Genomic DNA, 253,846 nt, shown 5'->3' with positions numbered 1-253,846 from the left:
TTGGGCCCATGCACCCCCGTAGGAGACCTGGAGAAGCTCCTGGTTTCTGGCTTCGGACCGGCACAGCTCTGGCCATTGCAGCCAGTTGGGGAGTGAACCAGTGGATGGAAGACCTCTCTCTCTTTTTTTCTCTCTCTCTGCATCTTTTTCTCTGTGTAATTATAACTTTCAAGTAAAATAAACAAATCTTAAAAAAAAAAAAAGGCCTTACAAAACAGGTTCAGGTTTAACAGTTGGCAATGTGCATTGTTTTTCCCTTCTTTCTCAAAATCTTATATTTTTGTAATAAAAAATAAGTTAATATTAAGAATCCAAGCTAGGGTTGGGTATTGTGGCACAGTGGGTTAAGTCACTGCTTGAGACACCCACATCCCATATTGCTGTGCCTGGTTTGTGTTCCAGCTATTCTGTGTTTCTGAGCCAGTTTCCTGCTAATGTGATTGGAGGTAGTGGATGGTGGCCCAAATGCCATCATTGGATTCCTGGTTCCTGGTTTCTGCCTGGCCCACCACTGGATATTGTGGGTGTGTGGACAGAGAACCAGTGTGTGGACAATCTCTCTCTGTCCTTCTTTTCTCTCAGTCATTCTGCCTTTAAAATAAATAAATAAATCTTTAAAAGAAAAAAAAATAATCCAGGGACTGGTGCTGTGGCATAGCGGGTTAAGCTTCTGTCAGCATCCCATATGGGTGCTGGTTCGAGTTCTGACTGCTCCACTTCCTATCCAGTTTCCTGCTAATGTGCTTGGGAAAGCTGCAGAAGATGGCCCAATAAAAGCAATGTAAAGAGAGGTGGCAGGCCAGTTAATGGCTGCTTTATACAATGAAGGAAAACCAACAGGCCGGTCCACTGCATTGGTTTTCAGTGTGGAAAGCCGGAGCTTCAGCAGAAGTCCCTTATGGAGAGCCCTGGCAGCTCCGCCAGCCAAGAGCTGGGTCACTGGAAGCAGACCTGCCCTGGAGTCTAAGGGCTCCAGGCCAGAGCCACAGGCCTTGAGGCTCTCAGCTGAAAAGCCCTTCACTCGGGCCAGCTTCCAAAGTAACCACTGCTGTCCAGGGGATGACCAAGTAGGGTCAGCAACACTGCAGGCAGAACTGTAAAGTAACTAAACATGTTTTCCTTTTAGAGCTGCCACCTACCTTCTCTTCAAGCCAGCTCTCCTTCGAGGCTAGCTAGGTGACAGAAGTCAGCAGGGTGCCTCCCTTACGATGTACCTCATATGATGAGACAGGTCTGGCCTCATAACTAGCGAGGTCTTAAAGCCCACCTGATTACTATCAGGCCCCTTTCTGTCAGTTTCTATTTGCTTCTCAATGAGAAAACTTACTTGTGATTTAGACATCTTTCTTAGGTCCTCTAATATAACACTGTCCTCAGTTTTAGAGCTGTGAGTTTAAACTGCTTGTTAGATTCATTTTCTTCAGACTTGACAAAGTAAATTCTGGGTGGCCATGCTCTTGAAACCTCGATGGAAGCAGTTTCTGCAAGCTGGCACTGCATCCGGCTGTGGAAGCCACCTCCTCCTGGAACCCTGTCTTGACTGCCCTTCCCAACGAAGACACTTTCAACATGAAGCAGCCAGAGTGATCATCACCCAGCCTCCCTAACAGATGCCAGGGTCCATTCTTGTTGAGGGGAGATATGAGGAGTCAGATGGGTTAATAGACAGTCAGGGTGGCCCCAGTGGAATTTGGGGTATAAAATGCTTGCTTCTCCCCAAAAGGTTGTCTTTAGCAAGAGCAAAATGTTTGTCTTCTTTCCTTGAAAATCTCCAAATTTATCATGAGAATAGCATGGGAGTGGTGATTACATCTTCCTAAGTTTACAGTTTATTGTAAAAACGTTAGGTATCCCACCCTTGTGATGCCAGATAGGTTAAAGAATTGTAAATCAGGTCTATTGTTGGGGTAGTTCCCACCTTATTGATTGACAGCTTTGTCTCAGAAATTGTACTTAAAAACCCCAGTGTCACCGGGTCCTTTGGGTTTTTGCTTCTCTTGAAGCCCCCTCCATACCAACCTGGCTCTCCTTCTATCTATGTAACTCTGTATTTAAAATAAAAAAATTATAAATAAATAATTTATTTATATAAATTATTATATAAAAAGGAAAGGGCTTATTGGGAAAACCCAACAGACCAGAGGGAAGGGGCAAAGAAGGAAAAGAGGGAGAAGGACAGTGTAAGAGAGAGATCCAGAGAGAGATCAAGAGATAGAGAGAGGCAGAGAGAAAGAGAGCCACATATTCAGGAACAGGTCCTTGTAAAACTTTGCCAGGGGGTGGGCAGGGAAGTAGGAGCAGTGAATCCCATTAGAATGGGGGTGGGGCTGACACTGGTGGTTGGGCCACGTGGCTACATGGCTAAAATAAAGTTTAAAAAAAAGAAAGAAAAAAAGGAAAAAGCAATCCAGGTTAATAATCTCTAAGTATAAAAGAAAATTTTTTGTCATATTATGTAATGAAACCAAATTATCACTGATATTTGTCTATTATGCCACAGATATTTTGGGGAAAATAATTTTAAAATAAAAATTAATGTGAGGGTGAAGTAGGCAGGCATACAGGTTAAAATTGATCTGATTTGTGAACTGGAAGACCACGCCCCTGTGTGGCCTCATGCTCCTACCTGATGCCTTTGCCACGCCCCTGTGTGGCCTCATTCCCCTACCTGGCCTCACCGGGGTGCCCACCAGCCAATCAGGTTAATTAACCACTCCCCTTTGGAGTGGGTTAAAAGCCTAGGGCACAGTGTGCCCGGGGCCCTGCTCTTCTTCCCTGGCCTCTTGCCAGGACAGGGCTTGCAGTAGCCCCGCGCCTCCAGGGCTCATGACTTTCGGGTCATGTGCTCTAGGCTTCCTGGCCTAGATGCTCATCCACATGGCTGGTTCCTGGTGCTCGGTATGAACCCCCATTCACCTCTCTCCCCTAAATAGAGCTCTCACTCTCCTATGCAACTTTCTTACTAAATAAAAGTTTAAAACGTACCTTGCTGCCTCCTTTATCTGTGCTGGTATTTAGAATTCTTCTCTAAATATTAGGCAAGAACCCTCTCGGGCTTATTAATATCGGGGATTTAGTAATAAGCCCGTGGTGAAATCTTAAGGCACCCCAAATTCCGGTAGCACATTTGGCACCCTGGATAGCATTTCTAGGGAATTTAAGGGGCCACATTTTAGTGTAAATTTTAGGGGGTCTTTTCCGATTTCAAGGGGACTTCAAAAAGTCCATGAAGAATTGAAATAATAGATAAAAATTAAAAGATATGAGCTTTATTTCTCAGTGTAAGCTCCATCAAGTTTCAAGGCCCTTTTGTAAATGATGATAACAATCATGTAGTCTGTCTCTAAAGAATTGAGGATCCTGGCAATTTAATACCAAAGAAGTCTTCCTTACCACATTCATTGATGAAAAAATGGGTGCTCTTCAAAACTGGTTAAGACTGGAAATAAAAAAGAAACTAGAAGATGTCAAATCAGCACTATACAATGGATGCCTCAGGATTTCCCAGGAAAACTATCACACAAATGCCCTCGTTTGATGAGACGAATGAGCAGGAGCATCAGTGCAGAGGACACTGGTGAAGCTTTCCAGGAATGTAATGTATGTATATTCATATATTATATTTATCAATATAATTATCAATATATAAGTTATCAATATAATTATAATATTCTATTATATGCAATATTATTATATAACATTATATAATATACTATGTATTATATTTGTATTTATATATTACTGTATTGTAATATTATATGTATGATTATGTATTATACAATATATAATTAATGACATTATATATTGCATATTAATATTATATATTTATATATTTCCAGAAATATATATATATCTAGGAAAATATATACATATATATTTACTAAATGGTTGGCTAATTTTCTCAAAACATTGTTTGAATATGCAGATGTTTCATTCTTTGGTCCTCCAGAGAGTCAGCAAGCAAACTTCCTTGAACATCCCCAAATATTGTTGCTGCAACCTTTGCTCTTGACAAGTTCACTTTTGCTTTGACTGGGCCGTGTGTGCCTCTTGGTAGCCATTGTTTTGATTGCATTGTATCTTCAGAATTATGCTGGTAAAGTCATGTTTCATCTGTTACAATTCTGAAGACATGCTTCAGGATCTGATCCCACTTGTTTAAAATTTTCCTTGAGATTTCTGGTCTTGTCTGCAGCTGATCTGGGTGTGAGTTTTGGCACCTACTGAGCGGAAACTTTGCTTCATTTTAACTTTTCAGCCAAAATTGTGAAAGCTGAGCCCTATTGTTTCTGATATTAAGCATTTATCCTCTCCAATTAGGGCACAATCAAGATTCATGTTTTCCTCATGAATTGATGTAGATGGTCCATTGCTCTAGGCTTTATCTTCAACATCATCTGACACCTTCTTAACATAAGCTATCAATTGTAAACTTTCACCATTACTCCATCCAAGCTTCATTATCAATTTAATGATTGTTCTTGCTTTAATTTTTGCAGAATTCATGTTGCTCAGATAGATAGAAGCTTTTATCAAATCGTGTCTTATACTTCCTAGTGCCTCAGACTAAATCCTGCTCAGAGATGCTAAAACAAGTTAGTATGAGTTTATTTTGGTACAAAATTTTTTGAAATCTATGCACACTTTTTTCACCATGAACATTTTGAAGATCTTGGTATTTAGAACTTAACATTTCCATATATATCAAATTGTAAAATTCATCAAAAGGAGAGGAATCTAAATTAATAGGTGGAGTAAAGTTTTAAAGTAAATCAATTTTAGTGGATAGTTGCAATCAAACACAGATCATTCTGCTACATACTGGGAATGAAAGGAAAGTTAAATGCTCAGATAATCTGTAATCCAGTAGAAAACACAGTCAAATGAATGAACTGCATTTTGGAATCTGAGGCAGGTTAAGGAATAACAGATACATGGGAACAATTGAAGAGGAATAGACTGGGGAAAGGGCCAGGGCTCAAATTCTGAGGAAAGTTTCTGCTCATGGAAAGCGGTGCATAGTTTGTCTCGGGAAAGGGTTGTGCATCTGAGAAGATAAGCAGAGCTACAACAATGAGTGCGAAATGTGCGGCATGAAAAATATACTAGAGTGACACATGGGATGAGTGGCAAACACAACATGTGGCCTCTCATTTAACGTCCATGAGAGCCTGATGGGTTGGCACAGCATATAAGTATTCCTGTTTTACTCAGGACACTGGGGCTTAGGGGGTACACAACCCTGGCAAGGTCTCAGGGCTGTTCAGTGTAGAGCTATGACCCCGGGTCTCTCCCAATCACTGTGCCAGGGACTTCCCATGGTATGTTACCAATTATCACTGTAAACCAAATGAGGGTTTTTTTTTTTTTTTTATAAGCAAAGCATATTAGAGGGTTTGGACCAGAGGCTTTTGAGAAGGGGGGTGAAACAGCTCATATTGTGCTTTGGAGGATTACTATGGCAGGATGCAGAATGACTGAGGAAAGCGAGTCAGAAAATCATTAGGATCAATCGTGCAAGCGTGCAAGCGGGGACTAAGGGGAAGTCGTGCAGAGCCTGAGCACCCAGACATTGAGGGTGTGGCCTTTTTTGGATGTTTATCTCAGCCATCGGCTCCTCCTAGGATCTGTAATTCCAAGGTCTGGGTGGGCAGCCTGATTACTTCTGGAATTAGTTTTCATTCCTTGAAGGCCTCATCAAACTGTTCCGTCTCTTTTGATTGCATACAATCAAACCTGTTTCTATGACTTCATCTACACATTTTGTTTTCATTTCTGGAAATTCTTTCTTCTCTACTTGACCAGGGACCCCACTGAATTCTTGTAGAGTTGCCCTGAGCGTTGGCTTCTCCTTAGAGACTACGTTACATTTTGAAGTGTCTGTATTTTGAAAACAGTCTGTTTTGTTTGGATTCAAGTCATAAATGAGTAATGAGGGTCCCAGAGCAAGTGCCTGAACAGTTTACCATTCAGGCATGTCTGGTTGGCAGGATAAGCTGGCCTGGAGTTTTAATCCATTGAAGGCACCCGAAGAGCCTCAAAACAAACATGAATTTAATGATGTTGGGGCTGGGACTGTCTCCTGTGCCCAGAGCTAAGATCTACCCAGCCTTACCTCCCAGGCTGTGTGCAAGATGAGGAATGAACAGACTAAACATAATCAAAGGGCCCAGGCACCTATAGTTAGGGGACTTAGCTTGGAGGGGAGTTAGGTTATAGGATACTTCGAATTGCATGGTGATGTCTCATCCAAGGTGCTTTGTTTATTTGTTTATTTTCTGACTGGGAGTGGAGTGTGTGGCAAAAATGGGTGTGGTGTTGGAAATGAGGAACCCAGGACCAAAAGTTGGGATAGAAAATAAACTTTGCTCTGTGGTTCACCTCCACAGAGATTATTCCTAGTCATTGTCAATCTCCCACTCCCAGCTCTACCTGTGAGACTGTGCTAAGGATCCGAGTAGAAGAAGAAATGTCACCAACGGGGCTGGTGCTGGGGACATGATGATAGCAGCAGCAATTACCTCCAAGATATGTGACATCATTGCACCTCCTAGGGACCTTCAGGAGCCTCCAAGGACAGGCAGGTATCCAGGTGCACTGTCCTGTGAACAGATGATCCACTGTCCAGTGACTGACATCACAAGGCAGAAGCAGGGGGCTGGGTTCCAGTTACTTTGCTAATTATGGCTAGAGCCAGAGACCATTGTTTTGTCACTGTGACTGTGATGCATTCCCTGCCTACACCCAGGTGGTGTGTCCTTGAGAACCTGAGGCGTAGATCAGCAGCAGCTGATGCAGGCAGTAGTGATATGGATGATGCCCCACTTCCATCTGGTATTTGAGGCCCACAATCGTAATTCTGCAATGAGATGACAGTGAGTGTGGCGGCCCACTGTGAGATTATTTCTCCCAGATTTGAAGGCCCAATGTTCAGGAAGACCCTAATTGCTTGTTTGCCATTTGAATTCATTGAAGTCAAGTGTTTCTGCCATACTTTAAAGCAAAAATTCCTTTTACAATAGCAGTGTTAGCAGGCGCCACGGCTCACTAGGCTAATCCTCCGCCTTGCGGCGCCGGCACACCGGGTTCTAGTCCTGGTTGGTCGGGGCGCCGGATTCTGTCCTAGTTGCCCTCTTCCAGGCCAGCTCTCTGCTGTGGCCAGGGAGTGCAGTGGAGGATGGCCCAGGTGCTTGGGCCCTGCACCCCATGGGAGACCAGGAGAAGCACCTGGCTCCTGCCTTCGGATCAGCGTGGTGCGCCGGCCACAGCTCGCCGGCCGCGGCGGCCATTGGAGGGTGAACCAACGGCAAAGGAAGACCTTTCTCTCTGTCTCTCTCTCTCACTGTCCACTCTGCCTGTCAAAAAAAAAAAAAAAAAAAGCTACAAACAAACAAACAAACAAAAACAAAAACAATAGCAGTGTTATTCTACAATATTTTTGTAAGGAGCTATCAACAAGTAATGATTCCAAAATTCACTTTAACATTCATTGACTTCTTCTTACCACACCATATTCCTCCCCCCATCCATTTCCCCCTTCCCACTTCACCTCTAACCCTCAAAAAGGTATTTGAGAGAAAAGAAAAAGCCTTTATTTCCAGCTTGTCAGTCAACTGCAAAGTCCCTGATTTAAGATGTTATGTAGCCACCTGCTGGTAGTAATGGCACACTTCAGGCTCACAAGAAATTCCCTTTCAGTTTCAATTATCTTAAAAATGTCTATACAGACCAGCATGAGGAACAACTGAAAGCTTATGCAAAATACGCATTCGTGGGACAAAGTCCAGCCCTTCTGAATCAGATTCGGGTAAAAGGCCAACACTACTGCAACAGATCCTCTGGAGGTGGCATTTTCTCTCCTGCCTTTTAAATAAATTCCCCAGAGGATTTTTATATTCCAAGTATTTGAGATGAAGGCTTGAGACGTCAATTTGTCTAAAAAAAAGCTAGACTAGGAAAGATGTCAGAGTAAGTAATTCTTACTCATGTTGTATAAATTTATGCAGCTAGAGAAGAATATTTTGGCAGAAACAGTTGGTCTCTAATTAATTGTCAGGAAAACCAACTGCTGTGCTCCTCTCTTTTATTTTCTTTCAGAACACCACACTTCAAGGTTGCTGAAATTATCAGAATTATGAGACCTTGTTGTATTAATGTGTGCATTAGTATTCACTTGAACTTCAGTTATGACTCCAATGACCTCTACACATTTGTTGTCCCTTACCAAATTTAATCTTGAAGAGCAAAGAATTTTTTTTCTTAAAAGAGAGTTACTTATTTATTTAAAAGTAGAGAGATTTTCCATCTGCTGGTTACTCCCCAGATGACCACAATGGCTGGTGCTGGCTAGGCTGAAGCCAGGAGCCAGGAGCTTCTGCCGGATTTCCTACAGGCATACCAGGGACCCAAGCACTTGGGCCATCTTCTTTTGCTTTTCTCAGGCCATTAGCAGGGAGCTGGATTAGAAGTGGAGCAGCCAGGACATGAACCAGAGCCCATATAGGATGCCGGTGTTTCATGCAGTGGGCTTTATCTGCTTCAGGACAATGCTGGCCCCAGGAATGAATTCTTTTAAACAACCCTACTGCATGATGCATTGTTTCATGGACTAAATGCCAAGGTAATTGAAGGTAGATCTTATCCTTGCTTCTCATTTAAAAAAAATTATTTTATTTTATGTGAAAGGCATAAGACAGAGAAAGAGGCAGAAAGAGATCTTCAAACCACTGGCCTACTCTCTGAATGCCTGCAATATCCAGGGGTAGACTAGACGTAAGCCAGGAGCCAGGAACACAATGCTGCCTTCCAGAGTGTTGGCCAGCAGGGCAATGGATCTGTAGAGCCAGGAATTGAATCAAGCACTCTGGTACAGCATGTAGACATCTTAACTGCTGGGCCAAACACTCATTTCCACTCTCCCAACATTTTATATATTGAAATTACAAGTTTGTGCAAATCACTTTGTCCAACAAAAGTAATTTTTAATTGAAGTAATTATGTTACAATATACATAAAATTCCTGAGTCTTTGTTGGTTTTCACTAATCAATTCTTTCTGAATGTTGAGTTGTAATCAACAGACCTTAATAAGTTCATTTTGAAGGGCTGGTGCTGTGGTGCAGTGGGTTAATGCCCTGGCCTGAAGTGCCAGCATCACATATGGGCACCAGTTTGAGATCTGGCTGCTCTACTTCCTGTCCAGCTCTCTGCTATGGCCCAGAAAAGCAGTAGAAGATGGCCCAAGTCCTTGGGCCCCTGCACCCATGTGAGAGACCTAGGAGAAGCTTCTGGCTCCTGGCTTCGGACTGGCACAGCTCCGGCCGTTGCAGCCATCTGGGGAGTGAACCATTGGATGGAAGACCTCTCTCTCTCTCTCTTTTTCTCTCTCTCTCTCTCTCTCTGCCTCTCCTCTCTCTGTGTAACTCTTTCAAATAAATAAATAAATCTTAAAAAAAAGTTCATTTTGATGATAGTGGTTTTATTTTTTTAATTTTATTTAATGAATATAAATTTCCAAAATACAGCTTATGGATTACAATGGCTTCCCCCCCCATAACTTCCCTCCCACCCACACCCCTCCCCTCTCCCATTCCATTCACATCAAGATTCGTTTTCAATTATTTTTTATACAGAAGATCAATTTAGCATATACTAAGTAAAGCTTTCAACAGTTTGCACCCACATAGAAACACAAAGTGAAAAATACTGTTTGAGTACTAGTTATAGCATTAAATCACGATGTACAGCACATTAAGGACAGAGATCCTACATGAGGAGTTAAGTGCACAGTGATTCCTATTGTTGACTTAACAAATTGACACTCTTGTTTATGGTGTCAGTAATCATCCAAGGCTCTTGTCATGAGTTGCTAAGGCTATGGAGGCCTTTTGAGTTCGCCGACTCTGATCATATTTAGACAAGGTCATAGTCAAAGTGGAAGTTCTCTCCTCCCTTCAGAGAAAGGTTCCTCCTTCTTCGATGATTTGTTCTTTCCACTGGGATCTCACTCGCAGAGATCTTTCATTTAGTTTTTTTTTTTTTTTTGTTTTTTTTTTTTTTTTTTTTTTTTTTTTTTTTTCACAGTGTCTTGGCTTTTCATGCCTGAAATACTCTCATGGGCTTTTCAGCCAGATCCGCATGCCTTAAGGGCTGATTGTGAGGCCAGAGTGCTGTTTAGGACATCTGCCATTCTATGGGTCTGCTGTGTATCCTACTTCCCATGTTGGATTATTCTCTCCCTTTTTTATTCTATCAGTTAGTATTAGCAGGCACTAGTCTTGTTTATGTGATCCCTTTGACTCTTAGTGCTATCATTATGATCCATTGTGAACAGAAATTGATCACTGGGACTAGTGAGATGGCATTGGTACATGCCACCTTGATGGGATTGAATTGGAATCCCCTGGCACATTTCTAACTCTACCATTTGGGGCAAGTCTCATTGAGCATGTCCCAAATTGTGCAGGTGATATTGGTTTTAAAGGATTATTATCTGCTAAGTCTCTGCCGCTAACCACCCATCCCAGCCACAAGACTGGCTGTACCCTCCCCAAAACTGCGGAAGATTATCATGGAGGAAGCTGTAGTTTATCTCAGCCATCTATATGCACCCACAGCTTCCTCTTCCTCTGAGTAGCAGAGGAAGTCAAGCTTATCTCACACAAATTTCTAGCCATGAAGAATGTTCTAGAAGTCAGTGTAGGCAATATGATGATGCAGAGGAGCATGCGAGCCCCTGTGTCTGGAAGCATCCAAGACAAGCTTTGCAATAAGATAGTAATGTGGTAGAGGGAGTGGAGGATTGAACCAGATGGACAGCAGGGTCTTTTTAGCCATATTGTTTTTCCCTCTCTGCCTGCTGTACATAACTTTTACATTTACACAGCCAAGCTTTACTTCCTCTCTATTACCTTTCCTCACTCAAATCTCTCTTTTGCTGGGACTGTGACTATTAGAAGAACTTCTTAGATATAAATACGGACCTGAGATTCTAAAATGCTACCACCAGCAAAAGCTTGGCATAGTGGTTTTGGGAGTTTTCTAATAAAGCATTTATATTGCTATACATTTTTGCCTCTGTGGGCAGCTTGAATTTTCTCTACCCTCTTCCTATATGCAATATCCAGGCTGAAACACCTGGATCTCAAGAAGCCAGTCTCAGAGTGAGGGATATGAGCGGATTGGAAGGAGTCTCAGGGCTTGCACACTATCGGAGTGGCAGGACTGGTGTGTGAGTGGCCCTCGGCTACAGCTACTCAGTTCTTCCATCAGTGAGGCCCTAACTGTGGAGAAGAGTAAATACTCACTTCCCGGAGCCCCATAGGGCAAAGCACTGATCATGGCATTTCTTTCAAGTTGCATGGTTTGTTTTCACAAATTCATTCAAGTTTTGTTGTCTGCATAAGTGCCTGTGTTATTATGTAGCCATACTCACCCTTGAATATAATGACGTTCCAGATGTGCTGCATTTGTTATGTGGCTCTCAGTCCCTCTTGGACACAGCCATATCCTTGGGTACTTGTGTCTCCTACCATGAAAGAAGTCAGTTATGCACATGACATTTTTCTTGGTTCACTTATGGTCTCACCAGGTACAGAAAGGTGAGAGACTAAAGGTGGATTGAGATCAAGACTCAGAATAGTGTCCATTTGCCCAAGCCTTAGGTGACAAGGGGTAATAGCAAGTGGAGAATGAGAGACACAGAAGTTTCTCTCATCATCCAAGGAAGAACCACCTCCTTAAAGAGAGAAGGGGACCCAAGACTTCCCTCTGAGGCTTAATTCTCTGCTCCTGACTCCAGCAGGTGTAAGTTTTACCTGAAGGTCTGATCTGTCCTTCTCATACCAATTGTACAATATTACAGCCTGATCAATTCACACAAAGGAGGCAGGAGACAAAGAGGCCTCAGACCCAGGATCCAAACTCCAGTGGCTTTTCTTTGGCTTACAACGCCCTGTTCTGGCTCTCAGAGTTTTAGGTCACAGCTCCTCACCTGGCTAGACTGGTGTTCCACATCTACTTGCTTCAGTCCTCCGACTCTTTGGATCTGGATTTTTCTTCGCACCTATGGGTACCCGCCTGATTCTACCAATCTGAGCTAAACATGGGAAGTGAGCCAGTGGCCTATTCAATTTCAGGCTTCTGCCAAAACATCTAGATTTAGGCCTTTATCTTTCTTATCCTGACTGACCTGATACAATGAGGATGTTGAGAAGAAGAACATAGATTTATTTTTTAAAAAGATTTATTTATTCATTTGAAAGTCAGAGTTACACAGAGAGAGAAGGAGAAGCAGAGGGAGAGAGAGGGGTCCTCCATCTGTTGGTTCACTCCTCATTTGGCAGCAGTGGCTGGAGCTGCTCCAATCCAAAGCCAGGAACTTCTTCAGGGTCTCCAACACAGGTGCATGGGCCCAAGGACATCTTCTACTGCTTTCCCATGCCATAGCAGAGAGCTGTATCAGAAGTGGAGCCGCCAGGATTAGAACCGGTGTCCGTATGGGATGCTGGCACTTCAGGCGGGGGCTTTACCCGCTACGCCACAGTGCCGGCCCCAGAACATAGATTTACAGTAGATGTATTGATCATTGACATGGAGTGAGTCAAAACAAGTTCAGCTCACTTGAGAGACAGATTGTCACCAATTTTTAACTAATTCTCCATTCCACAAGGCATTTGCTTTCTTCTGTTCACTCCTCCTTCATCACGGGTCATTCTTTCATGCAGTACTTAACCAAGCTCTCCTTGCTCTTGGGAGGTGCTGAGATGCACAAGACAACTTCTCACCTTTGAGGACATTTGGGCCTAACAGGAATTCTCAGCCTGCTTTACTTCAACTGTGGGTGACATCGCAAGTTTTGATTTAAACATTGTACCAAAGCAACAAAAGCAAACTAAAAACTTTCATCTCAGTAGACGAGTGATCACCTTTAAATTAAGTACTTACTGAATAGGTAAATATTAGTCAAGCTGTGTATTGAAAATTTGAAGTGACAGGTAAATTTCTCTAGGAGGAGAAGGGAAAGTGATTAGGGAGCCTGCTGCTCCAGCTCCTGCTCCAAGTGGGAATTCTGAACGGAATTCTGTATCTGCCAATGCTATGTACGCATGATCTTGCCACAGGGGCTGATGTCAACTTCAAGTTTCCACACATCCTACAGTGGTGGCAACAAAAAACACTGCCCAAGGACTGGGGCGGGGGGGGGGGGGGGGAGGGGAAGAACGGAAGTCTCTGTCTTGGCAAAGTCTGAAAAGACCCAGCTTAGTTGCTGTGGATATGAAATGGTTTAATGGCGAGAGGGTAAGCTTGCCCTGGAGTTCTGGGAAAATCAAAAGGCTCTATTCATTTCCTGAAGAAAGAAAAAATGATTGAAGTTTCAGTGGATCCCAGCCAGTACCTAGGGCAGAACAAGGTCCAGAAATGAAAGAAAAAAGTAAACTTGCAGGACCAATCCTCATTTATTTTCTTCTGAAATTTCAGATTAAGCAGTGTTCAGAGAAAAGAGAAGGAACACTTGCCCCAAAGAAATAGATCTTTGCACACTAAGGGTTCCAACACTGGAAAAACAGTCTGGTTTCAAGTCAAATTTCTGATTTTTAGGTAAAAATCTTGCTTAAGCATTTTAATTTAAACTTTCTATTTGGAAATAATTTCAAACTTAAAAAAAAATCCCCAAACATAAATTCACACATTTCTTTGATCTATATTCCTCTATTTTTAACAGGTTACTCTCTTTTCTTGATCATTTTTTTCCTTTTTTTTGTCTCTATGCGTATGCACACATGCATGCGTGTCTAATTGTCTGCGAGGGAAATATGACATCATGGGCTGACAGATGTGATATTTGGGAAAGACACTATCTTATTCACCTTATCCCATGCACATACACATGCATACACACACTCACACAAACATATACTGAAAAAATCACAAGTTCACATTTGTACTTACAGTTTGAAAATGAACCTGCATTCATATAGGATTCTTTCCTATCTTTCCTAATTTCATGCTTACAGAAGGGGTCTTTGACAAGTTCATGGAAAGAGTGTGTTGTGGCTGGTGCTGCGGCTCAATAGGCTAATCCTCGACCTAGCGGCGCCGGCACACCAGGTTCTAGTCCCGGTCAGGGCGCCGGATTCTGTCCCGGTTGCCCCTCTTCCAGGCCAGCTCTCTGCTGTGGCCAGGGAGTGCAGTGGAGGATGGCCCAAGTGCTTGGGCCCCGCACCCGCGTGGGAGACCAGGAGAAGCACCTGGCTCCTGCCATCGGATCAGCGCGGTGCGCCGGCCACAGCGCGCCAGCCGTGGCGGCCATTGGAGGGTGAACCAACGGCAAAGGAAGACCTTTCTCTCTGTCTCTCTCTCTCACTGTCCACTCTGCCTGTCAAAAAAAAAAAAAAAAAAAGTGTGTTGTGAAAAAAACTATGCATAGATTTCAGATGTTTTTTGCATGAGAATAAACTTACCATCTAACTCCATTCTTCTACAAACTTTTTGGAGCAGTCTCCTACACCTTAGTCTTATATTGCTATATACTTCTAGGAACAGGAAAATTCTTTTATAAAATAACAGCAGGGTTATCAACACTTTGAGCAAGTCTTCTGCACACATTCCAATGCTGTCAGCTGATCTAATAATGTCCTTCATAGCATTTTCCCCCTTCCAATCCAGGATCCAGTCCAGATTTAGGTATTACAATTAATTGTACTGTCACTTTAGCTTCCTTTAATCTAAAAACATTTAGAGCCTTTCCTTATCTTTTAGATGCTGACATTGTGGAAAAATACAGTCCCCTCCCTTTTTAATAGAACATTTCTATTTTGTGTTTACTTGCTGGCACTTTGCCATTGGATTTAGTTTATTCATTCTCTGGCCTTCAGCACAGGTGATGCATCCTCTCAGAGTATTCCATCTGCAGGAACATGATGTTCCTCCATGGTGATGGTGATTTTGACCACTGGGTCAAGTTGTCATCTAATTTCCCCATCTCATAATTACTGTTTCTTTTTCCTTGATCTTCATTTTATGTCCCTCATGATTTAGTATCCACTGATGACTCTAGACTGGTGCAATCTTTAGTATGATGATTACAAAATGGTATTTTCCAATTCCAGCACTCCTTCTCTATTTCCTGGCTTACTCAGCACCCCTGCTCCCCTTCCTTCTCGTTTCTCTCCCTCTCCCTCACTGTCTATCTACCTACCTGTATATGTGCCATGTATTACAGGTTAGGGCTCATGAACTCCTCCTTTTTCTCAGTGGTTTCTATTTCTTTAGTGTACTTAGTGATACTTAGTGCTCAAATTATATTAGACTTACCCAGTGGAAGTCCCTCCAAGCTGATTCCTGCATCTTTCTGACACCTGAAGCACTATTTAGACTATGTTCTTTTTTTTTTTTTTTTTTTTTTTTTTGACAGGCAGAGTGGATAGTGAGAGAGAGAGACAGAGAGAAAGGTCGTTGGTTCACCCTCCAATAGCCGCCACGGCTGGTGCGCTGTGGCCAGCGCACCGCGCTGATCCGAAGGCAGGAGCCAGGTACTCCTCCTGGTCTCCCATGTGGGTGCAGAGCCCAAGCACTTGGGCCATACTCCACTGCCTTCCTGGGCCACAGCAGAGAGCTGGCCTGGAAGAGGGGCAACCGGGAAAGAATCCGGCGCCCCGACCGGGACTAGAACCCGGTGTGCTGGCACTGCTAAGTGGAGGGTTAGCCTATTGAGCCGCGGCGCCGGCCTAGACTATGTTCTTATTTTCAGATGCAGCAAGATTTTTTTTTAGTATTTATTTTTATTTATTTGAAAGACAGAATTTTAGAGAAAGAGAAAGAGGACTTCCATCTGCTGGTTCACTCCCCAGATGATCTCAAAGGCTAGAACTGAGCTGATCCAAAGCTAGGAGCCAGGAATTTTTTCCAGGTGTCTCTCATGGGTGCAGGGGCCCAAGGATTTGGGCCATCCTCTGCTGCTTTCCCAGGGGCATTAGCAGGAAGCTGGATTGGAAATGGAACAGCCGGGACTTGAGCCAGCACCCATATGGAATGCCGGCACTGCAGGCTGGGGCTTTAACCACTGTGGCATAGCTCCAGCCCCACAACAAGATGTCTTTGGTTAATTTTTATCTTCTTTTGCCCTTAATCAGACATTTCTCTGAGAAGTTCTGGCCCTTTAAGCAGGAAGTTATAAGAGAGACCAACATCTGGATGCTAGAAGTGCTCATTACAAGTGGGAGATCTGGCCGCCGCCATGGCCGACGTGGAAGACGGCGAGGAGACCTGCGCCCTGTCGTCTCACTCCGGGAGCACAGGCTCCAAGTCGGGAGGCGACAAAATGTTCTCTCTCAAGAAGTGGAACGCGGTGGCCATGTGGAGCTGGGACGTGGAGTGCGATACGTGCGCCATCTGCAGGGTCCAAGTGATGGATGCCTGTCTTAGATGTCAAGCTGAAAACAAACAAGAAGATTGTGTTGTGGTGTGGGGAGAGTGTAACCATTCCTTCCACAACTGCTGCATGTCCCTGTGGGTGAAGCAGAACAATCGCTGCCCGCTCTGCCAGCAGGACTGGGTGGTGCAGAGAATCGGCAAGTGAGCGCGCACAGGCCTTCCCGGTGCCCTCGTGTGGAGCCCTGCTGGATCTCTCCCAAGCGCCCTACAAGGCTGCAGCACTGCAGGGACTAACTCTCCACCTAGGAGGCGGTGGGGCTGTGGGCCTGTAGGACTCATCAGAGGCCTGGGTTAGCATTTTGTCAGTTTTATGTTCAGAAATTCTTGACAGTTAATGTAATTTATTAAAGATGATCTTTCCTACCTCTGTGGTGTGTGTCGTGCACACTATTTAGAAGTGCTATTAAAGAGCAGAGAACGCCAACCAAATGACCTTTATAACTTACCTGTTGACAGACAAGAGGCAGTGGAGGCAGTCCATTCAGAGGAGAGCTTTTTTGCATGCCTATTATTGATCAGTTTTCAAAAAGAAAATGTAACAAATAAAATGCAGTTTAAAACCTAGCTCTTATCCCTAATTTGTTCCTGGTTTTTTTTTGTGATGGAAAGAGGGGGGATAGTCTGTGAAATCTTTTCTTATTTCATAAAGTAAAAATTCTAAGTTTGGACCAGTGAACGGGATAAATAAAATTTGAACCTTTGGTTGGCTGTTAAGTCATCATTCTCCATCTTTGACTCATCAAGAAAACCTAGATAAGCACTTGCCTCACTATTCAACCATCAAGTGGTGAAAGAATTTTTTTGTTTGTTTGGTTGGTTTTTGTTTTAATTTTTAGAAGTATTTTCTAGTTTTTTAGTCAGATGATGTTTTAATTTAATTGTGTTTTAGGTAAAGTGTTTATGAGGGGGCAATGTTTACCAATGTAGCATTGGATCAAAAAAGTTTATTTTATCGCCTAATGTTTCAATAAATGGTTTATTCTGTTTATCTTAAAAAAAAAAACAAGTGGGAGATCTTTGCTTCTTGATCCTTTGACTAGACATGTCTAGGACATATAGACATATTTGCATACAACACAACACACACATGCATACACACACATACACTTGCACAGTGGTAACAAAAATTAATATTACCAGTGAAGGACAGATGAACGTCATGGGCTTATACATGTGATACTTCGGAAGGACACCACTTTGATCCATGCACATACACACAGATGCACAGCTAGAGGAAATCATGAGTTCACATTGATAATTCAAGTTTCAATCCATCCCTCCATCTAGAGGGGGTTCTTCCCTATATTCTCTTAGTCCATATTATCACAAGAGCTCTTCAAAACGTTCATGGAAAATGTGTACCATGAAAAAACTATGCATGCATTTCAAATTTTTTGGCACCAAAATGAACTTATCTTTTAATTCAGTTTTTTCATCAATTTTTGAAATACCCTCTTCCAGGGTGATAATGACTTGTATGGATGTAGATATGCATGCACATATTATGGATCACAGATAGGTAAGGAAATATCCCATTTTCTCCAGAGATTTTATTAGAAATGTATGCTGAATTGTGCCAAAGACCTTTTAATCATCTATGGAGATTAATCTCATGCTTTTCTCTTCTAGCCCTACTTATATGATGAGTTATATAAAACAACTCTTTATTATTAAATTCTTGTTGCATACCTGGTATACTCATTAAGTAAGGTTTACAATTCACAGCACTGTATCTCAGACATCAGGGGTTCTGCTACGTGCCCTTGCCTCATCTAACAGCATCCTTTCTGAAACCTTTTAAAAATATTTCCTACACTCTGTCTCTGACATGATAACCTTTATTTTTTTTAAAGATTTGTTTATTTATTTGAAAGCCAGAGTTACACAGAGAGAGGAGAGGCAGACAGAGAGAGAGAGAGAGAAAGAGAGAGAGAGAGAGGTCTTGTATCTGATGGTTCACTCTCCAATTGGCCGCAACTGGAACTGTGCTGATCCGAAGCCAGGAGCCAGGAGCCGGGAGCCAGGAGCTGGAGCCAGTAGCTTCTTCTGGGCCTCCCATGTGGGTGCAAGGGCCCAGGGACTTGGGCCATCTCCCACTGCTTTCCCAGGCCAGAGAGCTGGATCAGAAGTGGGGCAGCTGGGACTCGAACCGGTGCCCATACGGGATGCCGGTGCTTCAGGCCAGGGTGTTAACCAGCTGTGCCACAGTGCCTGCCATGACATGATAACCTCCAAAAAACATTTATTTATTTGAAAGAGTTATGGGGTGGGGGGAGGGAGGGAAAAAAGGGGGGGGGGAGGGAGAGAGAGAGAGAGAGAGAGAGAGAGAATCTTTTCCATATCTTAGTTCATTCCCCAGATAGCTCCAATGGTCAGGGCTGGGCTGATTCAAAGCCAGGGGCCAGTAGCTTCATCCATGTCTCCAACGTGGATGTCAGGGGACTAAGCTCTTGTGCCATCTTCTGCTGCTTTTCCCAGGCCATTAGCAGGAAGCTGAATCAGAAGTGGAGTAGCTGGGACACACACTGGAGCCTATATGGCATGCCGATGTTGGATGCAGCAGCTTCACCCGTTATGGCATGATGGCCCCAGTATCCTCTTTTTCATTCTGTGCTCTTCTTTGTACATAATTTTATCTTCATATGTATCAAACTCTGTTTATTTTTTAAATGTCTGCCTCTCCCACTAAACTACTTTGAAGACAAGAATCAGTTCTTAGGTTTTTTATTTTTATTTTTATTTTTTTACATCAAATCTTGAGTGCAGTATCTGCAAACCATAAATTGGCTATCCATAAGAAGTATTCAGGAGGGTCGGTGCTGCCTCCTACAGTGATGGCAACCCATATGGTCACCAGTTTGAGTCCTGGCTGCTCTACTTCCAATCCAGCTCTCTGCTATGGCCTGGGAAGGCATTGGAAGATGACCTGGGTCCTTGGGCCCCTGCATGTGCATGGGAGATCCAGAGGAAGCTCCTTGCTCCTGGTTTTAGATCGGCAGAGTTCCAGCCATTGTGGCTATCTGAGGAGTGAACCAGCAGATGGAAGACTGCTCTCTCTCTCTCTCTCTCTCTCTGCCTCTCCTTCTCTCTCTGTGTAGCTCTGTCTTTCAAATAAATAATAAATGAATCTTTTAGGGAAAAAAAAGTATTCAGGAACAGTGCTTGTCACACTTTCCTATTAACTAACCACAAAATTAAGATCAATTCATATTCATACTTTCAATTGTATTAGATTCAGAACTATTAGTCTTCGGAGCATGCTCCATTGAATTAGTGGAACCTCTGTGAGTATAAGAAAAATCCAATGCAACCAATTCCCTTTGAGAGTAGAATTATGCTTATTCCAAACTAGTGAGACAAAAATTATTCTCCCAGAATTGCAATTCTCAAATCCCTTTACTCTTGCCATTTATGTTTACATTTTAAAGACAGAAAGTGCAGAATAGTGAGGTGAACTCTTATAGATGACTTTTCAAGATTCTCAGGTACACTGTCAAATTTCTTTATTAGTCAGTTTTTTTCAATAATATCTAAATTATAGCAAACAACTGAGGCAGTCTAACTTTATAAGGAACAGAGGTTTATGTAACTCACAGTTTTGGTGGCTCAGAGTCCAAACGGCCTTGTGCACGCGTTGGTCTTGGTGAAGGGCCCACGGTGAATGAAGGAGTGTGCACATGGTGAGCCCGGAGCACAGCGGGTGGGTGGATCCCAACTTGGGCTGTTATGAGGTCCCTCTCACAAGACCTCAAGGGGTAAGATAAGAGCTGCCTTCTGAGGGCACACACCCAGTGACCTAACTATCTTCTATTAGGCCCCACCTCCTACGTTTCCACCGCCTTCCAATAGCTCCACCCTGGGGACCAAGCCTTAACACATGGGCCCTTGAGAGACGCAAAAGCACAGCATTTGTCCTCAGAATTCACATGGCTACTGTTCTGTGCCCTTCACCTTGTCTTCTTTGCACTTTTAAGTGTTCTCAGGCAGTAACTGAATGGCATATTACGGTAGTCCGCTGCACTTGGTTATATGTCTTCTTAGGACAGTGTATGAGAAATAGTCTGAAAAACCTCGGAGCATATGCGCACAGGTTCCTGGCTTTTGCTAAGGGTAGCTGGATGCAATCTCATCATGTTCTCTTCTTTGTGTTGTAATGCCCTTTTCTTCTCCTCCATGTCCCAACCTATAGTCACAACCTTATAGAGCCTTTGAGCAAACATGAGGAGCCTGTGTGAACAGAAGCAGCAAAGAACATCACAGAGATGGGAAGGCACAAAATGCCTTCCGGGAGAAATATTTAGTACTGCTTTCCCCATTTCTCTGTTGATTTGTGCCCAACTAATGTCAAGACCCTTCATAGACACATGGACATGAGTTAAGGATAATTCTGACCCTGACTGTACCTAAGGTCCTATTCTCCCGCTCTCTGCTAATGCCTTCCTGGATGAAGTATGCAGCCTTGCTAGTAATTACAGGATCCAAGGAAAACATATCATTGCAGATGTCAGGAAATAAACTGCCCTGCTCCCATCATCTCACCGTGTGTCTCTGGCTGGAACAGCAGCCCATCTCTGCTAGTTAAGGTCCTTTGTGCCCATGGTGGTAACTTTTGTCCACTATTTCAGGTTTTCTGTTGGATATTCACCCTTAGCTGTTTACACAGCTATAATTGTTATTGCTAAAACCTCAATTACACTGCATTTGAGCCCTCATCTCAGAAAGAACAAAATGTCCATGATTTTGCAGATTTAACCCTCGAGTTCAAGCCAAACCCACTCCCCTATGTCCTGGTGCTGAGAGTACTACCTTCCAGGACCAGTTCCCCTGCTCAGAGCCTCTGGGGCGATGTTCTCTTCACTGCTCGGCCTTGGTAAGTTTCTCTGAATCTTCTTTCCAGATTCTGATCTTGATTACTCTTTTTCCTCCTTTCATTTCCTAGTCTTTTTTTTTTTTTTTTCATTTCACATTTTCTAGGCCATTCCACCCCCAGGGGCCAATTATTACTACATTTCTTTGTCTTCTGTCACAATTTTTGGAAAATACTGTCTGGGCATTAAAAAATCAGTGTTTATTTAAATGCACATAAGGCAGCTCTTCTCTATAATAAAAAATAAAAAGTGATGCCAAAGCAATTAGAGATTGATCACTCCCTAGACAGGAAGTCAGAGATGGGCCATCATTTTGGTTCTACCACTTCTAATTGCGTAATTTTGAGTAAGTCAATTTTATTTATAAGATGACCTCTAGTACTTGTTCAGATCAGATGTGCTGTTTTTACGCTATAATGCAAAGGTAATTGGTGAACCCAATTATATTGTCTTTAGTTAGAACAAAATGCATGCCGAAACAATCAAAGAAAAGGCTGTTTTGTATGAAGGCACACATTTTATCCCTTAGCCTCGTCACTGACACATGGGATCAAACATGCCTATCTCTGGACTATGTGTATAGGTGAGCTGCTGTTACAATGATGATGTTTAACAATCACAGAATTTCAGTGGCATTCAGCAATATCTAGCTTATATGCCTGTTGAGGTAGCTCGGCTAGGGATTGATTGATGTACTCTGGGCCTGGCATTGGTGGCTCTGCTCTACTCCATGAGTCTCTTTATCATCTTCTTGGTACTAATGGGCCAATGTGTTGTTGTCATGGCAACAGAGCACATCAAACTAAGTCCAATCACACAAGCACTTTGCAAGCTTTGGGATAGTCAATCTCATGATATTCCATTGCCCAAAACATGTCAAATGTCCATGCTCAAATTCTAGGTGTTTTCATGATGCAGGTGGTTAAGGAAATGAATATTTTGAATAATAATGTGATTTAACAAAGTGCTTTGGAAATGAATGATAAAAAAAAATTCTTAGGGGGTTGGTTTTATGGTGCAGCTCATTAATCTGCCACTTGGAATGCCAGCATCCCATATCAGAATGCTGTTTTGAGTCCTGGCTGCTCTGCTCCTGATCCAGCTTCTTGCTAATATACCTGGGAAGGCAGTGGAAGATGGCTTAAGTACTGGGCAGTAGAAGATGGCTCAAATCCTGCGCCCTTGCCGCCTGTGTGGGAGAGCAGGATGGACTTCCTAGATCCTGGCTTCAGCCTGGCCCAGACTTGGCTATTGCTCCCATTTGGGAGATTTATCAGCGGATGAAAGACCTCTCATTCGCTCTCTCCTCTCTTTCGCATTTTCTAGTGAAAATGAAGGTGGTGATGAAGCCATACAGAAACCTTTGGTATTACATTGATATGTCTCCTATGGGGCAGAACTCCGTTCACTTCTAGAATGAGAAGTTATTGGTTTGAGACAGGTGCTGTGAATCTGCTTGTACATAGTTTAAGGTGCAGGTGACACTATCATTTTATTCAAATGAGAGATGTCAAGTTCATAGCATTACCTAAACAGCATCTGAAATTCCTCTATTTTGTAGGCTTATGGAAAGTTCCTTTGAATCACCAACTGAACATCCTTCTGTGGATAAGCAACTGTTCACTCTATTTAAGTGGTAGATGAATTTGCAAATGTTGACCAGAACTTCCAGGACTAAAAATTATCCATTGAAGAAGAGCTAACATAAGAACATTATAAGACATCTGTCATATGACAGATTGAAAAATTATATGAACTTATGCTGTACTGCAAAACTGTTTCCCCTTTTACTGAAAAAAATCTAAACATCTCAACTCTTTCTTTTTACCCTTATACCTCTGATGTATTCATATCTCCTAATGGAACAATAAAAATAAAACAGCAATGACAGTTACACAAATTGCTGATAATTAAGTTACACTAAATAAAAATAACTACACAATGAAGCAACAGTCATATATGGAACTAATTTTTGTTGTTTGAGAACTAATGAGACATTAAAGCTAAGGCAAGCATTAGTTAATTTTTTCCATGTATTGAGCTGTAGTAGTTATGTGTTCTATGTAACGAATTATAAACAGGTATAGCAATATTAAAAAACAGACATTTATTATACATCGTGTCCAGCAGCCAGAAAATCAGAAAAGGCTTAGCTGGGTGATTTTGACTTTTACAAGGTCCCAGTCAAAAGATCAGGGGAGGTTGTGATTTTTCTGAAGACGTAACAGTGTTCCTTTTCCAAGACGGTTCACCCCTGTGGCTGGTAGTTGATGCCTGGTGTTAGCAGGAGGCATCAGTTCCTTCACAAGGGAATCTCTACTTCTGCTCAGTTGGGCATCCTTAAACTGCTGCTTGAGTGTTCCTGGTGTGAGGATGGGCTTCTGCCAGAGCCCGTAATCAGAGAAATCAAGGTGGAAACTACAATGTACTTTACGATCTAGCCTTGAAGTCACACTCTGCCCATTTCTACACGATCTACTGGTTATGACAAGCCTGGGACTGACATTCACTGTTGTGGGCAGCCACAGGCAGTTGCTCCTTTTGTTTACACTTAACCATATGGATGGAGACATCCCAGCACAGACAATTAGGCTAAGGAGATTCCAGGAAGAGGCAGGAAGAACCGTATCTCACTGCTAGACTTCTCACAAGAGATGATGTAGGTAATCAGCCACACCTGAAACCAGCATTTATTTCCTAGGTGTTTTATTATACCCTTGTAATCTATGATTGATAACATTTTGTGATCTGTTAATTGGAAGAACTTTATCAGAACTCTTTGTAACTGCAAACGTCCTTTAGATATGGAAATCCTCTGTGTGCCTTCTTGTGTACAACTGGTCATGTTTAAATACTACTGGACTTGTTGAATAAACGAGCCTTGATCAGGATTTGTCTTGGCTCCATTCTTTGCGTCCTTGTCCCCACATTCCCACTTTCTGTTTCAGGAAATCCGGCTCATTGTGCTGCAGGCCGGCACACACTGTCAAGATTATGTAAGTGTGTGATTTTTGAGTGTGAATGCTTTTAAAAATTTTGCATCCCAGATGCCTTGGTTGCTTACCTTAAGATTACTCTTGGGTTACACAGGTTAGTGTTGGAGGAACCACGTGGGTATGACTATCAGAATACAAGAATCACTGGGAGTTGTCTTGGAGGTTGGCCTCAAAAAGAGGTAAATTCCTGACCAAGATTCTAATCAATGAGTAGGGGCTTCCACTGGGTCAGCAGTTCTTACTTTTGACTGAACATCAGAGTGCTTATGTCTGTGTCTTACTCTGCTGAGGTTCTGATCAACTTGAGCGGGAGTCCGACAGCCATGGTTACTTAAAAAAAAATGCAATACAAACCCTCAAACTTCTTCTCATGTGCAGTCAGGGGTAAGTGTACTGAAAAGGAACCAAGGATTCCTTTACAGACTGAAATCCATACAGAATTGGCCTATCATTATACCTGCCCACAACTTCTGTTCTTTCTTCCTGTGTGTGGGGGATAGGAAGACAAGAGGGATCAGTAGCTTATTCATTGACAAACTGTTGCTGGACACAGGGAACGTTTGACTAAGTTTATTCTCTGTCACTTGTATATTCTGCTTGATTTGCTTTGTAAAATGTTGGTAGGAGCAGGGTTAATTCATCAGTGTTAGTCTCATTTGAAGCTCTTTATCTGTTTTAAGACAGATCAAAACAGGCATGCTGGATGAACAGGAAGTCCCAAGATGAACAACAGAATCATGAGAATTAGATGGATTAGAATGGGGTTAGGCCACCAGCTTGCTTACATAATAATTTGATGCTAGTTTGATACATACTATGAACACACACACCTACATACACAGAGGTAAAGCCAAGAATGAAGTAAGTTTTAGCTGTTATAATTTTAGAAGCCAGTGAAGCCTTGTATCTTCTAAGCTACTTGACTATTGACTAGTTTTTTCTTTGGCTCCTCCTTATCTTGGTCCATGAGGCAGGAGACTGTACTGAACACAATGGAAGGAAGGGTGAAAGTGGGCTTAGAGTGTGGCTATTGTCCAATGCTTTCAGTTTTTCTCTACTGAAAATAAATGACAAAATTTCTGTTGGAAGGCTGTACTTTTTCATTATTGGTAACTCATGCTGGAAGTCTCCCATTTTTTTCTTCTTATAATTCTCTTGGGGAGTGCAGCAAAACTCCAAAATTCTTGTAATTTTGGCAAATAGTTTAGAATGCTGGAAGATGTTCAAAGAAGAGGATTAAGTGTGGGCATATGCTTGAAACTACGGTTGCTCCTTTAACTTGAGAAGTAAACAAAAACACTGCAAGCATTTTTAAATGACAGCAGTCTAATATGCACCTTTTACAAAAGCAAGAAAATCCTTACAGATGGTGTTGGATGTGGACATGACACAGCCTCTCACTCTTGTTTGAATTTCAGGCATATGCAGATGAAACAGGGTGAGTTGCTGGGAAAACAAGTTATTCAATTCTGACATGCATCCCATCTGCAGCAGAGGCTTGGCTGGAGGGCAATTATATTCATAAAGCATAACATCTACCTTCTCGATAGTATTCCAGGAGAATTTCGCTATATGACAAAGTCTCAAAGGACTAGAGTGTCTCCATCTCCTGATAAGGCAGATCACTTCCAGTGGGCTCTTGAATGCAGGTGTACTTGATTGGAGGTGGAGGTGGCTTGAAAGGTGGGGGTCTTTCCATGCTAGGAACAAAACATTGCTCTTTGAATGCTAAGAATGTGAAGTGGTATTTATTTCTAAAAGCAGGACACAGATTGGTAAGAAAGTGATACACCCTCCTAGTTCTTCCAGAACTAGGATTAACACTATGTTTATGAGTGCTATTAGCCATTTAAACATCATGATCATATCATTAATTAATATTTATATGAACTTTATAGTTTGAAAAGCATTTTTTTATTATTATTATTTTTTTTTGACAGGCAGAGTGGACAGTGAGAGAGAGAGACAGAGAGAAAGGTCTTCCTTTTGCCGTTGGTTCACCCTCCAATGGCCACCGCGGCCGGCGCGCTGCGGCCGGCGCACCGAGCTGATCCGATGGCAGGAGCCAGGAGCCAGGTGCTTTTCCTGGTCTCCCATGGGGTGCAGGGCCCAAGCACCTGGGCCATCCTCCACTGCACTCCCTGGTCACAGCAGAGGGCTGGCCTGGAAGAGGGGCAACTGGGACAGAATCCGATGCCCCAACCGGGACTAGAACCCTGTGTGCCGGCGCCGCTAGGTGGAGGATTAGCCTAGTGAGCCGCGGCCCCGGCCCTGCAAAGCATTTTTATCATAACATTATTTATTTTGTATCTGAGAATTCATATCAGTTGTAAGCAACTTGTCTAAGCCAATCAGATCAGCAACTGAAGTCTCTCAACCTGAACTGATATTCTCCATAGCAACTGTCTCCTAATAGAGGAAGTTTTTCTCTTATGCAAGGAAATATTTGGTCTTCTTCCACAGACTACATTTTAAAATTCTGGAACTTAAGACTTGAGCTTTTTAAGTATTTGCTTTGCCAACTCTACTACCAACCTTTACCCACACACTGTGTTCTGTGAGAATATGGCATATCCAGGAAGTAAAGCTCTTCTGAATCCCCCTGCATTGGTTGGTACTGGCTGAATGATATCTGAATTCCTTCTGTCTGAATCAATGAGCATTCTCAAAGTCATCCTTGTACAAAGCAGTGTTTTATATTAGCACAATTCATGTTTGTTGGATATGCACTGAGCATACAGGTTAGAATTGAATTTAGCTGTGAAAATGCTCCAGCTATATTGATATCAAGGCATACATATTTATCTGTAAGCATCTTTATGTCAAAGACTCTAACATCTCTATGCCATGACAGTTCATAGTATCTTAATTTTGAGAGAACCAGAGAAAGAGAAAGAGAGAGAGAAAGAGAGAGAGATTTTCATCTGTATATTATACAGACATTTGACTATAGAACATCTTACAAACACCAATTCAGATAGTCAGATTCCCACTTGCTCATTTTAATATAAAGCTCCCCTTAGCCTTATCCCTTTGTTTTGATGATTTAATAGAGACTGAACATATATCAAAAGGTGGATACAAGTCTGAGAAACTTGTACTTTAGTTTCTTAGAGAAATAATGAATTTCTTGAATGGTGGCCAACATGTAGTCCTTGGATGAGAATTCGGAATTTATAACTATTAGTTTAGTGCTTTATCCACCATAAAACACTCTCTTAGTCTTCAAGGATACACTATGAAAAGTAAAAGGGCTTAGTGCACATGGGTAAGTGTTATCATAGATAATAGCAGTAAGACATGGAAGATCATCTCTCCTCTGAACATAGCCTAATCCAGACTGATCCAAATAGAGAGTAGAAAAATGAGGTTTAACTTTACAAGCCATTTCTAAATGCTGAGTGGAAAAGAGTTTTGGAAAAAACTTTAATAAGACAAACAGAGTGGGAGTAACCCAATGCTTGGTTGCTTTTCCCCTTGGGGAAACAGGAAACAGTACAGTAAAAGCCCAGTCTGATGAATAGCAGTTGGAAATCTCTTAAAATTACCTTTCTCACTCAATTTCACACTTGAACATCTAGGCTCAGCTCAGCCCAGGCAGTTCAAAGATGCATGAAAATGAAAAAATAATGAGGATTAAAAGAAAAGTCAGTTTTAGTTTGGGGGTAAGGTGAGGCTCAGTTCTCATTTCATGCCCACTGACTTGCTCCGTTTGATGAGTATTACAGCTCAGCCAGCCAATGCAGAGAGGGATACGGAGCAGGAGCTGTGCATTTGATCCCAACTGTGTGATGCCGGGAGCGCTAGAGGACCTCTCTGAACTTCTGGGAGCCTTAGTTCTCAGCACAGTGTGAGAGGATCTCCATAGAGTAATCGTATTTTCTGCTGAGAAAATATTTCGTAGAAAAATTATCAGTTCCGAAATATCTTACTCTTGTACTCACATTTCCTTTTGGTATTGACACCATTTTCTTATTCCAAGACCAAACAATATCACACAGAAAAAGAGCAAAAATGCAACGATCACCGGCCAGGATATCCCATCTTCAGGTCTACCAAGCTCAATACCTGAAAAAGACGTAGAGAAAGATGAACCTCAGCGGGGGTTGTTCACTGACTGCAGTCGCACTCTGAGGGCACATCTATGCCTTGTCAATTATGTGTCCTAACTGAAATGCTTATGAATATAAGGCATGGATATGCATTGTGAACATCGTATATCCTTTTTATTACAAATGGGGGCATGCTATACATCTTGTTCTGTCCTTGGCTTCTTGAAAAAACATTCTTGGAATACTTTCCATAGCAATGCATACAGATTTACAGCATTTTATTAAATGACTGGATAATTCCCCAATGGATTTACCATAGTTTATTTAATTGGTTTCTTTAACATTAAACAGTTAAATTGTTTCCAGGCCTTTGTTATTTCTAACAACACTCCAATGGAATTTCTATAACATTACAGATAAATAGTTAGACATTTAAATCACATGGATCATTTGGGGAAATTTTTAAAAAAGATTTATTTATTTGAAAAGCAGAGTTACAGAGGCAGAGGCAGAGAGAGGGAGGGAGAAAGAGACAGAGAGTGACAGAGGGAGATAGAGAAATCTTGCATCCATTGGTTCACTTCCCAAATGGCCACACTGGCCAGGACTGGGCCAAGCTGAAGCCAGGAGCCAGGAACTCCTTCCGGGTCTCCCATGTGGGTTCAGGGGCCTATGATTTGGGCCATCCTCTGCTGCTTTCTCAGGTGCATCAGCAGGGAGCTGGATCAGAACTAGAGCAGTCAGGAATTGAACCAGCTCATTTGGGCAAATATTATTTGGATTTTTTCATTGTTTAATTTAGATGGTAAATTATTTATAGGTGGAGACAAGATTTTTTATTTATTTTTTACCCAGTTTTCATTTTTATTATTTATTTGATCCAGAGAAAGTGAAACAAAGACAGAAGAACAAGCACTCCCATCTGCTGGTTCACTCCCCAGATGCTCACACTGGCTGGGAGACCAAGGCTGAGAGCTGGGAATGGAATCCAGGTCATCCTTAAGTGTTTGTGTTAGAGTCTGTATTAGCAGGAAGCTGCAGTCAAGAGATGGAGCTGGTGAAGGAACTCAGACACTCTGATGTGGGATATACTAACTAGAATGATAACTGTTAGGCCAGTGCCCAGTCCTGCCCAGTTTTTATTATACTGCTTTTTGTCTACCAAAAACTAAAAAAAAAAAAAAAGAAAAAAAAAAGAAAAAAAGAATAAAGAGCTAGATTTAAAATATTAAAATATTAGTTGCCATTTTTAAAATATTTTACATGGTTTGAATGGCAGTTAGCTCTGGTTAGTCAGTGCTGAAGATTTTTCCTTTACAAATAACACACACTGAGGGATCCAAGGTCTTTCTTTGCTTATCCTAACTCAGCTCTGTCCATGTAAACACTGGGGGTATCCTGGAAGCTCATGTAGCTCTATATTACTTAATCATATGACATTCTCATCTACACAGGAGGCTAGAGTTTACAGTTCAAACCTCTAGAGTAACATGACCACACACATGAACATAGACACTCACAGCTCACACAGATGGTCAACACCGTAGCAAACAAAGTTTTATTTTCATCAAGTCATTACACCTTTTGGGGAATGAACCAGGGGATGGAAGACCTTTCTTGCTCTCTCTGCCTCTCTTTCTCTCTCTATGTAACTCTTTCAAGTGAATAAATAAATCTTAAAAAAAAAAAAAAAAAGACTTTAGGACCTTAGTTTTCAGCTCTGTTCCCAAGATGTGTGCAGGAGAATGGTCCAATGATCTGAATTCTATACAACCTTCTAGAAGACACAAGCTTAGCACCCAGGTGGACATTTCATCACCTGAAGTGAGCTCCCCCATCCATGAAGTGAAAGAGTTGATTATGCCTGTGAACTTACATTGGAATGATCCTAATTTAGTCAATCCCTTGCTTTCTTATTATAAAAAAATAAGGGACTATACTATGCATTGGCAAGTTTTATTAATTAAATTATAGGAATACTTTTTGTTCCAAAAATATCTTTCTTGCATTGTTGTGTTTTCACAGGCCTGAAACGTTTCTTGTTGTTTTTCAGCTGGCTAATCGTTATCCATTTTTCAGATTTTAAGTTAAACAGTGTATCCTCAGAAAGTCCTTTCCCAGCCTTCAATTAAAATCAGATCTTCCTGTTAAACTCTGTCAGCACCTACCATGGTAGCTGTCACAAATGTACTTGTATGGTTATTTACAAATAAATTTAACATATGATTATTTACTCACTATATATTATCTTTAGTAGATTATACTCTTCAGAAGGCTAATGTTATCACTGTATACTCAATAAACAGCACAGTGCTTGGCAAATGGTAGGTACTCAATAAAAATTTATTGAGTGAGTAAAACATTAAGATGCAAAACAATGGAAAATCATTTACCAGTGATATAGATACGATTATTTTTAGTAGATCCCCCGGCAGTTGTGGGAACTTCCGAAAATGTTCTGCTTGTGCTGGTGAAGACATCACCTGGGAATACAAGGGGAATAGCTGAGTGATCTTAGCAGCCATCTCACCTGATCAAGTGGTGTAAGGTCACGGTTGGGTTTCTTTCATGTGTTATTGGAAGAGCTCAATTTGAATGGCCTGAACATCCCTATGATATTGTATGTAAAACTTACTAAAAACCAATTTATATCAAGGTTGGGATCTTGAGATCTGTGTAACAGCAACTGAATTTTCTGATTGATTTAGAGAAAAAAGAGAGGCTGCTCACTTCCAAACAATGAAATTACATTTACTAAAGGATCTTCATGAGAAATGTAAATGATATGGGACAATGCCACAGTTGATGTAATTGAAAGATAAGCCTGATCTCTATACCAGATTATCAGAAGTTCAGTTGATCAAAAACACCTATTCTTCCTATCTCAATGTGTTTGATAAGATGAATAAAACTGCTTTGCAATGTCAGACCAGACATCTCCATGTTGACTGATCATTCCATTTTCTAATGAAAAACTAAAAATTAAAATGCTTTTTTCACAGATGTACTGACTAAAAAGTTGCTATTTTGTAGATTTCCTTTTGAAGTAAAGAAAAATCTAAGGCTTTGTCTCTGACTAATTTCCTTGAGTGACTGGAAAGAATTTTGATTTTCATTGTCATTTTTACCATGAAGCTACATTTTTAAATGCCTATCTGAAATTGGCGTCTTATTGGTTGTTGCTTTCCCTCCTCACCCAAGTAGAGAAGATCACTAACTTTGATGTCCCCGAATCTTCCTCAAGTACTCACCATGAAGAGTTGAGCCTGTGTTGGAGGAGGATGAACTGTATGTTTCGCTGGATGTCCATGAAATTGCTAGAGGAAGAAGATATTGGAAGACTCAAATTATAGAACACTAGTTATTCCATTTTATCTTCATAATCCCTAGTTGACTTGGACAATTAAAAAAAAGGTGTTAATAAATGCTTACAAAATGATCATTGATTAAACCGTCCCGTAGCATACATTACAATGTCCCCCAAAGAAAGGGGTAGATGAGGGATGCTTGTGATCCAGGTGTCTCTAGTGAAAATGTTTTTTTCTTTTCTGTCACCATTATTTTATTTTTAAAGAAACATTTTTAAAGTCAAAAAAGAAGTAAAGATATAATGTAGCTACAAAGGGCAGTCCCTCCCAAGAAAGCATTACACTAACATATCCCACGGTTCTTCAGTTCATATTTTTCCCCAAAGAAATCTTTTATTTAAGTAATACAAACTTCTTGCATTTCTTAAAAACAACTTTAGGAACACAGTGATTCTTCCCACTGTACCTACTCTTCCACCCACAATCCCATTACTCTTCCTCCTCCTCTCCTATTCCCAGTCTTATTTTTTACTATGATCTATTTTCAGTTAACTTTATACACAGAAGATTAACTTTATACTAAGTAAAGGGTTCAACAAATTGTGTGAATAAAAAAATATTCCTCAACAGTTGAGTCAAGGGCTATTCAATGTCATTGCGTCTCAAAGTTGATTTCACTTCTTTTTTTAAGTGTTTTTTTTTTTTTTAGAAACTTAACTTTATTTTTAAAAATCTTTTTAGAAGATTGATTTATTTATTTGAAAGGCAGAGTTTCAGAGAGAGGGAGGTGAGGAGAGAGAGAGAAAGTCTTCCATCTGCAGGTTTACTCCCTAAATGGTCTCAACCGGCAGAGCTGGGCCAATACAAAGCCAGGAACTAACAGTTTCTTCTGGGTCTCCCACATGGGTGCAGGGGCCCAAGGACTTGGGCCATCTTCCGTTGCTTTCCCAGGCCATAGCAGAGAACTGCATTAGAAGTGGAGCAGCTGGGACTTGAACTGGACTTTTATGGGATGCTGACACTGCAGGTAGTGGCTTTATCCGCTATGCCACAGCACCAGCCTCCTTAATTAACTTTAAAGAAGAGCCCAAGAGGGGCTGGCACCGTGGCACAGTAGGTTAATCCTCCACCTGTGGTGCCGGCATCCTACATGGGCGTGAGTTCAGGTCACAGCTGCCCCTTTTCCAATCCAGCTCTATGCTATGGCCTGGGAAAGCAGTGTAAGATGGAACAAGTGCTTGGGCCCCTGCATCCGCATGGGAGACCAGGAAGACGCACAGCTCTGGCTGTTGTGGCCATCTGGGAAGTGAATCAACGAAAGGAAGACCTTTCTCTCTGTCTCTCCCTCTCACTGTCTGTAACTCTACTTTTCAAATAAATAAATAAATAAACATATTTTTTAAAATAAAGAAGAACCCAAGAATGATACATCTTTTGCCAGCACTTAGATGAAACTATAACTTATGAGACATAAGAATATCCTCCACTTAATACACTAATACAAAGTAAATCTTTGAGAACAAGTTTTACTATTAACTCTCATAATGCAACTCTTTGAGGACAGAGATCCTGCCTGGGAAGTTAGTGCACTGTGACTCCTGTTGTTAATTTAACAATTAACACTCTTATGTATGATGTCACTGATCACATGAGGCTTTTGACATGAGCTACCAAGGCTATAGGAGCCTTTTGAATCCACAAACTCCTTCAGTATTTAGACAAGGCCATAAGCAAAGTGAAAGTTCTCTCCTCCTTCCAGAGGAAAATACGTAAGGACGATTTGAATGTAGCCAGTGCTATTATTTAAATTCTGATAGCATTAGGAATTGAGGCTTGTAAGAGGTTATTGAGGGGCTGGCGCAATGGCGCAGTAGGTTAATCCTCCGCCTGCGGCACCAGCATCCCATATGGGCGCCGGTTCTAGTCCCGGCTGCTCCTCTTCCAGCCCAGCTCTCTGCTGTGGCCTGGGAAGGCAGTGGAGGATGGTCCAAGTCCTTGGGCCCCTGCACCAATGTGGGAAACCAGGAAGAAGCACCTGGCTCCTGGCTTTGGATCAGCCAGCTCTGGCCATTGTGGCCATTTGGGGAGTGAACCAGCAGATGGAAGACCTTTCTCTCTGTCTCTCCCTCTCACTGTCTATAACTCTAACTCTCAAATAAAATAGGTTATTGGTCCATGAGAACTCCTCTCATGAATGATATAACAATTCTTGTAGAAGAGAATGCAAGCAGCGTTTGGCCTGGGCTTTCTGCCTTCTGCAATGTGAGGAGCCAGCAAGATGGCCCCACAGATTTCCAGTGCCTTGATCCTGGACTTCTCAGCTTCAGAACTGTTAGCTAATAAACCTTTTAAAGGCAAATGATCCAGTCTGTGTAATTCTGTTTGTTAAAGTAGTACAAATACACCAAGCCAGAAACTGGTACCAGGGGTAGCCTGTTGCTATAACAAACACCTAAAAACCTTGACTGGGAAATGGGCACATGATGGAGCAGCTTTGAAGTGAATGCTAGACAAGTTCTGTACTGCAGAGAGCATTGTGGGTGATTCTGGAGAGCACTCAGGAGAGCAGAGCTGTAGACAGCCAGCCTTCTTAGTGATGATCTAGATGGACATGACCGAGATGATGGTAGAAATAGGGACAAAAAATGCTATTTTGATGGGTTCTAGAACAGAAATGAGAAAAATCTTACTGGAAAATAGGGGAAGAGGCATCCTCATTATAAAGTGGAAAATAATTTGACTGCATTCTGTCCACATCCTAGGAGTTTGTGGAGGGTAGAAGTTCTGAGTGATGGATAGACTATTTGGTGGAAGAAATCTCTAAGCAGAAAAGTGTTGCCTGGCTGCATTTAACTTCTCTAGAGCTTTGTTGCTTCTCTTAACTTACAGTGACATCCAAGAAGGGAAAACAGTTAACAATGGAATCAAAATGGAAGCTGAATGTAAAGATTTAGGAAATTCTTAATCTGGTCACATAAAGAATGAAACAATATGTTTAGAAGAGAAAAGCAAGGCTGTGGCCAAGTGAATATTTCATACAGAGATCATCGTGAATAATAGAAGGAAGACAAAGGCTCTTCATCACGACAATGAAGGAATGACACGGAAGGCATTCCAGAGATCTCCCAGGGTCCTGTGCACATCACAGGGCCTCAAGGACAGAGCAGGTTCAAAGAAGGATCTCAGAGCACTTATGGGACCTCAGAACTTGCTGCCCAGGGATATTTCAAATCTCTGCTCCCTGCTTTCTGGCACGTTGCTCCTTGGCAGCCCCAGCTGTGGCTCAGGTTGGCTCAAGTGAGGATTGGTACCCGTTTCCAGAAGGTACAACCTGTAAGTCTTGACAATATCTGCGTGCCACTTATTCTAGGGGCTCACAGAGTGCAAGAATCTTGGAGGCATGTCCTTTTCCCCCTGCATTTCAGATGACATCTCTGACAGCCTCCAAGTCCAGGCAGACACTTGCCACAGGGGCAAAGCTACTGCAGAGAGCCCCTAATAGGCCAGTGCCTAGTAAAGTTGTGGGGGCAGTCACTCCTGACTCCTCAGACCTATAGGGCTACCAGCATGCAACACCAGCCTGGGAGAGCTGCAGGCACCTGACTGCAACCAGAGAGCTGCTGCGTGGGCTGTGTCTGGAGCCTTGGGACCCCGACCCCGACTTCAGTGTGTCTGAGAAGCAGACAAGAACATCATTCTCAAGTCTGAAGATCTAATGTTGTTTAGGTTTAATTTTTTTTAAGTTTTATTTATTTATTAATCTGTGATGGGAGAGAGAGAAGAAGAAAGAGAGAGGAAGAGACACAGCGAGGGAGACCTTCTGTCTTGTTATTCTCCAAATGGCCACAGTGGGGAGTCATACGTGGGTGACATGGACTCAAGTACTCCAACCATCTTCTGCTTTCCCAGGCACTTTAGCCGGAAACTGGATTAGAAGCAGAGCAGCTGGGACTTGAATCAGCACTTTGATATAGGATGTTGGTGTTGTAGGCCACAGCTTTACCCACTGTGACACAACACTAGCTCATGTAGCTTGGGTTGTAACCAAGTCCTACTGTCTTCACTGTGGTGATTGCAAGCCAACTCCTTTCTAAGCATCAATTCACTGAATTAAGAGTGGCACCAGGGTCAGGTGGGCCCTGCAGGGTACTGGACTTCAGGCCTCAGAGCTCAATTATCACTCCCCTAGCTCACATTCTGAGGCTAGACTTAATTGAGGTGTTTTTCAGAAACTTCAAGCCATGTTAAAACAAAGTAATAACTATCTTCCCATAGACCCCAGACTGACTGGAACCCACCTTACCATCACATCTTCAGAAAAGCACACTGGCATTCTGTTTCTGACCAAAGGAAGACTATGAGTGCTGTGCACCTACCAGAGACCCACAAATGAGCTGATCACACCTTGTTCATCCCTAGCTTTGAACTAGAATATTCATTGGGGAGTCCAGGAATTGACCAGTGCATTGCAAATACACTCTGCTGTCTTCTGATGGCCGCAGTGTCAGTTACTGGCTTGATGTATGTTGGGTAAGTGGACCCAGTTTGGGGGGTTCTATAACTGTTCCTCTAACTTGTTTTGGGGGTGTTTTGTAACACTTTCTTATTTATCTCTCCCTTTCAGAATAGAAATATCTGTCTCACACCTGTCCCACCATTGTATCTTGGAAGCACATAACTCATTTTATTTCATAGGCTTGGAGTTGGAAGGGAATTTGCTTCAGGATGAATATATCTTTGAGTCTCATCCATCTCTGACTTAGATGATATCTAGATGGGACTCTGGACTTTAGACTTTAAATTTAATGCTGACACACATTACATCTTTTGAGGTATCAGAATGGAATGGATGTGGTGGTTTTTTTTTGAGTGAGAAGGACATGACTTTTGAGGGGCCAGGGATTGATTGCTGTAGCTTGAATGTGCCACTCCCAAAATTCAGGTGTTACCAATTTGACGGTGTTAATAAGTGGGACGTTGAAGAGGTTACAAGACCACTAGAGCTCTTACCCTCATCAATAGAACTAAGGCCTTTAGATAAGAGGCTTCATGGAGCATTCATACCTTCCCTGCCATTTTTTGCTATGCAAAGATACAGTAATAATGTCCTCCCTGGGCTGGCACTGTGGTATAGTAGATTAAGCCTCTGCCTGCAGAACTGGCATCCCATGTGAGCACTGGATCACATCCAGCTGCTCTTCTTCCAATCCAGCTCCCTGCTAATGGCCTGGGAAAGCAGTGGAAGATGGCCCAAGTGCTTGGGCTCTTGCACCCACATAGGGGATCCAGAAGAAGCTCCTGGCCCCTGGTTTCTGATCAGCCTAGCTCTGTCCATTGTGGCTATTTAGGGAGTGAACCAACAAATGGAAGACCTCTCTCTGTATCTCCCTCTCTCTGTTTGTAATTTTGCCTCTCAAATTAATAAATAAATAACTTTTTTTTTGTTTAAAAAAGAATGCCCTCACCAAATGTCAGGGTCTTGATCTTAAATTTCCCAGTATCCAGAACAGTTGGAAAATAAATTTGTTTTTTATAAATAATCCAGTCTGAGGTATTCTGTTATAACAGCACAAATAGACTAAAGGTAGCCACTTGGAAGCAGGAAGAGGGACTGGCAGGCAAACACAGAGAGCATGTTCTGACTATTCTCAGGCATATCCCATAGATGAGCCAGAAGAATGGGATGGAATGAAGGCTCAGGTGTCTTTTGGTAGTCTTTAGTCGAGAAAAGGTGCCAGGAAGGCTTTGAATACCTTTTTAGAACATGCACGAAAGGAAGACAGCTTTTACTATGGGTCAGCTGACATCCTTGTTCAGCCGTCAATACTGAGCTGCATCGGCAGTGAGTGGTCAGACCCCTACGGTCGAGGCTCTGGTAGGTGCAGGGTTAATTCTTTTCAAGCATTCAGAGCCAAATCTTTCCTTTGAGAGGCTGGTAGCAAATTCAGGCCAACCATATGGCTTTTGAAATAGATCTTTCAGCCTCAGTATTGCCCTATCTCAAGCAAGGAAGTTCCATTTCTTGGCAGGTTCTACATATCTGTATCTGATAACAGGCATCCAACATAATGCAAAGTAAAGTAACTGTAGTATATGGTTATAATCAGTAGAAAGATACCACATTCCTTTATTTAAACATTAGCATACACAATTTTTTCAGTTAAGTGCTTTCTTGACTGTCAAGACCAAAATGCAGAAGCAAAGCCAAAACAAAACAAAACAAAGATTTAAAAATACTCTTAGCCTTCCCTTTTCTCCTCTTCTCCCTGGATGTCGACAGCAGCTACAGCTGCTGACAGAGCTATGTTATCAGGCCCTTCCAAAGAAGCGTAGGTAAATGGTTTTAGGGATTGCTCACAGGACAATCCGTCACGCACAGCTATTTTGAGTTTGACTATGTCAAGGAGAGACACTCTTATTATCAATATAATTCTCTGACCCTGCACATGTGACTTTGACTAATTTTTTTTGTTGTTGTTCTTGGCAGTTACTAAGGTCTATACATGATGATGGACTGGGCATTTCTTTTAATGCCTCTTTAATGATTTATTTATTTTAAAGGTAGAGCAACAGAGAGGGAAAAAGATGAGGAGAAGGTAGAGGAGGAGGAGGGGAGAAGGAGAGAGAGAGAGAGCAAGAGCGCGAGAGAGTGTGTGTGAGCTGGTTCAGTCCCCAAATGGCCACAATAGCTATGTTTGGACCAGATCAAAGCCAAGGTAAGGAACTCCATCCTAGTCTCACACATGAAAGGTAGGAGCCCAAGCACTTGAGATATCATCTTCTGCCTTCCCCAAAAAACGAGCAGGAAGCTGGATGGGAAGTGGAGCAGTTGGGACTAGTGCTGGCATTCCAATATGGGATGCCTGTTACAAGCAGTGGATTAACCTCCTGAGCAGCCCCTCTTAATCTCCATTTTAATGATCAAGCTGTTGGTCTGGAATATGATTGACAAACTCATTAACTGACAACTGATTAAAAAGCAATTTGGTGGGCCAGCGCTGTGGTGTAGCAGGTAAAGCCACTGTCTGCAGTGCCGGCATCCCATATGAGCACCAGTTTGAGTTCTGGCTGCTCCTCTTCCACTCCAGCTCTCTGCTGTAGCTTGAGAAGGCAGTGGAGGATGGCCTAAGTATTTGGGCTCCTGCAGCTGTGTGGGAGTCCTGGAAGAACCTCCTGGTTCCTTGCTTCAGATTGGCTCAGCTCCAGCCATTATAGCCATCTGGGGAGTGAACCACAGGATGGAAGACCTCTCTCTCTCTCTCCCCCCCTCTTTCTCTGTCTTTCGAATAAATAACTCTGCCTTTTGAATAAATAAATAAATCTTTAAAAAGAGAGAGAAAGCAAATGGGACTAGTCCTGGATTTATGTAAGATTAGGAAGAAGGCAGTTTGTTCTGGATGGCCTTATAGTGTTTTTTATTTTTTTTCAATATGGTGTCTCCTTAACTTCTTATTTTCAGAGCTTTATGTCTTTATTTTATAACACTTTAAAGTGTGTTTGCATCTTTTTAAAGTGTATTTGCAATAGGGATAGGATAATTGGATGTATGTTAACATATAAATTATTGTGCTATCCTTTCAAGGAAAATGGTATTTAAAATCAAAAGACGTTCCATTTCATGTTTATTATCAATATAGAACATTTTGTAATGATTAGTGACATTCAGACACCAATAGTCTTTTTTTCTTTCACCTAATGCAGAGTGTCAGTCTTTTCTAGGCAATTTATGGGAGGGTGATACCAGCAGCACATTAATACAAGTTACCAAAATGGCAATACTTAAAATTATGAAATTATTTGACCATTTCATAAACCTCTTTTCTTATTTATTCATTTATTTATTTTTGACAGGCAGAGTGGACAGTGAGAGAGAGAGACAGAGAGAAAGGTCTTCCTTTGCCATTGGTTCACCCCACAATGGGCGCTGGGGCTGGCGCCCTGCGCCGATCTGAAGCCAGGAGCCAGGTGCGTCTCCTGGTCTCCCATGGGGTGCAGGGCCCAAGGACTTGGGCCATCCTTCACTGCACTCCTGGGCCACAGCAGAGAGCTGGACTGGAAGAGGAGCAACCAGGACAGAACCCGGCACCCCGACCGGGACTAGAACCTGGGGTGCCGGCGCCGCAGACGGAGGATTAGCCTAGTGAGCCATGGCGCCGGCCTATAAACCTTCTTTTCAAACTGGTGTAAAGCTTTTTTGTAAAGTGTAAAAAGATTCCTAAAAATAATGCCCAATACAATTAAACTACAAAATCCACGTTGGAAAAGTACGGAGTTTGTTTTCTAATCCTGATCTTAAGAGATCTGGGGGGATTGTGTGAGATGTGAAGAGAAAGGAGTTTCCGTGGGGCGGGCATTTGGTAGAGTGATTAAGACACTTGAGGCACCTGCATCCCATATTGCAGTGCTTGGGTTCAAGTTTCTGCTTCACTTCAGATTCAAGCTTCTTGCTAATGCACACCCTGGGAGGCAGCAGGCATGGCTCAAGTACCTGGGTCCTGCCGCCCACATGAGATCCCTGGATTGAGTTCCTGACTCCTAGCTTTGGCCTGACTCATCCCTTACCAGGGGTTTTTGGAAAGTGAACCAGTAGACAGAAGATCTCTCTGTCTCTCACTCTCCTCGCTGTCTCTATTCTCTCTCTCCTCCTGCCTTCAAATAAATAGGAAAAATAAAAATTCAGAGAATAAGTTCCCAGTTGATGGATTCAATAAGGATAGAAAGGAAAAACTCAAGACCAAAAATATATTCTAAACAATAGTCAGCAAGACAAAGAGATGTGCACTTTTTGTATTGATGGCTCCCACAGGAGACACGGGGGAGAGAGAGAGGTATTCCTGTAGAATACTGCTTACAGACCCCGAGAGCTAGCTTCCTCCAATGATACATCTTTCACTAAAACAATACTTTTCTGAAAGCCCATCTACTCTGCCATTTAGATATATAATTTTAGAATATATTCAAAGTCGCCACCTGCCATTCTTAAGGTCTGTGGGGGACTCAGCAGGATTATATTGCTGTTGTTTTTTATTTAATTGAAATATTCTGTGTTCTTCAAGGTACTTTTGTATTTGTCAAATATATAGGCTAGTTCTTTAAACCTTTTGAGTTCTCATGTTCAATGAAATCTATGAATGGAACAATATTTTGGCATTTGGAAGGTAAACGGCAGCTTGACTACTAACCTTCTCTAGCACATCAAGATCAACTGGAAATGGAACATGGAGAATACTGTGCAGTTGGAGCTTCCAAGTATATTCCTGTAGCCTTTCTTGAGCCTCATTTCAGGTTCTTCCAGAATTTCTTTAAATTTAGCTTTTGATAAAGTTCATCCAACAAAGAAACTATGCAAGATAGCAAATCATTCTACTGCAAAATGTTTCTCTTCTATGTAAAAGCAGGATCAACTTCAATAACAGTATTTTTCCTTTAGTTGTAATAACTTTTTTGACATTCATCTGTGACCACTTTATCATTGTCACTGATGCTAGAACATGTTAGAAATCTTTCCTTTTGTAGGAAAATCCCCTGGAGTGTCATATCAAGACCATAACTAGCTGATGTGTGGCCACTCTTCCTCTTGTAAAACCACAGATGATTTGTCAGCCTTGTAGAATTCCTGCGGTGAACTGAATTTTCCTAGAATTCTGGCATTGTTTTTTTTACAGTGATGAATCTTGTTTAAGGCAGTCTGGTCCTTGATTTTATTCTATAACAATGGCAGAGGTGGCAAACAATGTCCAGAGATTTGGGGTCTGAGGAGGGCCTGGATTCTCAGTAATCTTAGTCTTCTGCCTATCTTCCTCTTCAAAGTGGATTGTACTAGACTAGGACCATGCCTACCACCAGCATTTACCTACCAGTTCTAGCACCTATTTCCACCTTTCCCATGACCACCTGGTCTTCAGACGAGGCTCTCATGCTCCTCCTGCTCATGAGAACCACGTTCTTCCCACACACTTTGGAAGTGTGAGGCTTGTGCCCTAGCTGTGGAGAAATCTGTGATGAGCCAAGGTACTTCTATTTTATTATTATTATTTTTGTAGGTTGTCAAACTGTTTATAAAACTTCTGCATATTTGTGATGTGATGATCCATTATATGTATGTATTGTATAATACCCAATCAAGGCAAGTATATTTATGCTTACAAACATTTAACATTTCTTTATAGTGAAAGCATCCAAAATCCTAGAAGATAGAATTTTAAATCAGATGAATAAATCTTTAATTTGAAATTCACCTAACAGGAGCTAGGCAACAGAATGGGAGAAGAACAGTTTTAAAGATGAAAAAAAATGGAATGAGATGTGAGCCAACACATAAGAGATTTTAGAAGTTGCGGACAAATATGGTGAATTTAAAGGGACAGTGTGCAAGACAACAGGGAACAGAAGTACTGCAGTGTTTATCATACAGCCTAAAATAGAAGCAGTGGCGAGCAATGCTGTAGGAACTGGCATTGCTGGGTTTTCGCCATGACTCTCAGACCCTCCTCTCTAGCCTCTCACTTGTCCCTCTGCCTGTGGAAAACACAAGGATTTGCCAGGAAATTAGTGGGCACAGCTACCAAGAGCCTGAGAAGAACTAACCAGGACCAGAGGTAGAATAATAAATGCATTTAAAAGATTTAAGAAGCAGAGTAGGTAAATTGTAAAGCATAAGGAATGCATGGTCAAAGAACAGAATAAATTTTCCTTGTGAGATCTGTAAGGCATTGTATGCGTGTGTGTGTGTGCGTGTGTGTGTGGTGGTGAACTTGAACTTGTTGAATTTGATAATGGGGTGAGCTGGAGGCATTGAGGCCCATGGAGACTCACATCATTTTACTGCTTGCTTAACTTAGATATATTGGCTGGTTTGAATGTGGCTTTAGGCTCCATTGGACCAGGAGGATGGAAAGGGAAATCAGAAAGAAAAAAGTAATTAGATTAAATTTCCTGCTTCATGGCCTGATCACATCAGTATCAAAATGAAACTGTGTTCCAGGATGTCATTAACCTTATATATTTTGAGTATTTTAATGGTCAGATTGACTATTCCATCTCTAAGGTGGTTAAATTAAGATATGCATTTGTCTATTTCAGATTGTAGGGAACTTAGAAACTGAACTAGGATTTAGATTCCAATATTCTTGAATCTCAGCCTAGACCTCTTCAAGTTGATAAATAAAATGACAACAAAAGAATATACCCGAACATGTGCTCATAAATGTGGATAAACACAGTATATCAGACCTGTGTAGTGATATGCAAATACATATGAGCTATGCAAAACACATGCACACGCCAAATTTCTCGTAGAACATATTCATAAATAGTGAGGGCCCTAGAAACACTGAGAGGTGATTTATTTCACCAGAAAATCATTATCATCCTTTTGCTGCCTCTGAACATTTCATAACTACTGAAATAAACAGACTGGGGGAAAAATATCATTACCAATGCCAATCACGTATCTTGCCAAATGCATCATCCAATATTGGATGTCACATTACGGTCCAATCCAACAAGTAGAAGTGTGTTTCAGAAACAGTTTGGGAATTAGCAATCAATATTAACTTGTATCCTAATGTGTTTTCGTGAACGATTATAAATAGAACGATGTACTGCTGGGGACTTCTTCCTCTAAGTTTGTGGATAAAAAGTGACAACTGGTTAATGAGCTCTTCTCATCCTTGCATAAGCAACCATGTGTGTCTACACTGCCGGGGAAAAACCCTTTGTGGGACTTTAGGGTCCTTTTCTAGGTTCCACCATTTCTAAAGCCTCTTTTATGATAAGGCTGATAGACATGTCTGAGGAGAGATGAAATTTTCAAATGGGAAAGGGAAAAATGTGAAGGGCCACGGCCAGTTCATTCATTAGGAGATTATTCATAAGACAAAGAGCACACTGTGTAAGTTATACGTCAAAATCCTTTCAGTTCCACAATTTCTGCCGCAGAAAATACTTAGGTAACCTCTTTGCCTCACATGGATATACAGAATGGCAAAGATTTATTTTGTCATTCCTGGCACACATGATGCTGAAATCCATACAAAGTTTTTTGCCTGGATTTCTTTTTTCCCCCCAAAGATAAACATCTTTTAACTCTATTTTTCACTAATTTTTTGAAGGGCCCTTATATTATAATGACAACATAAATGAGCCAAACAAGCTAAAAGTTCAAAATATTCCAACTAAACAGATTTCTTTCCACTGTGGGAGCCAGGATTCAAATCTAGGCACTGCAATGTGGGACCCAGGTGTCCGACTTGGAGGCTTAACTCCTAGGCCAGATATCTACTGTTGATATCTACTCCATTGGCCAGATATCTGCTTGTTTTAACCCAAAACAATGCTATTAGGATTCATCTATACTCTTATATGGTTGTTATCCACTCAGTTTTCATTGCTCTATACTGTGTTATTTTATGAGTATACCACAATTTATTTATACAATTAACCATGTCCATTTTGATTATTTATAATTTTTACTAACAGAATTTCCCCCCAATATTTGTGTAGATATTTCCTGCATACACCTATTAACTTTTGTGGGTGTATATATGTATATATGGAAAGAATTTCTGAGCTCTAAGGTATACACATGTCCAGCTTTAAAATACAGTGCAATGTGATGGAAAACGATAATAATTCATACTCCCATCAGCAATATATAAGAAAATATATTGATAGGATGTTGAATGAATCTTGCTCAGCAATTGGCAATACCAGACTTCTTACTTTTTGCCAACTGATTATGTGAAAAATCGTTTTCTATTTCTGGTCTCCATCTACATTTTATGATTAGAGGAGGGATTAAGCATACATTCCTTTCATCCACTTATATTCATGTATTATGTTGTGCATTTTTGTATATTTTCCATTGCTTTTCATATTTTTGTTATAGACATAGGAATTCTTTGTAAACTGTTGATTTTGATTTTTTGTCAATTTTATATTCTTGATCTCTTTTGAATTATATGTATGGCAAATATTTTCTCCTAGATTATAGCTTCCATTTAAAACTTTTTTAAAGGTATCTATGAGGGAGTGGGAAAGGAGAGGGTTGCGGGTGGGAGGGACGTTATGGGGGGGGAAGCCATTGTAATTCATAAGCTGTACTTTGCAAATTTATATTCATTAAATAAAAGTTTAAAAAAAAGGTATCTTTATGAGCACAGTTTTCTTAATTCTATCTTAATTTTTCAATTTTTTTTTTTTTTTTTTTACAATTAGTGCTTATGTGTCTCTGTTATAACCTTCCCCACTCTAAACCCTGGAGGAAATTCACCTTTATTTTATAACGTGTTCTGATTTTATTTTATTTTATTTTATTTTATTTATTTATTTATTTATTTTTTGACAGGCAGAGTGGACAGTGAGAGAGAGAGAGAGAGAGAGAGAGACAGAGAGAAAGGTCTTCCTTTGCCGTTGGTTCACCCTCCAATGGCTGCTGTGGCCGGCGCACCGTGCTGATCCGAAGGCAGGAGCCAGGTGCTTCTCCTGGTCTCCCATGGGTGCAGGGCCCAAGCATTTGGGCCATCCTCCACTGCACTCCCTGGCCACAGCAGAGAGCTGGCCTGGAAGAGGAGTAACCGGGACAGAATCCGGTGCCCCGACCAGGACTAGAACCTGGTGTGCCAGCGCTGCAGGTGGAGGATTAGCCTCTTGAGCCGCGGCGCCGGCCCCTGATTTTATTTTTGATATAAAATTTTAAACTATATGGATATTTTAATGTAATATGCATGGTAAGAATGAATTTTATGTTAAGTCAACAACAGGAGTCACTGTATACTTACTCCTCATGTGTGATCTGTCCTTAATGTGCTGTCCAATGTGAAATAATGCTATAACTAGTACTGAAACAGTATTTTACACTTTGTGTTTCTGTGTGGGTGCAAACTGATGAAATCTTTACTTAATATATACTAAATCGATCTTCTGTATATAAAGACAATTGAAAATGAACCTTGATGTGAATGGAATGGGAGAGGGAGTGGGAGATGGGAGGGGTGTGAGTGGGAGGGAAATTATAGGGGGGGGGGAAGCCATTGTAATCCATAAACTGTACTTTGGAAATTTATATTTACTAAATAAAAGTTTAAAAAAAGAGTGAATTTTAATGCTTTTTTCTTATAAATAAATAAAAAATACACACAGGTTCATTTTTTGAAGCAATCCTTCTGTAACCTGCTAACTCATTTTTTTTTTATTTTTATTTTTTTTTATTTTTGACAGGCAGAGTGGACAGTGAGAGAGAGAGACAGAGAGAGAAAGGTCTTCCTTTGCCGTTGGATCACCCTCCAATGGCCGCTGCTGCAGCCGGCGCACCGCGCTGATCCGATGGCAGGAGCCAGGATCCAGGTGCTTTTCCTGGTCTCCCATGGGGTGCAGGGCCCAAGCACCTGGGCCATCCTCCACTGCACTCCCTGGCCATAGCAGAGAGCTGGCCTGGAAGAGGGGCAACCGGGACAGAATCCGGCGCCCCGACCGGGACTAGAACCCGGTGTGCCGGCGCCGCAAGGTGGAGGATTAGCCTATTGAGCCACGGCGCCGGCTCTGCTAACTCATTTTTAACATATTTATTTGTGGATTTCTTCCTATGATCTCCCCTCTGAACACTGCCTTCAGTTCCTGTAATTGGGCACTGAGTTCACATGAACTATACACTATTGCATCATTAACATATTTAAAAAAAGAACTATGTTAAATTATAAAGTCGTGCATTGACTTATGATGCAAAAGTATGTCATGAATTAAAGATGATGCTTAGTTCAACTCTTTGAGCCTGAGGTTTCCGAATGAGATAACATAAATAATGTTACAAAGAGCAGTATCATGCATATTCCTTTTCTCTCTTTATTTCCTAAGGACAAGTTCCCCGTGGTGAGACGACAAAGCTGGTTGGTATAAAAGACATTTAATGGTTTTAAAAGTACAACTTAATTGCTTTCCAAAAGGACAGACACATTTGCTCTTTATGGCAAAGGGCCTCGCTGTTAGATTACAACTTCTACATCCCCGGCAGGCAGTATGTTCTGTCCTCTGCTCCAGTCACCTCCCTCGCCACTGGCCCACCACACTGAGCATTTTCTTATTACCACCAACAAGCAGAGTATTTCCTCTTCAGACCCTGTCCATGCCTGTGTCCATTCAGCACTCACAGACCTGTTGGTCAGTTGGCCAATTACAGCAACAACCAATCCATTTTTGCCTCATACTGGGCTCCCTCTTCTCATTTTTATTAGTGACATGCATGCTCTGCCTAGTTCGCTCTTTACGCCCGCACCTTACACTTTGTTCTTTATGCCTCATTGCTTGTCTCTTTGCTAAGATGGTATGCTTCTCAAGACTTTTCAAGACCAGTGCATTTATAATGGCAACCTACCCTCACCCTTGATTCTCACCATCTCCCTTCCTGGCTTTGTTTTCCCGCTATCACTGACTACCATTTGTCTGTCTCTCCTCCAGAATTTGGAAGTGAGATCTGTTTTGCTCTGAGATGTGTACCCTGAACCTATAATAATGCTCCAAATTTGGTAGATTTTTTTTTCTCAGTATTTTCACATTTGATTATGTACTAGACACAAGGTAACTGTTCAATATATGTGTGGAATGAGTGAATGAGACCCAGAGGACTCTGCAGGGCCCACGGTTATACTTAACATTTCCCGGCCTCTATCCCACTGGAGGTCCTGGAGTAGCTGATGTCTTGGGTAGCCACGTGGGAATTGCTGGCTGAAAGACAAAATTATTTTTCAGAATCCAACTTTTTTATATAGCTGCAATTTAACTTTGCCTTGATGTGCTGAATTTTTAATCTATGTGACTTTGGGGAAATCTGAAATTGAAACTGTGCTTCCCTGGCAGGATTGGTCTGTGGCATATTAATATAGAGCAAAAGCTCTGTAGTTTATGTCCAATGCCAGTGTGTCACTGATTTGCTGTCTTTCTTTCTTCTTGTCACCATCTCAGATCACCGGGAAAATTGTGAAGATTACTTTCCTATTACCTTAAAACCCCTTGACAAATGAAAGGGATTGTGTAATAACAAACCAGCAACTCCTGTTTTTAAGATTACAGGAATTGTCAAATCAATACAGAGTCACTGTAAAGTAACTCAAAACCAAAATATCAAGATCACATAGAAATTTTTTTTGCCCATATCTCAATATTATGGAAACTACAGTAAAAATTGTGTTTTGTCTCTTTTGCTTTTTAAAAATGTATTTTCATTTTATTTGCAAAGCTGAATGACAGAGAGACACATAGGCCTTCCATCCACTCTAAATGCCTGCAACTTCCAGAGCTGTGCCAATTGGCAGCCAGGAGCCTGGAACTCAGCTGAGGTCTCCCACATGGGTGGCAGGAACCCAGACACTTGAGCCATTATCTGCTGCCTCTCAGGGGTACACCGGCAAGAAGCTGGATTGGAACTGGAGGAGCTGGGACTCCAACAGGTGCTATGATATAGATGCGGGCATTCTAAGCAGCAACTTAACCTCTGCTTGTCAGACAGCTATCCCTGCTTTGTCTTTTTGTGAGTCGTGGGATGCAAGGTTTGCTATACTCACTTTGAGAGGTGGTAGATGAAGGCATGTCCATGGGGGTCATTGAAGATGTAGCTGGATAGCCTACTTTGAAAACAAAATCACCAGATTGCTGTAAGTATTTATATTCACAAATTTATATCATTAGATTTAACGAGAGCATGGATTATTAGAATTGGAAAGAATCTTAATGGATTCATAGTGCAGCATCATAATTTTATAAATGATGAAACTGCATCCAAAAGGTCTATGCTTGTGGTTACCTACTAATATTCAATATTATTTCTTTTCTATTAACTCAGTTCTCCTAACACCCAATGTGCTGTAGCTACACTTTTGTAAATTTTTTTAGTGTTCATTATGTGCCAGACTTTACATGCTTGGGATATTACAATAAGCAATGAAGACAAGGTCCTTGTTCTAATGAAACTTATACCACAGTGAATTAATAGTATAAAATATTTGGGCCGCAGCTGTGGCATAGCAGGTAAAGCTACCACCTGCAGTGCTGGCATCCCATATGGGTACTAGTTCAAGTCCCAGTTGCTCCACTTCTGATCCAGCTCTCTGCTATGGCCTGGGAAAGCAGTGTAAGATGGTTTAAGTCTTTGGGCCCCTGCACCCACATGGGAGACCCAGAAGAAGCTCCAGGCTTTGGACTTCGGATCAGCTCAGCTCTGGATGTTGCGGCCATTTGGGGAGTGAACCAGCAGATAGAAGGCCTTTCTCTCTCTCTCTCTCTCTCTCTCTCTCTCTCCCACCCGCCTCTCTGTAACTCAGCCTTTCAAATAAATAAATAAATCTTTAAAAATAGTCTAAAATATTTTCATGTACCAAATTATAGTTTCTTTCTTACTTCAGTTCCTTTTCCCCCTATTTTTTTAAAAATTGAAAGGCAAAGTGCTGGTTCACTCTTCAAATGCCCACAACAGCCCAGTGTGGGCTAGTCCCAGGCCAGGTGCTAGGATCTCAAATTGCATCTCCCACACAGGTGGCAGGAATCCAACTATCTGAGCCATCATCTACTGCCTCCCGAGATCTACGTTAGCAGGAAGCTGGAATCAGAAGCAGAGCTTGGATTCAAACTCAGGGACTCTGATGTGGAATGCAGGTGTCTCAAGTAATGATGTAATTGCTATGCCAAATGCATGCACCTACTTCAATCCTTAGCTTGTAAAATTATCTTCATCTTTACACTATCCATTGCTTTCCAGTCTCTTACTTTCCTTCTTTCCCACAGTGAAAGACTAGTTCATCTTCATTTTAAATTATCTGGAGATGAAGCAAGGTAGACTAATAAGGAAGAAAAATATCCAACTATACTCCTTGTTTATGTCTCCTTAAATGACCAATTTTGGGTATATTTTATGAATCTGTCTCCTCTCCAAAGCACACTTAAGGTAGCTTACATAAATATGCAATACAAGAAGTTAAAAACACTGAAGAGAAAGGGAAAATAAGGACAAGGAAAATGTAGTTAGAAAAAAATCTGCTGAGTCCTGTTGAAATTGAGTGGGAACAGTACACAAAATGCATTTCCTGACACTCCTTATTTTTGGTAGATATGGCCCCACATTTGATCTGAACTTTGTAGTAGTAAACACTAAAAAATGAAGAGAATACATTATGTATTTATGACCATCACAAAGTATAAGCAGTCAATTTTCAGAGCTATTTTTTTAATTGTAATTAAAAGGAATATTTTCCTTGGTTTTCAGAAGAAGGTGGCTGCCTACTGTGTCCAATATCCTCAAGAAGCCCCTGTGAGCATGATCATTGTATGTCTCGTGCATGGCATCCTACCTTCACAGGCACCTAAATTCTGGGAAAGGGTATACCTTAGATAGGAAGAACATGGATAAGCAAATCTCTTAAAAATATATACATAGTAAATGAATACATTGACATCATGGTTTATACATCTACAAGTAGTTTCCATACAGATATGATCACAATAATTGCTTCTGCAAAGCAGCATACCAATGAACTCCAAAGAGACACTTGCTACACAATGGCTCCATAAAATATGTCGGATATTGTAACATGCATCGGAGGCTGGGTCATCAGATGCTGCATCAGAGATGTAAAGGAATAGGCAGCAGAGGAGGGAAGGAAAGAAAATTTGAAAACAGGATATGCATAGTGGTGTGCACAACATCATTTGTACAAAAAGAACTTCTTGAGTGCCTACTGTGTACTAGAATTGGGCTTGAAATGAACAGAAAGAGAAACTTTACCCCTGCCTTCACGGAGTTTATAGTTTAGCAAGAATAAGGGTCAGTGTGGCAGACGACTGGGCTGATCACCACTCCCATTCCTTTCTGGCACAGAGAGACTACCTTGCCCAGCTTCCTGTGCTGAGAGGTGTGGCATGTGCTGTGTCCTAAATAATGGAACATGAGTGGGCATGGTGGTTTTCACTTCAAGACCTGGCCCATAAAACCTCCCACAAATGACCCGCCACAGTCTTTCCTAATTACTCTGCAGATACTATCATGCTAGGTGACTGGGAAGTCACAGTTTGAAGATGACAAAGCTTCCAGCAGCCTGGGTTCCTGGATGTGTATAACAGAGCACCTACCCATTGTCCTGGCCCTGAGTGGTTCTTTCATTAAGGATGAATTAGCTTATATTAAGGCACAGTGAACAAAACAAACCATTATTGTAGTTTGTTTCTCTTCCCTTACAAATAGTAAAAGCATAATTACAGTACAAGGTGACAAGTGTCATGGTAGAGAAATTCGATCTATTGTTGTGTTCCAAAGGAGGGGAGCTCAGCCAAGATATGGGAGCCCCAGGAAGTCTTCCTAGCAGAAATGACAACCAAGCAGGACCTGATTGATGATCAGAATCAGAAAGACAAGTTGGGAGTGGAGAAAAGGAAGAGGAAAGGAAAGGAGAGGAAGAAGCAAGGAAGCAGGGAGAGCAAAAAAGATGGAAGGGAATGGAGACAGTTCAGTATCTGAGGGACTCTGTGAAAGGGGAAAGGACAAGTGAGGTTGAGACATAAGGAGGAGCCAGAGTCCACAGAGCCCATGGAGCAAATGCAGTCAACAAGTCTTTATGAGACACTCTAACCCAAGGGTGGCCTGGACCTCAGTGAAGGCCCTCGGGCAGCAAGAGATGGAAACAGGATTAAAAGCAGTTTAAACAGTGAACTCAACAGGACTTGCAGGATGATTAGATGTGGGGAGTAGGGGGAGAGGGATTTCCAGTTTTCTGACTTGGGCAGCTTTTCAGAGCATGGTAATACAGATAGGAAAAATACAGAAGAAGCAGTTTTGGAAGCAGCTGGAGGACATAAAATGAACTACATTTTAGATGGATTGATTTTGGGGTGTATGAGACATTCAATCAAGCAGAAAGTTGACCTTGGAAGTTTAAATCTTAGAAGTGCAATTCAGCCTGAAATATGTGCTTATGAGGCATTAGCATGTACGTGAAGGTCAGAGTAGCAGAGACCACCATGGAGGGTGGGTCCAGGGAGAAGAGAAGTGGGCCCAGGGTCGAACCAGGAGCTGTAATTGCATATAAGGAATGCCAGGAGATAGGAGTTTGAAAAGGGGGAGCCAGAGAGACAAGAAGTTAGATGGGGATGTACGGTGTTATAGAAGCCAGTCCGATTCAACAAATACTGTTGGTGAACAGTATGTGCTAGAGGGTGGGTCAGTGTAGTCAAACACTGCCAAGAAAATAGGTTTCTTTCTTTCTTTTTTTTTTGGACAGGCAGAGTGGACAGTGAGAGAGAGAGACAGAGAGAAAGGTCTTCCTTTTCCGTTGGTTCACCCCGCAATGGCTGCTCCGGTGGCGCACTGCGGCTGGCACACCGCGCCAATCTGAAGCCAGGAGCCAGGGGCTTCTCCTGGTCTCCCATGCGGGTGCAGGGCCCAAGTTCTTGGGCCATCCTTCATTGCACAGCAGAGAGCTGGACTGGAAGAGGAGCAACTGGGACAGAATCCGGCGCCCCGACCGGGACTAGAACCCGCAGTGCAGGTGCCATAGGTGGAGGATTAGCCTATTGAGCAGTAGTGCCAGCCAAAATAGGTTTCTATATAGCCCCTGGTTACTAGGAAGCCATTGCAGGAGACACATCAGCATGAAGCCAGTCTAGGGCACAGATTTGCAAGCTGCTTGAGGATTCGCAAAAGCAATGTAGCTTAACCATTAAAAATGCATTTTAGAGCCAGATTTCCTTGGTTTGAACCCTGGTTTATTTAGTTGGTTGCTACATTTATGATCTTGCAGGCGGTATTGACGGTTTCTCTTCCTCAAATTCCTCATTTATAACATAAGACTTTGTACTAGCATGATAATGATGGTTAAAATTGTCATATACTTAAAGTATTTATAAGAGTGCTGGGCATGGGATAAATGCTAAGAAGTATATCTTAGAAGCTGTTAAACAGGTCATCTGCAGTTTCATTCAGTGTTGATAATACAAGCAGATCCTAACAAGAGGCAATCTGAATCTCCTGATGACTTTTGTACTTGCCCCATTTCCCTTGGGCTTTGTAGAAGGAGATTGATCTAAAGTAACCAGTTCCTCTTTCCCCAGGATAACTCATGTTAAAAACTATATTCAAAAGTGCTATACCAGAAAGAGGCTAATTTTAAGGGGTGAATGAAAAACAGCTTGCTAGCACATTCGATTTGTGATAGGGTAGTAACTTCTTGCTGGCAGTCACCTACCAGTCGCCTTCTCTTTCACCTAAATGAACCACCAATACCAGATTCTTATGCAACAATTGTAACTTCCAGCTCACTGTCTTTTACCACTCATCAAGAGCAACATTTGATAGAAAAAAAAAATGCACAAGGCCACCTACTTAAGGCTATATGATGCACTTGTAGATAAAGGCTTGAACTGAACATCGAGACCACATTCCTGGTCCCTGCATAATTGTTCTTATATCCTGGAATACTGCCTTTCCCCTCTGGGCCACACTGGGTGACAGTCTCATAGCCTGGATGCTGGGGGACAGTCCACCACTGTTCACTTGCTGTGAGAATATTGCTGGGGCTGTGCCGCACTACGCCCCCTAGAGGAGGGCCCAGACAGCCTCTGCATTGGAAGCAACTGGATTTGGGGATGATCAGTTTATTTCACCATCACAGAATGAGTCTGACTTTCCTTTCACTCATTGAGACAGGTTTATTTTTGTCTCTCTACAGCAATTTCTTTAGTTCTCTCTTTTTAAAATGTTGTGTTGTTAACGTATTTTTTAAGTTATCCATTTTGCTTTTGAGACAATGAAAAAGACATAGAAGAAAATAAATGACGTAGGCATAAATAATTTTCGGACACTGGGATGCTGGGAGACGTGATGTGCTCTTTCTCCTTGGTAGAGAGAAGCGGTTTCTTCTCCCCTCCTCCCTCCTTTGTCTTCTCACTCTGAATATCTCCAAAAGTATTTACTGCCTTAGGAGGTGAATACAGAGGAATGGTTTTAGCAGTGGTGAAATGATAATAATGGTCTTCACCATAAAGAAGAAAAAGAACTGGAATGAAATTTTACCTGAGAACTTGGTACGATTTCTGAACTGTAATACCATGACCTGGAAATCTCAGCTTCATAAGCTGTTGCCAGCAACCTTTCAAGATTTCTCTTACCTGGAGACAACACAGCTTCCTCACTACTGCAGTCACCCACAGTGGGCACCAGCCCTCACTGGCACTGTGTGATTTAATCCTGGCAGGAGGCGCATGAATCCTGAGAAAGTATAATTTGACTGGGCATTTCATTTGTGCTAAAAAGACTGATTAAATGTTCTCCTCTGGAGGTCAGAGAAGAATGTGACATAAATCCTCATTCATGGCTTACAGCAGGGGAAGAACTGCTCATCATTTGATCCATCTGACTTGTTCAGGGATGCCGGGGATCCCCCAGGGGGCACACCTCAGGCTGGCACGCTGCCTTGTGTTGCTGTGTCTGAGCCCAACCAGACATCTGTGCTACAGAAGCTGTTGTCTCCCAGGCAGGACTGTGGAGTTTGCTGAGGGCTGAGAATACACCAGCTGCTGGGAACAAAAGGATCAATGAAACCTGGTTTCTTTCCCCAGGGAGTGTGAGGTTATTTCGGTTTTATTGGACTACAGTTGCAGTTTTTTAGGCTTTAACTTAAGGGTCTGTACCAACTTGCATAGGTTATTAGAAAAATAATCCTTGTACTGTGGGACTTCATTCATCATATAGAAAAATGTTGAAGCCAGCGAGAGAATTATTAGTTCCTAGATAAATTAGATCCACACTTACCCCCCTCTTTACACCTTGGTCCAAGGTCAAGCCCCTTCACATTCCATGACACGACCTCTAAAAGTCTATATCATCATCTCTTGCTACTTCCAACAAACATCCTTTATTTATTTGACCAACATTTGGGAGCCTGTATCTTTCAGGTGTTGTGCTTGGCATTGAGAATACTGCCCTGCTGCAGTTTGAGTTCACATAGGATGGACATCAAGCACAGAATCAGATAGCCCCATCCAAATGTGAGAGCATACGTAAGGGAGGAAGACCCCAGTTGCCCCTCTTCCAGGCCAGCTCTCTGCTGTGGCCAGGGAGTGCAGTGGAGGATGGCCCAAGTGCTTGGGCCCTGCACCCATGGGAGACCAGGAGAAGCACCTGGCTCCTGCCTTTGGATCAGCGCGGTGCACCGGCCGCAGCACGCTGGCCGTGGCGGCCATTGGAGGGTGAACCAATGGCAAAGGAAGACCTTTCTCTCTGTCTCTCTACTCACTGTCCACTCTGCCTGTGAAAGGCCCATGAGACTATTTCAGGCATGGAAAGCCAAGACACTCTGGGGGGGAAAAAAAAACCCAGATGAAAGATCTCCGCGAGTGAGATCCCAGTGGAAAGAACGGGTCATCAAAGAAGGAGGTACCTTTCTCTGAAGGGAGGAGAGAACTTCCACTTTGACCATGGCCTTGTCTAAATATGATCAGAGTCAGTGAACTCAAAAGGCTTCCATAGCCTTGGCAGCTCATGACAAGAGCCTAGGGTGATTAGTGATGCCATAAACAAGAGTGTCAATTTGTTAAGTCAACAACAGGAGTCACTGTGCACTTACTCCTCATGTAGGATCTTTGTCCTTAGTGTGCTGTCATTGAGATTTAATGCTATAACTAGTACTCAAACAGTATTTTTCACTTTATGTTTCTGTGTGGGAGCAAACTGTTGAAATCTTTACCTAATGTATGCTAAACTGATCTTCTGTATATAAAGAGAATTGAAAATGAATCTTGATGTGAATGGAAGGGGAGAGGGTGTGGGAAAGGGGAGGGTTGCGGGTGGGAGGGACGTTATGGGGGGGAAGCCATTGTAATCCATAAGCTGTACTTTGGAAATTTATATTCATTAAATAAAAGTTTGAAAGAAAAAAAAAAGGGGGGGGTGGAAGATCATGTCAGAAGCCCAGGAAGGCTTTGCTGAGGAATGCAGCGGGAGGAAGGTGCCAGGGGAGGGGAAGTGGCAGCTTCCGGAGGCAGCGCACAGCCCACACTGAGCCCTGTGTGTGGCCTCACTTACACAGTGGGTTAGGAGTAGTCCTGTTTGGCAGCTGTCCATTCCTGGGCTGAGCCTTTATAGTCATGTATGTTGAGCTGAACTGAGTGTGCCCTGTGGGGAATTATCAGTCACAGTGAATTTCCAAGTTATCAACAGCAGCAGGAGAACAGGGATCAAACTGTGGCATGCTGGTGAAAGTAATGTTGGTTGTTTCTTACGATTCTTTTTTCTTTTCTTTTCTTTTTTCTTTGTCTGCAAAAGAACCCCTTCCTAGAACTTGACCTGAAGATCCTGAACCTACAAGAGGACATATCTGCCTGACTCTTGACAGCATACTTGCTGTTTTAAAAGAATTTTCTTTATATTCCCTAGTTAACTTTTTGAATGATTTATATTGATCACATGTTTCAACCTGTTAATAAGACTGCTTGCTTTGTGTCTTTTTGATTTCAAGGCTAAATTTATACTTTACAACACAGAAAAACCTCTACATATTCAGTAGTTGGTACTAGATTATGACAGATTATTTAGGCAAGTAATGTGCTAGGCCCATTAGATAGAGTGGTGCTTGCTTTGTTTGCTGGTAGTTTACTTCTTTATCAATGAAAATGTTTCTTGTTATTAACTCTTGCAAGTTAATAATGTCACCTGGAAATACACCATAATGATCCTGTTTCCAGGAAAGAAGTGGTTGGGGGCAGGTGTTGTGGTGCAGCAGGATAAGCTGCCACTTTAGCTGCCACTGGCATCCCATATGAAAGCTAGTTCGAGTCCCTGCTGCTCTTCTTCTGATCCAACCCCCTGCTAAGGTGCCTCAGAAAGCAGTGGCAGATAGCCCAAGTATTTGGGCCCCTGACATTCATGTGGGAGACCCAGATGGAGTTCCAGGCTTCTGGCTTCAGCCTGGTCCAGCCCTGGCTGTTGCTCCCATTTGGGGAATGAACCAGCAGATGGAGAATTTTTGCCTCTGTCCCCCTCCCCTTTAATTCTGCCTTTTTTTTTTTTTTTTTGACAGGCAGAGTGGACAGTGAGAGAGAGACAGAGAGAAAGGTCTTCCTTTTCCGTTGGTTCACCCTCCAATGGCCGCCGCGGCTGGCATTGAGCTGATCCGAAGGCAGGAGCCAGGTGCTTCTCCTGGTCTCCAATGCGGGTGCAGGGCCCAAGCACTTGGGCCATCCTCCACTGCACTCCCGGGCCATAGCAGAGAGCTGGCCTGGAAGGGGGGCAACTGGGACAGAATCCGGTGCCCCAACCGGGACTAGAACCCGGTGTGCCAGAGCTGCAAGGTGGAGGATTAGCCTATTGGGCCACGGTGCCGGCCTAATTCTGCCTTTTAAAATAAATAAATAAACCTTTTTTTTTTTTAAATAAGGACTTTAGAGGTGAATGCTATTTCCTATAAAATTTCATGTCTAATGTCGATCAGAAACTACCATGAGGTTCGATGACATTTGAAATCTCCTATTTCTATTTTAAATCTGAGAAACTCTCACTGCTGTTAGAAAATCATCTCTTTATATTATCACTAGATTTTTAAAAAAGATTATTGTGAAAGAATTAGAGAGAGAGAGGGAGAGGCAGAGAGAGGGGGAGAAAGAGAGATCTTCCATCCACTTGTTTATTCCCCAGATGGCTGCAAAGGCCGGGCTTGGGCTAAGCCAGGAGCCTGGAGATTCATCTGGTTCTCCATGTGGGTGGCAGGGACCCAAGTACTCAGGTGGTTGCTTGCTGCCATCAGCAGAGAGCTGGATCAGAAGTGGGGCAGCCGGGACTTGAACTGGCATCCATGTAGGGTGCTGGCGTTACAGGCAACGGCTTTATCCAATATGCCACAACACTGGCCTCTGTCACTGGATGTTAAATGAAGTCATAATTCAGCCTCAGTCAATTATGAGCTTATTGAAGGGGATGAGCAGAGGTCTATATGAGCCAGCTCTGTCAGCTCCGTGAGACTGCTGATCAGAATCGAGTCTCGAGCGCACACTGCCCAATCTCCCAGTGACTGTAGCTGACTGCAGGGGAAGGGAAAGGCAGGTAGACTCTGGGGGCCTTATCCTGGTTTCAGTTTGCAGAATTATTGGAATGTTTTTCAAACAATTTGTTTATTAAGGATCATTTAAAATTCTACTACATACCAAATAAAGAGGGCAGATAAACAATTTGATGTGAGGTAACTAAAAAAACCCTAAATATTGATTTGGTTGTTATTCCCTCCTGCAATGAATTAAATAATATCAATAATAGACTTGATTCATTTTTAGATTAATTTTGCTTGCTGGGATCTTCTTTGATTATAGCATTCCTTCTCAGCCCAGGATTTGTGTGTCTTTCAATAAAAATTAATGAATTAATGATACAAAGAAACAGATAGTGGTACAGAGAGAACTCCCACCTGCTGGTTTACGCCCCACATGACCACAGTGACTGTACCTGGGAGCTGGCAACTGAATCTAGATCTCTCATGTGGGTGGCAGGAGCCCCCCTGCCTGAGCAAGTGCTGCTGCCTTCCAGGGTGCTCACCGCAGGGAAGCCGGAGTCAGAAGCGGAGCCAAGACTTGAATCAATGCATTCTGACATGGGACACAGGTGTCTTAACCACTGGGACAAACGCCTGACCTCTGTGTGTATCTTAGCTCTATCTATGCTCTGCCTGAATTTTCACATTGGATATTCATAACCACCCTGCAAACTAAGTATTACTCCCATTGTTTTTTAAGACAAGGAAATAGTATTAGAAAAGTTACATGACCTGCTCTGGGTTACATAGCTAGTAGCTGGCACAGAAAGGAACTGAACTGAAGCCTGTCTGACAATAAAGGCTACATCCATTCCATTCTTGTAGTCTTACTGAGTTAGCCTTGGCGCAGCAAGCATCATCAGATCCAAGGCTTAGCCATGGAACTAACGTGCAACCACCCAGAATAGAAGACTTCTGGTGGCTTCTATCTCTGCCTCTCTCCTGTCATCACATCTCAGATTCTGGTCCTAAGACCACACAGCTTTCAAGTCCTAACCAGATGGTCCTTTCTTTAGGAAGCCTCCTACTATTCTCTCCAAATCTTTCCTTTGTTAATTTCCTCTTTTTTATGCTTTTAAAAAGATCCTTCATGCAAAATGTACTTATTAAGTTATTTTTACTTATTGATAGCCTGTATTATCACTGTTCTAGGTGACGGAGATGGGAATGATCGGCAGACTACTCACAGAATAAACTCTGTAATCATTGGATTTACTTTTGTGTGGAAAGGAGTACAACAAATAAATCATACTGGATGCTAAAAGGTGCTGTGGAGAAAAATACAGAAGGGGAACAGGAAGTGTAGGGAGAGCTGCAGTTTTCAATGGGATTTTCACGGAAAGCCTCATTTGAACAAAATTTTAGATAAGACTATGAGCCATGTGGATGACTGGAGGAAGAATTTGCCAGGGAAATGACATAGGAAAAGCATGAGGAACAGCATGTGAAAAGACCCTGTGGTAAGAGCAATCCTCGCATGTTGGGAGAACAGCAAGAAGGCCAATTTATTTGAAACAAAGCAATGAGGTGAGACTAGGGTGATGGGGATTTAACAAATAGGATGCAATGTGTGGCTTGTGGAGTGAGCTTTGTAGTTATCTGCTCTTTGCACTGCCCACTTCTTTCCTCCTGTCACTGGAATTGATCCTGATGGGCCTGCTTTTATTTATAACAATACCCATCGTGAGAAGATATGTAATTCAAGGCTTAGATTATGTGTTTTTATTCACATGCACACACACACACAACCCTTAGACTAAGACAAATTGATCGATAATCAACTACTCCATTTCTTACTTTGGTTTCTGACTATGTTCCAACATATATTTAAGGAGACAAATAATAAAATGCAATAGATTGCTTCTTCCTATGAACCAGTAATGTGTTAGGAACTTTGCATGTCCTGCCTTTTCTGTTTCTTTCAATATTGTCCCTTTCCTTTTTCCTTTTGTCTTTCCCCATTTTCCTCCAGATTCCTCACTTTTGAATAATGCTTTCAAAGATTTGTTATATTTTCTATCCAACTCACTGCCACCAAGATCACTGTGGGTAAACGACCACTTTCAAATGGTATTCCTTAAACCTTCATTTCAGAAGAGGTCCCGGTTTCAGAATAGTATTACAGGGCAATATCATCTTCACCTTGAAAGTGATATTCTACACCACCTAGAAGGGCATGTGAGATAGTGTGGGGTGGACTCTATTGTCCCTGCTCCACTTTTAACCTCGAAGCTTTGTCAGAAGTGGAAGCAAAAAAAAAAAAAAAAAAAAAAAAAAAAAACAAACCCAAAACCAAAAACAAAAACAAAACACACAAAAAACAAAACAAAACAAACAAATGAACAAATGTTGTTTCAACCAGGGTGAAGATTTCTTGGGAGAGACTTATCAGAGGCCTGTGTGTCTGCCTCCCCTTTCCTTAGCCCAAGTGAAGTGTAGTTTTAAGAGAACCACCGGGAGCTCTTGGTCTGTGTGTTCTGGGCTTTGGGAAAAGGACATTGGTGCCTGATGCCAGCCAAAGAGGCTATATAAGGATTCCATGGTTGCCTAGCAGCTCTGAATGGCTTAGAGAAGAGACAAGGCCATACTGACAAAGAGGAGAAATTCCTTCAAGTTGGAGGCAAAAGTACACCCTTTTTTTAAAAAAAAAACAAAAACAAGTTTTACTTATTTATTTGAAAGTCAGAATTGATTGAAAGAGAGAGGCAAAGATTTTCCATCTGCTGATTCACTCCCCAAATGGTTGCAAAAGCCAGGGCTGGGAGCCAGGAGTTTCATCTGGTCCCTCACGTGGGTGCAGGGGCCCAAGGACTTGAGCCATCTTCTGCTCATTTCCCAGGTTCATCAGCAGTGAGTTGGATAGGAAGTGATGCAGCTGGGACTCAAAGTGGTGCCCATACAGGATGCTGGCACTGCAGGTGGTAGCTTAACCTGCTCTGCCATATTGCTAGCCCCAAATCGCACCCTTTCCCAGACAAAACAGAGTACCATGAAAGAAATGTCACCCAGGAAGCACCCAGAGAAACAAAGGAGCCCCCGAGAGGAGCTGACCTCCAGAAGTTGAGGCTGCAGAAGGGAAGGAAGAGCAAGACTGGGAGAGACACATGGCTCACAGCCAGGGGACAGCAGCCCTAGGATAGTCAAGGATTTCTGAGAACTCTGCCAAGCACTCAATTGAGTCAATACGGCCATCTGTATTTTCCTCATCCAGAGGGCACCTAAGTCAGATTAAACCAGTATGGCAAGTGAGCTCACTCCCCAGCAGCCTCCCCCCTCTCCTTCCTACCCCATGAACCCAAAAGAAGAGTCCAAGTAAACAGCTAGGAGTCGAGGAGAAGATGGATCCCAGCCCGGGACTCACAATGGTGTCTCCCTGCCCCTCTCCACAGTTGCAGACATAAAGCTCAGAGCCTCACACGTCCTGGCCTTCTAAGTAGAGGCAGATTTGCTGGTGGCAGGAGAGATGTAGAGGAAAGTTCTGGACTGAATTAACTTTTGTGAGTTACATTACATTTGACAAGCCTTTTAAATTATTGACATAAGTCTGTTCTTGTGGCTAAAATGGAGCAGACATTTATTATATGAAAATCACCCCAAATGCCAAGTAATCTGTCTGCAATTTCTTTCAGAGGCCAAGAAGAAATTACTCAAACTAGAGCTCATTTGAACAAGGCATGATGGGGAAAAGTAAAATTACTTTTTGCTAACCTTCCCAGTTCAGCTTATTTGATCAACGAAGTACAAAGGTTAAAGTCATTTACAGGTTCAGGTTGCTGTTTGAGTGATCTGGTTACTCAGACCTCATTATCTAAGACTGCCTTATTCCCCTGTAAAATTGAACATGGAAATTTGACTTATTTTAGCAATATTTTCACTTGGCTTTCTGCTCTATCACTAAAGCATCTATTGATCGGCTTATTTTATCAAGACTTATCTACTTATTCTCTTTGACAAATGTGCAATTGCTCTCCATCAATCCACTTGCAGCACAAGTCATGTTTAAAAGCTGTAGTAAGAGCCTGGTGCTGTGATACAGCAGATAAAGCCACCTCCTGCAACACTGGCATCTCTTTTGGGCACCAGTTCATGTCCTGTCTGCTCTACTTCTGATCCAGCTCCCTGCTAATGGCCTGAGAAAAGTAGCAGAAGATGGACCAAGTGCTTGGGTCCCTGCCACCTATGTAGGAGCTCCAGGTGAAGCTCCTCACCTTGGCCTGATCCAGCCCAGGCCATTGTGGCCATCTAGGGAGTGAACCAGCAAATGGTTCTCCCTGTCCCTCCCCCTTTCTCTGTAACATTGACTTTTTTTTTTTTTTTTTTTTTTTTTTTTTTTTTTTTTTTACAGGCAGAGTTAGATAGATAGAGAGAGAGACAGAGAGAAAGGTCTTCTTTCGTTGGTTCACCCCCCCCCCCCAAATGGCCCCTATGGTCAGCGCACTACACTGATCTGAAGCCAGGAGCCAGGTGCTTCCTCCTGGTCTCCCAATGCGGGTGCAGGGCCCAGGGACTTGGGCCATCCTCCACTGCACTCCCGGGCCACAGCAGAGAGCTGGACTGGAAGAGGAGCAGCCGGGACAGAATCCGGCGCCCTGACCGGGACTAGAACCAGGAGTGCCTGTGCCGCAGGTGGAGGATTAGCCTAGTGAGCCGTTGCGCCGGCCATCGTAACCTTGACTTTCAAAACAGACAAACAAATATTTTTTTAAAGAAACTGTAGTGATATTAATGGAGTTTCGCTTAAGATAATACGGACCAGTGACTACTAAACACATCTGAATGAAGCTCATCAATCCTCATGGTTAGCATAAGCTGAATATGTACCTTCATACCAGCATAAAAAAGATATATGGTGTAAAATCCTCATCTTGGTATAAAACTCTGTGTTCAGATTGGAGACAGATTGTTTGGGATCTGTGCTGGTTGAATGGGTAAGAGGAATAGGTATCAGAGGATTAGTGGTCCAGAAAATGTTTAAGACTCCTGGGAAGGAAGATTACAGTAAACAGGAGAGATCTAATCACACATCATTGACTGCATATGCAGACATGCAATAATCATTAAATAAACTGAAAAATAACTCATCTGATAGCTTTTATCCTGAGATACCTCATCCTAAAGGGGAAAAGCAACTGAATAAATAAATGCCCAAAGTAAACTAGTCCTCAAGAAGACAACATTGACTTATGAGAGGTAGTGTGGGAAGAAATGAGAAATTCTTTCACAATCTGTAATGTAACATGGAGAGAAAGCCATAATGAATAAACTTCTCCAGAATTCAAGACACCAGTGTTTTATGTGGCTTCTGTAGATTCATATCTACAAGAAGAATTATATTATAATTGTGTTGTGGTGGGAGTGGTAATGAAGGAGGGAGGGTCCCTTTCTCTGATTCACTGCCAAGTGAGGAAACGTGAGTCCTGCCTCAGAGACTGCATTCCCCAGGAAAACACTGGTGGAGAGAAGGGAGACATTAATACAGACAGGACTGTCATGTCAACCTTTTCACAGGCGTGATGCCAGCTCTCCACTAGGAGGGATCTAGTCAGTGTCTGAAGACCTGGAGCACAAGCCACATACACTTGGAGGTAGCAGGACTTCAGATCTGAAGGGGATGGTGTGGGCTCCATTTGACTCTGCTTTCTGCACGACTTTGGGTAAGAGTTTTACATATTTAACATCTTTGTGACTCAGAAAATTTGTTTGTGTTGTTGGGAGAATTGAATGAGATCATATTGCTATAGTTACTAGTTTACAACAATTCCAGTTCCAGGCACACTGGAGGGATGCAACAAACATTATTGTTATTACTTAGTACTACCATACCATCAGGATAGTTGGTAAAATTTTAGGTAGTTGCCAGAAATAAGAAACTCTGGCAGGTCCTTGTGTGACAGTCTTCTGTGGCCCTTTCATTTATCTCCCATATTGAGGCCGACAGTGCTGGTGAGTCTTCTCCACGTCTATGGATGCTCAGGCTAGTTCAGGTCGTCAGCAATTTGAACCACTTCACACTGACAGCGTTTGATCCGCCTGCTCCCTGCTCTTGCAGCTATCACTTAGCACACACGTGGCTTCTGCTTTATTCCTATTTTCCCTCACACTAAAAAAGCCACAGTGGCTGTTCATTAATGTTCATATCACAGCCCAAATTCATTGCCACTAATTTTGATCACTTTTATGTTTTTTTTGAGATAATATACTTTTAATTTATATTATAGTCAAAGGCTTAATCACTGTGCATTAATATAAGCTCAGCTCCCCCTTGATTCTGCTTTACCTAGTCCACCTGGCAGTTCTCTCTCAACAAGCACTGTCAGCACTCATCCTACTTGTCTTCTCATGACTTCTATTCATTTGATTCTGTCTTTGCTCGAGGCGATAATCTGAAGACCCATCTCCTGTCTCTTCCATCTAAGTCAATATTTCCTTCCAGACTCCTCGTGCAGACTTCCCTGACTCCACTCCTAGCACTCACTGCCTTTTCTTGCTTTATAGCACCTGGATGCACATGGTAGTATGGACAGCAACTGAGTTGTCCTGCTGGCACCTGAAGACAAGCATGGCATGACCAGCAACGGAGTCAAAAGCTGCTGTCACAGAAAAAAATCACCAGAGGCTTCTCGTTGCTTTGCAGAATCTCTCTGGGCTCCCCTTCTTGACTTCAGAGCCAAGCATTCTGAGCTACCACTAATCTTCTGATCCATTTCCTCTTAACTTCATCTAGTGACCTCTTCCAGGTTGGTTTGCCACCCATTTCTGATATGCTTACTTGTAAGTCATTAATCTCATTACATTTCCTGGGCATTTGCTTCCTTTCCTTTGTGCCCTTTAGTGTCTATCATCCACTTGCCAGGCATCAGCTATATCTACCCAGGGAGCTGCCAAAGGTTAGGGTCAGACTGGATCTCATGTTTTACTCAACGTATGTAGAATAGAAAAATACAGACCATGAGGACTAGCTAAGTTATTAGTGAGGGAGGGCTTAATAGCAACATCACTGTTATCAGGTCTAAGGGTCATGTGCAGACAAAAATACAAGAGGCAGAGTCAAAAGGAATGGGGCTTGGTGGGCAGTGGAATGGGAAATAAGGTTAGGATTGGGCAAGATTGTAAGTGTGGTGCAACAGACAGTTGCCCATCCTGTTCATCACTGTATCCCAGCACCTCAAAAATCCCTGGCATGCTGTAGGCAGCCAGTGGTTACCTGTTGAATGAATAAATGCCTTGGATAGTTGTTATACTCAAGATTGGCATTTGTGAGGCCTGTTCTCTTGTTGCATAACTAGCAGCCAATACATAGTGAACTGAAGACTCTTGGCTCTCTCCAAGGGAAGAAGAGGCTCTTGAGTTATGGCAGCACCATACCACCTGAAATGTGTCAGGTGTCTGATAGTTCCATGTGGGTTTGTCTCGTCTCGCCACTGAGCTTGTCAGCCTCATGTCTTTTCTTAGAACAGTGCTGAGAATGCAGCTGGGACTCAGCAAACACTAATTGGTTCTGGTTGGTTTGAGCGAGGGCTCCCTGGATAACTCTTACAGTCTGTTATGAGTTGTAAAGTTCTCCTCCTGTAGTTGAAAATATTCATGTATCTTCCATGACCTTCTACATTTGTTTGAAAATATTCCTTCAGTAAGGATGAAAGAATTAGATGCTTGCAGTAAAATATGTAGTTTAATAATTATGACTGAATAATACAATTCATTACATTTTAAGATTTGGAATGAAACCCTAGCCTTTTGAAGGTGGTTTTCATAACATGCTCCATCTTGCTTCCTTTTGTAAAGAAACAAGCAAAGGTGAATGCTACCAGCTTCTCGGCAGGCAAGTCATTGCATGATTTCACAATTACTCTCTGGGTTGCCTAGACAAAATATGGATTTTTCAATAGCAATTCAATGAGTATTATAAGAAGATGAGCTTTATTTAGATATAAGCACCCATTCATTTAGTAGTATTCCTTTTTTTTTTTTTGAACATACAAAAATCAGACAGAAAATTGCTCCAAATATAATCTATTGTTACGATCTTGATTTTGCAAAGTGGAAGTTACACTTGAAACATGTTTATCAACTTCAGTATTATTGACATTTGGGACCAGAAAATTCTGTGTTATCAGGACTGTCCTGCCCTGTGCTACATAATGAATAGAAGAATCCTTGGCCTCCATCTACTAGATGCCAGTAGCACCTTTTCATCTCCACATGACAGTCAAAAATATCTCCAGACACTTCTGAATGTCCCTCGGGGGACAAAATTACCCTGGGTGAAAATCTATGTTGTAAAGCAATCCTTAAGGCCAGGTTGGCAGGACCTTATTTTAAGGTCTTTTGAATCTTCAGCAGCTTCCTAGTTGTCTCAACTTGGTAAGATAGTTGATTTAGCAGCATTTTTTCCCCTAGTTTTTAGGCAACATACTTACTCAATTCTGCTTTCTTCCCTCTCTGATACTAGACTCATATGAAATTACAGGTTCCCTCCGGGTGACAACTGTACTTTCTCTTGCTTTGAATTTCTCCACAGAAATAAGAAGGGTGTTCTCTGATGGAAGCAGAATCATTTAATAAGAAACTCATTTAGAAGGCATTCATATTTGCTTTCAACAGCAGACTGTGCACATCATGAGGGCCACCCCCTGTTTTGTTCACCACTATATTCCTAGCATCTAGAAGAATACCTGATGCACAGTGGGTGCCCAATAGATATTTGGTCAATGAACTTTATCACTTCCTTTCTAAAACCATGTTCAGTGGGGTCCCTGCCCCATTTCCTAAAGGATAACATTGCAGTCCTCAAACTTTGTTGCTTAGGCTGTCTTTATTCTGCCATTCCCAATCTTCACCCCTTCTCTGATGCAGTCCCACCTCTCTGAGCCAAGCTTATATACTGCTGTTTCCTCAAATGCCCCCAAAAAACTTTGCCTGTGCACAACTGTTTGCTTGTTTTCTATGTTTAATAAGCTCTTTCATTGTCTCCCTTGAGTCAAATATTATGCACACGTCTAAGATAAAATATTTCATCTCTTTTTTTCTGACCCTGTGAACCCATAGGGACCCTTCTTAATGAAAACCTTAACATCTCCTGATAGGCACTTCTCCCTGGCATTGTAACTCCATAAGGCATGCCAGCTTTAACATTATCATCCTAAATTATTATTTTACATGTATATGCCATCTCTTTCAAGTAAACTGCAACCTATTGAAGGCAGAAAAAAACATTGTCTTTTCATTTAACATCATATGATATCTACATAGTTAAAGAACATTATTCTTATTAATTTTAATCATTTAGTTGTTTAGCTACTATTTTTTGACTGTTAACTCTGTGCTAAGTGTGTGCTAGGACGCAAAACAAATATGAAGTGTTTAGACCAGTTGAGAAAAATATGTTATTTAAAGTAACGAAAACTAGAGTTAGAGTCAGGAGACTTGGGTGTAAATGCAGACTTTGTTACTTACCAGTTGTGTAATCATTGAAGCTGTCTATTCCAAGATGGTGGAAGAGAGAGAGGGCTTATGAATCTAGTCTAGGGAAAAGTAGTTTAAAAAAGAGGAAAGAATACAATCTCAGGGAAGAGTTAGGGAGAAAAAGGCAGTGGAAACTCCATGCAACTTAGAGGAACACTGTGGATCTACATGGAGGGTGTGGATGCACAGCACAAACAGGGACCACAGCATGCTTGGGGATCCCTGATTGCTGGGGGCGGGTCATTGGTGTGGGATCCTTGCTCACACTGTGGACTGCAAGTATCCTTTGTGTGGATCTTATGACAGTGCAGATGAATATTGTATCCAGGCATTGGCTACCTTGGAGAGGAGGTGAGTGTGAGACTATACCAACAGAGCTGATCAAGCCTTCCTTTCCGATAAAAAAGAGAAGAGATTTACCATGCCCCACTTGAGTGTCACCTTGGACACTCCTCTCATCTTGGAGCCCTGAACAGAGTACCCTGGCCACACCCAGCACATGCCTCTGGGTATTCACTGAAAGAGCAGACACTACACTAAGCCACAGAGGCATAGTCCTATGGTAAAAGCCACTGGCAGTGTAAGGGGAACCAGCAAGTATCTCCACAAATGCCTAAAAATAAACACAAAAATTTAAGAAGTAGAATAAGGCAAACAACATGACACCCCCAAAAGAACACAACAATACTTCAATATTAGAATGTGAAGATGAAGAGATTGATAAAATGCCAGAAATAGAATTCAAAAAATTAGTCATAGGATTACTTAGAAGTAATCAAAAACAAATACACAAAGTAAATAAATCCACACATAGCATGAATGAAAATTTTTCCCATGAAATTGAGACTTTAAAGAGAAATCAAAATGAAAAATTACAAATGAAGAATTCAATAGATCAAGTAAAAAATGCAGTGGAAAGCATTAATAACAGACTTGGTGAGGCAGAAGAAAGAATATCCGAGTTAGAAGACAAATCTCTGGAAATTTTACTTATACCAAATAAAAGAAGAAGAAATTAGAAAAATTAAAAAAAGCTGTCAGTATCTCTGTGTCCTCATCCAGAAAATGAGAATGATGTTTGTTCTGTCTACTGTTCATAATAAGGAAATAACCACACATTGCATTTTTTGTACAGACATTTCTAAATAACAAAAATAGTGACTTTAATTGGTTCACAAATTTTTTGCAGCTCTTCTCTTCAGTGGATAGAGTCTAATTCTCCTCCCCTTGAGGATAAACAGGACCAAGTGAATTGCCTCTACTGAATAAAATAAAGCAGAGATAGTCTAGGAGAAGATAGTTTAAAAAAATGTAAAGAGTGCAACCTCAGGGAAGAGTTAGGGAAAAAGCAGTGGAGGAAATTCCACACAGGTTGAAGCTCCGAACACAGTTACTTATGTGGGGGGTGACCCCAGCAGCCAAGAGCCTCTGCATCAGTGTTGGAGAGTGAGGTGAGATCAGACTGAAGCAGCCAAACAACTGGTAAAAAAGATGCAGGAAGAGCATAGAGGGAATCTGGCTTGGAGCCTCAGCGGGGGTAGTGTACTTGACAAACTAGAGGAAAAAAAACAAAGTGGGGACATGTTTTCTCTCTCCTTGATCACTCTGCAACAGCATCCTGTTACAAACTGACAGACAGCAGATGCCATTTTGGACATACTTAACAGATGTGCCAGCTTGTGTCCACATCCAGGAATGAGCCAAGTGAAGACTCCTGAGTCTGGTGGAGAGAAAAAGACAGGGGCTAGGTGCTCAAGAACGTGGGAGGCTTGTATGCCGGGACTTTGAAAACACTGAAGCTGCATGGGAGGACTCAGGGTGTGGCTGGGAATTTGGACAGTCATTGTGTGAAACACCACACAATCAGGGCTCCCTGGTTACCTGGTGAGGGGCATTGCTGGGGAATCTGAGCTTGCACTGAGGACTGCACAGATGCTTTGTGTGGTCCTTGTAGCAGAGTGGATGAATAGTATACCCACTGGGGCTAGCACCCGGCATTGGTCTTCTTTGAGGAGAGGAGCTCAGCTGACTCTAAGCCAGCAGACTAGAACAAACCTCTCCTCTGATTAAAAAAAAAAAGAGGAGATTTACCACATCAAACCTGGGTGTGTTGCCTCAGACATGCCCTTCACTCTGGAGAACTGAACAGGGCTCCTTGGCCACACCCACCATAAACCTTTAGATATTCCCTGAAAAAAGACATTCCATAGTCAACAGACATAGTCCAAAGATAAAAGCCATCACCACAACAACAACAAAAAGAAGAAACCAATGAAGAATCTCCACAAATGCCAAATAATTAATGCACCAATTCAAGAAACAAGAATAAGGAACACAACATGATGTCCCAAAAGAACACAGCACTTCCTATTAGATTGTAAAGGTAATGAGATGGAAGAAATGCCAGAAAAGGAATTCAAAAAACTGATTGTAGGATTACTCAGAAGTAATCAGAAGCATGAACTAATGAAATCCATACATAACATGAAAGAAAATTTCTCCCATGAAATAGAGATCTTAAAGAGAAATCAAAATGAAATCTTGGAAATGAAGAATTCAATAAAACAAATAAAAAATGTAGTGGAAAGCCTTAACAACAGAATTGGTGAAGCAGAAGAAAGAATATGATTCAGAAGACAAATCACAGGAAATTTTGCAGTCAGACCAAACACAAGAAGAAGAAATTAGAAAACGAAAAAACACTTTTGGTAATCTACAGGATGCTATCAAATGACCCAACACGTTGTGGGGGAAGGTTCTAGAAGTACCTGAAGGCATGCAAAGAAAGAAAGGGTTAGAAAGACTTTTTAGTAAAATAATAATGGAAAATTTCCTTAATTTGGAGAAATAAAGGGACATCCAAGTACAGGAAACACATTGAACTCCTAATATGACATGAAAGAAAAAAATCTTCACCATGACACAATGTAATCAAACTCACCACAGTAAAACATAAGGGAAAGATTCTAAAATGTGCATGAGAGAAACGCTGGATTACTTTCAGAGGATCTTCAATTAGACTCATTGTGGACTTCTCATCAGAAACCATACAGGCTAGGAGAGAATGGCTAGATATAGTTCAAGTCTTAAGAGAAAAGAACTGTCAACCATACTTTCCATAACAAAAAGAAATTGAAAGAATTTGTCACCACCTGTCCAGTCCTGCAAAAGATGCTTAAGGATGTGCTGAGCACAGAAACACAGAAACATGCTCATCATTATGAAAGAAAGTAAAGGAAGAATATCTCCCAGGAAAATTACAAAGGGAATCCAAAGTATAAAACAGAAATATTTTTGGAAAAGTGACAGGGCAAAGTCATTACTTATTAATAGTCACCTTGAATGTAAATGGCCTCAACTCTCCAATTAAAAGACACAGACTGACTGAATGGATTAAAAATGAAAACCATAAATTTGCTGCCTACAAGAAACACATCTCAGCGACAAAGATGCACACAGACTGAAAGTGAAGGGATGGAAAAGGATATTCCATGCCAACAGAAACCAAAAAACAGCTGGTGTAGTCATCCTAATAACAGACAAAATAGACTTTAACACAAAAACTGTTAAAAGAGACAAAGAAGTGCACTATATAATGATTAAGGGATCAATTCAACAGGAATATGTCATTATTATAAACATATATGCACCTAATTACAGGGCACCTGGATATTTAAAAGAAATGTTAAGGGACCTAAAGGGAGACATAAACTTAAATACAATAGTAATGGGGGATTTCAATACCCCACTTTCAGCAATGGACAGATCAACCAGACAGAAAATCAGTATACAACTGCAGAGTTAATTGACACTATAGACCAAATGGACTTAACAGATATCCACAGAACTTTTCATCCTACCGTTGCAGAATATACATTCTTCTCACCTTTTCATGGAACTTTCTCTAGGATAGACAAATACTAGGCCATAAAGCAAGCCTCAGCAAATTCAAAAAATTGAAATCATATCATGCATCTTCTCAGACCACAATGGAATGAATCTGGAAATCAGCAACTCAGGAATCTCTAGAGCATATGCAAACACAATTTCCCTGATGAACATAGCTGCAAAAATCCTCAACAAAATTCTAGCCATTGAATCCAACAACACATCAGAAAGATCATTTATGCAGACAAACTGGGATTTATCCCTAGTATGCAGGGATGGTTCAACATTTTCAAATCAATCAATGTGATGAATCACATTAACAAATTACAGAACAAAAACAATATTACTATCTCAATAGATGCAGAGAAAGCATTTCATAAAATACAACATCATTTCATGATGAAAACTTTAAGAAAATTTGGTATAGAAGGAACATTCCTCAGCACAATCAAGGCATTTTATGACAAAACCCACAGCCAGAGTCATATTGAATGGAAAGAAGTTGGAAGCTTTCCTACTGATATCCCAAACTAGACAAGGATGCCTACTCTCAACATTTCTATTCAATATAGTCCTGGAAGTCTTAGCCAGAGTCATTAGACCAGAAAATAAATCAAAGGGATACAAATTGAGAAAGAGGAAATCAAACTATCCCTATTTTCGGATTACATGATTCTACTTATAGAGGATCCAAAAGACTCCACCAAACGACTATTGGAATTCAGAAAAGAGTTTGGTGAAGTAGCAGGATATAAAATCAACTCACAAAAATCAAAAGCCTTTGTATACACAGACAATGGCACAGCTGAGAAAGAACTTATAAGTTCAAATCTATTCACAATAGCTACAAAAAAATCAAATACCTTGGAATAAATTTAACCAAGGATGTCAAAGATCTATATGATGAGGATTACAAAACATTAAAGAAAGTAATAGAAGATACACAAAAATGGAAAAATCTGCCATGTTCATTGATTCAAAGAATCAATATCATCAAAATGATCATTCTTCTGAAAACAAATTACAGATTCAATGCGATATCAATCAAAATACCAATCTAATACCAGATCTAGATAAAATGATGCTGAAATTCATGTGAAAACATAGGAGACCCCGAATAGCTAAAGCAATCATATACAACAAAAACAAAGCTGGAGGCATCACGATATCATATTTGAAGACATACTACAGGGCAGTTATAATCAAAACACCTTGGTAGTGGTACAAAAACAGATGGATAGACCAATGGAACGGAATAGAATCACAAGAAATCAATGCAAACATCTACAACTAGTTTATATTTGATCAAGAAGCTACAACCAATCCCTGGAGCAAGGACAGTCTATTCAACAAATGCTGCTGGGAAAACTGAATTTACACATGAGAAATATTAAACAAGACCCCTACCTTAACCTTACACAAAAATCCATCTAAATGGATTAAAGACCTAAATCTATGACCTGATAACATCAAATTATTACAGAATATTGGTGAAACCCTGGAAGACAATGGCATAGGTAAAGAGTTCTTGGAAAAGACCCCAGAGGCACAGGCAATCAAAACTAAAAATTCACAAATGGGATTTCATCAAATTGAGAAACTTCTGTATTGCAAAAGAAACACTCAGGAAAGTGAAGAGGAAACAAACAGAATGGGAGAAATTATTTGCAAACTATGCAGTTGATAAAGGATTAACAACCAGAATATATAAAGAGATCAAGAAATTCCACAACAACATAATCAACAACCCAGTTAAGAAATGGGCCAAGAACTTACACAGACAATTTTTAAAAGAGGAAATCCAAATGGTCAACAGACACATGAAAAAATATTCAGGATCACTAGGCATCAAAACAACAATGAGATTTCACCTCACTGCAATTAGAATAGCTTTCATACAGAAATCAACAAACAACAAATTCTGGTGAGGTTATGGTGAAAAAGTCACACTAATCTGTTGGTAGGAATGCAAACTGTTGAAATCACTATGAAAGACAGTTTGGAGATATCTCAGAAATCTGAATATGGACCCATCATATGACACAGCCATCTCACTTTTGGGAATTTACCCAAGGGAAATGAATTCATTAAATAAAAGAGTTATCTGCATCCTCATGTTTATTGCAGCTCAATTCACAATAGCTAAGACATGGAACCAACATAAATGCCAGTCAACTGAAGGCTGGATAAAGAAATTATGGGATATGTACTTTATGGAATACTACACTGTGGTTAAAAAAATGAAATCTAGTCATTTGCAACAATATGGATGAATCTGGAAAACATTATACTTAGTGAAATAAGCCAGTCCCAAAGGGATAAATACCATATATTCTCCCTGACCTGTGATAACTAATAGAGCACCTGCAAGGCAATCTGTAGAAGTGAAATTGATGCTTTGGGAAACAATGACTTGTATAGCCCTTGTCTTGATTGTCAAGGAACATTATTTTTCTCTTCTTAATACTATTTGTTGAACTCTTAGCATAGAGTTAATCATATGTGTATAAAGTCAATTGAAAATACATTTCAGTAAAAAATAAGAGTGGGAATAAGAGAGAGAGAAGGAAGTTTGAGACTGTAAAGCTATATAGTTTTGCAGACACTCCTACAGACTTAATTCTAAGGGTACAGTTTAAAATGTTGGCAAATCTCATTAAGCTAGGTGAAAAATACCAATCTCAACTGTTAAAGTGACTATATTAAGTGTTAAAGTGATTATATAGATAGGATTAAGTGTTAAAGGGATCATATAAATAGATCAAGTGTCTGGTAATAATAATAGATAGAATTCAAAAGGAGAGAATGTTCCAACATGGGAAGCAGTCCACACAGCAGACTCATAGAATGGCAATCGCTTTAAATAGCACTCTGACCTCAGAATCAGCCCTTAAAACATTCTGGTCTGGCTGAAAAGCTCATGAAAGCATTTCAGGCATGGAAAGCCAAGACACTGTGGCAAAAAATGTCCTTCGTGAAGGATCTCTATGAGAGAGACCCCAGTGGAAAGAAGTGACCATCAAAGAAGGATGCACTTATCTTAAATGCAGGAGAAAACTTCCTTTTTGCTTATTGCCTTGTCTAAATACTGATGGATATTGTGGATTCAAAAGGCTTCCATTGCCTTGGCAGCTCATGTTAAGAACCTTGGTGATCACTGACATCATAATAAGAATGTTAATTGTTAAGTTAACAACAGAAGTCACTGTGCACTTATTTCCCATGCAGGACGTCTGTCCTCAATGAGTTGTGTTATAAGAATTAACTGTAAAAACTGTTCTCAAACATTTGTGTGTGTGTGCGTGTGTGTGTGTGCAAACTGTTGAAATCTTTACTTAGTACAGAGTTGGTCTGCTATGTACAAAGTTAATTGAAAATTAATCTTAATGGAAAAAGGGACTGAGAATGGTAGAGGGTGGAGGAGGTGGGATGGGAGTGGGGTGGGAGGGCGGGTATGATGGAAAGAATCACTATATTCCTAATGTTGCACTTATGAGATTTGTACTCATTAAATAAAAGTTTCTTTGGGAAAAATAAAAAATAATAAAAAATAAAGTAGAAGTGCAGGGACATGAATTCATATAAAAGTACTATGGCTTTCATCTTAGTTACTGTGTTTATTGAATTACTCAGTCTGTGGGAAGCCAGCTCTACATTGTATGCAGATCCAGAAAAAGCCCGAACTTTTAAGGAACTGTGAACTCCTGCCAACATTCTTGAGCACAGGTGCAGATTCTTCAGTTCCCATCAAGCCATCAGATGACTGACGCTTCAGTCAACAGCTTGACCACACCCTTTGGAAGAACCTTAGTGCCACCCAGCTAAGCTACTCCTGGGTTCCTGATCACCAGAAAACTTTTAGACAGTATATGTTTTATACATTGCTAAGTTTTGATGTTATTTTAAAGAAGTAATGGACAATTAGTAAGAGTACTTCAGAGATTTGAGGTAATATCATGGAATATGCTGCTTGCTGAATGAGAAATGCCATAATACACTATGGTTTATACTGAATGATGAGCTAAAAGAGGAAGGAAAAGGAACTTCAAAAAAAGCAGAGAAAAAGAAAAATTATAAAACACTAACAAGGAAAAATCAGAAGGATGTAAAACTTTTGATGGGTGATTTCTAAACTTTTATCACTGTCCCACCTGCCTTGTTTTCTGAGAGCCATCAATTTATGACAGTGACTGCAGGCTGCACCCCAAAGGCTACTGGCTAAATGAATTGTTCATTCCTACTTACTGCTTTTGTTTTATTCCATTTTCATTTCTCAACTTGAGCTAAAATTGATAGTTTTAATTAAATAATAAATGAAAGTCATACTTCCACTCTACATAGAATGTAAGGTTTTTGTATTAGAGATGTCACCAAGGTTCTTTGTTAACACAAAGGCTGGGGACACAGGAATTTATGATTTGTTGGCATTTGTTGTGAACACTGCTGTTTCTCTGCCATAGCAACACTAACCCAGGATGACCTTCATTATTAATGATGCCACAAAGGAGAGGTCTGGATTCATCGTTCTCACCAGTCAGCTTTGTCATTGAACCAGAACAAATTTCCATTTAAAATGATCTAACTATCTTTGGCACACAAGATCCCCACTTACAACCAATTTCTTAAACTCCCTACTGTGAATATAGTTGTGGAAGAGGACTGTCCATTTATTAGTCTGTTTAATAATGAATACAGAATTTAAATTGCCTACTGAATATTATTTACCCTGATTTTCCTAGGGCAAGTAAAGGAACTTGGCAGCCATGAAACTAGTACTTAATATGTTTATATAAAATGTTATAACTAAGTTTGCTAAAAATTTTTCATTACCTGCTTGGTTAAAGGGTTAGTAGCTAATGGAAAGAGAAAATATTTGAAGCAGCATGCCCAAGACCCAAGGATCTGCCTTTTGCTCCAACTGAGCAAGAGTAGATCTGAGGACCTGCCTCTTCTAGTGCCAACCTCCTCTCAAGTTGCAACTCCAGGGACCACCATCTCTGCATTTATTTTCTCTGGGACCAGATAACAGATTTTGGTGATTAGCTCCTTGTTGGTGACCACCCATAACTTCTCAGATACTCAGAATTAGTCCACTGGGGTCCATCTGGTCGATTTGCACCTGTTGGCCTCCTATGCTTACCCCTCTCAGGGCTTTTATGTCAGCCTGGAAGGCATTAGATACTTATTCTGTGATTTGTCAGAGAAGAGGTCTCAGGGCATCCAACACCTCTTGAAGATACAAAACCAGTGCGTCAGTTATGGCCTCTTTCAGGATGCACAGGCACTGTCTCAAGGTGAGTGGTTCAAATCCCTGATGCTGAGACACTACTGTAGCCCTGGAGAAGAATCAGAAGCAAGCCAATTTACATGCTCTGGGTTCTGCCTGCACAACTCCCATCTCTATGCCTTCTTGGAGAGTCACTTCCCAAATGAGAGGATGAAATTCATCAAGATGATGATGACCAACTGACTGACCTCTGGGCTGGTGGTCCCCAAGCCAGCTGGACTAATGCCTCTTGGAAAGGCTCACCCCACAGCATGAATAGGAATGCCAGAGTCCAGTGTCTTCGTGGGGGTCGGGGCTTTGCACTTCCTGATATCAGGGTTTCTGCATTAGCTACTCACTCCAGCTTTGAGACATCTTTTCAACAACCCTGAAGCCCTTTTCCCAAGCCTTAGACAAAACAGAAATAAAGGCTTTTGCAGAAGCTGAACAGAAAAAAAGAGAGAGAAATAAAGAAAAGTAGTGTGAAAACGTTCTTACTTGTAGGAGATATGCTGTTGGTAGATTCTGTAACAGTGAATGTAGCATCTACTGGGGGAGCCACAGAATCTGAAAGGACAACAAAGACACCTACAATGAACAAAATACTATAATAGAAAGATATTGAATTAGTTCCTAACATTTCATTATTCATCATCTAACAAATCAGTTCTGAGGAACTGTTACGCACAAGGTAGTGGGGATGGGACAGTGAATGAGAGAGACATGGGATTGTCCATAAAGAGCACACCGTAGAAACAGGTAGCCAGGCACTGCCCTGAGTGCTGTGCTCAGGGAGGAGCAGGGTACCAGGGCAATACAGTGAAGGGGTACTGGTCAAAATCAAGAGGTTTGGGAAAATTTCCTGGAGAAAATGACATTCACCAAGACCAGGTAAAACCATTATAGCAGTCAATATTTTAAAGTGCTTGAAAAGTAAACACACTATTTACAAAATCCATAAACTCCCCGATTCTTTTCAATTGGCAAGAGTAGAAACAATGATACAATTATCAAATACGATGTAACACCAGTATTTAAGATTTGTAGTATCAGTCTGCTTTTGCTAAAGTTTCAAATTTTGCTTTTTTTGGCTACAACTTTTCTTTGCATGTATGTTTGGGAGGAGTGATGCTGAAATAGAGGTTAGAATTCATTGTTTTACTTATATTTTTTATTCATGATTAATTCCTTAAGTTCTTATTGTTTTATTTTAAAACAGTCCTGTTGTTGATATAAAGCAATTTACAAATATCAGGAGGATATTTTTACTTTATTTTTTAAAAAGATGGGCAATGGTTGGAGCTGCACCAATCTGAAGCCAGGAACCAGGAGTTCCATCCAGGTCTCCCATGCGGGTGCAGGGGCCCAAGGAGTTGGGCCATCTTCTACTGGTTTCTCAGGCCATAGCAGAGGGCTGGACTGGAAGAGGAGCAGCTGGGTCTCAAATTGGTGCCCATGTGGGATGCCAGCGCTTCAGGCCAGGGCATTAACCCACTGCGCCACAGCGCTGGCCCCAGATATTTTTACTTTAGAAACACGTGGGTTAAACATGGGTAGGTGACTTTGAGACTAGAGGATTTTGTGAATTTTCTAGATATAATGTCATCAGAAATAATTCCACAATCAGATGATCTATGTCAATTACTTACATATTTAGAGTTATACTGCTGGTTTTCTATTCTATAATTTACTTTTATTTACTTTAAAGCACAAATACATACTATTTAATTACATCACTTGATAGGAATTTGTTTTGTGATCTAGATAAATCTCTGTTTTATTCTCATTCTTGGTAATATTGTCATTGCTGTTGGTTCAACATAGTGCTCACAACTGATTCTAACTGGCTTTCATATATAAGAGCATTTCAAAATGTTCATGGAAAAATGCAATTAAAATAAATTTATCTTGGTGCAATTTTTTTTGAAATCCATGTGTAGATTTAAAACTATGCATTTTCCATGAAATTTTTCAAGATCCCTCATATGCCTGGGTTTCAATTTTTTGCACCGAAGCAAACTTATCTTTTTTTTAAACTTTTATTTAATGAATATAAATTTCCAAAGTACAGCTTATGGATTACAATGGCTTCCCCCCAATAACGTCCTTCCCACCCGCAACAACCTTCCCCTTTCCCACTCCCTCTCCCCTTCCATTCACATCAAGATTCATTTTCAATTCTCTTTATATACAGGAGATCAGTTTAGCATACATTAGGTAAAGATTTCAACAGTTTGCTCCCACACAGAAACATAAAGTGAAAAATACTGTTTGAGTACTAGTTATAGCATTAAATCACAATGTACAGCACATTAAGGACAGAGATCCTACATGAGGAGTAAGTGCACAGTGAATCTTGTTGTTGACTTAACAAATTGACACTCTTGTTTATGGCATCAGTAATCACCCTAGGCTCTTGTCATGAGCTGCCAAGGCTATGGAAGCCCCCTGAGTTCACAGACTCTGATCATATTTAGACAAGGCCATGGTCAAAGTGGAAGTTCTCTCCTCCCTTCAGTGAAAGGTACCTCCTTCTTTGATGACCTGTTCTTTCCACTGGGATCTCACTCACAGAGATCTTTCATTTAGTTTTTTTTTTTCCCCAGAGTGACTTGGCTTTCCATGCCTGAAATAGTCTCATGGGCTTTTCAGCTGGATCCGCATGCCTTAAGGGCTGATTCTGAGGCCAGAGTGCTGTTTAGGACATCTGCCATTCTATGGGTCTGCTGTGTATCTCACTTCCCATGTTGGATCATTCTCTCCCTTTTTTATTCTATCAGCTAGTATTTGCAGACACTATTCTTGTTTGTGTGATCCCTTTGGTTCTTAGTCCTATCATTATAATCAATTGTGAACAGAAATTGATCACTGGGACTAGTGAGATGGCATTGGTACATGCCACCTTGATGGGATTGAATTGGAATCCCCTGGTATGTTTCTAACTCTACCGTTTGAGGTAAGTCAGCTTGAGCATGTCCCAAATTGCACATCTCTTCCCTCTCTTATTCCCACTCTTACATTTAACAGCAATCACTTTTCAGTTAAGGCAAACTTATCTTTTAATGCAATTTTCCATTGACTTTTAGAAATGTTCTCATATGATTTCATTTTGTTAATCTCTGAGGAGATTGGAGATAGTTACATGCAGAGTGTATCAGGTTAACAAAATAGCCTTCTTCTTCCCCCATACCATCTTAAATATGTTTGAATTCTTCTACATAAAATACAAATCTGGTCATGCTCTCACTCCTTATTACACTCTACTTTCTAATGTTCCCTATCTTCTTTCCCATCTTTCTCAAATCATACACTCAATACAGTGGTGATATTTCAACCCAATATACTCAACATGTTTATGTATATACTCAATATACTCAAACACAATATACTCTATATGATTTTTGGTTTTGGTTTTGGTTTTGATTCATGATTTTTTCTGACATTTTCCATCCTCAAATTTCTCTTTTCAAACTTAAGGAGGTATGAGAATTTGTAATGTGCTCATCTCTCCATGTTTATTGCAGTAAAGGTCGTATCAAACTATTTCATTAAGTATGGCATTCAAGATGAGTAATTGTTTCATTTCCCACTGTATTTCTGGATTCAGACAAATGAAAGTGGATGAATCAATGCATACAAATCCATTCTTAATATTTGAAGAAAGACCAAGTGCATATCTGACTATTGGTGGACCATCAACATCATTTTTCAAAGTAGTACCTTAATAAGATGAGCCATGGATCTGGAAAATGAGCACCTAGCTTTTTTTGTATAGACTGATTGGAGTGTAAGGTAGAAAACTGTGATGCACGGTCAAATTCTGCCTATTGTCTCTGTGTGTAAATAAAGGTTTATAAGAACACAGTCTTTCCATTTGTTTACTTATTGTCTATGGTTGCTTTCTTACTACAGTGACAGAGTAATTCAGATAGTGACCATGTAGTCCTCCATGCCTTCACAGTAAACGTTTTTCTACTCCTGGCCTAGAAGATACTGATGGGTCCTGCTGAATCTCAGATTTCCACAACAGGAAGCATTTATTTTTCATTGGTTGAACATTTCTGTTTTAGGATACTATTCTGCCATATCTCAGCATGAAATGGTGTCTCTGTGAGGCGGGGGCTCAGCTTCACAGCACATCTGGAGATGCACACTTTGCCCCATAACAAAGGTAATTCACATCTTTCAGCATGAAACCTGAAGCCAAAAGATGTCTGCTTTTGGATTGAACTGTGAAGTAGAAATTATAGTGTCGTCCAAAAAAACAAAACAAACAAACAAACAAAATTCTGAGAGTATGGAAAAGAGTGATGAACACTTAAGAGGAAGAAATGATTTGCCAAATTCTAATGCTAGTTAGAACACTTCAGCTAGTTTTCAGAATGTTGCATTTACCATACAGTTATAAGGGTTGAACAGCTGACCTAAAACATCATCTTCCATTCCCTTGTATGTCTGCTATGACCTCTTGGACAGCAGCAGCCGTGGGCCTGTCCCACAGGGAAGGTAGTTCATTTCTATGGCTTCCTTGTAGCTTGTATCAGCCCTCGTCTGGTACACCTAGAAATGAACCAAGTCCCAGAGTGCGGCAGATGCTGTCTTTACAAAAGAAGTTCCACAAACCAGCAGAATAGGCTTCTCTTTGGATCTTGTTGGAAGTGCAAAATCTTGGGTCCCACTCTAGATTTACTGAAGTAGGATATGTGTTTTTAATGAGATGCTTGGTTGATTTATATGCATGTTAAAGTTTTCTACTGATACACACAGGACCCCCAGGATCAGTCATGGGTATGAGGCTGGCTGCATATGTATGGGAAGTCTTGAAACAAGAAATATTTGTCTGGCATTTCCTATCCCACCTGAATATTCAGTTGTCATCTTGTCCCATTATTGAAAAATCCCATTGCACTCCTCTTTCCTCATCACACTCCAACCTCCCCCACCCCGGCCCCATCTCACACACACACACACACACACACACACGTCATCATCATCATCATCATCAATCCTCTTTCTTTCTCTCTCTTTCTGTTCCAAATGGCTTCAGGTCAGCAATTAGAGTTGGAAATCTCCTTAGTAAATGAATTTCAGTCACGGCCAAGGTGAGCCAGGATATTGCTCAGCTGAGTGGAAATTTCACTCAGCTTTTGGGTTAAAAAAAGTCTCCTTTCTCATAAAACACAAAAACAAACAATAGCAAAAACAATGAAACAAACCTCAAATTCAACTCTGAGCGTGACAAAAAGACAAAACTCTGCATTTCTACCATTCTGACTGGTGTAATAAAGTGTTTTTTTTTGTAACTACTATTGGATTCACAGGAATTCTGCAGGCACCGATGCTCAAAGAACAGCATGAAGAGCCACTGATCAACCTTACCTTGTTCCTACCCCTTTTCTGAATTCTCTAGCACAGAAATCACTGAGTGCTTGAACTTCTTGGGTAGATGGAGAAGGAAGCATCTCAGAAGGCTGTTACCTTGCAATCTCCAATATCATTACCCTTCTCTGGAAACGCAACGGAGTCAAATTCCTACTGTTCCCTCACTAAATCTCCTTTCTCCCCTGTCATATTCTCAGATATTTCTCAGGCTCTCATCCTCAGAGATGGCAGGTTTTTCTTCTGTGTTTTTATCTCTGAATATTGTCCACAGTAGTATAACCTGGTAGGCAATGCCTAATGCATCAGGCATCAGATGTCTGCTCTGGACTTCAGAAAGTATTCTGCAGTACTCCTCTGGTGGAGCAGACGTTTGGAAGTATGTTTGTAAGAACTTTTAACACATAGGCAAAATGAAACAGTGATAGATTTGCTTCATAGAGTCTGGGCTGCATCTTCTAAATCATTCACAAACATAGGTCTGAGTGTGACCAGAAGGTAAGCTGTAATTTAGGGAAACTGAAACCTTTAGGGCTTATTATTTTTAATAGTTGCTCATAAAGGAGATTTGCAAGTTTAAAATTAACCACCTGCTCAGAGCCTAAAATTATACTAGATCGAGGACTTCCCTATAAAATCACAGTAAATTTTGTATATCAATATCAGTGTGCCTCTTTATTACGCTAAAAATATTCATGATTTTCTGATCTTGAAGTCAAGTAGAGTTTGCAACTTATATGATATTTTTTGGATCTGGTTCTAAAAAATAGAACAGGAAAGTAGGATTCTCTTTAGGACCTTGAGATATGAGGGTCATAGCTAATATCCTTGGAGCCTTCCAAAGCCATTGGCTACTCTGGATGAGAATCAATTAACTTCATATTGTTCCAAGAGTACTGTCCCACTCATGTCTTAGAGTGAAGTGTCCTTATTCCTGAGGGAATTGGATGAAGGTGGGAAAGGCTGTTTAGAGTGCATACATCACAATTTCTGATGGTTAACTGAAACATCACAGGATGATGCATTCATCCATGTGCATGTACACACAAGGAGGGCTGCTGGGGAGAGGCAATCTGGCATCAGAATGGCACCTGTGTCTGGGTCATGGCGATATATGTGTGCTGAGACATGAGCTATTCTTCATTTAATGCTCTATAACAAAACCACTACATTTGTGGAAAAGCCAGGCAGGGCCCAACACGCAGACTATGTTCTTGGAACAAAGGAAAACTCTTTCCCTCATGAATTATTCTATGTTTTTATGAGTATGTGATAGACTACAATATCTATGAAAATAGCAGGGTGCTCACTATGGTTTGAATAGGATTTGTCTCCTGCACTCATGAAGATATTTAAAGTTGAAGCCCTAAAGTTGTATGTTACTGGTACTAGGAGGCTGTAAACATAATTCAATTATGATGTTTAGAAGGTGGGGCTACTGAGAAGTCCTTAGGTCAATGGGGATGTGTTCTTAGAAGACAGTTTTCATGAGAGGGTTGGTTATGAGTTGAACCCAACTGCTCTCTCTTCCTAGCTTGATATGTGATCCTTTCTCTGCACACATTCTGGCGATGCATCCTTCAATGTCACCAGAGACAAACCCATCCGAAAGGGCTGCTTGATCTTGCACTGTGAATCTCCAAAGCCATGAGCCAAAATGAGCCTCTTTTTTCATGAATAGCTTGTTACAGGTATTTTGTTATAGTGATGAAAATCTGATGAATACAGTGGTTGGAGAGGTTGACTGTCATATGAAGTTGTAATAATGATTTGAAAATCTATTTAAACTTTATTAGATTACTATTAAATATGTATGTTTAATAGTTATTAATAGAAATTTCTGTTCATCTACTTTTTAAATTTTAAGAATTCTTTTCAGTAGAATCATAGTTTGTCACAAATATCTGATATTTTGAAACATTAATTTTGAATTATGTACAGAGTTTTCTGAGATCAAAACACTGTAGCAGTAATTGGTGTTCTATAAGACATATTTTGAACATATGTAAGTTTTGCTAACCCTTGTTGACATTTTAAAATAGACAGCTCACCCCAGGAAATGGTGATCTTTTCCGAGATGGTCCACACTTTATTTCCAGGGACCGGAGACAGAGCCACACACCAAATGGTTAAGTTGTTTGATTGGGCTAATTGATTACCACGCACACTTGTTAAAACAGACTTCAGTTCCAAAAATCCACCTTTGCCTTTTCTCTCTTCATTAGTAATGTGTATTCCTAAAAGACAAATAAGAACAGTAGTCACCAACATTTTCTGTACGAGCTGTATGCTGATGTCCAGCTTTCATTATGAATATATGATAATGAAGGGTCTAACATTATCAAGCTGTGGCTTCTGTTCAGACAAGGTCACTTCCAGCAGACTGGAGATTAACTTGAGCTGTTGGCTCAGGCTACTGGATGGCACCAGTTCATGGCCAGGTGTGAAAGGTGTTGATTAATAATGTTACTTTGTGACCATGCATGGGAGGGGTTTGGCAGCAGATCCTCTCATCTTCTCAGTATTGTTTATTCATAGTAGTGAAGGGGATGATTCACACCTGATCTGAGTTTGGGACAGCTCTTCTGGGGACCCTGCTGGTTATGGATCTGTAATGTACTTAAGTGACTGGCAAATATAAAACAACTTCAGCCAATGGGGCTGATTTTGGGCTTCCCACTTCTGAGTTTCTCTGTGCATGTGCTGGTGGTTCCTAATCTGAAAGACGAAGTGTGTCTGTTTATGGCCATTACAGAGGGAGGAAAAAGGAGACCACATTTGACTTCTCAGGACTCCTTGCATTAGGGTAGTATCTGATGCATGTTTCATTCATGATGCTATATTCTATCCTTTCCTGGAATAAGCTGTAGATTTGTAGGCATTGTCATTTGAAGTTTTGTGACTCTTATTTAGAAATCAAACTCTGTTTAATTGCCACTGTCAGTACAACCTCCAAATAACATACACAACAACAGGAAATTAATGTAAAACCATCTACCACCATAGGCCATGACTTTTTGGACTCTCACAGCTTCCTTACGTTAAAGCTTCTCAGGGCTGGCGTTGATCTGCAGGTTAAGCTGCTGCTTGCAAAGCCGGCATCCCATATGAGAGCCGGATTGAGTACCTGATGCTCCACTTCCAATCCGGCTCCCTGCTGATGCTCCTGGGAAAGCAGCAGATGGCCTAAGTACTTGGGCCCCTGTTACCTGTATGGGAGACCAGGATGGTGTTCCAGGCTCCTTGCTTGGGCTTGGGTCTGGTCCAGCCCTGGCTGCTTTGGTCTTTTAGTAAGAGAACCAGCATATGGAAGATTTTCCCTCTTCCTCTCTCTCTGTAACTTTGACTTTCAAATAAATAAGTCTTTAAAGAAAGTTTTTAAGGCTAATTTTGGGGTTATGACTTGCCCAAATAGTAGCCAAAAGCAGTTGTATGCTAGTGGAATTCTAACTATGGTGTCTAGCTTCTTGTTTGGGAGGGTAAAGGAAACATCAAATCTGGGTGCCTTAGCTAGGCAGGGCATATTTAATAGGAGGATATATATTTGTAATAACTTTTAACAGAGAGTTTCAGGATTGCATTGTGTCACTTTTGTAGGTAAATATTTTTAAAATGAGTCAATAACAAACCAATAAACAAAAGCATCAAGTGAGTATTATAATCATCCTTCAATATAAGCTTTTAATTTTATCAATTAAAAGTAATCAAGCAGCAGGAAATGCATGGCTCAGTCATTTTAATAATACATTGACTCAGGAGAAAGGCTATCGTCTGGACAGGTGATCACTGCAGTTAATCTGGAAGAAGCCATCATGATTACCACCTGTGAAAAATGCAGCTTTGTGAATTATCAGCCGAGCTTGTCTCGGTGTGTGTTTCTGCTCCAGGAACTTTTAATTCTCCCTATGAGTATGTCCCTTGTTAAGGAGCCAAGTCCTTCACATCCACTTCCTTGAGGGCCCCTCCCAACACTTGCCCTAGATTCTTACAAGAAAATGTAGAAATTATTTTGAGATTGATTTAAGACAGTGATGCTAAGTTATTTGAACACAATGTATTGAAAAAAGAGAGCAACGGAAGAATAGGTGGCTATATTACAAAGTCCTAGAATTTATAAATAAGTGTATGTTGAATTAACTTTTTTGTTATCATTTAGGAAATGTCTGAAAATTTTTAAAAAATTTATTTGAGAGAGAGAGAGAGAGGAGAGAGTGAGCGAGCAGACCCATCCACTGTTTCATTCCCTAAATTTCCAGGACAGCCCAGGAGCAGGGAATTCAGTCCAGGCAGGAGGCAGGAACCCAGGTGCTTGAGCATTTACCAATAGGCTGTGTTAGCAGAAGCTGGTGTCAGAACCCAAGCCAGAGCTGGGGCTAGGTATCAAATCCATATTACTCAAGTACTCTCTTAACCATTGGACCAAAATCCCTCTCCCAAATACCTGCTTTTACAATGAAATGAAAGTGTTGTGATGAAGTCAATTGTATTCTTTCATTCTGAGAAATTTTACCCTTACCTCCATGGAGGACCCAGATAAAGTATTAGAAAATGATACCTGGTAGGAAAGGTGACATTTTATTTGGAATGAGAAGTGTTCTTAAATGCAAAGGTCAAGCCTGGGCAATGATACTTTCTCAAGTTCGTCCTTTGTGATACCCATTTCCATTGGTTTGTTCCCTTACCTTCATTTCCATCTTGAAGAGATCTTCCATCTATAAACCATGTGAGATTTGCTTTGGGAAATACATTCTTTAGTGAGCAGGTAAATGTTCTCTGAGATAAAGGGAGACAAGAAAAGGATTATTTTCAAATTCAGAGAAATTAGTTTTCCTTACATCTCTACCACTATTCAGGAGACAAATTGACAAAAGATTATTTTCTCCACTTAAAAAATTAATATATTTATCAGAGAGAGGGAGAGAGACAGAGAGAGAGACAGGTAGAGACTCTTTCTACTGATTCATTCCACAAACACAATAGCTGAGCCTGGGCCAGGCCAAAGGCAGGGGCTGCAAATTCAATCTGGGTCTCCCAAAAGGTATTGATCTGCAGGAAGCTGAAATCAGGCGAGGAGCTTGGACTCAAAGCCTGGCACTCTGACGTGGGATACAGGCATGGCAAATGCTGCCTTAAGCTCTGCACAAACCCCCTACCCTCATTTTCTCCATTTCTAACTGGACAGCTACAAGGCAGTGCCCACCTTCAAAAGAGTTTGTGTTTACATGTAGATTATGAATTAGATAACTCCTATAGAGATGCTATAAATATATGGCTAGAATCCTAGATGAATTTAAGAATCCAGGACTGGGACCGGCAATGGGATGTAACTGGTTAAGCCTCCACCTGTGGCACTGGCATCCCATGTGGGCACCAATTCAAGTCCTGTCTACTCCACTTCTGATCCAGCTCCCTGCTGATGGTCTGGGAAAGCAGTGGAAGATGGCCCAGGTTCTTGGGCCTCTGCATCCATGTGGAAGACCTGGAGGAAGCTCCTAGCTCCTGGCTTCAGATTGGTCCAGCTGTTGCAGCAGTTTGGGGAGTGAACCAGTGGATAGAAGACCTCTCTCTCTGTGTTTGTAACTCTGTCTCTCAAATGGATAAATAAAATCTTAAAAAAAAGAATCTAGGGCAATACTGATATTAAAGTGTAGATCCTGAATTCTAAGAAAAGTAAAATTGTAACTCTTCGTAGATTGAATAAAAGAGTACTATGGAAACGAAAGCACCAGAGGAAGGAGTTAAAGCAGGAGGAGGCCAGAGAAGAATATTCTTCTAGATTAAAAGCTGAAACTGATCCACACATGATTTGTTTCCCAAATAATGTCAAATACTATTTGCAGTATGAGTTATAGAACTATTTTATGTAAATAACTTACTTTTTGCTTATAAAAAGTTTTTCTAATTATTTTTTATTTATCATCTTAATCATATAGGAGGGGCACAGCATGACTTATTACTATGCTTTATTATTATTTGACAGATGAGAAAATCCAGGTACCAAGTGCTTAAAAGAATGAAAAGAAATTAATGGCATAATTAGGAACTGTGTCTCCTCAATCCTCTTCCAATACACTTCCTGGTAAAACACACTGTTCTGAAGTTTAAAAAGTGGGAGAACAGGTAGTTATATTAATAAAACAGAGAACTTATGCTGGGTTGGTTATATTTTATTTCTTTACCAGTGCACCAAACACTCACCCTCTAGTTATATTTTATGTCTAACACTGCATTTATTCTTTGGGGGATGATGCTTCAGCCTGGAGAAAATTATAATCTCATTTGTAGTTATTGACTTTCTTATCCAGAGACGTATATATTTTACATATCACTGGCTCTAGTTCTTATCTCCCAAATATTTTCCACAATTGGTGACTGTACTTCATGACAAGGAATGAGAAATTAACTGAATTTGGATGCTTGGGTGTCGATCCACAACCTAGTTACTCCCAAAGGGTTTGGGCCTATAGAGATGAGAAAACAGACTCAAGGATACTGAGTAACTTTTTTTTTTTCCTGATGAGATCCTACTGAGGGGCTGTTTACTATCCCTTAGTACATTGCTGTGGAAATCCCCAAAACTCAAGAAGGTCATTAAAGGAAGTTACCTATCACACTTAAGAGAGTAGGGGCAAAGACTTAGTTTTTATTACTACCACTCATTCAACACTTGTTTTATACAGATAATGGGATGCATGCATGTAACAGGGATGTGGATCAATGGAATTATGTCATGTTCTCCCTTAGAAAATTGAAAGTGAAGCCAAGTACTCTAAAAAATATTTTTACTGAGTGAAATAATTCATTTCATTTAATCTACTAGTATACCTAAGACTGATTTTTATCTTCAGTTGAAAGGATTTAGAGGCATAGGAGATGAGATTTTTAAAAAATGGTGCAAAGATTTGCATTCAATCCAGTGCCTTCAACCATTCTCCTGACTCTTCCTCTGTTTTCAGATAACCCACCCCAAAATGATGATGTGGTCATACCAGCAACAAGTGGGAGTCACCTTATTTGAAAACACAACTGTATCCCTCACTGAAGGAATCTCATATCAACTTCTAAAATGTTAAAATGATTTGACTGTTGTGGATTCTTTGGTTTCACATTTTCTAAATGATTCAGGTTTCAAATATTTGGTGCTATCTCCAGATTCTGTGTTGTAAGGTTTGCGTTAGGAATATGGTTCTTGTCATAAATTTCTCCCAGTCTCTCTAAAATCGAAAAGTCATAGGCTAAAGTAATTTAACTTGAGGCCAAATGATTTTGCAAATGTCAAACATATACAGTTTTGCTGAGTCATCAGATCTGTTTTTATTTGGGAGTTTCTACTCGGCCTAAGTGAGTAAGAAGAAAATATATGACAAATCTGAAAAAGTAAGACGTAGCTACATACAAGGGTATATGCGCACACACATACATGCTTCTCATCCAAGGAGTCACCACAAGTCACACTCCCTGTGTGCTGGCTGTATGGACAGAAAATCCAAATAATTGGTTTTTATAAAATTATTTTAAGTACATATGGAATAAGTGACCAATAGCACAAAGAATTATGTAGTAAGTGAATTTATGTGTGCAGAGAGAGACAGGCATGAATTCTCCAGGTGGTCTATGTTGAGAAGTAGTGGGAAATTCTTGGAGACAAATGGATGGGAATGGGTTCCTTGGCAGAGAATTTGAGGCCCAAGTAGAAGCTGGGCATGTTTCCCTAGAAGCAGAAGGAAGGCAGTGGATGGTTGGAACATGATGAACTTGATTGGTCAGATAAAATGACCCCAAGTCAGACTCTAATGCTGATCATTTCCTTCTTCCCACAGATGAAATGCTGAAGTCAAGACCACATGTATGTTAACCCACATTAAATTTGTCTAAGCTTAAACAGTACCTTTTCCAAAAGGCTTTTCTTTATAGTTGCTTTGAAAACATTTAGCTTTTTACTCTAGAGAGGGAAATCTTCAAACAAACAAATGAACAGTTTCTCTATTTGTTTGCCAATTCTTTGTTAGTGTTTGAAATATTTTATCCTCTTTTTTTCCCATTTCAAATTTAACATCAGTCTCTACATATTTTCTTTTTCTTTTCTTTTCTTTTCTTTTTTTTTTTTTGACAGGCAGAGTGGACAGTGAGAGAGAGAGACAGAGAGAAAGGTCTTCCTTTGCCGTTGGTTCACCCTCCAATGGCCGCCGTGGCTGGCGCGCTGCTGCCGGCGCACCGCACTGATCCGATGGCAGGAGCCAGGTACTTATCCTGGTCTCCCATGGGTGCAGGGCCCAAGCACTTGGGCCATCCTCCACTGCACTCCCTGGCCACAGCAGAGTGCTGGCCTGGAAGAGGGGCAACCGGGACAGAATCCAGTGCCCCGACCGGGACTAGAACCTGGTGTGCCGGCGCCGCTAGGCGGAGGATTAGCCTAGTGAGCCACGGCGCCGGCCTTCTGCTATGCCATTTCTATCTTTTAAACTATATTGCAAATTATTTTCTTCCATCAACACCTTCTATAAAATGTTCTTGTCTTCTCTTAGTAGGTTTTCCTTCTCATGTTTATGTATAAATAATATATATTCAACTATATATGCATAAATAATATATATTTTGCTTAAGTGGTCATTATTCCCTCCCTTCTGAGAGTAGAGGCCGATCACATTTTAGCTTTCCACTTGTAGTTACATAATATCATAGACAGCATTCAAAATCTGTTACACACTTTGCCGTATTTCCTTGAATTTCATGGGTTTTCTTTCACTTAATCTTTGCTTTCCTGCAAGCTCTTTGGCTTTCCTACTCATTGTATTTACAACAGTCACTGATGCCAGACCCAAAATCAAGACTCATGGTCTGAAAATGTGGTAAAATACTTGAAGCCACAGGTGTCTTGATGCATGCAGTTTCTTTCTCATATTTCGGTCTTTGTTTGGTTGAGAGGACAGCTAATCCAGTCACGGAGTAACAGAAATAAGGCTTGTAGGTGCTTGACATAGTGGAAAGGATGAGGAAAGAATCTGCACCTGTGTCTAAGTGTTGCAGAGAAACCCAACAGACAGAGACACACCCACTTGGAGACAAACTCTCCTGGAAGTGGGAGGATACCACAAGTGGAGGTGCCCTCCTCCGGGGGTAGGAGCCAGCTAACTTGCCAGGGTGTGAGGCAGCTCAGTCACTCTGCGCCAGAGGGCTCAGACACAAGTTCAGAGCCTTGCTTGCCTGTAAGTACTCACTTGTAACTACGGGGTAATTTTCTGTTTGGGGTTGCAAAGCTTGATGGATAAAGCTCTCACTCACTGATGAACTGATGCAGAAAGGGGAAAAAATCAGCCTTTTTTTGATATGCAGCATAATTCTCCATTTATATGTTTATCTTTAAAATGGTATAACTAAGCCAAACATCTGGCATAAGCCGTTTTGGGAAGATTTCATTGGCTGTTGGTTTTGCAGGTGGTTGTGCCAGGGAAGGTGGAGTGTGGTGAGCTGCTTTCTGAGGACAAAGAGGCAACATCGCATCTGTGCAGATGTGCCGCACATCTGGCTCCTCGGTGCACGCCAGCTCTTTGCACTGAACACAGCGAGGCCTGCTGCTTGGAAGCCCAGCTTTAGAGGGGCCGCCTTAGGGACAAAGTGATCTCACGCTGGGAAGCATTCTATCCAGATGCTGGCAAGCTTGCAGCTTCTGGAGTACTTGGTGCAACCGGGAAGCTGCATTGCTTCCTATATCAGCATCCATCTGCACTTGCTTTTCCCTACTCTGAGGAAGACCCAGTGAAGCCCAGCCCTGAGCATCTGGAGCAGCCTGAGCCCTGAGGCTCTTCCTCCTGCTTCCAAAACAAGGAGCACAAAGGCAGTGGGAGCAGGCTGGGGAGAATCCAATTTTCAGTGTTCAAAAATTCCTGTTGTGCTGGTTGATGTCAAGAGCCCTGCGTTCACTAAGGAACTTTGTAGTTGTTGGACAGGGGACGCCGTTGCTACAGAAACCAATGTGTTTTTTCTTTCTGGCATTCTTAAAGAGGGATCAGTAAGTAGCTGGAGCATGGAGGGAATGTCCTCATAGACCATTTCACAGGTGTCTGACTCTCGTCTGACTCTCCAGCGAAGCAGAAAGGAGGGAACATCACACCGAGGTGTGGCCAGCCCTTGCCATTATTGTGAATCCCCCAGAGTTAACATAGTCCCTTCCCAAATCCACCTCTAACCTGTGGCTCAATTAAAACTTTGACTCACACACAGGCATGTCCTAAAGGGAGCTGAAGAGGAGGAAACATGATGAGGCAGGAAGAGGAAGAAAAGGATGGGACCAGACTGAAGGCAAAAGGAGAATTAGAGATGAAGGAGGAGGAGGAGATCAGTGAGACGGGAGAACTGGTTGGGTCTTTTACCAGTGCCTTGCCTGCCTCAATGCCCCAAAACAGGGGGAGCCGGTTTTCTGAGGCATGGGAGTATTTTCATCTGGCCCCTGCTCGTGCTGGGCACCATCCCAACCAATATGCCACCTGCTGTCTGTGTGGCAGGCAGGTGAGCCGTGGTCCTGGGGTTAATGTGGGCACTACAGCCCTGTGGAAGCACCTGAAAAGCATGCACAGGGAAGAGCTAGAGAAGGGTGGCCATGCACAGGCAGGGCAGCGCCAGGACTCAAGGCCTCAAGGGCCTCAGCTCCCCGCAGGCATTGAGGGTGACTGGGCCAGGCTCTTGCAGCAGGTGAGCACCCTGGCTCTGTGGGCAAGTCAGAGGGAAAAGGAGGTGCTTCGGAGGGAGAGGGCTGTGGAATGGCGAGAGAGGGCAGTGGAGAGGAGGGAGCGAGCCCTGGAGGAGGTGGAAAAGGCCATCCTGGCGATGAAGTGGAAGGTGAGGGCTGAGAATGAGGCGCACCACAGGGACAAAGACCCGCCTGCAGCAGCTCATCCCTTCCACTTTGTCTAAATTGGGCTGGGAGGTGGGGGATCAGTTCTGAAAACATTGACTTTAGACCCATAGCAAAGAGCCGTTTCTGATCTTGCTCAAATATAAAGCAAAGTAGCTTAGTGTGAATTTATTTTTAAGAGAAAGTGCCCAGCAGGTGTTAATCTCAGCAGATATGAATCAGCCAGAATGCTTCCCTGTGCACTTCCTAGAGCTGTGCTAACCCTTGGCCAAAATTTCAAAATGCAGTAAAGACAAATGGTGGTTTGCCTCCCTGGGCCTGTTTCACTGTGAAATGTACAAGTCCACAAGACGTGGTTAGTAAGAATGACTGGATTTATCTTGGCACTTGGTTTCAGTGAGCTGGTGGGTTCGTGGTGCAGACTGGTTGGGTAGCTACCCTATGCCTATAGGACCTGCTCACTCAGAGACTCGAGCGTGAGTAAAGCCAAGGCTTCCTGGGATGGAGGCATTGCATGCATGCTGGTTGTGATGTGAGACCTGGATAGCAAGCTTGCTCTGTAGGACCCTGCCGTGGGAAGACAAAGAAGCTTGGGACTGAGAGCTACAGACTTTCCAAACACATCTGTTGCTCCTATTACTGCACTATTGTACCATCTGCTTGGATTAAAATTGTTTCATCATGAACCCACCTGAGTCCTGTGAGTTTTTGACAAATCCTAAGCTTAAACTATTTCATGTGTAATCAGCACAAAGAAAGTTCAAGACTTTTCAACTCATTTAGTTCAAACTTTAAGAACTTTGCTCTAATGCATTTAGCTTAGCTGGGAAGATGCTGATTAGGAAACACATATCCTATGCCAGAGTGCTGGGTTCATTTCCTAGCTCTTGCTTCTGACTCCAGCTCTCTGCTGATGCATATCGCGAGAGGCATCAGTAATGGCTCAAGTGCTTGGGTTCCTATCACCCACATCGAAGACCTGGATTGCATTCCTGACTTCTAGCCAGCCCTGGCCTTTGCAGGCATTTGGGGGAGTGAATCACCAAATGAAAGGTTCTCTTTTCTGTCTCTCTGCCATGTAAATTAAAGAAGAAAAGAACAAAGAGTATGAAAGACATACAAATATTTTAAGTTTTTAATCTAATTTCATAAGAAGATCTGTTAGGGAAGAAGGAGCTGGTGAGAAAGTGATGAACAAAACTCAGCAAGGAAAAGGAAGCAAGAAGATGAGGTTACGTAAGGAGAGAACAGAGGCAGAAAGTAAACAAGGTAGAAATAGAGATAGAGAAGATGTGTGAGGATGAGGGGAAGACTGTGCTGTAGGAACACGCACCATGGAAAGAGAGATTGACCATGATTATCTGCATGAGTGAAGGGCAGAGCATGGTTTCTTAGATCCTGAGGTCAGTTTTAATGAGTTCACTTGGATTTGTTTTGTATGCACAGACCAGTCATTCATTTGAGCAGTAGGCTTTAGATTTTACTTTTGCCTCGAAGTGCTAACTGCTTGCCAATCCATTGTTCTCTGCTTTTTTTTTTTTTTAAACTATTCATCTTTAAATGTTCAGGGATGCTTTCAGAAAAGGGAGTCTAACAGTCCAAAGGGAGAGGAATTTTTTCTGGGTCACTAAGGCAATGCCTAAAATGTCAAGGAATGGACTACAAACCAGCTGGAAATGACTCTGGCCTTTGCATTGGTGCTGTCTTTTATTTCTGGAGCTGCCTCCAGAATCTTTTCTGCTTTAGCTGAGTTGGGGGTGGGGGTGTGTGGAGAGAGAGCTAGGGAGGACAGGAGGAGGTAAAAACATTATGCCGTTATCTCAAGGTTTACTCATGTACCTTATGGGTGCCCACCTCCAGCAAATTGACACCATCCTGACATAAGTACAGCATCCTGCTCCTTCATCCCTCACCTATGTGTCTTTCTCTTATGGCTTCTTTTAGAAATCTGACTGCTAAAGTTTTAACTCCCCTTGTTGTTTCCCTGCAGGGATGTGGTGGCCTTTAGTTCCCTCTCCATCTATGGTGAAAATCCAGGTACTCATCAGTGCAAACCAGAACCAAATAAATACACAAAGAACCGAATTTTGCAAAAAGCTACCAGAGCTTTGTTGCCAAATTCTGATGTTATCCACAGTGTGATTTTTAAGATGATAGTATCTGTGTTACATGATTCCTATTGTTACAGACTCTCTTCTTTTTTATGTATCTTAACCACAAATCAACTCAGTTTCCATGTTTCATACTAGGTAGTTTTCTTTAGATTTTTTGGTTCTTTTTTCTTTAGATTTTTTTTGTCAAATATAATAAAGGAATACATAAACATTCATGGAGATAATCAGGTTCTAGCATAAACCACAGGAGTAAGAGATATGTAAGAGGCTTGTGAAAAGACTAAACTATTGAATAAACCTCGAAGTTTCCATGCATCTCTCTTGAGCCACCCTCTGTTGTATCATTAGCTCTGGATTGAGGTATTTGACTCAGCGTCCTTTGCTCTAATGCAATAATCTGCTACCTAGAGGGACCCTAATGCTGTGTTCCAAGACTCCCTGCCCATCTCAGCTGCAGGAGTGAGAATGACTGCTGTGTTGGAGCCCTGGTGAAGTCTTGCTCTCAGGAATGCACACAAACATGATGTGGCACTCTCTTTGGATGGCTCTGGCATGTCTGAGTCTGAAAGGCATCAATGTTAGAATAAACTGTTTTCCAGAAAATTCTAAGTCAGCCATATTCAAGGACTAGAATAGTCATAAACTTTATAAGTTTAATAAGACAGAAAGCTCAAAACTGACCAAGTTCCCAGTCCAATGAAGGCTGCTAGTGCAGCGAATTTATAGCACAGAGGAAACAGGGGGGCAGTGGGCATTGCTGGACATTTGCAGTTGCCAGGTGGTGAGTACTTTGCATATATCTTATTTGATTCTCACCTAACTCCAGTGAGGTTGAAATCCTTGTCCCCATTCAAAATGTGGAAGTTTAGGAACTGAAGTCTCAGGTGCTTGAGTTAATAAGTAAAGGAAGAGAATTCAAAGCTAGTTCCAACAGAATCCACAGTCTTCTCAGGTTTTTTCATTATCACACACTGTCTCCAGAGTCAGTGACATAGGAGATTTATGAATGTGTGTGCAGAGGAAGCAAGAGGTGAAAGAGTGTGGGTGAATGACAAATAGGGGGAAGGAAGAAATATTTCTGGGATGGCTACTGTGTATCAGGGACTCCAGTACTATGCACACATTTTAATTGTAAAAATTCTGTGAAATATTGGTTATGATCCTAGCTTTAGAGATGAGCTAGCTGAGGCTGGTGGACATTAACCACTTGATGAGGACCTGTAATTAGCAAGGTGAAGTTAGGACATGCCACTGGTGCCCTCTGATCCTGAAGCGGGATGTCCTTTTGTCACAGCCTCCTGCCTGGATAGCAGTGTGATAAACATACATCCCAGCTCTCCCTTCATTAGAGACCCTCATCTGTAAAACAACAGATGTCCTACCTATTTCAGAGGCTCATTGGCAATGCCATGAGATAAAACTAAAGAGCTTTGAAGAGTCAGTAAATAATTAAAAATAAAGTAGGGATTACAAGGCTATTAGAGTGCAGAGAAAAACTAGCATTTGGCAACATCTTAAAAGACCCATAGACAAGTCATGTCCTGTAGCTGGTTTTGTAGGTTTGGAGACAGATTGTTCACTAATTCCCCAGGAAGGAAATTTCTCTGATTTTCATAGTTGGTACTTAGGTTAGTACAGATAGAGAAAGGGAAATTTGATGGCACATGAAGCAAAGTGTTTTATAAAATGGTGATTCTTTGATCTAATATATATTTCTATATCTGGATGGAGCCCATCTTACCTATAAACATTGGCACTGAGAATCTGCAAGTGATTCTTTTAAGAATGAAAACACTGGCAAAGACCAATAATCATTGGATTATTTGTTGTATTTAAACAATTGAAGCCCACTAATAAACTTAATAACCCAATTGTATTAAAATGAAAATGATTAAATGTTTCTTATATATACAGTGTCTATTTAAGAGACTGATCGATGAAATTGGCAGGACACAAACACATGGATAATGCATATATAGAGTTATCCAAAATCATCCCACAGATCTGCGCTATGATTTGTGTGTAGCTGTCAAATTATATGTCTGATTTTCAGTGGGACCTGAAATCATAGGTTGTTTTATGTTCTTGAGGGTGAAATAAAGCTAAAATAAAATTGTCTCCTATCCCATGTAAAAAGATATGCTTTGAGAATTAATGAGAAAAATTTTATGTGTGGTTCTAAAAAGCTTGGGTGAAGTCAGAAGGCCCCCAGACAGCTGATTAAAACAGATAACAGTAATAACAACAATGTAATAACAATGGAAACAATGATATTTAATTGAATACTTAATACATGTCATACACCGTACTAAGAACTTTAATACTTCCATTCTTAGAATGAACAATAATGGACGGCTAATATTACCCCCTCACATAGAAAAACCAACTGCAACAATGTGAAATAATTTCCCCAAGGCCAAGCCAACAAGAAGAGGAGCCGAGAGTGGGTCCGGACCCCAGTGACTGGCGGCTGGGAACCACCCCTAAGAAGCTGAAGTCAGAAGACCTAGTCTTCTCTCCTTTTTTTCTTATCTTTCCTCCTGCTGCCAAAAAAATAGCCAATGTTCTGCAGGAGCATGAGAGGGCGCATTTTCCCTTGTCACTGAGAAACAAAAACAATGGGAGAACTGCTACAAGAAATGGATTAGAGCAAAAACTTTAGTTCTACACAAAGAACTCACACTGTTTTCTGCCCTACTTTTCTCTCAGTATCCATCTCAATTTTTATTAAAAATGAGTTTAAACAATTGGGACTGCTTTTTTTTTTTTTTTTTTTTTTTTTGCAGGAATTTAAGAACTAAGTAGGCAGATCTCCAATTCTGAGAGCCTAAATTTGAAAGTAACGATTCCCATTGGGTTTCCAGAATCAGTTCATCTTCCCTTCATCCCCATCAGTAGTCTTTTGTCCAGGGACCAAGGAGGAAGGCCTTTTAAGGGGACATTCCTGGCAACTATGCAGCAACACATATAACACCATAGATTTCCAAAGGATTTAAAGTTACTTACCTCTCCCAAAAAGCCCATGGAGTTATTTTCCGTGATCATGGGGGTTTCTGGTTTAGCTTTAAGGCAAATAAAACACAGTTAGTAGCACTTAACACCACCCAACCTTGCCTTTAGTGTGTACATCTATACATGTGTGTAAAAGAGTTATCATTCATCAAATATTTGTTATTAAATGCCCAGATGTGCCTGGCAGTATACTAGATACCAAGGAAATAAAAGTAAACAAATCATATTCACTGTCCTCAAAGAAATTTACATTGTCGTGCAAAGAACAGATTAACAACTATAAGTTATAATACACTGAGACAGGTACAATAATTGAGGACACGTGGGCTGAAGAAAGCTTTTAAGAAAAGTCTCTACCTCAACTCAGAGGATAAAGGAGGTTTTTGGAAAGTGGATGCATAGCTGCCCCCTGAGTGATGATCAGTGCTGAATCAAGTGGAATTGGGGATGTGGAAGGGTGGAGGGGCAGGTGGCAGGGAGAGAGAAGCTAGGCGTGCTGTACATGTTCAAAGGCTTTATAACTATGCCATTGTTTTCAGGACCCTGGAGGGGACCAGAGCAATACTCGTTACTTGTTTGATTGTTTGGCACTAGAAAATATCAGGGCTATTTCAGTGACGCTGTTTTCCTGCTAGATTGTAAATGCCTCAAAGCCGGAGTATTTGATCCAGCTTCACATTTCCAGCAGTGCTCCACACAAACTAGACATTGAGTCCACTGAAACCAAGTGGCTTCATGAATTTCCTGAGTATGGCAGACCAGGTCTTCCAGGAACCCACAGAAGGCACGGTTACAGCCCCTGTGCCAGGGGCCGGTGTTGCGGTGCAAGGGCAGCCTATTGCAGAGTGCAGCTTTGAGTCCTGGCTACCCTGCTTGTGATCAAGCATCCCTGCTAAGGTGTCTGGGAATGCAGCAGAAGATGGTTCGAGTACTTGGGCCCCTCACATTGGAGAATCAGTGAATGGAAGATCTTTATCTCCCTCTCTTTTACCCTGCTTTTCAAATGAATAAATAAATAAGTAAATAAATAAATAATCTTAAAAAAATGACCCTTATCCCACATGCTGTCAGTGCCTATTACATCCTCTACACACAGAAGGCCTAAGGATTTACTCAGTTCAAAAGTGGGGAAAGCTGGGAGACCCTGGGAATTAATGGTGCTGGTAGATGGGGACTGGGTGGATGAATACCCTGGCTTCCTGGCCCTTCATTTGGTACGACTCTGACCTATGTTCTCTCCCTGGTGAGACTGAGCTCTAAGCCCACAGTGCTAATGATTTACTTTCCCTCCTTGGCTCACTGTTCCATTCCTCTCCTCAGGTTTCACAGGATGATCTCTCAAATAAAGTCATTTACTCAAATCCTTATCTCAGTATTTTCTTTCAGTGTAACTCAAACTAAGATGCAACCCTGACACACTAAGAGGATAAGGAATATATTGACCTTCTACTTAGCAGATACTCATAGAAAGAAGGATCTCAGAGAATGAAAATTGAGAGAAATCCCAGAAGTGACACACACAGATCCCCTGTGTGCCTCTGAACAATCAGAACTAGAGCTTGAGAGAGGAAGAGAGCAAATTGGGATGGAAAAGTGGCTCCCTGGCTCAGAGAGTGAAGTCAAAGGAGACCAGTAAGGGAGATGCGGGAAGTGGCCTTGGCGCTTGGGTCACCTCTGGTGGAAGATGAAGAACTGGGCAAGGAAGAACATTTAGGAATAAGAAGCTGCTTTAGGGCAGATGGAATGGGTCTGTGATACATCTGGGCATTTATTGCAAAGCTTCTACATGTTGTTTTTGGCTGTTTCTGTATGAGGAATAATAACGGTATGCCAAGTGAGACTTATAAATTATGCATTGGACCCTTGTGCCAGGGCCAATATAAGACATACCTGGGATGACACCCATGAATAGGCTAAAGACTGAATAAGACTATGTCCAGACACAACCCACCCAGTCCATGTATTAAGTGGGAAAGCCAGGAAGCAAGAAAAATTTAATTCTATGACTAAGCAGGCATATACTCTTATTTTTAAGCAGCTACTGAAAGGATTTCAAAGAAGTAAGAGAAATGCAGAGTCAGATGGGGTGATAAAAGTGAGATGTAAGTGAGTGAAAAATATCCAAGGCCACGATGAAGGTATTTTAATTTAACAAACAGGCAGAGGACACGGTTTAAATGTTGACAAGGCAATTAGATAATATTATGGCACAAGAAATGCTGGTTAAATTGGGACACAGCTTGCCTAATGTAAAATTGATATTTCTTTCCACATCCTGGATGGCTGCCTTTGTTGGTTTGCCAATAATCAGGCCATATGAGGCAGTTTCATGTTTGCGCTAAGACAGTCACACCCTGCTCGGTGAACAAATGGTGATGATGGTGAAGGAGATGAAAACAGCCTACTCCCAACTCTTCACAGGACACCTTTGAGTCTCCATAAGTAACTGGTCCTGGTGGCAGAGAGGCGGGTGGTATGTGTGTGATTAAAACCCAACCCATCCCTGAGGAGACATGGAGAGAGTCAGGGTGAAAGGAGAGGGGGGAAGAGAGAGGGAGAGAGATTAAGTGTCAGGGATGGGGGGAGAGCCATAGGGGAAAGTTAAAAGCATGAGACTTGGAACTAAATAAATTCTGGCTGTAGCCACTCTCATCTTCGCAAATGCTTGGTGATTTTTTCATTTTTTGACCTCCCATAATAATGCAATAAGATTCTAAATAAAAACATATTTTGTTTGTTCTGTCATTCAGAGACCTGGGGAAAAATCTAACACTTTGTACCCTTAGGTTTTATGAAGTTATTTTCTCTTTGTTTATCTCATTTTCAGAAACAATTCACTGCCTATCCACATCACTGCCTTTGTCTTTGTCTTCCTTTAAACATAACTCTTATATAAATGCTGGTCTTGTTTACACACACACACACACACACACAAACACACACACACACACACACAGAGATTCATAGCCAGAGGCATCTGTTCACTAATATTTCCTTGCACTCAGGCAAAATAGAATGTCCATATTTTCACCCTGAATTTGCACCCTGCAGAGGCTCTGCGTTTTGAATGAAGCCTTAGTGGACTCCACAGCTCAGCTCTGTACCACAGAGAAAGTGGGGTTGGAGAGCCATCCCTGCGGGCTCCTTTGCTGGGAGGCTGGACTTCTCCCACCCCAGCTGTCTGGGCAGGAAGGAGGCGAGCTCCTCCAGAGTTTCTCTGGGGCTGTGTTTATCACCTTCCGTTCTTACACTGGCCTTATTCAACCTTGCCTAATGAAGATAATTAGACAATGAGGCAATTTGATTTTGGCAGTTATAGCTAAGGTTATTTCTAGTGTTCTCAGGGAACATTAAATTTTTAAACAAAGTAGTCATCACTAGGAAACTGATCTATGTATGATTTGTGTATGATTTTATTCTATTAACTGAATCATTATCCTGTAGATTCCTACCTTCTCCCCACCCCTAATAAGATTGACAAATATCAAAGAAAACAGAATTCCAGAGTATTTTCTGTCTAAGAGTTAAAAAAAAATAGAAAAATAGAAAGGCAGAGAGAGAGGGAGAGAGAGAGAGAGATCATTTTCCAAAAGCCGGTAAGGACCAGGGCTTTGCTAAGTTGAAGCTGGGAGCCAGGAACTCATGTTGGGTCTCTCACAGGGATGGCAGGGTCCCAACTACTTGAGCCATCACTTGCTGTCTCTCGGGGTTGCATTAGCAGAAATTTCGAATGTGGAATTGAGCTGGGGTTCAAATCCAGGTACTCCAATATGGAATGCAAGCATCTTAACCCCTGGCCTGATTTCTTGAATATTTGCCCTTCTGTGGTTGCTCCCCAGCGTAAAAGGGGACTTCCTTTCTGGAGAGGGCAAAGCAAGAAAAATTGCAAGGAGAGCTGGGAGTTCATAGAGTAACAACCCTTACCAAAAACCTTGACTGTGGTCGAGCTCCTCAATATTTCGCCATATCTGCCTTTAACACAGCAAGAGAACTTCAGGCCATCATCTTGGATTTGGACTGGAGAGAGGTGGAGTCCATGGTGTGAGTCTATCTTGACTCTGTCTTTAAATATCACGGATTTGTTGATGTGTTTTTGGGAGGCAAGCGTTTCCTGAGTCCCGTTAACCTCCTGATGAGAAAAAAGAGTCCCAGGTTATGAAGCATTTGACTGTGCCAGCTCTAGACTAGGTGTTTCACAAGCACAGGTGCATTTATTTCTGGTAAAATAGGGTGAATGAAGAATTAGAAATAACAAGTATTAAGTATGTTACCAGAAAATAGTTATCCTTGATTTTCCATAAAAACACTGTCACCGCATACGAACAGGGAAAGGAGCTTTCTGCCCTTCCGACTAGACTTTGCCCCTCAAGACTCCCGTAAGCTCCATATCTACAGTGGAGTTTGGGGGTAGAGTGGGGAAGGCTAACGGTGGATCCCAGTTTTCATTTGTGAGTGTCCGACATCTTCATGCTAAGACTCTTCCCAGAGTCTCTTTAGACAAGGTCTCCTTTTCACTCCTTGCAGCCTTGGGAGTACGATGAGGTAAAGAGGCACAATGTATGCAAAATTCAAAGAAGCAAGCACTTGCCCTTGGGCTCTTGCCAGTGATAGTCAGCACCTGAGAGTGAGGGCCTCCTTCATTGTGCCCTACACAATGCCTCGCCTCTTTACCTCACCCTAATTATGGTCCTAGCACTTCTGGCCTTGTTTCTGTGTTTGCACGGACTTCAAAGAGGACACATGAAGAGCAGGACATAAATTATGGAGATAAGATTTATTTTTAACTCGATTCCTCTATTCCACACCATTTCTTGGGTCTGTGAAGCAAAGCCCCTCTTACTGTTGCAATATGCATAATGTCCATGGACAAACTTGCTGGGCTGTCACAGTGCTGGTCATGTCGGTGAATGTGTTGACCAAGGAAACAGCCAGGGGAGGATTCTTGGGGCACACACAGGTTTTAAGTCTCGCATCTCTTTGGTGTAACTCATTGTTCTCAGTGAGTTGCTTGCAGAATGCTCTGCTGCACACACTCCTCCTCCAGTGACTCTAACTCAACTGCTCTTTATATTGAAATGTCTGCAGGAGAGCCCAGGCTGATAAACACTGAACATCTGAATTGTTGTGCGCAAATGTCAGTGACAATAGAGGGAATGAAAAGAGAGGAGGGTCAATGGGAATGCATTTGATGGGGAAAAAGTCACAAAATAATGAAAGCAAAACATCTGGGACTCAGAGTCCCTGAAAGACAGACTCAAGGTAGAAGAAAAGGAAAGCGGATAAATATGTGAATTCAAGGATAGCCAGAAACACAAAAACAGACTTCTTAAATAGTTTAACTGTATAGATAGTTCCAGAAAATACTTAGTAACACCTCCGTAAGATACAGTTCTATAACTGCTTCTCTGTAGGATCTGAATCACCTGTACACGCGGACAGCGCTGTGGGATGCATGCGAAGAATCATACTCTGCTCAAGTCTCAGCCCTGTGACAACGTAAGGATCTTTATACCTTCTAAAAGAAGGACTTAAGAGCCTGTGCTGTTGTCTTCCTGGTAAAGGAGTAAAATCAAAGGGAGAAAGATTGTCTTCCCTAGACAAGGGCTCCCCCAGGACCCCTGAGGGTTGAGTGGTGCCAGCAGAAAGCGGTGAATGCATTTCTCACAGCAAGAAGGACCTGGAGGCCGTATTTTAGGAAGTAGTCTCCCCCTGCAGGTCCTTCAGCACAACACCATGCACTTGACATTCTCCTGCTCTCTGCAAGGGGACAATTTTTGGAGGCTTTTGGAGGTCAAAATGTACCTTGTCATTTAGTAAATGGCTTGTCATTTGGGCCACTTCCATCTGTCACTTTGTTGTGGGAAGAAGGGCAATCCCAGGCAGAGGTTTGAGGCTGGTGAAACAAACTACCTTTACTTTGTTAGGTAGCAGGAAGGGACTGGCTCAGCGGTTTAATCGATAGAGAAAAGATCATACCACCCCTACCCCTACTCCCCTTTCCAGACTTATTCAAAGGTTTTTGTTTTTATTTTACCTTTTCTGGACAGTTGCCCATGGCAGAGAGAGGAGGTTGTTTTCTCATCAAGAAAGATAGGATTCAGCTAGAAATAGGACCTCATAACCCACAACATAAGGAGATTTTGAGAGCCTACAGTCCATGGTGTAGATATAGATATTTATAGATATAAAGGGAGCCATGGCAAAAACTCGCATATGAGGGGCTGCCTTCACAGAGCAAATGGGAGGAGAGAAGGAACAAACTCTCACAGGTAAACAAACAGTGAAATGCCTAGAAATATCTAGAAGCTGGAGAGGGAGAAATAATACTAATATTACGCTATGATCACTGCTAAAATTTTATGTTATAGCTTAAATTTGTTTAGCACCTACTATATTCTAGGCACTGTACAAAGTTACTCCTTACAACAGTGGGGAATAAACTAAAGTAATGTTAAGTAACTTACTCAAAGGTCACATGAAATAAGTTTAAGTGACAATATTAAAAAACAAGGATGCTCATAACCAGGGACAAATAAGCATCAGAGACTACATGTGCTAATAAAACCAAGTCATTAAAAACAATAAAATAAAGCAGCTTTCTGAGTCTGTAGTACAAAACAATTAAAAGAAAATTCAGGGGCTGGCACAGTGGCTCACTCGGTTAATCCTCCGCCTCTGGTGCCGGCATCCCATACGAGCGCCGGGTTCTAGTCCAGGTTGCTCCTCTTCCAGTCCAGCTCTCTGCTGTGGCCCGGGAGGGCAGTGGAGGATGGCCCAGGTGTTTGGGCCCCTGCACCCGCATGGGAGACCAGGAGGAAGCACCTGGCTCCTGGCTTCGGATCAGTGCGGCGCCAGCCATAGCGGCCATTTGGGGAGTGAACCAACGGAAGAAAGACCTTTCTCTCTGTCTCTCACTGTCTATAACTCTACCTGTCAAATAAATAAAAAAAAAAAAAAGAAAATTCAGAAATCCAGAAGTCTTTATGTAAGTTGCAGATTACAGGGTTTGGGTAGTTTGCTGGTTGAAAGTGGTCTTTTTATGATATATTGACCCGTTTGACGACAAGGGCCATGGAGCATCCTTCAACTTCTACCTGATTATAATGATCTTCGTAACCAGTCTGCTGGAAACAGACATATAGAGCCTTTACTTCTACTCATTTTTAATAAGTATTTAAAACTTTGTGCAACATTCAAGGTACCATCTTGGAAGCAGAGAGATTAAGTCTGCTGGCCCCTGGATTTAAAATTTCTCAACTCCCAGAACTATGACAGGATAAATTTCTGTGCTTTATAATCACTCTCAAGCATTCTGGGCACAAAACGGACTAAGACAGTGATAAAACCATGCATTGCTCAATCTGGTTTCCCACTACTTTCAATCCTGGTGTATATCTGTCTTTGGGTGTCATGATGGCTATGAAGACCCCAGAATCCTATGCTAACTGCAAAATACTGTTATATATAAATATAGCAAGATCTCAAAATAAAGAAAAACTTGCTCTTATACAACATTTTGATATTTTGTTTATGTTGGGTTTTCCCTAAAATTTTCAAAAACAATATTTTATTAAAATATCCAAGTTGGGGGCTGGAATTGTGGCATAGTGGGTAGGACTACCACCTATGACTCTGGCATCCCATGTATGCACAAATTTGTGACCCAGCTGCTCCACTTCTGATCCAGCTTGTCTCTGGTGGCCTGGGAACAGCAGCAGATGATGGCTCAAGTGCTGGGGGCCCTGCACCTCTGTGGTAGACCCAGAAGAAGCACCTGGCTCCTGGCTTTGGCCTAGCCTAGTGCTAGCAATTGTGGTCATCTAGGGAATAAAACAGCAGATGGAAGACCTCTCTCTCTCTCTCTCTCTGTGTAGCTCTGACTTTCAAATAAGTAAATAAATCTCAAAATTTAAACTTATATAGACACACGTGACTAATGGCTACTGAATTGGACAATACAGTATTTGTAAAAAAAAATCCACATTGCTCACTAAATTTGTTTTGGTCCTCCCTTAAATTTTTCTGTCAAGGTTGAGGATCTTATTGACCTTACCTAATCCTAATCCTTAGGTCATACAGCTACTAAGTAGTAATAATAATAATAATTTTCCTCTAGAAGTCATACCATTAATGACTTTCCTGTAAATGAGTACAGCCTTGCAAAATAGTAGAAGGAAACAGCCTTGGCCTTTTCTGCTTACAATCTACTTGAGGAAAACAAATTCAGAAGGAAAACAAAACCAAATACAAAAATCAGGAGGTACAGAAGACAAGCAAATGCATAATTCACAATTATATTTATATAGCAGTTTGATAAAATAATTAATATGATGTAGGCTGAGCGAGGCACAATGATCATGGAAAGCTGATGTTCTATGCTCCTTAAAGACATGAAGATCCCCAAATCCTTTACTGAGGCTAATTTTGTACTAGAATCAGAATTTCAATCCAGAAGAGTGAGATTGGTACTACTTGGTGACTTGGCGCCAGCTCCATGTTAGAGCTTCCTGTGTTGACCACAGCACATGGCAGGCTGTGAGTGCACATATTTCATTAGATAACTGCTGTTAACTGTATTAATTGCTACCTCTTAATCTATACACTACTTCCTATCTTCATGCTCCCTTCATTTAGTCTCTAGCCAGCTGGTGCTGTCAAAGCCAGCTGCTTGCAAGGCTTCCCATGTCCATTTCCTAGAGCACTAGCCCTAATGCAATATTTTTCTAATCATTGTTATTAGCTGCCAACACTTGGTAGTTTGGCTAGCACTTAATTTCTTATTTTGATGAAGACAGGATCAGCTGCCACCAGATAAGAGATTACAGTTTTGCTTTCTAAATAGTGAGACTGCTCATAAGCATTGGAAACCAACATTGAATACAAATTTTAGTCCCCTTTTGCTTTTTAATTGTGTAATAGCACAAATATTAAAGAAGAATATATTAAGAAGATACATTTATAGATAAGCATTTAAAAATATGCAAGTAGTAGGACTTAGTTATGTGCCACTAACACGGAAGATATTTAAGTAGTAGTAATTAGTTATTTGCCACTAACATTGAACTATTGGAACTACAATATCCCTATCATTCTATTCATGATTTAAAGAAAAAAATAATGAATTTCTTTTTTTCCACTGCCTTCGGGACAGACAGTCCCTCAACACTGCCCCCAGTCCACACCACTGGCTTGTACTGATGGGTTTTAGTGCCATGGTGCAGTTCACTCCTGTCTTTTGCAATCCAAAACGCACTTTAATGATCCCAACATAACCTTTCCTAATAAGCTTTCCTAAACCTAGCTAGTCAGAATAACATTATTTTCCTTCAATGCTAACATTTTTCACATTTTAATTAAAGGCTTATGTCACGGTAGTAAATATGTCCTGGAGGATCTGAATCCTTGCAGGATCTAGCATTTGAAACAGATTCACACATGTTACCGGATGGAATTGAAATTCAGACCATGAGGAATCAAAACAGATTATTATAATGTATTTTGGAAGCTCCCAATGGAAGCATGCAGAATATCTCTGATGACTTCAGACATGCAATGGGGAAACTATCACTTGGTCTTTATCTGCCAACTGCATCTCATCTAAACATGCATATTCTGTGATTTCTTACACATCACCACACTATTCACACAGTTCTTCAGTTTCCACAGAAGGGTTACATCTTTTGTTTACTTAGTGAGCTCTCTTGCCAGATAAATGTGACATACACTGCCTATTTCTATCTACTTCAGTGTAGTCACAATCATGCAGTGTATCTTTTTCAGACAAAGGATCCATTTCCTTAACATTTTAGAATAACATGGAATCAGGTACACACAAATTTTTTTTCCAGATACTGAGACTCTCAGTAGAGCTTTTATGTGAGCTTCATAGTTGAGTAAAGATTCAGTTTTGAATTATATTTCATACTACTACATATATATGAAGACACAGCTATTGTCTCCAGTGACCAAGGTACATTTGTAAAATTGTTTTCAGGATTCAGTGAAGCATTTGGGGTTGGAGGCTTTTGCAGCTTCCCGAAGTTATTGAGCTTAGTACAGCAGGCTTCTGCCCTCCTAGACTCATCTCCATCATCGTGGCTTTTTACACTTGATCTTAGCCAAAAGGCCGAGAAGCGATTCATCTTGGCTTTTTAATCTTCTTCTTTAGTCCACATTATATTATTTGTAGGAACAATCAACTTATCATTATGATTATTATTGTCTTTATAACCAGAAATTGAAGATGTAATATATGAATTACAAGAGCTATTTATGTCCTCGGCAGACATGCAAAAGTTACAACAAGAAGATCTGCAATTTTTTCTGTAATAAGATGACAGTAGATAGTTTCCCATCAGACTTGCTAAATCCCAGAGCCATCAAAAGTGTTGAGCACAGAGGTAAATCAAAGGAGCAAATAGATTTTGACATTTGAAAAGCAAATGCACAGTAGGAATTTAATCAACACAGTTGCCAACAAAATGTTCCCTTTGAAGAGAACTTTCTTTCAAAACAACTCCTCAAGTTGTCCGTATCATGATGCATTCTTCTCTTTTTTAAAAAAAAAAAAAAAGATTTATTTTATTTAAAGTCAGAGTTACAGAGTGAAGTAGAGACAGAGAGAGAGGTCTTCCATCTGCTGGTTCACTCCCCAGATAGCCACAATGGCCGGAGCTACGCCAATCCAAAGCCAGAGCCGGGAGCTTCTTCCGGGTTTCCCACGTGTATGCAGGAGCCCAAGGACTTGGCCCGTTCTCTGCTGCTTTCCCAGGCCATAGCAGAGAGCTGGATCAGAAGAGGAGCAGCCAGGACCAGAAATGGCACCCATATGGAACGCTGGCATTTCAGGCCAGGGCTTTAAACCACTGCGCCACAGCGTTGGCCCCTCATGATGCATTCTTAGAATGACAGCAGAGCTTGAGTTTCTAGTAGGTGATAAGGTCACCCTCTCACTGTGTGACATTCTGTGTACTATGGATCTCATTTATCCTAAATTTCCTGGCTGCACTTTATGATGCACACTTCTTAGTTTCTTTGAAGGAAACTACTACACAAATGCCTTCTCAATTATCTAGCATTTAATACTTAGTAATCCACCGCTCATTAACAAATGAAACAGCATGTATTTAACAATCACTAATGAAATGTAAGGACAATGAATAGGACTGTGAGAAAGGTGGCATATTGAATAAATCCATTACTTGCTAATCAAGTGTTTATTGTCTATGTCCTAAATACTTTGTGTGCTAGATGCTGGGGAGTTCGAAGTGAGTGATGGAGTTTGTTTTTTATGTTTGTCACATAAAAGACTTAGGCTGTGATGGAACAAAGACACAGCCTCGGCCTTTCTTGCTTATCGCCCAAAAGATAGATAAACATTGGAATGTATTCCTTGCCCTTGAATCTCAATAGGATCTCACATCGTATTGCCTTTACATCCCACCCCCGCATCCTTCGCAGGTGCTGGAGGCTCTGCACAGCCAGCTGAGACAGCAGTTCCAGTAATTCACCTCCACCTGCTGCCTCCTGCTTCCTTCCCCATCCCTAGCCTTCCTAATATAAAAAAAGGCCCAGCCCCTGGGGTCAGGGCCTTCTGTCGCATGTTCCATCATTGTGTACACCGGCAGTTGATCATCCTCCTCCGCAAATTTATTTTCTCTGAATAAATTTGGTCTGGCTGTAGATTTACATACTGCCTCCTCTCTGTTCTGCACCTCTTTTCCTAACATTTTTCGTGCCCCATCTGAGGAGGCGCCAATCCGCACTCTTTTCCTAACAGGCTGACTGAAGTTTTACATTTACTTGGAAAAACAGATGACATATATGAAAGATAACAATACCACAGACCAATTTATTGGACAGCAAAGTTTCCATAGTAAGGCCCTATTAATTCAGTTGGCACTGATAGTGAATTTAGGATGGTTAGGATAGGAATTTTTTGCCTTCCTGGTGGAAAATACAATGTAAGCAAAGTATCAGGTGCATATCCATTTCCCTGATGTTTGACAGATTTCTGCTCTCCTTGTTAGTAAAACTGGTGCTGTCTCATCTGAGGTGCCATTTTAAACCTCAGGTGCCATTTTAGGCTCTGGCCCTGTCACCTTCTTGTACGGTAAGCTTTGGACCCAAGCCTAGCCTGGCTTACTAGAAATCAGGTGACCAAATCACCCACCAACAAGCATCAGCTCCACCCCCACCCTAAGGGGATTTGCTGCCCCATTTCCTTACCTCTGCAAAGCTGTAATAAGATCTGCTTTCCCTCACAGGCCTTCTTTCTCCTTCTATCTCTCTCTAGCCTGTTGGGTCCCTGCCCCCTTCCCCGACTATAAACTTTTCCTTTAACGCCAGGGTTTGGTGTTTGTGGTGGCCTTTCATTGGTGCTGTGACTCGGATCCAGGCTGTTCCATCGACCTTACTCTCCCCTTGGGGATGTGAGCTGCTTTGCAACCTTGGATTTCTGCCACAAAACACACCGCAAGAGCTCCTTCTTCACCACCAAACACTCTGTGATCTTCATCTACACACTCGCCCTTCAAAGTTCTGAGATAAGACAGAGTAGGCAGAAGATTCATTGCAACATTCTATGGGTGGTTGTTCTATCTGACTTTGCCCTAAAGTTCTGGTACTGGGCACCAAAACTCCTGTGGCCTCATGCCCCTCTACGGATTTTGTGTCCCAGGCAACAGCAGGTGTGGGTGACAACTCAACCCTGTTTCCCTTCTATGGGCTTTATGCCCTGGGCTCCAGTGGGTGCAGGTGACAACCCCCACCCTCTGCTCCCCTTACTCTTCTCGTTGGACTGCCATGATCTCGGGGATGCCTGCTATCAGCCAGTCCGACCCTACAGGTTGCTATGGGAGCTTCCTCATCCTGCCTTCTGTCCGATTCTCCTGTCAGTTGCCTCCTAAATAATCTTGTTCCTCTCAGACTGGTCCCAGATCTCAAATGCCATGGCCTCATCTTTCTTTGTAATCAGGCATGGCCCATGTTTGACCTTGACAACCAGTCCAAAAGGCTGCTTACCGGCACATTTGACCCTGACATTATTCACCATCTTTACTACTTCTGTGAGTGGTCAGGAGGGTGACAGGAAATTTCTTATGTTCAGGCTTTCTCCTATCTCTGGTCTAAACCTTCTATTTATACCTCGTATTCTCCAGCTCAGGTTATCTTAACTTCCAAAGCTCCCACTAAAAGGCCAAAACCACTTCTTCTACTTTAGACCCTACAGATGAGCCACCACATTAAAGCCCACTGCCAGCTCTGGCACCATCCACTCTGGCTCTAGCTCATCAGTACCTGTCCCTTCTGCCCAGGCATTCCAGGAGGCTGCAACTGTTTCTACTCCCCTTGCCTCATCTCAAGTCTCCTGCTTGCCCTTATCTCAAAACCAGTACTTGTCCATTTCTATTTCTCTTGTGCCCTTTGCTTTATCTCGAACCCAGTCCTTGTTCCAACTTTCACCCTCCCCATTCTACTGATCCAACATACTGTCCCTGCCTTACTGCTGGTTCCTCAAACCCCCAAACCCTGTCTCTTACCCCTAGTCCCTGAGTCACTTGCTCTCGTGTGGCAGCCAGAGAGCCCACCTCTCTGTTACCCCTACGGGAGGTGATGGGAGTGGAAGGCATAGTCAGAATCCATGTTCCTTCTCACTCAGTGACCTGTCACAAGTCAAACAAAAACTAGGTTTTTTGCCTCCAACTCCACTTCCTACTTTATGTTTTTATGATCCTTTCTAATACCCTCCTCCCATAGAAGCAAAGTCGATTTTGGGAACAGGTCCAACTCCATGCCAGTGAGACTCATCAAACTGACCCAGCCCATTCCATAGGTATAGCTGTGGTCCTGACCACATCTTCAGTCATCTAGGTGTAATTGTTAATGTAAATTAGGTAAAGGCAAATGATAAATGTGTCCAAATGTAAATAACGGTACTCTTAGCACCTTATATTCTATAGAAAAACTATTTGGGTTTGTTAACAAATATGTTTTCATAAACTGTCTATGAGAAATAGTTCAACATGGCTTGAATGTAACTAAAAGCTTGAATATAACTAAAAGCTTAAATCTGATGTGTTATCTTATTTAGAAATGTTGTCTTAATTTGGAAATTTTTGAAATTTTTAAATGGTTATTTCAAAATGTAAATCAAAGAAATCAACAGATGGAAAGGTCACGAGTATAGAAATGTGTTCTTGATAAGGGATGTTAAGAAGAAAAGAGTTTACTCTTTGAATAAAAAAGGACATGATGTGTAACAATTACTTTATCCTGATGGCTAGTTTATTCTAGACTGGAATTAAAAAGAAAGGTTTAAGTAAGTTGCAGAAGGTGTCTGGAAGTTATAGAAGGTTATGAAAGAAAGAAATTTTTGGATACAAAGGCTATCTATTTTTCTTTGACATAAAATTAGAATCTGATCCTCTGTTAAAGCAATGAGGTTTTTTGCAATACATATATATTAGTAAGTATTTGGAAATCATATTAAAAATCTACTTAAAACCTGCAGCATCTCTTTTTGATAGCTCTTGTTTAATTGGTGACTCTCTTTCAGTTTTCTAGCCAGGTCCAATAAGATATTTTCTTTTCCCTAGTTCTCAGGAAATTGAGACCTGAGACCTTGCCACATGCCAGCATAGAGTGACTCATTGTTCCATGTCAGTAGAAAGTAGCTCTAGAAGATAGATCATCATCTCTCCACCCCTTCTGGGCTTTTGGGGTCAATGTAATCCCATACAACATTTGCTTTATTAAAAACAAAATGGAGGAATGTTAGTAAACTGGTACCATCTTATCTGAGGTGACATCTTAAACCTTGGACACCATTTTAGGCTCTGGCCCAGTCACCATCTTGTACAGTAAGCTTCAGTGCTAGGCCTAGCCTGGCTTACTAGAAGACAGGTGACTAAATCACTCAACCACAAGTGTCAGCTCCATCCCACCCTAATGGGATTTGCTGTTCCTACTTCCTTACCTCTGCAAAGCTATAATAAGATCCGTTTTCCTACACATGCCCTCTTTCTCTCACCCTCTCAATCCAGCCTGATGGTTCTCCCCCACAAAATAAACTTTTCCTTTAACTCTGGTGTTTAGTGTGTTTTGTAGTGGCCTTTCACTCCCAAATCATCATCACTTTGAACATTTTTCTAAGAACCAAAATATATCATGCTTAAGAAATTAATTTACATATTAATAGGCATCATGCCCAGGATGCCTCACCTCTTGGAAATCAAATCCTATGAAGAAGAGAACTTCCACTCTGACTACGACCTTATCTAAATATGATCTGGGTCGGTGAACTCAAAAGGCTTCCATAGCCTTGGAAACTCATGACAAGAGCCTAGGGTGATTACTGATGCCATAAACAAGAGTGTCAATTTGTTAAGTCAATAACAGGAGTCACTGTGCACTTACTCCCCATGTAGGATCTCTGTCCTTCATGTGTTGTACAATGATTAATTAGATTAAATCTAATTAATGATTTAAATCATTAGATTTTAGTGGAAATGTTTCCAGTTTTTTCCCCATTCAATATGATTTTGGGGTCAGTGCTCTGGCATAGTGGATAAAGCTGCTGTTTGCAGTGCCAGCATCCCATATGGGTGCCCATTCAAGTCCCTGCTGCCCCACTTCTGATCCAGCTCTCTGCTATATATAGGCCTAGAAAAGCAGTATAAGATGGATCAAGTCCTTGTACACCTGCACTTGCATGGTGGACCTGGAAGAAGCTCCTGGCTCCTGGCTTCAGATCAGTGCAGCTCTGGCAGCTGCAGCTCTCTGGAGAGTGAACCAGCTGATGGAAGAATTCTCTCTCTCTGCCCCTCTGTAACTCTGCCTTTCAAATAAATAAATAAACTTTGACAAAAATATGATTGTGATTGAGAGTTTGTCTTACTTTCTGGATTATGTTGAGGAATGTTCCTTCTATACACTTTTTTTTATAGTTTTGTTTTTATGAAACAATGTTATATTTTATCAAATACTTTCTCCACATCTGTTGAGATAATCATGGTTTTTTCCTTCAATTTGTTAATGTGATGTATCACATTTATTGACTTGTGTATGTTGAACCATTCTGTGTCCCTCGGAAAAGTCCCACTTGGTCTGGGCAGATGATATTTTTGATGTTAATGGATTTAATTAGCTAGTATTTTGTTGAAGATTTTTGTATCTATTTCATCAGTGATATTGGTCTATAGTTTTTTTTCTTTTTCTGGCTTTGGAATTAAGATGATGCTGGCTCATAGAAGGAGTTTGGGAAGACTCTTTCCCTTTCAATTATTTTGAATAGTTTAAGAATGATTGGAATTAGTTCTTTTTATTTGAAAGGCAGAGTTTAAGAGAGAGTGAGAGAGATACAACTTCTGTTCCCTTGCTCACTCGCCAAATGGCTGCAACAGCTGGGCAGGCTTGGGCTAAATTCAGGAACCAGGAGGTTCATCCAGGTCTCCCACATGGGTGCAGTGGCTCAGTCATTTGGGTCGTCTTCCACTGCTTTCCCAGGAGCATTAGCAGGAAGCTGGATCAGAAGTAGAGCAGCTGGGACTTGAACAAGTGCCCATATGGGTGCCAGCATTGCAAACAGTGGCTTAGCCTATTATGCCACAATGCTGGCACCAACAGCATTTGTCTTAAAGTTTATTTTAATTGATATTAAGATAGCTACTCCTGCTTGGTGTTTATTTCTATCTGTATGGAATATGTTTTTCCATCCTTTCACTTTCAGTCTATGTGTATCTTTGTTGGTGAGATGTGTTCTTATAGGCAGCATATAGATTTCTCTCTCTTTTTAAATCCATTTTAGCATGTTAATAGTTATTAATATTTTCCTAATCTCTTATTGTTATTTAACTTAACAATATTTTATATTGAAGTGTCCAAGTAATTTGTTCTATCGAAATAATAAGCCACTACTTATTTTTACTCTGTACAACATTTTTAAAATTAGAAACTTCTTCATAACATTCTAGATTTATGGCTTTAGATAAAAGTTAGAAAGCATGTTGACTGTGGGCCTGAGGCCACCTGCAAAATGAATAGAAATGATCAGTGACTGTGTTTTTAAAAGTCCTGCTTCCCTCATGTATATTTTTTACTTGCATTTTATAAGCATTAGAGTTTGTCCTACCAGTCTAAATCAATGTTGTATATTTTCTAGGACTCAGTCTCAAGGTTTCCAGGAAAAGGGAATCCATAGCTCTGCCTATGTTGTTTAAAAGACAAATATTTTTGAGTAGGGCCTTCTACTTGAAGTGGTGTGTATCAAGGGCACCATTTCACTCTGTTCTCTTTGTGTTTAAAATAATTTATTTTACTAAAAATAACTGCATACATTTATGGGTTACAGTGAGATATTTCAGTACTTGTATAGAATGTGTACTGGTAAATAAACATTTCCTCTTTTCTGATATTACTTTATCACTGGAGTCTTGGAGACCCTTTCTTCTGTATGCTTGCAAAATACATAGTAAGTTATTATGAACTATAGTCATCACAATTTGGTACATAGTTCAATACAGAAATTGACATTCAGGAGCTAATTCTTTTTGAAATGAAAAAATATGTTTTTTTTATATTTCATTGTAATTAATTTTAACAGATTCAGTATGATTTGTAGATACAAGTCTAAGAACATAACAATATTCCCTTATTCCCTCCCACTCTCCTTACTTCTACCTTTCTTATTGTCTTTTTAAAAATTTTTTAGATAGCTTATTTAAAACTTATGTTATAGTAAAAAGGTTTAAAACTTCACCAAAGAAGACATTTCACAGGTAAAAAATAAAAGGAACCTAATTTAATGGAAATATAGACAGTGGTTATAAACTAGAAATGAGGGGAAAATGACCATTTCATCCATATACAGGTTTTTTGGTCAATTAGTCATTCATAATTTCTTTCAATGAGCCAGTGACAATGTAATAGTATATTACCAGATAATAATTAATTTCATCTAGTCTCTAAGCCATCTCCTCTCAGTAGTTTATGCACAGGGATAATTTTATACAGATTGCAATGAGCTAATTCTGATTTAGTCCACTGCATTCACAGACCTGAGGCTTGCCTGTAAGTAGAAACTTAGTGTCCACTCCGCCCTCCCATTGCCCTCCTCTTTCCCCCAGCACAATGCGTGCCTCTCATCCAGGATGCTCCCTTTTCTATTATTAGTTGATAGTCATTTTACTTCATTAATATTTAAAGACCATTGCAGTTATTTACTGAAAAGGGCAACACTTACCACCAACCAGGCAACAGTGAATTCAGATGAAATTTCTGCAGAGCTATTTTGAAAGCATGGTATTTTCAGAGTCTGATTCATCTCTGTTTCTATTGTATGATTGCTTCTCCATTTATCCTGTGTAACTATAACAAAACAAAGGGAGAAAACACGCGGATGTTTAATTAGTTTGTAAAGTGCTTTAAAAGCCAAAGCCCTCCCTATTGTCCTCCTTGTATAGATGGCAAAATGTAGCCACTGAGAGTGGCTTATTACTGAAAAATTACTGGGAAGCACACTAATAGAATGTACTTTATAGTTTGAATTGTTTCTCTGCTTTTGTTCTAAATTGACAATTCTAATCTTAAGTTAACTTTTCCTTGATAAGATAGAATATAAAATTTTATAATCTAGTCTCTTAATTATCTTCTTTAACTTTTTTAACAGATTTTATTTTTAGAACAGTGTTGCATTCATATTAAAATGTAGCAGAAAGTCCAGAGACTCCCTATGTATGTATACCTCCTGTCCCTACCCACCCACAGCCAGGGTAGCTCATTCGTTATAATTCATGAACCTACACTGAACTATCATCCAAAGTCCACAGTTTACATAGGGTTTACTCTTAGCATGGATCTTTCTATTTGGCTTTGACAAATGTATCATGGCCTATATCCATCATTGCCATACCACAGAGTGGTTTCATGGCCCTAAAAGTCCTGTGCTGCTCCCATTCATCCCTTCTTTCTGCAACTCATAGCACCCCAATGCTTCCACTGTCTTCATATTTAATAATATTTTTAGAGCTTATGAACTTTTCGCCAACAAAGAAATGATAAGGAAAAAATGTAAGGAAACTATGAATCCATATTATTAATGAACCACTTTCATTTTAAAATAATGTGAGATGAATATCCAATTTATAGTCCCCCCCTTTGGGAATGATATACACACATACATACACATTTGTGATTAAGCCAAAATGGCATCAAAGCACAGTTTATAAATGAAAGCAACTTTATCATCCTAACATGTTAGAAGTCTTATATATTTTATCTTTACTCATATGTATCTTTTTTGTGTACATGTACAATTCTACTTACCAATAAATATTAACTATATTCTTATGCAAAAATATTTTGCATCACTCTTGAGCTATTTGTCAATCTAGAGACTTAATGAAATTCAATCATGTAGAGCCCTAATAATTTTTTTCATCATTTCTAGTTAAATCATTGTTGGCTTTCAGTTTTTTTTTTAAAGATTATTTATTTATTGGAGAGGTAGAGTTACAGACAGACAGTGGAAGAAAGATAGAGAAAGGTCTTTCATCTGCTGGTTCACTCCCCAAATGGCAGCACTGGCTGGAACTGAGCCAATCCGAAGCCAGGAGCCAGAAGTTTCTTTCTGGGCCTCTCATGCAGGTTCAGGGGCCCAAGTACTTGGGCCACCTTCTACTGCTTTCCCAGGCCACAGAAGAGAGCTGCAGCAGACGAAGTCCAGCTGGGACATGAACTGGCGCCAATATGGCGCCCCAGTGCTGGCCCTCTTTCAGTGTTTTAAAAAATTTTAAACCATTATACGGTATTTAGCAATGATAGTACTTACTATAATGTTAGTTAAGATAAATTCCCAGAAATATTATTAATGGGAGCATTCTCATGTTACTATGTGGCATATTTCAGTTTTAAAAATTTGAATCATTGGCCAGCACTGAAGCTCAATAGGCTAATCCTCCACCTGTGGTGCCGGCACACCGGGTTCTAGTCCCGGTCAGGGCGCCGGATTCTGTCCCGGTTGCCCCTCTTCCAGTCCAGCTCTCTGCTGTGGCCTGGGAGGGCAGTGGAGGATGGCCCAGGTGTTTGGGCCCTGCACCTGCATGGGAGACCAGGAGAGGCACCTGGCTCCTGGCTTCGGATCAGTGCAGTGCACTGGCCGCAGCATGCTGGCCGCAGCGGCCATTGGAGGGTGAATCAATGGCAAAGGAAGACCTTTCTCCCTCTCTCTCTAACTTTGCCTGTCAAAAAATTTTTTTTGTATCATCTTTTTTTTTTTTTGAACAGGCAGAGTGGACAATGAGAGAGAGAGAGAAAGGTCTTCCTTTGCCATTGGTTCACCCTCCAATGGCCGCTGCGGCCAGCATGCTGCGGCCAGTGCACCGCGCTGATCCTCCCATGGGGTACAGGGCCCAAACACCTGGGCCATCCTCCACTGCACTCCCGGGCCACAGCAGAGAGCTGGACTGGAAGAGGGGCAACTGGAGGATACCACGTTAAGTGAAATAAGTCAGACACAGAAAGTCAAATGCCACATGTCCCCCCTCATATGTGGAAAATAAAAAAAAATCTCAATCTGAACACAAAATACTGATTACTATAAGCTAGAAATGGTAGGGGAGATAGAATTTGGAGTTTGGATAATGAATATAAAATCAGAGTTAGATTGAAGGAGTAAGTTACTCAATGTGGTGGGAAACTATAGTTCATAATAACCTAGTAGATATTGTGTGAACCCATAGAAGAAAGGAGTTTTAAGTCTTCCATCACAAAGTACTATTAAAAAAGGGGAAAAGTTGATTACCCTGTTTGGTCAGCATACAATATACACATGCATTGAATTCTCATACTATAGTCCACAATACATACGACTCTTTTAAAAATTTAAAAATGCCATATCCAGCTTTTTTGAACTTTGTTATATTTCAATTTGTCATTATCCTTTTTACTGATGACTCTTTTCTCTTCTTTTCCTTAATTGAATCCAGGTCCTCTCATTAGGATAAACCCTCTTACATCATTCTCAAATAATGGTATTTTCTAGTACCCTTAATTCTTCAAGCTCAGGAGAGGGATCAGTGCGTTCCTTGTGTGCCAATGCTGCTTTTAAATACAGTTTTACCTCAGTGTCTCTGGAAAGATGGTTCTAGGATCCCAATAGATACCAAAATCCACATGTGTTCAAGACTCCTGTATAAAAACACTGGAATATTTGCATGTAACTTACACATACGCTCTTGAATACTTCTTATAAGTTTTCAAAATTTAGCTATTTATTTGAGATTGCAAGAAAGAGAATGAGAGATAGGGAGGAAGAGAGGGAGAGAGAGAGGTTCAGTTTACTGGTTCACTCCTCCAAATGTCTGCAACAGCTAGGGATAGGCCAGGACCAATGCCAAGAGCAGGGAATTCAACCAAATCTTCCATTTGGGTGTCAGGAACTCAATTACTTGAGCCACTAAGTTTGGCATTGGCAGAAAGCTAGCGTAGGTAACTAGAGCTGGCAGTTGAACCCAGGTATTTTTTCTTTTTCTTCCCTTCCCTTCCCTTCCCTTCCCTTCCCTTCCCTTCCCTTCCCTTCCCTTCCCTTCCCTTCCCTTCCCTTCCCTTCCCTTCCCTTCCCTTCCCTTTTTTGAGATTTGAAAGCAAAATTTATTAGTCAGAGACTCCCAGCCAGAGTAAGTGAAGTGGGGTGCTCCAAGAGAGGGAAAACCTGAAGGGGCTAATGGTTCTGAAGATGTAAGCACAATCTTAGGGAAGAAAAAAAACTTGACATTCAATTATAAGGCGGGGACAAAACCCATCAAAAGACTTGATTTGCAATCTTTCATCCTGTCTGGCTTGTTCACTATAAAACAAAAAGAGCCTTCAGAGAGGTGGGATGCTTAATTTGCTTTACAGTAAACTGGGAACTCAGCGGGAATCCACAGTCCCAGGCTATTCTCATGATAAGATTGGAAATTCCTAAGGAAATAAGGCAGGCAGGCACTTTTGACCTTGCTAAAGACAACCTCTAGGGAAGGCAAGTGCATTTAAACCTCCACCAGGAACACCTGACTGCTCACTAACCTAACTCCCTACATTCTCTCTCCTGGAAGAATGGAGCCTATCTTCTGTTAGGGAATACGGGATGATGACAGCTCTGGTTTCATCAAGCTGAGTAGGGGCAGAGTAGCAGTTAAGACAGGGTTCCAGAAGCAGGTGGGGGTGCCGGTGCCAACTTGCAGAAATTGCTTCCATCTGAGGTTTCATGTGCATGGCCATCTAGAATTTCACTGTTTCAAGTCTGGAGAAAGTGAATCTAACAAGAAGATTAAAATCCTAGGGACTAAAACAAAGGACAGGGTCATTATTAGAGGACCTAAGAAAGGAGTTGTCTACACCATGAAGAAGTTTTCCCATTAGGAGGCAAATAGAAACTGATAAGAGGGACCTGATTATATTCAGGTGGAATCTAGGTCTTCTGATATAGGATATGGGCATTTTAACCACTGTTTTAAATTCCTGCCAACTCTTGAAAACTTTGTCATCTCTAGATTATTTATAGTATCTAATACAGTGTAAATATTATGTAATTACTTGTTATACTGTATGATTTATGGAATAACGACAATAAATATGTTTGTACATGTTTAGTAAAAACTGTTTTTTTCCAAATATTTTTGATCTGTTACTAATTGAATGTGCAGGTGCAGAATCTGAAGATATGGAGAGACAACTGTATTACTCAAGCCCCATGATTTATTTTAAGAAGCTCTGCTCCTTAAAGGTGTTTAACTATTACATTACTTCTGATTTGTACACCAATATCACATTTTGGGGCTGTATTCCATATCACCATTTCTACTTCTTAATTTTACTCTTGAAATTATTATCCTTGTTTTATTAACATAATTATGTTTTAACCAGATATTTATACAGGCACTAAAATTTGTGAAGCCCATGAAATCCTCTCAATGTGTTAATTATATTATAGTACATAAATACATTAAGTACATAAGTCTTAAATTTTTGTAAACTATGTTCAGATTATAGGAAATTAGCAGTAAAAAGTGGCATTTTTTGATAATTCCCTATAAAAACAAAGTAACTAAGACAGCAAAACTAAAACAACATGAACAGTATCTACATGAACATTAAATAATAACATATCCCCACTAATAAGTGGCAAAGAGCCATTAGATCATTGTGGTATCAGCAAGTGTGCAGAAAGAAACAGGAAAATCAGCTGGGTTTCTTATGTCTCTTAGAGTTAGAAAATGGACCACTCAACAAATAATTGGTAATCACCCAGACAGGCACACTAAGCTGAGAATAGCAATGGAGAAGGCAGTTTGCAGGCATCAAATCACCAGTGTTTTCAAGGGAAACAAGAAAATATTATCAGTGCTGGAACAGATGGTGCATCTCCGGACATGTCCCACACTGAGAAAAAACCCCAAAGAACTGAATCCAAATTAGTGGAGCAATAGCAGAAACCAAAGAGAACTTTTGGATTAAAGCGAGGGATAGAAGCAAAGGAAGTACAGAAGTACCTGGAACGTAACAGAAGAGGGGGCTCTAGAGACACTAGAGACTAGAAGAGCTGGTCTGGCTCTCCCTTCTACCTTAAGAATAGAAGTTCATCTGGCCTAAACATGAGCAATAGAAATGGAATGAGGTAGAATCATCCTGCAAAGATTCGAAAAAGGAGAAAAGAGAACAAAATAATTTTCCTACAACAGTGACAGCATAGAAGCAAGACATGACCACAAAATAAATACAAACTACACCCTAATTATTCAAAATGAGCTAAAAGAAAATTTTCAAATAAAAGCCGTGGAAAATTTTGGAAAGACTGGTAAATGAGTCTATTGGAAAAAAGAAAGCTTACAAAAGACGGGTGACAGAATTCAAGACAGGATTGGAAATAATAATTTTAAAAATTTTTCCAGAGATAAAGACCAAACTAGAAAATATATAAATACAAAAACTAATGCACTAAAATAAATTTTAAAATGGAATGGGAGAAAATTTGCAATTAATAATGATTTTAAAATAAAAGCATAAAAATTCAAATATGCAAAGAAGACAAAATATATAGCATATATAGTAGAGACCATTAAAGGAAAAATTAAAGCAATGAAACAAAACAAATACTAAAAACTATAATTCAAGAAAAACTTATTTGAACATAAAATAATAGAAAATACATATTAAAAGATTATACTGAAAAAGCAGGAAAATAGACCCAAAATGCACAACATTAAGAATATTCCGATAAAAGTATAAAACAAAGTCAACTATGGGGGAAGCAAACTGGGTTGTATTATCTTTTTGATAGTAGCCATATGTCAGAAAATAATGAAATAAAGTATCTAATATGCTCAAAAGAGAAAATATGCGTCATGGATTTTGTGTCCTGAAAAATTAATAATCTCTTGATATGAAGCCACCAAAAAAATGTCAGGGCCATGCAAGAAGTCAAAGAATAGTGCTTTCATGAGCAGTTCCTGAGGATTTTCCAAATGAGCACATTTCATACTGGAGAAAGACTTACACAGGGGCTAGTGACAGCTGTTGATGGTGTACTCTTTTAGTATAGAGAATAAATACTTGTTATAACAAGGGAGTAGTAATGAATATATTTAAAATAATATACAATATAAACATAAAAATGAGGAGCAGCATTGAAAGATTTCTGGTTAAGGGGCATGAAGGGCTCAGTGAAAAAATACAAGTGTAGCACTGGGCAAATGTGTTAAAAGCAAGCATTTCAGTCCCTAGGTATAGCCTAAGGTAAACATTAATTTGAGTAACCATTTCTTCTTGAAAAGCCACTCACTAGAGCTTCAGTAAAAACAGCAGGTGTTTTTCAGTCTTCATGTCTAGGGCTCTATCCATTCCTATCTCTAGTTTAGTCGCTGAGATATGTAATTTTATTAGCATCGACCAGTGACTTTTCCTCCAAAAGTGGCAAATGTCAATTAGGAATGGAGGCAAAAACCCTTTGATTTGTCCTCTCACAGGAGCAAACTTGGTAAGAAAAAGAAAGCAACTAAAAGTTGATAAACTCGAGTTTGTAGCCCCATATGGAGTAAATGGCTCATGTGGGCTATAATTTGAAAGTTTCTGTCCTCCAAAATGCAAAATGTTCCTATTGTGGTGGTATTAGGAGGTGATAGGTTTTCCCCACTTCAATGAGGAGACCTGAGAAGTTCCATCCTGAAAGCCAAGGATAACTGGCTGCAACTGTCAGTTGCACACACAATGTAGCCCTAACCAACATACAAGCGCTCCCTAATCCACACACAATGTATCCCCCCCACCCACATCTAAGAGCAGACTCCTAAAGGAGTAAGGTGCTTGAGTACAACTTTAACCAAAATTATTGATAGATCCACAAAAGACTTTGCCAATGCAAGGCAACTCCTTGAAATACAAACTGAAAAGTAAGAATTATAAAAAACAGAGCAGAGACATCAATAGCCACAAATTACAAAGGAGAGAGATTTTATAATTTACATACAGATAAGCTACTATAATTTATAAAACAACTCTATATACATATATAAATATATACATTGTATATATGTAAGAATCCATTTTCAACAACAACAACAACAAAAAGAAATGAAGGGAACAAGAAAGTGAATCATGCTGACAAAGATTATTTGATTGCAACTGACTCTAAGTGAACCCGAATGTTGAATTTAACAGACTTCAAAGCAGCTATTATAAGTATGTTCAAGTGATTAAAGAAAATACAATGAAAATGACTCAATAAATAGGAAATGTTACCAGAGAAATTCAAAACTATCAAATGAAACAGATGAGTATTCTAGATTTGGAAAGTCAATAAGAAAAACAAAAACTTCACTATAGGTGCATAGCAGCAAATTTGAGGTGGCACAAGAAAGAATCAGTGTTTTTGAACTTTGGTTGAAATAAATCATCTACTCTGAAGGTCAAAATAAACAGAGCTTCAGAACAATATAGGACAACATCAAGTGTACTAACACATCAGTAACAGGAGTTCTCAAAAGAGAGCTGAAAGAGGAGGGAGTAGAACACGTATTTAAATATTCAAAGAAAAAATGGCCCAGCACATAACATTATTTATTATAAAAATACATTTACTTAGTGAACTCATTTTCCCCTCTCCATAGCTTTACTTTAAACACTTTGCAGCCTCCTTCCCCAAAACTTACTTCCTTTTGTAGTTTAAAATTGTTGTTTTATATTTTAGACAAACATTCTCCACCCCATATCATATAGTCTCATTCTATTTTCCCTCTCTCCAGTTGCAGTTTCAAAATAGCTGTCCTTTATTTCCCCCTTCAGGTTAGTCAGACTACCTTTATAATGAATCTTCTTAAAAACCTTAGTTGATTACCTTCTCCATGGTGTACTTAGCTACTCTTTCTCAAAACGATCCTGCCTGTTGGCCTGTTGCAGCCAAGTGTTCTACATTAATTAAAATCACTACAATAATAAGACAAATAAGACCTTCATTTGGACATTCATACTTTCCCATTGCTATTGACCAATTTCTTGGAAGTTGTGTCAAAACTCATTGTCCCCATTTCCTTGCTTCCTACTCACTGCTCTTCTCTCTCTGTAACACGACTTCCAGTTTACAATGCCATCAGAACAGCTCCTGTTAGGTGACAGTAACCTCTATGTTTCTATGTATGATGCAATAATCATTTTGTCATCTCAGAAACCTCAGAATGAATTATTCTTTCTTGTATGCACTATTTTATTTCTAGATTTCCATGACCTCATTCTTTCCTGACTTCACTCTTGCCTCTTTGGTTACTCTTCTCTATCCTTTGAAGACTCGTCTTTGCCCATTCATCACTCTGTTAAAGCACCGCATTACATTCCTCACTTGTTTTTCTCTTCCTGGATGGTTTCTTTCACTGCCATATTATGTAGTTACCACATATACTTAGGTGACTCATCAATTTGTATCTTTAATTTACACATCCTCCTTCAATCAGGAATTGTATATCCATCTGGTTATCTGATATTTCCCATGTCTCAACTTCACATCTAAGTACTTCACATGGCTCTCCTAAATATTACCAGCATTTCTCATATAGATTTCGGCTATCGCCTTCTAATTGGTTTTTTCTATCTTCTATACCGTTCACAATTAATTTCCTGAACTTTGGCCACCAAAATGCATTCTTAAAACAAAACAACCAAAAAGCCAATCAAAACAACCATGTTTTCAATTATTTTCTACCACTGTTAGGATTAAAACTAAACCACTTCACTGAAGTAACCAGTCTCTTTAGTCTCATCTTCAACTTTCTTTCCTTCAATCCCTGTGCTCCAGTCATAATTCCTCTTCAAGTTCCCCATTTTGTACCAAAGATTTGGAATAATCCAGTACCATAACTTACTCTTATCACAGAGCCTTCTACGTCCTGTTCCATGCTGTAAATGTCTGTGCTCTCCACTTTCTCCTGATTAACTCTTGCTTGAGCAGTACTTGGCAGGAAATCGTTCCTGGTTTTCCCGTGATAGGCTCTCACATCTTGTCTACTTCCTCATTGCAAGAGCACTTCTCACTATTGCAGTTTGGTATTTGTCTCTTTATTTGCCTAATGTCTGTGTCCTCTGATTGGACTTCGGGAGGACATGATATGCCTGTATTGCACACTGCTGTGTCCTTGATACCTTGCTTCTTAAGAACTCAAAAAACAGTTGTAAGATAAAGACCAAACACAAGAATTTAAGGTAAGTCAACATTCAAATTCAATAACAAACTGGTCTCCAGACAGACAATTTTTATGTGTTAGCTTATCAACAGTATATTAGTAGGATTATATTGATACTATTATTACTACTTGTATTATCATTACTTCTCTTCCTAGTACTCCCATTACTAATACTCCTTCCAATAACATTAACAATTCTTTATGGCTTTTGATGTAATTTTGTGAGTTAAAACCATGTATTACTCTTAAAATTGATCCTAATAACTACAGATTTCTAAATGCATCAAAATCTTACAGTCTTGGGGTGAACCTTTGGCACAGCAGTTAAGACGGTGCTTGGGATGAGTGAATCCCACATTAAAGTGGCTAATTCAAGTCCTGGTTCTTTCTTTTCTAGCTTCCTGTTAATGTATACTCTTGGAGGAAGCAGATGATGGCTCAGATACTTGGAGACTCTGACACCCATTGGAGACCCAAATTTAATTTTGGAATTCTGGCTTTGGTCTGGCCCAGCTTTGTATGTCATGAGCATTTTGGGGAGTGAATCAGCAGATGAGATCTCTCTGCCTTTCAAATAAAAATTTTAAAAATATTAAATCTATGACAGGCAGTAGCATTCAAATTATAGAAATGTATATGTAGGCCTGCGCCATGGCTCACTAGGCTAATCCTCCGCCTGTGGCGCCGGCACACCAGGTTCTAGTCCTGGTCGGGGTGCCGGATTCTGTCCTGGTTGCCCCTCTTCCAGGCCAGCTCTCTGCTGTGGCCAGGGAGTGCAGTGGAGCATGGCCCAAGTGCTTGGGCCCTGCACCCCATGGGAGACCAGGATAAGTACCTGGCTCCTGCCATCAGATCAGCGCGGTGCGCCGGCCGCAGCATGCCGGCCGCGGCGGCCATTGGAGGGTGGACCAACGGCAAAAGGAAGACCTTTCTCTCTGTCTCTCTCACTGTCCACTCTGCCTGTCAAAAAACAAAAAAACAAAACAAAACAAAAAGAAATGTATATGTAATAATCCAAGGCTTAACTCAGAGACCTGCATTTATTGGAATAATGCAACATCTCCTAAACTAGGAGGGACATCTATCAATGAAAATGAAAAAGAAACGAATGCCAAACTGTTTATTATATCCCCATTCTCCTCCACAGCTAAGATACACAGGGCCAAAATACTGTGGAAAGAACAGAATCCCTTCTCAGTTAGGCCCCCAGGGAATATGGGAACAGGATTTAGACACACGCTGTTTTGTGAGTAGCCAAGGGAGAATGACTCAAAGGACAACAGAAAGGAAACAGGAAGAGGTGATTAACCCAACGGCCTCTGGTCCCCCACTATTTTCATTTTCAATTCTAACACACCACTTCAATTTGCATTTGTTTATGTGCTTCATAATTGTTTGTATTGCATGTGTGCTTTGCTTACCCAACTAGTTCATAAACTTAAAGATGACAGAGGCATAAGAGGGGAATGATACAAGTGAGAGGAGAAGATGCAAGGGAAAAAAACAAGCAGAGGGGAGAAAGAGGGCTTGCCGTTGGGTGGTGACTCAGCGGGACTCCACGATGGCAGTTGACTCCTCTGGGTTAAGTGCCTGTTCCTTAGTGCCATACCACACTTAACATTTTTTTTTTCAGTTTGTGTTGAAGAATTTGTTTCACTTCTATGTTGCTATTTTCTATTTTTCTTCCTTTGTATCCAAAAACACAATATCAGAACCATTTCTGTAACCCTGAAATCAGTAGCTTTCATCTGATCTAGATGATCAGCAGCACAGTACCAATCAGAAGATAGGAAATTTTCCAACAACAAAGGATATGCTTTCCTTGAAGGCAGCATCACGCTTCTTTCTGAATAATATACTACCTCATCTCCACTGCTATTTTCATTTTGAATTATCACATGCTCTATTTCCTGTTGAGTACATCAGTCCATGTTGCTAATTCTCAGTGGAGAAGTGGTTGATTCTCACATACATAATAGTATTGTCTACTGATACAGAAAGGAAGAACAGGATGTATGTCCAAAGCCAGGATCAATATGTACTCGTGTTAATGTATAGAAAATGCCATTTGGATTCCCAATTAGGCCACAATACAAAAAGAGGGAAGAGGGATTTTTTGAAATAAGAATTGAGGAAATAGAGTCCACGCTGTATTATTATTACTACTCTTAACAAAAGCTACCATTTCCAGACTGCTACCTTTTGGTGGGAATTGTGCTAAGTGCTCTACACAGATAATCTCATTTAGTCATCTAATGGTACCCCCAAAGGAGGTTTTATGTAAGACAACAAAAGTTAGAGACTTGAAATAACTCAACAGCAATACACATGCACAGTAAGTGACAGAGTCAATGTTCAAATCCAGGCTACCGGGGGCCGGCGGTGTGGCGCAGTGGGTTAATGCCCTGGCCTGAAGTGCCATCCCATGTGGGCACCGTTTAGAGACCTGGCTGCTCCACTTCCAATCCAACTCTCTGTTGTGACCTGGGAAAGCAGTGGAGGATGGCCCAAGTCCTTGGGCCCCTGCACCCGCGTGGGAGACCCAGAAGAAGCTCCTGGCTCCAGGCTTCGGATGGGTGCAGCTCCAGCCATTGCAGCCAACTGGGGACTGAACCATCGGATGGAAGACACCTCTCTCTCTCTCCCTCTGTCTTTCCTCTCTGTGTAATTCTGACTTTTAAATAAATAAAAAAAAATTCAGGCTACCTGCCTCCAAAGTATGTACAGTTAGACATTGCTCTATATAGGTCTCCTGTTTCTCTTCAAATCAACTCCACCCCACTCTACTCAGTTATGAATTAAACTAGGTTTAATTTTCTCTTCTAAAAACAAGCTTTGACAAAGAGAGCTTTGTCAAACAGTAGTTGATGGGATCTTTCCCTGTTGGTGGACTGTTCTAATATAACTTGGGGCAGGTATGAGATAAGGAATATAGCAACACCTGTTGCTAGTCTTGGGCAGCTTCATGCCTCCCTTAGTATGACCTTCATAAGTTTTGTGTTCTTATTGTTGGTTTTTCTTATATTACCAGGCCACTTTGCCTCTAGGTTTAAAATATCCCATTTCCAGCATATTTTAGATTTGCTAACTTTCATTTTCATTCTTTTCCTTTAGTAGAAATGGAAATAACTTACTTTAGCATAGGTAATTTAAGGCAAGTATCATTATCATCATTTTCCAAATGGGCTTAGAAAATTTATACAACAGGCCCCAAGTCAAATTTATTTCTAGCCACAAAGAAGCTAGAACCTAAATGTAGGATTCATGCTCTAAATGCAGACCCCTGAGGTATGTATGATGTGACTATTCCATGTCCAACAATTTTGTTGGCCCCGTTACATACTAAATAAACCCACATCACTTTTATCAATTCACCCTCAAACCCAATGCGCTTCCTTTGCCTTCATCTCAGTGAAAGGTACCATAATACAGGTATGCATTCCAGCTATTTGGATGTCACCTTCAATTTTTATTCTACTGCCTTGGTCATATGACCATTTTGTAATCAAGTCATATCTTTTTAATGCTCAATACATAAAATATGTTATTTTCTTTCTGTGTCCACCCAAACTACTCTTTTCTCTCCTTTGGACAAGTGGGATGGTCTTCTAATTTGTCTCTACCTTCTCCTTCTACTTTCACCCCATGTTCATCCTGAATCCAGAATCACCTTTTGATAGCACAAATATAATAAGGCTATGAAATGAAAAGCCATTCTTTTGGTGGAAATTGTTCAATGTCTTTCCATACATTAGCAAAAATCAAAGTTTTGAACATGATTTCAAGTGGGGCATGATCTGGCCCTTACCATATCTACAACCCCACTGACATTTTCCTCCAATATATGGGGGAAATTCATTCAAGTTGTTTCCTGTCCTTGGATTACCCACTACTACTACCCCAAATGTACTAGTGTCTACTCACTCTTCAGACTTCTATCAGGTATTATTTCCTCAGGGACAAATTTCTGGCACCTGTTCTATGCTTTTTCATGACTGTCATAATCCTTATGATTGACACTCATTGTTACAATTGATATATTTTACATTCATTTAATTTTGCATTTAATTGTGGACTTATTTGATCAATTCCCATCTCCCTTTTCAGACAATACATCTTTCTTCTCAACCTTTTTGTGCTCAGCACCATGATGGGTTCATAAAATATATTTGTTGAATGAATGACAGTTGAATGGAAGCTTGTGTTTCCTTCCCTGTGCCAGTTATACTTACCATGTCTCTGTACAAGAAGGTTGTAGGTTTTAGTCTGAATGCCCTCTGGAAACATGGTAAAGCTACACTCATAATTTCCACCTACTGAGGAAGATACATTTCTTAAGAAGAGTGTCCAATTTGTCACCTTTCCAGGAGCTTCTGTGAAAGCCACTAGAGACTCACAAGGAATGCCATGGGCACAGTAGAAGCCATGTTGGGGATGATAAATGGCGATCATGTCCACTTTATCTGTGACCTTGGACCACTGCATCTGCACCAAGAAATCTTTCTTCTGAATATGGCAGGTCAGTTCGACATCAGAGCCAGGCAGAGCATAAACGTCTTCTCTTGTGTTGACTATTTCTTCCCATACTCCTGAAAAGGAAAGATAGGAGTCATCTGTTTGCACAATTCACATGGAGTTGACTCTTAATTTGAAACCTGGTCACTTCAGTGAGGTGAGGGAGCAAGTGAGAAGGGAGCTGGATGTTCTCTGTATAGAGAGGCATAGACTCAATGTGTGTGAGAAGAAAAACTAGAGCAATTGCTGACGTCTGAATACATACCATTCTGTAAAAAAAACTGATTTCAGGATTCTGACTTGAGTAAAATGAAGCCTATTCAAAAATTGAAACCCACTGGCAAACTTAGTAAGACAATCATTCTTACATGTAATATATAATTGACTTTTTCGGTTATAAATCACCAGCTCAATATAACATCCAAGTAGTGCTTTCTGAAACTGTAAAAATACTGGCTGTGTATGCAACAAGTTTAGAAAATACATAAGTACATATCTATACAGTGCTTTTTTATGGTATATTGTTTAATCCTCCTTACACAATATGAAAGTGATGTTTTTAAGCCTCCAACAACATGGAAATTGAATCAGAGAGATGAAGCTCTTTGTTCAAAGTCACACATCCAGTAGAGGAAGATGAATTTGGTTGTCCAAAAACTAATCCTTCTATAACCTGTCTAACCTCCAAATTTAATACAGTTGATGAGGATAAGAAATTTGACTTTCTGTATATGAGGATTCAAAGGACCATCCTTTCCATTTAGCTAGATCTTTAAGGTGGAGAGGGAAGAAAACACCTGCATTGAAATTCCACTCAGTACCTCTCAATTAACACTCTGAAATAATAAACATAAAGGAGAAGATGCTTGCTCGCCTCAGTAATCTGACCCAGTGGTAAAAGCTCACTTCAACTCTGGTAAGCATCGTGCCTTTGACACACATTCAATAGTGTTGGCCTCGGTTTTAGAATTAACATGGAACACTGTTACAGAACTGATATATTACTGTGACAAGTACCACCAGAAGCTCACAAAAGGAAAAGATAAAAGATGACAAGCAACTGAGAAGAAACAAGACTCTCAAAGGCACTTGACAAATGGAGATTATTACACTTTTGTGGATGCAAAAGTTTGGGGAGACAGCAGTTAGATTATTGTAACTTCCTGTGAGAGCTCTCCTTTGCCTATTGCATGCCTCTGATGCTATCTACATGATTTCCTTTAGAAATTCTACTTAAAAGCTATTTGGCTATAGCAGAAAAGCACAGTTAGTTCTTAAGATACTCAGGCTCACTAACATCCCCTCGCATGATGGAATGCAGAACTAATCTTTCTTCCTTCTGTTTCTAAGTAGGTCCTGTAGGCTCTGGTTCCCATTGTCATTAGGACTCCACTTTGTCTCCCGGATTTGTACCAATACATGCCTCATTAAAATTCAACATATTTTCAACTCCCGAGGACCTTGGTACTGGGAGGAGAAATGCTTGTTACATCCGAAAGAAAAGGGATATTTGAGACAGAATAGTTAAGCACAACTCTCTGAGCAGGGATGATATGATTTTTATTTTTTCAGTTTCCGGTGTTGTTATATCATTTGGAGAGCATTTCGCTTCCAAGAAGCACAATTTCCCAATTACTCCAGAGATCCTTTTAGGCAGGAAACGGGTGAAAATGCCTAGGAGCTGAGGCCCCAACCACTCGTTCCCTTCTTGTTTGCAGTGTTCGTTAGTCACTCCTTACAACTCAACATCTCTGCAATAGCTGCCACTTACATACATAACTGAAAACCTCAGTAACGATTTGCCCTTCGGTGATCAATTTCGGTAGCAGTCACAAGGCATTTTAAATGAACAGAGGCCCTGAAAGCAGCCGTTCTGACAAGAAAGGACAACCAGAAGGCTTACCCCTGACAAAATGAATCTGGATGATGGAATAGACAGCACAGAATGTCCATTTTTTCTCCATTGTCTCCTGAAGACCTTACACCAGCATTTCCACAGTCATCACAGAAGTCAATTGATGTCTTTAACTAAGCAAACTTCAGCCACCCTATTCGTGCTAAAAAAAACACATACAAAAAACAAAACCCCAAATCTACCACATGCGTGGGTCTGTTTATCACTTGGCAAGCCCCCAGGAAATGAAACACAGACAGGAAAGTATTGTGGTTCAGGGCTAAGTATAACGTTCAAGAGAACAATGTTGAACTTGTTCTCTGAATCTTGTGGATCACCTTTAAAAGGCTTTTCAGTCTCCAAAGTCTCTCCCTCAGAATCTCCTTGTCAGTCAAGCTGCTTCTAAAGTCCAAACAAAGGAACGCATGCAGAGCAGTCTGCAGTGTGCTTTTCATACGTTTCTTTTCGAGAGCTTTAAGTCATCTAACAAATGTGCACTTGGTGTCTTTCATAACAGTTTTGCTGTTCAATCTGAAGATATGTGTTCTTTCCCGAGTTGCTCTGGGGTGAAAGAACAAAGAATTAACACCTTTAATTTTAATAAACTCTGAAAATAATAAGGAGTAAGTCTCAGCTGCCAGCAAACCTCTTTTTCTGATCTCTCTTTTGGGGGGAAATCCACAGCTCCTGGGAGTGACTAAGTGAGGACTCCTTTTCCACCGCTTTTCTGGGATGGGCTGGAGGTCAGAGTGGGAAGTCTCCCCCACACTAGCTGGATTCCTTTTTGCTGATGGCAGAAGAATTTAACTGTACCTAAGCCAAAAATGACATAGAGCAAAACAGCAACAGTGAGACTCCAAAGGCAGAGAATCTCCCAGCTCAACCAGCTTCCCAGCCTGTTACATCTGCCCAGCTACTTCTGCTTACGAAGGACTGCTGCTGGATTTCAGGGAAGCGACCCTTTGGTGAAAACATCGGATTATTCATGCAAGGACACCATGTCTATCCCTGGCCAGATCAGGGCTGCAGAAACAGTAGGCTTTCTTCATTCCTCTGACACTAAGAAAATATACACCAGGGTGAAAACTGCAGGACAATTTAAAGGACAAAGAAAACCAATGAATCAATATGTGTCTCCGTACAACCATATGGCCAACTGGTGAAACGCTCTGTGGTCCTAATCTCATTCAGAGAATATAGGCACCACCATGAAACACTGAAGACAAAGCAGCAGGATGAATTGTTTTCCCAAGGAAATTATTCTTATGTGCCCAGGGAGAGCTAATTTTGGGTAGAATGTCTTTATGTATGGGTAGTGCTAAGACATAAGGAATCATCCTTCCCCTTCGGAATATTACACTCTACAGGGGGAAGAGAGATTTGCGTGTGATTGAACAAGGGCTACTGTCTTCCTGGATGCCTAGGCTGTCTCCTACCACAACCCCTGCAAACCCTTGCCACGATAATTACCATACTGATTCATTACTACTCAGTTAATGATGTTTCCTGAAAGGCCAGTAGATGAAGTTACTGACTTCCCCGAACCTTTGTTGCCACCCCTCTCCCTATGTTTTTCGGGTCACTTGGACGTGGGGTCAGTTGCTGCTAACAGTGATGTCTCCAGGAGGGCTAGTGGGCTTACAGTCCTTCACCAAAGGACTGGAAGGGACGTGATTGCTCTGGGTTCTCTCCTCTCTTCTTTTTCCCAGTGAAAATCCCAGTATAGCAAGATGATGCCACTTAACTGCAAAAAGAGGCAGAGATGTATAGTATGAAAACCCTGGTCCGCAAGCTGGTGTCCCTATTAAATCAGGATATATTACAAGCCAGGAAAAGGGGTTCTATCACCTCACTCTCTTTGACATATTAGGAGGAAATTACCTAAGAAGAAACAAATAAAATAGAACTTTGTTGAACATTAAGAGCTTTGGAGTATTTAGAGGTCTCCTATATTTTATTATATCAAAGTGAAGCAAATGTTAAAAAAAATTCACACTAGGAAAAAAGAAAATTGTAATTTATTTGCCAGAGCTACATAGAATAGAATTACATTAAGTAGAATCCTTGCTTCTTTTTTTTTATTTATTTCAAAGAAAGAGTTACAGACGGAGAGGGAGAGAGAGAGAGGGAGTGAAAGAGGAGGAGAGAGGGAGAGAGAAATTCTCTCTGCTGGTTCACTCCTAAATGTTCCCATTTTTGGGGGCTGGGCCAGGCTGAAGCCAGAGACTAGAACTCCATCAGGTTCTCGCATGTGGGTGGCCAGTGCCCAAACACTTGGGCCATCTTCTGCTGCTTCTCCAGACACACTAGCAGGGAGTTGGTTGGAAGTGGAACAACTAGGACTGAACCTGCGCTCTGATATGGGATGCCCACGTCCCAGGCAGCAGCTTAACCTGCTGTACCATGACACTGACCCTGGAATCCTTCTTACTGGGGTTGGGGTACCCTATATAAAATACCTGATCAATGGCTACTAAGCAAATCTGCCCTGCCTGAGTGTTATTCAAGGGCCTGGTTCACGGTTCTTAAACTGAGAAATTTCTGTGGCCCGGAGACATCAGATTTGACTGAGTTTTCTTTGCAATCTGCCCAGGCTAAGAGAGAAGAAAAATTTCATACACTCACAAAATATTAACTGAACGCATGTGGTGCTTGGCGGCTACAAGAGCCAGCCAACAGCTACTCTATGGCTGTTTGCATGCAGCAGGTGGCAGCAGTGCCCTGCAAAACAGCACACCTCAGGTGCGGGGACTTGCCCCCGTTGCTTTTCAGTCCTGGTAATATTTTCTAAAGGCCCTTTCAGCATGGGGATAGGCATTCTCTATACTTAAAAATAACTCTTCTGAGGAAGTCATGTCAATCTCTGCTGTTATCCTCCCTACTCACCAACTCCCAATTGCTCAACATTTCTTCTGCCTTAGATTATAGTCTGCGGCATGTAAAGAGAAAACAGAAGCAGCCAGTTTCACACACAAAAAGAAATCCTGAACTTCTTGAACTTCAGAGGCAAATTCAATTCTTTACAAAGGGAAGCAGGAACACACATTATTTCTGCTACCAAGCAAGCCATGGTTATATGTCTTGGGCAAACTGTTTAAATGCTCTGTCTAAACATACTCAATGATAAAAGGACATTTTCAGAAACGGGAACCTGAGCAAAAAGTAAACCTACTTTTGTGGGTTGCAGGGTAATCAGCTCAACTATTACTGTTTTTTCTTGGAATTTATTCTTTGCTTACATTAAAAAAAGTGAAGTATCATATTTTTGCTTGATTTTCCCAAAATGCTTAGAAACTATGATGTTTAATGTTTCAGGTAATTAAAAAATATGTATTGAGAGTGAACTCTTAAGGTATAGTTCTAGAATAGTTAAAAATACAAAGGATAAAACTCAAATTTAGGTGCAGAGATAGCATCCATGTGCTCTAAAAGACCTGGTGATCCAAGGCAGGGCCCAGGTGAACAGGCAACACTGAACTGTAGAAACGCGGAACTGTCTCGGGGAGCAAATGGTCAGGAACATCTGAAGTGTGAAACCTGCACTCTGCCTTATGCTGGAGAAGTCAGCCTGGTGGAAGCCACAGGTAAGTCTTTTGAGGCAGAGGAAATGGGAAGAGCCAACTCTTGGATATGTTGAAGTTCAAGGCCAATGCAGTGAGTAGTTTGTCCTGATGGAGAAGAGGATATTGAGAGACAAACTGTCCAAACAGTAAACTGAGATTATGGAGAACTTTGAACTCCAGACTGAGGAGTATAGAGTTTTTTCTTCCTATCAGAGAGAGGTACTATATAGTTTTCAGCATCAGAGAAATATATATATGCACCTAACCAATACTGGGAATCTAATACTGACTCAATAATAACTTAAAATAATATTGACTTTTTGGAAATACATTTAAGAAATAATGAATATTTCTAAAATTATCATAGCCACAATCAGAAGAAATATTCTAAACTTTACATTTTACCTGGCTTCAAAGTCTTGAAGTTAATTTAAAATGTCTCTTCACATTCAGTGGATGAAGAAAAAATACCTTGAAAAATTCAGGAAGTGTTGCAATCGATTTTAGAGCTTAAAATATATAGTGTGGAACAAAATTATATACTGTGGTCCTTTTGTGTACTAACTCAGTAATATTCTTAGCCACATTCCATTTTTATAACTGTAAGTCACATAGAGATATAATGTTTCTACACATGATGAAAACAATGGGCCTAAGTAAAGTCAACCAGGGGTGTGGTCCAGCCTTTTGCCAGTAATCCCCACCAGCTCTGTTTTCCCCATCAATAACTCTTTTTAAATAAAGTCTTGAGTTTACAAACAAGAATGAGAGTAATAGAGCATGTGAGAGAGAGAGAGAGAGAGAGAGAGAGAGAGAAAGACTGACTTAGGAATTTGTTGATTTTAATTGTAGCTAAATACAACCTAAACTAAATAGTGTTATTAGGGAACAGAAAGTTGAAATTAGCAAAATTTTCTGGTTAACTTAGAACTAAACCAAATTCTTTTCTGGGAGGGGGTAGGATAGAAATAAGGACAAGAAATAAATAGTATAGATAATTAGTTCTTGCTATGGAGCATCCTTTAAAATACATTGTTTCACATTTTTAGTTTAATGAAAACCTTGCAGTGAACACTATTTCATTTATTTTATTTCATGATTCAGGATCTTACAGAAGCCAGAGGCTACGTTCTAATCTCCAGTTCAGGGTGGATCATAAGAATATAGAAGATATCTATGTATAAGGGCATATTCCCTTCCTTTGCACTGAAGTCTAACCTTTTTAGATTTGCCTCTTTTATGGATGCACCAAAAGCAGAGGCATGAGCATGCTTGCTGTTTACTTCCTGCCAATATCTGTCCAGCGTTGGATTAGAAGGAAATGTAATTGATCAGCTGCTATGCGCAGAACCCTTCATTCTACAGATGGAGAAACTGGGACCACAAGACACAAAAGTGTCTTGCCCGAGATGGAGGGCTTGTTATGAAGAATCCTGTACTACTTGCATGCTGAGTCTTATTTTACACCATTAAGCAATTCATCCAGCTGTGCAGCATGTTCACCATGGAAATCAAACATTTTAAAAAATTAAAATAAAAATTGTCCTTAATATATTCACAAGTGAAAAGAATCTAGAAAATACACATTTAAAAATGCTCTTGGCATTTATCTTTCCTTAAATTAATGTGCACCTGAAGACTGCAGAGGAAGCATCACTAAGCATGTTATATACATTCAGATATATGTGCTTATGTATATTACACACATGCATACATATATCGTGTGCAGTGTGTGTGTGTGTGTGTGTGTGTGTGTAGGAGTATGCATTTGTTAGAGCAGTTCCTGTATTTGTTCTTTTGGCTGTTTTTATTTTTTTAACTTTTATTTAATGAATATAAATTTCCAAAGTACAGCTTATGGATTACAATGGCTTCCCCCCCCCATAACTTCCCTCCCACCCGCAACCCTCCCTCTCCTGCTCCCTCTCCCCTTCCATTCACATCAAGATTCATTTTTAATTCTCTTTATATACAGAAGATCAGTTTAGCATATATTAAGTAAAGATTTCAACAGTTTGCACCCACACAGAAACACAAAGTGAAAAATACTGTTTGAGTACTAGTTATAACATTAAATCTCAATGTACAGCACATTTAGGGCAGAGATCCCACATAAGGAGTAAGTGCACAGTGACTCCTGTTGTTGACTTAACAAATTGACACTCTTGTTTATGGCATCAGTAATCACCCTAGGCTCTTGTCATGAGCTGCCAAGGCTACCTTTTGAGTTCACCGACTCTGATCATATTTAGACAAGGTCATAGTCAAAGTGGAAGTTCTCTCCTCCCTTCAGAGAAAGGTACCTCCTTCTTTGATGACCTGTTCTTTCCACTGGCACATCCCATGTTTTATAACTCAGCATCAATTTTATTTTACTATCACTGTCCCTTTGCCTTTTATTATGTATTTTTCCTTTAGTTTTGCTTCTGGAAAACACGACAGGTCTCCTACAAGTATTTATATCTCCAAACAGTTCTCTCTTTGTGTAGCCTCTCTGTCCTCAGGACACACAACCAGTGGCTTAACGGTGAAGCTGCCAGAATCACCCAGCAGCTAGCTGGGAAGGCTGTTTGTAGGGAAGTTAGACAATGATAGAAACAAAGGAACAATGGAAAGCACTGTATATAGAAAGTTTTCTTAAGTAAGTTGAAGATCCTCAAAGTCTTTTTTACAAAAACAATACCACACCTTGTTGCTGATGAGAAAGTTGTAATCCACTTGGCATTTGTCTAACTTGCATCAATTTCCCCCTGGATCTACAGTAAGAGAACCATGGAACCTCAGAGAATCAACTCCTTTATATTGTCAAGGAGGACTCTGCTGCCCAGTGTGGGGACTAATGATTCTGACATCACGGAGCTCTTTAGTTCAAAACAAAAAAATTGAACTGAAGACTTTGCCTATTCTTTAGACTTTTTTTCTCCAGTAAAGAACGATTAATCATTTAATGAGTGCTATTGTATTGTAAGGGACAGCAAAGCCAGGCTGAATTGTGGATTATGAGCTGTTAAGCAGGTGCACTCCTTATTAGAGCAATTCATCAGCATATATAATTTGGATGGGTAACTTGGTGAAATAAAATGTCAAAGGACAATGAGTCAGAGATCTTGATGGTTGCTTGGAAGAGTTGAACACCTCAGATGTCAGCTTTTCATAAATCTCTAGGGCATCCACACACTTCACTGCAGCTTAAGTGGTCTTGTGTGTCTCCATGCCTCCTCCCGCCCTGATCCAATGCTCCCTCACTCCCCACAGTCCTGTCCTCCTGCTTCCTGTCCCTCCGGCTTTTTGTGTTGGTAAAACCCCAGGGCCTTTGCATTGCTCTGCTTGGAATACTCTTTTTATGTGACTTGATTTTCCCATTCTGGGGTTGTTCCAATGTCTCTGCCCCAGAGAGGCCTTTCCTGGTCCCTATGACTGTCTAAAGATGTCTTACCATGAGTCCCCATCATTTCAACAGCTGTGTTTTCTTCATGCTGTTTATCACCAAGAGAAATTAAGTTGTTTTCTTGTTGGTAAAGGGTCACTTTCTATTAAATGTAATATTGGAAGCCCAGAGCTTGGTACACTAGTCACCTCTTCAGACTTATCAAGTATCCTTGCAATAAAGTCGGGAAAAATCCTAAGTGTTTTCTCCTCTTGTGTGCAGCCACCTAACATATCACGCCTGACACCAGATGTCTGGGGGCTTTTCCTCATGCACCAAGCAATTCAGCAGTTCTCTAGTGAGCACCAACTGGGTGTCCTGTAATTTAACTCAATTCTGACACTACAGAGAGATGACATCAAATTTCACAGACTGAGGGGGTCAGTCTACCGATATCGTCTCCCTTTTCAGATGTCAGTTCCAAGTCCCAGATTGTGACCCATACCTCTGATTAGTTGAAAATCAGGATTCTCATGCTGCGTTTTTTGATCCCATTAGTTTGCTAGAGCAGCTCACAGAATTAAGGGAAACACATTACTTACATTTGCCCACTTATTATAAAGAGTATTACAAAGGGTACAGATGAGCTACTAGCTGGAAGAGATGCACAGCGCAAGGCATCTGAGAAAGAGCTTAGAACTCCGCTCCCTTCTGGGCCCACCTCCTTCCATGTGTTTAGTAATCTACAAATACATGAACTCTGTGCTTTTGGAGTTTTACTAAGGTTCCATTGTATAAGCACTATCGATTTAGTCATTGGCCACTGGTGATCAGCTCAACTTTCAGTCTCATCTTACAATTTTGGGGAGTTGGACTGAAAGTTCCAATCCTTTAATACATTATTGGTTCTTCTAACCACTAGCCCCAAGCCATCAGTCATCATATCAGTATACACCAAGAAACTTGGCACTTGAGAGATTTCAGTTTTAGGAGCTATGTGCCAAGAACCAGGGGCAGAGACAAAGGATGTATTTCCTATTCCATCACAGTGCCACCTCCATCTTTCACTTCAGACGTTGTGGAGGCTGCAGATTGCTCACATGCACAACCTCAGAGCAGCTCTGTTCAGGTATCCTGAATACCTCCCACTTGCAGTTCTGGCCATCTCCACCCTCACGCATGTGGGGTCTTACTCCATGCATCCAGGCATACACATGCGTGACCCTGGAAGTGCGAGAAAGCTAATACTGCTGCGGGGCAACATTTAGCCAATGACAAGCAGGAGTTGGCGAGTAAGTCTCTCAACTTCTGCCACTTGTTCAGATGGAAGAATCTATGGTGTATTCTACATGGCCCCTAAGAGGGCATCCACAAGGACACAGACACAGCTAAGGTACAAGCTGCCTGACCATGCATCCTTGGATTGACTTCTCTTCTTCCTTGTTTTCACTCTCTTCTGTCTCCACTACCCTTCCAGGGAATTATATTCCAAAGTATTCTAATGCTGTCTGCTTACTCACTTCTGTATTCCCCAGCCCCCTGAGCGGTACTGTGTTCATAAGAAATGCTATATGAAGAATTTGGTGAAAATTTCTTAAGTAATACCATTTCCTATCAATGGTATAATATGGCACACTCATTTCACAAGGTCCACAACATTGCTGTCAACTGGTCAAAACTGATATAAACTGGTCAAAATAAGATAGAGCCTTCATTCTTCTGAACTTCTTGAAAAATACTGGGCTCCACCTACCTGTTGGGCACTAGGATTGTTCTAAGGAAGAGACAAAGAAGAAAAAAAAATCTCTCTTCCTGTCTGATGTCATTTCATCATTATCAGGGAGAGGATCCCATTGCAAATGTGAAAGTTTGAAGACTCCCATTGGATCCACCAGTTATGAGCTTCAGGTCTTCCGCTGAGTATGTAAGGTGAAGAAAGTTAGTAACTCACAATAAAGCAGACACTATATACCTTGGCAGAATGAATAAATTGTAAGACATTGCATGGCTGGCTTCCTAAGTGCTCAAATCAACTGTAGAAAATAAAGAAATCCTTGTTACCTGAGCCATAGAATTCAATAGTTGTATTTAAGACAGACAGAAATTAGGGTGACAAGCCTACTTCTACCATTGACAAGAATCTTTTCTCTGAAAACCAGAGAGTTAAAGGTCTAATGCTGTAAATATGGGAGAAGGAGCAATGTAAAATCCAGGTCTCTTACATATAAGTGCATGTAATTTAAAAATATCTGAAAAGCCATGCAATACGACTTTTGCCATCACTAGTGACTAAGCATTCACTGAAGTTACTGCTCCCTGTGGGATGAATTATCCCAGGGTAGGCCCAGTTATCCAGGCAGAAAACAGAAGACACACTCCAAGGTGATAATGGAGTCCAGTTTAATACAGGGTTTATTTATAAAGGTAGAGTAAGGTCTAGGAGAAGCAACAAGGGATGGACTAGTTCTCAGGGCTGGCAGTGTTGGGAAGCTCTTTCCTCCCAGACAATGTAAGGAAAAGGAGAGCCATCCACAGAGTCGTAGGAAGGGATTCTTCTGACAGGAAACAGTATAGAAGTACAACCAAGTCTTGGTCACCCCTCAGGTAAGAAGCTGGGTATAAAAATGTCTTTTTAAAAAATATCTATTATATTTATTTGGAAGATGGAGTGACAGAGAGAGACGGAGAGAAAAAGACAGGGACAGAACTTTCGTCCATTGGTTCACTCCCAAGATGCAACAGTCGGGCTAGGCTAGGCTGAAGCCAGGAACCAGGAACTCCATTGGGGTCTCCAACATGGGTGGCAGTGGTCCAAGCACTTGGGCAGTCTTCAGTTGCTTTCCCAGGATGAAAGGCAAGTTTGGAAGCATGGCAACCAGGAATCAAACCTGCTCTGCTGTGGGATGCCAACATGACAGGTGGCAGCTTAACCCACTGCACCACAATGCCAACAACTAAATATTTTGACTTACTATCTTTCCTACTAAGAGTTTGAAAATCCTTATGTAAGGACCAAATAGTGTTAGATATTTTAATAATTTTCTAAGGTGGTTTCACAACCTTGGTTGCTTAAAACAATAGAAATCCATTTTCTTATGATATAGAGAAAAATACAAAAATTAATGTGTTGACAGCACTGGGCTTCCTCTACCAAACACAGGGATAGTCTGTTCCTTGGCCTGTCCAGGTTCTGGGGCCTGTCAGTATCACTGCCTTCAGTCCTCACATGGCTTTCTCCACCGCTGTCTGAGTCATCTCCTGTGTTTCTCAGAACGTTGGTCACTGGATTTAGAGGACACCCTTTTAACTCAGGATAATATTATCTTATGATACTTAACATAATTACATCTGCAAAGACTCACTTTTTCCAAATTAGATTACATTGACACACATTGAGACTTGTACATATCTTTTGATGGGCCACCATTCAACCCATTAAAGATATAAAGCAAAATAGCTTCAGAAAGGGGGCCAATACTGTGGTGTAGTAGGTTAAAGCCCCAGCCTGCTGCACAGGCATCTCACATGGGTGCCGGATCGAGTCTCAGCTGCTCCATTTCCTATCCAGCTCCCTGCTAATGTGCCTGAAAGTGCAGCAGATGATGGCTCAAGTCCTTGGGCTGCTCACCCACACGGGAGACCTAGAAGAAACTCCTGGCTCCTGGCTTTGGATTGGCTCAGCTCCAGCCGTTGCGACCATTTGGGGAGTGAGCCAGCAGATGGAAGACCTCTCCCTCTCACTCTCTCTGTCTCCCTCTCTCTGCAACTCTGTCTTTCAAATAAATAAAATAAATCTTAAAAAAAAAAAGCTTCAGAAACTCAAGCCTCCCGTCAGCACTGAGAAAATTGGAGCCTTGCAGTGGGTCCTGTGGTGTGCTGCCCATGTGCCCCCTTCAGGACTGACGCAATCTTTTCCCTTGCTGCTGGAAGTCTTGCCTACTGATGGCTCGTCACTGAGTCACTCTCCAAGAATTTCCGTGATTTCGAGAAAGCTGCCTCCCCAAGTTTATGCTTCCTCCCTGGTTAACTGCTCACATATAATGAGTGGTTGATGAAGGAGAAAGTACAAGGTCCTGGCTGCTTGCCTCAGTTCTGGGGGACACTAAGTGTCATCGCGGCTCCAGAGTGCCTTTGAATCAGCTGTGGCCTCTGTTGCAAGTTGATCTAATCGCAAGTGAACTTCTCCTACTGCCCGATCTTGCTTCCCTCCCTGCCTTGAAGCTTTGAAGTTGCTGTTCCTGAGAACACTCCCCAATAAGCCTCCTGTTGGAAGAATCACCAGTGTCTGCTTTTCAGGGACCTTGACCTAAGATATGCCCTGACAGAGATATTCTAAATAGCTCAGAGGGAGGATTTTTGGAGAACCCTCTTCCCAATGGGCTGGACGAGCTGTCGGGTTATCAAAGGAAACAACAAGCAAAGGAAGTCTGTGCTTGTATCCTCTGTACTTGTCTGTTTTCTGTTTCTATAATGGAATGCCCAAGGGAAGCTAACTTTATTATGGCAAAAAAAAAAAAAAAAAAAAAAAAAAAAAGATTGTTTAGCTCGTTGTTCTAGAGGTTCAAGGTCATGGTACCAGCATCAGCACAACTCAGGCAAAGACCTCACATCATTGTGGTGAGAGGTATGTGGAAGCAAGAGATCATATCAGACGGGGAGCAGAGATAGGGGATGAGCCTGGCTTGCTCTTTTTCTAACAGTCCTCTGAGAGTCCCATAAGAACTACCTTAATCTCTTCCGAGGGAGTGCTCCAATGATCGACTAGGACAACCTCTTAAAGTCTCCACCACCTCTGATACTGCGAAACTTGGGCCCACACTTCTAGCACTTGACCCTTTCTGGAACGAATCACATCCAAACAACACCTCTGTCATGTGTTGTCTCTATGCCCTGTTGTTCCTGTGATTAGAAACCTGAGGTAACAAGTTAAATACAAAAATCAGTATCCAGATTAAAGGCTTTTAAAGACAGAAATAACATTTTTCAACAATTAGGCAGAAAAATAAATTGATGTTTAGTAGATAGTAAGCATCATAAGAAATTAAACAGATTTTATTATAAAAGATTAGGGAAGATATTTTGTATGTATTTCTTCATTGAGAAGCAGAGACAAATAGAAAGAGAGAGCACAGAAAAAAGAGAATGCTTCCATCCATTGTTTTATTCCTTAAATGCCTGCAACATGCAGTGATGGGCCAATTTGGAAATTGGGATCTGGAAATTCAATCCAGGATTTTCAATCAGACTGCAGGAATCTAACCACTTGAATTATAAGTGATGCCTCTCAGGGTATGCATTAGCAGGAAGCTGGAGTCAGGAGCCAGGGCCAAGAATTGATCCCAGGCACTCACACAGGGGATGTGGGCCTATTAACCATTAGGCTAGACATTTGCCTCAGGAAGTATGTTTCTTAACAAGAAATGAATGTGAAGACCCTGGATATTGAGGATAGTGAATAAGAAGAAAGTCTGAGGTTAAAAACAAAAAGAGGAAAATGGGTTTAGTGTAAACAAGTATTGATAGTTCATAACATACTTAGTATAAAACAGTTTTCCCAATGTTGAGTCCTGTGTTATTACAACAGAAACAGGCAAGGTGGAATATTTCTCCTTGGAGGTTAGCACCAACCATGGTCAGCCTTCCCAAAGGCGTGGTTTCACCACACTGACCCCTGAGCAGAGGAAAGTGAGCAGCATCCAGCCTGGCCTTCAGACACTTCTAGTCTATATTCCCTGTGGGAGTAATTGGTAAAATTGCATCAGAAACTTCCCTACAGAGGATTGGTTCACCACATTCTAATCTGACACTGCGTATGAAAGCCACACCTAAATCTGTGCACAGACATAAAGAAAAATCCTTGCCTGTAGCACATTGATTTGGGCTGTTCAGCATAGACTAGAACAATCTAGTGTAGGATATGGGCTTTATGGAGAATGATAACCACTTCAATTCTTGGCTCTGCCATTTCCTAGCTGTGACCTCAAATAAGAAGTTTAACCTCTCTGAGCCATTGTGTTCTATCATCTGCAAAATGGGATGGGAGTGAAGACGGATGACTTGTAGAGTGCCTGGCACTAAAGCCAGCCGACTGTGAAACTAGCTGTTAGTAACACAAAGGCAGACGGCCACTTTATAGGTTTTCTAATAATAATAACTTTTTGCCAAAAAAGTTATTTACATTTATTGCCCGATTCTTTCCTTGATGAAACCAAGTTTGAATTTATTTTTCTCTATTGTGTCAACTGTACAGATTCCAAAAAGCTTGGAAAAAGTGGCCTGCGTTCCCTTTATTACTATTATTAATTGAAGTTCCCAGCTCCATTTGAAACTTTAGCAGACAGTGATATATGGAACAAAAGGTGTTCAAAGAGAGGAATCACACAAGGGTTTGAGCTCAGAACATAAGCATACAGGAAAATCACCCTTTGCCCTAAGAGATAGGTTGGGAAAATAGGAAAGGTAAGAGAGAAGACTGCAATATTATATTTCTAAGCACTGTTTTATATAACTTATTGTCAGGAGCTTAGGGTTGGAAGGGAAACACTTTATTTTAAAAAATGAAGGTTCATTTTATTTATTTGTAAAGCAGAGCATGAGAGAGAGAGAGAGAGAGAGAGAGATATTTCTTCCATCTGCCATCTGCTGGTTCCCTCGCAAAATGGCCACATTGGCCAGGGCTGGGCCAGGCCAAAGCCAGGAGCTGGGAGCTTAGTCCAGATATACCATATGTGTGCAGGAGCCCAAGGATTTGGGCCATGTTCTGCTGCTTTTCCCAGGCTCAATAACAGGGAACTGGATCAGAAGTAGAACAGCCAGGATTTGAACTTGTGCCTATATGAGATGCCAGTGTTGCAAGCAGTTGCTTAACCTATTATGTCACAATGCTGGTCCCAAACATTCTTTATTTTAAAGTCTGGATTCACTTAGCTATTAGCTGAACAACTTTAGTCAAGTAGCTTTAACTTCTTTAAACCTTTCTTTCTTACATAAATAATAAAGACAATGGCAAGGCCTATCCCTGTGGTTGCTGGGAAAAATTCAATGAGGTCATGTTTGACAGCACTTGGTACTGAGTTTGGACCCTGGCATAGCTAATGAAGATAAAATACTGTTCATAAAAGTAAGAAGCAAAGTGGAGGAGACAAGAGAAGGAAGGTTTCTGGATATAGCTCTTACCCAACTCAGTGATACTGGACAGATACATCATTTAACTTCTCTGGGCCAATATTTCTTCATTAGTAATATAGTAAACTGTTAAAGATTATACAAATGAAAATGGCCTTCTAGTTCATTGATTCAAGACAGGTTTAATGGTCATCACTAAATGACTTGGCCTGCCATTAAGTTATAAAGTAAAAGATTTCCATGAAATATACAGAATATGATAGGTCATGTAAAACATAGAAAATCGCCATAAATTATATGGGTGAATATCTTCGTTCTGGCAGATGCAGTCTGTAATCCCTTAATGCTTTTTTCCTACTGAAATAAGGTTTTTTTCCTGATCTTTCAAAATCAGTACTACAATAAATTAATCATAGTGTGCTGCAGTGATTGGATTAATAGAAAGATCTTGCTATAGCTTACACATAAAAGCCTAAAGTAAACAACCACCCAATAGAACAACTAGTTTGGGCACAAGGATAACATAAAATGAGTTAAATCTATCTGATATTATTAAAAAATCCTAATCAACAAGTAGAAGTAGAAATTACAGATTATCTATGTTTTTGCCTCTTTTGCAGTTTTGTCCCACTCAAAAGTTTTCTTAAAGCCATAGATCCCATAGAAGTTATAGATACACCAGCCCCAATTGCTTCCTAGAGTGGGGTTGGTTCTAGACTCTGATGTAGATCAGATGGATGTCTACATTTCTATCAAACTCATTTATAAATTTAAATTAGCCCCCAATAGGATAGGAGTTTGGCACAGCAGTTTAGGTTGTCTTTGGGAAGCCTGTATCCCATATCAGAGAGCCTTGTTCTAGTCCCAACACCTATGCTTCTGATCCAGCTTCTTGCTAACACACAGCCTAGGAGGCGGTGGAGGATGGTTCAAGTATTTGGGTTCCTGTCACCCATGTGATATACCTGGATTGAATTCTGGGCTCCTGGCTTTGGCTGGCCCAGTTGTGGCTGTTGTGGCCCTTTGTTGAGTGAACTACCATTAGAAAGGTCGCTCTCTGTCTCTCTTTTCAGTTAATAAATAAATAAATAGGCCACTGCTGCAGCTCACTAGGCTAATCTTCCACCTGCGGCACCAGCACCCTGGGTTCTTGCCCTGGTTGGGGTGCCAGATTCTGTTCCGGTTGCTCCTCTTCCAGTCCAGCTCTCTGCTGTGGCCTGGGAGTGCAGTGGAGGATGGCCCAAGTCCTTGGGCCCTGCACCCGGCTATTTGGGGGGTGAACCAACAGAAGGAAGACCTTTCTCTCTGTCTCTCTCTCTCACTGTCTAACTCTGCCTGTCAAATAAACACATAAATAAATATAAAATAAAAATAGCAAGTTAAAAATAAATTAGACTCAGATTATCCAACAAGTGAGTTTTAAAATTCCACTGTGGTAGAAAGGAGAGTATAACTAAGAAACCCATTCCCTACTAATTTACATGATTCAAAATAATTGGTATAAAAGTTCAGGGAATGATGAGCCAATATGTACTGAGAGGTTGCCATAATCTTATTTATCACTTTTCACTTTTCCCACAAAGCAGGTGACAAAATGAGAATAAAGCAAAACAAATCTGTTCTTATTAGATTGGGCCCACAATCTCATATTGGGTTTAGTTATTGGTTTTCCTGCCAGCTTCCTGTATTGTCCACTTATCGTTTTCAAGACAACCAGCAGTGGCCTGGGATAACACTGTGTCTGTGGCATGAGATGTCTTAAATGGATGACACAATTTCCCTGGGCTCTGCTGTCAGCAGAGTTCCCTAAGCAAGTTAGTGTTTATAAGTCAATGCTGCTTGGAGGCTTGATGGAGATCAGATGGGAAAAAACCTTGCGTAGAATAATGATATCATTAGAGTGGGGACACCAACATGAATATTCTCACAGATGATATTTACTGAGGAATGTATTGTGAGTCTGAGGGAGAAGTTGTTTTCTTTTGACTGAGAAAGACTCAAGGATTCTTTGATTTCCCCTTTCATTTCCTATTAGGCTGTTGTTGGGCACACTTAACCTCTGACAGTTTCCTTATACCCAATCATGGGATATTCCTCTTTCTCACTTCAAACAAGACATATGCCCCCCAAATCCACACGTTGTAAGAGTTGGTCCTTTAACATTTTCCGACATAAACTTGATCTGTCTGGCTCAAGGCTTCAATGTGACAAAACAATAAAGCACTCTCTTCTATTGGAAGAAATACACTTGAGCCGTGGTCTGGCTTTTCTTCTTATAAATGTAGGTTTGATGATAGCTCTTGAAGTTTGCTGATAGATTGAAGACCAGGAATATTTTCCACTAATTCAAATCAAAAAGGACACCATCTGAAACAGGTACAAAAGAGTAGACAATCTTAAATCAGAACACAGCCTGGAAACTCGGAGGGCTTGGTTAAAACTGAAACTCTGGAGGCTAGAATGTGTGGGTAGATGGGTGGATGGGAAGAGGTGACAGGGCACCATACCAGCAAGGCGGAAGACTCCTTCAACCTCTAACAGCTCCATCTAGGACTGCTGGCTCTGGGGCAGCTGACTGACCCCCCTGCCTGGAGTTCTCTGGGAGGACCAAGGTCAGTCCTGTATCTGCTACACCGAGCTCCACTTCTTTTGCTCAGCAATGCATCCTTGAACTGACCAGGGTAAGGACCCAGCTGGCTGGAAAGGGGGCATTGACTGTTTCCTGTCCTGATATCCTTTGGTCAGTGGGTGGGGCTCCTGTTAACCTTGTTCTGTTTTCTATGGGCAAGTCCTGGGCGGTGCTCTTCAGTCCCCTCTCCACCCACACCCACACCTTGGTGGCTTACTCCTACTCCATCCTCTTTGTGGGCTATTCAACCTCCCACTCTCTAATATGATTCTTTCAGCAGTTCTATTTTCTTCCTTCATTTCTTCTCTGTCTACAACCTTATCTTAGTTTACCACTAATAAGTTTTAATGGGCAGTTCTAGAGGAATTGTGGGCACAAAGGCTGGATTTCAAGTCAAAGGGAAGAGAAAAAGAAATATTTTGTGGAGGGGGAAAAAAAAGAAATGAAAGAAGTGGCAGCAGGAGGAAGGAATTCAGTATTAATAGCATAGAATTTTTGGATAAGCTAACAATGACTGTAGACTTTGGGGAAGCAAAGAGTGAAGAAGAGACTAATAATTCAAGAGAAGAACAATTCACATGAAAGTGTCTGAGGGACCATTCAGAAGGCAGAGATCCCGAATGATCTGACTGAAATGGGTTATTTCCTCTATAACAGGAGGGGTAGAGCAGATCCTCATCTATAAACAGGAGGTGGATTACTTGCAAAAATTTGTGAGGGAAAAGCCTGGCGGAAAGTGGAACAGCTAGTTTGGGACTAGTGACTGGGAGATGGTGACAAATGGTTAAAAGACATAAAAAAGATTCCTGGGCAGTGATGGCGATGTGGTTGCCAATGTCGGGTTCACTCTAGACTGGAATCATCTGTACTTGATGCCATGGAGCAGGAGAGGAGAATGCTTCAGGGGAGTATGCAGCTTGGCCAGGTGGCAATGCCAGGAGGTCGGGGGGCCCAGGAACAAAGGGATGAGGAAAGACAATTAAATCTGGATTCTGGGGTACATAGGGGAAAATGGAAAATGGGAAAGTGGCTGAAGAAAGGGGAGAAGAGGAAGGTTGGTGGGGACACGAGAAATAAGGAAGAAGGAGGCCAGCTTTCCTCCCAGTGCTCGTATATCAATGTCTACTCTCAGTAGTTTATAATTTCAGACCAATTTCACCAGTAGATTAAAAAAATGACCACTTATGGGGCCAGCACTGTGCTGTAGTAGGTTAATCCTCTGCCTACAGTGCTGGCATCCCATATAGGCATTGGTTCTAGTCCTGGCTGCTCCTCTTCCAATCCTGCTCTCTGTGGCCTGGGAAAGCAGAAGATGCCCCAAGTCCTTGGGCCCCTGCACCCATGTGGGAGACCCGGAGAAATCTCCTGGCTCCTTGCTTCGGATCGGTTCAGCTTCAGCCGTTGCTACCATTTGGGGAGTGAACCAGCGGATGGAAGACCTTTCTCTGTCTCTCCCTCTCACTGTCTGTAACTCTACCTCTCAAAAATATAATAAAATCTTTAAAAAAATCCATTTGTATTAGTAAGTGTCTTGGTTTTGCAAGTTACTTGGCTGTGTGAGTTATGTGCAATTTAAAATTCAACTGCTCCTTATCCCAGCAGCACATTGTTGTCCCAGCTAATACCAACATATGTAAGAAAATTTACCTTGCTAGGGGGGTTGTGTATGCTGTAGCCTTCCTGAGGGCAGAGAAAAGCAGTGCCTACAGCCTGAAAGTAATAAATTGAGAATCACAGGCCTTGGACTTGGGGTCCAGGGTGTGAGGGATGCACCTTAGCGGAAGCAGAATGTAAAGAATAACCTGCTCTTTGCCATTTTTGCCCTGTTGTGTCTCACAGGTGTCTGATGTTGCGATGAAGAACCGGTTATGAAATTCTGCTTAACCTCTGACTCAGGATCATGCTATTGCTAAAACTGGATGCATGAACCAGCGGGAGGGAAATTGCCTGCTCAGCCCAAGACAGTTCATACAGATCCAAATGGTGCCAGCCCTCAATCGTCTCTTTGTCTTTGGATACCTGCCAAATTTCATCTCAGGAGGACTTTATTTTCTTTCAAGAGACCAAAAATCAATCACTTAATTCTTGGTGAGGTTGAAGCGGAAGATTAGATCGGATTAGAGTCACTTTTAAACACAATCTTTTTGCCATGCTTCCTGGGGGCCCAAGAAGCCCATCAGACTCTCTCATTAAGACAATTATTCTCCCAAGGCAGTGATATGGAAACTGCTTTTCTGCTGACCACACTCCAGCCTACATTTAAACCAAATCAGAGAAATTAAGAGTGAAAATAGGAAATATTTCCTAAAGAATCTATCAAATCTGCGTCAGCCTTGTTGGGTGCATGCTTTTATCTGTGATCAAGGCTGGCAAGTACTATTAGCTTGTGCAATAGACAATTTAGAACCATAATTTCTGAGTTAGAAAAATGAAAACAATGAAAGTGGTGGTCAGAGTAAAAAATATGTTGAATTTTAATTAATGATAAAATGCTATGGCCAAGGAGACAGCTGCGGTTAGAAAGTACTGCTGGTGGGCCAGCATTGTGCTGTAGTGGGAAAAGCTGCAGCCTGTGATGCTGGCATCCCATGTGGGGGCCTGTTCATGTCCCAGCTGCTCCACTTCTGACCCAGCTCCCTGTTAATGGCCTGGGAAGAGCAGCAGAAGAGGGCCCAAGTGTTTGGGCCCTTATCATCATGTGGGAGACCTGGATGAAGGCCCTGGCTCCTGGACTCAGCTGGGCCAAGCCCTGGCCATTGCAGTCATCTGGGGAGTGAACCAGTGAGTGGAGGATTTTTCTTCCTCTCCCTGTCTCTCCCTCTCTATCTGTAACTCTGATTTTCAAATAAATAAATAAGTCTTTTTGGGGAAAAAAAGGAAAAAGAAAATATGGCTTCTGCCTCCTCCACATCGCCAGCAAGTGCATGGCCTCAGTGTTGTGGTGAATGGCATATCTGCCCAGCTGGCTGCTCTGCTCATAGGAGACACTTCTATTGCTCAAAACAATGGTGACATGGGTCACAGACATGCTGTGTGAAGGTTTGCCAGGTGCCAAATGTGAACTGAGGTTTGACAAGCTGAAGTCCCTACTGTGTGACCTCAGAGTCTTTCCAAACTGTTTCCTCATCTTATCAACATTAATGAGCCAATAATACCTTTATGTAGTTTTCTAACATTTTAAGTCTTCATCATGCTGCTTCATTTTCTTACAAATACATTTTGTAACATGCAGTGAGTGATAGGTGAAATTTATGCAGTGTCAACATCGGAATTTTAATTACACAGAAAGACAGCAAATGTAAAATCATGGCTCTCTGTGCTACTACAATCCAATGTCTTAGCAAATACTTAAAATATTTTTTTTATTTGCATGTATGGTATTAGTTCCATTTGTGCAGGTACAATGTTATATTTGTTTGGGGATTTTAAACTTGAGATTTTTGCTGGCATTTACATTATTAAAAACACAGCATTAATTTTGCCTAAACAGCTGTGTTTTTTTCATTTCTTCTCTTCAAGGAAGAATTAGTGAGAATGGAAATGGAACAGGGACATTCCTTGGTAACTCAGAGACTGAGTCGCCAATGTAAGCCTCATGGAGGCCCCTGAAGGAAAGCATGAAATGAAGGGTAAATGGCAATGCTCTCACACGCTATCACCCAGCTATTCTCCACTGAAAAGGACCAGCCAGCTAATTTGCAGGGAAGGCCTCTCCCACCCACAGGATTATAACTGAATTGGAGCTGTCAGTAGCATCGGAGTTAGAAACACAAAACTTGAGTTTGAGCCTGAGCTCTATCAATGACTAGCTCTGTGAATGTACACAAGTTATTTTATTCTGTGAGTCTGCTCTCTTATCTGAAATGAAAAAATTTCAGGGTCTTCTTAACTGGGAGAGGAATTTTTCTGGGCTTTTAGGGGATTAAATGAACTCACAAAGAAGCACTCTATACAGTGCCTGGTGCATAGCGGGTATCAAATATTAGGCTCTTTTTTCTTTTCCTATTTAATTAATAAAGCATGGCTTTTGAAAAATTGTTCTGGAAGTTATATTTCCAATGACTTTAGCACAGGCAGACTCATTTGGAAATCATTTTATAATCTGACACTATCCTAATGGGAAGGGGTAGACTTTGAGAATATTCCAGTCCAATTCCTTCATTTTATAGACAAGAAAATTGACCCAGAGAGGTTAGGTGACACACTCAAGGTCACTCCGATTCATGGAGGCACAGCCAGGACTTGAAAGTAGATCTCCTGCTCTGAGTCTCCTCCCTTTACCATGCTGGTACCACTGCAGCTTTGCCCAAGAGGTACATGTGGCCAGAGCACAAAGTCTGAGGCTTCAAGGGTACTTGTGAAGTTTCAGTGAGCTCACTGCTCTGGGAAAGTGGCTGAACCTGGCATATACTCAAGTCACAATGGAAGAAGGAACACACAGTCTGCCCGAAAAATAAGTCCTTCCAGGAACTGAAGGAGTAGTCAAGAGCTAACCTTGAGGCTAACATAGATCTGCCCTCATATACTTATCCCCATGGCCCACAGTGGTCTATTGACTGCGTCCTGAATAGCTCTATGCAATGGTGGCAAATGAAAGTCTAGACATTACCAATGGGATCGAAATAGACTTGGGAGACTTCCAAATTTAGCATATACCATCTTTCCCACAGGCGTCTCCTCTTCATATTGGGCACACAGCCGAAGTTTTAAAAGCAATTAATGTTGTGTAGCACACTTCGGGGAATACTCACCCAGCCCCATTGATGGACTGGATAGGATTTTTATAGAAAGCATTTGGAGCAATGGTTTTAAGAGGTCAGTCTAAAGCTCATGCCAGGCTGACTAGCTGACCATCTAGGTAGGCCTCTACAAAGGGATTTCTTCAGGCCCTTTCCCTGGAGATCTTGCTCTGTCAGCCAGTGCACAAAGTCTGAAGGTCCAGGGTACTTGCGGGGTTTAAGTCATCTCATTAGTCTGGGCAAGTGGCTGAACTTGGCATGTACTCAAATCCCAATGGAAAAAGGAGCATTCAGTCTGCTTGACTTGAGCATCTCTCTTTTCCAGAAGTATACAAAATGCATTGATGTGCAACCATCACATTAACTTAGGGTAGAAGGGGTTGGGAGGAGGGAGGAAAAGAGACTGGCAGTTGTGAGAGCCTCTAAGCCAAAAGCCTACCTTCATGACACAGAGAAATGTGGTGATGTAAAAGAGGATGGGGCAGTGGAGGATGGCCCAAGTGCTTGGGCCCTGCACCTGCATGGGAGATCTGGAGGAGGCACCTGGCTCCTGGCTTCGGATTGTTGCAGCGTGCCGGCGCTAGAGGCCATTTGGGGGTGAACCAATGGAAGGAAGACCTTTCTCTCTGTCTTTCTCTCTCACTGTCTAACTCTGACTGTCCAAAAAAAAAAAAAAAAAAAAAAAAAAAAAAAAAAAAAGAGGATGGTTAAGTATCCTCACCTCATGCTACTCTACCATCACAATGAAGCTTAAGTGCTCACCAACCAGAATCCAGGTACACATAAAGATTTATTTTCTTTATTTTAAAGACAGAGTTACAGAGGAGTTGGAGAGAGAGAGAGAGAGAGAGGTCTTTCATCCTCTGGTTCACTCCCCAAATGGCTGCAACAGCCAGGGCTGGGAACCAGGAGTTTCACTTGGTCTCCTAAAAGGGTGGCAGGGGGCCCAAGCACTTGGGTCATCTTCTGCTGCATTTCCAGGCCATTAGCTGGGAGCTGGATTGGAAGTGGAGCAGCTGGGACTCAAACCTCTGCTTATAAGGGATGCCAATGCTGTAGGCGGTGGCTTAACCTGCTATACCACAATACCAGCCTCCGAGATATACATTTTTTTTTATTTTTTGTTTATTTTTTTGACAGGCAGAGTGGACAGTGAGAGAGAGAGAGGGACAGAGAGAAAGGTCTTCCTTTGCCGTTGGTTCACCCTCCAATGGCCGCCGCGGCTGGCGCGCTGCAGCTGGCGCACAGCGCTGATCCAATGGCAGGAGCCAGGTACTTCTCCTGGATTCCCATGGGGTGCAGGGCCCAAGGACTTGGGCCATCCTCCACTGCACTCCCTGGCCACAGCAGAGAGCTGGCCTGGAAGAGGGGCAACCGGGACAGAATCCGGCGCCCCGACCGGGACTAGAACCCGGTGTGCCGGCGCCGCAAGGCGAAGGATTAGCCTAGTGAGCCGCGGCGCTGGCCGAGATATACATCCTGAGTACTCTATTTCACTCTGTTTGGTGAGAATACCATCCATCTCCTTTACTAGGAGTGAGTGTCTTGAATTGAAAATGGAGGCTTCTTTTTTTTAAAGATTTATTTATTTATTTGAAAGTCAGAGTTACACAAAGAGAGAAGGAGAGGTAGAGAGAAGAGAGAGAGAGAGAGAGAGAGAGAGAGAGAGAGAGAAGTCTTCTATCTGCTGGTTCACTCCCCAATTGGCCACAAGGGACAAAGCTAAACTTATCCAAAGTCAGGAGTCAGGAGCTTCTTCCGAGTCTCCCATGTGGGTACAGGGGCCCAAGGACTTGGGCCATCTTCTGTTGCTGTCCCAGGCCATAGCGGAGAGCTGGATTGGAAGTGGAGCAGCCGGGACTTGAACCGGCACCCATATGGGATGCTGGCATTACAGGCAGCGGCTTTACCAGCTACTGCATAGCGCCGGACCCTACATATATATTTCAATGACCTCTCTACCTAGTCCTGCGCCTAGCACATGATATGAATGCAGTTGAAAATATAAGTCTAATTCAGCCTCCTTGCTAATAGGAAATGGCATCATCTCTGCCTTGTCTGTAAGACTAAGAGAAGTTGACATGCTTGGGGAGGACCTCAGACCACTGCTAACTCAGATTTATGTTCCCAGGGAACTTGTAAACTCGGTCCTTGAGCTCAATTTTCATGAGATAAATTCTAACTTGATGAGCGATGTAAACACTCACAGTGTCACTTCAGGAGATGAGCCATGTAGCCCCAGGGCTTTCCACGTGGCTCCCAAGATTCTCAGAGCGATTCAGCCAGTGGCTGTTAAACAAACACAGATGCTGATCTGGGAAGCAAAACGATGTTAAAAGCTGGTGAACCCACAAGTCTACAATAAATCAGCCTTTAAATCAACTGGGATACTTTGGGAAACATGTAATCTTCTGAAGCAGATTCATCCTTAACTGTGCTGAATTAATTTTTGGACTTATAAAACTGGACTGGCAGGGTGAGAAGATATTGAGAGTTATCTTATGCTGGCACCCAAAGAACTCAAGTGCAGGAGCAAGAGTTGCTGGCCAAGATCCAAGAAAGGATTCTACTTTTGATTGAAAGTGAGAAGAATGGCAGTCCTGTTAGCATGGCTGGAATAGAGGCTCTTGTCTTCATGCAAGAAAGAATCCAGGCATGAGGCAGAGAGGAGTGGTAAGTAAGGTAGCAAGGTTTAATGGCATATGGCTTCTGTCAGAATGGATGCCAACCTCTCCTGATGGAATCTGAGAGAGAGTGCTGAGCTGCTCAGACTGGTAATGAAGGTGACAGATTAATGGAGGCAACTCAGTGAAGGTCTGGTAGCCGAGGGAAATACATCTGAAAGGCCAGGTGGGTGTCTCAGGAAAGAGCTGAGGGCACCCAGGCTGTATTCAGACTGGGGCTTCTAAGGGAATGGGAGTCCAGGTCTTCCCATCATTTCTTCTTCCCCCCACCATTTTTTCCTAGACAAAGAGTTCACTCAGTGTGAAACAGGTGAAATTCTTCCCAAGGTTTTTTACACGAGTCTATCACCCTGGGTAGCCCCTTGGCACTTGTCAGAGAAGATTCTCTTGTGGATCTTTCCTTGGAGGGAAGGCTGGGACCACCTATTAAGTTATTGGGGGGTGCCAGCGCCGTGGCTCTATAGGCTAATACTCTGCCTGCGGCGCCAGCACACCGGGTTCTAGTCCCGGTCGGGGCGCCGGGTTCTGTCCCGGTTGCCCCTCTTCCAGGCCAGTTCTCTGCTGTGGCCCGGGAGTGCAGTGGAGGATGGCCCAAGTCCTTGGGCCCTGCACCCCATGGGAGACCAGGAGAAGCACCTGGCTCCTGCCATCGGATCAGCACGGTGCGCCGGCCACAGCGGCCATTAGAAGGTGAACCAACAGCAAAAGGAAGACCTTTCTCTCTGTCTCTCTCTTACTGTCCACTCTGCCTGTCAAAAAATAAAAATAAAAAAAAGTTATTGGGGGGTGTGGGTAGTACTTTTGGGCGCTTCCATGGCTGCTGGAGGCTGTGTTATTTCTTTTTCCCCCTCAGGCCCCTCTCTCTCTCACACAGGCTAATTTCTAACTTCCTACCTAATCGTCCCAGTTAAGAATGGACTCTGCTGACTCTTGGCTATAGTTCAGGCAAAACCGGGCAATCCCAGCAGACCCAAGAGTGGGCCTATCAGAAATTTATGGGACCAAGCATGGTCTCGGGGAGAATTCCTCATTGCGGCGGCGGGGGGGGGGGGGGGGGGACGACAATCAGCCTTTGGTTTGGAGTGAAGCCTGAAATGTAGGAAGCAGTGGGGATTTTGTGTGCATCTTGATGTCTATCCTTTATCTTTGTCTCCCGAACTAGTCCTTATGAAGACATGTTTTGGTCTTAAGGAGGGAGAGGGAAAGGGAAGGCTATGGTGATGTGCGGTATATAACTTCTGAAGTAGCTACACAGTGTGTATTAAGCTGCTCAAGCTTCCTCTGAGTAGAGAAACTTAGTGCAAAAGTATTCTAATGAAAACTGACCGTCCTTTCCCAATTTCCAGGTTCCTGGAGATCCCTCTAACTCGCATTCTCACGGTATTTTCCCGTCTACATAGACTTGAACTCACTGTCTGCTCTGTCTGTTCCCCTCTCCTGGAGCAGGCACAGCAAGCATCTGACACAGCTTACCCTGCCGACACAAGCCTCTCTAAATGGGGATGTGATTGTTTTTATTTGTCGTTTTATTCAGACAAATCCATTTACTTAGATTTTGCCCACTATTTTTTCTGAGAGGAAGGAAACAAAGCATTTAAGTGGAGAAAAAAAAGGAAGGAAGAAATCTGTGAACATTTATACATTACACTCATTTTGATAAAGACTCTGTAGAGCTTGGGACTGAAACATCCCTTTTTAGATAACTCACTAAACTGAAGAACACAGTGTGGAAAGCAGGGATCTTTTAGGTTGTCACAGGGTCCCATATGGGTTTGGACAAGGTTCCTTGAGGATTCCTGTGCAGGAACAGCCCCAGTGCTGGTAGCCAGAGATAGAAGGGTGCTGAGACGACAGTGACATGCTGCAGCAGAAGTACATGCTAACACTCTCTAAAGCAGCGTGTATCTGGCAGAAGCAGTGACCATGCCCGTGGCAGTGGCAGTGTCCTGTGGAGAGTGGTGTGCCTGAAAGCAGTGGCACTGGTGTGAAGGGAATCACTATGGGCTCTTCCACAGTGTGCTGAGCACCTTCACGTAGTCCACACATGCTGGAGGCCTTGGCAGCCAACACCCCTGAGCACATCTGGAGCACAAGTGCAAGAAAATGGAACACTCCCTATGGTCACTAAAGGAATGTGTTGGAGCACACATGAGCTATCCCTTAAGAGCCGGGGGATTGGTGTGGGAGTTGATGATACTAGACAGCAGAAGAGAATATGATCCAGTGAAAAACATTTTTTTATTGTCACCCCGTTTCACCTGTTTTACATTTTCTAGAAGGTAACACAAATCTAGTAGTGAAACCGTATGGGTTGAAGACACATAGATCACCTAAGAGAAAAGTTATATCAGTGTATAAACATGTCTGGCATTCTATTATTCAGTGCTTCACAACAAAAATAGACAGGAAGCTCATCTTTTTAAACTGGATTATTTTTGGAAATCACCACAAATCTGTGATTGTGTTCCCTATATTATGTGTGTGTCCATTACTTGGTTCAGTGTTCTCTTAAGTGTAAGAGCTGGAGTACATATCCTTGGTATGGGCCCTTTAACACAAGCTTTTAATCTTCAGACTTCGAATATTTGGGAATTAGATGGATACTATAGTACTTGTGGTGCAAAATTATATAATCACAAAAAGCCTGATATTGGTCAATATTTCTTTGGCAAAAGATTGATGGATGATAAGATGAATGGATGAATGGATGTGTAGATGGATAGATGGATGTATGGACAGACTAATGTATTTTAGTCAAATGCAGGATCTTTAAAGTAGCTAACAACATAGAGTTAGATATCCGTCAAGAAATACTTTCCTCAATCTTTATTTTTAAAATTGATTTAAATATTGAATAAAACAAAATAATATTTGACTAGGAATCAATACATCTTTACATACAATCCTATGTGTTCAGACATCTTTTCACTCCTAACCAACTCAGCTGTCTCGACTATATAATCAGAATTGGATTGAATTGTTACTTAAATTACACTTAGCTCTGAATTTTTATTATTCTACTTTTCTTCTGCTATCATAAAAGGAGTAGAGGAATTGTTGTCAAACTTCTTAAGCCACTGGCATCTTTAGTCCATACAATATATGGATTAACCTGAACATATGAAATAAATAGAGACAAATCCTGTGGATGAACTGTGGGTAAGAGATGGATATTATGGCTCCTATGTCATCCCCTCAGGCCTCCTACTGACTCCTTGAGTATTTCTTGGACATCAATTTATTAACCATTGTTCCAAAGAAGTGGGCAGTAACGCACTAGGAGCTAAATATGTGCAATTATTTTATTTTCAGTTTTTTGAAAGGTAGGGTGGAAAAAGAGAGAAAGCGAGTGAGAGAGAAATAGAAATCTTTCATCCAGTGGTTCACTCCCCAAAATGCCCACAAAAGCTGAAACCCGGAGAACCTGGAATACAATCCTGGTCTTTTATGTGGGTAGCAAGCACAATCTCCTATCTACCAGGGTGCATATTAACAGGTAGCTGGATTGGAAGTGCAGGAGAGAGTTGAACCCAGCGACTCTGAAATGGGATGTGGGTGTCCCAAGCAGCATCTTTTCTGTTGTCCCAAATGCCCACCCCAATTATATGCACATTGAGTGATGAAGTAAAAGCTAAATCTCAAATGCTGTCTGAAATTCGGGTGTCAGTGGTTCTAGTTAGCTCAGGAATCTTCCAGAAAGAACATCAATATTTCAGCGAGATACTCTGCAGGAGAGGGAAAGGGGCCAATTCCACAAAACACATTTTCTTTCCTCTATGATTTCAAGACAAAATTCTATAAAAGTTTTATGTCAAATTCACACTCCTTGAAAAATGAAGACACAGAGAGGGGAGCATCCCTGGAGGAGTTCTGAGCAGATAACTTTAACTCAGACTCAGGAAAGGAAAAAAAAATGCATTTTAAATTTCATCAAGTAATGTAATGCAATGACACACCAATAACAAGTGCCTGTGGCCACATTTTTTAAATGATTACTTGAAACTTATCCCTATTGCCCTGCTCCCTTGCTTTCAAAAGAAATGGCAAGTACGGTTGAGTGAGAAATGTCACTAAGGTTTTCCCCATTCTTCTTCCATCCAATTCAGAAATGAAAATAATGTTGATGTTTTATTTTGGTCACCTTTTGTTAGGATTCTAACTGCAATCCATCATGTCCTCTAAAAATATTAGCAATTCCTTTTGACCTAGTAACAGACAGTGAGTTTCAAATTGACTTACAGACGGAGTAAGTGATAGACTATGCTACTTTTCAGCTATTTAAGGTAAAGTCTGTTCTTGACATAACTCTGATGGATGGTAGTAAAGCACACAATGGGAAAGAGGAAAAAGGAGGCAATGAGAAAAAGTAATCATGATATTTCCCACCCTCCTCTCTCATCTCCCTACTCACAAGAGAACAGTGTGTCAGAGAGACCTTCACTATGAAATTTATAATTGTTCCTTTATTTAGCACAGCTCAAGGCTGTAACTGATTGTACCATCAGGGACTGCTGGAAAACTTGTGGAAATAGTCAGTGAAGGTAGAGGATAAAGAACAGAGAAAACAAAATTTCTCCACAGCTGTGTTACTTCTGCAAATGCGTTATCATTTATTTATTATCTATCCTTACTTTGTTCCACCTTATCTTTAACTTTGTTTAGGTGGCATACATTAATGTAGATTTCAGATGTAAATTCTTATTGAGTAAAAACTAAAACATCAAATACTTCTCTGCATGCTTTTTCATAACAATTTTTTGTTTATTCATCCAACATGAATTCATCTTTTCATTAAGAATTTATGAGCTTCCTATATACTCTGCACTACTAAAGTACTGGAGAGAAAAAAGTGAGCAAGACATAATCCCTCCCCTCAGGAAACTCGTGGTTTGATTTTTCTACTTTGAAAATCACATTGTTGATATAGACAAGTCAATAGATCAAATGTGTTGTCTTATTAAGAAGCTAAAAGTAAAATCAAAATAACCTGGGATTTACTAGTAGGAATGCAAGAAGAGAAAGATTAGTTAATTCTTAGTTTTCTATTACAGCTCAGTTACTTATAATTGCACATTCTCATCCCCTCCTATCACATCTAAGTTGGAAGAGCAGTGTTATTGTTCCAGGCCACAGCTCCCCTTCTACTACTAATGGAAAATATAAGCAACGATTTGAATAGAAGTAGTTCACTACTAGGATCTAAATTTAGAATTTGGAAGGAAAAAAATTCTAAAAGGCAAACAGCTCTTCTAAACCCCTTCTAAATCTTTTTTCTATCCCATCATATATCTCATATAATATATAATATAATGTAATGGCAATCATTCTCTTTATCTCACTATGTATTATACATAAGTTGATCATAACATAATTACTGGGAATCATTTTTGTATATGTCTAATTATAATACCAGTGGGAGGAATACATTATTAATATCAATATTATTGCTACTGAGAATCAAACAACTGAGCAATTTATATGAAGAAGAAAATGGCAGCAAACATATGTTAAATGGCACTGATTGTAACAGAGTTTCCAACACTTGCTTTGTTGATAATGATGTGTGTATTTGTTTATTAGATGTATTTCACTCTTAAGATATTTCTTTAAGAAATTTCAAGGGGAAGTATTGTGATATAGTAGGTAAGCCTCCACCTGAAATGCCAGTATCCCATATGGTCGTTGGTTCGAGATCCAGCTACTCCACTTCTGATCCAGCTATCTGCTAATGCATCTTGGAAAGCAGTGGAAGATGGCCCAAGTGCTTGGGTCCCTGCACTCATGTGCAGTTCTTCGGCTCTTGGCTTCAGCCTGGCCGTTCTGGAAGTGAACCAGTAGATGGAAGATTTCTATCTCTTTTTCTCTGTTGCTCCCCTTCTGTCTGTAAATCTGTCTTTCAAGTAAAGAAAAAAATAGGGGCCAGCACTGTGGCACAGCAGGTAAAGCCTCTGCCTGCCATGCTGGCATACCATATGGGCGCCAGTTTGAGTCCTGGCTGCTCCACTTCAGATCCACTCTGGATCCACTCTGCTCCACTTCAGGCCACTCTGCTGTGGTCTGGGAAAGCAGTAGAAGATGGCCCAAGTCCTTGGGCTCCTGCACCTGTGTGGGAAGACCCAGAGGAAGCTCCTGGCTCCTGGCTTCAGATGGGCGCAGCTCTGGCCATTGCAGGTAATTGAGGAGTGAACCATCGATGGAAGACCTCTCTCTCTTTCTCTGCCTTTCCTTCTCTGTGTAACTCTGACTTTCAAATAAATAAATAAATCTTTTAAAAAATAAATCTTGAAAAAAGAAACATATTCAGTCATATCAGGAAACATCTCAAAATATATTGGCGTAATCTATAGTGATAAGTAACTACAAACAATTGGGTGGAACACGTGTTCAGTTTGGTCAAGAACAAGTGGTAGGGTTGCAGGAGGGATAGAATAGAACGATGTAGTGACAGAATCATTGTAATCATTGTAATTTGTATATGTAAGATCATGTAGGTTAAACGGCAAAGGAAGACCTTTCTCTCTGTCTCTCTCTCTCACTGTCCACTCTGCCTGTCAAAAAAAAAAAAAAAAGATCATGTAGGTTAGAAATCATGTGTCATCTACCTCAGCACTAATGGAGGAGGAAGATTGCAGATAATATTATATTTAAGGAAGATCAAATGTATCACCTATTTATCATAGCTATAATGGTCTAATATGTTCTGAATGAGTCCCCCAGATTCATATGTTGTAACTTGATTCCAAGCACAGTGTTGTTGGGTGGTGGAGCCCTTTGGAAGGTGCTCCGGTTAAGCCTTGTCCTCATGAAAGAAATAATGCCTCCATAAAAATGTCTTAGGGGAGTGGGTTTGCTTTCTCTTGCCCTTATGCTTCCCACCGCATGAAAAGGCAGCAAGAAAGCCATCACCAGATGCTGGTGCTTTAATCTGGGCTTCCTGGACTCCAGATCTATGAGCAAATAAATTTCTGTACTTTAACAATCATGCAGTTTGGAGTATTTTGGTCTACCAAAACTAAATGGAATAAACCATCATCCCCTAGAATTTACTGTATACTCTAGATTGAAAGAATTAGATATTCAGTGCAGATGAATGCAAGCAAAACAGGGGCACAATACTGATGTTGGAATAACAGAATACTGCTTCATAGACAATGCAGATGTTGTGGAGTGGCTGGGTCCATGTTCTTTTTTTCTGATGCAGGGAAGAATTAGAAGATGAGACTTAGGTAAAAGTCACCATAGATTAATAGATTTATTTATAGATTTTTTGCAAGCAAAGCAAAAGTACACACTTAAGAAGGAGTGCCAGCATGCTAAAGGAGCTGCATTCAGTGAGGTCTGGGGGCCATCCCTTTATATGATCTGGAAACATAGGGATTCCTGTCTAGGTTAGGGTTTAATTGAGCATTCATAAGGGGATGAATTTGGATTGGGACCTGAGTATCATCTGTCGCTCCCCCTCTTTGTGGAGGAACGACATTAAACCCTGCCTAGGCTTCATATCCGAGTCACGGCACCATTATGTCGCTCCCCCTCTTCATGGAGGAACGACACAGGACCCTGCGCTGTTCTTTCGTCTGCTCGGCCCTCCCCGGGTTTGCTGCTGGTTCTTCCCGGGTTGGCTGCCGTCCCTTCCACCTCCGTGGAAGGGCGGTTCCCCCTGGCCACTTTCCCCACTTCCGCGGGGGAGCGGCACACCGCCGGCCGGCTCTCTCGGGGGCTGCACAGATGTTCCCCTTAGATGTTCCCCTTAGATGTTCCCTGGTGCATGTTGTCTCTCTCCTCCTTTATAGTCCTCCCCCGCCAATCCCAACTCGGCTGCCCACACGCCGAGCACGCTGCTCTCCCCCAATCAGGAGCAAGTCCTACAGTTTATTGGCTGAACTGGAGGCAGCTGTGTAGAAGCTGTTTTCTTCTCTCCCAGCGCCATATTGTGGGAGAGCAGATGCATAGAACAAGTCTCAATTCCAGTAACTTAGTCTAGTCCGAGTTGCTCCCCACATCATCCATTTTCTTGCCTTTTTTGGGGAAACTTGGAAGTTTTATGGCATGAGGTGCATCATGGGAGCATGAGTGTCAGCCATGGTACTTTTATTATAATGATCTTATAATAAAGGTCATTTCTGGGATGCATCTAACAGCCATGTTGGGTACTTTTGGCCAGTGCTGATTCTGAGTGGTTTTGTGAAAGTTGTGGTTTTCCACTGCAGGGAGAAGAGGATGGGGTGGGATGGGGGTTGTGCTGTGCAGATGGAGTTGCAGGGAGGGGCTGGTGACCTGAGCTCCACCTTGCTGGCTACCTTCCTGCCTTCATCTTGTTTTTCAACTCAGAGATTTTCATCCCTTAATCTTTATAGAGGGAAGAGGGCTCATCTTCTGTAACTTATTTATGCTGTGTCTGGGCATTATCCCTGCCTAGCCAGGGCATGAAATCTCTTGATAATTGATCTGAAGTTTCCACTGAAAAATCTAGTTGTCACTGGTCATTAGTAACAGTTGGAATCTTGATGACCATCATTTTTACATGAAACTGTAGAATTCTGGAAGAGAAAAATTTACAATTAGGTTGAGTATACATGAACCAAAATGGAGCAAGGATAAGGACCATGTCTGAGAAGGAATACTTTATGCCTTTTTCCAGATGGTGGGGCACTAAATTGCTTGACAGATAATGCAGATATTATTCAGTATCTGGATCCAGATTACTGCCTCCAACACAGGGTGAGTGAGTCCTGGTTCTTGTCTCTAATGCAAGAAAGAATTTGAGAATATGACATAAATACAAGTTATCATAATCTCTGCCATATCTTGGCCTGGTCAGAAGCCTGCTTCAAGGCTGGTGTTGTGGCACAGCAGGATAAACTGCCACTTATGATGCCTGTATACCATATGGGAGTGTGGATTTGAGTCCCATCTGCCCTGCTTCCAATCCAATTTCCTGCTAATGTGCCTGAGAAGGCAGCAGATGATGGCTCAAATTGCTCGGGTTATTGTCAACAACATGGGATACCCAGGTGGAGTTCTGTGCTCCTAGCTTTGGTCTGGCCAGACTGTTGCAGCTATTTGAGGGTTGAACCAGTGAATGTAAAATATCTCTTTGCCTCCCTCTTCCCCTCTCCCATTCCTTTTATGTCATGAAATCTCAAAATAATGTATAACTAAAAAGAACTGAGGTAAATAGACCTTGACTATGATATTTTATGTTTATCTGGGTAAGAGTTAGACTGCATTTGTTGTTGATGTAACTGTAGGTGTCAGTAGCTAAAATTTTCTCTAGTGACCTTGTTTTTCTGTCTTCTATTGTCTTTAGGTTTCCCCTTTTAAATGATAAGTAAGGTTTCCAGTTTTGCAGCTGTGATTTCAAGAGACCCCTATTGATGTGATGCTAACTTTTGGGAGCCAGGTGGAATTTTTATAATCCCACACTTAGTTCTCAATCTTTTAATGATCTTGTGTCTCTGGGTTATCACATTTATAAGAGCATTAATAATATTGATATTAATAATGTATTCCTCCCACTGACATTATAATTAGACATATACAAAAATGATTCCCAGTAATTATGTTATGATCAACTTATGTATAATACATAGTGAGATAGAGAGAAGAATGATTGCCATTACATTATATTATATATTATATGAGATATGGGATAGAGAAAAGATTTAGAAGGGGTTTAGAAGAGCTGTTTTCCTTTTAGAACATTGAATGTGAATGGTCTTAATTCCACGACAAAGAGACATAGACTAGCTGACTGGATAAAGAAAGAGAATCCATCTATATGCTGCCTTCAGGAGACACACCTCATTAGCAAAGATGCACGCAGACTGAAAGTGAAAGGATGGAAAAAGATACTCCAAGCTAATAGAAATCAAAAAAGAGCTGGTGTGGCCATTCTAATATCAGACAAAATAGACTTTAACATAAAAACTATTAAAAGAGACAGAGAAGGGCACTATATAATGATTAAAGGATCTATCCAACAGGAAGATATTACTATTATAAATGTATACGCACCTAATTACAGGGCGCCTGGCTACCTGAAAGAATTACTAAAGGATTTAAAGGGAGATATAGACTCAAATACAATAGTTACAGGGGACTTCAACACCCCACTCTCACCAATGGATAGATCAACCAGACAGAAATTCAACAAGGAAACAACTGAGCTAATTGACGCCATAGACCAAATAGACCTAATAGATATCTTCAGAACCTTCCACCCCACAGACACAGAGTTCACGTATTTCTCCCCAGTACATGGAACATTCTCTAGGATTGACCATATACTAGGCCATAAAGGGAGCCTCAACAAATTCAAAAAAATTGAAACTATACCATGCAGCTTCTCAGACCATAGAGCAGTGAAACTTGAAATCAACAACCCAAGAATCTCTACACAATATGCAAATATATGGAGAATGGACAACATGATCCTAAATGAACAGTGGGTCATCAAAGAAATTAAAAGAGAAATCAAAAGATTTCTAGAAACTAATGAAAATGATAACACTACCTATCAAAACCTGTGGGACACAGCAAAAGCAGTGCTAAGAGGAAAGTTTATAGCAATTAGTGCCTACATCAAGAAGCTGGAAAGGAACCAAACAAATGAACTCTCCATGCACCTCAAGGATCTAGAAAAACAGCAGCAAAGCAAGCCCATATCCAAAAGGAGGAAAGAAATACTAAAGATCAGAGAAGAAATAAACAGAATTGAAACCAAAAAAACAATACAAAAGATCAACAAAACCAGGAGCTGGTTCTTTGAAAAAATAAACAAAATCGACACACCATTGGTCCAACTAACCAAAAAAAGGAGAGAGAAAATCTGTGAAATCAAAGATAGTAATGGAAATGTAACAACAGACACAATAGAAATAAAAAGAATCATCAGAAACTACTACAAAGAGATGTATGCTAACAAATTGGGGAACCTGGAAGAAATGGATAGATTCCTGGACAAATACAACATTCCTAAATTGAGCTGTGAAGATATAGAAAATCTAAACAGACCCATAACCATAGAAGAAATTGAATCAGTAATAAACGCACTACCGAGAAAGAAGAGCCCAGGATCGGATGGCTTCACTGCCGAATTTTACCAGACAATTAGAGAACAACTAACTCCAGTTCTTCTCAAATTATTCCAAAAGATTGAAAGAGAGAACATCCTCCCAAATTCCTTCTATGAAGCCAATATCACCTTAATTCCTAAGCCCGGAAAAGACACAACAGAGAAAGAAAACTACAGACCTATCTCCCTGATGAACATAGATGCAAAAATACTCAATAAAATTCTGGCAAACCGAATCCAACTACACATCAGAAAGATCATTCACCCAGACCAAGTGGGATTTATCCCTGGTATGCAGGGATGGTTCAATATTCGAAAGTCAATCAATGTAATACATCACATTAATAAATTGAGAAACAAAAATCATATGGTTATCTCAATAGATGCAGAGAAAGCATTTGACAAAATACAACACCCTTTCATGATGAAAACCCTAAGAAAATATTGGGGTTAGAAGGAACATTCCTCAACACAATTAAGGCAGTCTATGATAAACCAAAGGCCAGCATCATATTGAATGGGGAAAAGTTGGAGGCATTTCCATTGAAAACTGGCACCAGACAGGGATGCCCACTCTCACCATTGCTATTCAATATAGTCCTAGAAGTGTTAGCCAGAGCCATCAGGCAAGAAAAAGAAATTAAAGGGATACAAATGGGAAAGGAGGAAGTTAAACTATCCCTGTTTGCAGATGACATGATACTATATATAGGGGACCCAATGAACTCCTATAAGAGACTACTGGAACTCATAGAAGAGTTTGGTAAAGTAGCAGGATACAAAATCAACGCTCAGAAATCAATAGCCTTTGTATACACAGACAATGCCAGGGCCGAGGAAGAACTACTAAGATCAATCCCATTCACGATAGCCACAAAAACAATAAAGTACCTTGGAATAAATTTAACCAAGGAGGTCAAAGACCTCTATGATGAAAATTACAAAACACTAAAGAAAGAAATAGAAGACGACACAAAAAAAAGGAAAAACCTGCCATGCTCATGGATTGGAAGAATCAATATCATCAAAATGTCCATTCTCCCAAAAGAAATTTACAAGTTCAATGCAATACCAATCAAAATACCAAAGTCATTCTTCAAAGACCTAGAAAAAACGATGCTGAAATTCATATGGAGAAACAGGAGACCCAGAATAGCTAAAGCAATCCTTAACAATAAAAACAAGGCCGGAGGCATCACAATTCCAGACTTCAAGGCATACTACAGAGCAGTTATAATCAAAACAGCCTGGTACTGGTACAAAAACAGATGGATAGACCAATGGAACAGAATAGAAACACCGGAGATCAATCCAAACAGCTATAACCAACTCATATTCGACAAAGGACCTAAAACCAACCCCTGGAACAAGGACAGCCTCTTCAACAAATGGTGCTGGGAAAACTGGATGTCCACATGTCGCAGTATGAAGCAAGACCCCTACCTTACACCTTATACAAAAATCCACTCAACATGGATCAAAGAACTAGAGATGTGCCACGACACCATGAAACTAATTGAGAGCATAGGGGAAACCCTTCAAGATATCGGAATAGGCGAAGAATTCCTGGAGAAGACCCCACAGGCATGGGTAATCAAAGATAAAATAAACAAATGGGATTACCTCAAATTGAAGAGTTTCTTAACAGCAAAGGAAACAGTCAGGAAAGCGAAGAGGCAACCAACAGAATGGGAGACGTTATTCGCAAACCACACAACAGATAAAGGATTAACAACTAGAATCTACACAATGATCAAAAAACACCACAGAATCAAAACAAACAACCCAATAAAAAAATGGGCCAAGGACCTTAACAGACATTTTTCAAGAGGAAATCCAAATGGCCAACAGACACATGAAAAAATGCTCAGGATCCCTAGCCATCAGGGAAATGCAGATCAAAACCACAATGAGATACCACCTCACTCCGGTTAGATTGGCTTACATACAGAAATCAACCAACAGCAGATGCTGGCAAGGATGTGGAGAAAAGGGGACACTAATCCACTGTTGGTGGGAATGCAAACTGGTAAAGCCACTATGGAAGACAGTCTGGAGAGTCCTCAGATACCTGAATATAGCACTACCACAGGACCCAGCCATCCCACTCCTTGGAATATACCCAAATGGAATTAAAGGGGTGAAAAAAGCCATTTGCACCTCAATATTTGTTGCAGCTCAATTCACAATAGCTAAGACATGGAATCAATCTAAATGTTCATCAATGGATGACTGGATAAAGAAACTATGGGATATGTACTCTATGGAACACTATACAGCAGTAAAAAACAATGAAATCCGGGCATTCACAACAAAATGGAGGAAGCTGGAAAACATCATGCTGAGTGAAATAAGCCAGTCCAAAAGGGATAAATATCACATGTTCTCCCTGATCGATGGCAACTAAACGAGCACCTAAAATGATACCCATTGAAGTGAAATGGACACTATGAGAGCCAATGACATGAGCAGCCCTTGGCTAGACTATTGAGGAACAACTTAGTATTTTGTTCCTTTAGTATTTTTGTTGTTGTTGTTGTTGCTCGATTTGCTCTACACAAGACCACTGGTTGAACTCTGCAATCAATGCACAACCATTCTTAAGCGTTTAAAAATTAACAGAAAATTGATCTCTGTGGAACATGGGAGTGGGAATAAGAGAGGGAGGAGATATATAGGACGGCACATACTCACTCAGACCTACCTCCAATGGTGGAACTGGAAATGTGCCAGGGGATTTCAACTCAATCTTACCAAGGAGGCACGTACCAATGCCAGCACACTTGGTAAAGTGACAAATATAAATACACAACTGATCCAAAAGATAGGGTAAGTGTCAAAGAGATTACACAAATAAGACCAGTGTAAGCAAATAATGAAAGATAGAATCAAAAGGGAGAGAATGATCCTGCGGGGGAAGCAGAACACACAGCAGACTCATAGAATGGCAAATGCCCAAAACAGCACTCCTGCCTCAGAATCAACCCTTGGGACATTCGGATCTGACTAAAAGATCCATGAGAGTCTCGCAGGCATGGAAAGCCATGACACAGTGGCAAAAAACAATCTAAATGAAGGATCCTGGTGAACAACACCCCAGCAGAAGGATCAGGCCATCAAGGAGAGAGGCGCCTTTCTCTGAAGGGAGGAAGGAACCTCCACTGTGATATGGCCTTGACTAAACAAATTCAGAGTTGCTGAACTCAAGGGGCTTCCATAGCCTAGACAGCTCATAGCAAGAGTCTCGGGTGATTGCTGACGTCATAAATAAGAGTGCCAATTGTTAAATCAACAACGGGAGTCACTGGGTTCATGCTCCCCACACAGGATCTCTGTCCTTAATATGTTTAACTATGAAACTCAAAAACAACACTACTAGTCGAACAATACCCTATACCTGGTTCGGTTGTGTGAGTGAAACCTGTTGAAATCCCTGCTTAGTATATACTAAGTTGATCTTCAATATATGAAGGTAATTGAAAATGAAACGTGATGAAGGGCGGGATGGGAGAGGGAGTGGGTGAGGGGAGGGCCACGGGAGGGAGGGAGGTCGGGGGGGAAGCCACAACAATACAAAAGATGCATTTTATATTCTACTTAAAACTATTGGTTGAACTCGGCCAGCGCTGCGGCTCACTAGGCTAATCCTCTGCCTAGCGGCGCCAGCACACCGGGTTCTAGTCCCGGTTGGGGCGCCGGATTCTGTCCCGGTTGCCCCTCTTCCAGGCCAGCTCTCTGCTGTGGCCAGGGAGTGCAGTGGAGGATGGTCCAGGTGCTTGGGCCCTGCACCCCACGGGAGACCAGGAAAAGCACCTGGCTCCTGGCTCCTGCCGTCGGATCAGTGCGGTGCGCTGGCCGCAGCGCGCCGGCTGCGGCAGCCATTGGAGGGTGAACCAACGGCAAAGGAAGACCTTTCTCTCTGTCTCTCTCTCTCACTGTCCACTCTGCCTGTCAAAAAAAAAAAATGAAAAAAAAAAACAAAAAAACAAAAAAAACCTATTGGTTGAACTATGTAATTAATACACAATTACTCTTAGGTGTTTAATTAATGCTATAACTAGTACTCAAATAGTATTTTACACTTTGTGTTTCTGTGTGGGAGCAAAATGTGGAAATCTTTACTTAACATACGCTAAATTGATATTCTGTATATAAAGATAATTGAAAATTAATCATGATGTGAAGGGGAAGGGGAGAGGGAGTGGGAGAGGGGAGCGTTGTGGGTGGGAGGGAAGATAAGGGGGGGAGGAGTCTATTGTGGTCCATAAGCTGTACTTTGGAAATTTATGCTCATTAAATAAAAAAAAAAAGAAAAAAAAGATTTATTTATATTACTTGAAAATCAGTTACACAGAGATAGAGAGAGAGGTCTTCCATCTGCTGGTTCCCTCTCCAGCTGGCCGCAATGGCCAGAACTGCACTGATCTGAAGCCAGGAGCCAGGAACTTCCTCCAGATCTCCCACGGTGGGGTACAGGGGCCATCTTCTATTGCTTTCCCAGGCCATGTCAGATAGCTGGATTGGAAGTGGAGCAACTGGGACTTGAACCAGCACCCATATAGGATGCCAGCACTGCAGGCGGCGCCTTTACCGGCTGCGCCACAACGCTGGCCCTCAGCAGGTGTCTTTACACTCACTCAAATCTATTTTATAGCTTTCAAGAATCTTATCAGGTTTCTTTTTTGTAGTTTTTGCTTATTTCTTTTTTACAACTTTATGGAGGTACAACTGGAATACTATAAACCATAAATATTTGAAGTGTACAATTTTTAGAGTTTTGACATGTGCAAGCCTGTAAAACAAGACTGCCATCCAATTTTAAAACATTTCCAACACCTCCCAAAAATTTTATTCCTTTTTTGTAAACCATCCAACTTTGTGCCTTGGTACTCAGCAACAACCAATCTTGTTTCTATCTTTTCAGATTAGCTTGCTTTTTGTAAAAAAAAAAAAAATTAACTAACATATATTCTGTCGCTTCATGTAATTGTGAGGGTTATGTATGTTGTTTCATAAATAAATAACTTCTTCATTTTTACTATTGGATAGCATTCCATTGTTTAAATATACAAGAGATAGCTTATCCATTCACCTGTGGATAAACATTTGAGTTACATTTGAGTTATAAATGGTGTGGGAAAATTGGATTTCCACGTGCAGAATCATGAAGCAAGACCCCTACCTTACACCTTACACAAAAATCCACTCAACATGGATTAAAGACTTAATTCTACTACCTGACACCATCAAATTATTAGAGAGCATTGGAGAAACCCTGCAAGATATAGGTACTGGCAAAGACTTCTTGGAAAAGACCCCAGAAGCACAGTCAGTCAAAGCCAAAATTAACATTTGGGATTGCATCAAATTGAGAAGTTTCTGTACTTCAAAAGAAACAATCAGGAGAGTGAAGAGGCAACTAACATAATGGGAAAAAATATTTGCAAACTATGCAACTGATAAAGGATTAATAACCAGAAGCTACAAAGAAATCAAGAAACTCCACAACATCAAAACAAACAACCCACTTAAGAGATGGGCCAAGGACCTCAATAGACATTTTTCAAAAGAGGAAATCCAAATGGCCAACAGACACATGAAAACATGTTCAAGATCACTAGCCATCAGGGAAATGCAAATCAAAACCACAATGAGGTTTCACCTCACCCCGGTTAGAATGGCTCACATGCAGAAATCTACCAACAACAGATGCTGGAGAGGATGTGGGGAAAAAGGGACACTAACCCACTGTTGGTGGGAATGCAAACTGGTCAAGCCACTATGGAAGTCAGTCTGGAGATTCCTCAGAAACCTGAAGGTAACCCTACCGTTCGACCCAGCCATCCCACTCCTTGGAATTTACCCAAAGGAAATTAAATTGGCAAGCAAACAAGCTGTCTGCACATTAATGTTTATTGTAGCTCAATTTACAATAGCTAAGACCTGGAACCAAGCCAAATGCCCATCAACAGTAGACTGGATAAAGAAATTATGGGACATGTACTCTATAGAATACTATACAGCAGTCAAAAACAATGAAATCCAGTCATTTGCAACACGGTGGAGGAATCTGGAAAACATTATGCTGAGTGAATTAAGCCAGTCCCAAAGGGACAAATATCATATGTTCTCCCTGATCAGCGACAACCAACTGAACACCAAAGGGGAAACTTGTTGAAGTGAAATGGACACTATGAGAAACAGTGACTCGATCAGCCCTTGTTCTGACTGGTGTTTGTTTTAAAGATTTATTTATTTGGGGTGAGCGCCATGGCACAGTAGGTTAATCCTTGGCCTGTAGCACCAGCATCCCATATGGGCACCTGTTCTAGTCCCGGCTGCCCCTCTTCCGATCCAGTTCTCTGCTATGGCCTGGGGAAGCAGTGGAAGATGGCCCAAGTCCTTTGCCCCCTGTACCCAAAGTGGGAGACCTGGAAGAAGCTCCTGGCTCCTAGCTTCGGATCAGCACAGCTCCAGCTGTTGCGGCCATTTGGGGAGTGAACCAACGGAAGGAAGACCTTTCTCTCTGTGTCTCCCTCTCACTGTCTGTAACTCTACCTGTCAAATAAATAAATAAAATCTTTAAAAAGAAATATTTATTTATTTGATGGTCAGAGTGACCAAAGGAGAGGAATAGACAGAGATAGAGAGAGATCGTACATCTGCTGGTTCATTCCTCAAATGATTTCAAGAGCTGGGGTGGAAGGACAAAGCCAGTAGCCAGGAACTCCATCTGTGTCACCTGCAATAGGTGGCAGGGACACAAGGACTTGAGCCGTCACCTACTGCTTTCCAGGTGCATTATTAGGGAGGTGAAACAGACATGGGACAGCTGGAACTCAAATCACCACACCAATATGGGATGCAGGATCCCAAGTGGCAACTTAACCTGTTGTATCACAACGTGGGCATGTCACCTTATATATATATATTTTTTTTTTGACAATTTCTTTTTCTAATTCGTTAATTAGATTCTCAAGGTCTACATTTTCTGGGCTTATAGCTCTGTATTCAATTCCATAACCAATATTTCTATATTTGCTTAAGTTCAGATTTATGGTTAAATGAACTAAATATTCATTGCCAGGTCTGTTGCTATAGGGTCTGCGTTTATATCTTAGTGGACTAATTTTTTTTCTGGCTTCAAGTGCTTTCAAGTCAGACTAAAGGGCTCTTTTATAATATAATTACACATAATGTAATTATCTAGAATATTCCAAACTGTTGTCTTCATGTCTTTATGACAGATTAAGCAGCTATAAAATCTTTTGGGTCAATTTTCTTTTCTTGAGAATCTTATAACAACTAATAAAATTAAAATTTGCTGAGAGCAGTTTGAAATGAATCTTTTCTCCCCATAATAAATACTAATTTCGAATGTTTAGTTTACTTTTCTTTGGAGATGATAATTTTTCTAGAATAAAACTGAGAGAGAAAGAAAGGGACAGACCAAGACAAACCTATCCATTTGTTCATCCCCAAAATGTCTGCAACAGCTTGAGCTAGGCCAGGTTGAAGGCAGGATCTAAGAATTCCATCTGAGTCTCCCACAGGGGTGCCCGGGACCCAGGTACTTGTGCTCTCTCCTGCTGGGGTGTGCATTAGTAGGAAGCTGAAATTGGAAACAAAGTTGGGACTCAAGTCCAGGTACTCAGATAAGGAATACAACCATCTCAAGTGTAGTCTCATCTACTGCACTGCATGTCTGCCCCTAGAATATATTTCTAAGTGCTGATGAGCATGTGAACATTTTTTTCTGGGGCACAGTGTGCCCTTGAAATCTTTACATTAAAGGTTTTTAAAATTTGGGGAGCAAAATCACAAATAAACTTAAATAAGTTCTATTCCATTATTTCAAAATATTTTTTTGGAGGTGGAGTTGGGGAAGACACAGAGGGAGACATTAATTATAATTGTGTTGAATTTCCTTTTTTTCATGTAAGCAATCTTTAAATGCTTTTCATTTATTCTTCTTTCAAGCCCATCATTTGTATCCTTAATATGTTTTCAGTAGTCTCTAGGTTTTGCTTCTGATGGGTCTTTTATTTCTATTATGGTTTTAATTTGCTTGTATTTACTTCTTACCTGAGTGACTTTTTGCTGTGGGGTCTTAATTTAAATTTTGGTTGGCTTCTAAAGTTTTCTTTGGTTTATTATAGAAAACCAAATTTGAATTTTTTCCTCACGAATCTTCATGGTGCTGTCATTATTGATGGATTTTTATAGTTTTCATTGGATATTTTTTCTGCTTGTTGACAGGAGAAATGTCAGTTAAATTTTAGAATTTGCATCACAAAGGATTGGTAATATGTTCTAGGTCTTCACTAGTATTTCCTGGAGACTGGAAAATTAACTTTCTTTTTTTTTTTTTATTTGACAGGTAGAGTTATAGACAGTGAGAGAGAGAGAGACAGAGAGAAAGGTCTTCCTTCCGTTGGTTCACCCTCTAAATGGCTGCTATGGCCGACACTGTGCTGATCCGAAGCTAGGAGCCAGGTGCTTCTTCCTGGTCTCCCATGCGGGTGCAGGGGCCTAAGCACTTGGGCTGTCCTCCACTGCACTCCCAGGCCACAGCAGAGAGCTGGACTGGAAGAGGAACAACAGGGACTAGAACCTGGCGCCTATTTGGGATGCTGGTGCCGCAGGCGGAGGATTAGTCAAGTGAGCCACGGCACCGGCCCAAAAATTAACTTTCTTAACTATAAGATTTCTTAACTATAAATTTTAGTTGCGATTTCAACTTGTTATTGTTAAAACACAGCGCAAGCTTTCTAGATCTTTTCTTGTTCTGTCAGATTCTTTCACTAAGTATGGAGTTTAATGCAACTTATGAGTTTTTGAACAATGAAATTATATGAAATAATTCCGAGTTGTATGTATAACATTCTTGACTCTGCCTAACTTTAGGAGATTGACCATCTTGTGTTTCAAGGAGTCTCCTTATCCCTATGCACTCTCTTCTGTGTTGTGTTCTGGGAACTACCATTTTGCAATGACAGCAATAAGATGAGTATAATAGGGATAAATGTGGAGAGGAACAAGATATTGCTTCTCTCTGGCTATAGAACGAATTCCTTTGGAATTGGAGAATGGCCAGTTGGTTTTTAGTCAGTTCATCTTCACTGTTGCAGAGTTAAGTGCCTTCAGAAAGGGTGATTAAGCTATTTTCCAACTTTATGGGGTCCATCTGACTCGTTCTGGTGCACAGATTAGAGCACAGGTTGTGCAGCTCAAGCACGTACTTCTTGGATTTATCCCCGCAGGTGATGTGATTCATTGAAACCCCACCCATATTTGGCAAGACGGTCTTCTCTTATCTTGTGTTTGCAATGATGCTGCCAGCTTTAACAAAGTTTATTAATTAATTTATTTTTGTATCTTTAAGGACAGCTGAAAACTACATTGGAAGAGCTGTCAAGAACATGTAAATCCTGTTCCTGTAGTAACTTCTGGATTCACACAATGAAGCCACAGTTTAAGTGCCTTTAAAGGAAAGCCCCATAGGTCACCTTCAAGATCATTAGAAAGTGCTCGGCAAGCATGTTTTAGTTTAGAAGTGAGTAAAATCAAAATTAAGCTGTCCCAGGTTTTTATTTTAATATGCTAATTGTGAACTTTATGTTAGCTTATTCTAGATGCTATGAATACATGAAAGTTGAAAAAGCTAACTTGTAAAAAATACGTCTATATTCAGGTTTTTGCTCACTTGTACTGTTGAAATTCTCTATTTTTTTTTTTAAATCAAGCCTGCCTTGCAAATAAATGAGACTTTAAAAAGGTTTAGAAGTTATACTCTTGTTAACTAAGACTAACTATAGAATTATTGAAATACCTGACAGTGGCTCCTTGCTTTGTTCAGTATTAGTAAAGTTTTTCATAGCACCTAGGTACTAGAGTAAAGTGCCCATGTTTGTGGGCCTGAGGAACTCATTTTCCTTTTCAGGAATTGTTGTGTGGGATGCTGATTATTCTGCCTCCTGGGTCACCCCTGGTATGTTTGGGTGGTGAGTATAGACCAAAGCAGGCACCACTGCTTGGGTCTTAGCACTGCTTTTTGGTTATTACAATCCAAGGGATAATTTATTAAAGTGCACAGTATTATTTTAGTTCCTCTGAAAGTTGTTTTAATTCTCTGAGCCTCAGTACAAGCACTTTTTAGAACAGAAACTATTTGTTTATATAGTCAGGCTTTGAGGATGATTTATTATATATTCATCTGAGAAAACTGCAACTCAGGCAATTCAGGACTTTAAACTTTTTTTTTTTTCAACCACCGACAGCAATGGAATATATTTCCAGACAGAAGCAATGTCACTTGATGAACAATTCATTTGTTATTTATCTTTCTGCTTTTGGGAGACAATACTAAGTCAGTCAAGGACATCTCCAAAAGCATATTGTTATTAATAGAAATTAAATGATGTACAAGTCTGAATATGCTTTCTTCAACTATATTCTTTTTATTTATTTATTTTTTAATTTATTTTTTTGACAGGCAGAGTGGACAGTGAGAGAGAGAGACAGAGAGAAAAATCTTCCTTTGCCGTTGGTTCACCCTCCAATGGCTGCCGCGGCCGGCGCACTGAGGCCGGCGCACCGCGCTGATCTGAAGCCAGGAGCCAGGTGCTTCTCCTGGTCTCCCATGGGGTGCAGGGCCCAAGTACTTGGGCATCCTCCACTGCACTCCCTGGCCACAGCAGACAGCTGGCCTGGAAGAGGGGCAACTGGGACAGAGTCCCGACCGGGACTAGAACCCGGTGTGCTGGTGCTGCAAGGCGGAGGATTAACCTATTGAGCTGCGGCGCCGGCCTTCAACTATATTCTAAAATGAAATGGAAAACAGTTAAATAATTCTAGAACTGATATCTGATTTAAGAAATGTTTCTGTGTATAATTTAATTTACTATTGGTCTTGTATGACATTTTAAAATGTTGAAGGTGATTAAACCATAGATGCTGGTATTAATTTTTTGATGAAAGATGATTTGTTTGACATGGCTGATGGTTTGAGAAGCCCCTTTGGACCTTAGCTTCTTTTATATGCTTTTAAAACTATGGGGAGCATATAGATGATACATAAGAGTGAAGCCATAAACTGCTGTATAAGATATTCAAGTACCAATATGAATCCACAACTGTCTTCTTAGAATCATTTTAAGATACATTCTAGTCTTCAAAATCTGAATTCTTTAATGTGCCATATACACCCACCATGTCCAGACCCTCGATCACTTTTAAAACTTTTTAATTGGCTATCTTTTTACAACTTCTGCTCCAAACACACACACACACACACATAAACTTACACTGCCCAACTGCAGTTTCTCTAGGATATTTTGTTCTGTCATGCTTCCATTCTTTATCTGCCTGCCTAATTTATTTATCTTTAGAGACTCCACTCTCTGTTCTAGTACTACTTTCCAAGTCTGCCTATTCTTTGTGCTTCCTAATTACTCTACTTATATATCTGTCGTAACACTCATCATCCTGTTTATACGTATGGATCTACTCATCTGTTTCATCTTACTCAATTGTGAGCTCCTTGTTGAGATAGAGGCATTGTATTTTTGTGTTGCTTCCTGAGATCTAACACAGTATTTGGACTACAGAAGACATTCAATAATTGTTGGATGGGTGAATGAATAATCAATTTACTGATCAATAAAGTGTGATTGAGTAAAATATGTTGCTGGGCCCCAGCCAACATCTGATCTATAAAATGGATCAGAGAAGGATACTGAAATAAGAGCTCAAAGTGACTTTAGGCTGGAAACTTTAAATTCAAAACACTGTAGCATTTTTTTGAAATAGTTTTATAAAAGTCCTTGGCTTTTCCAAGTTGACACTTCCTAATAGAGAAGTGTCAGTCTTTTTCCCACCACAGAGTTTGATCACTCTGTGCAGTTAGAGGGGAGTAAATCCAGCTGGAAATGGACAGAGGGTGAAGATAAAGGGCAAATATAGATAGCTCTTTGGTGATAATTGGATTGATTATGGTTAACAAAGTCATTAGTTGGACTGCCATTAATGTAGAGCAGTAGCATACCAACGTGACCATTCCAAGACATTTGCTTAGAGAATGTAAGTCCAGTACAGGAATTAAATTGGGCTTGAGGAAGATGTTGGCAATGGTTTAGGATGTCACTTGGGACATTAATATCCCATATTGGAACATTCGAGAGCTTCCTGAATGCACACCCTGGGAGGAAGAAGGTAATGGCGCAAGTATTTGGGTTCCTGTTACCCATGTGGAAGACCCAGATTGAGTTCCAGGCTCCTGGCTTTGGCCTGGCCCACTGTGGGCTGTAGTGGGCACTTAAGGAGAAACCAAGTGTCTCCCTGTCTGTCACTGTCTCTGCCTGTAAATAAGAGCAAATAAATAAAAAATTAAAAAACCCAATAAACTGTATAGTAATCTCTCACTCTGGAGTGCTTGAGGAACTTGTGGTTCTATAAACTTTTATACATAAAAATACACACACATGAACATGTATGTTCACACAATAGAGAATGAATAATTGATTTTTACTTACTGCGGGGAAGATGAAAGAAATTGTTCAATTTGTGAAGCATTTTTGGTCGTGTGAAAATTAAATTTAAATTTTAAAAGATTTATTTATTTGAAAGGCAGAGTTACAGAGAGAGAGGAAGAAGGAGAGAGAAAAGTAGAGAAATCTTCTCCTCACTGCTTCACTCATCAAATGGCCACAATAGCTGGGGCTGAACCAGGCTTAAGGTAGGAGCCTGCAACTCTATAAGAGTCCCCCATGTAGGTGGCAGGGGCACAAGGATTTGGGCCATCTTCCACTGCTTTCTCAGGCACATTTCTGGGAGATGGATCAGAAACAGAGCAGCCGGGACTCAAACCAGCACTCATGGGATGCTGGTCTCTTAGGCTGTGGCTTAACTTGCTGTGCCACAACACCAGGCCCAAATTTAAATTCTTACATGCATCCTTTGATGAAAATCTCTAGATTATATAGAGTAGTATATAGAGTATATAGTAAAATATCTGTTGATCCAAGTCATAATCTGCTTTCCATTAGACTAAGTGTTCATCTTTTGCATAAGAAAAAAATTCCATTGCTCTGACTACCTTCCACCGTACCTGAAATTCCCTCTACTGGAGATTAAGTTCCTCTGCTTAAGAGATTTTATTTTTACAAATTTACTGTTTAAATGTTAGTTCCCCTATAAAGGACATCACACTAAACTATGATGCATTCTAAGCCATTGTGTGAACAAGTTAGCTTAACATTACTGAATAGAGACCAAAAGTCATGGCAGAATGGAAAGTTCCTTTTTGATTTACAGTTGAGGATACTGCAAAAGGAAAGTAATTTTGTCTCCTTAGAAAGGCCCACCCCAGGGGCCAGTACAGCTATGCATAGCACAAGGGAGGTGTCACCTGGGGAGCTGAAGAGAAGGTGGGAAGTGAAATGGTGAAATCAAACACACTCACATTGCTGTGAGAATAAGCAACTTGTAAAAAGTACCTCACAGAAAAGGACACACAAATAAAAAAAAAAAAAACTTGAGTATCTTACAGACTGTGGAGACAACATGGACTCAGGTTTTAAACCAAACTGCAGGTTTTCAGGGTGTCTGTGACAGATCCCTACTCAACTGTGATCATTGCATGATGCATTCTGAACATCACATGTAGGCTGCATCAGTAAGTTCTCCATGTCATATGTTCTTGGTGTGTAGAAAAAAAAGGGCCAGGATTCCAAGGGCATGTGTTTAAATTATTTCTGTAGAAGTCATATTTTTTATGTATTTCACGTTTCCAGTGACTCGGTCCTCATTACAACCAACTAAACCCACTTTGGAGAATTTATCAGAACTTAACATGTAGTTAGACTTTTCTTATGTAACTCTATGAGGATCTTTGCCATTACTTGTACTAAGCCAAAATAACCCAGCCCATAGCAATGTTGGAAAACCTGCAAAATTAATAAATAGGAAGCAACTCCATCTTGAAATCCTTAAAGGAGAGGGGCCGGTGCTGTGGTGCTGGCATCCCATTTTGGCGCCAGTTCGAAACCCGGCTGCTCCACTTCTGATCCAGTTCTCTGCTATTTCCTGGGCCTTGGGCCCCTGCACCCTTGTGGGAGACCCAGAAGAAGCTCCTGGCTCCTGACTTCGAATTGGCACAACCCAGGCTGTTACGGCCATCTGGGAAATGAACCAACGGATGGAAGACCTTTCTCTCTCTCTCTCTCTCTCTCTCTGCCTCTCCTCTCTTTGTGTAACTCTGATTTTGTAGTAAAATAAATAAATCTTTTAAAAAAGAGAAATCCTTAGAGGAGATATAGTTAATGTATATTAAAATTGCATTTGTTATTGAGTGATATGTGATAGGTGAATTAAAAAAAAAAAGGACGGGTAATGGATAGACTATTGATGATTAGCTGTAGTCTCAATCTTCATTGCAATTCAATCATTATGGGGTTTGTGATCTTGTCCAGTGAAGCCTTTCAACTTCAGTTTGCATATGTAAAGTATAGCCTAACTAGAACATTGGCCAAACAGGAAAGTACTAGCATGTATTTCAATTCTACTTGAGGGATTTAGGGGAGCATTTTTCAGGGGCTGGGAGAGTAGAAAAGGATAAAAAAATTAGATGGGTGACTCCAGGTTCTTGGAGGACTTTGAGTACGGGGCTGTGTGCCATGAGCACGTTAAAGGTTTAAACAGTAGAGACAGGTCAGAAAATGGCAGTCAGAGCCAAAGACCAGAGACCAAGTCTGACCTTAGCAGGAGGAAACAGGGATAAAATCCCACAGAAGTGGGGGATGGCTAGGGACAAAGTGCAAGGGACTGTGACTTGCAACAGATCAATTCAGACAATGAAACTGCATTAACACGTAGGGTGATTGTGAGTACGACCTATTAAAAGTCATGTAACTTGAAGCATTTAAAAAACTATAAAGCCCGAACAGATACTGCTATTTTTATCCTATGGTGCAGTAAAGATGAAACAACTGCAAAAAAAAAGTTTGTCGAGATAACCCCATCAGGGAGTGACCCAACAGCTGTCCTCCCTTTCCCCCAGTGGACATTCAGTTGCATTCACAGTAAGCCTGCCTTTGCTTCTCCTCACGAGTCTGACACTCTATCAGACTCGGGGCATTCACCTTCTGCTTTCATCTCTGGGTGCTTTTAGTGAATCCTTCAATTCCCAACCATAAAGGCTAATGCAATAGCGGGACTTCAGGCATTTTTCATCAAGAAATCTCTGAACTCCTGCTACCTAAAGTTAAAAAATGTATTTCTGAAGGGCACAGTTATTTTTTTCCTGCTATCCTATTTTTGAGTGCTTTGTCCTGGTGGGCTGATGTGCTTACATTCCATTACCACAAATTCAATTGTTGGAGAATTTGTTCTCCATTTTTGCCCTCTGGATACATAGCTACATTTCGAATGCGTTGTCTTTAGCAAGTTGCTTGCTTTCCTTTTGATGAGTTCTCTGAGCTTCTCACTGCCTGTTTGATGCTATTATTCCTTTTTAATAGCTTTTTTGTTTTCTCAAACATTACCCGTCATTTTGCTGTCCAGTGGATATTTTTCTACCATCAGGTAGACATTAACTGCCAGCCACAGAAGAACTGGTATGCTAGGAATCCTTTCTTATGGACTAATTCACAACATGAATTTGTCCTTGTTTTTCATATGTAATGCTTTCTGTTCCCAGGTATCCTGGTCTTTCTCCTCCTTCTCAAAGCCACCCATTTTCTTGAGCAGGCAGATTATGTGGCTTCTCACTGCTAATATTAATCTAATATTCAGTCGGCTCCACCTAATGGGCTTCAGTTCACGAATACTGAGCCTCATTTTCAAGAATAGTTATTGTGCTGTGCACTGAAATTACAGAGGAGTGTTGAGGCAGCCAACCGAATGCATCTCTTTGGTATAGAACGTGAAGTTCACAATTTAATAAAGGCACAATCTTGAGTGATGAAGAAAGCCTTGGATTAGAAGTAAGGAAGCGTAAATCCTAATTTTGCTTTCTTATCAAACATTTCATCTTTATTGGTCATTTTACTGGTCCTATATTTCTTGAATCCATTACCTATAAAATTACTTTTTCTAGTTGATCTCTAAGGTTCCTGATAACTTCAGGACTTGATATTTTCAAAATGTGTGTTTTTTTTTTTTCTCTAGAAATCCTGTCTTACAGTAGTGGGAAAGGAATAGAAGATAAGGGAAGACTTAACAAAGTGAACATTTGGGGGCTGGCGCTGTGGTGTAACAGGTAAAGCCGCTGCCTGCAGTGCTGGCATTCCATATGGGCCCTGGTTCGAGTCCAAACTGCTCCATTTCCTTTCCAGCTCTCTGCTGTGGCCTGGGAAAGCAGTAGAACATGGCCCAAGCCCTTAGGCCCCTGCACCCACATGGGAAACCTGGAAGAGGCTCCTAGTTCCTGGTTTCAGATTGACACAGCTCCAGCCATTGTGGCCAGTTGAAGAGTGAACCAGCAGATGGAAGACCTTGCTCTCTGCCTCTCCTTGTCTCTGTATATAACTCTGACTTTCAAGTAAAATAAATAAATATTAAAAAAAAGTGAACATTTGAGCTGAGGCTTGAAAGATGATTGTAACATTTCCAGGTAAATAAAAGAAGAAAAGTGCCCTAAATAGAAAAAATAATAGGTACAGAGTCAACGACAGGTAAGTATCATGGAGTCTTTGGTAAAATAGCTAGGTTTATATGCAAAGGGAACTCAAACCTAAAACATCACAATACATCACTGAGTTTGAACAGACACGGAATTCCACAGTTCAAGGATTGATACTGAGTCACCTGTCTGTAGGATTACTACAGGCCAGTGGGGTCAACGGGTCTTCACAGTTCTCAGGGAAGAGGAGCTTCATAAAGGAGGCTGCAGTTCCAAGGATGGCAGTTATTATTTCCAGGCTGTATCTCCAACCTTCCCTCTAGTCTGGAGGCCAGACCAGTGAAAGGTTTCTGTATCTCATGTTGGATTCAGAATTTGAAGAGATTGGTCCTTGTTCTGATTGTCCAGGTGCCATCAGAATGAAGAGCCAAACACAGCACAGCTGCTAGATATAGAAACATATCAACTTTTGGAAAGCAAAAATTTCAGAATGGAAGGTTGGAAATACAGCAAAGATAAACCTGCCCAGATATGCTGTAGGGATTAAATTAGATGAAGTGGTGCAGGTCAACAATTTCTGACATATAACAGGCATTCAATAATAGGGTTTTTCTGCTGCTGCTGCTGTTGTTGTTTAAAGCACTGAAATTTAAACATAAAAGGATATACTTGAGGGTTTATTGTCTTCTGGTGTAAAGAAATCAGAACAGAAACCTACAAATTAGGGGAAAAAAAAGATAGGATAAAGCCATACTGGTGCCTCTAGGCTTCTCCAATCAGCTTGAAGGTCAGGTAGCCTGTGTAGCCTTCCAGGTGGAATTAATGGGTCTGGGCCACACCTTGGAGTTGTTTGCTCAGTTGACAATTACAAGGCCCTTCAACAGGAAGTGGGGGTTGGGGAAATGTGCCTGGGGCTCTTGTTGCCTGCCAGCAATCAGCTCAGTGTGCTGACCCCCCAACCAGGGTCCCGGGAGGCATGGTGTGCCACGCCCTCTCAACCTCCTGCCTGGGCTAGGCAGGTAGTCTCCCAGCCAGGGACAGGATCACCCACCCCTGGTTAATAAATCTGGAAACATTAAACTATGACTTTTATATATTGATATTTAGGCTATTCTTAATTTTCGGTTCTTCCATATAGTCGCTGCCATCCCACTAAACCCTCCATTATAGATGTCTTCTGGGTCAGGGGACAGCTATCTTCCCTTGAAGTCCTAAAGTGCTCAAATGCGCAAGGGAGATCTAGCAATTTATCCTTACTTGGTTTAGTGCTTCTATTAGGGAAAGTACTTAGGAGTTTTATTTATTATTTTTATAATTTCTTAATATTTAGTTCAATTTTTTATTTTTATTTTTAACTTTTATTTAATGAATATAAATTTCCAAAGTACAGCTTATGGATTACAATGGCTTCCCCCCCATAACGTCCCTCCCACCCGCAACCCTCCCCTTTCCCATTCCCTCTCCCCTTCCATTCACATCAAGATTCATTTTTGATTCTCTGTATATACAGAAGATCAGTTTAGCATACATTAAGTAAAGATTTCAACAGTTTGCTCCCACACAGAAACATAAAGTGAAAAATACTGTTTGAGTACCAGTTATAGCATTAAATATCAATGTACAGCACATTTAGGACAGAGATCCTACATGAGGAGTAAGTGCACAGTGACTCCTGTTGTTGACTTAACAAATTGACACTCTTGTTTATGGCCTCAGTAATCACCCTAGGCTCTTGTCATGAGCTGCCAAGGCTATGGAAGCCTTTTGAGTTTACCAACTCTGATCATATTAATTCAAGTTTTTAATGACTTAAGATTTCACCATATTCACTTCATGTGTAAATATCATATATGCATACATAAATATGTAAATAATGCATATGTACACACAAACATACTATTTTTTAGAAATGGAGAGTAGATTTTGCACAATGTGGGATTCATGAAAAATATAAAATGAGGAAAGATGGGTATATTATTATGGAAAGGGTTTAATTCAATGAGGATAACATTTATAAATGTCTATATACCAAATAATATAACAGCTACACAGATTTCTACATCTGAGAGAAAACATTTGGTATTTGTCTTTCTGGTCTTAGTTCACATCCTTAGTGTAATGATCTCTAGTTTCCTCCACTTTGCTGCAGATATCAAGCTTTCATTCTTTTTCATGACTGAGTAATGTTCCTGTGTGTGTGTGTGTGTGTGTGTGTGTATTTAACCTAGATGTTCATCAGTATATAAATGGATAATTTCATATCTTTGAATTGTGAATGCTGCTAAAGTAACATGGGCCTGCAAGTATTTCTTTCATATACTAATTTCATTTTCTTTGGATATATTCCCAGAGGTGGGGTAGCTGGCTTATATGGGAGGTCTATTTTAGTTTTCTGAGAAAACTGTGTACTCCTTAGTAACTTTACTAATTTGCATTCCCACAGTTTATTAGGATTCCCTTTTCTTCCACGTTCTTACTGGCATATTTTCTTTTTTACTTTTTTTGATAATATCCATTCTAACTGGAGAAGATACCTCTTTATGTTTTTATGTGCATTTCCCTGATGGCTAGTGATGCTGAGCATTTTTTTATTTATTTTTTTGGCCATTTGTATTTCTTCTCCTGAAAGATATCTATTCAGATCTTTTGCCCATTTCTTAACTAGGTTGGTTTATGGTTGCTGACTTTATTGAGTTCCTTACATATTCTGGATATTAATCTCTTATCAAATTTGTATTTTGCGAATATTTTCTGTCACTCTGTTGGTTGTTTTTTTCACTGTCAATTTTTTTTGCTACAGAAAACTTTAGTTTTCTAAGATCTCATTGGTCCAATTTTGCTTTTAATACCTGTACTTCTAGGGTTTTACCACCCAAAATTGGTGTGTACAACAATGTATTATAGAGTTTTCCCTATGTTTTCTCTTAGTAGTTTTTATAATTTGGGGACTTACATTTAGATCTTTGATCAATTTTGACCTGATTTTTGTGTAGGGTGTGAAGTAGAGATCTTGTTTCAACCTTCTGCATATGGAAATCTAATGTCCTCAACATCATTTTCTGAAGAGATTTTCCTTTCTCCAGGAAGCATTTTCCTCAGCACCTTTGTCAAAGATAAATCATCTATATAATTCTATATCATATGCAAACAGGGGCACTCAGGTGTTTTCGGTTATACTGAAGAAGCTCTCCCTGAGAAAGGGCCTGGCAGAGATTGATAGGAGTATTAAAAGAGATGGCTGGCACTGCAGCTCAATAGGCTAATCCTCCGCCTGCTGCGCCGGCACACCGGGTTCTAGTCCCGGTTGGGGCACTGGATTCTGTCCCAGTTGCTCCTCTTCCAGTCTTGCTCTCTGCTGTGGCCCGGGAGTGCAGTGGAAGATGGCCCAAGTCCTTGGGCCCTGCACCCGCATGGGAGACCAGGATAAGCACCTGGCTCCTGGCTTCAGATCAGCGCGATGCGCTGGCCATAGTGCGCTGGCCGCAGCGGCCATTGGGGGGTGAACCAATGGAAAAAAGAAGATCTTTCTCTCTGTCTCTCTCTCTCACTGTCCACTCTGAAAAAAAAAAAAAAAAAAAAAGGATGAAGCATAATCACCATTCTCCTAAGTTTTCAGCTTGAAAAAATAAATAGGGGCCAGTGCAGTGCTGTAGAAGGGAAAACCACCGCCTGCAGTGCCAGAATCCCATATGGGCGCTGGTTCCAGTTCCGGCTGCTCCACTTCTGATCCAGCTCTCTGCTATGGCTTGGAAAGGCAGTGGAAGATGGCCCAAGTCTTTGGGCTCCTGTACCTGCATGGGAGACCTGGAAGAAGCTCTTGGCTCCTGGCTTCAGATGGGTCAAGTTCTGGCTCTTGGCAGCCATTTGAGGAGTGAAACAGCAGATGGAACACCTCTCTCTCTCTCTCTTTCTCTGCCTTTGCTTGTCTGTAACTCTGCCTTTCAAATAAATAAATAAATCTGTGATAAATAAATTATAAAAACTAATTTTAAAAAGAAGGCATTGATAATAGTGTAACTCCTGTTGATAACATTATCATTATTACTAGGACCTATCTTTGCCCCTGTATCTTTATATTTTACATGGAGGTAAAGATGCTATGAATGAGAGGGTAGAATGGAAATGTGGCCAGTGTGGCCCATTCAGACTGTGCAGGAATTGAGATTTTCAGGAATTTCTTTCAATTATGCAAAAGTAGAAATTTTGGAAAAGAGATTTGATGAATTAAATTTTGAAGGCTAGACTGCATTTCCATGTTTACACATAAGAATAATTAACTTGTCCCTCTTTACATTTTTAGTGTTATAAGTCTACCTAGTGTCTCCTGGGAGTGTACAGTTCACTAAAATTAAAAAACATGACACTGAAACTGTTGATTTTTTATCATTACAAAATCAACTTATCATTAAAGAGACCATGTGGCAGCACTAACACAGATACACATTGTATCATGGCCACAATAAGTTGTTAAGGAAAAGATGTTTTTATCAATTTTCAATACTACGATATTATACAATGAGATATTTTGATGTAGGAGTTAGGAAGCAAAGTCTATTTAGAAAGGTTGTGATAATATTTTAAAGAAAGTATTGGATTGAACAAAGAGTTTCAGGAAAAATGTGATCTCCTAAAAATACCACTTTAGCATTTTTTCCACCTTGACAATCTACTTTCTGTCCTTTTTGTATTCATAAGATCAGAGAAGTGGCAACAAATTATTGCTTTCCCTGGTTGTGCCTGGGTTGTGTGTAGTATGCTTTAGAGACACACCTACTTTCTTCCTAATCACAGCAAAAGGTTATAAATCTATCAGCAGAGTGATTCCCAGAGCATATGGCTCATGGGGGAAAATAGCTTGCATTTAGCTCTGGCCAGCTGTCCAGGGCTCGACAATGCTGGTAACATATTTCAGGGCAGATAAACTGGGAAATATATTTAGAAAGTGCAAGCTAAGAAATTTGTACTAATCTCATCCATTCGATTTAGAAACATAAATTGCTATTAACTTTTTCTTAGAGACTTAATTAAATCATTCCTGATCACCAAAGCCCTAACTGAACAGGAATAATATTCATCATTGAAAATTTTGTTTGGATTGCAACCATCCAGTTAAAACAATAAAAATAACCTTTCTGATAACTGGTAAATTTTTTAATTGTTTGTCAGACATGATTTCTGATACAGTAAAAGTTAAAAGAGGAAGGGAAGAACCACAGGCATAAAATGCTGCATCGGCAAATTTGTGTGAGCTTTCACACACTTAAGTGAAAATAAATCTCATTTTAAGAGTCAGAGTTCATGAATTAAAAAGTAGTGCATTAAAAGAGCTCCTTATAGACAAGTCTCTTAGGCTGAAGCAGGAAATATACAAGAAAGGCCTAGAGCATCTTGTAATGCCAGAATGAAATAAACTGCTTCAAAGGAGGCAGAATGAACAAAAGAAAAAGGATAGGCGCAAGGTTGGTGCTGTGGCGTAGCAGGTAAAGCCATTGCTTGCAGTGTGGGCATCCCATATGGTGCCAGTTCCAGTCTCAGCTGCTCCGCTTCAGACCTTGCTCTCTGCTATGGCCTGGAAAAGCAGTAGAAGATGGCCCAGGTGCTTGGGCCCCTGCACCCGCATGGGAGAGCTGGAGGAAGCTCCTGGTTCCTGTCTTTGGATCTGCCCAGCTCTGGCCGTTGCAGCCATTTGGGAGTGAACCAGCAGATGGAAGACCTCTGTCTCTCTCTTGCACATGTGCTCTCGTTCTCTGTTTCTCTCTCTCTCTCTGTCTCTCTCTACCTCTGTAACTCTGTCTTTTAAATAAATAAAACAATCTTCTTTTAAAAAGAAAGTGTAAATGCATGTCAGAAGGACACAGGAGCTAAACTGATAGATCTCCCAAAGCCAGAGCTGGGAAAATCTGGGCAACGAAGTACAAAACTAAACACTAGGTTAAACCTCAAAGGATCGAGCTGATACCTGTGAGTCCACACTAGCATAGGAAGGCAAATAAATGAGAAATAGATGAAGGAGAAAGAACAAATCATTCCTGTACAAGAATTCCAAGTAAGATAGAAAGATTAGATAGATAGGAAGGAAGGAAGGAAAGAAGGAAGGAAGGAAGGAAGGAAGGAAGGAAGGAAGGAAGGAAGGAAGGAAGGGATAGATAGATACTTCCCCACCCAGGAAGTGAAATCTAATTTCCCATTCCTTTACTGTGGGCTGGAGTTAATGATTCATTTCCAAAGTATAGTACATAAAAGGGAAAAATTGTAACTTTAGAGTAAAGAAGACAGGTACTATCTCTTTCATTTTTTTTTTTTAAAGAAAATCTGATGTTTGCCACATCAGTTGAGTCTTCCTTTCATGATATATTTTTCTGTCTCATGTGGTGTGTGATGTGGTGTGATATCTTTTTTTTTTAAAGATTTATTTATTTATTTGAAAATCAGAGTTAGAGGAAAAAGGAGAGGCAGATAGAGAGGGAGGTCTTCCATCCACTGGTTCACTCCCTGATTGGCTACAATGGCCAGAGCTGCACCGATCCAAAGCCAGGAGCCAGGAGCCTCCTCTGGGTCTCCTACACGGGTATAGGGACCCAAGGAACTGGATCACCTTCTACTGCTTTCCCAGGCCGTAGCAAAGAGCTGGATCGGGATTGGAGCATCCAGGACTCGAACCAGCACCCGTATGGGATGCCAGCACTGCAGGCGGTGGCTTTACCCACTATGCCACAGTGTCGGCCCCGACAGGTACTAAATGATAAAAGCTAATATCACCAGTGATAAGTCTTGTTGGTAACATGTTCCCAATATGATACGATATAATAAAAAGGCCTTCACCTCCCTGGAATGTTTCTCCAAACTCTATAATATGAGTCTAGCAATGCAAAACAGCAAAACAAATAAGTTACTAAAAGGACATTCAATGTTCTTCAAATTTTTTTTTTTGACAGATAGAGTTATAGACAGTGAGAGAGAGAGAGACAGAGAGAGAGGTCTTCCTTCCCTTGGTTCACTCCCCAAATGGCCGCTACAGCTGGCACTGCGCAGATCAAAGCCAGGAGCCAGGTGCTTCCTCCTGGTCTCCCTTGCCGGTGCAGGGACCCAAGCACCTAGGCCATCCTCCACTGCCCTCCCGGGCCACAGTAGAGAGCTGGACTGGAGGAGGAGCAACCAGGACTAGAACCTGACACCCATATGGGATGCCGGCACCGCAGGCAGAGGATTATCCAAGTGAGCCATGGCACCAACCCTCAGAATTTTAATACATACAAAGAGCAAGGAAAGACTGATGAACTGTCACAAACCAAAGATTCTAAGATGACATAATGACTAAATAAAATGTGGTATCCTGTTTCATATCTTTCAATGATAAAACATTAGTGGAAAAGCTGATAAAATATAAATAAAATCTGTAGCTTGATTAATAGTGTTGTTACATGGTTAATTTCTTAGTTTTGACAAGTATATTATTATGAAAGATACTAATGTTAGGGGAAGCTGGATGAAGGTATAGTATTGAATTTTCATTTTAAAAATATTGAAACTCAGCTTTTAAATCTAAACATTTAAGATTAAGCCATATTTCCATTTAAGCATGTGAAGATCAATCCAAGGTCACTTTATAAGAAAATTGGATCTCGCCACAGATGCTCTTTCTAACAGCCTCTGAGAGAGATGGGATGGCATTCTATTCATGTATCTGTCCTTGTTAAGATCTTTATGTTTTGTAAAAGGATAGTATTCTTTTCCTACCTAATTGAAAGAAAACATAATCTATGTCTCAAAAAATCTCATCATATTGTTGCATTCCAAGGCTTTCCAGGAAGGATGTTGACAAATTCATTATTTCTTTTTCAAAATATTGAATGAAAGAATTTATAGAGACCTTCTTGAAAGATATTCAGTGCATCTATTCTACTGAGCTCTCTACAATGTAGGTCTGTATTGGGCCAGGTCATCAGATTTATCCAATGTGTTATGGCCTTTAGGCTAACCTCCTAGGCAATTGCTCTATATTGAATTCTTCCTTGGTAAAATTCCATTACTCTGAATTGAGAAATACATAGACCATTCCATGAAACTCATCACTATGCTTTCTAGATGAGTGTTGTTGGAGCTATCAGTTCTATCACACAATGTAGTCCCAGGATAGGCTACTTCTTAAGCATCAACAGCAGGATTAAGTGTATTTCTCTTGAGAACAAATGCATTTTTAACTTCATGAATCTTTTGGATTATGGAAATGGTATAGTTCCTTTTTTCATGGGATTCTAGAAAACTCAAGTTAAATTTTTGGTGGGCTTCTGACAATATACTTGTATCATTTTAGAGCATGCATTCAAAATACTAATTTCACTTTGACATCATTTTAAGTTAGTGTTCCCTTCTTTTAAACTTTACATGTATCACTTATATCATATTGTTGAAATGTCTATTGTTGAGAATTTTTTTCTAAGAAAATGAAAGGTTATCCCATCAGTTGATCATTGCTAACATATTGAAGTATGAGTATATAAGCTTCTAGACTTTATTTTACCATACTGTATTTTATTACCATTTTTAGGTTGCTTTAAATATTTTATCTTCAGAGAAGAAGAAAATTTTATAAAGTATAAGTTAAAGTATTGAGACAAAATCAAAAATATATATATTTAACTTCTTGGTTTTGCTTTGGCTACACTAGACATTAACACTTTGTAGGTAGATTAAATTCAGTCTGTTTCTTCATATGGGCACTGAGAATCTTATCCTATAGGACTGTACCTATAGTCATCAATTTATTTATATTTTTAAGTAATACAGAAGACATGGAACATAGTTTTCTATAATAAAGTGACTAATCATTCAACTCACTTTAATAAAGATCTAGAACATAAGCATTGTAATTTTGTTCTTAATTGAAACTTGGAACCAATTCACCTTCTCCCCCTTAATTGAAGAATGGCAACATTCACTGAATGATCCTTTAAAATTAAATTTTAAACTGATAAAGGTGTTTATGTTTATCATGAACATGATATTTTGAAATTTATATACAGGATAGAATGGCTCAATCAAGCTAATTAATAGATGCATTACCTCATATACTTATGACTTTTCCTGGTGCATGGAATGAATATAGAATTAATAGCTTAAGTCAACAGAGACTGCAATGTTGTGCCAGTTTCTCTAGCAGGTGCTTAGCTGAATTAGGTATCTGAAGTAAGAATAACTTCCACGTATAAGGCTTTGCAGCAGCATCAATGCTTTAATAATGATAATGGCAATAAAATAAATACTATTGCCTTTTAAACAGAGAAGAGATATCCTTATAACAAGAGAGAACGATACAAGAGAAGGAAATAAATAAATTATGAACCTAATTTCTAATGGAGAAATCATGGTCTTCATTCTTTCAAATATGTGTTCATTAAAGATCAAGAAGGAGAAAAATCAGAATTTTCACTAAAAAAGGAAATTACTGGAGAAAAGTTGAACAATTTACATGGAGAAGAGGAAAGGGGAAGACAAAGATCTCATTCAATAAGGATATTAAAGACATTCAAAGATCACAGAAAATAGTCACTGCTTATGGTGATGGAGTATTAGAACTGGAAGGCATCTTTAATCTCTCTCTCTCTCTCTTCCCCCCTCCCTCCCTCCTGTCTTCCTACTGCTTCTCTTTAACAGGTGATAGAATTGAGATCCAAATAGGTGATACAAGCTTCCCAAAATTAAACAGTTCTGAGGAAGAGCTAATGTTAAACACCTAGACCTCTATTTCTAACTGAATTTCCCTTTTACTTCAGTGGGTTGGGGCAAATAACATAGCAATGCCACAATAAAGTATATTCAAACATAAATCATGTTTAACTGAACTCCTATTGCTGTGATTGGGAGCTTTAAGGACCAGACTTTTTTGATGTGTGTCCCAATTGAGAGTTCACAAACATGTTAGCAATCACATCTATTTCTCTCCTGTTAATTTTTGCATACTAAGTACTGAATAAATATAACCTACAATAATCAAGTAAATTATTGTTTAATTTATTCCCAGAATTGATGCTTTGCTCAAGCCTTTGATGGTGGGGACACTGTGACCCTTGACACTTTAGGGGCTTCTATCCCAATCCCCATGCCAGTCATCAACCCTGGCTCACCCATGCCCTAGAGGGCACTAGGAAATGGCCAAATACTGAGTAACTTTCATTCTATAACTGGTAGTGCTTGACAGATTCAGTCAGATGCTCTTAATTAATGTTGGGAAATTCTTTTCCCCCTAATTAATCCTCTGGAAAATTCCACATTAAAGTTATTGCCATATTTTTTTCTATCCGTATGTCCTCCTGCATGTTCGGAGGTGCTAATCCTGTCTAATGTTTCAGGAAGAAGCTGGAGGCCATTTTCCTTCTTCTCTTCCAGAAAATGTCTGTACTTTGGGAACAGTCCCATCCACCTCTACATGCTAATCCTCTTTCTGAGATTAACTGCTACATCTGCCTCCTGGTCCTTATTTCCCTTCTTCATTCTCAATCCCTTCCTTTCCCCATTTCTTCAGATTTTTCTCTAACAATAATCCTTTATACCTGAATTGTTCAAAATATTTCTGTAATGACCCCTTTTCTTAATCTTCAAAGCTATTCAGGTCCCCACCCTTTTGAGGGAAGCCTCCTTGAGCTTGTTGCTCATTTATCTGGCCCTAGCCTTTGGCAGCTGTAATAACTCTCAATATTAGAGTTACTGCTATCGCTCATACCCTTTTTTTTTTTTTTACAATTTTTTTAACTTTTATTTATTGAATATAGATTTCCAAAGTACAGCTTATGGACTCCATCGGCATCCCCCTCCCCCCCAATGACTTCCCTCCCACCCGCAACCCTCCCCTTTCCCACTCCCTCTCCCCTTCCATTCATATCAAGATTCATTTTCAATTTTCTATATATACAGAAGATCAGTTTAGTATACATTAAGTAAAGATTTCAACAGTTTGCACCCACACAGAAACACAAAGTGAAATATACTGTTTGAGTACTCGTTATAGCATTAAATCTCAATGTACAGCACATTAAGGACAGAGATCCTACATGAGGAGTAAGTGCACAGTGACTCCTGTTGTTGACTTTACAAATTGACATTCCTGTTTATGGCATCAGTAATCTTCCTATGCTCCAGTCATGAGTTTCCAAGGCTATGGAAACCTTTTGAGTTCTCCGACTCTTATCTTGTTTAGACAAGGTCATAGTCAAAGTGGAGGTTCTCTCCTCCCTTCAGAGACAGGTACCTCCTTCTTTGAAGACCTGTTCTTTCCACTGGATCTCACTCACAGAGATCTTTCATTTAGGTTTTTTTTTTTTTTTTTTTTTTTTTTTTTTTTTTTTTTTGCCATAGTGTCTTGGCTTTCCATGACTGAAATACTCTCATGGGCTTTTCAGCTGGATCCACATGCCTTAAGGGCTGATTCTGAGGCCAGAGTGCTGTTTAGGACATCTGCCATTCTATGAGTCTGCTGTGTATCTCGCTTCCCATGTTGGATCACTCTCCCCTTTATTTATTCTATCGGTTAGTATTAGCAGGTACTAGACTTGTTTATGTGATCCCTTTGACTCTTAGTCCTTTCATTGTGATCAATTGTGAACTGAAATTGATCACTTGGACTAGTGAGATGGCATTGGTACATGCCACCTTGATGGGATTGAATTGGAATCCCCTGGTATGTTTCTAACTCTACCATTGCTCATACCCTTTTAAGACGTGCGTTTCCAACCTAGAGCTTGCTTCCGAATCACAGCTAAACTTTATTAGGTTCTGTTCAATATCATTTCTGTTCAGTTTTGTCAGTTTATGAAAATTTGGCTTCACAGTTACCACTTTTCACTTTTCTAGTTTTTTTTTTTTTTTTTTTTTTTTTTTTTTTTTTTTTTACAGGCAGAGTGGACAGTGAGAGAGAGAGAGAGAGAGAGAGAGAGAAAGGTCTTCCTTTTGCTGTTGGTTCACCCCCCAATGGCCGCTGTGGCCAGTGCACCATGCTGATTGAAGCCAGGGGCCAGGTGCTTCCTCCTGGTCTCCCATGGGGTGCAGGGCCCAAGGACTTGGGCCATCCTCCACTGCACTCCCAGGCCACAGCAGAGAGCTGGACTGGAAGAGGAGCAACTGGGATCTGGTGCCCTGACCAGGACTAGAACCAGGTGTGCTGGCGCTGCAGGCAGAGGATTAGCCTATTGAGTTGCAGCGCCAGCCTTCACTTTTCTAGTTTTGACTAATTACACCTTGATTTCATTTTCCTTGGTTCTCTCACCTCCTTTTATATTTGTAAGTGCTCCTACAAACCTCTCCTCAGGTTCTCTTTGCTTATATCACACACTATTGGGTTCAAGTTGTCTTTTCCATATAAAGGATATAATTTTCTTTTTGCTTTCTGGTACTGCACACCAGAGATAAAACTTCCCATGGTCATAGAATGAATGGAATTATGTCCTGTACAGGCTGTTCCCAAGCAGCTGTGATCGGGTAGATGGCTGGCCAGGTCCTCATTATTGCCCATCCCAGTGATTTCAATGGCCTGATTCACTGCAGAGTCCCAGTTCATGGATTCTGAACAAAAACAGGAAATAGAGTTTCCAAAAAATAAAAAAATCTTTTTAACATAATCCTTCTTTCAAAAATTCTTCACTGTCTTCCCATGATATATTATTCTATAGAGTAAACTAAATCCCTCAGCCTAGCGTTTAAGATTTCCACTTAAGTCCACATTTCTAATCTCCTCACATCTCTCATCAACATAAATCCATCTCTCTAATCAGATTTGTCTGCTCAGATCTGGCATGTGTACATCCATTCCAGAATTTTTTCTTATGTCTCCTTTCTACTTTTATATCAATCAAATAACCTTGGCCTATTTTACTCATCTGATGCCAAAAATAAATGTTTTTCAATAAAATTCAACACCCATTACTTCTTTCAACCCTTAGTAAGGACCAGGTAGATACTGCCCTAACTTGATAAAGGATCTTATTTTAACCAAAAATTAATGTAATATTTACAGGTAAAATTCAAAAGTATTTTTATTAAAAAACAGAATGAAATGAGAATGCTGATTATTACCAACACTGTTTAATGCTGTGCTTGATAATTCAATATTAAATGATACCTATTTTGTAAAGGAGGAACAAACAATATCTTCCAGGTAATATGATTATTTTCTTTATTTTATTTTCTTTATTTTTATTTTTTGACAGGCAGAGTGGACAGTGAAAGAGAGAGACAGAGAGAAAGGTCTTCCTTTGCCGTTGGTTCACCCTCCAATGGCTGCCGCAGCCGGCGCGCTGCGGCCAGCGCACCGCGCTGATCCGATGGCAGGAGCCAGGAGCCAGGTGCTTTTCCTGGTCTCCCGTGGGGTGCAGGGCCCAAGCACTTGCGCCATCCTCCACTGCACTCCCTGGCCACAGCAGAGAGCTGGCCTGGAAGAGGGGCAACCGGGACAGAATCCGGCGCCCCAACCGGGACTAGAACCCAGTGTGCCGGCGCCGCAAGGCGGAGGATTAGCCTAGTGAGCCGCGGCGCTGGTTGTGTTCTATTCCAAAAACTCAAGGGAATGAAATGAAAAAGAGTAGAACTAATAATAGAATGCTCCAAGGTTTCTGATTATAAAATATAAGTAGAAGTTAATATCTTGCCTATCTACTTTCAATGACCATTTCCAAAAAACATAGTGACAAAATGATTGTATTCACAATAAGAAAGATATGAATATTATTTTTATATAATTTGTAACAATGAAGAGTAAATTTAACAAGAAAGGTACATGACTTAAGGGAATGACTTTGCAAAATCTTAATGAACAGAACAAAGTTATATGCACTATTCAGTCCTTAATTCAATTCTGCCACTTTCAGAAAGCTTTCCAAAACCAAGTTCAAAATATTCTCTCTCATCTGACCTCCTGTCAGTTTTATTATTAACAGTAATCTAATTCTTTTAAAAAATTTTATTAACATAAAAGGAACAGATTTATGCATTCCATAGGTATAGTTCCAAGAGGATAACCAGATTTCCTTCACTCCCATGCTCCATCCCCGCCCCCGTCAGTTTTCACCCCTCTCTCCACTTTCATCAGATTCTGTTTTGACCAGAGGCTCGTCGGTATAATAGTTGTATAGTACTCATTATATAACTCTGGTCACCTAAATATCTTTGAATTGGGAACTATAACAGTTTGCACATCGCTAGTTTGCATGTAAATTATATTAACAATTCATAATTATAATTAATAATGTTACTAATTTAACATATATTAACACTAGATAATTACACAGACAATATTTTAGATAATTACTTATTATTATATTATTGCTATATTAGCTTTATAATTTTCTAGTATATAACTTTAAACATGATAAATTTCCACTAAGTCGTAGTTGTTGTAATTCATGGTGCAGGGTTACATATAATTGGCCAAGTACTTGACAGTTGTGAAGAATGAATGATCCTTTTAATTCTAGGGATGGCAACATGAGAAGAAAAATAGAGAAAAATATAGCAACTAACTCAAAATCCTTAATGTGCTGTACATTGTGATTTAATGCTATAACGAGTACTCAAACAGTATTTTTCACTTTGTGTTTCTGTGTGGGTGCAAACTGTTGAAATCTTTACTTAATATACACTAAACTGATCTTCTGTATATAAAGAGAATTGAAAATGAATCTTGATGTGAATGGAAAGGGAGAGGTGGTGGGAGAGGGGAGGGTTGCGGGTGGGAGGGAAGTTATGGAGGGGGGGAAAGCCATTGTAATCCATAAACTGTACTTTGGAAATTCATATTCACTAAATAAAAGTTAAAAAAATAAAAAATAAAAACAATTTCAGAAAAAAAAAAAAGCAGTGACTCACTCCCTGGGGCTGATGCAAGCCAAAGCCTGGGAGGACTGAGTATCACCTGTGTCGCCCATGTGGATGGCAGAGACCCAAGCATCTAAGTGATCATCTGCTTACTCCTGGAGTGTGCACCAGCAGGAAAATGGATGTAAAGCAGAGCAGAGACTTGAACCCAGGCATTCCAACCTGGAATGTGGGTGGCCCAAGCTGTGCTAATTCTGTCTTTTAAATAAATAAAATAAATTAAAAAGAAGTGTTGTACTTTTATGCTGATGGGAAGGTGAATGCATCCAGAGTAGTGACAGAGCAGGTTTGCTGGTGTTGTAAGAACTAATTGTAGCCGGCGCCGTGGCTCACTAGGCTAATCCTCCGCCTTGCGGCGCCGGCACACCGGGTTCTAGTCCCGGTCGGAGCACCGGATTCTGTCCCGGTTGCTTCTTTTCCAGGCCAGCTCTCTGCTGTGGCCAGGGAGTGCAGTGGAGGATGGCGCAAGAGCTTGGGCCCTGCACCCCATGGGAGACCAGAAGTACCTGACTCCTGCCATCGGATCAGCACGGTATGCTGGCCGCAGCGCGCTGGCCGCGGTGGCCATTGGAGGGTGAACCAACGGCAAAGGAAGACCTTTCTCTCTGTCTCTCTCTCTCACTGTCCACTCTGCCTGTCAAAAAAAAAAAAAAAGCAACAGCAGCTGAACTATATGTAATTGTATCATACATAGTGTATCTATGCCTACAGTAGATGCACAGTAGACATGTTTAGAGGAAATGCCTTGCATTTTCATAGTATTTAAGATCACATACAGTGATTTTGATGTGAGGTATTTTGAAGTAGGTGCCTATCATCAACCAGTTCCAAAGCCAAGTTCCAATTAGAGAGTATTTATTCCACTTGAAATACCAAGAAAAAAAAAGATATTCTGACTCGGGCTTATGTTAGCCAGTTTCACTTCTAGGGCAATTACTTTTAAAAATCATTATTTATCCATTATGCTTCAAAAAGCATTTAAGGTATCAGATACTCATGTTTTTATTCTGATCTTGATAAATATTATTGGACTGTATTGCAAGAACAGATGACAGATGAGAATCCTAATATAATTTATGGTATGTAACATGTTTATGTTTTTTTAATTTAAAAATTCAATTTATTTTTGGGTAGCTCAATTTTTTGATTTTAATAGAGTCAATATAATTCATGTTTCTAAGCATGTTACAATCATTAGTAACTTTTCAGACATAATTGTACTATTATGTTAGCAAAGCCCCTTATTCTTTTTTTTTATTTAATGAATATAAATTTCCAAAGTACGACTTATGGATTACAATGGCTCCCCCCCCATACCGTCCCTCCCACCCACAACCCTCCCCTTTCCCACTCCCTCTCCCCTTCCATTCACATCAAGATTCATTTTCGATTATCTTAATATACAGAAGATCAGCTTAGTATACATTAAGTAAGGATTTCAACAGTTTGCTCCCACACAGAAACATAAAGTGAAAAATAATAGATGATTTTTTTAAATGATGATGAAATCAGATCAGACCTATTGTCATGTTTAATCCCAGTGAGAGTCAAGTTGGGAATTGATAATTTCTTTTTTTTTTTTTTTTACAGAAGATCAGTTTAGTATGCATTAAGTAAAGATTTCAACAGTTTGCACCCACACAGAAACACAAAGTGAAATATATTGTTTGAGTACTCGTTATAGCATTAAATCTCAATGCACAGCACATTAAGGACAGAGATCCTACATGAGGAGTAAGTGCACAGTGACTCCTGTTGTTGACTTTACAAATTGACACTCCTGTCTATGGCATCAGTAATCTCCCTATGCTCCAGTCATGAGTTTCCAAGGCTATGGAAGCCCTCTGAGTTCTCCGACTCTTATCTTGTTTAGACAAGGTCATAGTCAAAGTGGAGGTTCTCTCCTCCCTTCAGAGAAAGGTACCTCCTTCTTTGAAGACCTGTTCTTAACACTGGGATCTCACTCACAGAGATCTTTTGCCAGAGTGTCTTGGCTTTCCATGCCTGAAATACTCTCATGGGCTTTTCAGCCAGATCCGAATGCCTTTAGCGCTGATTCTGAGGCCAGAGTGCTATTTAGGACATCTGCCATTCTATGAGTCTGCTGTGTATCTCACTTCCCATGTTGGATCACTCTCCCCTTTATTTATTCTATTGGTTAGTGTTAGCAGGTACTAGACTTGTTTATGTGCTCCCTTTGACTCTTAGTCCTTTCATTATGATCAATTGTGAACTGAAATTGATCACTTGGACTAGTGAGATGGCATTGGTGCATGCCACCTTGATGGGATTGAATTGGAATCCCCTGGTATGTTTCTAACTCTACCATTTGGAAAGCCCCTTATTCTTAGCACTATTTACAGTGGTGATTGTCCAGACATAATAAAGTTAGAAGAATTCAAGAGAAACTTTTCAGTGTTTACAAATCATCTGCCAGTCTATTTTCACTTTCTGCCTCTCAATTGTATATACAAACGGCTTCTTCTGTTGGACTAATCTTATTATCATTTTCTTTTCTCTCTCTCTTTTTTTTTTTTAGTTGACAGAGTTAGACAATGAGAGAGAGAGAGACAGAGAGAAAGGTCTTCCTTAAGTTGGTTCACCCCCAAAATGGCCGCTACAGCCAGAGCTACGCCGATCCAAAGCCAGGAGCCAGGTGCTTCTTCCTGGTCTCCCATGCGGGTGCAGGCACCCAAGTACTTGGGCCATCCTCCACTGCTTTCCTGGGCCACAGCAGAGAGCTGGACTGGAAGAGGTGCAACCGGGACTAGAACCTGGCACCCATATGGGATGCCAGTGCCACAGGCAGAGGATTAACCCAGTGAGACACGGCACTGGCCCCCTTATTATCATTTTCAAAATACATTAATGGAAACCAAAGGACACCATCTATATGACACTGTTAAATTATCCTGAGAATTTTTTCTTATGACTACCTTAAAAACATATGACTTTTTTATAAAGATTTATTTATTTATTTGAAAGGCAGAATTACAGAGAGGTAGAGGCAGAGGCAGAGGCAGAGAGAGAGAGAGAGAGAGAGAGGTCTTCCATCCACTGGTTCACTCTCTAATTAGCCACAATGGCCGGAGCTGTGCTGATCTGAAGCCAGGAACCAGGAGCTTCCTCCAGGTCTTCCCATGTGGGTGCAGGGGCCCAAGTCCTTGGGCCATCCTCTACTGCTTTCCCAGGCCATAGCAGAGAGCTGGATCGGAAGTGGAGCAGCCGGGTCTCGAACCGGTGCTCATATGGGATGCCGGCACTGCAGGCATCGGCTTTACTTGCTATGCCACAGCACCGGCCCCAAAACATATGACTTTTAACATGAGTTTAAATCTTTTTCACAGATAACCATAACCATTATCCAAGTAGTCCCAGGAAAATTTGGTGGCTTGCAAAGAAGTGCTGAGATGAGCTACATTGAGGGTGTTTTTGAAATGGAAAATAGATGATACTCTGGATGGCTAAAATCTTTAGCTAGTGCTTCCCAGTGCTCCATCAACAATTAAGCATAAGAAATCCACAAACATGTAACATGGAGAAGTGAGATGAAAAGATTTTAAGCCAAGTGAAAATGTAAATGCCAGTTCCAATCAACACTAAGGTGTAATCCTGGCAGTAGTGAGAAAAGAAAAGCTTTTTCTGCTGAAGATCTGGGTTAGAATCCTGACCCTGGTGTTTATGTTATTTCAGTGAGTTATTTACCCCTTAGCCAGTGTGGAAACTCTTACTTTTTCTTTTTTTTCTGACAAGGGCCATTTGGAGATTTGTAACATCACAGGCCATACGAAATTATCAACTGAATAATTAGCCTGCTACAGATGTATTGAATTTCACGTCCCACCTTGCAATTGCCTTGCTAGAGCCAGACCAACTGATTCCACGAGACTTATAGGGACTGTGGGCTGGACGTTCCTCACCTCTGCCTCATTGTCCTTATCTGTGCATTGTATGATAGTAGTCTCTACCTCCTGAGTTGTTTTGGGGGATTAAAAGAGATGATTTATGTAGTAAAAGCATTAGCAAATTTATTAACACTATGAAAATCATTAAAACACTACAAAATGTTTGTGTTTCAATGCCATATGTAGGCGTGTTTATCAAGAGAATTGACAAGTCTGCTAATTTTATGAAGATGGGAACCACATCTATCTATTTAACCTGCCATTTAGGCCAGTGCCTGGAACTGTGCATGTATTTGCTGAATGACTAAACATGAACAGGTGAATGAATCAATGAATGAATAAATGAGTTGTTGCCAATTATTGGGATCAAGAGAAAGCAGAAGGGAAGTTTAGAAGGAAATTGAGCTATATTCATATGCATGCTGTCTCCTTTGTTGCTTCACACCTTTTCAGCAGAACCACATAAATTCACAAGCAGACACATCTGTACAGAATACAGTGGAAGCACCGCCATTCATCTGCTGAGTGTTTATAATGGAGAGTAAGGAAGATGACACGGATCACAGTCTGGAGGATTTGCACTCAGAGAGTCTTCATCTTCCTGTGTTTCCTGGTAACCTCTTACTCTCAGAGGTGGTCCTGTACATCAGCACAACCTTACCAAAACGAGACAAAAGGAGACTGACAAGCTATACACCCAATGAAGAACAGATCACACAGCTTTAAAGGTTTACGAGATTTCTCCATAGGAGATGATTGTTCAATAAGAGCCAGCAGGACAAAAGAAATGTGGATGTTGGTAGTTTTCATCTCAGAAATGCATCTTCCTCCTTCTTTCATGGATAGGAGAAGAGCACAGAAGTCACTTGCTATCTACAGGAAAGTGAACTCTACAGGAAAGTGAAAGGAAAAAGGAAAATTTGAGTTTCCAAGGTACTAATCTAATGAAGACAAATGTGGACCAAAAATATATAAACCCCATACAGAAACTAAAGACAGGTTAAAAGCACCAACATCATAATCAGATCTATCAAAGATAGAATTCTGGCTCCACTAGGTACTAATGAAGTAATCAAATGACTGTATGAAAATAACTTGAAATTTCTATGCCCTGGTTCCCACTGGGGTGATGCTATCTCACAGGATGGTGAGAATCAAAGGCAACAGCACTGTCTTCTACTTGGTGAGGCATTCAATAATGATGGATATTATTTATTTATTTATTTTTTAAATTTTTTTGACAGGCAGAGCGGACAGTGAGAGAGAGAGACAGAGAGAAAGGTCTTCCTTTTGCCGTTGGTTCACTCTCCAATGGCCACTGCAGCCGGCGCGCTGCGCTGATCCGAAGCCAGGAGCCAGGTGCTTTTCCTGGTCTCCCATGCGGGTGCAGGGCCCAAGGACTTGGGCCATCCTCCACTGCACTCCCGGGCCATAGCAGGTACCTGGCCTGGAAGAGGGGCAACTGGGACAGAATCCAGCGCCCCGACCGGGCTAGAACCCTGTGTGCCAGCGCTGCAAGGCGGAGGATTAGCCTAGTGAGCCACAGCGCTGGCCAATGGCTATTATTTTTATGTTGAGGGAGATGATCTTAGTCTTGGAAATGCAAGCATTCTTTCTCCTGCTTCAAAATCAATTAAACGATAATTTTGTCTTTCCTTAACTTCTCAAATGCCTGAACATTGAGAGCTGAATGGCTGCTAATTGGGAGAGGAAATGAACCAGAACAGAAGAGGCACAGAGGGACCAGTGCTTGGAGAGGAAGCACTGTTTTTCATTTTCTGATTAAGCCTTGTCTGAAAGCAAGGGTGCCTTTCTATTTACTAACTTTCTGTTTGGATGTGGATTTGAATAACTAACATGAAGAGTCAGATGGGTTAACAGGCAGTCAGGTGGGCCCAGTAGAAATTTAGGGTACAAAATGCTTTCTTCTCCCAAAAGTTATCTTTATCAAGATCAAAAGTGCCTGCCCTACTTCCTTAGGAATCTCCAATCATGAGCAAACCAGACTTAGTAAAAAGATTGCAAATCAGGTCTTTTGATGGGTTTATTTCCACTTTGTAACTGAATGTCAAGTGTTTTTTCTTCCCCCAAATTTTGCTTGAAAACCCTACCACCACCAGCCCCTTCAGGTTTTGCCTCTCTTGGAGCCTCCCTCCATGCCACGCTGGCTAGAGGTCTCTGGCTTAACTAAATCTTGATTTTAGATCTTTGCCTTGTCTGCTTGGAAATTCTTCTTCCATGAGAGACAAGGTACAGGGGTAATATTTTCTTCACTGCCGTTTCACCCATAAAACTAGGATCATAATGCCAGCCTGCCGCTTACTAGCTCTATCTTGGGTAAGTTCTTGGGAAGTCTCAGAGCCCACTCTTGCAAAATGTGAATGGCAATGTTATTGAATACAATGAGTTGTTTGGTGTTTAAATGAAATTAGTGTGTAAATACTTGGCATAATGTTGGCAGAGCTAAGAATTCAGTAAAGTTTAGTTAAAACTGATAAGCAGAATACCTTGCTATTTGAATCTAAACATTTAATTTCAATGAAAAATTCTTAATAATGATATAAAAAATTTATTCATACTGAAAGGAAGCATTATTGGCATATATATGCTAATACTCTGTAACTCGTCTAAAAACTGATAACTGATTTGAGCAAAGGATTATACAGGGTTGTGATAGACAAGAAGATCCAATTTGCTGTTTGATTCCACCCAAATTATCCATAAATTTTCTTGAATCCCCACTGGTTACTGGTTAATTTTTTCAGTCTGGTCTTTTTTGAGACACTTGTCATAGATTTTTACACTTAAGTAAGTGCTGTCACATAAAATATCTTGTATCACCAAATAACTTCAAATTCCAATCTGGAACTAAATATGAACTCCCTGGGAAGTCTGAAATGTCTAGTGATATTACATCAAGCAACAAGGGCACTTTGGCAGCATAAACCTTAAGCAGTAATTAGGCAGGAGTTACCACTCATTAAGCATTTTCTGCCTATCACCTACTTGCTAGGCTATTTACATATGTAATTGAATTCTCCTAACATCCCTGAAAGGTGCATACTCTTATTCTTATATTTAGAAAGCAGACCTTGAGAAGTCAGATAGTTTGCTTAAGATCAAAGAGTGGAGGAAAGGCAGTCATCAGACTGTAAATATATCTAACTTCAAAGCCTATCCTTTTTTCCTTAAGCCTCAGTGCCTCTCCCCAGGAAAATGGGCACCCACCCAAACCCACGGCAACCTGCTGGCGACAAGACCCATGCAACAGCACAGAATCCAGTCTTTATCAGATGGTAGAGCTGTGGCAACTGAGACACTTCCTGCCCCAGACAGGATTGCCAGTGGCACCAGCAAGCCAGGTCTGCAGGTGAGACTCATAGATAATCTAGCTTCAGCCATCTGGAAAGACAAAGGCAGAGGGACAGGTAGAGCCTGACAGAGAGGTGGACAATGAACCTATTTCACAGTGATGTTTTGTCTTGTCTTGCTGTTAACAGTGGCACACATCTTTCAAATGAATTGTTCTATGCCAGCCCTTTATAAATGAAAGCTAAGATGTCCTGATGGAGGATTAAGATACACAATACTAGGACCTTTAGGCCCTTTGCTGGTATCTGCAGTGTAACCAAACCATACTTCTGAGGATCTAGAAGATTCCCAAGAGTAACTTGAAAATCACTACATTATTTATTATTTAGTGTTTACTAAAGTGTGCACAAGGATCAAATAAACCATTTATATAGGCAGATTCCTGGTCCCTACTCCAGGCCTACAGTTTGGGGGAGTTCTTCTTTTTAATGTTTATTAGAGAGAAATCTTTCACCCAATGGCTCAGTCCTCAAATGTCTACAACAAATGTGGCTGGGCCAGATTGAAGCCAGGAGTCAAGAACTCCATCCAGGTTCTTCAACTCTTGATGAACATTTTTTTTTTCATACTATTTTTGAACTCTTTACTTAGTGTAGGGTTAATCTTATGTGTGTAAAGTTAATTGAAAATAGATCTTAGTAAAAAGAATGAGAATAGGAGAGGGAGGAGGAAGAAGGGTGGGAGTGCAGGTGGGAGGGAGGGTAAGGTGGGAAGAATCACTATGTTTCTAAATTTGTATTTATGAAATTCATGAAGTTTGTACACCTTAAATAAAAGGTTTCTAGGTTAAAAAATATTACAAAGCCACAAAAATATAAAAAATGCACGAAGAAAATAAGGAAAAGAAAATTCGCCAAATGCAGCACTACCTGATGATTTGATTCACTCTCTTTTCTTAGGCATTTTCTAGAAAGAAGATCTAAAAGCTCCACTTCTAGGCCAACAGGGAACTGTCTGACTACTCTAGAAGGAGTCTACACTGGCTTGTTTTTGAAGTAGACTCAAACCATTTACTGCAGGTAGCATGATTTTGAACTTCTGAAAAGTCACCAGACTTCTGTGGATGCCACCTCTATAATAAAACGCCCCTGTCTGAAGGCTGAAGGCTGTACAGGCAACCTTCCAAAGCCTTTTCTAGCATCCATAATGAATGTGTGAACTTTTCTCCTTCGGCCTGATCTGTACAAGGCTTTCCACAAAGTCATCCTTATTCTCAGAGGAGTGAGGGGACTGTAACTTCTACTGCAGTTCCACTGCGAGGTAACTCCCAGCCGATTTGGAAGGACATACTAAGGGGTCCTGTGGGTAGAATGTTAACTCTGTTTCTCACTGATGTGTCTTCTCCAGTGTTCACAATCTGGCTGTCCTAGAATTTGACTTTATTTCTTTTTTGTTCTATTATCTACTTACACACTCATGCATTCAACAAATGCTCATGGAATGCCTTTGTAGGCCAGACTTTTGTGGAGTCAAAGGTGAGCTTTTGTAGAGGGGAGGTAAACATTAATGAAAAAATCACACAGTGCATAATCACGGACTGGAATAACGACAGGGAAGGAAAGGGGCGTTGTTCTGGGAGCATCTGTTACAATGAATCTGATTTATCAGTCTGCACGATGTTTAGCTCCATGAGGAAGGAAGATCTCTAAGAGATTTACTGGGGCTGGGGCTGTGGCACAGTACGTTAATCCACTGTCTGTAACACAGGCATTCCATATAGGCACCAGTTCTAGTGCTGAGCCACAGTGGAACATTGTAGAACACTGTTCAACTTCTTAGCCAGCTCCTTGCTAACGCACTGGGAAAGCAGCAGAAGATGGCCCAAGCACTTAGGTCCCTGCACCCATGAGGGAGACCTGGCTCCTGGCTTTAGCCTTGCCCAGCCCTGGTCATTGCAGCTATTTGGGGAGTAAACCAGAAGATGGAAGCTCTCTGTCTCTCTCTCTCTCACTCTCGCTCTCTCTCTCTCTCACACTCTGTGTGTATGTGTGTATGTATGTATGTATGTGTGTGTCTCCCCCTCTCACTCTGTAACTCTGTCCTTCAAATAAATAAAAATAAATATTAAAAGAAAGACATAGAAAGATGTATTGGAAAATTGGTAAAATGGACAAAACTTCTCACCAAAACCATGTCTGAAAACCTTGTATTCTGTCATATTAGGGAGTATTCTCCAAATGAAATAGTTAATAAGAGCTTGGAGAAGACAGGTGAATTCTTGCGTTAGGAGCAGCCAACATCTCAGTCTTTGTGTAGGCCTATTGATTGATTGTATTGGCACAGTATCAAGTCTAGCCTGACAGCTGCCAAGATTCACTGAACTATAGAAACAAAGGGCAGTGACAGATAGCTTTGCAACACTAAAGAAGAAAGTCCTGAGATAGAATGATGTCATAAAAATGCAATTCCTGCTCAATTGTTATTTCAGGTAGCTTGCGAAGGTTCTCAAACTCATAATCAATTGCAATTCAGGTTTAGAACAAAACGTAAAAAATTAAAAAATTAAATTCTCCATTTGAACCTTGATAGAGATGCTGAAGACAAGAAAACTCATTAGTGGGAAATAATACAAATGGCAAGGGCAAGAAGTGTATTACAGGGGAACTACTGCCTTTTCCTTCCCCCTGGTGTGTTTGGCCAGGTGAATATGAGTGCTGATCTTGCATGTTTCACTTTTATGTGCAAAACCTAACTCAAAATATGACCTTATTGGTTCATATATTAGAAAAGTGCAGGAATGAAGGTGCTTCCCAATCAGAGGCTGAAACGATATATGACAGATGTGGTCTCATTTTCTTCTCTTCTTCCTTATCTTTACCTTCCTCAGATTTTATCCATGTAGAGACTTCCATAGGATCCAAATCTGGACATTGTATGGGTAAAGAAAATACCCTCTGCCCCAAGTAAATCCAGAAAAATCCTAGGGAAAATTACTTTTTGGCTAAATTGCACTTATCATTAAATGAAACATAGTGGACTGAACCTTAAGCAATGTGCTTGGGTTTTATGGACTCTCCTGAAGTCTGAGACTGGTGTCAGAACCACTAAATGTCTGAGAGTGTTGTGGGCATATTCTCAAAACAAATACCAGAGGGCTACTAATAGAATAGGGATTAGAATGGGATAAGCAAAAACAGCATATGCTTTTACTAAGTACTAACGTTAGGGCTCACACTAGAATGAAGGTTTTGCAGGTTAAGAACGGGAGCATTTTCCAAATGGGTGAAAAAAAAGAATCAGATTGCTCATAATATATAAATACAGCATTTGGAAAGATTTCTGTTTCAGAACACAATAGTCAAAATTATATCAGACAAAGTTCTGGAAAAATACTAGGAAAGACAAATAGCATTATTCTTACATGGATGACAAAAGTGTTGACCTTATTAGATTTTTCCAGTTCTTCACAATGATTCACACTCAGTAGACACTCAATAAGTATATTTATTTAATTCCTATGATTTGATGCTCATAGTGAAAATTAATCTCCATGTAATTGTAAGAGAACTAATTAAGACAGCAGAGTTATTACTGAGATGCCTAATCAATAAAACCTGCAGGTGTTCTTTCAATTAGAGCAGGAAGAAAAGTAATGAATTCACATTTTTTTCCTTTAATGTACTGGGCCAGCATAAAATTTCTTCCAGAACTGGAATAATTTCATTTTGTTTTCGTAGAAATACAAGGAACACAGACACAAAGGTCTTACCAGGACTTTACTCTTGTAGGCTCATGTCTAAAACTAGCCTAGAAATGTGTTTAGCCACTGGATGACATTGAACAAACTGCCCACAGTTAAGATTTCTCCTTCCTCAAAATCCACTACCAAAGGTATACACAAAATGAACTGTTTCAGTCACACATGATCCTACCACATTTCCTAGCATTTTAAGGTTTAAATACAAGTAAATGTTTACTCAACTAAGAGATGAAATAAAAATAGTTGAAAACACCAAATTGACTATTCCAAGACCCAAAAGTATTCAGTTATTTAAAGATAGACTCCTGGTTCATCATGGTGGAAGTGTCAGAAAAACAGTGTTGTTGAAACCTATAAGCTTTGGATTAAAAGATTATTATCTCTACCACTTTGGGGAAATCTGAGCTTCAAATCTATTGACAGTAATATGGGGGTAACAATATCTACCTTGCTGAGTTATGATTTGATGTCATATTATATACAAAGTGGCTAAAAGAGAGTACAATCTCAAAAATGCTTGCCATAATTTATATCTCTATTCTTCAAGCTACTTATAAAGTTTAGCATTGGTAAATATTTTTGGTGTTGCCAACTTATCCCTTCGATCCAGATATTACATGTATGATACAATAAAACAAAAATATTTGCTTCTTCATATGCGTAAAACAGACTTGATTAAATCAAAGTTTTTTTTAAAGCTTTATTTATTTATTTGAAAGTAGGAGTTACGCAGAGAGAGAAGGACAAGCAGAAACAGAGAGAGGTCTTTCATCTGCCGGTTCACTGCCCAGTTGGTTACAATGGCCAGAGTTGCTCTGATCCAAAGCCAGGAGCCAGGAGCTTCTTTCAGGTCTCCCACGTGGATGCAGGGGCCCAAGGACTTGAGCCATCCTCTACTGTTTTCCCAGACCATAGCAGAGAGCTGGATTGGAAGTGGAGCAGCCAGGTCTCAAACCGGCGCCTATATGGGATGCTGGCACTGCAGGAGGCGGCTTAACTGGCTACGCACAGTGCCTGCCCCAAAATCAAAGTTTTAACTATCAAGTAGAATTAGGTTAGTCATGCATGTTTTTAACCATTTCTTGAAAAACTACATTATGTGGGTGTGTATAAGTACATATACAACATAGCCATATATATATATCTATGATGTTCTTGTATCACAATTCTAGTATTATATGCAAATTGATTTAACTTACCCTTATCTGTTCAAATAGAAAAGGAAAACAAATATATCAACACGTATACAAAAATTACATTTGTTCTGGAAAGGAGAGGTTGACTGTTTATTGGACCTGACCCTTCATTTCCATTTATGATTTATAGATAAGTAAATCAAACACAAATGATTGACTAATATTGTATTCAAAATGTAGAAAGTGATTTTTTTAGGTTCCTGTCAAATCTACCTCTTTATTCTCATTTTGATACAGTACACACATTTGCAGATCATTAAAACTTGATTACCCAAATGGCATTTGATGTCTGATGTTTTGTCTGTAAGCGTGAAACTCTTATCAGGAAATTAAAACAAACAGAACATTTTAATGAAACATCAACAAAATAAGGAATTAGTCCAAGAGCATTTATAGATGTAATAATAAAATCCTATGATAACAATGATTTGCTGAGTTGATGAGATTATTAAAGGGTTGTTTTCAGAAAGAGAATAAAATTATGACTCATACATTATAAAATTTGCATATTTAAAAAAACCTTATAACTAATGATTGTGGCAGATGTTATGACAAGTTTAAAGGAGAATCAAAGGAAAAATCAGTTATGAATGAGGACTATTGAAAGTGAAAATGGAGCAGGCTTAGCTTTAAAGAAGTCAGGTGATCCTCTATGTGACAGGTCAGAATTCACATGATTATAGACAGTACTTATTTTGTATTGTTGTCATCTACATATAACTTCTGAAGTTTTATAATAGCTACCAGGGAATCAAAAAAGATAACTGAGGAAGGTGCTATAGATAATGCACAGTATTCTCTTAAAGCATAAATGTTCTACTAATTGATGAAAAACAATATGAAAGTGTTTATTTCATTAAATTTGGCCTGATTATTAACGTGGACAAAATAAGAATATTAATATATGAGGATGGTTAAAAAAGCTTATGAAAAACTGTAATTAAAAGATAAATTTATTTTGGTCCAAAATTTTTGAAATCCATGCATAATTTTTTCATCATATGCATTTGCCATGAAAATTCTGAAGATCCCTTATCTTATATTTTCATTGGTGATGATTTCACAAGGTATCCTTTATTATACTTTTAAAAAATTATATTATCTCTCCACTGTTTGCCATCCTGAGGCTTGATAACCAAAGAACAAGAAACTCACTTGACCAACTCTAATACTTTTAAATTGGGTGATCTTTAAAAACCTTTTTATTTATAAAAAAGAAAACAAATTTCATGCATTTCATATATGCAGTTTTAAGAGCATAATGATACTTTCCACCGTACACTTCCTCCCTCCTTCACTCTACCCTCCCTCCTCCTTCTTTTCTAATTTTTTTTAAATTTATACAGTGACATACTTTCAATTTTATTTATAATCACAAGATTAACCCTCCACTGAATACAAAATTCAACAAGTAGTAAGTAGAAAAACCACTTTTCCTCAAGAGTATAGATTTTTTGATATATGTACACATTGTAAAATGATTTCCCAGTCAAGTTAATTAACCTAGCATCACAGTTCCTCCTCCCCTTTTTAGATTTAGAGCACTTTAGGATCTACAGTCTTAGTGACTTCCTAGTACAATACAGTATTGTTAACTCTAATCATTATACTGTGCACTAGACCTCCAGAAATAATTCATGCTGTAAGTGAAAATTTATATTCTTTGACCAATATGCTTTTATTTTTTCCTACTGTCCCAGACTCTGGAAACTACTGCTGAGCTCTCTGTTGCTGAGTTCAACTCTTGTCACATATAATGGAGATCATGCAGAATTTGTTTTTATGTATCTGTCTTATTTCAATTAAAATAATGTTCTCTAGGTTCACCCATATTGTTGTAAATGGAAAGACTTCCTTCTTTTGAAGGATGAATAATATTCCATTGTATATATCTGAGATATAAACAGTGCCACAATGGACTTGAGAGGGAAGCTATTTCTTTGATATGATAATTTTATTTCCTTTGGATATATATAAAGAGAAGTGAAATTGTATGATCATATGGATTTCAAACTTTTTAAAGGATCTATTTATTACACACCAACATTGTAAACATTGTATAAGGTATCTTTGCCAACATTTGTTATCTTTTGATTTGCTTGATAGTAGCCATATTTTTAAAAGATTTTTCTTTATTTGAGGAGGAATCTGGAACACATCATGCTGAGTGAAATAAGCCAGTCCCAAAGGGACAAATACCATATGTTCGCCCTGATCGGTGACAACTGACTGAACACCAAAAAGGAAACCTGTTGAAGTGAAATGGACACTATGGGAAATGGTGACTTGATCAGCATAGCCCTGACTGTTAATGAACAACTTAATACATTATCCCTCTTAGTAGTTTTTTTGTCTGTTCTACTTAATATGACTGGTTTAATTCTGTAATTAATACACAGTTATTCTTAAGTGTTGAAATTTAACTGAAATGTGATCCCTGTTAAACATAAGAGTAGGAATAAGAGAGGGAAGAGATGTACAATTTGGGACATGCTCAAGCTGACTTGCCCCAAATGGTAGAGTTAGAAACATACCAGGGGACTCCAATTTAATCCCATCAAGGTGGCATGTACCAATGCCATCTCACCAGTCCAAGTGATCAATTTCAGTTCACAATTGATCATAATGAAAGGACTAAGAGTCAAAGGGAGCACATAAACAAGTCTAGTACCTGCTAATACTAACCGATAGAATAAATAAAGGGGAGAGTGATCCAACATGGGAAGTGAGATACTCAGCAGACTCATAGAATGGTGGATGTCCTAAACAGCACTCTGGCCTCAGAATCAGCCCTAAAGGCATTCGGATCTGGCTGAAAAGCCCATGAGAGTATTTCAGGCATGGAAAGCCAAGAAACTCTGGCAAAAAACCAAAACAAAACAAAACAAAAAAAAACCCTAAATGAAAGATCTCTGCGAGTGAGATCCCAGTGTTAAGAACAGGTCTTCAAAGAAGGAGGTACCTTTCTCTGAAGGGAGGAGAGAACTTCCACTTTGACTATGACCTTGTCTAAACAAGATAAGAGTCGGAGAACTCAAGGGGCTTCCATAGCCTTGGAAACTCATGACTGGTGCATAGGGAGATTACTGATGCCATAAACAGGAGTGTCAATTTGTAAAGTCAACAACAGGAGTCACTGTGCACTTACTCCTAATGTAGGATCTCTGTCCTTAATGTGCTGTACATTGAGACTTAATGCTATAATGAGTACTCAAACAGTATATTTTGCTTTGTGTTTCTATGGGGGTGCAAACTGTTGTAATCTTTACTTAATGTATACTAAACTGATCTTCTGTAAAAAAAAAAAAAAGAAGAAATTATTAATTCCCAACTTGACTCTCGCTGGGATTAAACATGACAATAGGTCTGATCTGATTTCATCATCATTTAAAAAAAATCATCTATTATTTTTCACTTTATGTTTGTGTGGGAGCTAACTGTTGAAATCTTTACTTAATGTATGCTAAACTGATCTTCTGTATATAAAGAGAATCAAAAATGAATCTTGATGTGAATGGAAGGGGAGAGGGAGTGGGAAAGGGGAGGGATGCAGGTGGGAGAGACGTTATGGGGGGGAAGCCATTGTAATCCATAAGCTGTACTTTGGAAATTTATATTCATTAACGAAAAGTTAAAAAAATATAACCAAAAAAAAGAGATTTTTCTTTATTTGAGAAATAAAGGTAGAGTTACAGACACACACACACATACACACACGAGAGAGAGAGAGAGAGAGAGAGAGAATAAAGTCTAATAATAGCCATATTAAAAGGTGTTAGAAAATATGTTTGATTTGCATTCCTATGATGATTAGTGCTGTTAAGCATCTTATATTAGTTGAACATTTGTATGACTTCTTAGAAAATGTCTATTTAGGTACTTTGCAATTTGAAAATGGATGGCTTATTCATTGCTTTTGAGTACCTTGAGTTATTTATATATATTTGTATATTAACCCCTTATCAGTTACATTGTTTGGAAATATTTTCTCCTATTCCATGGATTACCTGTTCGCTTTTGCTCATTGTTTCTTTTACTGTGTAGAAACATCTTAGTTTGAATACATTCCAGTTGGTTTTTAAAAATTTATTTAAGTTATGCAAGTTTCATGTATTTCATTTATACAGATTTTGGAACATAGAGATACTTCCCACTTTTGCCTCCCTCCTGCCCATGCTCCAACCTTTTTTCTTCCTATTTTCAGTTTATTTAATAATAAAGTAAAGAGTTCAACAAATAGTGTGAAGGAAAAAAACACTGTCGCTCAACAGAAGAGACACAGGCTTTAAGCAATTATCGAAACTCAAATTTTCTATTCCACTCCAATATATTACACTTCAGGTACACCATTACCCCAGACCAGGGAAAACATGTGATATCTGCCTTTTTGGACTGACTTATTTTACTAAGTATGTTCTTTAAGATTTATTTTATTTATTTGGAAGGCAGATTTGCAGAGAGAGGTAGAGCCAGAGAGAGAGAGGGGTCTTCCATCCACTGGTTCACTCCCCAAATGACTACCACAGCCAGAGGTGAGCTGATCTGAAGCCAGGAGCCAGGAGCTTCTTCCAGGTCTCCCACATGGATGCAGAGGCCATAGGAGTTGGGACATCTTCCACTGCCTTCCCAGGCCACAGCAGAGAGCTGGATCAGAAATGGAGCAGCCGGGACTTGAACCAGTGCCCATATGGGATGCCGGTGCTGCAGGCTGGGGCTTTAACCCAATGCACCACTGCACCAACTCCTCACTAAGTATTATGGTTTCCAGTTACATCCATTTTGTTGCAAATGACAGGATTTCTTTTTTATTCTTTTTTTTTTTTTTTTTTTTTTTTTTTTACAGCTGAGTAGTACTCTATATTGTATTTATACCATAATTTCTTTATCTAGTCAACAGTGGATGGACATCTGGGTTGATTCCATATTATAGCTATTGTGAATTGAGCTGCAATGAACATAGGGGTACAGATAACTTTTGTATGCTGATTTTTTTGCTTTGGGTAAATTCCCATTTATTTATTTTCTCCCATTTTGTTGATTGCCTCTTCACTTTGATGAGTGTTTTTTTTGCAGTGCAGAAGCTTCTCAGCTTGAAGTAATCCCATTTATCAATTTTGATTTTGATTGCCTGTGCTACTGAGGTCTTTTCCAAGAAGTCTTTGCTTATGCCCATGACTTGCAGAGTTTCCCCAATGTTCTCTAGTAATTTGATGGTATCAGAATGTACATTTGGGGTGGATTTTTGTGTAAAGTGTAATGTAGGTGACTTATTCCACACTTCTGAACACAGAGGTACAGTTTTCCCATCACCATTTGTTGAAGAGACTGTCCTTGTTCCAGGGATTGATTTTAGCTCCTTTGTCAAAGATAAGGTGGTTGTATATGTGTGGATTGATTTCTGGAGTTTCTATTCTGCTGCATTTGTCTGCATAACTGTTTTTGTGCCATAACCAGGCTGTTTTGTTTAGTTTTATTTATAACTGTCCTGCAGCATGTCTTGAAATCTGATATTGTGATGCTTTTGGCTTTTTTTGTTGTTTAAGATTGCATTAACTTTTAGGGATCTTTTGTGTTGCCATATGAATTTTAGTATCATTTTTTCTAGGTCTGAGAAGATGTCATTGGTATTTTGTTAGGGAGTGCATTGAATCTGTAATTGCATTTAATAGTACAAATATTTTGATTATACTAATTCTTCCAATCAACCAAATGGAAGATTTATCCATTGTTTTATGTCTTCTTCTATGTATTTCTTTCATGTCTTATACTTTTTATCAAGTATATCCTTGATATCCTTGCTTAAATTTATTCCAAGGTATTTAATTTTTTGTAGCTATTGTGGATAAGATTGATCTTAAGTTTTATTGATTTTTGTTTGTTAATTTTATACCCTGCCACTTTACCAAACTCCTTTATGAGTTCCAATGGTCTCTTATGGAGTCTTTGATGCCCATATATACAATCATGTCATCTGCAAATGGGAATAGTTGGCCTTCCTCTTTTCCAAATTGTATCCCTTTGATTTCTTTTTCTTGCCTAGTTGCTCTAGCTTAAAATTCCAGGAATATATTGAATAGCAGTGGTGAGAGTGGGCATCCCTGTCTGGTTCTGGATCGTAGGAGGAACACTTCAAGCTTTCAACATTCAGTAGGATGCTGGCTGCTAATTTGTCATAAACTGCCCCCTCTGTGTTGAGGAATGTTCTTTCTTTATTTTTTTTTAAATATTTTTTATTTGATGGGTTGAGTTAGTGAGAGAGAGAGAGAGAAAGAGAGAGAGAAAAATCTTCCTTCCATTGGTTCACCTCCCAAATGGCCGCTACGGCTGGAACTATGCTGACCTGAAGTCAGGAGCCAGGTGCTTCTTCCCAGTCTCCCATGCGGATAGAGGGACCCAAGGACTTGGGCCATCCTCCACTGCCTTCCTGGGCCACAGCAGAGAGCTGGACTGGAAGAGGAGCAACTGGGACTAGAACTGGCGCCCATATGGGATGCTGGTGCTGCAGGTGGAGGATTAACCAAGTGAACCACAGCACCGGTCCCAGGCATGTTCTTTCTATACCTGATTCACTTAAGGTTTTCATTATGAAAAGGTTTTGTATTTTGTCAAATGCTTTCTCTGCACCTATTGGGATAATCATCTGATTTTTTTCAGTTGTTTAATGTGATGTATGACATTTATTGATTTTCATAAGTTGAACCATGTCTGTAAAGGAGGGATAAATCTCACCTGGTCCAGGTGAATGATATTTCTGATATGTTGTTGGATTCTATTAATTAATATTTGTTGAGGATTTTTGCATTTGTGTTCATCAGGAATATTGGTCTATAGTTCTCTTTCTCTGTTGTATCTTTTTCAGGTGTAGGAATTAAGGTGATGCTGGCTTCATAGAAAGAATTTGGGAGGGTTCCCTCCCTTTCAATTTTTTTGAATAACTTAAGAATTGGAATTGGTTCTTCTTTAAATGGTCTGATAGAATTCAGTGCAGAAGCCATCAGGACCTTGGCTTTCTTTGTTGGGAGAGTCTTTGTTACTGATTCAATTTGCATCTTGATTATTGGTCTGTTTAGGTTTTCTATGTCTTCATGACTCAATTTTAGTATTTTGTTTGTGTCTAGGAATCTATTCATTCTTCCAGATTTCCCAATTTTTTGGCATATGGCTCTTTCAAGTATTTCTTGATTATTCTTTTTGTTGCTGTGGTATCTGTTGTTAAATTTCCTTTTTCATCTGTATTTTTATTGATTTAGGTCTTCTTCATCTTTTTGTGGTTATTTGGGCCAATGATGTATCGATTTTATTTTTCAAAAAAATAGTTCTTCATTTCACTGATCTTTTGCATATATCTTGTTACAGTTTTATTTCTTCTTTAATTTTAATTATTTCTTTTCTCCTACTGATTTGGGGTTTGGTTTATTTTTCTGGGTCCTTGAGATGCATCAGTAACTCATTTATTTGGAACATTTCCAATTTCTTGATGTTGGCACAAATTGCCATAAACTTCCCTCTTAGCATTGCTTTTTCTATATGCAGTAAGTTTTGACATGATGTAGTGTCATCCATTCAGCCAGTTTGTATCTTTTAACTGAAGAGTTTAGGGCATTTACACTCAAGGTTACTACTGATAAGTAATGACTTTGCACTGCCATTTTTATATAAATAGTCCTATTGTTTACTTGTATTTCATTTGTACTTTTATTGGGGGAGTTTTTACCTTCACATTCTCTCATAATGATGAATATCTGCCTGTGTTTCTGTGTGTAGCAAATCCTTAAGCATCTCCTGTAAGGCTGGATGAGTTTTGATAAATTCTTTCTATTTCTGTTTGTTATATAAGTCTTTATTTCACCCTCATTCATTTATGAGAGCTTTTCAGGATACAGTATTCTGGGTTGGCAGCTTCTTTTTTCTCTTAAAACTTGGACTGTGTCTCTCCATTCTCTCCTAGCCTTTAGAGTTTCTGATGGGAAGTTAGCTGTGAGTCTAATAGAGATCCTCTGAAAGTGATCTGGCATTTGTCTTCTGCACATTTTAGAATCTTTCTTTTTGTTTTATAATGGAAAGTTTGACTACAATGTGTCATGGTGAGATCTGTTATGGTTATGTCTCATATACATTCTATGTGTTTCTTGTACTTGATGCCCCTTTCTTTCTCCAATTTGGGGAAGTTTTCTATAATTATTTCACTAAATTGACCATTTAATCCATTCTCTCTTTCTACACTTTCAGGAACTCCAAAGACCCATATGTTCAATCATTTGTTAGTATCCTGTAAACCTCCAACACTGCTTTTAATATTTCTAATTTCTTTTTCTTTTTCTGGTTTGACTGAAAGATTTCCAAAGATTTGTCTTCTAGCACAGATATTTCTCTTCTGCCTCACTGAGTCTGTCGTTAAGACTTTCTACCACATTTTTTTGTTATTGAATTCTTCATTTGTAATATTTCATTTTGATTTTTCTTTAAAATCTCTATTTCAGAGGAAAATTTTCATTCATGTCATGTATGGATTTCTTTAATTTGCAGACTTGCTCCTGATTGCTTTTAAGTAATTCTATGATCTTTTGAATTCCATTTCAGGAATTTCATCAATCTCTTTATATTCACATGCTAATATTGAAATGTTGTGTTTCTTTGGAGCATCATCTTGTCTTCCTTATTCATTTTTTTTTAATTTCTGCATTTATTTTTAGGCATTTGTGGAGATACTTTTTGATTTATTCCTCTAATGGTTTTTATCATTGAACTATGTATCTGTGGTTTAGTGAAATGTCTGCACTTTCTTTTTTTTATTTTTTTTAACTTTTATTTAATGAATATAAATTTCCAAAGTACAGAATATTGATTACAATGGCTTCCCCCCCATAACGTCCCTCCAACCCACAACCCTCCCCTTATCCACTCCCTCTCCCCTTCCATTCACATCAAGATTCATTTTCGATTCTCTTTATATACAGAAGATCAGTTTAGCATACATTAAGTAAAGATTTCAACAGTTTGCTCCCACACAGAAACATAAAGTGAAAAATACTGTTTGAGTACTAGTTATAGCATTAAATCTCAGTGTACAGCACACTAAGGACAAAGATCCTACATGAGGAGTAAGTGCACAGTGACTCCTGTTGTTGACTTAACCAATTGACACTCTTGTTTATGGCATCAGTAATCACCCTAGGCTCTTGTCATGAGCTGCCAAGGCTATGGAAGCCCTCTGAGTTCACTGACTCTGATCATATTTAGACAAGGCCATGGTCAAAGTGGAAGTTCTCTCCTCCCTTCAGAGAAAGATACCTCCTTCTTTGATGACCCGTTCTTTCCACTGGGATCTCACTCGTGGAGATCTTTCATTTAGGTTTTTTTTTCCCCCCAGAGTGTCTTGACTTTCCATGCCTGAAATACTCTCATGGGCATTTCAGCCGGATCCACATGCCTTAAGGGCTGATTATGAGGCCAGAGTGCTGTTAGGACATCTGCCATTCTATGGGTCTGCTGTGTATCTCACTTCCCATGTTGGATCATTCTCTCCCTTTTTGATTCTATCAGCTAGTATTTGCAGACACTATTCTTGTTTATGTGATCCCTTTGGTTCTTAGTCCTATCATTATGATCAATTGTGAACAGAAATTGATCACTGGGACTAGTGAGATGGCATTGGTACATGCCACCTTGATGGGATTGAATTGGAATCCCCTGGTATGTTTCTAACTCTACTGTTTGAGATAAGTCAGCTTGAGCATGTCCTGAATTGCACATCTCTTCCCTCTCTTATTCCCACTCTTATATTTAACAGCGATCACTTTTCAGTTAAGTTTCAGCACTTAAGAAGAATTGTGTATTGATTACAGTATTCAACCAAAAGTATTAAGTAGAACAAACAAAAAAAATACCAAGAGGGATAACATATTAAGCTGTTCATCAACAGTCAGGGTGAGGGCTGATCAAGCCACCGTTTCTCATAGTGTCCATTTCACTTCAACAAGTTTCCCCTTTGGTGCTCAGTGAGTTGTTGCCAATCAGGGAGAACATGTGATATTTGTCCCTTTGGGACTGGCTTAATTCACTCAGCATGATGTTTTCCAAATTCCTCCATCTTGTTGCAAATGACTGGGTTTCATTGTTTTTGACTGCTGCATAGTATTCTATAGAATACATGTCCCATAATTTCTTTATCCAGTCTACTGTTGATGGGCATTTGGGTTTGTTTCAGGTCTTAGCTATTGTGAATTGAGCTGTAATAAACATTAGGGTGCAGATAGCTTTTTTGTTTGCCACTTTCATTTCCTTTGGGTAAATTCCAAGGAGTGGGATGGCTGGGTTGAATGGTAGGGTTATATTCAGGTTTCTGAGGAATCTCCAGACTGAATTCCATAGTGGCTTAACCAGTTTGCATTCCCACCAACAGTGGGTTAGTGTCCCTTTTTCCCCACATCCTCTCCAGCATCTATTGTTGGTAGATTTCTGAATGTGAGCCATTCTACCCAGGGTGAGGTGGAACCTCATTGTGGTATTGATTTGCATTTCCCTGATTGCTAGTGATCTTGAACATGTTTTCATGTGTCTGTTGGCCGTTTGTATTTCCTCTTTTGAAAAATGTCTATTGAGGTCCTTGGCCCATCTCTTAAGTGGGTTGTTTGTTTTGATGTGGAGTTTCTTGATTTCTTTGTAGATTCTTGTTATCAACCCTTAATCGTTGCATAGTTTGCAAATATTTTTTCCCATTCTCTTGGTTGTCTCTTCACTCTCCTGACTGTTTCTTTTGCAGTACAGAAACTTCTCAATTTGATGCAATCCCAAATGTTAATTTTGGCTTTGACTGCCTGTGCTTCTGGGGTGTTTTCCAAGAAGTCATTGCCAGTACCAATATCTTGCAGGGTTTCTCCAATGCTCTCTAATAATTTGATGGTGTCAGGTCGTAGAATTAAGTCTTTAATCCATGTTGAGTGGATTTTTGTGTAAGGTGAAAGGTAGGGGTCTTTCTTCATGCTAATGCACGTGGAAATCCAATTTTCCCAGCACCATTTATTGAATAGACTGCCCTTACTCCAGGGATTGGTTTTGGATCCTTGATCAAATATGAGTTGGCTGTAGATGTTTGGATTGATTTCTGGTGTTTCAATTCTGTTCCATTGGCCTATCCATCTGTTTCTGTACCAGTACCACGCTGTTTTGATTACAACTGCCCGTAGTATGTCCTGAAATCTGTTATTGTGATGCCTCTGGATTTGTTTTTGTTGTACAAGATTGCTTTAGCTATTTGAGGTCTCCTGTGTCTCCAGATGAATTTCAGCATCATTTTTTCCAGATCTGAGAAGAAGGTCTTCGGTATCTTGATTGGTATTGCATTGAATCTATAAATTGCTTTTGGGAGAATGGACATTTGGATGATATTGATTCTTCCAATCCATGAGCATGGAAGATTTTTCCATTTCTTGGTATCCTCTTCTATTTCGTTCTTTAAGGTTTTGTAATTTTCATCGTAGAGATCTTCAACATCCTTGGTTAAGTTTATTCCAAGGTATTTGATTGTTTTTGTAGCTATTGTGAATGGGATTGATCTTAGAAGTTCTTCCTCAGCCATGGCATTGTCTGTGTATACAAAGGCTGTTGATTTTTGTGCATTGATTTTATACCCTGCTACTTTGCCAAAATCTTCTTTGAGTTGCAATAGTCTCTTAGTAGAATTCTTTGGGTCCCCTAAATAAAGAATCATGTCATCTGCAAAGAGGGATAGTTTGAGTTCTTCCTTCCCAATTTGTATCCGTTTAATTTCTTTTTCTTGCCTAATAGCTCTGGTTAAAACTTCCAGAACTATATTGAATAGCAGTGGTGAGAGTGGGCATCCCTGTCTGGTACCAGATCTCAGTGGAAATGCTTCCAACTTTTCCCCATTCAATAGGTTGTTGGCTGTGGGTTTTTCATAGATTGCTTTGATTGTATTGAGGAATGTTCCTTCCAAACTCAATTTGCTTAGAGTTTTCCTCATGAAAGGGTGTTGTATTTTATCAAATGCTTTCTCTGCATCTATTGAGATAATCATATGGTTTTTCTTTTGCAGTCTGTTAATGTGGTGTATCACATTGATTGTCTTGCGCACATTAAACCATTCCTGCATACCAGGGATAAATCCCACTTGGTCTGGGTGGATGATCTTTCTGATGTGTTGTTGCATTCTATTGGCAAGAATTTTATTGAGTATTTTTGCATCTATGTTCATCAGGGATATTGGTCTGTAATTCTTTTTCAGTGCTGCATCTTTTTCCGGCTTAGGAATTAAGGTGATGCTGGCTTCATAGAAAGAATTTGGGAGGATTCCCTCTTCTTCGATTGTTCTGAATAGTTTGAGAAGAATTGGAGGCAGTTCTTCTTTAAATGTCTGGTAGAATTCAGCAGTGAATCCATCTTGTCCTGGGCTTTTCTTTGTTGGGAAGACCTTTATTACTGTTTCAATTTCTGTCTCAGTTATGGGTCTGTTTAGGTTTTCGATGTCTTCCTGGTTCAATTTAGGTAGGTTGCATGTGTCCAGGAATCTATCTGGAATACAGGTCCTTTTAGTAAATTCTGATGATTCTTTTTATTTCTGTGGTGTCTGTTGTTACATTTCCTTTTTCATCTCTGATTTTATTGATTTTGGTCTTTTCTCTTCTTTTTTTAGTTAGTTGGGCCAATGGGGTGTCAATTTTGTATATTTTTTCAAAAAACCAGCTCCTCATTTGGCTGATTTTTTGTAATGTTTTTTGGACTCAATCCTGTTGATTTCTTCTCTGATTTTAATTATTTCTTTTCTCCTACTAGATTTGGGTCTGGTTTGCTGTAGGTTTTCCAGATCATTGAGATGTGTTGAAAGCTCATCTATTTGGTGCCTTTCCAATTTCTTGATGTAGGCACCTATTGATATAAGCTTTCCTCTTAACACTGCTTTTGCTGTGTCCCATAAGTTTTGGTATGTTGTGCTATTATCCTCATTTACTTCCAGAAAATTTTTGATTTCTCTTTTAATTTCTTCTATGACCCAATGTTTATTCAGGAGCATGTTGTTCAATCTCCATGTGTTTGCATATGCTCTAGGGATTCCTGAGTTGCTAATTTCCAGCTTCATTCCTTTATGGTCTGAGAAGCTGCATGGTATGATTCTAATTCTTTTGAATTTGCTGAGACTTGCTTTATGGCCTAGTATGTGGTCAATCCTAGAGAAGGTTCCATGTACTGCTGAGAAGAATGTAAAATCTTTAGCTGTAGAATTGAAAGTTCTGTATATATCTGTTAGATCCATTTGGGCTATAGTGTCGTTTAAATCTACTGTCTCTTTGTTGATCTTCTGTCCTGTTGATCTGTCTATTTATGAGAGTGGAGTATTGAAGTCCACCAGTACTATTGTATTGGTGTCTAAGTCTCCCTTTATGTCCCTTAACAAATCTTTTAGATAAACCGGTGCCCTGTAGTTAGGTGCATATACATTGATAATTGTTATATCTTCTTGTTGTATTGATCCCTTAATCATGATATAGTGTCCCTCTTTGTCTCTCTTAACAGTTTTTGTGGTGAAGTTTATGTTGTCCGATATTAAGATGGCTACGCCCGCTCTTTTTTCATTTCTGTTGGCATGGTATATCTTTTCCCAGCCTTTCACTTTCAGTCTGTATGGATCTTTGTTGGAAATTGTGTTTCTTGTAAGCAGCAAATAGATGGGTTTTGTTCCTTAACCCAATCAGCCAATTGGTGTCTTTTAACTGGACAGTTCAGGCCATTCACGTTCAATGTGACTAATGATAAGTGGTAACTTTGCCCTGCCATTTGCCAAAGATAAGTTCTAATATATGCTTTGAATTCCCTGTGATCTTTTGCTGTGAGGTTTCTTTCCTTTACCTTCTTTCATATTGATGACCGTGTTTCAGTGTTTCTGTGTGCAACACATCTTTAAGCATCTTTTACAGGGCTGGACGAGTGGCAACAAATTCTTTCAATTTCTGTTTGCTATGAAAAGTCTTTATTTCACCTTCATTCACAAATGATAGCTTAGCATGATATAATATTCTGGGCTGGCAGTTGTTCTCTCTTAGTACCTGGGCTATATCTCACCATCCCTTCCTAGCTTGTAGGTTTTCTGATGAGAAGTCAGCTGTGAGTGTGATTGGAGATCCTCTGAGAGTAATCTGACGTTTCTCTCTTGCACATTTTAGGATCTTTTCTTTATATTTCACTGTGGAGAGTTTAATTACAACGTGTCGTGGTGAGGATCTCTTTTGGTCGTGTTTATTAGGGGTTCTATGAGCTTCCTGTACTAGGATGTCTCTGTCCTTCTCCAAACCTGGGAAATTTTCTGCTAATATCTCACTAAAAAGGCCTTCTAATCCTTTCTCCCTCTCCATGCCTTCAAGAACTCCTAGAACCCGAATGTTGGTTTTTTTAATAGTATCCTGTAGATTCCCCACAATATGTTTTAGTTTTCTAATTTCCTCTTCTTTTCTTTGGTCTGACTGTATCCTTTCCTGTTCTCTGTCTTCTAAGTCCAATATTCTCTCTTCTGCTTCACCCATTCTGTTTGTAAGGCTCTCTATTGTGTTTTTCATTTGATTTATTGAATTCTTCACTTCATTATGATTTCTCGTCACTATCACAGTTTCCTGTTGTACTAGTTGTTTCATTTCATTTTGATTCCTCCTTAATATTTCATTTTCACGAGAGAGATTTTCTACCTTGTCCATTAAGGATTTCTGTAGTTCAAGAATTTGTTTTTGAGAACTTCTTAATGTTCTTATCAATTTTTTGAGATCTGCTTCTTGCATTTCTTCTAACTCATCATCTTCATAATCTTGAATTGGGGTGTCTTTTTCATTTGGGGGGCGACATGGTGACTTCCTTGTTTTTATTACCTCGGTTTTTGCATTTGTTATTTGGCATATTGGTGATATTTGGTTTCTTTACTGTGGTGCTTTTTCTTGTTATACTATGACTCTACATTAAGTGGACTATCTGTTTTTGATGGAGCCTTAGAGGCTTGAGATGGGTGTGGCCTGAGAGCTCTGTTTGGTGTGCCAAAGGTGACACCTCCAGGTTAGGCATGGTAGATCTCTCTCTCTCTCTCTTTCTTTTTTTGATTCAAAAGGGAAGTAATTCCACACAGCTGAACGAAGTTGGAGGTAGTTAGCAGGCAAATGATATACCCACAGGAGCCAGAGATCGGAAGCTCTTTCCCAAGGACCACACAGGGAATCTGTTCTGCCCTCAGAGTAGGCTCAGATTCTCCTTCAGTCTCCCACTGGGTTGCCAAAGTTACGGAATTGTAGCGTCTCTGGAGAGTACTCACGTGAATTCCGTGAGTTCTCTCCTCCACTGTCTTTTTTTTCACAGTCTCAGTTCAGTAGCACCACAAATTTACTAGGTCCTAATCTCCTGTTAATTCGTCCCGCCCAGAGTCAGGTTTTTCTGCTAGGCTCAGGGCCGGTGCAGACCTGAGGTCGATCTGCTTATGACGTTTGTCCAAGATGGCGCCTGCTCTTTGTCTTGCTCGCCCTTGAGAGGTGAGAGGAGAGAGAGAAACCCGTGTCCATACCAGTCACCTTTTTTTTTTCTCTCTCTCTCTCTTCCAGTTAGCCTGGTGAACTTTTCCCCCCGGGGGTCGTTCCCTCTAGTCTCCTCTCTCCACTTGCCTGCCGGTGTCTCGGGCTATTGAGGTTTGGCTCACCTCACGTTCCAGCACTGGTGTGTTGAGTCTGCCGCTGGTGTCCCGAACTGTGGGCTCCCATGCTCTCCACGCAGGTCCACTGTGGATCACTTGTTCTGGAAGAGTTTCTTCTGCTGTTTCCTCCCCTACTCTTCCTTGAACTAGCAGTATCTCCACTTTTATTAAACTGTTTCTCCCCGGACTATCAGTGTGCTCCCTTCCTATTCCTCCATCTTGCCTCTCTCCCTCTGCACTTTCAGAAAATAACAAGAAGTGTGTACTGGGTGTGTCCAGGGAACTCTGGTCAGTTCTGCATGGTGAGACCAGTGTCCACAGTAACATCCAAGTTGGGTGTGGTAGATCTGTTAACAAAAGTGGGGGAATGGTAACCTCTGCTGGTGTGATCACGCCCTTACCTCCTCTCCTCCAAGATGATCAATGCCCAGGTGTTAGCCCCTGCTGGGTGCGTCACTAATCTGTACCTACCTCTTAATGAACCACACAAATGATCTATGCAGTGCTCAGTCTGAGCACAGATCCTACTGCAATTGCTTGGCTCAGGCAACCAGGGAGCTCCAAGTATGTGGAGCCACACAAATTGATTGCCCATAACCCATCTACACCCTGCATGCTCTCATGCAGCCACAGAATCCCCACAGTGCCAGCACACAAGTCTCACACAGTCACTGGGTGCAGAGGGTCCACTTTTCCCCATCAGCCAATCTGGTCACAGAGAAGTGGACATTCCCTGAGCTGACTGTGGGTGCTCTGCCTAGGTGGCTTGGTATGCTGGGAGGCTAGAGTTTCCTCACATTCTTATGTGGGTGCCCTGCCCCTGTCAAGACTCCTAGTCAGACTTAAAGCCAGTGGAGAATTCAGATTTTTCCCTCTGCTACAATCTCTGTATCACATGCATACACAAGAGCCACTGGCTACAATTTGTCCTCTCCATGCCTCTTCACCAGTACTACTGAGAAAATGGTGCCTGTCTCAGCCAGTTGCTGTGCATATACACAAGGGCTTCTGCAGCTGCTGCCTATGCCCCAATGGTGCCAGCTCTCTCTCAGCCAGGCACTGAGCACCGTAGTGAGGAGGATGGGGTGAGAGGAAACAAGCCCCTTTTACTTCCACCTGGTCCAAGGGTACCCTCTAGCCCTTATTGCTCCAGGCTGGACTCATGCCACACTCTCCCTCTAGCCATACTAGCACAGGTTGCTGCAGTCTGATCTCACCTCTGTATCCAAGCTGGAGCCTTCTCTGGCTCTTGGCTGCTGGAGTCGTGTGTTGTATATGTGTTCATGCTGTGCATCTGCGCCTTCCACACAGGTCCACAGCATTCCTCTTCCTTCTGTAGAATTTCCACAGTGTTTTTATTCTCTAATTATCCCCTAAGAGATGCAATTTCCTCCCTTTTTTTAGTATTTATCTCTAGCCTAGCACAGTATGTTGTTCCGTATTTTGCTATCATAGAATCTCCCCACCTAGAATCCAGTTGGTTTTTTATAATTGGTTGTGATTTTGGTATCACATCAAAAAAATCTTTGTCAAAATCAATGTCATAAAAATTTCCCTTGTTTTTCCCTAGCAGCTTTATATTTTTAAGTACTGATATTTATTTTTCAAAAATTTTATTTAGTTCACTTCATTTTATTTTAATGGCAGGTAGAAGTAGAGGGAGAGAGACAGAGATAGACAGAGGTTTTCATTTGCTGGGTCATCTTCAAATTTGTCTCAGGATTTTTTTATTTCACTTCTAATTTCTTCTTTGAGCTACTGTTTGTTCAAAAGTGTATATTGTTTCCATTTAACTGTTAATTTGTCAATTTTCCTCATTTTTTTATTTCTTCCTTCATACTGTTGTGATCCAAAAAGATCCTTGATGTTATTTCAATCTTCTCAAATTTGTTAATGCTTATTTTGTTGCCTAACATATGACCTGTCTTGGAGAATGTACTCTGTACATTGAGAAGAGTGTGTATTCTGTTTCTGTTGAATAGAATGTTCTCCCCCACCCCCATATAAATATCTGTTAGGTACATCTTGTCTAACATGTAGTCAATTCTAATGTTTGCTTATTGATTTTCTGTCCGGATGATCTATCCAATGTAGAAAGTAGGATATGAAGTCCCCTATTATTATTATTTTACAGCCCATTGTGCCCCTCAGCCTTGTTAAACATGCTTTTTATATTTAGATGTTCCAATATTGCAGGATATATACATGTTTGCAGTTGGTTCCTTTATCATTTTTAAAAATATTTTTTGACTTGTTAATTGTTTTTAACAGCTATTTTGTTTTATGTTGAGTGTAGCTATCTTTGCTCTTTTTTAGTTTCTTCTTGCACAGAATCTTTTTCCATCCCTTCACTTTCAGCCTACGTGTGCCTTTAAAGTGAAATAACTTTCTTGAAGGCAGCATATAATAAAGTCTTGGTTTTTATCCATTTATCTATTCTATGTCTTTTTTTAAAAAACATATTCTTTCTACCTTTTTCTGTTGTTCCCTGGGGTTTCCCAGAGCAATTTGTTCAGAGTGTTGTTTATTTATTGTACATACTGTTTTTATGTGGAAGATGAGTATTGGAACTTCCTAGTCTCCCATATTACTGATGTTAATACAGATGATTTGAACTTGTACATCACCTAAGGATTTAATATTGAATTTATAGTTTCATTAAAGAAAATCTATTATTTCAAAGCTTCTGGTTATTCTCTGTCACCTCAATCGTGAGCTATTTTGTTAAAAAACATATTAACATTCTTCAATTATTAAAGGCAAGACAGTATTTATGTTAGAGGGAGACTCTAAGATAAAACAGTAAAGAAGAGAAAGTTTTCCAGTCTCCATTGTCATACTGAATTTGGGATTTAGGACTCTTCACTGGAAAAGGGAAAAACAGGGAATGGAAAAAGGGAGTAGGTTTGGAGAAAGCAATATCCGGTTAAATTCAGCAGCCATGTGAATTAAGAGAGATGGTCAGGCAATGCCTCTTCTGGTGGATAATATGATGTCCCTCCCCCAAATTCAGATATTCTTTTTAAGAATCCATGACTTAGTCTTCTAGATGCCAGGAATGCTGTTGCCAAAAAACTCCTAGCTGTCATTCCTCTTTGAAATAACCTACACTCAAGAGTACCACCTCAAAAAATGGCACACCCACACACCATTTCTGAAGCACCTTACCTCTAGTAGCATACCAACATTCTAGCCCCAGCTTTAGCCATACCAGGTTCAGAGTTTTTTTTTTTAACTTTTATTTAGTAAATATAAATTTCCAAAGTACAGTTTATGGATTACAATGGCTTCCCCCCCATAACTTCCCTCCCACTCGCACTCCTCTCATCTCCCACTCCGATTCCATTCACATCAAGATTCATTTTCAATTATCTTTATATACAGAAGATCGAGTCAGTATATATTAAGTAAAGATTTCATCAGTTTGCACACACACAGAAACACAGAGTGGAAAATACTGTTTCAGTGCTAGTTATAGCATTACTTCACATTGGACAACACATTAAGGACAGATCCCACATAAGGAGTAAGTGCACAGTGACTCCTGTTGTTGACTTAACAATTTGACACTCTTGTTTATGGCATAAGTAATCTCCCTAGGCTCTAGTCCTGAGTTGCCAAGGCTATGGAAGCCTTTTGAGTTCGCTGACTTCGATCTTATTCAGACAGGGTCTTAGTCAAAGTGGAAGTTCTCTCCTCCCTTCAGAGAAAGGTACCTCCTTCTTTGATGGCCCTGTTCTTTCCACTGGGATCTCACTTGCAGAGATCTTTCATTTAGGTCTTCTCTGTTTTTTTTTTTTTTTTTTTTGCCAGAGTGTCTTGGCTTTTCATGCAGAAAATACTCTCATGGGCTTTTCTGCCAGATCCAAATGCCTTAAGGGCTGATTATGAGGCCAGAGTGCTGTTTAGCATATCTGCCATTCTATGAGTCTGCTGTGTATCCTGCTTCCCATGTTGGATCATTCTCTCCCTTTTTGATTCTATCAGTTAGTACTATCAGACACTAGTCTTGTTTGTGTGATCCCTTTACTCTTAGACCTATCAGTGTGATCAGTTGTGAACTGAAATTGATCACTTGGACTAGTGAGATGGCATTGGTACATGCCACCTTGATGGGATTGTATTGGAATCCCCTGGTATGTTTCTAACTCCACCACTTGGGGCAAGTCCGATTGAGCATGTCCCAAATTGTACATCCCCTCCCTCTCTTATTCCCACTCTATATTTAACAGGGATCACTTTTCAGTTAAAATTTAAACACCTAAGAATAATTGTGTGTTAATTACAGAGTTCAACCAATAGTACTAGAACAAAAAAAAATACTAAAATGGATGAAGTACTACATTGTACATCAACAGTCAGGACAAGAGCTGATTTAAGTCACTATTTCTCATAGTGTCCATTTCACTTCAACAGATTTCTCCTTTGGTGCTCAGTTAGTTGTCACCGAACAGGAAGAACATATGATATTTGTCCCTTTGGGACTGGCTTAATTCACTCAGCATGATGTTTTCCAAATTCCTCCATCTTGTTGCAAATGACCGGGTTTCATTATTTTTGACTGCTGTATAGTATTCGATAGAGTACATGTCCCCTAATTTCTTTATCCAGTCTACTGTTGATGGGCATTTGGCTTGGTTCCAGGTCTTAGCTATTGTGAAATGAGCTGCAATAAACATTAAGGTGCAGACAGCTTGTTTGTTTGCCACTTTCATTTCCTTTGGGTAAATTCCAAGGAGTGGTATGGCTGGGTTGAATGGTAGGGTTATATTCAGGTTTTTGAGGAATCTCCAGACTGAATTCCATAGTGGCTTAACCAGTTTGCATTCCCACCAAGAGTGGGTTAGTGTCCCTTTTTCCCCACATCTCCAGCATCTATTGTTGCTGGATTTCTGCATGTGAGCCATTCTAACCGGGGTGAGGTGGAACCTCATTGTGGTTTTGATTTGCATCTCCCTGATTGCTAGTGATCTTGAACATTTTTTCATGTGTCTGTTGGCCATTTGGATTTCCTCTTTTGAAAAATGTCTATTGAGGTCCTTGGCCCATCTCTTAAGTGGGTTGTTTGTTTTGATGTGGAGTTTCTTGATTTCTTTGTAGATTCTGGTTATCAACCCTTTATCTGATGCATAGTTTGTGAATGTTTTTTCCCATTCTGTCGGTTGCCTCTTCACTTCCCTGACTGTTTCTTTTGAAGTACAGAAACTTCTCAATCTAAATCAAACCCAAATTTTAATTTTGGCTTTGACTGCCTGTGTTTTTGGAGTCTTTTCCAAGAAGTCTTTGCTGCTATCTATATCTTGCAGGGTTTCTACAATGCTCTCTAATAATTTGATGGTGTTGGGTCGTAGATTTAAGTTTTTGATCCATGTTGAGTGAATTTTTGTGTAAGGTGAAACATAGGGGTCTTTCTTCAAGCTAATGCATGTGGAAATCCAATTTTCCCAGCACCATTTATTGAATAGACTGCCCTTACTCCAGGGATTGGTTTTGGATCCTTGATCAAATATGAGTTGGCTGTAGATGTTTGGATTGATTTCTGGTGTTTCAATTCTGTTCCATTGGCCTATCCATCTGTTTCTGTACCAGTACCATGCTGTTTTGATTACAACTGCCCTGTAGTGTGTCATGAATTCTGTTATTGTGATGCCTCCGGATTTGTTTTTGTTGTACAAGATTGCTTTAGCTATTTGAGGTCTCCTGTGTCTCCAGATGAATTTCAGCATCATTTTTTCCAGATCTGAGAAGAAGGTCTTCGGTATCTTGATTGGTATTGCATTGAATCTATAAATTGCTTTTGGGAGAATGGACATTTGGATGATATTGATTCTTCCAATCCATGAGCATGGAAGATTTTTCCATTTCTTGGTATCCTCTTCTATTTCGTTCTTTAAGGTTTTGTAATTTTCATCGTAGAGATCTTCAACATCCTTGGTTAAGTTTATTCCAAGGTATTTGATTGTTTTTGTAGCTATTGTGAATGGGATTGATCTTAGAAGTTCTTCCTCAGCCATGGCATTGTCTGTGTATACAAAGGCTGTTGATTTTTGTGCATTGATTTTATACCCTGCTACTTTGCCAAAATCTTCTTTGAGTTGCAATAGTCTCTTAGTAGAATTCTTTGGGTCCCCTAAATAAAGAATCATGTCATCTGCAAAGAGGGATAGTTTGAGTTCTTCCTTCCCAATTTGTATCCGTTTAATTTCTTTTTCTTGCCTAATAGCTCTGGTTAAAACTTCCAGAACTATATTGAATAGCAGTGGTGAGAGTGGGCATCCCTGTCTGGTATCAGATCTCAGTGGAAATGCTTCCAACTTTTCCCCATTCAATAGGATGTTGGCCATGGGCTTTTCATATATTGCTTTGATTGTATTGAGGAATGTTCCTTCCAAACTCAATTTGCTTAGAGTTTTCCTCATGAAAGGGTGTTGTATTTTATCAAATGCTTTCTTGGCGTCTATTGAGATAATCATATGGTTTTTCTTCTGCAGTCTGTTAATGTGGTGTATCACATTGATTGTCTTGCGCACATTAAACCCTTCCTGCATACCAGGGATAAATCCCACTTGGTCTGGGTGGATGATCTTTCTGATGTGTTGTTGCATTCTATTGGCGAGAATTTTATTATTTTTGCATCTATGTTCATCAGGGATATTGGTCTGTAATTCTCTTTCAATGCTGCATCTTTTTCCAGCTTAGGAATTAAGGTGATGCTGGATTCATAGAAAGAATTTGGGAGGACTCCCTCTTTTTCAATTGTTCTGAATAGTTTGAGAAGAATGGGATTAGTTCTTCTTTAAATGTCTGGTAGAATTCAGCAGTGAATCCATCTTGTCTTGGGCTTTTCTTTGTTGGGAAGACCTTTATCACTGTTTCAATTTCTGTCTCAGTTATGGGTCTGTTTAGGTTTTCGATGTCTTCCTGGTTCAATTTAGGTAGGTTGCATGTGTCCAGGAATCTATCTATTTCTGATAGGTTTCCCTGTTTGCTGGAATACAGGCCCTTGTAGTAAATTCTGATGATTCTTTTTATTTCTGTGGTGTCTGTTGTTACGTTTCCTTTTTCATCTCTGATTTTACTGCTTTGGGTCTTTTTTCTTCTTTTTTAGTTAGTTGGGCCGATGGAGTGTCAATTTTGTTTATTTTTTCAAAAAATCAGCTCCTCATTTGGCTGCTTTTTTGTAATTTTTTTTGGATTCAATCCTGTTGATTTCTTCTCTGATTTTAATTATTTCTTTTCTCCTACTAGATTTGGGTCTGGTTTGCTGTAGGTTTTCCAGATCATTGAGATGTGTTGAAAGCTCATCTATTTGGTGCCTTTCCAATTTCTTGATGTAGGCACCTATTGATATGAACTTTCCTCTTAACACTGCTTTTGTTGCATCCCATAAGTTTTGGTATGTTGTGCTATTATCCTCATTTACTTCCAGAAAATTTTTGATTTCTCTTTTAATTTCTTCTTGACCCAATGTTTATTCAGGAGCATGTTGTTCAATCTCCATGTGTTTGCATATGCTCTAGGGATTCCTGAGTTGCTAATTTCCAACTTCATTCCTTTATTGTCTGAGAAGCTGCATGGTATGTTCTAATTCTTTTGAATTTGCTGAGACTTGCTTTATGGCCTAGTATGTGGTCAATCCTAGAGAAGGTTCCATGTACTGCTGAGAAGAATGTAAAATCTTTAGCTGTAGGATTGAAAGTTCTGTATATATCTGTTAGATCCATTTGGGCTATAGTGTCATTTAAATCTACTGTCTCTTTGTTGATCTTCTGTCCTGTTGATCTGTCTATTTCTGAGAGTGAAATATTGAAGTCCCCCAGTACTATTGTATTGGGGTCTAAGTCTCCCTTTAAGTCCCTTAACAAATCTTTTAAATAAACTGGTGCCCTGTAATTAGGTGCATATACATTGATAATCATTATATCTTCCTGTTGAATTGATCCCTTAATGATTATATAGTGTCCTTCTTTGTCTCTCTTCACAGTTTTTGTGGTGAAGTTTATGTTGTCTGATATGAAGATGGCTACGCCCGCTCTTTTTTCATTTCTGTTGGCAAGGTATATCTTTTTCCAGCCTTTCACTTTCAGCTGTATGGATCTTTGTTGGAAAGATGTGTTTCTTGTAAGCAGCAAATAGATGGGTTTTGTTCCTTAACCCAATCAGCCAATTGGTGTCTTTTAACTGGACAGTTCAGGCCATTCACGTTCAATGTGACTAATGATAAGTGGTAACTTTGCCCTGCCATTTGCCAAAGATAAGTTCTAATATATGCTTTGAATTCCCTGTGATCTTTTGCTGTGAGGTTTCCTTCCTTTACCTTCTTTCATATTGATGACCGTGTTTCTGTGTTTCTGTGTGCAACACATCTTTAAGCATCTTTTACAGGGCTGGACGAGTGGCGACAAATTCTTTCAATTTCTGTTTGCTGTGAAATGTCTTTATTTCACCTTCATTCACAAATGATAGCTTAGCAGGATATAATATTCTGGGCTGGCAGTTGTTCTCTCTTAGTACCTGGGCTATATCTCGCCATTCCCTCCTAGCTTGTAGGTTTTCTGATGAGAAGTCAGCTATGAGTGTGATTGGAGATCCTCTGAGAGTAATCTGACGTTTCTCTCTTGCACATTTTAGGATCTTTTCTTTATGTTTCACTGTGGAGAGTTTAATTACAACGTGTCGTGGTGAGGATCTCTTTTGGTCGTGTTTATTAGGGGTTCTATGAGCTTCCTGTACTAGTATGTCTCTGTCCTTCTCCAAACCTGGGAAATTTTCTGCTAATATCTCACTAAAAAGGCCTTCTAATCCTTTCTCCCTCTCCATGCCTTCAGGAACTCCTACAACCTGAATGTTGGGTTTTTTAATAGTATCCTGTAGATTCCCCACAATATGTTTTAGTTTTCTAATTTCCTCTTCTTTTCTTTGGTCTGACTGTATCCTTTCCTGTTCTCTGTCTTCTAAGTCTGATATTCTCTCTTCTGCTTCACCCATTCTGTTTGTAAGGCTCTCTATTGTGTTTTTCATTTGATTTATTGAATTCTTCACTTCATTATGATTTCTCGTCACTATCACAGTTTCCTGTTGTACTAGTTGTTTCATTTCATTTTGATTCCTCCTTAATATTTCATTTTCACGAGAGAGATTTTCTATCTTGTCCATTAAGGATTTCTGTGGTTCAAGAATTTGTTTTTGAGAACTTCTTAATGTTCTTATCAATTTTTTGAGATCTGCTTCTTGCATTTCTTCTATCTCATCATCTTCATAATCTTGAATTGGGGTGTCTTTTTCATTTGGGGGCGTCATAGTGTCTTCCTTGTTCTTGTTACCTTGGTTTCTGCATTTGTTGTTTGGCATATTGGAGATATCTTTGGTTTCTTCGCTGTGTTGTTTTTTCTCGTTATACTATGAGTCTAGATTAAGTGGACTGTCTGCTTTTGATGGATCCTTAGAGCCTGTGATGGGTGTGGCCAGAGTGCTCTCTTTGGTTCCTCTGGGTTAATGTGTGCCTAAGGTGTCTCACCCAAATTGTTTTCTTTCTCACTTGCTCTCTCTCTCTCTCTTTTTTTTTGACTCAGTTTTGAAGTAATTCCACACAGCTGAGTGGAATTGAGGGTAGTTCATGTATGAAATCATGCCCCTGTGGGTAATCATCTGGTCTCTCTACTCTAGGGACTGTATAAAGTGTTTATGCAGCCCTCAGTGTGGTCTGAAATTTCTCCACAGTCTCTCACCGGGTTGCCAAGGTTACTGAGTTTGTGTACTCAGTGAGTTATCTCGCCCACCCCTCCGATTTTCACAATCTCAGTTCGTTAGCTCCACACTTTCCTTAGGTCCTAACTTCCTGTTATTTCTCCCCACAAGAGTCAGGTTTTTCTGCTTGGCTGATGGCGGGCGCCACTTTACATATGTTCAAAATGGCACCTGCTCTTTGTCTTGCTCGGCTTTGTAAGGTGAGTGGAGAGAGAGGCTGGTGTCCATATCGGTTCCCCTTATTTATTTGTTTTTTTCTCTCCTCCAGTCAGCCTGGTGAGCTTTCCCCTGTGGGGCTTTCATTCCCTCTAGGCTCTTTCTGCCTTTTCCCACCAATGTCTCGGGTTACTGAGGTTTTTGTCTCACCTCCCCTTCCAGCGCTGGTGCGCAGACTCCGCAGCTGTCCTCCATGCTGTGGGCATCCTTGCTCTCCCTGTAGGTCCTCTGTGTCACATCCACTAGATCCGGGAGAGTTTCCTCTGCAATTTTTTCCTGAGCCTTTTCCTGAGACTACAGTAACTCCACTTTTATTAAACTATCTTTTCCCGGACTATCAGTGCGTGCCCTCACTATTCCGCCATCTTGGTTCCGCTCTTGGTTCAGAGTTCTTCATGGAGTCATCTCAGAACTTTGTTGAGATTGTGTCACAGTCCATCTTATCTGTCTACCTCATCATCCTATGTTGCCTTCCCTTCTACAAGCTTCAATCCTAGAGTATTCCCCTCCTGGATGGATAACAAGTACAGTCATGTAGATACTTAATTTTGAATGTAGTTTCCATCCATTATTCCCAATACTTCAGGAAAAGCATGACACACAAGAGCTTTGTGATACTCTTATGCCTTTGTTAATAAAGAGTAGGAATTTCTCACCTTACTTTGTTTTGAAAGATAGAGTAAATTATACTCTAGTGGTGACCAATCTTGAGGTTTGAACTGGGAGGAAAAGTACAAAGAAAAAGAGAATGGACTCTCTTGAGCACTGATGGAAAATTAACTCCATCCCATACTGCCCTCCTGGGGGAAATCATTAGACTTCCCAAGGACAGGTAGGATAGAGGATTGTATTACTCTATATAGATATGGAAGAAAATTGTGGCCTCAAGGGGTAAAGAGATGCTATCTTTTGTAAATGAAGGTGACATTATTGATTCATGAAGTGAGTGTATACCAACTTGATTTTCTAGGCATTCTTACTAGTTTACAGTCTTTTCCGCCTTACTGTTGACTACAACTTGGAGATATGAGAATCTGTCATGATAACAACTCCCAGTATAGGAGTACCATTAACATTAGCTACTAACCTAATTGAAAAAATGACATTTTATTTCAAGTCACTGAAAAATAGCTTCCTAAGTACAGAATTTATACAATGATGCCTGGTAGAGGAGTTGTTTCTCACCCAACCTCTCCTTCCACCATCCAAAAGATGCTTCTTCTCAACCTGTTTGGAAAATTAGTTACAGAGAAAAGTCTAAATATTTTTCTTATCAACTTCATCCTCTTTTGGTAGAAATTATAAATTACTTTTGCTCAAACGACATCATTATTCAATTCTCAGAGCCTAAAGAGATTGGGAAATAAAGATTTAGAAATAATATCAGTACCCAGAATTTAGTGAATTATTGCAGTGGTATGTTGTAAGCTCTATTTATGAGATAACTTTACAATCAAATCTATGTACTTCCTCAGAATTTGCAAAAAAGAAATTTTGGTAAGTATAGTAATTTTCCATGTTTGTAACCCTAGCAGATCCCAGGTCCTCGCCTGTGAAATGTTTGCACTGGGTTGCATTCAGAGGTGATTTGGAGTTTTTATAGAATAATGAAAGTATCTTCTGTAAATTTTCTTGTAAAGACTGCTATGAATTTTATGTAGTATGCCACATTGAGATGTTCTCAGATGCTCATTTTTATGTTACAGAATTGCAGCTACTGTTAAAAATTCCTCCTATCTCTATTATACACTGTTATACATATTTTTTCTCTCTTTCTGCTTGTTTTTCAGTCCCTGCCCCTGAGCTAATGGGATCAGAGTGTGAGCTCTCCTGTTGGGGCACTCCTGTGACCACTTACATTCAGTGAACATGGAAGCCTCTTCTTGTTTGATATTCTCTCTCTTCTTCTCCAACTTCATCACTGCATAAAGAGTTTCTTGATTTACTCCATTGTTTCCCTGCTATCCTTCAATAGCTCAGTTTTCTTCAAGCACAGATTATAAGTAGGGGGCAGAGGAAAGTGACTAGTAAAGTCTTCACTATGGTCATTAATCTAAGCTCAGAGAGGATTATCTAAAACAAGACCTTTCCCACGGACAAGCTATGCCTTTTCATTGCACTGTTCTTAGTTCTTTTATTAAATAAACTCTTCCCTGGCTTGAGTTACATTATGAAAGGCCCATTGCAGTTAACCTGGTGAAAAATATACCAGGTTCAGGAGAAGGAAAAGCAACAATCCATGCTCCCATGCTAGCAGAACACATTTTAAAGGATTTTAGGTCAAAGATTTATGAAGTCCCCTGCACAATTTATAACATAGTTTCAATAGGAAAAACACAACCACAGTTCAAAACAATTGATTTATACACAAACTTTTGAAATTTAAGCCTGCGAAGTACCTACAGTTCTAACTGAATCTTTGTCATTGCTTTGAAAAACTATACCCTTGACTATATTGTGTTGATTAAGGAGGTAAAATGTTCAGGCAGTGGAAGCTACAGAGGCCTATCAGTGAAATGAAGGGAGGGATGTAGCAAATAATAAAAATAACTTCATACACACAGTGAATGCATTTAATTGAGTGATATAGATCTCATAGCATAATGACCAATTCCATTAATCAAATCAGAAATTTAACTGGTTTTTCAGTACAAATAAATAATGGCTTGATGTGTTAATATATGCTGCTCTAAGATCCCTGTTTTCCAAACACCACATAAATACGGTTCATTTTTTTTCATATTTTTCTTTATTCTATAAATAGGTAAGAAAATATCTTGGTGTCAATGTAGAAGGATTCTGTGTGGGTTCCCAATGCATCTTCTATTTCAACTGTACTCCTACCCCAAAGCTATTCTCAGCACTTTGCTGCAACCTCACTCCCAAGTCTGTTCCTCAGCCAGTTTACAGATCCAATTCTGTGAACCCAAAGGCCAAAAGTAGATTGCTAATAAAGCTTTTGTAGGAAGTAGAGGGAAATACTATTAAACTACTGCATAGTAAAACATTGTGCCAATTTCCTTTGACCATTTAGGTTCCCTTTTCTGCCTTTTTTTTTTTTCAGGCAGAGTTAGACAGTGAGAGAGAGAGAGAGAAAGGTCTTCCCTCCTTTGGTTCACCCCCCAAATGGCTGCTACAGCCAGCGCGCTGTGCCCATCTGAAGCCAGGAACCAGGTGCTTCCTCCTGGTCTCCCATGTGGGTGCAGGGCCCAAGCACCCGGGCCATCCTTCACTGCCCTCCTGGGCCACAGCAGAGAGCTGGACTGGAGGAGGGGCAGCCGGGACTAGAACCGGTGCCCCAACCGGGACTAGAACCTGGGGTGCTGGCACTGCAGGCGGAGGATTAGCCTGGTGAGCCGTGGCATCAGCCTCTTTTCTGCTTTTCAACTCCACTGTGGTTCCTTCCTTCCTTCCTTCCTTTCTTAGAAAGCTTTAATTTAATAAATATAAATTTCATAGGTATAACTTTTGGATTATAGTGATTCTTCCCCCCAACCCGGCCTCTCGCCTCCAAAGCATCCCACCCTCTTTTCACTCTTGTCCAAGTCTACACAGTATTGCGGGTTCCACTTTACTCCAATCCAATTTTCTTTTCTCTTACAGATCATCTCACATCACTCCTACTATCAAACCCACACCTGAATCTTCACTAAAATTGATAAATATAAACTCTTTGGCTTCTTGAAATTGCATTTTTAAGAATTATCATGTGTAGCAAAATAAAAGCATCCTTGAGTGGAATTTATGTGTCATAAATAACACTTGTTAAAATTCAGATAAAAGTAATATGGAAACTTAGGAAGTAAGATGAGCCTCATAGCAATTCTTTTGGCCAGGCATTGTAGATTTTGACAGGCACAATTTACGATAGGAAGCTCTTGCTGTTGGGGCAGCAAAGGTCCCAGGAAGGGCCATCCTGGCACTGCCCTCCAAATACACCAGGGACAAAAAAATCACCAGAACTCTTTTAGAAACTTAGGGAGTATGTAGCTTTATGTTACAAAATCTGAGACAAATATTAATAATGTAAAGCATATACAGATAAAGGTTATTAAACCTGCTGTGATTTATTAAAATGAAGTAGCCTCAGCAAGGGGTAACCTTCTATTTTGACCTCATGGTTACATTAAGGATGTAAAAATGTCGTCATTATTAACCTGTTTCAAAACAAAAGGTTGCACAAATATCATAGCTGAATGATAATCATCACAGCCTTCCTCTGATTTTAAAAAAATCATCTCATTATTCCAGAAGTTCTGCAGATAACCTGTGATGGTTTTTCACACATATGTCTCTCCATGATTTCCCTTTTCTCATACTTTTACCTTAAAACGAGAAAAATAAACATTGTGTGATTATCTGGATTAAACTTTACTACTAATTTTGGCTTGCAACAAGGGGCTTCTGCACTGAATTCTGCATTGAAGTGCCTAGGAGTGTGAATGGATTTGTAGTTGAGATAAAAAGTTGAGTAAGCCACTGTATAGCTTTAGATGGATTTTCCAGAAATTAAAAAAAGCAACCTTCATTTATAGCATTATTTTGACTTTAGGGTTTCAAGAGAGATTTGGCACAGTGTATCTTTGGTGAAGGAAAACCCGGCACTTAAGCTCCAATTTTCTTAATTTCCTTAAGCTCCAGTGTCTTTTGCCAAGGATGGAAGTGACAAGCCCTTACCACCGTGGCAGTCATGGAGTGCCACAGTTCAACAGCCTAGAGCAGGAAAAGGGAAATAGCTAGAAGTGAGGAAAAATACAACTGAACAGGAGTAGAAAAATGAAGTTTTCCCCTTCTTTTAATACAGCGAGTGGCTAACCAAGCAGTCAGCTGTATGTTAAGAAATGTTCCCCAGGAGAAATGCTTTACCTCCAACTGTGAAACTGATTGATGTTCTTAAACCATTTCTAGTACTTTAGTTACTGTTGGGAGTGGGGAGAGGAGGTATGCAGAATGGAGAATAAAAAAAGCCTTGCATTTTTCTTGACTTTCTTTTGAAAATGCAGGGGAGTGAGAACATGTAAGGAGGGAACATAAATAAACATGCAATCTGCAGATTCCATTTACAGAATATGTATGTGTGGTGGGAGGCTCTGTAGATAACCTGAAAATGATCCACGTTTATTTTGTGCACCAGCTCGAAGTAGCATTAGAGGTTTACCCACCATGTCCTCTGGAAAACACCCCTCCCTGTCCCTACTTCCCCAAATGTCTGAAACTACAAGAATAGATACTCATGTGAGAACCTGGAAAGATACCATGTTTCATTAAAGTGAACACAATGCATTAAAATGCCAGTTCATACATACTTTTCTGTGATGATGGATATCTATGTTAATAGGGTGCATGTAAGACAGTTTTTCTAGAGATTGTTTTCATAGTTACTGAAGTGTAGAGGCTAACAATTTTCCCTCAAAGTCTTGCTAGCCTCATTTCACTCTCACCATTTTGCAACACACATTCCCAAAGGAAATCACTTGATCCTATCTGCTTAGCTTCTGTCTCCCTTCTTCCACTCCAAGTAGAGAAAGAGCAAAATCTACCAGCAATCCAGGGAAAAGATCAACTACATTCCAGGGGCACTGTGGTGCAACACAATATGGTGTGTGGGGGCTTCTTCTGGAGGTACACAGTGATATGAGAGATCTCATGGGATTACATGGCTGGGCCGGGCTGGGATGAGAGAGCAAGTTCTGAGCTATGAGAAGAATGCTGGAGAAAGGGAGAAGACAACAGAAGCTAAAAAGAATCATCACATTGTTTTTTACTGCTGTATAGTATTCTATAGAGTACATATCCCACAATTTAAATCTGGTCATTTGCAACAAAATGGAGAATCTGGAAAACATCATGCTGAGTGAATTAAGCCAGTCCCAAAGGGACAAATATATATTCTGCCTGATTGGTGACAACTAACCAAGCACCTGAAAGGAAACCTGTTGAAGTGAAAAGGATACTATGAAAAACAGTGACTTGATCAGCCCTTGTCCTGACTGTTGATGAACAACTTAATACGTTATCCTTCTTAGTATTTTTTTTCTACTTAATACTATTGGTTGAACTCTATAATTAATACACAATTATTCATAAGTGTTGAAACTTAACTGAAAAGTGATCCTGGTTAAATATAAGAGTGGTAATAAGAGAGGGAAGAGATGTACAATTTGGGACATGCTCAAGCTGACTTGCCCCAAGTGGTAGAGTTAGAAATATACCAGGGGATTCCAATTCAATCCCATCAAAGTGGCATGTACCAATGCCATCTCACTAGTCAAAGTGGTCAATTTCTGTTCATAATTGATCATAATTATAGGACTAAGAGCCAAAGGGATCACATAAACAAGACTAGTGTCTGCAAATACTAGCTGATAGAATCAAAAAGGGAGAGAACAATCCAACATGGGAAGCAGGATACACAGTAGACTCATAGAATGGAAGATGTCCTAAATAGCACTCTGGCCTCAGAATCAGCGCTAAAGGCATTCGGATCTGGCTGAAAAGCCCATGAGAGTATTTCAGGCATGGAAAGCCAATACACTTTGGCAAAGAAAAAAAAAAACCTACATGGAAGATCTCTGCGAGTGAGATCCCAGTGGAAAGAACAGGTCATCAAAAAAGGAGGTACCTTTCTCTGAAGGGAGGAGAGAACTTCCACTTTGACTATGACTTTGTCTAAATATGATAAGACTTGGCGAACTCAAAAGGCCTCCATAGCCTTGGCAACTCATGACAAGAGCCTAGGGTGATTACTGATGCCACAAACAAGATTGTCAATTTGTTAAGTCAACAACAGGAGTCACTGTGCACTTACTCCTCATGTAGGATCTCTGTCCTAAATGTGCTGTACATTGAGATTTAATGCTATAGCTAGTACTCAAACAGTATTTTACACTTTGTGTTTCTGTGTGGGTGCAAAGTGTTGAAAACTTTACTTAATATATACTAAACTGATCTTCTGTATATAAAGAGAATTGAAAATGAATCTTGATGTGAATGGAATGGGAGAGGGAGCGGGAGATGGGAGGGGTGCAAGTGGGAGGGAAGTTATGAGGGGGGGAAGCCATTGTAATCCATAAAGTGTACTTTGGAAATTTATAGTCATTAAATAAAAGCTAAAAAAATAGAATCATCACACACCATATAAGCCAAACCCCTTTGAGTGTTTTCCAACACTTGAATATCTCTAGACTATTGTGCTGCTGTGGCTGATGCTTCTTCCTCTTCTTCTTCAAAGATTTATTTACTTATTTTTAAATTCATAGTTACCAAAGGGGGAAAGAGAGGTGGGGCGAGGAGAGACAGGGAGAAATCTTCCATCTGCTGATTCACTCCCTACATGGTAGCAATGGCCAGCACTGGGCCAGGCTGAAGCTGGGAGCCAGGAGCTTCATCTGGGTCTTCCATATGGGTGGCAGGGGGTTGAACAAACACTTGGGCCATCTTTCACTTTTTCCCAGGCCATTAGCAGGGAGCTGGATTGGAAGTGAAGCAGCCAGGACATGAACCAACACCCATAAGGGATGCCGGTATTGCAGGTGGAGGCTTTATCTGCTATGCCACAACTCCTGCCCTTGTCGTGCTTCTTTAAAAGCAACACTGTTTTGGTCTTGTCATGTTGGACTTGGATTTACAGAGATAAATCAAGAATAACATGAGAATACTTTCTATATAAGCATCTAGTTCTCTTAGGCTGGCAGAAATTCACAACAGTGGTTTTGGAGCTTTGGTTTTAATTGTTTAATGCAAGTAAAGAGTCATGTACATTTATCCAATAGTTTCAAGTCTTTTCCTGGCATGTGCTAGAATGACTAAGAGCTCTCTCTTTTTCATTAATATTACAAATATTTTATGTTTTTCTTTATTAGTGGAAAATGTGGTAGAAAAACATATTTACAAAACCATGTAAATGGTTATAAATTGATAGAAAGATCCAGGTAAAGACAAACACATAAAATGTATTACAGAACCTCAATCTGCCAAGCTTTGGAGCCTAAGGGATAGGGATTAATTAACCCACTCCTCTTTCTCCACCCAAGTCCAGAAACATTAAGAGATGCAAGAGAAGTCAGGCATATGGATTTTCAGAAATATTGCCTTTATTGCTTGTAATATGATTGGGATAATGTGGCTTGATGTGAGGACAACTGGATTAACAAGCACTTTTTATTTTCCTACTCCTAGTCCAATCCTGGTACCCCATGAAAACATGAGTCTATACGTCAATTGCACTTTACACAACATTTATGCTTCATCCTGGGAATAGAGAAGGAAGAGAGACTGAATTCCTGTTACACATGGATTTTATTTTAATATATTATCTTCTCTCAGCTGAGACACATGACCCCATATCACTTGCTAATTGGGTACCTCACTCTACCTCCTTGAAAAGGAATGACTTAAGTTGGATAAAATTTCAGAAGTATTTATTTTTCAGTGATTTCTTTTTTATTTGAAAGGCAGAGTTGAGAGAGAGAGAGAGATCTAACTGCTGGTTCACTCCTCACTCCCTGTCTGCAAAGGCCAGGGCTGTGCCAAGCTGAAGTCAAGAACCTGAAGCTTCAGTCGGGTCTCCCACATGTGGGTGCAGGGGACCAAGCACTTTGGCCATCTTCTGTTGCTTTCCAAGGTGAATTAGCAGTGAATTAGATTTGAAGTGAAGCAGCCAGATCATGAATAGGCTCACATATAAGATGCTGGCATTGCAAGTGGTGGCTTAACCCTATATACTACTACATTGGCCCCCAGAAGTATTTTTTATGAGGGAGGGGTGTGTTACTATATGGAACCCAGAATGGTAGGAGGCATGCATTTTTTCCATAGCATTAAGTATTAAAAATCTTATTTTGTTCTGGAATGTCTACCAGCCCATTTCATACATTCTGTGTAATAAAATAAAGTCTGAAATGTTAAATTCAATAGGCTGGTAGGGCAAGAGTGTAATTGAAGCAAAGGAGGAAAAAGTTAAATAAGGCTTTTTATTAATTAAACTATCGAAATTCTTGTACCGACATCTTTTTATTTTATTTTATTTGTTTTTTTTTTTTTTATTTTTTTGACAGGCAGAGTTAGACAGTGAAAGAAGAAAGAGAGAGAGAGAGAGAGGGAGAGAGAGAGAGAGAGAGAAAGGTCTTCCTTCCGTTGGTTCACCCCCCAAATGGCTGCTACAGCCAGCATGCTGTGCCGATCCAAAGCCAGGAACCAGGTGCTTCCTCCTGGTCTCCCATGCGGGTGCAGGGCCCAAGCACTTGAGCCATCCTCCACCGCCTTCCCAGGCCACAGCAGAGAGCTGGACTGGAAGAGGAGCAACTGGGACAGAATCTGGTGCCCCATTGACATCTCTTTTTTAAACAGAAGAAACAACTGAATTTTAAGCAAGCTGAATGCAGAGTAATGATGAAAATTTCTAAAAAAAAAATGTTATTTGGCTATTACTTAAAAAGCAGTCCATAGTGCAAATTCATCAGAATCACTTGGAAAGTTTATTAAAAATTCAAGTTCTTGGTCTTTACCACAGACTTATTGAGCATGAATCCCTGAGATAGGGATTGGGAATTGCATTTATCAATTTCTTTGAGTAATGTAAATATCACACTGGAGACTGAAAATTATCTTCTGGTCACAGGACAGCACGTTATCACAGCTTAATTTTACCCATGATCACAACCTTATTTCTCCTGAAAAACTGTGTTTCTCTTACATCAGGTGACAAGTCATTTATAAGGTACAACTGAAAAAACATAATATGTGAATCAGGATATCTAACAAACTGTATACTTGCATAGGAAAGTAAGAGAAAAGAAAACCATAACAAGAAGAGCTCAGATTAGATGGTAGAGATGGTGTGGTGCCAGCTCACACTTGAGCAATTCTTTCCATTCACATACAGAGAATGTGTGTAATCCTGCATGTCTCCGGTAATGCACATAGGATTTTGATTAAATTTCTGTGCCACTTAGCTACATAGTCATCAGTTTGTGCAGATTGGCAAAGGTGCTACACATTCCACTTGGAAATCTTTTAACTAGATTAGCAACTCCTGGGTCTGCTCATTGAAAATGATTTTCCAAAAATAATCTACAGTAATTAGTGATTAGTAGGATTTCTGGACCAACTGTTTCACAGTCGGAGACAGTTAATCCATAAATGCATTAATTGTATTGGACTCTGTAGGTAAGAAATAAAGTCTACCAAGTGGGAAAATTACTGAGCTATTAGAGTTCACTGCAAAAAAAGTTGTCAGTGTTTAACTGTCTCTAAAACATAATACAGACAAATTAACTTCTTTAAGTCAATGAATTATGAATAAGTACCATCAACAGTGAACTTTCACAAAATGGGTGTGAGGATCTTTTTGCTATATGTGGACACATTTTGATATTTAGAATGGTCATTCTTGAAAATAAACTTATAATATTATGGGTTAGTGGTGAATTAAGCCTGTGAATATAGAGTGGATTAAAATTATGTCTTTGCAGAAACTGATGAAGAGCAGGAAGAAAGGGAGGGGGTTGAGGGAAAGGAGGAGTGAAGAAAGTATGGTTGTCTTCTTAGAACTACCTATGTAATGCATGGAATCTGTTCTCTATATTAATAAAAATTTTTTAAAGAGAAAACATAAAATATAAAAATTAAAAAACCTTTAATTATTTTCTATTTTTAGATAGTCTTCCAGTTACCAGAGACTTAAAAAAACTTTTCCATATTTTAGTTGGCAATGCAAAATACCACATTATGTAGCCCTGAATTTCTGTTTTTCAAAATTTGTATTCTAGAGAGTAACTTTATTAATACAATTGTTCTATTGTTCTAACATCAACTATACAATATCTCAACCTCTATAATACTTTTTAGATTTTTTTCATAATAGAACTTCAGAAATCATCACTATACTATGTTATTTAGGGATGTGAAACCAGTCTCACTAGTATTTTTGTCCCTCACACAACTAAACATGACTTTACATTTTTTTTTTCAATTTGCTCAATAGAAGTTTCTAGAATGGAATCATCCACAGCAAAAGTATTAGTTAAAAAAGTGTGTGCATCTCACTAAAGACCTGCTTTCTTAAGTAAACATGATGATAAATCACATTTCTTAAAGATAGTGAACACCAAGCCCCATTTTAACTATTGAGAACCACCTCAGAGAGAGTTTTCTGAAACTTACTCAGAGTTATTGGTGAAAATAAAGTTAAGCCTTCCAATATGATTCAACTCCATCTATTATAAGGAAACATGGTCGTTTGGACTAGTAGTATTAAGTAATATAGGTTAAGTTGTAGAACAGATTTTAATCTCAAGCATATATTATTGGTGCATGGTAGAATAAGTTAAAGTGGATGAGAAGTGAAATGTAGGAGTAGAAAGAATGCTGGGATGTTCATTTCTAGACAAAATGGAGAAATAGCAGGTGAGTTTTTCCTGCCATCTAAAAACAACTAAAAAATAGAAAAAGTATGCAAATACTAGCTGTCAGATTTTTAAAAAGCAGTCTATTAATACATTAAATTCTCAGGGTCACAACAAATGATCTTTGACCCATTGTGAGTTGATTTTTGCATAGGATATAAGGTAAGGGTCTTGTTTCAAGCTACTGAATGTGGAAATTTAATTTTACCGACACTCCTTTTGAGGAGATTCACCTTTTTCTGGGGATTAATTTTAGTTTGTTTGTCAAAGATTAGCTGGTTGTAGATATGTGAATTGATTTCTGGAGTTTCTTTTCTGTTCCATTGGTTTGCATGTCTATTTATGTACCAGTAACAGCCTATTTTGATTATAACAGCCTTGTAATATGTCTTGAAATCCAGTATTGTGATGCCTCCAGCTTTGTTTTTATTGTTTAAAATTGCTTTGTCTATTCAAGGCCTTTTGTGTTTCCATATAATTTTAGAGTTGGTTTTTCTAGATCCCTGTATAATGTCCTTTTATTGGCTCTGAGTTAATTGAGGGGTTTTTGGTAATATGGAAAATTTGATGATGTTAATTCTTCCAATACATGATACATAGTATTTTTCAATTTTTTGTGTTTCACCTTTTATATCTTTCTTTAACATTTTATAATTATCATAGTAGAGATTTTTCACATCCTTGGTTAAATTTACCCAAGATATTTAAAATGTTTTGTTGCTGTAGTGAATGGGACTTATATTACAAGTTCTTTCTTAGCCAAAGCATTGTTGGTACTGTATTATGAGTTGCAATACTCTTTTAGCTCCCCTGTATTTAGGATCATGTTATTTGCAAATAGGGATAATTTGATTTCTCCCTTGCAATTTGTATTCCTTTGATTTATTTTACTTACTTAACTTCTCTGGTTAAAAATTTCAGATTTATATCCAACAATAGTGGTAAGTATGGGCATCCATGTCTGGTTCTGCATGTTAGTGGAAATGCTTCCAGCTTTTCCTCACTCAATATGATGCTGACTGTAGGTTTTCCATATAGTGCACTCATTGTGTTGAGATATACTTCTTCTACACCCGATTTTTAAAAGGCTTTTTGTGTCATGAAAGGATGTTGTCTCCATCAAAAGCTTTCTCTGCATCTCTTGAAATAATTCTGTAGTTTTTATCATTCATATTCTTGATGTGATATCATGTTTATTGCTGTGTATATGTGGAACCATCCCTGCAACTTTGGAATAAACCTCACTTGATCCAGGTGGATGATCTTTTGACATGCTGTTAAATTTGATGTGCTAGTATTTTGCTTGGGATTTATGCATCTATGTCAAATAGGAATATTAGTCTATGATTCTCTTTCTTTAATGTATCTTTCTCTGGTTCTGCTATTAAGGTAATGCTGGCTACATAGAACGAATTTGGAAGGGTTGCATCCCTTTCAGTTGCTTTGAATATTTTAAGGAGAAGTGGGATTAGTTCTTCCTTGAAAGTTTGGTAGATTTCAGCAGTGAAGCCATCTGGTTCTGAGCTTTTTCTTGTTCAGAGGCTCATTATTACTGATTCAACTTCAGTCTTGGTTATTGGTCTATTCTGGTTTTCTATGTCTTCATCCCTCGATTTTAGTAAATTATATGTACTCACAAATCTATCCGTTTCTTCTAGATTTCTAAATTTTTGGCATATAGCTGTTTGTAATAACTCTTAATTTTTCTGTGCATTTCTGTGCTGTCATTTACAACATTTCTTTTTTCATCTCTGATTGTGTAATTTGGGACTTTTCCACTTTTTATTGGTTTGTTGGGCCAATGGTTTATCAATTTGCTTATTTTCTTAAAAAAACAAAACTTTATTTCTCTGGTCTTTTGTGAAATTTTATTAATTTATATTTTATTTATTTTTCCTCTAATTTATTATTATTTATTTCCTCTTTCTACTTTTTGCTTTGGCTTGTTCTTGTTTTCCTAGAACTGAAAGAAGCAATATTAGATCATTTATTTGATAACTTTCTAATTCTTGAGGTAGACACTTATTGCTACAAACTTTCCTCTTAACACTAGTTTTACTATATCCCATAAGTTTTGATATGTTGTGTTTTCATTTTCATTCAAATTTAAGAATTTTTTATTTCCCTTTATAATTCTTCTATGATCTACTTTTCATTCAGGAACATGTTGTTCAATTTCCATATGTTTGTATAGTTTCTAAAATTTCTTTCACTGTTAATTCCCAGTTCCTCAGGCCAGACTCTAAACCAGTGAGGACTGTGAAATTTTCCTTCAAGAAGCTGCCAGGTGTATAGACTGCAGCAGCATCCATTCTACTTGCCTGGGAAGATGGTGTTTCCCAGCCAGGCACCACTGGTTGTGTGTCTGTTCTCTCTTCATTAGTCCATGGTCACAATCAAGTATTAAACAGATGCCAAAGAACAGTGATTTTGTGGAGCATAATACAGGTGAATCGTATAACATCCCAAGTTTACTTCCTGAAGAGATTTTCTAGATGTTAGTACAGTGACATACAAGTCAACTAGATTCCAGAAAACTCCCTGGTTGGAGATGATGAAAGTGGGAGACTTTTTATTTTACTTTGACACACATTTTTTTTCTTGTTATGTCATATAATTTTTTCCTTTTTTATTTTAAAATTTTTTAAGGTGAACAAATTTCCTGTGTTTCTATATACAGATTTAGGCACACAGTAAATCTTGCAATACTATCCTGCTCCCACCATGCTTCCACATTTCTTCTTCCTTCTTACCCCATTACTTTATTTAATTTTTTCAGTGATCTACCCTCATTCTATTTTATACTCATAAGATTAAAACTATACTAAGTAAAGAATTCAACAAATAATAATAAGAAAAAAAAACACCATTTCTCAATAACAGAGACAAGGACTATAAATAATCATTGAATCCCAAAATGTCAATTTTACTCATATGTTACATTTTTTGTACTCTATTAGTTACCACAAATCAGGGAAAATATATAACATTTGTTTTTTGGGGCTGGTTTATTTCATTAAATATAATGCTTTTCAGTTCCATCCTTTTCGTTGCAAAAGACAGGATTTTGGTCTCTTCCAAGATGGCAGAGTAGAGATGGAGCTTACTGCTCTAGTCTGAGAGAAGACAGTTTTTAAAAAGTGGAGAGAATGCAGTCTCAGGGAAGAGTTAGGGAGAAAATGGCAGAGAAAACTATGTAAATTAGAGAAACACAGTGGACTTATGTGGAGGGTATGAACACCCATAAATCAGAGCCCAGCATCTAAGAGCCTATGCACCAACATTGGAGAGTGAGGTGAGACCAGACTGCAGTAGCCAAGCCTCTGGTGATAAGCTGCAGGAAGGGTCTAGAAAGAATCTAGCTTGGAGCCCTGGGGGGGGGAGGGGGATAGTGCACCTGCCAAACTAGAGGAGTAAAACAAAGAAGGGAGATATTTCTCCCTTCCTGATATCTTTACAATGGCATCCTGTAACAAATCGACAGAGAGGGATGCACTTTGGACATACATAACAGCTGTGCCAGCTTGTGTCTGTGCCCAGAAACCAGCTGAGTGGAGACTCCTGACTATGGTGTGGATAGCTAACAGGCGGCTGGGTGCTCATGGCTGTGGAAGGCTGCTGTACCTGGACTGTGAAAAAAACTGGCCATGTAGGAGGACTCATGGTGTGGCTAGCCATTGGGCAGTCACTCTGGGAGATTCCACATGCTCAGGGTTTCCTGGTTACCTGGTGAGGGACATTGCTGGGGAATCTGACATTACACTGAGGACTGCACAGATCCTTGGGGCAGGGAAAACAAATACTATACCACTGGGGCTAGTGCAATGACACTGGTCTCATTTGAGGAGAGGAGCTCAGGTGAACACAGTAAACTCATCTGACAAAAAAAAAAAAAGGCAATTTACCATGCCAAACCTGGATATGTCACCTTAGACACACACTTCACCCTGGAGGATGGAACTGAGCTCCCTGGCCACACACACCACATGCCTCTAGATATTTACTGAAAGCAGTGAATCTAGAGAAAGTAGTGAATCTTCTAGGAGGCATAGTAAAAAGATAAAAGCTGACACAGTGAAAAAAACAATGAAGAAACCAATGAATATTTCCACAAATGCTGAATAAAAAATATACCAGTTGAAGAAACAAGAATAAGGAAAATAACATGATGCCACCAAAACAACACAACACTTCAATACTAGATTGTGAAGATGATGAAACTGAAGAAATGCCAGAAGTGGAATTCAAAAAAATTGATCATATTATTACATGAAATTAATCAAAGCAAATGCATGAACTATTGAAATTAGTACATGACATGAAAGAAATTTTCTCCTAAGACATAAAAAGAAATCAAAATGAGAGGAAGAACTCAGTAGCTCAAATAAAAATTGCAGTGGATAGCCTTAACAACAGAATCACTAATCAGAAGAAAGAATATCTGACTTAGAAGAAAAAGCACAGGAAATTATGCAGTCAGACCAAACACAAGAAGGGGAAATTAGAAAATGAAAAAACACTGTTGGTAATCTACAGGATATGATCAAATGACCCAACATATGGGTTCTAAGATTTCCTGAGGTGTAGAAAGAAAAAAAGGATTGATTATAAGCCTTTTTAATGAAATAGAAACAGAAAACTTCCCTAATTTGGAGAAAGAAAGGGACATCCTAGTACAGGAAGCACTCAGAACTCCTAATAGACATGACCAGAAAAGACCTTCACCATAACACATTGTAATCAGTCACTCCACAGTAAAAAATAAAGAAAAGATTCTAAAATGTGCATGAGAGAAAGGCCAGATTATGTTCAGAGGATCTCCAATTAGACTCACAGTGAACTTCTCATCAGAAACCCTACAGGCTAGAAGAGAATGGTGAGATATATTCCAAGTCTTAAGAGAAAAAAAATCTGTCAACCCAGACTACAATACTCTGCAAAGCTCTCATTTATGAATGAAGGTTAAATAAAGACCTTCCATGGCAAATTGAAATTGAAATAATTTGTCACCACCTGTCCAGCCCTGCACACAGACACAGAAACATGTTCATCACTATGAAAGAAGGTAAAGGAGAAAATCTCCAAGTAAAAGTACAAAGGAAATCCAAAGTAAAAAATAGGAATATACATGGAAAAATGGCAGGGCAGAATCATTACTAATCAATAGTCACTTTGAATGTAAATCTTTCAACTCTCCAGTTAAAAAACTCAGACTGGCTAATGGATTAAAAAACACAAATCTGTTTGCTGCCTACGAGAAACACATTTTACCACAAAGATGCATGCAGACTGAAAGTGAAGGGATGAAAAAAGATATTCCATGCTAACAGAAATCAAAAAAGAGCTGGTGTAGCCATCCTAATAGCAAACAAAATGGACTTTAACGGTTAAAACAGACAATGAAGGGCACTATGTATTGATTAATGGAACAATTCAATAGGAAGGTGTTAACTATTATAAAAATATATACACCTAATTTTAGGGTACATGGCTATTTAAAAGAAATGATAAGGGATCTAAAAGCAGATGTAAATTCCAATACAATGGTAATGGGGACTTCATACCCCACTTTCAGCAATAGATAGATAAACAAGACAGAAAATCAGCAAAGAAATAACAGAGTAAATTGACACTATAGACCAAATGGACCTAACAGATATCTACAGAACTTTTTATCCTACAGTTGCAGAATAAACATTCTTTTCCACAGTGCATGGAATTTTCTTAGGATTGCCCACATGTTAGGCCTTAAAACAAATCTCAGCAAAGTAAAAAGAAAATGAAATCATCCCATGCATCTTCTCAGACCACATTGGAATGAAGCTGGAAATCAGCAACTCAGGAAACTCTAGAACATATGCAAACACATGGAGACTGAACAATATGCTCTTGAATGAATGGTGAGTCATAGAAGAAATCAAGAGAAATAAAAAAATTTCTGGAAACAAATAAAGATGACAATAGACATATCAAAACCTATGGGATATAGCAGAATCAGTGTTAAGAGGAAAGTTTATAGCAATTGGTGCCTACATCAAGTTCTAGTCCTGGCTGCTCTACTTCTGATCCAGCTCTCTGCAAAGGACTGGGAAAGTAGTGAAGATGGCCCAGGTCCATGGACCCCTGCAACCACTTGGAAGACCTGGAGGAGTCTCCAGG

The 253,846-nt window shown here is 40.3% G+C and overlaps 3 protein-coding genes and 1 long non-coding RNA gene across 7 annotated transcripts; 3 read left to right on the top strand and 1 right to left on the bottom strand.

Annotated features, from left to right (window-relative positions):
- Positions 1-16,227: 16,227 nt before the first annotated feature.
- Positions 16,228-132,532, bottom strand: CD96 (CD96 molecule). 4 transcript variants are annotated; one of them, XM_051859365.2, is made up of 14 exons: positions 131,813-132,532; positions 129,627-129,983; positions 115,929-116,053; positions 101,612-101,816; positions 97,682-97,737; positions 86,392-86,482; positions 83,761-83,946; positions 76,829-76,897; positions 48,214-48,276; positions 47,306-47,377; positions 31,601-31,666; positions 30,743-30,832; positions 28,242-28,365; positions 16,228-25,997 (listed from the first exon to the last, which is right to left on the bottom strand). In XM_051859365.2, the coding sequence occupies exons 1-14, from the start codon at positions 131,871-131,873 to the stop codon at positions 25,889-25,891; spliced, it is 1,674 nt and encodes a 557-aa protein (XP_051715325.2). In that variant the 5' UTR covers positions 131,874-132,532; the 3' UTR covers positions 16,228-25,888. The 4 variants fall into 4 exon arrangements, with proteins under 4 accessions (XP_051715325.2, XP_051715326.2, XP_051715327.2 ...); XM_051859366.2 differs by having other exon boundaries at positions 48,214-48,273; positions 131,813-131,968; XM_051859367.2 differs by lacking the exon at positions 76,829-76,897 and having other exon boundaries at positions 131,813-131,968.
- Positions 16,237-17,147, top strand: LOC127486752 (RING-box protein 2). Its single transcript, XM_070072074.1, has one exon. The coding sequence runs from the start codon at positions 16,237-16,239 to the stop codon at positions 16,576-16,578; it is 342 nt and encodes a 113-aa protein (XP_069928175.1). The 3' UTR covers positions 16,579-17,147.
- ZBED2 (zinc finger BED-type containing 2) lies at positions 87,614-95,168 on the top strand. The gene is made up of 2 exons (XM_017347112.3): positions 87,614-90,915; positions 91,145-95,168. The coding sequence occupies exon 2, from the start codon at positions 91,964-91,966 to the stop codon at positions 92,618-92,620; it is 657 nt and encodes a 218-aa protein (XP_017202601.2). The 5' UTR covers positions 87,614-90,915; positions 91,145-91,963; the 3' UTR covers positions 92,621-95,168.
- On the top strand, positions 125,108-153,763 carry LOC127493982 (uncharacterized). Its single transcript, XR_007924667.2, has 3 exons — positions 125,108-125,413; positions 129,762-129,913; positions 150,327-153,763. It is a non-coding gene; the product is annotated as an uncharacterized lncRNA (long non-coding RNA).
- Positions 153,764-253,846: the final 100,083 nt, after the last annotated feature.

The sequence above is a fragment of the Oryctolagus cuniculus genome, chromosome 4 (genome assembly GCF_964237555.1).
Source record: "Oryctolagus cuniculus chromosome 4, mOryCun1.1, whole genome shotgun sequence".
NCBI lineage: Eukaryota > Metazoa > Chordata > Mammalia > Lagomorpha > Leporidae > Oryctolagus > Oryctolagus cuniculus.
This window is presented reverse-complemented; position numbering and strand designations above follow the sequence as displayed.

Bases quoted from the DNA above. Each gene is read 5' to 3' on its own strand.
- CD96 (XM_051859365.2), bottom strand. From the start codon at position 131,873: ATGGAGAAAAAATGGACATTCTGTGCTGTCTATTCCATCATCCAGATT. The intron at 30,833-31,600 runs GTGAGTACTTGA...TTGTATTCCCAG, and splicing joins CACAGGCTCAACTCTTCATG to GTGATGTCTTCACCAGCACA. The intron at 28,366-30,742 runs GTAAATGATTTT...CGTCTTTTTCAG, and splicing joins TAATCGTATCTATATCACTG to GTATTGAGCTTGGTAGACCT.
- LOC127486752 (XM_070072074.1), top strand. From the start codon at position 16,237: ATGGCCGACGTGGAAGACGGCGAGGAGACCTGCGCCCTGTCGTCTCAC.
- ZBED2 (XM_017347112.3), top strand. From the start codon at position 91,964: ATGATGAGGCAGGAAGAGGAAGAAAAGGATGGGACCAGACTGAAGGCA.